The sequence below is a fragment of the Copadichromis virginalis genome, linkage group LG7, assembly GCF_057382275.1.
Source record: "Copadichromis virginalis isolate Kocher_CV1m ecotype Utaka linkage group LG7, C_Virginalis_male_GT1.1, whole genome shotgun sequence".
NCBI classification, from domain to species: Eukaryota; Metazoa; Chordata; class Actinopteri; order Cichliformes; family Cichlidae; genus Copadichromis; species Copadichromis virginalis.
The window spans coordinates 60,756,080-61,021,584 of record NC_140624.1 but is presented as its reverse complement, the minus strand read 5'-3'; the positions used below and the strand labels follow the sequence as shown (position 1 = coordinate 61,021,584).

At 39.8% G+C, this 265,505-nt stretch overlaps 5 protein-coding genes across 7 annotated transcripts; 1 reads left to right on the top strand and 4 right to left on the bottom strand.

Moving 5' to 3' along the window:
* Positions 1-28,317: 28,317 nt before the first annotated feature.
* nrn1la (neuritin 1-like a) lies at positions 28,318-136,094 on the bottom strand. Its single transcript, XM_085464580.1, has 3 exons — positions 135,847-136,094; positions 56,423-56,567; positions 28,318-29,311 (listed from the first exon to the last, which is right to left on the bottom strand). Exons 1-3 carry the CDS (start codon positions 135,902-135,904, stop codon positions 29,011-29,013), a joined length of 504 nt encoding a protein of 167 aa, XP_085320706.1. The 5' UTR covers positions 135,905-136,094; the 3' UTR covers positions 28,318-29,010.
* A 1,055-nt stretch (positions 136,095-137,149) lies between these two features.
* On the bottom strand, positions 137,150-171,376 carry edc4 (enhancer of mRNA decapping 4). Its single transcript, XM_085464579.1, has 30 exons — positions 171,159-171,376; positions 169,464-169,623; positions 169,239-169,350; positions 168,663-168,762; positions 167,175-167,361; positions 166,808-166,955; positions 166,394-166,498; positions 166,117-166,229; positions 165,916-165,999; positions 165,690-165,785; positions 164,920-165,019; positions 164,433-164,613; positions 164,217-164,283; positions 163,392-163,483; positions 162,961-163,145; positions 161,764-161,843; positions 161,256-161,385; positions 160,868-161,163; positions 159,721-159,951; positions 159,385-159,486; positions 158,773-158,916; positions 157,594-157,630; positions 157,219-157,366; positions 156,809-156,964; positions 155,306-155,421; positions 155,012-155,177; positions 153,544-153,730; positions 152,633-152,852; positions 151,588-151,751; positions 137,150-139,588 (listed from the first exon to the last, which is right to left on the bottom strand). The coding sequence occupies exons 1-30, from the start codon at positions 171,244-171,246 to the stop codon at positions 139,405-139,407; spliced, it is 4,179 nt and encodes a 1,392-aa protein (XP_085320705.1). The 5' UTR covers positions 171,247-171,376; the 3' UTR covers positions 137,150-139,404.
* Positions 171,377-172,205: 829 nt separating this feature from the next.
* On the bottom strand, positions 172,206-180,202 carry nutf2 (nuclear transport factor 2). 2 transcript variants are annotated; one of them, XM_085464577.1, is made up of 5 exons: positions 180,118-180,202; positions 178,887-179,008; positions 176,828-176,899; positions 176,418-176,516; positions 172,206-173,070 (listed from the first exon to the last, which is right to left on the bottom strand). In XM_085464577.1, the coding sequence occupies exons 2-5, from the start codon at positions 178,983-178,985 to the stop codon at positions 172,957-172,959; spliced, it is 384 nt and encodes a 127-aa protein (XP_085320703.1). In that variant the 5' UTR covers positions 178,986-179,008; positions 180,118-180,202; the 3' UTR covers positions 172,206-172,956. The 2 variants fall into 2 exon arrangements, with proteins under 2 accessions (XP_085320703.1, XP_085320704.1); XM_085464578.1 differs by lacking the exon at positions 180,118-180,202 and adding an exon at positions 179,896-179,979.
* A 4,164-nt stretch (positions 180,203-184,366) lies between these two features.
* tsnaxip1 (translin-associated factor X interacting protein 1) lies at positions 184,367-189,135 on the bottom strand. Of its 2 annotated transcripts, none has more exons than XM_085464575.1 (10): positions 188,758-189,135; positions 188,518-188,626; positions 188,195-188,332; positions 188,002-188,095; positions 186,902-187,098; positions 186,454-186,595; positions 185,476-185,639; positions 185,276-185,389; positions 184,888-184,997; positions 184,367-184,595 (listed from the first exon to the last, which is right to left on the bottom strand). In XM_085464575.1, the coding sequence occupies exons 1-10, from the start codon at positions 188,811-188,813 to the stop codon at positions 184,496-184,498; spliced, it is 1,224 nt and encodes a 407-aa protein (XP_085320701.1). In that variant the 5' UTR covers positions 188,814-189,135; the 3' UTR covers positions 184,367-184,495. The 2 variants fall into 2 exon arrangements, with proteins under 2 accessions (XP_085320701.1, XP_085320702.1); XM_085464576.1 differs by having other exon boundaries at positions 188,518-188,599.
* A 273-nt stretch (positions 189,136-189,408) lies between these two features.
* ranbp10 (RAN binding protein 10) lies at positions 189,409-230,692 on the top strand. The gene is made up of 15 exons (XM_085464574.1): positions 189,409-189,805; positions 200,577-200,688; positions 207,523-207,575; positions 218,635-218,802; positions 218,926-218,948; positions 221,157-221,341; positions 222,250-222,362; positions 222,546-222,654; positions 222,793-222,941; positions 223,030-223,240; positions 224,510-224,649; positions 224,804-224,952; positions 226,110-226,221; positions 228,062-228,203; positions 228,527-230,692. The coding sequence occupies exons 1-14, from the start codon at positions 189,607-189,609 to the stop codon at positions 228,190-228,192; spliced, it is 1,854 nt and encodes a 617-aa protein (XP_085320700.1). The 5' UTR covers positions 189,409-189,606; the 3' UTR covers positions 228,193-228,203; positions 228,527-230,692.
* The last annotated feature ends 34,813 nt before the right edge of the window (positions 230,693-265,505 follow it).

Below are 265,505 nucleotides of genomic sequence, written 5' to 3'. Positions count from 1 at the left end.
TAAGGATGAAGCAAGGACAAAGTTTAGGAGAATAACACAGCTGGTGAACTTGACTTCCCAGCTTTTCATTTGCAAAGCAATTAGAGTCCATCCCTTTTACAGAAGAGCAGTTTGGGCTAATTTATCCATTAGAATAAAGGAAGGTTAAAAATACAGAAGGGCAAAACCGCGTCAAGCAGCTACTTCTGGTAAATATGACTCTTTTTGAAATTCATTTCCTTTGGTTGCACTGACTGCAGTGCTGCAGTTAAATTGAAACATTAGTGTATTAATGTGAGATTTCTCGAAGACTGAATTGCACATGAATGGTGAAGTGGCATTATTCTTTTAAAAAAAGATACAGGCTTGATTGGGACATGCAGAGAGTGAAGAGGAGAATCAACCCCCTTTAGAACAGCTTGATAGAAAGGATAGAGCTCAATTGATTAAAGTCAATTAGAGAAAAGGTCAGGCCACAGCTGGGGCAGTAAGGCTACTGTCAGTGGGATTACTGCAGCGGAAACACACACACACACATCCAACAGATACAAATGAACAGAGCTCCCACGTCTGTGACACACTTTTTCCTTCAAGCTGAGAAAACCAATGTTAACATACACACACTCACCTCCTGCTGTTTATCTGATTGCTGTTCTGAACACTGGATCAATCCTCCTCAGGTGTAATGAGGCTTGTGGACCGATTACTAGCCTGTAACATCATCTCCACTCACACGTATGTGCATGTCTATGTGTCTGTGGTTCTGCATGTCTTGAATTATGTGTAGGCACTGATTTGATTTCTCAAGGTCGCACACATACATACAGACTGGACATTTTTCTTTTTCATAACAAAGTGTCTTTCTTTAAACATCACTTGCTCATTTTCTTCCTAGCCCCGCTTCCCCCTCCAGTTTTTTTGCTTTCTTCTCTCCTTTCCTCCTCCTCCTCTCTCCCTTGCCAATTATTAATATTAGTAGGCAACTCTTTCTGTTCTGCTCCCCCCACATACCCTCCTTCTTGCATATATCTTCAGAATGTTTCCTTTAAGTCCTTATATCTCAGAAGAATCTCTTTTTCTTCTCTCCTTGTTCACTATACTACCTTCACCTGTTTGCCTATTATCTGTTTAATTCGAAGTGACACATTGTTTCCTAAGCAAAAAGTAGTATGGAAGCTGTTCTGCCTGGCATATGTATAGCTGATACCCTCTGATTAGTTTTGTTTCTTACCTTACTCTACTCTACACTGCATTTTTTCATCACTTGCAAGGCATAGTAAGAATAAGAAAAAGAAGAGGCAGACTTTCTGAAGAGCGGTCTCTTTAACTTATTGATGTGTAAACCTGAAAGCAGGCCGGTACGTAATATCATGTACTCGAATCTGAAAGCAGAAATCTTTGCCAAATTCTATAAATAATACCCTCACAATTAAATATAGTCAGAGGTTTTGGTGATTAAGCCTGAAACAAGGTTGTATATGAACTTGATGGGCAACCAGTTTTGACAGGGGAGTATACGACTCAAGTAACCTTGCTATTCTATTTTTTTAAAGAAAGAAATTAAATTTGATTAATAAACCTATACACAAATGTGGCCACTGTTATAGTGCAAAATTATGCATCTTTGATTGCAATGGCAAAGTAGGAGACAAACAGGGGCGACATTATCTCTAGCTGTAGAAGTGGCTCAGAAAACTCATCAAACGCTGTGACTGCACAATATCTCATTTTGGTGTTTTCAGATGAGTTCATGCTACAGTACACTGTACATATTGCATCTATACGGGAGTTGCTTGGCCATGGAAAGTTATGCCATGAAGCTCCTGGCTCACAATTTTTGTGCTGATGTTAATGCCACAGGAGGTTTGGAACTCAGGGACAATTAAGTTAACAGAGCTTTCGACAGACAATTTAACACTTGCTTTCTTTTCACTACAGTCACTACAGTTGCTCGTTAACACAAATAAGCTGCTCATTTAGATGCCATTGTTGCACCCCTGAAAACAGGAAAAAGAATCACGAGTGATTTTGACTTGCTTCTCTCATGCAGTCATTTATTGCAATGAAAATTAACATAAATATGTCACATTCTGTGCTGCTCAATGTCACAGAGTGGAAGGAAAAGCTAAATAATAAACCACAATACTAAAGTGCTTACTATACATATATCGGAACATGTTTCCTCACCAAATGGATAATAATAGCCACGTTTCTAGCTCCTGCTGTTAGTTTAATGGACAGGCTCAAAACTGTTGTTTCTATGTGCACAAAACAACTGTAATAATGCTTCTAAAGCTTACAAAACAATGAAGGGTTACCTATTAAATATCTTAATGATGGACAAACACTTTTACCTGAAAACAGGGGGAAAAGAATCAAAAGAATGATTTTGACTTGCTTCTCTCATGCAGTCGTTTATTGCAATGAGGAGAGCGCGCGAAAGGCCCCTAGTGGAGAATAGAGACACTACTAATTGATCCCAGAAAAGGCTCACTAGCCAATCAGTGATGTATAGATCGCAGTTCTCTTAAATAAACTGAAAACCCTTAATATAAAATGAAAAATAGTAACCTCTTAAACATTTTCTTACCATATTTACATTATTTTTGTCCTTATATCAACTAAGATGAATTAGTATTAACTGAACCCTTTTATATTTAGAAATCCTTCACCCTGTCACACCATAAGCTCTGTTCTTTGGCATTTTTTAATTGTGTTAGTAAGAGGCTTTCTGTCACTCCCAGCTGGCCATTTTTCAACAGGCAGGGTTTCCAGTGGGAAGGTGCATGTTGTAACACAAACTAGGATCCGAAACCTAAACAGGTAGTTATGGTATTTCACATTATTAATAATGGAAAGTTCAAGAAAGGCATCTGTCAGTTAGAGAATCATGGTTTTCTGTTCAGAGAATTATGGTTTATGATTGCAGCTGTTTTTGCACCAGGTTTTACAGGTTGACAGTTACTCTTGAAAGCTGCAATTTATAAACACCAGTTAAAATTGTTATTAAAGCTGCAAGCAGTGTTATGAGGGCCCTCGCACCCTGTCGCATTGAGCCACACATCCCGAGGAGGAGTTTGTAAAAGTACGAGGCCTGAAAAGAGGGGAAAATGTCGCCAAAATCACTTCCTGTTGGATTTGGGATATTGCTCCAAGAGACTTTTTTGTACATCTTGCTAACTTAGATAAGCTTACCAGGTTTCAGACTGATAGATGAAAAACAGAGCAGGAGCTGATGTTTTGAAATTTTGTATTGGGCGCTGTGGAGCCATTTTGCAATATTCCATGAAAATGATCACATAACAAGAAAGCCTTCATCACATTGGAGGTGTGGGCCAAATTTCGAGAGTTTTTACACTTTCCAAGCGCCTCAACAGCGACTTCATCTTTCATGGTGAACTGCTTTGCCACCAGGTGGCAAACGGGTGCGCCGTTCAGTTTAAACTCACAATTTTCTCACTGAAGCATCATGGGGGACTGATTTTAATATTCACCACTTTTGAGGTGGACCTGATAACCCTGTGAAAATCAATATATCAAAGTGAAAGACATGACATTTCCTGTTCCCACTAGGTGGCGCTCAGCATATTCCTGACAATGGGCATATCAATCTGTTCAGGGCGGGTCTGTCATCATGTCTGTAAAGTTTGGTAGTGATCAGACTGGATTTCTTTGAGTTACACTAATTTGTTTCTTCATGGAAAGACATCAATGTTTGCCATGCTGCTGGGGTAACATGGTTTCACAAAAACTCACACTTTTCACTGTAACCCAAGACCAACTCCTCAGGGCTTTCCTGGAGAAATTTGAGGCTGCAGACATCACCCATCACTATACTCTACCCCAAAGTGTAAAACATGACAGCTCCTGTTCCCACTAGGTGGCGCTGTCACTGATGTCAAATATGGCAGTTGAAATATGTTCAGGGGTGGAGCCTTATGATATGTGTCCACTTTGGTCCAGATCGGACAATGTATGACAGAATGAGAGGCAATAAGTTTTTCATAGCGAATCATCAAAATTCGCCACAGCACCACGGCCACACCATATCCCGAAAACTCAAAAGCTCTGCGGTTTAATATGGCCTAGCTGTGTAGTTGACACTGACAAAATATGAAGCTTATACGATCAAATCCCAAGGAGAAGTTCCAGGTTCAAAAAATCAGGGCCAAAATGCCACCTTCACTTCAAAATGGCGACTTCCTGTTGGGTTTGCGTCGGTGGGCGCACTGACAGAGGGGAGGCTGCCGAACACTGGCGCCACCAGTCCCTCTGACCACCACCAGTAGGCAACGGGTGAAGTGTCTTGCCCAAGGACACAACAACCGAGACTGTCCCAGCCGGGACTCAAACCGGTAACTTTCCGATTACAAGACGAACTGCCAACTCTTAAGCCACAATCGCCCCGTACTAGTTCTTATGTAGCGCTTTTATACTCTACCTGAATACTCAACACACTGGGTTTGAGTAAAAATTGTGTTAGCTATCAATGGTAGAGCAGAGCAGTTGAAACAGAAGAGAAACGTTTGTTTGGCCTGCACTGCAAACATTTTCAAACTTTAACTTTGAACTTGGGGATCACACAAAACTTTACAAACCCACAGGTCCACAGGCTGCACTTTGAGCTCTCTTGGCTTTTTATTTTATTTTTAATTTTTTTTTTTAAAGAATCAAAACATAAAGGTCCCAAGCCTTCAGAAAGAACATAAAAAATAAACTGGAAAACTCATTCCCTTTTACAGCCATAATCCAAAGCAACAACCTGTAACATGAAGCACATGTGGCTACTGTATAATGCATATGTGAAGTGTACATGCTGACCATGACTTCTTGTTTTTAACTTTTGTTACCAAAACGTTTTGTCAGCACTTTTGTGGACAATAAAGTTTTGTCATTATGCAAATCAGCCACAGTCTACAGAGTGGTTTCTCCAAGCTATTAAGAAATTCAACCATTAATGTCTGGATAATTATTAGATATGTCATGTACCCTAATAGACCTTAGTGTAATTAAATAGCCTAATTCCACTACCAGAAATTTATCATATCTATAAATACAGTCCTGTGAAAAAACGATTTTAACAAGACTCTACGCAGTCCTGTGGAAAAAATGAGTACATCCAATGATTCTGCTCCTAGAACCACCTTTAGAAAAAAAGATGATGATGAAGTCATAATTTTCTCTGTGACTTTATCAGTCTCTCACATTGGTGTGGAGGAATTTTGACCCAGTCTTCTTTATAGCGTATGTTCACCTCATTGAGATTTGCACGCACTAATTTATGCACTCACTGCAGACTTTCAGTCAGATTCAGGTCTGGACTTTGACTGGCTGCAACACCATTATGTTCTTTTATTTTCAGCTATTCTGCTGTAGATATGCTGCTGTGCTTGTTGTCATTGTCCTGTTGAATGAACTATGCTTTAGCTGTTAGACAGATGGACTTGCATTTGACTCCATACTTTGGTATACAGAGGGGTTCCTGGTGGGCTGAGTGAGTGTGAGGTGGCCAGGTCCCGTGGCAAAGCAAGCCCAAGCCCACTATCGTGCTCGAAAGCTGATATGAGGTGTTTGTGCTAATATACTATGGGTTGTTTTCATTGCCAAACATGGTATTGTGCACTATTATTTATCTAAAAGACATTGTTCCATAGGTCTTTTGTCAAGGGGACCTGGAGGCTTGTACAGAAACTCAACCCAAGTGCAGAACTGACTGCGACGACAATAGAGGAAGTTTTAAACACTTTAACTTAGAGACACTCTTAATATAAGTACTTGGCAAGGAGACGTGAGAACTTGAATATATACAACATACAACTAAGCTGGGCGAGGGGTATGGGTCCAGGGGGAGTTAACAAGAATGAATGAGTTGTGCCTGAGGTGGCACTGAGCAGAGAGGACAGAGAGGGGTTAGGAAGTTCCAAAGGATTCTCTCAGGTGTGTCTTAACTGAAGGAGTGGCTTACATTGCAGGTGGAGTAGGAGTAGCTCTGAGGGGAGAAGGCGTAGCTCCGGGTGAGCTGAACAGTGACCTGGGTTCCAGAGATTCCAAAAGGTGGCAGGACGGCAGGCAGGTGTAAGCTGGAAGCTTTCCAAAGGATGAGGATGAGCTGTGACGGGTCCCGAAAACTGCAGCACAAAGAAAAACAGGTACGTACGTGAATCTGAGACAGTAGCCAAAAGTGAAGGAGCCTGTTACCAACATAGGTTAGTTGACGAACTGATGGTGAGAAGGCGTCAGTGTGGGTTTTAAATCTCTGAGTCTGATTGCTTCAGTTCAGCTCCAAGTGGTTGTACAGTTGAGGGAATGATAGCCCTGTCCATGGGTGAATGAAGGTGAACCTGGAACCCACTGGAAAATTCCAACAGCTCACCTGGACTGTGACATCTTGTTGTTTGCGTAGAAGCATATTTGGTTTGGTTTTCTCTTGCAAATCCGTCCAAACAATCTTTTCTTTTTTTCTAATTATTCTTTACTTTAACATTTAACATGCTATCTGAGCTGAGCATTTAGAAAGGGGTTGGGGTGAATTGGCTGGAAAGATTGAATTAACCCACACCTGAAAGCTCCAGACCAGTAAATTGAAAAATATCTCCCGTTGTTGAGGTGCTCCTACTTGCTGATGATCACTTAATCAAGTGCACTTGATTAGACGCAACTGGCTGCATTTTTAATCTCTTAATTCCTGTTGAAGCTGTAATAGAGTCCTGTGAAAATCATTTTCCCACAACTGTGTAACGCTCAACAAGTCTTACAAACTAATATAGGCATAGTAGTGAGTGAGTAAGATACTCATTATATATAGCGTCTTATTAATTATTATTAATCAAATCAGAACAAGAGGGTTCACAATGGCAGGATGGGGAAGTTTACTTATTTTCAATATGTTGTTCTGTTTTTCAAGCCCCAGTGTGTTTATTGCTAACAACCCAAGTATGGTAAGTATACTTCAGGCTGAAACTCTTGAATCACATTCCTAAAATAAATATACAGAAAAATATAGATTTTTATAGATAGTTTCCTTGTAAAGCAAGCCCCCATCGTAAGAGGCTGGACTCCTACATCTTGAGGATTTTCTTCAACTCGAGTGCATCACCAATTCATAAAATAATCAAAACACAAAACAGAACAAAGACGCATTGCAGTTTATCACATACAACACAACAGTCTGAGAGCACTTTTACATTCTTTTGTACTCTTACAATTAAACGCTATTATAGCACAGCACGCTGCGGCTCAGCATTGGCTCTCATTATGTGGATGTAATCATGAATTTCACAGCTATGTTGTAAAGGCGAATGAGTGCTGCAGCAGCGTTCAAAATATTTGCACCTCAAGGTCAAACTGAATAAATTACGAACTTTGACACAGACTTCTACCCACAGTTTTCTGAACACAACCCTGAGAGGAACTTTTTCTATAATTGAGGCCACTGGAGCTGAAGGTGTGCTGCTCACTCTCTGTTTGAAACAGGAAACTGTAAGAATTAAAACAACCTTTGAATCACAGTGCTGAGTATGAATCACTAAAGTCCCACCCTACGCTTTCTATAAGTACGCATGCAGCTGTGCGTGAGCATCCCAGACCGTTCGAGTGTTTGCGCTTACATGTGTTTATGCACTTAGTGTGTAAATTGCAGGAGCTCCGGAACCGCATAACTCCATAAACTGATGTGTTTACTGTTTACTGTGGAATCCGGCAGTGATGAAATATTCATCTGCAAAAAAAAGAAGAAGAAGAAGAAAAAAAATCCACATAACTGGGAGCAACTCCTGCATAACATACATATATCTGATATGCACATGCTCAAATGCCTGTGAGAGGATAGTAAGTATAGTGAGATGATAAATGAGAACTGGTCAACTTAGTATAGTAACAACATGACCTGCTTTTTCCATCAAAACTTTCCATTTACACCTTGAGGGAGCCTGAGAACAAAGTCTCTCTCTCTTGAATCACACACACACATATATATATATGTGTATATATATATGTATATATGCATATGCATATATTACTCAAATTAACATATGCAAAGATATTAATTTTATATTCAATAATATTTATTGATTAATTAAATCTAATATAGCTGTAATAAAGCTATGAATTACGTGTGACTTCTGCTTATTTGCATAGGAAAGAAATATGGTATTGAGGCATCAAAGACACCATTCACAGTTCAATCTCGGTTAAAGTGTCATTTAGTCATCTGGTAGCACAGTGAGCACAGAACACCTGAGCATTACAGAAAAGTCTTCAGCACTTTGATTAAGCAGTGAGTAGTTATTTTACCAACTTCAAACTCACGACTACAAAACGCAGTGCTTCAAAGATGCATCTCCTTCCAAAAAATCCATCGCTGCACTGAGAGGAAGAATTACAATGAGTGTTTGGGAAAAAGCTGGAGAGGGAAGATACCGGTCTGAACTCAAATATAATCACCACCTTCCTGAAAAAGGTAAAAACAATCATTTTCTTTTATTTTCTCACATTAGCTCAGCAAGTGTAGTGCTGAGAAACAATATGAGACTAAAATCATGGTGTTCCTGCTGTATTTTAAGTACATTTTTTTAAAACTATGTACAATAAAACAGACATATAATGTGCCTGTATCTTTTTGCAGATTTCTAGATCAGGCATTGTGTGTGCAGAGGTGTAGCTGCAGCTGTTTATATGCATTAGTGCAACTTCGGTGCCTGTTTTTATGCAAAAGCAGATCTTTTAAAGAACATATCTTGAAAATAATAAAATGTCTTGACTTGTGTTCCTCTCAGGTTTCTACATTTTCTGTCCAACTCTGTATTTGAACTCTTTTATCTCACCTCATTTTCTTTCTTTCTTTCCTCCCAACTGCTGCTGCATTTAAATGGGAGGATAGATTCACCAGGTTTATGCCAATGCTGATGATTACAAAACATCCACATTACGCCCATGCGGTACCAGCTTAGACTTTGATCTGAGCCTTCACCCTATTTCAGAAAAACAGGACCTCTAGTCTTGTTTTTGCCAAAGCATCTTTCATATTACACATTTCAAGTTTTCTTTTAAGTGTTCAGTCAACTGAATCCAACAGGAAAAAACACTCTCCCTCACACACTCAATTTATCAGCTTAAAATTAAAGGCCCCACTCTTTTCCCATATTTTCAGTTCACCAACTTGTCCTTAACCCCCAGTCCCTTTGTAGTGAATTAATTAAGTCTTTAGAGGTAATCAAATGAGGAATGAAAAAATCTTTCTATTCAAAATTCTATTTCTGAAAATGTGACTTATAATCGCATGTGTGTTAATCAATGACTTACGTATGTTCAGTGTTGGGGAGTAACGGAATACATGTACCGCCGTTACGTATTTAAAATACAAAATATGAGTAACTGTATTCCGTTACAGTTACAGTTTAAAAAGGTGGTATTCAGAATACAGTTACTTTGTTGAAATAAATGGATTACACTGCGGTACTTTCCTGTTTCATATTGTCGCGGGTCAGGACTGTTTGGGTTTTGTTTGACAGCTACGTTCTGTTGTTCCAGGCGGCAGCGTTACGGTTGCCATGGTTCGTTGTTGTTGTTGTGCTAAGCTAACAGGCAGAATGCTACAAGCATAGCTCTAAAGAATGTAGCATCATGGGCAGTGTAGTCCGTGTTGCAGGGAGAATGGACTGCCATACACGTTATGAGTCTGTGAGCGCGAGGAGGGAGAAAAAGGGGAGTGGAAAGGTACGAGTTGTCATTGAGGACAAACGGGAGCTGGAAGCATGTAAATATAATAATAACCACTTCAGCCAAGAAGAGTGCCTGACGAGCCCAGTTGTAAGTAAGCTATTAAGACTCGACTGTACACCGTGTTCGTGTTTTCCTCCGAAAACAATAAGTTCCGTTGGAGCAGCCTTTCAACTGTCTCTCACAAGAAAAGTTGACCCACACAACAAAGTAAAGCTATTTTTCGGCTAGGAGCCGACAGGGACCCCGCCGTATTAGCAGTGTTGGGAAGGTTACTTTTAAAATGTATTCCATTACAGAATACAGAATAATTGCCCCAAAAATGTATTCTGTAACGTATTCCGTTACGTTACTCAATGACAGTAACGTATTCTGAATACTTTGGATTACTTAATATATTATCATGCTTTTTACAACAACGTGAATGTACTATTGCTGTGTGATTTATTACTGTTACTGAAGGTCCGCGACTCCGAACTGTAGTAAAGGGACCTCTGACTAATACGGCGGGGTCCCTGTCGGCTCGTAGCCGAAAAATAGCTTTACTTTGTTGTGTGGGTCAACTTTTCTTGCGAGAGACAGAGAGAGGCGTTGAAAGGCTGCTCCAACGGAACTTATTGTTTTCGGAGGAAAACACGAACACGGTGTACAGTCGAGTCTTAATAGCGTACTTACAACTGGGCTCCTCAGGCACTCTTCTTGGCTGCAGTGGTTATTATTATATTTACATGCTTCCAGCTCCCGTTTTTCCTCGATGACAACTCGTACCTTTCCACTCCCCTTTTTCTCCCTCCTCGCGCTCACAGACCCATAACGTGTATGGCAGTCCATTCTCCCTGCAACACGGACTACACTGCCCATGATGCTACATTCTTTAGAGCTATGCTTGTAGCATTCTGCCTGTTAGCTTAGCACAACAACAACAACGAAAAGGCGCTCTCTCACCCAGGAAACACACAGTCGCAGAGAGAGAGAGCGCGTCGCCCTGTAACCATGGCAACCGTAACGCTGCCACCTGGAACAACAGAAGGTAGCTGTCAAACAAAACCCAAACAGTCCTGACCCGCGACAAAATGAAACAGGAAAGTACCGCCGTGTAATCCATTTATTTCAACAAAGTAACTGTATTCTGAATACCACCTTTTTAAACGGTAACTGTAACGGAATACAGTTACTCATATTTTGTATTTTAAATACGTAACGGCGGTACATGTATTCCGTTACTCCCCAACACTGCGTATTAGTCAGAGGTCCCTTTACTACAGTTCGGAGTCACGGACCTTCAGTAATAGTAATAAATCACACAGCAATAGTACATTCACGTTGTTGTAAAAAGCAACGTGAATGTCTTCAGCTCTCAGCGAAGGCGGTCGCACTTTTCTCCTCTCCTCCTCACCCTTATCTTCCCTGCTTAGCCTCTATGTCCTTGTCTTGTCTCGTGTGCATTACTTTCCCTGGAACAGCCTCCCACTGTCGTTCTTTAAAACCTAAAAGAGAATTATGGATTTGATCAACTGGTCTCTGAATGCTATTGACACCCTTTTCTCAACGAGAAGTCTGGGCTCGGGAGAGCCTGAGTGCCCTGGAGGGACTTTCCCTGCCGGATACACGATGGATGGGTGGCAGAACTGGAGGATCATGTGCCTGGCGGGACTGTCGATCGAGGACGCTGAAGATATCTATCTATTCGGAACCGTGATAACAGGGTTCATGCTGATCGGAGTTGGCTTAGCCCTGGTTTATCGGAGAAATAAGAGAGCGGAACCGGCTGTTCAAATCCCCCCAAGGCTGCCCGCTGGAATCGCAATGGAACGAGGCGCAACCTCTCACAACGAACGTAATATGGTCAACACCTTGGAGACGCTTACAGCTGCTGTGAATGCTCAAAACAACACCATTGAGTGTATGGGGGGATACATCAGACAGAGGCCTGCTCAAAATGAGACCCTTGAGCGACAGTTGGAAGACATCGCGGAACGGATCACTGCAGTTGTGAGGTCTCAGAATCAAAAGAATGACAACACCATGGAACAGAAGTTTTATACCATCATGGGGAGGCTCGCAGCTCTCCAACGGGAGATTGAGAGACCAGTGTCAGAGTGTTAAAGAGCAGCCTGAAAATTCTCCTGGGCTGCTCGCATGGAAATTAACAAAATCAACATGAACATTGCGGATCCCCATCACGGCGCCAGCTGCAGGCCCAAGGCTGGAGCCGAACAATCACTCCCTGATAACGACTGTGTTACGGCTATTCTTCCCATCCCATGCAAGGACACCTGGATTGGCTGGAGGACTGTTTACTTAGCCTGATAGGCCGAAGGACACTGTCTCAGCTGAACTATGGACACGCATAGCAACCTGCATGTGACGAATAAAGCTTTGATTGATTGATTGATAATATATTAAGTAATCCAAAGTATTCAGAATACGTTACTGTCATTGAGTAACGTAACGGAATATGTTACAGAATACATTTTGGGGCATGTATTCTGTATTCTGTAATGGAATACATTTTAAAAGTAACCTTCCCAACACTGCGTATGTTATTCAATTTAATTCACTCTTATTAATAAAAAAGTTATCTAAAGGCACTTCATGCTATACGCTCTACAATATTTGAAGGAGAATTCTAATGACCTGACGATCCCCAGTGAGAAAGCACTGTGGGAAGGAAAAAACTCCATTCTTAACAGGACCATGTCAACTCTGGAGGAGCCAGGCAAACAGAGGGTGCGGCTGTGAGAGGAAAGACAAGACAGAAGAACCCTCCTGGTAACACTCCTGGGCAGTTATTTTAGATATTTCTCTCAATTACATTTAATTTCAGAGGGTGCCGGGACATAAAACCTGCATACCAAAAACACGAAAAAGTTTCCTCAAGTTCAAAAGCCTTTATGTTTCACCTGTATGTTATACTTCTTTCACTTTCTTTGCCTTTACTGATTCTTTCACAGAGCCAAGTCTCTTGGTTATAATGCTTCTGATATGAGCTCAGAGACCCTGCTGGAATAGGATCACGCCCATGAACTGCATGCTAAAGATGGATGTAGTCACCGTGACGACCGAGCTGAGCTTTTTTACTATTGTCATCTTGGTGTTTTGAAACTGGACGTAAAGGGGGAGGCTAGACTCGACTGAACAAACAAGGAATACTACATGTGACTTGTCAACATAAACATTGAGACATAAACTCAGCAACTACATACTGAGTTACCCCCTGGGGGATATTAGAAAGGATGCTGGTTTGAGGGACTTGTGCACAAGACTGGTGAAAATAGAAGAATATGGTTTATCTAAAAACTGAAATGGTTTCTTTAGCTTCATTCTTTGTCAGTTTGGCTCGAGGAGGCAGTTGCTCATGTTTTCTGAGAATACAAAGTCTACAAGACAGTGAGCCAAGTAATTTACTCCCAACAAATACCACCTATGTTATAGTAAACCAAAATGAATAGAAATATTTAAACAAGGAAAGGTGAACAAGGTACAATCAGTTTAAGCAACACTAATGTGACTGGTAATAATTATAATATTAATCAAGGTAAGAACTTTATTTAATAAATATATATAAGAAATATCTATTGTTAGGACTGATAGTAACTAGCTGGGAAAACTATTTTGAAAAACTACTTGGCAGGTAATGAGATAATAATACACCTGTCTATCACTGTCGAACACAGCTGACTTCAATCAATCAAAATAAGAAACCGCAGGGCCTAGAGAGGGCTCCTCTCTCGCCTGCCTGCATTCCTGGGTATTTGGTGTGGCTGTCTGTTTTACGTGTCACTTGAACTTTCCCACGCTATCAGAATGAATTCTTTAACTTTTCTAACCAGGGGTTAAAGTGGGATTTGGTAGGTGGTGGAACAAGAAGTCTCCATGTAGTGGTGCAGCAGAAGGAAATGACTCACTTAGAAAAAGGTCAAATAATATGTTTTGTGAGCTCCAATAAATTTGTTTTCTTTCTGTGCAGGCTGCGATCAGCTGACCTGCACCGCTGCTGGCTCTGAGGTTTTCTGCTGTTTGTGAATTCAGCCAGCTTTATTGTACAATATATAAGCACATGTAGCACGGCTGCTTTAAAAACCCCTTGACAGTAAAAAGCCAGCATAAAGGTAGAATCTGAAAAGTGTTGCTGAAGATTGATGACTGCTATCCTTTTAGAAACAAGTCCTGTCCATATTAATCTGGATTTCAATGGTCAATGGGAAATGAAAACTGCTTGTACAGTTGACAGGCTAACAAACCCTCCTGTGTCAGTGGCAGCTGAACTTCATTCGACCATGGCCTGCAATGACTTTGCCAAATTCTTCACTGAAAAAATCCAAAAAATTAGACAAGCAATTGGTACATCAACAGCAGATCCAGGATATGTACTGTGTCCACCAAAAAACTGTTTAAACACCATGAAACAGAAACAGAAACCTATTAACAGCAAAGACCTGGAGGACATCTTAGGTCAACTGAACTCCTCCTCCTGCTGTTTAGATGTCCTGCCAACAAGTTTTTTCAAAAAGGTCTCAAAGACTTTAGAGTCAGACCTGTTACAGATCGTCAACTTTTCTTTATTATCAGGTGTGTTTCCAGAATCACTAAAAACTGCTGTAATCAAACCTATACTGAAAAAGGACAATCTTGACAAGACACAAATGAACAACTACAGGCCGATCTCAAATCTCCCGTTTTTAAGTAAGATCAAATTCAAATTCAAATTCAAATTTTTATTTGTCACGTACACAGTCATACACAGTACGATATGCAGTGAAATGCTTGGACAACTGCTCGTGACCTAAAGAGAACAAAAAAGGAAAAGGCTATGAATAAGATAGGAAATAAATATGAAAAATTAAAAAGGGTAAATTTAACTAAGAAGGAATAAAATATAAATTAAGGTTAAAAATGAAATAACTGTACAACACAGATCATTGAAAAAGCAGTTTCCCAACAGCTCAGTTACTTCTTAAAACAGAATAATTGCTACGATGCCTTCCAGTCAGGTTTTAGACAGAACCACAGCACTGAAACCGCTCTGACCAAAGTGTTTAATGACATATGTCTGAATACAGACAGTGGAAAAATGTCAGTCCTAGTTTTACTGGATCTCAGTGCAGCATTTGATACAGTTGACCACAACATATTACTCAAACGACTGGAGAACTGGACAGGTCTTTCAGGAACTGTACTAAACTGGTTCAAAACATACGTAGAAAACAGGAAATACTTTGTATCAATAGGTAACTTCACATCTGAGCAGACAAGTATCACATGTGGAGTTCCCCAAGGTTCCATCTTGGGACCCCTTCTGTTTAACATCTACATGCTCCCACTGGCACAGATTATAAACAACAACAAAATAAACTATCACAGCTATGCAGATGACACACAAATATATATCACAATGTCACCAGGAGCCCAATGTTACCAAGAGCCCTGTACAGGCTCTTGGTAAATGCATTGAGGAAATCAATGACTGGTTGTGCCACAATTTTCTCCAGCTAAACAAAAACAAAACTGAGGTAATAGTCTTTGGCGCCAAAGAAAAACGATTACAGGTCACCAGAGAACTTCAATCTATACATCTAAAAACCACAAACCAGGCGAGAAATTTGGGTGTAGTGATGGATGCAGACCTAAACTTAGAAAAACACATTAAGACAATAACAAAGTCAGCTTACTATCACCTCAAGAATATATCAAGGATAAAAGATCTGATGTCTCAACAGGACCTGGAAAAACTAGTCCATGCATTCATCTTTAGTAGGCTTGATTACTGTAACAGCATCTTTACAGGTCTACCTAAAAAATCAGTCAGACAACTACAGCTCATTCAGAACTCTGCTGCTCGAGTCCTCACTAAGACCAAAAAAGTGGACCACATCAGTCCAGCTCTGAGGTCCTTACACTGGCTGCCTGTCCGTCAGAGGATAGACTTTAAAGTTCTGATGCTGGCCTATAAAGCTCTGAATGGTTTAGGACCAAAATACATCAATGACCTCCTGACCCAGTATGAACCATCCAGATCCCTCAGGTCATCTGGATCCGGTCTTTTATCAGTTCCCAGAGTCAGAACCAGACACGGAGAAGCTGCATTCAGCTTTTATGCTCCTTATATCTGGAACAAACTCCCAGAAAGCCTCAGATCAGCTGAAACACTCAGTTTATTTAAATCCAGGTTGAAGACTCACCTGTTCTCAGCTGCATTTGAATAAAGCACCAAATCCACACTTTAAGCTTAAATTTCAAAACTTACATTTAACTACTGATTTTATCTACTGTTCTGATTTTATCTGTTTTGATTTTATATACTGTTGTTTGTTTGTTTGTTAATTAGTTAGTTAGTTTATTTGCTTGTTTTATTCAATTTTAAATCATGCTTTTTATTTGTTCTTGTTTCTAATGTCTCTGTAAAGCACTTTGAATCACCTTGTTGTTGAATTGTGCTATACAAATAAACTTGCCTTGCCTTGCCTTGCCTTACAGAAAATTCAGTCAAATCTGATAAAAATCACTTCAAAGTTTGTAGACTTTGCCCAAAAATGAAGTTTTACACGTTTTTTTCTCTTGAAAGTTACACTCCTATTCCCATTCTTCCTGTTTCAAAGTTTTCTCATAAATTTTACTTGAGAATTCTTTCAGTGTCGTCTTCCCCTCTAATGTTTCTGAACCTAAGTCTGCCCTGCACCAGACCAAAACAATACACTACTTTAATCTGAACAATAATACTACTAACAACCCACATTGACCTGCACTTAATCTCCTGCATAATCTTTAAATAACATAAAATTATCATTTAACTTATCATAAACACTTTTTTACACTCACACAGAGGTCTGCGGGTGGTTTGTGGGGCACTCTGGCTGCGTCCCAGTTCATGTGGATGTGTGTCTTTAAGTGTCTGTGTGTCATTGGTGGCTGTGTGAGTAGGTGGGTATGTGTGTGCGTGCGAGGCTGGGGCTGGGTCTGTGGCTTGCTGAGTCTTGGCTTCTGTGGAACATGGTCATGAAGGGAGGAGTTTACCCTCCCTACTGTGGGGTACTGGGCTGTTCTTGGGCGCCTGAAGCCCTGGGATCCTGATCTCAGCTCACAACAGGGTGGTCGTCCTGTAGCGGGGTTCCTAATCCTCTGGGACTCCCATCCGTTAGCTGTAGGCACCTCATCTAGGACCTCTCTCCTTCTCCTGCTGGAATGGGCACACAGATATCGCTGAGATGTGTGGCCTTAGGTCTTCAGTACTCTTGGGGTCTGCAGATGGCCCAGTCTTCCTGGATCCATCTCTGACTGCCTGTGGCTCCTGGCAAATCTTATTGCTGCTTCCCACTCTCATTTTCAAGTAAAACTTGTGACAAAGAAACACACAGTCAACACACACACACACACACACACACACACACACACACACACACACACACACACACACACCACAAGAAGAGGGGTTAATGCGTTTTCCTCTTATGTAGAGGTAGTTGCATGCCATCTGCAAGAACACATGGCAAGGATAAGACAGACAAAAAGGGTTTGTGCAGGTTTAACTGTCTCAGTGTCATCAGCTGGCAGGAGTGTCAGACAGTATTTTGTATTAAACTGACTACCAGATTTACTAAGTCATACTAAGTCAAGGGCTTTAACCTTTGCTTATAACATACTGCTGTTGTATAACACTGATGCAAAAATTGACATTTATCTTGTGCTTTTGTATCTTACTCAGCCCTTTATCTGTACATCTAAATTTGCAGCCCACTTAGAATCACTGGTTAACCTAGCACCTGTCTCTAGGTGCTAGGTTAACCACTGATCAAGTACAGGTTATCAGAAAAAGGTCAAATGAAGATTTCAGGAAGCTTTTATGTCCAAAGTGCAATATCAGTCTCCTGATACGGCATCTTAAATTCGAGAAGAAACTGCAAGAATGTACTTTTTCCTGCTTTTTGGCTCTTGAAAAGGTCTGCAGAGTTGCACGGAGGTCCAATAATTAGCCCTAAGCAATACATTCATGTATATTGTACCTGGCACTTATTGTACTATTCTTTAAAATCGTGCACAGAGCATGAATCTCGCTGCTGCACAATGTGAAACATTTGTCTTTCCTTGTTTTAATTGACAAGCAGGCAGGGATGATCAAAGTTCAGTTAATATATGGAACAAAAAGGCCTATTCAAACAACACTTTCTATAAAATCAAATATCTGTGGTACATCATGATGTTTGTCTTTGGCTCATTTTATGTAAACCCTAACATGAGGTCAGAAGGCAACTTGCCAAGTGCAGGACAACATTCATTTCTCACTACATTCACAAATATTTTAGGAGGCCCAGAGGATAAAACTGTCCATGCGGTGGTTTTACATGAACTTGTGGACTGGAGTCAGTGTGCAAATGTCCTGAATCATATTTCACATAATGGCCAGCGTGTGAAATATGATTCAGGACATTCAGGACATTCAGGACTTCTGGAACCTAGAAGTTATTTTCAAGAAAATGGAACACCATATTTGAGCTTCGGTGCTCTGCTGTCACAAAAAGTAGCACATTCTTTTTCAACTGCAGCTATTCTAACTCTTGTCAAGTACAAGATTTGAATTGGCTTGTTTTACCTAACTTTAAACACATTTTTATTGTACTTTTTATATTTTACATTTATATTTATTATTTATCTTGCACCAAGGGAGTGGCACTCCAATTTCGTTGTACTCTGTACAATGACAATAAAGGCTATTCTATTCTATTCTATTCTATTCTATTCTATTCTATTCTATTCTATTCAGCCAGAAGTGGCTGACATCACATAAGTGACATTGTTTAGGAGAATAAATGATGAATTGTGGCTGTAACCAAAATGTGTATCAAATCCCCGCCAACTGCAGCAGAGCCACCCCAAATAAAACTCTGCTGTTGAATGCGCTGGCTGCTCTGGTGACAGGAAATGAAGCATCAACATTTAAAAGTGAACTTCAATCTGACTGCCATACAGCAGAGAGCAGCACTTTGTCCAGAAAAAGCTGCCCTCAGCAATGTGACAGCTTTTTCAACTTCATTACTTTGCATTGCATCATGGGATGGCGCTGTGCTTCTTATTGATGTCACCTTAAAGGACTTCTGGGTATCGAAGTTCAAAATGTTCATACTCTTATCACTTGCAGACATTTGGAGCGGCAAACTTGCTGAGTATCCTGGCAGTGCTTTGATCTAGAGTTACAAAATGTCAGAGAAAAGCAAAAAATAAGAGCTAATAACCTGTGCGTGATCTGCGTTATTATTTGCATTGCAATAGTTCCACAACCATGACACCTTAGAATTCCTCAACAAATGAATTATTTCGATTGTCTTTCTTTTTTTAGCTGTCTCAGAGAAAATAAAGATATGTCCCAAAATGTCAAAGTATTTATTTTATGTAGGGTTTTTTTTTTTTACTTTAACATAATGTGTGTGAGGTTGTTTATTACATAAAGCACAAAGCAGATTCAATGCAATTAATCAGAATGTTTCTCTTTCATGTTGTCATATTGTTGTCCTAATTTATTCACAGCATAAAAAGATGATGATGCGAAGGAGCATAATTCTTTTAAGAAGGGATTTAAATAGTATTGTGTTTATTCAGATGCAGTCAGTTCTTCCTCATCTGTTGCCATCTCCCCGTGTCCCAGGCATCCTTTTCTGTCACACCAGCCCTCTGCCCGTTCTCCTACACTACATCAATTATTCTTCTCTGAGGTCTTCCTCTTTTCCTCCTGCCTGGCGGCTCCATCTTCCCAACATCTTTTGTCCAACATATTCACTGTTCCTCCTCTGCACATGTGAAAACCTTCTCAGGCTTGCCTCTCTAACCTTGGCTCCAAGTAGCTCAACCTGAGCTGTGCCTCTCATTTAATCATGTCCTTCATGGTCACTCCCAGTGAAAATCTTAAAATCTTGAACTCTGCCACCTCCAGCTCTGGTGCCACCATTTCTTCTACATCATTTGGTCTCACTAGTATTTTGCAAACCTTCCCTTTCACTCTTGCTGCTATTCTTCTGTCACAAATCACAGCTGACATTCATCTACTCCTCTCTGCTCGCACTCTCTTCTTCCAGGTATTTAAACTTCAGTATCTCTTCTCCTTACAGCTTCTCTGTTAAACTCATCTCCCTCGTCCTCACACACATCTATTCTGTCTTGCCTCTGCTAACTTTCTTTGCTCTTTTCCCTAGTGCATACCTCCAACCTTCCAGGCACTGTCATCTGCAAACGTTACTTGCGGTAATGAATCGAAAATCCTCCTTTGTACCAAAGTACAAAGTGCATGTCCTCATTCATCTCCAGACAAAACATTGAGCTAGATTTGAGGCCTTGACTGATTATTGTGCCACAGTTTTTCAGTGTTTCAATGCCAGTTTTATTTATATACATAATCACAACAGTTCCTGCTAGGCACTTTATATTGTCAAAAATAAATAAAAATACAATACAAAAAAGAGAAGACAAAGAAAACCCCAACAGTCGGATGTCCCTCTATGAGCAAGTGCTTTGGTGACAGGGGGAAGGAAAATCTTCCTTTTAACAGGATGAACCAGCAGAACCAGGCTCAGGGAGGGGCGGCCAGTAAGCCAGAAGGGTGAGGGGAGGAAGAGAAGCAGCAATTATTAATAATAACTAATGGTTAATTCTGTGATGTAAACACATCTAAAGTGAAAAAAAGGTGAGTGATGAAGCAACAGGTATAAAAGAGTAAGCTGTTCTAGCTTTTGCAACTTATGTCTGGTATGAACTTACTTTTTTAGTTGATGAGCTTCCATGTTTGGCCTAGGAGGTGGTGGTGAGGTGTTTAGGGGATGTCCTGCCACGAGTAGAACCCAATCAGACCCAAAACACCCTGAAGAGTAGGCAGGGATAGCTCAGTAGGTAAAGTGGTTGCCCCATGATCGGAAGGTCGGTGGTTCGAATCCACTTAACGGCTACCCTGCGGTACCCCTGAGCAAGGTACCGTCCCTACACACTGCTCCCCGGGCGCCTGCTTAGTGGGCTGCCCACTGCTTCACTGAGTGAATGGGTCAAATGCAGAGAAAAACAAGTAATTTCCCCATGGGGATCAATAAAGTATCCATTATTATTATTATTATTATTATTAAGAGTAGCATCTCTTGACTGGCTGGGAATGCCTCAGTGTCTCCTCCCGAGAAATTAGATGAGATGGTCAAGGAGAGGAAGGTCCTGGCATCTCAACTTAAACTTTTGATCTCAAGACCCAAAACCAGATAAACTATAGAAATTGGAGGGATGGAAGTCTGATGCAAGGACTCAGTGATGTACTCAGTTCATAAGACTCAGCCTCAAAGCAGTCCAGCAGCTTCAGTTAGCATGCACCCTTTCCTGGTTGACAACTTTATTCTCCAACCTTTCCTAAGATCTTAAATGATGCTGATAAAATAAGATGTTTTTTTCATACCACGAAACATTTGTTGAGTAATATGAGGACAAGCAGATTGTCAGATCAGCACCAGTTTAATGATTTTCTATAAAGGTAGCAAAACCTCCGACATGAAGATGGATTTTCTAATAGGGCAGGGAAAAAAGTAAGATAAGCAGAGTGATATGATATAAAGGTTTAAGAAAAAAGGAGAGAAAGCAGACATAATCAAAGACAGCCAAGGACAAATACAGAAATATCTCACAAAGTTCTTTTTAGAAGCAGAAAATGCTGCGTCTCCATCATTTCAAAAGACTTATGGCTGTATTTATTGATGTACAATACTGCGCATTCTTTGTCACTGTCCACAATAAAATACACTTATGTGATCAGTATGTGCACAGAGCTGCTGTCATGAAGATTCCCGCTTTCATCCGTGGAGTAATTCCTTCATCCATGATGTGATGATGTTCAGATCTCCCGAATAGTAGCTTCTTGAAATGACCTAATCTTCACATAGGAATGTAATGAATATTTCATATGATAATGTACGTACATACACGTGGTTCTAGTCCTCTGTTATTTGCGCACAAAATGGCAAAAAGCTCTGCATGCTAATTCAACAAACAAACGTGGTTAGGGGATGCCATCTTGTTTGGAAAGTGTCGAAGAAGAGCAGTTTAATCAGTAACAATGAAATTTACATCATGTTGTGTTGATAAATCACTCATTTAACAGCTGATTTATACCACACTTTCCATCTCACACACAGACACACACTTACACAGAAAACAATCACTGTTTGTGTACACACACAACAATAAATGCACATATAAAGCTTGTGTTGTGTTTTTTTCTGGCAAAATCCAGCATGTGACAGGATTTCATATTGTTAGACTAGTTATTTCAAATAACACAGAGTGTGTTTTACATGAGTAGATTATAGGAAGCTGAAGTCATTCAGCGCTTCGTTTATGGGCCCATCTGAGAAATCAAAGCATGGTGGTTGGATTTACTTTATACACAAGAAGCATTTTAGCATTTTTATTTTTTATTTTTTGCCTGTCTGAAAACAGATATTAAAAACAAGATTGCCAAGCAGGAGATTGTGGTTTAAGGCCCTTGTGTAAACAAATTCAACAGTCCAAGGGCTAAAGTGTGACAAGATCAAAGTGAGGCCCAAAAGCACAGTTTTCAGGAGAGAAAACGGCAATTAAGTCTGAAACGTGGATCAAAATGAGAAAAAGAGGGAAAGATGCAGTTACAATTAACAATTAATCTAGCTGCAAAGATAGAAGATGTAACAGTTTGAATTACACGTGCACTTTATGGCTTTAAAATTGTTACGCTCCGAGTCAATTTTCCTCTATCATTTATAGCAATTATGTATTTGGCTGTAAGTTCATTTAATGTGAAGGTGACTGACAGCTCAGCAGTAACGCCCTGCTTATATAGAACAAACGGTCTAATGAAGAGAGCTGTTCTCACCACCACTCGATGTCATGTAGCTTATAAGACACCCAAAGCACATTTTTAAAAATGCTGATTAATCAACTGATTATTAGCTTGGTCATTTAATCAAATTCATTTTATTTTATTGTTTTATCATAAAACAAATATCACAAGAGCTGCTCATGACACCTTCCAGAGTTTTGTTTTGCAATCAAGTGTCAATTTTTCTCATTAAGGACATATATCTAGTAGTTATGAACTGATTTTTTTTTCTAATGCATATTTTTAAAATAAATATAATTTTTTTCTAAAAAGCTCAATATGTTATACGATCAGTGGTAGCAGCTGTTATAGAGCAGATAAATGTGTCCTGGGGAGAGGAATAAAGTGGATGAAACACTACAATAGAAAATGTTAAAGCTTTAAAAGTAGCAATTGCAAGGCATATATGACATTTGATATATATATATATTTATATATGAAACTGTTATATACACTGATAATAACAGAGATTTAAGTATTCACACTATACAGAGTGATGTGACTTTACTCATTGTCAGTCTGTGCGTTTCTTGTCATAAAACTGTGACTTGACTTTCGAAATAGTAGTTTGAATTTATGAGCGGTGTTTAATAAGGGGAGGAGGCATTAAGATTCATTTAAATACTCTCTCACTCCTTTTTATATTAGCCATAAATGGAAGGGGAAAAGCAGAATTATTTTCTTTCATTGCCTTTCTCTTCACAAAATGCATCTTTAATGACGTACATAGGTCACTGCCATACTTATCTTGTGCTTCCCAAACTTTTTAGTATCTAGTAATTTCTTTTTTCCCCTCTTATCAGTAATTATAACTGGAGGCCTCAGGTTTGAGCTATGAGCCTGAAACAACAGCTGAGCTCGCAGTCACTAGCTAAATGCGAGTAGATGTGTGTGCTATCCAGGTGATAGCTGTCTGTCTGTGCTTTCACAAGTCTGATCCAGTAAATCTCATATCAATATTTCCTGTATGTTACTTCCAGCCTAACTCTTGTTTGTTCATACTGTAATACATAATGTAAATGTGGTTTTCAAGCTGACGTATTAACCGTAAACGTCAGTTTTGTAGCTTTATGGGTCAGACTAGGACTGTGAGGTGCACAAAACAGTCAGGGCAAGAAACCCCAACACATTTCCTCATTGTTCATAAATTACATAATTTCAATTGTTTAAGTCTGGATGAAGTAAACACCAATATCCAGTCTGGAATGTCCATTTTATAGTGCAAGCTTTCTGGAAACGTAAAGTTACAATTTAACTTATTTGAGGGTCTGCCATATTTACCCGAATCACAGACGAGGAGCCAAATGAAATGACAGAGAGGAGTTGGCAGAGGCAGAAAGACAACAGGAGTTCAGGAGACAAACTGAAGGTGAGGGAAACATTCACTACAGAGAGGCAGAGCTGGTGTTTCACCTCCACAGAATTATAGAAAAGGCTGGCTGGGGAAAATGCTCAGCTCTCATGTAGTGAAAAAATGCTCTTACAGCCAGTAAAAAGGAATTTTATGTGCTCGATTTTTGCTACGATCCCTCCAGAATGAACACAAAAAGGAAAGCTATCTATAACCCTCACATACAAATCAGTCTATGAATATACAGGATGAGTTAGTCAGCATATCCCTAAAGGAGATCTCCATTAAAGTCAGAAAAATGAGCATCCGAATTAGATCACATCTGTGCTTCAGTTAAAGCTTGATAACAATAAACGAGTTTGGAGAACTGTGTGTTGGAGGTCCTTCGGTAACCCTGTGTGTAATTCTTTTTACTAAATGGATTTTTTTTCCCACTAAAAATGTGTATTGATATTGGAAAAACCCAGGTGAGTTTGCTGATGGAAAAATAGACTAGAAACTGATTAACTTTTATTGCAGCTGAACGAGCCCCCGTGAGTGATATCACCCCTACTCTCTGTTGGTTTGACTGCTGTATTTAAAAACTTAAGTGCTTCCTTTTTGAGGAGCGAGTAACAAGATCAGGAAAACAATCATTCTTCTCTGTGTATATATATATATATATATATATATATATGTATATATGTGTGTGCGTGTGTGTGTGTGCCTTGTCTCCGTTTGATATCTACATCTTTGTCTCTGATACACAAAAATCATTGTGTTCACATATCACATTTATAATATGATTAATTAGGAAGGTAGAGCAAATACGTGTTGGTGAACCCTGCTTTCTTCAACAGTAGTAAAGAATTTATGAATTATAAATAAAAACAAACATTGCCAGGATGATAAACAAAGACAGTAAGAGTGTCTGTCACCTGGTGAGCAAAGATTCCTGGTTCCCTAAAAAGCCCAAAACTGAATCAGCTGTTATTAAAAGATGCACAAATTTCACTTTCTCTATCATCTCTTTAGAAATGCAGAGTTTGTATGATTCAAAGAAACAGCTCCGCATTCATAACCATGCATCACTAAATAGGCTAACAAAACTTTTTTAATTTTAATTTTTTAATTTGTAGTGTGAGCGAGTTGATGATGGATCAGCGTGAAACTTTTGGCTTTCTGTGTCTCTGTTAACAATTAATAATTAGTGAAAGAAGTGGGACTGTGATCCTGCAGGTCATAAAGACAAAGAGCGGAGCAAAGTTGTGCTGATTGAAAACGGATCGTATCAGAGGAGTCTGGTTCTTTAATAAAGCATTTAAAAGGAAATGGAAACCCCAGCCCCTAACCATATTTATTCTCTTCTGTAGCAATCAAAATGTGCTGCAGAGGAAATGAATAAATGGCAACATGTTTGTTGTTTTCACTGCCATTTGCTCAGAGTAATAAAGCCAAATATAGTGTACCATTGATGGGACAGTGATGTACTGGTGTTTAAGATTGCTTCTCCATCTCCTGCCACCCTTTCAGTCCAATTTAAGCTATTTGTCAGAACACCAAGCTGTTGCCGGAGGCAAAGAGATGTATAGTCTCAAATGCAGTGCTGGGAAATAATTCCCTGCTCAGCTTTGGTCAATAATGTTGCATTTACACTGCAGAGTTATTGAAAAATCGCTGAAATTGGATTTGTTCATGCAACAGAACTTCTCATAACAGAGTTGAGAAGGTTTCTTTGTGTTTTGGAGTACCTCTGTATGTAAGAGTCTTTAAAGGCAGGTCTAAACCTGTTACATTTCCATAAACCACCCTGGGACATGTTGACAGCACTCACTGTGCTGTAGGATTTTATACAAACACGTCTTGTGTGATCTTCCTGTGTGTCCTCACATTTAGGATTTACTTAAATTTAATCTCCAGTTGCATCATCTTATCAGAGCTCCATGAAGGTAGTTCTCAAATTGCTGCACCTTAGTGAGTCAGCCATTGAGGCCTCTTAATTGCTAATTCTGTCAGTTTAATTAATTAAAGTTCAAAACTGGAGCAGCCTCTTTAAAAAATTCATGCATATCTGTGGATGAAGTCCTTCACGTAAAAAAGGAGCTGTGGGATGGTTGGAGTTTTTCTCTTTTAGTGTAAATTTGTCTCACTGTTTCTGTCAGTGGGTTCCTGCTGCTGTTTATTCTTAACATTTAAAAAATGATTAAAAATGTAATATTTGTTGGAGTTTCAGTTGTACTGAGCTTTTGAGCTTGTAGGGCAAAGTTTGCTTTTGACATTGATGTCCCAAACTAAATTACTGCATAAATAAATAGCCGAGAACGGAGATAGGAAAAACCTGAACCTTTTACTACTACTGTGAGCACATCCTATTATGCTGTCGGAGCATTTTACTACACGGGTTTAGTCCAGTTATATAAAAAAGTATATATGTAAAAATATATAAAGGTTGTTTTAGTAATTTAGTCTAAGCTGAAACATTACTATCCTGTTGGAAAAGGTCTTTCAATAGACTGTATATAAAAGATGGACATACTTGAGGTCTGCAAAGGAAGCCAGCGTGGCGAACCAACAGATTAAAAGACTGTTCCTTACCACGGGCAGTAAAAAGCACAACACCCCCTCTGCTCCCTAAGACTGTGGTACAAGAACTGAAAATACACTTTTACATATGTGACCCTCATCTCTTCTGTTACATTTGCATTTTGCACTGTTACCGTGGCAACTACACCAGAACCGCAAACCTCTCTGAAACTCTACAATGCAACCTGGCATGCACATCTCTCGAAATGTAACTATCTGTGTCCTCGACACGCCCACGTTATTGTGATTGGCCTGTTCAGTACCACTGATTCCTCCTGCATGTTCCTCCATCTGTTGGCCAGTAGGGGGTGAATCTGCTATTTGCAAAAAGAACTCGATTTATAGGTGAATCTATAAGAAAAATGTATTTTGTTTTCCTTGGTTTCCTTTGGCTTCACTGTTGTGAATGCAGATGGAGACATACTTATTTTTACTTCTTATATACTTCTATATTTGTTATTATATATCTTTGAAATCTGCTTGAAGTCTGTTGCTTGGGGAGCTGGTTAGGTTGGTGCATTGCAATGTAAATTCTCTGTGCATCAGTCCACATGGTCAAAAACACAGGCATGCACATGGACGTCCACAAGGACCCTTGTGCAATGTTGCTACAACATATATGTGCCGTGTCTCTTGAATTTTTCAGTCTCAGTCTGATTTCAAAACATAAAAAGCAACCAGAACAATATTCAGCTCTAGGCTTCATGGTAAGACTTCACAGACCCATGGTGGCTATGTCTATCTTTTATATACAGTGTATGAACTGTTCCAGAATGATAATTCAGCCATTTATAGTAAACAAGGGGTCGCTGAATGGACATGGGAAAGGAAAAGTGTGATTCATTTGCTATGACCTTCTCATTCAATGTCAACCCCGTTGAACCTCCAGGAGATTTCGGGCTACTTTGTTACACAGCACTCCTCACTGCCATCATCAAAACACCAAATAAAGGGAATATCTTTGGGAGAATGATGTTTCATCCCTCAAGCAGAGTGCCAGAGACTTGGAAAATCAAGACGCACTTTATGTTGCATTTTTCTTTCATTTGTCACCCATCCATAAATCTGTTTGAAATGCCTCTCGGCTTCTATTCAACTCTGTAAGGTACATTTAACGAACTTGCCACTGGCAAGGTAGACAGACTCAATCAGCTATTACGCAGCTCTCTTTGGATCTTTTTTGTCTAATAAATTTCATTTATTTCCACCTCTCTTAAAGTTGGTGCACTGTTGTGGTCCCTTGAGGATTATGTGTTGTGCATCCACACATCTTAGCGTAACTCTTTAAAGTTGACCTGGCTTTGATTTTTTTTTTTTTTGTAGAGAAGGAAAAGTAAACTTGCAACCTAAAGCCCCCTGTGTAAAACACACTCGCTGCGAGACAAGTGGATTCAATCTTCAACTAGGCAGAACTGTATGTTTTCCAGCTGTACTCATCTCTCTCACTCTCTATCTGTCTCTAATCTCATAATATATCTGATCCTGGGCCAGACAGAAACAACTGTTACCTGCAACCACTTAGAATAACAAGCAGCTCAAGCAGGCCTGCAGGGCCAAATCTATGACTCCTGGAGCATGAAATCCACTTGGCATGCAAGTGGGTTGTGTTTCTGACTGGAGAACATATTGGTCCCATACTGTAGGGCTCCAATGCAGAATGCCAAGGAGGAGCCCCAGAGGACTTCATAACTGAGCAAGCAGCAAATAAAAACCACTCCGGCATACTCTGACTTCAATTGAACTTCAGCTCAGAGCTCGTGTTGCTCCTGCACCCACAGAAGACACTGTGATGCATTTTCTCTAAATAAGAACATTATTCAAAATTAGTTAGCTTCAAAGTTAGCTCCATTTACAGCAAGTGTAATTTATGACTCCAATTACTTTGTAGTCTGAAAAACTAATTTCGGAACATTAGAACTACATCATCATCACCATCATTATATCTTAACTACTCACACCCAGCACTGTGTCTGCATTTAGTAAATAGGAAATGGGTGTTGTTCATCATGTAAAGCCCACATAAAAGTGGGGTTAACAGTAACTAGTTGTGGCACCTAGTCTTTTCATCGCTTTGTTTTCAAGTTTATCAAACAAGTCTTAGTTATTACATTTCTCTTATTAATCTCTTATCTTATTGCATTCAAGGAGACAGACTCACCCTGAAACCATCACATGCAAGCTCGTACTAACTAGATTTAGAAGGATACAGGATGAAGACGGATGATGCGAGGCTGCAGTATGCATCTGCTCAACTATGTATGTGTTTGCAGGGCTTGTGTATCTCTCGGTGAGTTTTGTGAGCTTTTTTTCAACTGAGAATCTAATTAATAGGCAGAGAATATGCATGAAACGGCACAGGCAATTTAGAGATATATTATCAAAAAGACTGTCGAGCCTCTGAACATGCAGTTAGAAATATTCGACCCCTGGCAGAGCAGAGGAAGAAGCAGTGAAAAGTCTATGGAATCGTGGAAGAAAAAGTACACAAAGTTTATATCTATTCACACTAATCCCATTTCTTTGGGGGTATTTATATCCAAAACAACAACAGCAGCAGCAGAGGAGACAGTAGAAGGAGATAGTGGAGGCAGCCTGCCACGTGATAGGCCCTCCCTCTTAGAGACTCCTGGTTGATCTCTTCTTGGTTGGGTGAGCCGTTAGGGGACACCGAGGCCGCTGGGTGGGTGTTACGGTTGGAGCACATGTCATAAAGGTTTCCGGAGAACTGCATTTTCTTAGACTCCTGGCGGAGAGACTCCCAGACAGCTGCCGCTTCCTCGGGACAGCCAGCCATCGCCACGTTAGCGCAGTCATGGAACTCATCCCACGACCTGCAGAGAGGAGCGAGAGTAAGACGGAGACATCTGATTATTTGGCTTGTGGATCATGTTAATATTTCAGCGCGCAACACATTCAAAGCAGTTTTATCCATCTGTACAAACTATTGCACTAGATGCTGGATTTTTCCAGAAAGCTGTAACTTCATATGTAAACAAAACAGGAATTATTAAAGCATTTCCTTTGTAGAGAGGTGAGTGAGTCTATGGTTCAGACTAAACTTCAAATTTACTTTCCGCTCTAACGACTGCAGATTTTGAGTGCATAATCTATAGTTCATCACTTAGAAGCTGTTCAAAATGAAATACAATAACTACCAAATTGATTATCATGGCAGCACACACATTCATGGTGCCCAGGGGATGGGTCCCTTGATACCTCCTTGTATGCCCCTGGGAAATCAAGGATTTCCCCATTTAAGCGAAAAACTATAAAATCTGCATGCATGATTACTGTAGGACACATTTTTCTTTTCTTCAGCATCGCCAGTGACGTTCACCTTGATGTCTTCAGTGAAACATCTCAAACACTTTTGTCAAAGTATTCATAACCCCCTCAGAGTGAACTGCAATATCTACAGTGAGTCTGAGACTTTAAATGTTTCTTTGGAAACCTCTTTTCTGCTTCTACCTGAGTTTTCCTGCCAAAGGACTTTGATAATAGTTTTATAATACTTTGAAAACTGGAGGCTAGACGTTTCTGACCCGGAGGTGACTCAAACACTGCATCATTACTCTGTTGCAGCATCGTCAGGACGCTTTAGAAACTTTTAAACTAGTTATGTGTAGTTAACCAGCAACACACACACTGACCTTGTATGAGAGGTGTTTCATGGGGCTTTTCAAACCAAATCCTCAAAATCATGTTATTTTACCCGTAGACCCTTATCTTTCTTTCTGTCACGGTTCTGGGTCGGTTCGACCCAGCATTTTGAGTTTCTGATGTTTTGGTTTATTTTTGCACTATGGGCTGCCCTTTGATACTCTTGTGCTTTGATCGTTATTGGATTTCTAGGTTTCTGTTTGTTCGTGTTTAAGGATTTGTTGCCTCATGTATAGTTTGGGTTCCATGCGTTATTTTCTGTCTGCCTCTCAGTGTTGAGTCTGTGTGTGATGGTTTCTGGTTTCCTGTTTTACTTTGAAAGTTCATGTCTCATGTCAGTGCGTTCAGTTTTACCTCTCCCCTGTCTTGTTAGCCTGATTTCTCCCAGCTGTGTCTCCCTCTTGTTGCCCATTCCTTGATTACTCCCCGGTGTATATAAGCCCTGTGTTTTCCTGTGCTCCCTGTTGCGTTGTACCTTCAACTTGCTGTGTGTTCATGATTTCCAGTCCTCCAGCACCTCAGTTTAGAGTTTTGTTTTGCTTTTGTGAGTCTTATTTTATGTAGACGTTTGTCCAGCAATAAGGCTGCGTTTTCAGTTTAAATCTTGTCTCCAAAGAGTCCTGCATTTTGGGTCCACCACTCCAGCCTGCCTGCCACACAGCCGACCATGACACTTTCCTTTTCTGCACTTGTGCATTAAATAGACTTTTTAAAAGCACAGAAAATATGTGACTTTTTCCATTCAAGTTTGACATTCAACCTCCTGTCACTGTGTCTTCACCTCATTGACTTCTTTTTTCACCTAAATCTAAGTCAGTTACACCTTGAGTATAAACAACCCAAATCAATAATTAATTGCCATTATTATTCTCAATGAAATGATATGAAAAGATTTTAAACAGGCAGTTCTGGTAAAGATTTGCTGACAGTGAAGCATTCGTCCTTTCACCGAGTAAATCAAATCCAGCCTGTTTGCTTGCTCCCTTGACTTCGTTCAGTTGTTGCCAAGAGACCATCTGCTGATCTTCGATGCTCTGAGAGCAAGGGTCACCCTACGGGTTAGACTGAAATGTGGAAAAACCTTCATTAGAGTGTGGAAGGTAAATGCGTGTTTGTTGAATCACTGCTGTGTTATACCCATCAACAAAACATGAATTTGACACACTTTCTTAGATCTATTTTAAAGCCAAATGAAAGGAAGCATTATTTACGATGAGAGGCAGGTGAGGAAGAAGTGACTTTAAGTAATCTTGCACAAAGATATTTTTTAAAGGATATCTTGCAGCGAAACACAAAATTAAACTTTATTCCAAACACTCTTGAGCTCCACATCCACAGCAAGTCTATTTGGCTGTAATTGGCTGCTAATTCTCCCTCTCATTGTGGCTGTGCTGCCTAAATTGTCTCTGAGGAGAGTTAACTACGAGAAGCGAGGCGCAGAGTTGGGGGAAAAAGTAGAAGCAGATGACTCTGTTCAAAGTCTGCCACAGAAGCACTCAAAAAACACAAAAGTTTTCATAATTAATGCTGGCAAAACATCATGCGGCACTCCAACTTTCAAAAGACAAGAGCTACATTTAAACCCATTACTGGACAATACATACAAGGTATATTATTTAGATACTGCATCCACTGCGTCTTATTGAAACAAATATCATTTAATCTCGGGGGACTCAAACTTGGGAGTTTTGTAAAGCTACAGTGCTAAACACAACACCACTGTGCATGGCATAGCTAAAGCCAAGCTTTATCTGTAGGACAGATAACCTCTATTATGATTCTATGGAGCCCTGCAAGGGACATGGGGAAAAAAGTTGAAGTTGAACTTTTGCAAGATCTCGCAAAACTTCGAACTGGTGAGTAACAGACGTCTCCGAAAACGTCGGAGCACTTTTGCAAATATGTGATGTCTTGATAAAAGTTTATTTTGTGACCCAGAAAGAGTAATATTAAAACTAAGTTTTGGGACATTGGGACAGCTTTCGTTGCCTGGCTCGTCACCTATCCCAGAATTCATAGCGCAGCCCAGCCAATTCCATTTTTCAACAATGGCAGCAGCTACTTAGTTTTAATATTATCATTTCTGGGTAATTTCTGACTCAGATGGATGGATGGATCTATCAAGCACTGGGAATGTCTCAGATTTCCAGGACAGTGTTGATGGCGGTGTTAAGCAGTGTGGTTTTTTAGTGCGTTAAATTGCCACTGCAGAATCGCAATCTGTTTCTAATGCATAGCTCCCTGAGTACCTCGAGTTTAAAAACACTCATTAATGATTTTTGAATCTTTTATTGATCTATTGTTGAATTGTAGATGATGAAACCCCAAAATTCACAGCATCCAGTTTGCCCACAGTGTTTGGCAGATTGGCGATCCTCTCCCCATTTTCACTTCTGGAGGACGCAGCCTCTCTAGGATGCTAATTTGTTTGACCAGGTGTTTTTTAAGCATTACACATCTTATCAAGTCTTTTGTTGCATCTATGTCAACCTATTAAATCAAATTGAATATCAAAATATCCTTCCACCCATCTACTTTCTCAACCTCGTAAATAAATAGGGTTGTGGAAATATGTTTATACAGAAAGAAAAAGAAAACTGTGCTCTCAAGTTATTTTAATTGCCACATTCCTCTGTCTGCTTGTTTTTTAGGCAGTGAGAAAATGACCCACATCAGAACATAGTTGTTCGCAGTGGGCAAAGGACAGGAACTGAACTGGAGTCACAGTGAAAATTTGTGGCCCCATTTGAAATGAAGAATCGATTCAAATTGAAAAGCGAATCAAACTAAAGTGTTTTCTGGCTCTTAACTTTCCACAAAATGTCAGCGCAGTTCATTTAGCCATATGCTTTATGGCTTTTTCCACGCTGCAGGAAAACACTATGGATGAGTCCACTGCTAAAAGAATTGATCAGCCGAATCTAATTCAAACAAATAGATAAATCATAATGAGACAGGATGTTCTCCTTTGTTGCAGTCTAACACTGTGATGCCCCGAGGGCTGACGTCGTTATTAATCTTGTGAAATGTAGCTGTAAATTTCACCGAAAGTGAACTCATGAAGCAGAAGCTCTAAACATAGAAACATCATTTTCTCCTTCTGGGTGACTTTTCTTACTGTATCAGTACAGGATGTCAGTTTGATGACATTTGCTGCTGATCAGAAGCACCTAGATACAAACGCACATACACGGTCCGAGACACACACATTTTTAAACTTCCTCTGACAGCTTCCAGCACGCTTCCGCCTTCTTTTCTGTCACACACAAGTATAATTCGTTTAAGCTGTCTTCAGAGAAGGGACCACACATGCATGATTTCCCACGTATATCTTCATATAATTAAAGTAGCCATCATTACTGCAGGCTTTGCTTCCCTTAATGACTGTGTGTGTGTGTTGGCCTTTATCCAGGACTTAAGTGGACCACTTCCGACAAAAAGGGCTGCAGTAAGAGGACAACAGCTTTCCTGCTGCTGTGGGAGGAGCAGCTGATGGAGGAGGTGGAAAGGGCAGCATCTGGCTATCGTTTGTGTGTATGTGGACAAAAAACAGTGAGTGCAGGAGTGTGTCTAGAAGATAACACGGGAAAGACAAAGTCAGGAAGGGAGGGCGTCCTGCGCAGGAGTGCAGCTTTTTTTCTTCTTTTTTTTGATTCGGGTGTGAGTTTGTGTATCTTTCCTTCAGTGTTTTGTGAACGTAAGAGTACGGGTCTCTGCACACAGTCACAGGTGGTGCAGAGACAGCACAAACGCAGCGAGGACACTGACAGACAAGCAGCTGCTTTCACAATAATAAAACCTCCTGAGAGTACGTCTGTTCTGCTGTTAGCATGCTGCTGCTGCTGACATCCAAAAATCTCCAAACACCAATTCTGAGTTGTTTTTTTTTGTTGCTTTCTCTTTTCTATTTTGACCATCTGGGTGTTCACTAAGTTTCGTGGCTCTCTGTCACTGGTAACAATTACTGATATGCGAGGAAGCTGTATGTAACACTTTCGTCAAAACAGTGTTAGTTCAGGAGATTTGGGGAGGCAAAACAGTGCTAGGGAGGAGAACAGGAGAGACTGAGATATTAGAGAACACAAGCAACAAAAAGGTTCAAAAAGTAGCCCGGAGAGACAGTTTGTACCCTAAATGTAGTAAATCTGAGAAGAATTAGAGCACCGTTTGATACTCTCGAGGTTAGTAACCTACATAGAATCATGTGGAGTTCCAACTTTAAGACTACATGATGGTTTTACAGCTGTTACATTGATAATTATAAAAAATGAAAAAATTAAATGACTATAGCTGACACTGCTCAAGTTAATCTTTCAGTCATTAAATCAGTTTACACTTACAGCTTTTGGAGTTTTCCTCTTTTCACCTGTAGGGTTGAGTTGTAAGTGAAAGAGTCAATTTGTGATTGAAGCGAAGACTTTCAGTTTTCATTCAGTAGGTTTTGCAAAAAAGTTGCTTTAACTGTTTAGGAATTAAAGCCATTTTATATGTAGCCTCCTAATTTCAGAGGGGGACTACATATAGATTTCATTACATTTTTAAAAAAACCCAAAATAGTTGAAAATAGCCAGTTGAGACCCGTTCTTTCTTTATTTCATGACAAATGAAACAAACTATTTCTAAGGATAAGAAAAGCAACTTCACAACATCTCATCAAGTCAAGAACACTCTTGTTCAGGTATATCTATCACTTTAAACATCTACAACCAAGAAATGTTTTAATGAATGAATATACAGTCTTTATTGGACGGTGCAAAACTATGTTTACACTTAAAAGTCCAGATTAGGCCTGGTCACAAAATATTGAAAATAACTTGTACAAGGAGAAAAGTATGGAAAAAGAGAAGCAGCTCATGATGTGAAGCAGATAACATTGATGTTATGGCATGGGCATGTATGGCTGCAAATGAAACCGGTCACTAGTGGTCATTGATGATGTGAGTACTGATAGAAGTAGCAGGAAGTATACAGGGCAGTACTCTTTGCTCAGACTGTGACAAATGCTGCTAAACTGATTGCAGAGCGCTTCCCAGTGCAAATGGACAATAACTCAAAACATGCAGCCGAAGCAACCCAAAACTATCTCAATGCAAAAAAGTGGGTTGTTCTTCATTGTCCAAGTAAGTCACCTGATCTCAAACCCAACAGAGCATCGCTTTCAGACATTAAATAAAAAAACTAAATGTGCAGAGACCCACAAACAAGCAGGAACTGAAAGTGTCTGCAGTAAAGGCCTGTCTGAACATATTAAGAGAGGAAACACAGCATCTGATGATGTCAGTGGAAAAACTTTTCATAGCTGGTGTCTGATCTTCTTTTCTGTGCATCTTTGCTGACTTTATATTCCTTCTTGTCCTAACCCTTCAGGCTTAGAGGGAACAAGCTCTGCCCGGTGGTGGAGGGTCCTAATTATTCCAAATTTGTGTTCCAGAGGGTGATGGGAGTCAAAGAGGAGGTACTGGGCCGTGTGTGTGTGGGCTTCCGGTAAACTTCGATGTTGAGGTTGCCATTCTCTTCAATGTGCATGGCGCAGTCCAGGAAAGGCAAACAGTTGTCCTTTGTGTCTTCCCTGGTGAACTTGATGTTTTTATCCACAGTGTTAATGTGCGCAGTGAAGGATTCCACTTCTTGTGTTTTGATTTTGACCCAGGTGTCGTCCACATATCTGTACCAGTGGCTGGGTACTCTTCCTTTGAAAAAGCCAAGAGCCTTTCTTTCCACTTCCTCCATGTAAAGGTTGGCTACAATAGGTGACACGGGGGAGCCCATGGCACAGCCATGTTTTTGTCTGTAAAAGCCTTCGTTGTACTTGAAATATGTAGTGGTGAGGCAGAGGTCTAACAGTGTGCAGATCTGATTGGGTGTGAAGTTGGTCCTGTCCTCCAAGGAGCTGTCTTCTTGTAGTCGATCAACATTGAAGTTTACCGGAAGCTCACACACACGGACCAGTACCTCCTCTTTGACTCCCATCACCCTCTGGAACACAAACTTGGAGTAATTAGGACCCTACACCACCGGGCAGAACATGTTCTCTCTAAGCCTGAAGGAAAAAAGAAGGAACACACACATGTAAAGGAAGCACTTAAAACGTGCGGCTATCCTAACTGGGCATTTATAAAGTCAGCAAAGAAGCACAGAAAAGAAGACCAGACACCAGCGAGGGAGGATAAGAAGGACAGACGCAACAACATTGTCATCCCCTATGTAGCCGGTGTATCAGAGAAACTCAGGAGAGTTTTCTCCAAGCACAACATCCCAGTGTACTTCAGACCCAGCAACACACTCAGACAAAAATTGGTTCACCCAAAAGACAAAACTCCTAAACACAAACTTAACAATGTGGTGTATGCTGTACAGTGCAGCGAGGAATGCCCAGACCTCGACATTGGAGAGACCAAACAGCCACTTCACAAGCGTATGGCACAACATAGAAGAGCCACCTCCACAGGACAAGACTCAGCAGTCCATCTGCATCTAAAGGACAAAGGACACTCTTTCGAGGATGCCAATGTTCACATTTTGGACAGAGAGGACAGAAAGAGGAAAGAGGAGTGAAAGAAGCCATTTATGTCCACTGTGAGCGACCATCTTTGAACAGAGGCGGTGGCTTACAACACCAACTCTCTGCCATCTATAATCCAGTTTTGAGATCCCTCCCCAGACGCCTTAACATCCACTCACATCCTGGGCCATCTGACCTCAGGAAATCACATGATAGGGTGGGGCCAGGTTTCACAATGAGCTCAACCGAAACCCTGGCTGATTGTGACCCACACCCGCTTTCACACCTTGGCTCATATGATTAGGCAGAGGATCATCAGGGGGTCCTTTTGGGACTCTCCACCATTTGACCTTAGAACTGAAGAAGCTTCTCGGGTGAGAGGTGGAACGTCTTCAAGCAACTTAAAGAAGTCCAGACGCTTTTCTTTGCAAGCTCCTTAGACTACGCTGACCTTGATGACTGAGAACCTTCACAGACATATTTCTGCATAGCTTTTTTTAAATTTCACATTTCTGTATAGTTTTCATATTTATATCCTGTTCATAGCCTGTACATAGCTTGTACACCCACTCCAGCCTGTACATACTTATAGTTATAGCAGATTCATAACATACCTTCATACCGTATACATTGTAACATACCCATAATAGACTCATATTTTGTACCCTCATACCTATAACAGACCCATTTCTGTAATATATCTATATTTCTATATTATTGCCAATATATATCTATATCATGGCTAAAGCACTTCTGGATGGATGCTAACTGCATTTCGTTGCCTTGTACTTGTGACATGTGCAATGACAATAAAGTTTAATTCTATTCTAATTCTATTCTATCCTATTCTATAACGTTATAGCGTCCCACTCTGTGGCAGATGGGATAAGTGGTGGTTAACAAGGGGTTAAACACATGGGACTCTCCACCAGTTGTTTTACACTGAAGAAGCCTCTTGGATGAGTGTTGAAACATCTTCATGAACAAAAAAGAAATTCAGTTGCTTTCTTTTCAAGCATTTGAGACTATCATGAACTGGATCACAGACACACAGCCCATCGATTTGTAATGTAAAAACATATGTAAAAACGATTTTGTCTACATCATTTGGTAGCATCCTGCAGACACTGGAGAAAGCAGAGTGATTACTGGGTCTAAAGCTGTGGTTTTAAAGGTAAAAATGAAATAATAATGATAATAATAAATAAAAATTACTGTTGGAGCCTCTCGGCTTCACTAAGTTGAGATATTTAAAAAGAAGCAAATGAATGAAAACAAGTCAGCTACTTTTGAGGAAGACTGCAAAAAATGTTTCATATTAAAACCATCAGACTTCACCTTCACCGTCCTCCATTAGTGTAACCAGGTTGACGCGCTTCATGAAGGCTTCCTTTGCCTTGCTGAAAAGAAAAAGAAATCCTTTTTTCCCTTTGCACAAGAGTTGGTCTATATTTTGCATCTGCAGTATTCATGTAAAGGTTTAAACATGAAATGATTATTTTTATACATGTTCTGTTGCCTAACATGTTGAACTCGTGAGCAGCAGAGGATTTTTATGCATCTGTGGTGGTACTGTTTAATATTTGGCAGCTTTTTATGGGAAAATGAAAAAGTAAAGCACAAAAGCCTCCCTTCTTGTCACTTTAAATGACTTCTAAATCTCTAAGATAACCAGTAAGAGATGCTGAACTCGGGAATATTATGGCCTCTTTGTTTGGCAGCAGTTTCAATCCTAACTGCTGCATCCCAAATGAGCTGTAGAGCTGAAAGTGACTTTAAACTAAGGTAGGAATAGGAATAGAGAGCACTGCGATGAGATGCAATGAAAGCATGAATGGCCTTATCTAAATCTGTAGAGAATAGAAATATAAAAGCAAATAGCAAGGCTGCAGTGAAAGAGGAGAGGGTTTTCTGATAACACCCGTTTTAGGGATCGGTAGACTCCAGCTTTTGTTTGTGTAACCGTAACCAAGGAAACAAATGTTGGATTTTACCTTGCTGTTTTTTCACACTTCACAAATACTTCAGCTAAAAGAGGAGAACCAGGAGTTCTCTAAGCTTTATTCTAAAAGTGCATCCTGTCATTCATCCTCTCTTAAGATACTCTTAAGGTTTTAATCACTGCCTATATGTTATCTTTTAAACATTCAGTGGTGTTAAAAAGTGTTTGACTGCTTCCAGATTTCTTATTTTTTTGTATTTTTCTCACACTTTATCAGTAATTGAGATTGCTCAGTCTGGAAAAGGTTCTAAAGCCATTTCTAAAGCTGTAGATCTCCAGCGTACCACAGTGAGAGCCATTATCCACAAATGGCGAAAACATGAAACAGTGGTGAACCTTCCCAGGAGCAGCCGGCTGACCAAAATTACCCCAAGAGTGCGAGATCGACTCATTCAAGAGGTCACAAAAGAACCCAGAACAACATCCAAAGAACTGCAGGCCTCACTTGCCTCAGTTAAGGTCAGCGTTCACGACTCCACATTAACTGGGCAAACATGGTCTGCATGGCGGGGTTCCAAGATGAAAACCACTGCTGAGCAAAAGGAACAAAAAGGCTCGTCTCAGTTTAGCCAGAAAACATTTTGAAGATCCCTAAGACATTTAGGAAAATTTGTGGACTGATGAGAAAAAACTTAAACTTTTTGGAAGTTGTGTGTCCCATTGCATCTAGTGTAAAAGTAACAGCATTTCTGAAAAGGAACATCATACCACCAGTAAAACAGGGTGGTGGTAGTGTGATGGTCTGGAGCTGTTTTGCTGCCTCAGGACCTGGAAGACTTACTGTGGTAAACTGAACCATGAATTCTGTTGTCTGCCAAAACATCCTGAAAGAGAATATCTGGCCATCTGTGTGACCTCAACCTGAAGCGCACTTGGGTCTTGGAAGAGGTCAGTGATCCAAAACACTCCAAGTCCACCTCTAAATGGCTTAAGAAAAACAAAATGAAGGCTTTGGAGTGGCCTAGTCAAAGTCCTGACCTGAATCTGATTGAGATGCTGTGGCATGACCTTAAAAAGGCGGTTTATCATGGGAAACCCTCCAATGTGGCTGAATTAAAACAATTCTGCGAAGATGAGTGGGCCAAAATTCCTTCACAGTGCTGTGAAAGATTCATTGCCAGTTATCACAAATGCTTGATTGCAGGTTTTGTTACTATGGGTGTCCCAACCAGTTATTAGGTTTAGGGGGCAATCACTTTTTCACACAGGGCCATGTAGATCTGTTTTTTTCTTCTTAATCATAAACACCGTCATTTAGAAACTGCACATCTTTGTTAAATATTTTACATTTATTTGATTATCTGAAACTAGAGATGGACCGATCCGATATTACGTATCGGTATCGGTCCGATACTGACCTAAATTACTGGATCGGATATCGGAGAAAAATTAAAAATGTAATCCGATCCATTAAATATCACGAAAGCACCTCACAAAACTTGCAACACCCGTAACTCACCTCAGAACGTTAGCACGTCGGAGCAGTATGCATCACGTGATAGAGCGGCTGTGGCATGCGGGACCTGTCGGTGGTCTGGATAGCATGTGGAGCTTCGCTAGCAACCCGGCATTTCATCTCCGACAAAGTTATCCCCAAGAGAAGTAAAGCAAGTGTGTAAGTCCATCTCTGAATGTTTGTAAAGCATTCCTGCGTTAAGCTTAACAAACGACTGCCTCTTCTTGTTGCTACTTCAATCATGAAACTGCTTAACGATCAGCTGATCGGCTTTTCTGTCGCGAGTCCGTCTCTCTTGTTTGCTTTTGGCCCACTTTGCACCAGAAAGAGGAAACCAGCGGCTGAACAACAGCAGCACGTTTACGCTTGATCAGCTGTTGTTAGAATTTATTTAATATTACTTTCTACTGGAGGATCTTTTTCTACGTAGCTGACGGCTGTAACTGTACAGGGGCGGATCTAGCAAAGTTTAGCCAGGGGGGCCAATAGGGCATTAACAGGGAAAAGGGGGCACAAAGACATACTTTTCTTTCTTATTCTCATTTAAAATGTCTAGCTTTTAATAAATAATTATCTGACACCCAAAGTTTTAATTTGATGCAAAATGAATAGAAGTCAATTACTGTATATAGTAACTATTAAGTCTAATATATATACCCTAGTAAGCTATAGTACTTTTTCCTTTGGGAAGGTACCATCTGTGCAGTCTGCAATTCTGTTGAAGAAAGATGTTGAATCTATTTAATATTTCTTGAAAAATAATTGATTTCTGTGCATTTTTTTTCACACTGCATCAAATTAAGGTTGATTACGTCGATTAAGCATCATGAGGTGGAGCGTGAGGGGTGGTTCCCTATTTTTTATTTATTTATTTTTGTTGTTGCTGGGAGTTGGAACCCTATTAGTTAGGTTGCTTAATATTTCCGTTAAGTACTCTTTAAAATACCAGAATAGGGAGGATGGTGTAGGTTTAAGTTTATTAGATTGATCAGTATTGCTGAACTATGAAATTTTTTTTTTTGCATACAGGTATAACAGAATAGCTTTAGTGTTGTTGTTGTTTTAAACTTGAGTATGAACTTATACAAAATGCAGCAAGATATTTAAAAAACAGTTTTGTTGATTAAAAAACACTATATCGGATTCATATCGGTATCGGCAGATATCCAAATTTATGATATCGGTATCGGTATCGGACATAAAAAAGTGGTATCGTGCCATCTCTATCTGAAACATTAAAGTGTGACAAACATACAAAAAAATTGGAAATCTAGAAGGGGGCAAACGTTTTTTTCCACCACTGTACATGGAAATGCAGCACAGGTAAAAACAGACTTTATATAAAATGCGTATTTGGTGTGATCACCTTTTTTCTTCAACACAGCCTGAACTATCTTCACCAAGCTTTCTAGTAATTTCTTTAAGTAGTCTTCATCATTTCTGTTGAAGCTTCAGAAAAAGGTAGATGGATCAACTGAAGGACCAGATCATCTCTCAGGTCTCGTGTCAGGTCTTTGCTAGATTTCTTCCTATTTCTTAAGGACATGACTTTCAGATACTGTTCATTTGCTGTAATCAGCTTTTTAGGCCTGACACTTCTTCTTTTTGTCCACTTGCCGCAATTCCTCTTTTTTTAAGGACATAGTGCACACCATGCCGAGATATGTTTCTTAGCTAACAGCTGTTTGGGAATCATCAAGAACTAGTGCCCAAGATCCTGCAAGAAAGTCTGGCTCCTTGGAGAGGTGGCTCAAAACTTTTGCACAGTACTGTATATTTTACATGTATACTTAATAAATGAATTTTACTTTGTAATAGTGGAATATGTACATTATGTGAGAGCGCATACAGTTTTAATGTTGAGAGTCAATGTTCAGATCTAAGGGGATGAAAAATGGAGGTTGTACAAGAAACACATTTGGTCTTTAAAACCAAATTTCAGCTTCATATTTAAAAGCAAAGAGTTTGGAGATTCAGAATTTGCAAACCATTCCATGTCAACAAAAACAATTATTACTTATTTAGTGTGTGCACAAAGCAAATTGTAGCTTTTTGATTTCCCAACAGGCACACCTGGTATGCTGTTCTTTGTTTTTTTAAAAAGTGATTGCTTCTAAGCTTTTAGTCTTTATTAGTAATTTGTCAAAGGCTTAAACTTTCCTAGATGCAAATCTTGTATTTTTTTGAACTTTCAGACTTCAGCAAAAACTACATAGACATGAAGACAAAAGAAAAAGACATATCCTTTTTAGCTCCCATGGATGGATTCATACCTAACCTTTGTAGACAAGGCCATAGCAGAGATGAAGAATAACTGAAGCACCTCTCAACATCTCTCAAAAGACAGATTTTTCCATTTTTTGAAATACTTCAATTACCTTTACAACTGTACTTTCTCCAAGGATAACATTCTGCAAGGGGAATAAATGAAGCCTTGATCTATTCAGCCTTAAGTTACTCAAATTAAAACACATTTAGTCCAAAAATACTAGAGCTGGCCTGGGCTCAAGGTCTACGTTTGCTAAAACCCACAAATTCACGAGTTCACAATGCCATGATTCACACTTGGTCAAGCCATTAATAAAATTTCAATTGGTAATATTCTACGATACAGCCTCCAATCGCAAAATCAATTTTCAGGAAAAGTTTACTTAATTTTAAAAAAGAAGAAAAAGGGTTAAAGACCAGTTTAAATCACACATTCTCACATAACTTGGGCAGCACATTGGTGCAGAGGTTAGCACTGAGAGTGAATGGATGACAGACTGGCACCCAGTCCAGGGTGTACTCTGCCTCTCGCTCTGTGACTGGATGGATGGATGAATGGGTGGATGGATGGAGCGATTCTCACAGTCTTTCAGTCTTATTCTTTCAAAATGAAACTTAACGTCTGACATATTTTGTATACTCCGCTATGAAGCCTGATGCTACAGATGTTGATACTCTCCCTCAAAATAGGTGTAAAAATTGGCATGTGTATCAGATATATGTAAAATTTACAATTTGAAATTGCAATAGAAATTATATTCTTTAACCACTGACAAAGTAAGTAGTAAAAAGGAATAGGAGATACAAAGTAAAGCGATACCCATTGTTCATGTGTTCCCTTCAAAGCTTTAGCAAAAGGTTACATTTTAATTCTATTGAGAATAAATTCTCAGTATGTTTACCCCCAAACATTTCCTTTTCACCTCGCCTTCTCTCAATCCGCACTGAATGATTGCGAGTGCAAAATGCCTATTGTGAATATGAGGAATAAAAGCAGTACTGTACTCCTGGGAGAACCCTGACAATGGAGCAGCCTTGGCCTAGATGCAAATCATATCCCCTCTTTCAGACTGCACTGTAGCATACATGTGTGTGCGCGCTGTGACGGTGTGCATTTTTGAAAACGTGTGCACTGTTGAATGGGCACGTGATTGTGGATCTTCAGAGGGGCACAATCTCCTCATTAGGTGGCTCTGATTGAAGCGCTAAAGCCATGTTCCTGAGTGCGGAGAAGGAGGGAAAACGTAAGAGGGGAAAAACAGAACAGAGAAGTAGGTGGAAGGTGGTGAGAGAAGGCAAGAAGGAGGAGGGGAACGAGAGGGAAAAAGGGGAGGAAGAAAGAGGGGAGGTGAGAGAAGTAGAAAGAGAGAGAACAAAGAAGTGAGGTGAGGACACAGAGAGGGGGGGAAGTGTGTATGTGGACAAGAGGATTTTGTGTTTGCATGAGCTCTTGTGTGCCTGCATTAGGCAACAGTCGCACTAAGGTGGCTGGGTTGCAGGATTAGTAGTTTAATTGGTACCTTAAGGAATAGAAGAGACTTAACAACAGTTAAGTCAGTTAAGTATCAGGGGTGGGCTGCAGGGCTGTGGTGACGCACGCACACACACACACACACACACACACACACACACACACACACACACATGCACGCACAAATGATTATTTCTCTTGAATAATCCCCCTTACCCCGATTTAAATCAGATGTTACTGTTAAACCAAACTCTCTCTTTCAAATTCATAAAAGTAAGAATGGATTATCATTAAAACACCTAAACATGAGAAGAAGAGCAAGAACGGGCAGGTTAAAGTAAGGAAGGGAAGAAATGGGAAAAAGGTACAAGGTGAACCAAAAAAAAAAAGCAGAAAGTTAAGAGTGTAAAGCTGGATGTTCTGTGAAGCTGTACTTAAGGTGCCACAATGCCTAATCAGAACTGCTGATCAGAAACCTTTTTTCTCCACCACCTTCTGATGACAGAGTTGAGGTCTGCAGCCGAACATTTCTTCAACTTTTCAAAAACCGACAATCTGACACTCTCACCCACTTCATGCTTTTATTGGCCAGCTGTGTGGAGTTGTAAAAAACCTGCCTGTGTCCTACTGTGCGTCCCCCAGAAACAATTGCAAGAAATTGTGCACTTTCCATTTTACTGTTACGTTCCTTTAACCCTCTCAAGGCAGGCTTTGCAGATTTGCAACAGTTAAAAACTAACAAGCTGATTACCCCACATACATATTTTATGAGTTTTTTTTACTCAGAAGCACCACTGCAGGACTTGGTTGTGCATTAGCAACAAAAAGTTTAATTTGAGCCTGAGAGGGTTAAGCGAGCTAGTGCATATCAAAAACACAGAATATTATAAAAAGTTATTTTTTAAATTTAATTAAAAAGGTTAACTTTGATTTATTCTATATTAGAGTAAACTGAAATTTTGAGCCTTTTTTCTTGTATTTTTGATGATTATAGTTTATGGCTTATGAAAAAAGTATCTGTTATTGGAATATTTCCTAAGATCAATAAAAAAAAAAGCATTTAGAATAGATAAAAACCCCCCTTTGGGAAGGTGTACTCATTTATACACGCAGTCCTTGGCTGGGCTGCTTAACCATGAATTGCTACATCAGAGCAGTGCACCATGGAAGTGGAAGTCGTCTTAACAATATTCCATACATTTTATGTCAGGTTCAGGTCAGGTAAATTGGCTGGTCAAGCAAGCACAGTAAAAACACATCAGGAAACCATGTGGTAGCAGCTTTGGCGCTGTGGGCAGGTTTTAACTCCTACAGGAAAAGTAAATTGGTGTTATCCATAAAGTTTGCACGAAGGTGGAAGCGTGACATGCTCTGAAATCTCCTGGTGGATGCTGCACTGACTTTGGACTTGATGAATCACAGTGGACCAACCACCACCAACACCAGGATAAGATAAGATAAGATAAGATAAGATAACCTTTATTAGTCCCACACGTGGGAAATTTGTTTTGTCACAGCAGGAAGTGGACAGTGCAAAAGTTATGACGCAAAAATTAGAATACAATAAGAATAAATACAGTACACAGCTGTACAGAATAGAATAAAATAATATACTATATACAGTAGAATAAAATAGAATAAAAATATACAATAAGATAAAAATAGAATACGAATGCTATATACAACTGAGTAAAAATACAACGATGCCAGAAAGGATTATTGCACTTAGTGTTATTGCACATGTATGGATGTGTGTGTTTGTTCAGTTAAAGTCTTTGTTGTGGAGTCTGACAGCAGTGGGGAGGAAAGACCTGCGAAATCTCTCCGTCCCACACCGGAGATAACGTGGGACCCCCCAAATCATCAGACTGCAGAAACGTCACACTTAACTTCCAGCACCTTAAATTCTGCACCTCTACACTTTTTCTCCAGACTTTAGGATGTTGATGTCATCTCAAAAAAAGACTTTGGACCACTGAGCAACAGTGCAAGTCTTTTTCTCCTCAGCCCAGGTGAGCTGCTTCTGTTGTTGCCCTTGGTTCAGGACTGGTTTGATATCAGGAATGTGACAGCTATAGCTCGGTTGATCTGATATCCTCGTGTTGGTGTTGTTCCCAGATCATCATACTAAATGTTGTTCTAGGATCAACGTTGCAAGTGACCAATCAGAATGTTGTGATGTCATACTTTTGCGACTTCGGGAAAAACTGGCGTAAAACAAAAAACTGTACTTAAGCTGCAAGAAACCGCCTCTGTCCGCCGATAAACGGACCCTGACCCTAACCGTAACCCTTTAATAAACAGTAAGCAGAATTGATATTGTCCTTGCAACATTGGAATTTCATAAATGCACGAATGGCTTGGCGCGCAAAAGAATAACTTCACAACAATGTGATTGGTCACTTGCAATGTTGAACCTGGAACAACATTTTCATGATGGTCTGGGAACAACACCAACACGAGGATATCAGATCATCCGCTATAGCTCCTTGCCTGAAAATGTATGTGCATGGTGCCTCTTGATGCTCTGATATCTGCCTCAGTCCACTTCTTGTGAAGCTCTTCCAAGTTCTTGAGTGGACTTTCTTCTTGAGTGTTATTGATTGCTATCCCTGTTGCATGTTCACATTTTTCTAGTTTTCTACTTTCCATGAATATACTTCAGCATAACACAATGAACAGAAGGCTGAAATCAGCCTTTTGTGGCTCTGAGCCAGTTTACGTCACTATACTGGTTCTGTCGCACAACATTTGTGGCGTCACCACATCCCTGGCAATGAGGGCATAAAAGACTCACTTCAGTCTTCTCCTAAACAGGTAACAGTGCCATGCAAATCTGTAAAGAAGTGTTGGTCAAACAATGACCCTAAGAGTGTTTGTAATTAATGACTTTGTCTTATATAATGAATTTACGGCTTGCAAAGAAGAAGTAAGGTTTTTTATTGTTTGTTTGGTGTTTATGAACAGCTGTCTTTACCATCTCACTATATACAGTGATATCATAAACATAAAAAAAAAAGTAATGTTAGTGTTTTTGTACATGAGTGAAGCAAATAAGCACAGCAGGCGTGATGAAAACCAGGATAGGTTTTTCTAGTAAAAGCTAAATAGGAGAAGAATGGCTTGCTAAAAGTAATTTAAATTTTAGCGTCCACTCATCTTCACAAGGGTTTGCAGCTGTTCGCAAAAATGGGAATTTTTGTGACCCTTTTTGTGACATGTTGTAATTGTCCAACCAAACAAAGCAGCTACTCATTTTCCACCTTGATGTTTTTTAGTGCACGTTTGTGAATCATGCTCATGCACAAATGCTGCATGACTGCAGTTTGCATAGTTGCAAGTCAGCTGTTGTGTTCATCAGCAGCTGTTGACAAGAATGGATGCAGAAATGTGGGAAATGGCCTTTCGCTGTGCAGGAAACGTCAGTGTCGTGTTAGCACCAGAAAAACAACATAATTCAGATCCTCTAGGCTGCCCGGACTGTTCCAACAAATAGCTGAAGTTTGACTAAAGACCAAGATGGTGACCCTCATTGGTGTGCTGCAGGAAAGCTTGGCGAACACCAGCAACAAAGGGATTCATCCTCTACATTTGACCCAACAGTTATTAAGATATTTCCATTTCAGTCTGGATGCTAGAGCAAAATTATCAACAATAAAAATGAGTCAGCAACAAGAGGCTCACACACAGACACTGTCACAGAAGAAGATAGTCAGAACAATGCCTTTAGCTTTTCTTCAAGGACTTTAATAACACTGTTTGTAGATCTTGATGAAAATGTGTCTTGCACAAAAAGTCTCCCTACAGTTAGTTTTTTCTGAGTCAGCTGAGTCAGCTGAGCAACATCTTTCTATGAATTCGAGAAGAAGAAGTGATGTGTATGGAGCATGCATGCTTTATGCACATGATAAATTCTATATATCAAGAGGAACATTGGTCAAATATCATATTACAGTTCATTAAATATCCGCTTAATTAGCACAATTGTGCAACTCCCACTCTGACTTCCTTCAGTGGTCTTGGATGGGATGCATCTCTGTACACTTAAATGTGGTGACTCTGGAAATTCATTATAATTTTTTTGCATCTGTACAAATTTAAGTTGACAGACACTGCTCTCAGATCAGTAGTCCTATTCTAAGACCCTCCTAAGAAATCTTCTTCCCCAAGAGGTCTTCTGTGAAAGATGGATTAGAGAGGTATGTATAAATAGAGCGGTGAGCGGAGATGACAAAGGGCAGGGAGAGAATAATGGATGGATAAAGGATATAGAGAAATGAAGTGAAGACAGAAAGAATAGAGAGGAGGAGAGAAGAGGAGTGATAAATGTTCAGGGCTCCAGCTGAAACAACGAGAGGCTAAAAGGAGTGTTAAAGAGTGAGTGAAGACACGCCGTAAGAAGGTCAGAGACAGCAGTCTTTATATTTAAAGTCAAACTGAAATAAAAACAAGATTAAATCAGTATATCTTTGACTTATCTGTCTTTGGACTTGTATAGCCGGCATGAACTTCTATACAAATTTATTATTAACACCCATCCAGTTTTTCTTGCTTATTCCAGGTCCGGGTCATAGGGTAAGAGACTAAGCAGAGATTCACAGATTTCCCTCTCCCCAGCCATCTCCTCCAGCTCTATTCATGGTATACCACGAAATTCCAAGACCAGCAAAGAGACGCAATATCTCCAGGATGTCTTCTGTCTGCCAAAGTCAGACATGCCCAAAAGACCTCACCGACGAGGTGTGAAAGGGGAGTGATCTCAACCACCTCAGCTGGCTCTTTTCTACTCTGAACCCCTCATAAAACAGTGAGGAACTGAGTCAGACTTTAAGGGAGAGCTTAGCTATCCTTCAGTGAAACCTCGTATCCGCCACTTGCTTCTGCGATCTTATTATTTCAGTTGCCATCCACAGCTTCTGATGTTAGCAATATAGATTGACCAGTAATGTGGGATTTAGCATATTTGTGTCCGTTTGCCTATGAAGAGCCTGCACGGATGGGAATGCAACCTATGTAAAAATGACTGCATTTAAGCCAACTAAAAAAACAACAAGCATATAGCTTGGCATGGACAACACCATGCATAGGCTGACTGCTGATTGGCTGAAAAGTGGTCTGCCATATAAAAGGCAATGATAGTGTAGTTCACCACATATAGAGAGAAGAGTGAAGAACTATCAAAGATCAACAGCATGAAAAGAACAGCCAATGTCTGCAGTGGACTGTTTTGTAATACTTGTTTCACTTCAGCTCTTTGTAAGTTATCACTTTGCACTGTGGGTTGCTAATGAACCAACAATAATAGAAACACAAGCACCAGAATATCTGCAGACACTAAACAGCTACAATCTGTAGGTGACGGTCTGCAAAGCTCTCCATAAGCAAAAATGGACAGAAAAGCTGTCCAAGATCAACTCTACATTCTCTTGTTACCATAAAAGATATGCATTTCATCCACATCACTGTATATGCTACACCAATTCATTTATCAGTTTCCCCCTTCAAATGAGGACTAACCTTTTCCTGTGTTTGTACAGAGACCGAATTGGCCTTAACAACTCCATCCCATCAAAGCACCTCAGGAAAACTTCCATGCACCCTTTGATTATACTTCGACGGTAAAGAAAACTTCAGATAATTATAGTCCAGCCCCTCATGTGGAGGTTGATTATTAGGTTGTTGTGAAACCTACTATAGCCAGTATCAAGGGTGTTTCCTTGACAGTATCCCTGAACCTCCAACACAAGTTCAGGTTCCTTCCTTAGACTCACTGAATTCACCACCCACTAGCATTTAAGGATCAGCTTACCACTATTACTCTATTACACTATTACCTTCTGCACCCTGCTGCTAACACCTTTGTCTCCCTGTTTCCAGCGAACCTTCCCCTCACCTAAGGCTATGTCCAGAGGCGGAGCCAGACATTTGAAACACCCGGGGCTTAGCCCTAAAGGGTAGTATGCATGTGGGATTATTATTTTAGAAATGACTGAAAGACTGAAAGATTAATAGGCTCTGTTTTGAGTTTTGTTCAAAAAAGAATGACTTCATATAGGATAAAAATATATCACATATGCAGGACACCATAAACTAGTTTTTTAATTAAGCAGCAAGGCAGAACAAAGTCGGGCCTGTATCAAGACACAGGGACTAAACCCCAATTCAACCAGACCAAGAACTGATCCAGAATTAAAACAGGACTACAACAGTTCAAAATCAGGACTACTGAGGACTTAACCAAGACAGAACAAGAATCAGAACTAGATGATAATAGAACTAAAAATCATCATAGACCTGCACTACACTTATTTTTTAATTCTACCAAAGTCCACTATTTAGATTGAGAAAAGTTTATATAATTATTTAGCCTTGTTGTGCAAACAAGCCTGCATAACTTAATAAATATAGAATTTGAAAAATAACAAACCTAAAAAGAAACACTAGGTACGAGATACATGAGTACCTATGATACGGTGATACTTTTGGTAAACAACCATTTGACTAACATTAGAGCTGGGCGATAGAACGATAACGATATGTATCGCGATATAACTTTTACTCGATAGAGAAATTAAGCTATCGCGATAGACCTCGCCGCTCTTGTCCTCTTAAAAAAAAAAAAAAAAAAAAAAAAAGGGTCAGCCGATCCAAATTCAGTAGCACAGAGCCGAACCAATCACAGCCGCAGCGTCACGTCGCGTGACTTGTTACGTACAGCGCAAGTGCCAAGCCGCACGTGTTTGTTTGGGAAGCAGCCAGCGGGTAATGGAGCCAGCGCATAATGGAGGAAATGAGCGTGACCGAAGAGAAAACAGATGATGGTTCCAACGCCGGAGAGATTGTCGAACGGAAGAGCCATAGAAGTTCCGTAGTGTGAAGGTATTTTGGCTATTTCAAGTCTGACAAAAAACAGAGTAGCGTGCACTGTAAATTGTGCCGAAAGCAAGTCTGGAAATACAGTAAACTGGTGCATGCGTCACACTGTGCGCCACGTTATTGTTTCGGTGAAATGAATTTCTACAATACTGTTACTGTTAATTCTACTCTCTGCAGTGTTTAAATGCTTACATATACACACAGTTACTGTCCGTCCACACATACGACTCGGTTCTGCTTCTATGCCCCAGCTTTGTTTACTTTTTCCCACCGAGGCTTCTAGACTTCTGATTGGCCAACATTTCTGCACGGTTAGGAATCTAGCGCCACCTGCTGCTTTGGCATGTTCATAGCAGTGTTTTCCTTCATTTCTGCCTTTATGTGTGGACGGGATTATTTTTTAAAACGAAAACGGAAAATCTCAGTTTTCAAAAATACCCGTGTACGTGTGGACGTAGCCTCAGTCTCTGACTGGAAGCGCTAATTCGTCATTCGGCTTTTGTCAGACTAAAGTAACTGTTAAAACTGTTTGAAAAGCTCAGCTATACAACAAGGAGAGATTGAGAATTTCCTTTTAGTTCTCAGTTTATTTGATACTGACAAAAGTTAGTCAGTTTTGTCTGTTCTTCTGTAAAACAAACTAAGATTTATTTTTAGAATTAATATTTTGTTTCTAAGTGGAATTGACAATTTAGTAGTCTGTTTCGTTTGTTCTATTTTGAAACTTAAACGCTTTAGCGGCTGCCTTTTGTGTAGTTTGCAATATTTGCCTTTATTTATCTGAAAAAGTCTCATGTTCCTTAAGTACATCTACCCTGTTGAACTTATTATGGGAAATAAATATTTAAATAAAAACAAGCTGCTGATTATTTCACATTTTACTTGTGAGCAACGGCACATTTAAATCTTACAAATATAGTTATTTGGCTTATATCGTGATAGATATCGTTATCGCCTGAAATGAAAAAAACATATCGTGATATGAAAAAATCTCATATCGCCCAGCTCTAACTAACATGTGTGTCTCACCTGCTCTTGTTCCATCTCTGTTCTGTCCTCTCTCCCTCTCTGTCCCTCTCTGTTCCTCTCTCTCCCTCTTTGTGCTGACAATCATCAAATATACAGTTGAAACCACATATTTACTCTTCAGATAAAAACACTTTTTTAATTGTAACATCAAATCAGACTAAATGTTTATTTTTTTTAGATTGATAAATATAAAAAACATATTTGTTAACTTTAAGAGTAAAGAGAGAAACTATCTGTATGTCTTATTTGCAAATGGCACCAAATTGCATTCAAACTGAGTCACACTTATGGAGCTCCACAATTCTCTTCCTGGTGTTTTGTTGACATCTCTTGATGTTCCCATGTCACAGAAACAGGCTCTGTGTTTTGCCTTATATGCATCCACAGGTGTGTCACCAATTTACTCACATGGACTCTACTAACCTATCAGAAGCTTCTTCAGCTCAGAATGGAATCCTCTGGAGTTTTCTTATTAATTAACAATAAACTTAGTGTACATGTACTCCTAAATTTGATGAAAGTGATAAAAAATAGAAAGCTCTGTCTCTCTTTATTCTGACATTTAACTAATTCAAAATATATTTCAATATTTATCCAAAACAAAACAAGTTTACTCTAAATTGATGTTGTACAGTAAAAATGTTTTATGTTTTCTCCATAAAGTGTAAATATCTGGTTACAAATGTGAATATCCTGCTGTGTACTGAAATCCCTCTTGTTTTGCATAGAAATATACTGAACAACATACAAAGCATAATATATAAAATAACATTTACCTGAGTTTTTTCTTTGAAAGAAGCCTCTAATGTCCATTCTTATATTTCAGTGCATAATTGAAACCGATTTAGTCGGGGAGGGTAAGAACTGAAAATATGAAATAAACACATGTAAGCTAAGACTCTAAAAAATAGCATTTGTTCGGCTTTTCATTTCGCCATTTGTTGATTCACTTGAAGAGCAAGTAACGTAATATTGGTCAAGTGATCAGTTTGATATCAATCTTTCGTGATGCACCGTCATATTTACATTATTTGTACAGTACGAATGATTTGCTTTGGTACCTGGTCAAACTTAAGCTCTCCTTAGTATGGCTGGCTCCGTTTCTCCAACAGCGCACTCACAGGCAGCAGCTGCCCCGCCCCCTCACTCAGTCGCTTAGTGTCTGAGCTCGGATCATACCAATATCAGGGGGGATTCACGCACAGTCGTAAATTCCCACAGTGTGCACTATGTGCTTCGAATATTGTGTGTACTTTTTGTTTTATACAGTTGTCAGCCAGGCATCTAACTATGAAAAAATTACACTCCAAAAGACCCCGGGCTTCTGACAAAACAACCCAGGCTTAAGCCCAGTAAGCCACCCCCACGCTTCGCCCCTGGCTATGTCCACACTAAGGCTACGTTCACACTGCAGGCGAAAGCGCATCAAATCCGATTTTTTTGACCCTATGCGACCCATATCCGATCATGCTATGACAGTGTGAACGGCGCAAATCCGATATTTTCAAATCCGATCTGGGTCACTTTCGTATGTGGTACTGAATCCGATACATATCCGATGTTTTAGAAAGCAACTGCTGTTTGAACGGTCAAGTCGCATTAAATCTGCCTTTTACGTCACTGACACAAGACTGAAGCCAATTATCAGCGCCCGAGAAGACATCGCGAACGCTTCCTAGCCATCCAGTGTAGATGTCAGTGAAACTGTTGGGAAGACAACGTAAACATTTTATTTGTACTGTATAATCTGCAGATTCTGACAGAAATCTGCAGCTATCCTTTGAAGCACCGCTCCTCTCTTAAACAGCAATAAGGATCATTATTAGGTTATTTACATTATTATGTAAATAACAAAATAACTTAAAGCAAAAATTGGGAAACGTAAAGTCCGAAGTCTTTATATTAACGGCCATCAGTCAAACAATACTGTTTGTTCTTGGTCTAAACAGAGCGCGTTGTGTGTGACATCTTCTTTTGCGCATGCGGGCCGCTTTGAGCGTTCACACTAGAGCGCGTTTGCTGTCGCATTTTATTTGTAGTGTGAACGAGGAGACAAAAAAATCGGATTTGATCAAAAAATCGGAATTGAGCATTAAGACCTGCAGTGTGAACGTAGCCTAATACATTTTTGTTTGAAAACACATCTTTTTCTCTCCATTTTGGCCTTCCGTCCACACTCAGACTGCGTTGTTGGTCAATGAAAACTGAGCTTTTGGAAAATGCTCTCCAAAGCAGATACATTTAAAAATGGTGCTCGCGTTGCAGTGTGGACAGCGTAACCGCATGCTTTCGAAAACGATGATGTGTTTTAGTCATATGATACAGTCATGTGGCCAATTAAACTAAGATAGCAGAGGGCATTATACAGGAGTTGTTTTGTTTGCTCCCAATTTTGACATCCCTATTAAAGATAAATATCAGTTTGTACATGCTCCAGATAGTTTTTCTTCAAATTCTTTAATTCTCATTCGCTTTTGCAACAACTCCACCTCATTGTCAGTCAATTTAAAAAACTCGGTGCTTTTCCTCAACTTTTTGCCACGACACTTCAAAGAGCTGGAAAGTAAATAAACAGCAGATAGAAATGAGCAGGTCGAATCGTCTTACGTTTCACGCATGGACATGGACAGTGTGGATGAACAGCTGTTTGGAAACGATTGAAAACGATAGTGTGGACGCGGAGCGTTTTTAGACGAAAACGGCATTTTCAAATTTATCCGGATTAGTGTAGACATAGCCTATGATCGGTGTAGGGACCTTCCTCCCATGAAACTGGTCATTCTCACCAAGATCACTGACTCTTGTCGCCTGCCCTCCTGGAACTCACTTGCCTACAAGTCAACAAACCAGCCGCCTCCCTCCACGAAGGACTCACCCTGTCCTCAAAGTAAGATAAAGTCAGTTGCACTCAGTCAGCTTTGCATTCTGCCTGAGGAACATTTATCTCTGGTTTGGCCGCATTAAGAGGGGTCCACTCTCCTAGTGGACCCCTTTAATTTGGACGGGTTGATCAACTCCAGTTGTCCCTGTGAACTAACTTCTAACTTCTAAATAATGTTGTTGCTGTTGCTGTCGATAAAGATGTTGAAACTGTTACAGCTTTCTTAGTTTTTTCTGCATTTAAGTCCTCCATCCTGCTTTGACTTAAAGATTCTGTGACAGTAAACCAGTAACTGTGGTGGTATCTACTCACCAAACAGGCTTGGAGCTAAACATCCTGTTTTCACTCATAGCTTAAAACGTTGTAGGCTCACAGTTGCAGCTTAGCATCAGTGTCAAATTAACTGTCATATAAAACAAAACAGTGAACAAGATAAACATGTTGAAATTGATTTCACCTCCATCACCATGATCTTTCTGTCTCTTTAAATAAGAGCTTCGATATTCCTCTCATATAACCCACTCTGTTCAATCAATTTTTATTTTATTGGGGAGCACATTCACAGTCCTGTGATGTTGACTCGTCAAAGACGCAGCACAAAGGCAAATGAATATTACGTTTGCAAAAGAGGAGGAATAAATAGATGAAATATAAACAGTTAATGTGTGTTTTGTGGTCCAGCATCTTCTGTGTGATGGTACGCAAACAGCATAATATAACTAACATTTTTTCAGAATAGTTTTATTTTCAATGCCCAAGTTTACTTTTGGGTCAAAATGTTGGTATGTTAATCATATATGAAGTTTAATACCAACACAAAAACAGAGACTGGTATCAAAGTGCCAGCTAGAGACCCACCAGTGGAACATCAAGTTAATAATGGTGACTTTTAGCAGTAAAAGGAAAAGTAATAATTAGCATCGTGAAGTGACGGGTAACCAGTTAAGCTACTCTTCTAAAAGGAGAGTAAAACTGCTCTATCTGAGAACTGACATGTGCTGGAGAGGGATAAAGCTAAAACAGCTAACTAAAACATGATGTCAGTGTAGATAATGCTAATCATCTAATCATCTAATCATTAGCAGACAATTAAGATAGTATCCTCATTTACCTTCGCACACACTGTGAGCTGTGTGTCTGAATATCTCTGACTGTAATAAATTTAACTTTTTTTTTTCTTTTTTATTTGTCCCAAACAAAATGTTTTGTACAAATAACTGCTGGAGGTTTAGTGACTTTTATCAAATATACTGTGGAGGAAGTGAACATTCCCAGCAATACTCTCATTTATGTTTTCACTAGACACTGAAGAGTGCAATTTAAAGGATGTAACGCCTTCTAAGTAAAGCGCACAACTGCATTACGGCTTATTCTGCCTCACAGTGATGGGTAAACTCTTTACAGGCAGTTATTAATCCTGGTAAAAATGTATTAATGTTCACACAGCATAATTTGAGAAAAATCTATTCATAACTGCATGTAAAAAGGCAAGACCGAGCATAGTGAGGAATTAGAGAGACAAGACTTCAGTCTGTGGTACCAGATTGCACCATTCTTTGGCCTCTATCTGCCTTATCGATTTCAGACAGCAGGCTACTCAGGTGGAATTGCAAAATTCTTATCTAAACTTTTTTGCATGCTATTTCCAATTCCAAGAATCAGTAATTCTTTCCCAACAGAGCTTCTGCCTTTAATTTCTTAACCCACTCTCTTAAATAACCAAATGCGCACTAACAAGTGTTTGAATACTGAAAGTGATCTGAGGGAAACTGCACTGTTGTGACTGCAGTGAATGACCTGCAGATGGAGTGTATCTCGTGCGTGTCCTCCTCCTTGCGGGCGCTGTCCGTCAAACTGTCGCCCAGAGCCATCAGACACTGAGCGAAACCCTTGTAGATGGAGTGACACCCTCTGGCTGAGACTGCAGAACACGGACTCAGCACTGGAAAACAAACACAAACACACAAAAAGTACGTAACTATTTGCAAAACCACAAGTACAGAGTAAAATTTAACTGAAAAAAATAACTCATATAAAACAGATTAATCTGAGCTGAAATCTGACTGCAGTAGTTAGCGGTAAACGTAACACTTTGTTGTACCTAATAATAGAAAGTATATCAGTGGAGCTAAAGTTATAGGACTGAAGAGTTGAGTATAACCTACAGGTAGGCCTAACTTTGATCTTTTTCTCCCCTCAATCATTCCGAGTTAAAGCCCACTGCTGATTTATAGCTTACAATATGAGACACATGAAGACCAGGAAATGGAAGAGAAAAGCCCAGTCGGAGTTGTTTTTATTCTCAGTAACAACCTACACAAATCATGTTTAAATGCTGCCAATACTCAGACTAATGAAAGCTCCCAGACAAGATGCCTATTTTCATTCAAAAAGAGGAAACACTTCAAATTCCATCGATGTAGTCTCCTTTCAGACATCTGAATCATCACCCATATCTCAAATTTGTTCGGCAATTTGAAGGCTAGTGTTATTTCCACTGATTTGTATTTCCAGCTCTGGAGAGCAGCCAACCAATTAGAGCCGACTATGAGGGATAAAAAATAAATGTCATCTCTTTTTCATGTTTCGTTAGCTGCCCATTAAAAAAAATTACTGTATTGGCAAGTGAGACAGATGCAATCAGGTAAGTTGTTTTAAGTCCACAAGCAGAAATAATTATTTCTATGTAAACACCTATATTTGTATATACCAGCAGCTGCTACTGTAGCTTCAGTGGCAGCTGCTTTTTATTTCCCATAATGAGAAATTTGGTAACAAACAAAGTCAAACTGAAAAGCAGAATGAAATCAAACAAGATGAGATTTCAGTTTACACAAATTCTTGATTATTCCTTCAGTTGTTCTTCTGACTTTTATTTTCCTGTTCATCACCATTTTATAGAAACAAAGCATAACAAACTAGTGTTAAATTCACAGTCAGTTATTTACGTCGCTGTTCACAGCTATGCCCGTCCAGAATCTTCTCAAGAAAGTTTGTACAGTCAACAGGCTTTAAAAGAGGGCACCCAATCCCAGTTTCACAATATGATCAGAATTTGTATCAGCTGGCTATTTTTACACAAAATCCATGAAACATATTTACAAATAGGCGCACAATGCAAAAGAAAACAGCCTGCATGTTTCACGATCAGTCATATCACGTTGATTGGGCATGCTAACTCATACAGACGTGCATGCATCAATTAGTAGAACAGACCTGCCCCAACTAACCCTGATCAACTGCCATTTGAAAGAATGTATATAATGTATAGGGGTCATTGCAGATAAATCAGATAAATTCAGTTTTATTTATATAGCATGAAATCACAACAATGGCTGCCTCAAGGTGCTTTATATTGTAAGATGAAGACTCTACAATAATACAAAGAAAACAGAGAAAACCCCAACTATCATATGACCCCTATGAGCAAGCATTTTGGCAACGGTGGTAAGGATAAAATCCCTTTTAACAGGAAGAAACCTCCAGAAGAACCAGGCTCAGTGAGGGGCGGCCATCTGCCGCAGTCAGTTGGGTTAAGGCGAGGAAGACATGCTGTGAAAGAGAGAGCCTAGGGTTCTCTTAAGAGAATAAAAAGAAGCTGGAGATCAGATCAGAATCCTCTATGAGCTTGAAGTCGGATGCAGAGGTTTTGCAGGACATTCATTCTGCAAAGTCCTCACGTGGTTGGGACTTACAGGAGAGGCCAAGAGGAGGGCCGTTCAATCTGTGAGCAAAGCTGCAGAAAAAGTTACAAGGTGGTTTAGGATTAAGAGGGCTGATCTGTGGGTTGCTGCTGGCATGTAATTTGGGGCCTGCTCAACCTCAGGTCACCTGGTGTCTCATGTTTTGTCCCACTGTATCCTATGAGAATTCTTTTGCATACTATAGTGGAAAACAGAACATGAACAGCAGCATCTTTAGAGTTTCTTTAACACAACCAAACACTGAACACAAGAGAGCACCCACCTGTCACTCAAAGCACCCACACCGTTAATAATGCATAAGTTTTATAAAAATTCACTCCCCGTGCAATCAGCTACTGAAACCTAAACCAATTTTCATACCAGGCTGTAAACATGTTTTTTTCCGTTGTGTTTTGTGGCGACTGGCTCGCTTCTTTTGGCTCTGGCCTCAAACTGCACTTCCTCACTATTCGAGAAAGTTTATTTTTTGGGATTAACATATTCACTTCATTTTTAGCCAGTTCAGATGACCTACTTACAACTTATATAGGGTCACCTGATTATGTGGGTGATAGCAACCAGCTGCTTGTTTAAAATAACCATATGAAGAGGTGTTTCTGTTAGAATCTGTGGTAGCATCACCTGCTAAAGCTCCACCATGTCTAGCAGCTACTCTCTAACGCAGGGGTAGGCAACTCCAGGCCTCGAGTGCCATTGTCCTGGAGGTTTTAGATGTGTCCATGATCCATCACAGCTGATTTAAAGGGCTAAATGACTTCTCAGCATTTCTTGAAGTTCTCCAGAGGCCTGGTAATGAACTAATCATTTGATTCAGGTGTGTTAACCCAGGGTGCGATCTAAAACCTGCAGGACACCGACACTCGAGGCCTGGAGTTGCCTACCCCTGCAACGCGTCTGTCAGGCATTTTGGAACTGGATCACACTTTTTTTTTTTTTTTAAATGACAGAAATATTGCATGTTGGAAAAAAGCAATAACCCCATGACGCTGAAACATAATAAAAGTGAGGGGGAAAGCTGCAGAATAGCAGATATTCTCTGATTGTCCTCTTTTACGCATATAAGGTCACTTCATTCGTTCTTCAAATCAGAATTGATTTTGAAGCTTTGCATTTACAGCTTGAATGAGAAATATGCTAACTGCAGAAATACAAATACCTTTCAGAAAAGGATACAACCAGAAGCAACACCAACAAATCTGTCATGTGTCAAGCAGCTCAAGCAGCATCATATCAGTTGACAGCGTGCATTGTTGGGACACAACAAGCAAGACGAGCTGTTTGCTGTCACTTCAAAGTATCTGGTAAAGATCGGGGGAGCATGCTTGACACAGGGGGAATACAACGCTTCATATTAAAAATGCAGTTTCCGGTGTCAGAAAGTGGTTACAGGTGAATTCAAGTTAAATGACATTGTCTGATGTTATAGTTTGAAGTGAATACTTCAAATCAAGTCATAAATTTGTTAAATATATTACAGATTTGAGGTTAACTGTTCTCAGCATGATGATTCATCCCTATATGACACATCGAGAGAAATAAAAAAATATAGAGGCCATTCAAAAATCTGCTTCTTGTTTGTTTGTGTATGAAAATTCTCTGAGGACATAAAAAATCTGCCACTAAAGTGCAAATGCCACACCCGAGAGCCCCGAGTCACATAGCTGTTTACAGCATCTCATCTGTCACACTTGAGTTTGGAAAGAAGAGGAAGTTCTTCCACAGATGCACAATTAGGTGATGCATTTTGAAGTAATAATTTAAAAAGTGTTGGTGTTTTGGTCTTTGGTACTGAGGCCTGAAATGGCAGAGAACCAAGCTTTCATGTACGCGCCTCAGACAACGAGAGCTTTTTCAGGGCAGAGGCATGAGTGTTTGATTCAAATGATTCTTTCTCATCTTTCAAGCAGCAGCAAATGAATATGAATCAGAGGCCTGAGAAGACTTCAGGGACTGGTAAAGTGTCATGAAAGCAAAAGAAGGAATTATTCCATCACAGGCTTTTAACTTTTTGTCACTTTTAATTCTAATCTCAACATTTCAAGCTTGATTCCCAAAAACAAACCAATCAGCTCTTTATAAGATAGACAACGGGGATTCACCATCCTGAGCCAGAAATATAAACCCTATTCTTTGGAAAATATGTTTTTTATAATAATGACTTGTCTTCCCAATTAAACTGCCAAGGAATATGTAATGATTGTGGGTTTACATAAAATATTTTTCCCCCAGTACTACAATTATGTGCCTCCCACAAGCTAGAGGCAAGTGGTAAGGGATAGTCAAACTTTGATGCCATTATTTAAGAATTGTTGGTTAAATGTTGCTAAATTTGCTCATCAGTTTTTATATCAAATTAATGCTTTGCCTTTTTCCAGTTTAAATCTAAACTAGAAGACACCGGATCTTTATCCTCAAATATATAGCCTATTAAAAAGAACAGCAGAGGACAAGCATACACAGTCACCCTGAGCTGTGTTGTAAAGCGTGTATTAATGTGAAAACAACAGGTAGATTAATAATGAATCAAATTAAATCCATCCATTCATTTTCTGCTGCTTTTCCAGGTCTGTGGAGCAGTCTCTTAGAGATGCCGAGATCTTTCTCTCCCCAGCCGCCTCCTCCAGCTAATCCAGGAAGACACAGAACCTCTCCAAAGCCAGCTGATAGATTCAATCTCTCCAGCAAGCCCTGGGTCTTCCAAGAGCTCCCCCCGGTTGGACGTGCCCCGAACACCTCACCCAAGAGGCACATGGGAGGTATCTTTGTAAGATACATAAAGACCCCTTCAAACACAGACGATTAGGGCTGAAAAGGCCGTTATTCAACTGGCTTTTGAAAAATATTATTGGAAGGTTGATGGAAGAAAAATTGTGGTAGGAAAAGGTGCAGCCTTGAGAGGACTGTCAAGAAAAATCAACTCAAGAACTTGGGAAGGCTTCACAAGGAAAGGACTGAGGCGGGTATCAGTGCATCAGCCATGAAAACATCACCATGCACAGATGTCTTCAGGAAACGAGCTGCAGCTTTTACATTCCTAATATCAGGACAGTCCTGAAGCAGAGACTACGTCAGAAGAATCATACCTGGGCTAGGGAGGAAAAGTGCTGCAGTGTTGCTGAGTGGCCCAAAGTCTTCTTTTTAGATCAAAGTAAACTTTGCATTTCATTTGAACATCAAGGTCCTAGAGTGTGGAGTGAGAGTGAAGTTGCACAGTATCCAAGATGTTTGAAGTCCAGTGTGAAGCTTCTGCAGTCTGTGATGATTTGGGGTGCCGTTTCACCTGCTGGTGTTGGAGGCGGTCGGGTCCACTGTGTTTTAACAAGTCCAAGTCAACACAGCATCTACCAGGAGGTCACTTTATTCCTCCACCTCCTGACAAGCTTTATGGAGACACCAATTTCCCTCTCCAGCAGGACTTAGTGCCTTCCCACAGTGCCACCTTGCATGGCCTGAACACCACAGAGAATCTATGGAGTATTATAACGAGGAAGAAGAGAAACACCAAACCCCCAAAAAACGATGAGCTGAGGGCTTCTGTCAAAGCAACACAGGCTTCAATAATACCCACTGACTAATTTTAAGGCATATCCTAATAATTTAAGTAAATGGATTTTTTTTTAAACTCTTATTTATTTTTAGTTATTTTTTAATTTGAATCTTATTTAAATTGAAAAAAATATGAACAGTTTATGAGAGTCATTATTAATTTGCAGTAGAGTGTGATTATCTTGCTACATCTTTCCTCACTAGTAACTCTTTCATTCTTGATATTTTTTTACACAGGTAAGTACGTCCCAGATTCATTGCTTCAGGTGGAGGATAGACAGGAAATCAATAGAACACCTGACGTGTGTCTGGAAACACTAAGTCACCCGTCACTTCACCTCACAGCTGAGAGGTGACGGGTTGAAACAGAAAACAAACATGCCTGATTTACACAAAGATTTCAGAATTATTTTGGTTTATGGCGTTTCCTTACCTCCACCTTCTGTCTCCTCGCTAGTGATGAAGAAGGTGAAAACAAGAGGAGGTGCAATAAAATGTTTTGGCAGATTCTTGCTTTTGCCATCTGCTGCTTATTCCTGTCTTTCCTTTTTTTAAAAAATGCATCTGCCTGCTCTTTCATCTCAAGGCTCCTGCCTTGTGATGGGCCACGCACACCAATGACTAGTTGCTTATTGAATCACAATGTTTGAATAGTTATCACTGCATACACATGAGATTAAAAAAACAGCCCTTTCTTCTTACAAAAACTATAATATTTATCTTTAATTATACCTTCTTAGGTAACTCTGTGTTAGATATAACTGGATATATCTACAGGTTTTGGTTATTAGTTATACAGTGGAGGGGGCATACTATGGTTACACTACATTAAAAACTGGACACCATGTACAAGTCTAAAATAGCTATAACAATGAGTCAGCGTATGGTGCTGGCTCTCTGGGACACAGTAAAGTAAGCAAAATGGATATACTAATAGATAAAACCTCTGTGGAGGAGTCTGCATGCTTAGAAATAAAAGCACTTTTTTGCATTCAAGCACAGCTCAGCTTTGGTGGCTTCAGAGTTAATGTTAGTGACCCACAGTCATCGGCTGTGGAAAAACAAAACAAAAGGGGAATTTAATGTAGCAAACATAATTAGAGTTGCAAAACGATCGAAACTCTTTTGGGAGCTCCTCTGGTTCTTAAAGTTTTTGTCAGAAAAATTGGTGACCCCCAAATTTAAATATCAGTCAAAGATAACACAAGTAAACACAAAATGCAGTTTCTAAAGGAAGGAAAAAACTCCAAACCTACATGGCTCTGTGTGAAAAAGTGGTTGCACTCGAAACCTAATAACCCTTAGCAGCAACAACTGCAATTAACTGTTTGCAATAACTGGCAATGAGTCTTTTTCAGCACTGTGGGGGAATTTTGTCCCACTCATCTTTGCATTATTGTTGTAATTCTTGTTGGAGTGTTTTGATCATTGTTGAACCTAAATGTGTTTCAGGTTGAGGCCACAAACAGATGGCTGGACATTCTCCTTCAGGATGTTTGGATGTTGTTCTGGGTTCTTTTGTGACCTCTTGGATGAGTCGTTCTTGCACTCTTGGGGTAATTTTGATCTCCTCCTCACTCCTGGGAAGGTTCACCGCTGTTCCATGTTTTCACCATTTGTGGATAATGGCTCTCACTGTTCCCACAGCTTTAGAAATGGCTTTATAGCCTTTTCCCAACGAAGAGATCTCAGTGACTTTGTTTCTCATTTGTACTTCAATTTCCTTAGCTCACAGGATCTTTTGGTCTACTCCATTTTCTCTTCTTTATTGAGAATGTGTATGGACAGCTGGGGGATAACCATCATGTTTCTGGCATAATCAGACAGAGAAATCCATAATAACCTTTGAGCATATTGTAATTCAGAGAAAGAACTAGGCTCCTGCCACTCCTCTGGGCTTTGTTTTCAGGATTTATAAAACATTGCTCATAGCGTGTCTTTATAGACCAGGGATTGGACAGTTCAGTCCAGTATTGCATCATTTTTTATGCGTACACAGCTTTTTGGCATATTCCTACGCTCATCTTATGTGAAGAGGGCAGAGCCGCAAAACAATAGGTTTATTTTTTTAAAATGTGCATTTTTCCCATAGTTTCTGCCTAATGCACCTAAAAGAACAAAATACTTCAAACAGGACAATATCTGATGCTGTTATGGGCTGTAATTCTAACTATAGTGCTCAAAAATGTCCCCAATGCGACATGATGCGGGGCCTCAACAATCAGACTGAATAACGCAGATTTAAATCTTAAAACGTTTTGCTAAAATAGATGTGTATGTATACATAAGAGTATTTCTAAAGTTAAGCTAAAATATCTGTCGGAAACTCAAGACAGGTGACATAAAAAGCTGAGGACACATTACAAAACAGTTAGCTCATCCCAGAGGAGCCTCACAGTGACTTGTGACAGCCATCTCTCCCGAAGAGTGAGATCGTTTTGGAGCTGATAGTGACCGAGCTAAAATGGCCCTCTTCAATGGTGTGACAGGCACAGATGCATCATGTCATAATTAGTGTACAAGACGGCGGAGGTAACACTGCTGAAGAGTGTGTCTGTCCCAGAAGAGGCTTGTCGTGATGGGTAAAAGTCAAGAGAGGAACCACGGCTGTAGCCTGGCAGGTGAACAGGAGATGCTAATTGGGTCAGACACTGCATCGCCACAGCTCCTCCCCACCTCCCCAGAGATTTACTGTTTAATATTTAATAAACCAGAGCTTCTCCTATTCTCATTTTCCTTTTGTGTTTTTTAAAGGAATCCTATTGATTTCAGGCCTGGTTGTTCAAAAAGTTTGAAGATTATTGGCTTCACTCATCTCCATCAAGTTTTAATGAAGACCTGAGGAGGGAAAAACAGCTGGAGTAGGAGAAAAGATGAATGTGTGAGAGAGAAAAGGAGACAATGGGGGAGGACGAGAGGATGAGTAATGACCAATAAAGGAGCACATGGTCCAAAAAAAAAAAAGTGTGACTGTGAAGAGAAGCTGCCGAAGGACATGTAGGAAAAGACCGTTTTTCTTTCACAATAGGCGTAATGCTGTGACCTTACTTTTTAAGTTCAAGTTAAAGCTGTGACAGGTCACCAAGCTGTTGTTTACCAAAAAAGAGTTCCCATGTTTCCCTCAAAATCATTTTTAAAGACAGTTTTTGTTCAATATTTTTTTAAATCTATCACAAAGCCTAGTGAGCTAACTTCAAGTTTAACCCTGAGTAATATTGACTAATCAAATGATTCATGTGAAAATATTCAAACTAATACATAAGAGTAGAAAGGCACTGAATAAATACCAGCTCAATTCAATTCAATTTTATTTACAGTTGCTTCAGTGCACTTTATATTTTAAGATACAGAACCTACATTAATACAGAGAACACGCCAACAATCAGATGACCCACTTCAGCAAGCACTTGGTGACAGGGGGAAAGAAAAACTCTTTTTTTAACAGGAAGAAACCTCCAGCAGAACCAGGCTCAGTGAGGGGCAAGTACCTGCTGTGATCAGTTGGGGGTGAGGGGAGGAAAATAGAACAAAATACACACAGTGGAAAAGAGCCAGAGATTAGTAATAATTAATTACTAAATCCAGAGTGGTCTCTAAACACACAGTGAAAGAGGTGAGTGAAGAAGAAAACCTCAGTGCATCATGGGAAGCCCCCAGCAGCCTAAGCCTATGTAGCAGTTCAGGGTAGGGTTCAGGGTAACATGATCGAGTCATAACTATAAACTTTAACAAAAAGTAAAGTGTTAGTAGAGAGTGTCTCTGTTAGCCGAATCCAAACTGCCCATGTTAGTTGTTTTCCATGTTCGCTGTCATACTTGTGAAAAATTGCTGAAACTGGAAGAAAAAGACTAAAACTGTCATGAACATGCCAAAAGAATAAATTGCTTATATTTAAGTAGTGCCTGAATTTAATTTTAAGTATACCCCCATCTTAAATCTGTGGTCAGATGGGCAGTGAAAGTCTTCAGCCCTCACTGCTTTCCTTTCCTCATTAGTCATGCATTCCTTCCCGGCTTTAAGTGGACCTGTCCAGTCTTAGCATGCAAAGTGCTTTTGAGTGGCCTACTATACATACTGTACAGTATTCCTCCTATTACACATGCTTTGACACACTGTCTTCACTGCAGTAAACTGTGTTTGGTGTGTATTACATGTAAAGCTTTGGATTTTGGGATTTTTTTCAATGTTATATCTTTTTTGTTTGTTTGTAAAATATATCTCTCTGCTGCCAGGAGACACCTGCCTATACAATCAAAACTGCTCCCAACAAACATAGATGTTTACATCAGCGCTGTAATTTGCACTAATCAGCCGAACAACTACTACTGTTATAACTTGCACATTATTTTTCTCAGTTTATATATACTAACTTATTGGATGTTACACGTTTACTTTTTAATGCACAGGTACAATGCACAATCTGCACTTTTTCTAAATATTCTAAATATTCTTAATTATTTAAACATTTTCCAGTACCCTGCTCTGTCTGCACACTACAACCTGGGTTTGCCATTTTTATCTGTACAATAATCTTAATAACTGTACAGTATTCTGTTTTTGTAACTATTGTCCATGATGTAAATACTTTTTTCTGTAAAAAAAATTGTGTGTGTTTTTGTTCTGTGTCCTGTTCTGTTTGTATATGTGTTTTTTTGGGGGGTTTTTTTTGCTACTGTCACAACCAAATTTCCCCTTGCGGGACAATTAAAGGATCATTCTATTCTATTTACCCCCAGACTCATTGGTTTGATTTACCAAGTTGATATCGCTTAACAGGATTCCTAAGGAAAGGGTAGTTGAATCCAGAAAAGGAAAAAATATATATATATCCTAGCACTAGTGAACTTGCTTTGCTCTTGGCTGATAGTAAAGTTGTCCATGTTTGTGATTGGTCGTTGCCGACGCTACGTCTTTTAACCCTCAGGTAAGCCTGGGCTAACAGGGCCCTGAATAAATCCTTGTGCTTAAAACAAAACTATGACACTGGCATCTTATCTCACTCTCATTCAAGGGAAAAACTGAATAAGAGAGAGTAATTACCCAGTTATATGTTGAAATCTTCTTTTACATTACTACAACTGTCTCATAAAAAAATAACAATGGTGTTACAAAAGAGATGGCACATTTTCCTAATAGGTACCAAATTATTGCAGTAATGTGTTTACATAGGAATTATGTCTAATTCAGTCATTTGCATGAAGGAAATGTAAATCAACAGGATATAGGGTAGTCCCATGATGCACCGATTTGAATTTCAACACTTCTGGTGAAGAGGTCCTCTTCAAAAACGTGTTTTATAATTATCTCCACAAGCCGCTATTGAAACTGGAATGACTACTCAGAGTGCAGCTGGGAAATTAAGGCAGGAAAGCACATCTGTTCAACTGGCAGGAATTTGTTGTCTCTGGTTTGGCTTGTAAACTAATCATCTGGTTGCAAGACTGGATAGGAGATTTTCCACTTCATGCTGAGGTCTCCAAGCAGAGGGGTCTGACAGAGCAAGGGTTAATGTTTTTACACTGTGATCTCACATCAAGACGACACCCCAGAATCAAATGATTGACATGTAAACTTACCATAGATTTGCATAATAATGTATTTTATCTGAAATCAAATCAAGCCAGGATTGAAACTCAAAGAACTCAAGGTCATCACTTTCATTCACGTTAACTGCAGTCTTATCTGAGCTGAGATTTGGTAAGTTGAACTCATAAATTAGATTCATGCTTAGTATAAACGGCAGTTCACCTTTTGTCATCACTATGGATTGCAGTGAGGTTCTATAAGCACAGGTCTTTGCGCCAGCAGACAACAGACAGATCAATGATTAAAAATGTCAGTCTCAAAATCAGATTATCCAATCCAGGATAATAAACAACGTTTATCATACTAGTTAGCGGCTCCGGCTCCTGTCAGCTCACATCACATTTTCTTCTGTATTAATCAACAGCCCACGCCATTTAGATGTACTAAATGAAGTGCCGAGGCAGGGAGATGCCCGGTGGTTTACAGGCTGGAAGAATCAGAGGTAGATGAGAGCCGTGCTGGTGTGTTGCACAACGCTGCCGCAGTCAAAACACAGAACAGTGATGTTTCCAGATGGCTACATGGTTGCTAAGCAACTTTTCATAGTGTAGTCTAGTCAAAACTTTTTCACATCACACAAACTGCCTAAAAAAAAAAAAGCTAAAATTTCCCAGCACAATGCTGGATCTAAAAGTTAAAGACACAACCAAGATCCCACTAGAAGCTCCTAGGCCATACTTAACATAAGCATCTCTCTTGTAATGTCTCTGACATGATACTGACTTGTGTACATTTCCCAAAAGTTCACTGCAGTTTCTACAAAGATTATCACATGCAGCATATCTGCTGATTAAATGGCCTTTACACACTACATGTTTAATGTTGCCACCGTGTACATAATGAGAATATTGCAGTATGTATGTTCAACATCCGTGCTGGAAAATAATAACTCTGACCAGTCAACACTGGATGAAAAGTGATCACAAAACCTAGCTTGTAACCTGAGCCTGTAAAAGCTCTAACAAAGAATACTCTATAAAGTTACTTCTCTATAATGTAGTGCTTTCCTCAAGTGGTTCCTCACAGCAAGAAGATCCTGGGTCTGAATCCAACAGCTAGTTGGGCCTTCCTATCTGGAATTTGCTCTCTCTGAGGCTGCGTGGGCATGCATGTTTAACTGGTGATCATAAAGCGGCTGTAAGTGTGAATGGTTGTCTGTTTCTCTGTGTTAGCCTTGTGATACACTGACAGTCTGCCCACAACGTACTCAACCTTTTGCCATATGGCAGCTGGGATAGGTTCCAGCCCCTCCAGAAGCCTTGACTAGCTTCTGTTTCTCTAGGGCCTTGCTAGCATAGCTGATCAGCAACACAAAGACATACACACTTGTGCTACCATTCTTTTCTATACATTTTAAAAGTAAAACCTCATAGTTCTTACATCATAGGAATGTGCTATCGCCATCATAGAATCACCTTTTTGGACATCACGGACCAGAGAAATCAAGCTGAGATGAAGGTAAAGTCCTGAAAAGATGTGTCCGGGGTCACAATAGGCCAACAGCCTATCTGTTGCTAAGTGTAATTGGATGTGTATTCTGTGGTTTGACCTCAAGCCCTGCTTAGTGCAAGCTGGGACAGATCCATTCCCCTTTAGAGGGGATAAGCAGGTTAAGAAAATAAATCACTGAACAAGTCCAAATCTGAATTTAAATAACATGGGTCTGCTGAGAATTATTAAAGCACTTGCAGGACTTTCTCCATTAGTCAGTAGCAGGAACTGCCAAGGTTAGTGCAGATGTGCACTCACTCGTCAGAACTTCAATAAACTTCCCTAACATGCCCGATTTAAACTCTGGAACATCACAACTTTGCAGAGATGTATTTCAGAGAGGTTGCTAAAATATAGGCATACATAGAAACAATATAAATAGAAGAGTGATGGAGGGGAAGACAAATCACATTTGAAACTCCAAATGCTTATTGAACATATAACTCCAACTGCAGGGGACTCCTCAGTGCCGAGAGTAGCAGGCAGATCAATGAAGCGACAGCCGATCAACTGCTTCTCAACCTGCCGTGATTAATATTTGATATCTGAACTAAGACTGAGCCCAAGGAGAGAGAAAAAAAAAAAAAGCACAGTGGGAGAGGAGAGGTCGAGTGACTGATTGATATAGGCAGCTTGAGAAATCTCCAGGCTTTGCAGAGTTGATTGCAATCGGAGAGAAATAAAGAGGATCAGAAGATATGAAGAAGTGTAGAAAAACATTTTTCTGATGAGGCTGATGAATTGCTCTGATAAATAGTATTTGTTTGGCACAACAGTTTAGAACTATTGATGTTAGGAAACATTGCTCTCACTTCACCCAGTGCGCTGGGTTATTAAATCAATATGATAAATGCTGAAGGACCAGGCCGACTTTTTTCTGGGTTTTTCAAATTGTCAACAATCCTATGAAAAGACAGAGGGTGTGTAATTCTGCCTGTCAGTACTTTATGGCTCATCAGCTCCCGAATAAAGATAATGAGACTAGAACTACAAATATACAGAGACATTTTTCTAAAAGATGATGGGTTATCTTTAAATATCTTTTAGTTTCTTTGCTGAGGCAGATCAGCTCAAAAAGCTCTTGGACCCCGGCTGCACCTATTGGCAATTATATTTGAATAAAACGATTTGTTTTATATGGAATTATGGGAAATCTGCTGCTAAAGCAAACCAGCAGCTGATATGATAAATGTTCTCATGATCATAATAGGGCCTTCCTTTCAGACTGTCTAAAATACCCTGAGTTACTATGTATTACTTTTTAAAAATCTAATCTAAACTCCTCCCATTTGATTTCTGTAAATTCATTTTACCTTTCATCCAGATTCCCCTTTATACTCCGGCACTCTGTTTCTGAAGCGATTCACATCAAACCTGCATTATTCATGACCGTCTACTCCAACTGGCTGGACAAGTAGCTGCCGGTTCAGTTTCAGTCACCTGAATACAATTAAATGAATAATGCAAATTTACTTTAGTTTGAGTAATATATGGGGTATATAGTGATCTATAAACAGGAGCTGATTCCTGAATAGGAAGGAGGACGAGCTGTTGTCGAGACTTCAACAAGTCGGTATTTTGCTTCGGTATAATTAGAGTTTGGCTTCAGCACCACTTGCCAAAGAGGTGAGATCAATGCACAAAGGGTCGCAGAGGATTATGTTTTCTGACAATGGTGATTCCTTTGTTTTTCTAATCCAATCAAAAGATTGGCTTTTGTGGTTATGAGTTACATGTGTCTCTGTTGTGATAAACTGTAGGTTGCCATGAAATTTACCTCATACAGTCACGATCTCCAGCAGGACAAATGTTAATAGATTTTTTTGAGCCCTTAACTTTTCTTTTAGCACAATCTTCAAGCAGAGCCAAACATCTACAGAACTAGTGACTCATCAGCTTTAGCTATATAGTATATTCAGCATTTTTAAAAAAAGAAGCCGGGACTCTTTTAATGTTAAAAGACTGCTCTTAGGATCTACCAAAGCGATGCTTTGTGAGTTTGTGACTGAAAGCTGAAAGCTGGAAACTTTTATGAATTCGACTGGCATTATTGCAAATGTATTCGTTGGAGTTTGCCTTTCAAAGTGCAAAATTGCAAGATGCCACCGAGAATGTTCAAGGTTAGCTTTGCACACTTCGGTCCTCAGTCTTGGCATTTTAACATAAGAGAGCGGACGTGTAAGGACGGAGTGAGAGGAGGATAGCTGCTAAGTTAGAAGCATTTATGCCATGGATGCATTATCAGTTTTACAGCAAGCAGTTTCCAGTCTCTAAGAATTGCCTGCACATTGTTGCTCACAGATAAGCAATTCTTTGCCTTGTCAGAGTTGTGCACACTGAGCTCTCAGTGTGCACAACTGAGAGAAATCAAATTTCATCTAGTTTGCCTTTTTGTCTTGTGTTGCCTCTATTACATAACAAATTGATAAAATGCAGCTGTTAGTATATTCCACACTAATACTGTGGAATATATAATGAATCTATGACAGTGTCACTGAATGCAGTTGGACAGTTTGCTGAAACACTAACCACACTGATGTCCTTTTTGTTGCCCACAGCTTGAAATGTGTCTGATTAGATACCAGTGAAATCGAGCAGCATGCAGTAAAAATGAGAGCACTCTGCACATCTGTGCACATGGCACAGCTGCAGTAGCTTCCACATATTGAACTTCCTTCCCTGCCTTACGCTGTTTCCTCTGAGGATAAGCCCACACTTATGATTACCAGATTACTAGTTACAAAAGGCACTTGTGTGTTAGTGTGTTACTAAAGGGCATAAAGCACTGAAGATTGTGTTGATCATCATAAAAAAAATTTAACGGTTGTGTCTGCGTTGATACATTTGCACATTGTTTACCGGAGATCCCTGCAGAACTTTTCACTTCCATTTGCGCTGCTTTGTAAATCTGACACCTCGCAAAGATGGTTGAAAGATGAGCCTCATAAATATCAACATTACCATATAGCTTTAAATGTTCACGTTGACCAATCAGTGTTTATAATGTGGAGGGGATTTTATAACTTTGGAAAGTTGGCATCCACTGTTTTATGTTACGGTTCTGAGTCAGTGTTGACCCAGCATTTTGAGTTTCTTATATTTTGGTTTATTTTTGCATTATGGATTGTTTTCTGATGTTCTGGTGCTTTGTTTATTGTTATCATTATAGATCTGTTTCTGTTATTCTTGGTGAGGGATCAGTTCTTAGGTTTTGGGTTCTCATGTGTATTGCAGTTTCTGTTCAGTGTCGTGTCTGCATCTTTGTTTAGTGGTTTCTTGTTTCCTGTCTTATTGTGAAAGTCTTTGTCTTATGTTAGTGTGTGCAGCTTAGCTCCCCCGTCTCGTTAGCCCTGATCTCCCCCAGCTGTGTCTCCCTTCTGTTACCCATTCCCTGATTACCACCCTGTGTATATTAGCCCTGTGTTGTCCTCAACCCAGTGTCGTGTCGTACCCTCAGATCCTACCTGTGTGTTCCTGCTTGGTTTGGTTTCTGTTTTGTGCCAGCAATAAAAGCTGTGGTTTTCAGTTACATTTCGTCTCGGAGTCCTGCATTTGGATCCACATTTCTGCCTGCCCGCACACAAAGCCCTGACATTTTATCTGTCATCCCTGGTGAAGCTGGAGAAATATTACAGTAATCTACAGCGAATGTGCACTTCCATATGCAGAACCTTGCATTACAGGAATATATGATGCCTGAGCACATAGACAAGCAGAAAGTTTAATAGGTGTTGACATTAAGAAACAAAGAGAATGTTGCCAGACTTAGTCTTTAATCCCATGCAACCACCTCTAAATAGAAGAAGAGTTCAGCATTTATTGAACTCCATCAGACACATTTCTTTTTATGTAAAAAGCAAAGTATGTTCGTGTTTTCAAAAAGGTAGAAAAAATACAGAACACAAGGATCATGGAGGCACGTACCTGAAAGAAACAGACTATATCAATCAAAGTAAGCAATGCACAGTGGCAAAGTGCAATGTGATTTATGTTGTTGTTTTGGAAGATGTAACACATTTGTTGACCTTTGCAAGGCGTTCACATTTATAAAGACTGTTTGTGAAACTCAAAAAGATCGTCTGCTTTTTTTAATCTCTTTGATTTGTCCTCCTGGAGCTGCCTGCCTTTTCACCTTTCATATTCCACCAGCTCTTTGAAATTCATACGCACTAATAGAAGGAGTTTCTCAGTCTCTCTCTACATTATTAGTTTAAGATGAACTTACCGGTAAGAAGAATATGCTTGATCTTTCAAGTACTTTTTAAACACATTGTTGGTATATGTTTGATTTTTATCACCTAGAAGTGGCTTGATGTATTTTGCACAAATCAAACATTCCCTCTTATTGCTCTTTCTTCATTTTAGTTAGTGTGCGCACACTAAAGTCACAGTAAAGGGTATCAAAAGTTTCAAGGCCTAGGCTGAGTTTAACATACTCCAGAGGTCCAAAACTGTAAGCGAGACACCTGCTGGAGTCACCTTCAAATATCATGGCCAAGGATGAGACCAGCAGCTGCTCTTCTATTCTACAAGCAAGGCTCTGTGAAGCTCCTGCAGCTGGGACACACACAGCTACACACATCGTAGCTTCAGTGTGTGAATGTGTGCGTGAATGGGTGGGTGACTGGATGTGTAAAGCGCTTTGGGGTCCTTAGGGACTAGTAAAGCGCTATACAAATACAGGCCATTTACCATTTACCATTTCACCATCGTACACCAGCATAAGTATACAAATCAGGAAAAACTATAAGGAAAAATATTGGGATTTGTTGTTCACGTGAAGAGCACTTTAGCATCATTTTCTTACAAATAGCCAAACAAACTTGCTGTTGCATTTAATTGTCAAAACTGACTGAAGCTCTGTTTTGATTACTTTGAATAAAAGTGCTTGGTGCGCACAGTGCATCACAAAGACAATCATGCTGGCAGCATTTATCTTTACACCATAACTTCCTTCTATATTTTTTCTTTGCAGGAACTAGCACATTATCTTGATTTGCTCATCAGTTCAGCTCGTTCATAACAACAGCATGTGAGCTTTAGGGCATTGCATTGTGCCTGGAATGAAAATGGGCACTGTGCATAAAGTTTGATAACTTTATTTTGCATAATCCTAAAGGATGAGAGCAAACACTGAGAGCCAGATTTACCAATTTGTTACGCCAGTGCGTTAAAAGAAGTACTGTCGGTATTTACAAAGACAGCTGAGTGACAAGATTGTTACTAAGAGGTTAGATTTTTGCAACCCAACTTTATTTCATAAGGATTTCTGGAGCAACATGTAGCAAGGATAATACTTAAACCAAGTTTGCGACATTCAAACCTATTGTGCCGATATTTAGCACCAAAAGAAGCAACTCTTATTTTTTGATATGGTGGTGGTAGCTATGGATGCACAGTGGGGGAATCAGAATCCGAATTTTAGGAACACATGTAGAAGAGTTGATGGTTTCAAAAATGTGATAAAAACATACAGTAGATTACAAAGCCACCTAATCCTAAATTTGATAATGAAGTAAGAGATGACCTAGAATTTTCAAACAAAAGGCGCCATGCAATAACAGGTGCTTTCGGTGTCATACAGTGGCTGTAACAAAGGAGATTCAAAGCAAAACAGCTGAAAAACAGAGAGAATGGAGGGATGACAAAGTTTCCTTTGAACTCTATCCTGAAGATATTGTTTTTGTTCTAACCAATGCATTCATGTTAACAAACTTTAAAATCACATTTTTATTAATAAGGTTTAATTATACTTAAAGTGTGAAACACTAAATGAATTAAATTGTTAAATTTCAGGACCATGGACAGCGCATATGGTTTTCTCAGTGATCTGGTGAGCTGTACTCTACCGACGGGACTGTTTTAAGTGGTGGACCTACAAATTCAGCAGCAGGCACTTTGGCATTATGTGAAATTTTGATCACAGCACACTGCGAGACTGCCCCACAAACTCTCAGAATATTGTTGCACAATTTGCATCTAATTACCAATCCAGTAATTGACAGGATTTCCATTATAATGACTCTTTCTTTGAACGACATTATTAGGTTTGTCATATAGAATAGAAATGCTTGCACCTGTGTTTAGAAAAGAGACTTAATCATACCTATCAGTACTATTTGGGGATTATGTTCATCTGCTATTTTGCCCCATTTAGTTATGCCGGCCCTCGATGTGGGATCCTGACAAAAACACTAAGTTCACTAAAAAGAGTAATGATGTTGCTGTAGTATACAGTGTAATGTGAAATGGAGTATAAACCTAGTGTCATCATTTTGATCACCATTGGCTGTTTACAGTCTTTTCCTGGAAACCACTAGCTAGGAGAGTAAAATGTAGTCTCTCATATCTTTTATTATCACCAATCTGTCACACCGACCACTGCAACAGACAAAAATATTGCCTGAGGCCAAGTCAAACTTATTAGCTTCCTCTGATGCCCTGAGCAGAACCACCCCCTCTTAAACCTCAGCTTTTAGCATGAGGTCTTCTTCAAACATTTTTTGGTAGATTTGAGCTGTGCGATGAAGAAACCTTCACGTGATGTTTCACAAGACATAACACGCAACAAAATTTCTATAGGCCCGTAGCTCATCAGACCCTATGAACTCCTGTGAACTGCCATTATTCTCAGTCTAATGTAGCACAGTTTGTCAACCACTGAGTTGTATGTGGCCATTGTAAACTTGCACATGCACCCACCAGCAATGTCACAGTTTACCCACACACCCTGGAGCAAACGTTTACATCACTGGAGAACACCGAGAAGTTAAACTGTCGGAGGTCGGTAAATGCAAAGCTTTCTGGCCAAAACTTGTTCGCTGTTGTTTAAAGTGATGCCATCAAATGAGCACGAAGGTCAGTGTCTGATCTGTTTGCAAATCAAGCAAATGATTAAAGCGAAGCTTTCTACCTGAACAGATTTACCCCAAATTGTATGTTTGGTTTCATTCAAAAAAGAAATGAAAGGCTCAAACGAGTAGCGTTGTGTTCTATTTCACACCGGACTAAGCAGCACAATTCACCAGTCAACCTGAAAATGAAACCCTGAAGTGTGTGGCGCTGGTAAATTGATTCCACAAAATGATGCCAGACACACTGAAAGACATTTTTTTTTAAATTGCTACAAATAATGATATCATACTTACTGCTGTGAAATCTAAACCTTGGTTACAGCAGACAACAAGCATTCCCTAAAGCCCAAACTCAGTGAGTGATGCTTTCCTGCTTGTATTTTTTCACTGACTTTATTGTCTACATAAAATTATAAATTTTATACAACAGATACAGTTATATTGACATAAAGCTGGGAACAAAAGTTTACATAGACTCATCATGGGCATGAATATCACAGTAATTTTGAGCTTTTACTGATTTCTTTGAACTGATCTTTTTTCAGGGTGGAATGATTGTACAGCAAACATCTTGAAAGACTTAAAAATAATAAGTGGCTGCATAAATATCAACTTTGCATTCTCTCTAATCCATATAGGGTCAAGATTTATATGTACAGCCTTAAAAAATACACTCTGATGAATATTTGTTTAATTCAGTTTTATTTATATAGCACCAAATTACAATAACAGTTGCCTGAAGGCGCTTTATATTGTTAGACTAAGATCCCGCAGTAACAGCTACACTGCCGATTACTAAGTTGCATCTCAACAAGATCCTTTTGGCAGCCATCTAAATTTTGACCAAATTTGACTACTCTTCTATGTAGAATTGGTAGGTTTTTTTTTTTTATTGATTTGTTTCTTAGCACAAACAGAGATTTTAAGCATAGTCCATACATTTTCGATGGGGGTTGATATTAGGTTCTAGGGAAAGCTAGTTCAGAAGCTAAATGTTAGCCTGCTCTATCCGTTCCAAAACCAGTTTTTAATCTGTGTTTGGGATCACTGTAATCTCAGAACAGCAAATTGTGCCCATTTTTTAACAATTTAGCTGTTCGTTTGAGGTGAAGTTGAAGTTTTTCAAGGTAATCTTCCTTCATTATTTCATCCACTTTGTCCAATGTGCCAGTCCTACAGGAATCAATACCGCCCAGATCATGATGCTACCACCACCATGCTTTACAGCTGGTACAATATTAAGGTTTGACAGCCTCACATTTACTCTCCTAAACATACTTGTTGTCATTGTGGCCAAATAGTTCAATCCTTGTCTTGTCTGCCAATAGATTTTTTCTCAATTCATTCATGTGAGCAGCTCCAAATTTGAGTCAAGCACGAGCAGGGCTTTCTTCTTCGTCGGCTCTTTTCTCCATGGCAAAGTAAAACTCTTGCATTCAAATAACTTGTATTTATGTACAGTTGAACTGATTATCTTGAAATCTGTAGTTGTTTAAATAATACCTTAATAGCTCTAAAACAGCGGTCCCCAACCCCCGGGCCTCGGACCGGTACCGGTCCGTGAGTCGTTTGGTGCCGGGCCGCGGGAGTTGAGGCTCAGGTGTGAAATGTATGGTTTTCAGGGTTTTTATCGGTTTTCAGCGTTATTTTGTTATCGTTTTTATCGTTAACTCTGTTTTCCTGGGTCTTTTCACGTGTGTTATGAATAAATCTTCTTTTTTTCGGTACCGGTACTAGTTTGATTTTGTTGTATTTATCCGCGACCCCTTAAAGGCCGGTCCGTGAAAATATTGTCGGGCATAAACCGGTCCGTGGCGCAAAAAAGGTTGAGGACCACTGCTCTAAAAGACCTTCCTAACTGGTGTAAAGCTCCTTCGTAGATTGTCACTGAGTTCCTTGGTTTTTCCCATTGTTCAGAGTATTGATCGATCCAATTAACGCTCTGAAACAAATCTTAGAAAAGAAAAACTTTCAGTTGTAAAAAAGGACTACCACTGTGGAAAAAGAACAAAGCAAAGACATGTCATAAATGTCTAAAATTACCATGACCGTGGCTCAGGGGGTTGGGAAGTGTATCTGTAACCGGAAGGTCGCCGTTTCGATTCCCAGGCTCTCTGTCCTGGTCGTTGCATCCTTGGGCAAAACACTTTACCCTACTGGTGTTGGCCAGAGGGGCCGATGGCGCGATATGGCAGCCTCGCTTCTAGCAGTCTGCCCCAGGGCAGCTGTGGCTACAACTGTAGCTGCCTCCACCAGTGTGTGAATGTGAGAGTGAATGAATAGTGGCATTGTAAAGCGCTTTGGGTGACTTGAAAAGCGCTATATAAATCCAATCCATTATTACAATATAAACTGTCACAAAGTTTTAAATTAAGAAAACACACTCAGTATAATATGTATATATACTGCATGTCAGTGTCTATTCTTGTTGCTGACATTTATTTTTCAAATTTTAACTCTGTGTCAGCAATGACTTAATTACCAGCACAGAGAAAATAAACTCATTACATAGTCTTCTGCATAGAGCTCCATATATGTGGACCAGAGAGCAGTGAATGAATGAATGATCTGAGACAGAAGCTTTTTGAACCTTTGCAGTTCTACAGACACAACGAGTGTTTGCTCTATAGTTTGTTTCATCTCAGGCATTGTGCACGCTTGTGTGCACAGTTGTCTCTCCCCCTGTACTCTGTGTTCAAAGTTTTGTGGTGTTTGGAGCAGCGTGAACATAGTGACCTCCTGCTCAGGACCTTGTTCAGAGGAGTCAGAGCGCCTCTGCCAAGTTGCATTAGATGGACCCATGGTCACCACGATATCCACGGGCCCTGAGAGAGGAGAAAGCAGACAGCATCTGGACACATCCGTAGTAAAATCATGTGCACTGATCTATTCATGAGTCTGTTCGTGCAGAGGCTGGCAAGACCACTGCTGACTGGACTGAAATGCTGCTGATGCCTGCTGCTCACCTCACCTGACAAACACACACATGTACACACACACACACATGTACACACACACACACACACACACACAGAGAGAGACACTGTGTCTCTGGGGAGCACATTCACATTGATTGACCTGAAGCCATTTTTCTTACGGTGTCAATCCAATCATGGATGATGCACGTGGTTCCTAATGACCCTCCTGCACCACCTCCGACACATACGCACAAACAGCGAGTGTTTATAGTTGATCCCATGGTAACGCTTACTATGGAAACTTTAGCCTCTGATGTACCCTTTCATGAAAACATATATTAAGCTGTAATGATGCTCAGGGTGACCAGACTCATTGCGTGAGAAACAACGTCCCAGTGAGATTGTTTACATGTAGGAGTGTGTGTGTGTCTGCATGCGTGCGAGAGAGAGAGAGAGAGAGAGAGAGAGAGAGAGAGAGATGGGGTTGAGAAGACTTTTTTAAAAGCAATTTATGTAAAACAAAAAATATAGGACAAATTAGCATATATACGTACAGAGGCACATCCTAATCCAAACATATCTTAGTGTGTGTGTGTGTGCGTGCGCGTGTGTGTGTGTGTGTGTGTGTGTGTGTCTGTGTGTGTGTGTGTGTGTGTGTGTTTCGGGACTAGAGGTGAACAACAACATCTTATAATTAGACCAGTCCAGGTCAGGTGACTCCTCAGTGTGACTGGGCAACCTGGTCTACAAAACCTTTCCATTAACACCTCTGTGTGTGTTGTGTGTGTGTGTTTTCCCACTGCCTGTTATCTCTGTATGGGAGAGGAGGAAGTCCAGGACGGAGTGGAAATGAAAGAAAGGAAGGAAAAAAGACAGGTAAAGGAAGGAGCAGGATGAAAAGACATCCAATCAGCAGGCCCCTTCATTAATGAATGGCTTTAGGTGACTGTATTTAGATGATTGTGCAACCTGTAAAAAGAGAGAGAACAGGGCACCTTTGTGGCCAACTTCAACGCTCGTTAACATGAAAAGATGGCAAGAGAGAGGTATAGTGAAAAGACTAGGTGAGGCGGGGTTTCGTAAACTTAATTTTCCAGTCGTTTGAAGCTTCAATCTGAGGAGGTGAAGTTCCTCCCACGCAGGACTCCTTTCCTCCTCCTCAGATGACAACTGTTTAAATTGGGGCTCATGTTTTATCCACACAGAAATGCTTCACAGAGTTAAAATTAATGTGTTATTAATATAAACTCTGCCAACCCCAGATGAGCCTTGCTAACGTCACACACACTCACACAGAGGCAGAACATTTTCTTCACAAGAGAAATGCAATTCCTAGAAGTTCACTCGACTGGATACTCACCTTTATTCTGTTTGCTTGAACATTTAATTTTTATTGTTGTAATGAGGAAGTCTTTAGGACCCAGGGGACCCAATGGAGGGTATAAAAGAGGAAGTAGCAGCAGGTGCTCTTCATTTCCACTGACAATGGTTGTGTGAGTAGGTGAAGAGCCTGAGAAGTTTTAATTGTCTGCTACACAAACAGTTGTTGTAAACCTCTACAGCAGAGGTTCGAGGTACAGGCTGTTTTTCTTTTAGTGTTTTTTTTTTTTTAAATTTGTTGAAATGTATTTGATGTTTATTGTATTTTATGTTTTAGTAGTGATTTTCACAAGATAAGCCAAGATAAGCCAGGTGTGCAGCAAACACAGTTGTCTGCTGGAGGTATGTTAACTTAATATATTTGACATTAAAAAAAGTATATTGATGCACTATAATCTAATTTATATTGTATTGCCTCCTGCAGGGCAGGCTGCACATGTGAATTTGTCGCTGTTTTTTTTCCCTCCTTCTCCTTGTTGTTGTGTTTTTGGTTTTGGTAGGGTCACCTTTTAAAACTGTTTTTTTTATGCCGGGTTTGTTTTTATTTCTACTGGGCTGGTGCAATATTAGTCGGGCAATGTGCAATCCCTGAGTGGGACTCTTACCTTAGGGGAATTAGGATCTTTAGAGGTGCTCTGTGTGGATTTGCAGTGAATAAGTTTTTATTAAGAGTGATTTTTAGTGCCACCGATTATTGCCTGAACTAGCACTTAGTGCATGCGATAAGTGTTCTGTTGGGCTCGTATTTATTTGGGGTGGATTTGTTTCTTTTAAAGCAACGAGCATCTGGGACCGCCAAGGGAGAGCAAGCCCTCAGGTGATAGTTGCATTGCTGGCAGGTTGCACCAATAACACTATCTTGTGGTCGTTAGTGACCTTCTTACCATTTTGATGTTTTAGGCCTTTTGCAAACCCTTTGTGTTCTTTTAAAATAATAAATTTTAACATATCTGACTGATATTGACCCTCTTGTCCTGTTTATTCTGGGCTCGTTCCTGTGAGAGCTTTGGGCCTGAAAGTTTGCACAAGTAGTATAGAGGCCCTTAGCGGTTACTCGGTGGCTTTCGCTCGCTACATTGTGTAGAATTTTTATTCTTCAGGATGTATACAGGAAGGTAGACTTTGCACCTCATTGCATTATTTTTAGTCTAATTTTAATGTTTTTTGCTAAACTGACACTATTGAAAGGTTCCTGGTTGCAGTTTAGGCATGTATGGACAGATTACTCTCTTTAAGCACCTTAATTATGGATTATAAGTAGCTTTATCTTTTTATTTGATAGTATTGGTTCAATTTTATTTTATATATCACCAATTCCCAAAAGCCTCAAACCCCAACATTGCTATTCTACTTCATTTACTTTATTACTTTATTCCCAGTCATCTGTATCCTATACTGGCCGAAACAACGAGTTCCTCTACCATTAACATCAGCACAAAAACTGTGTGCTGGGAGCCAGTGCTTTTGTCCATATAGTGTATGCTTACTACTTCATTACTTGATGCTTTGGCCTCATTTAATATCCAGAACTGGAACAGTTAAGTATACATTTCTCTTTAAAGTATAAATTGAACGGCACTGTCAGCATAAAAGTTCCACAAAAGGTGGCCTATAAATCAATTTCCTTACTTACAGGAAAGTGACTGAAAAGTCACCAGTTTGAACTGTCCATTCCTGTCCTTCAGTTCCACCTGTGAGATGCCTCAACCCATAAGTGCTCCACTGGGGCTGCCCGGTGTCCAATACCCGTTTTATTAGGCAGCTCAAGGCAAGGATGTGTGTAACTGTGTGAAAAAGGAGCTATGCTGCCTTTTCAGAATCAGCGATGACTTTTAGGAAGCGATACTTAAAGGTTGTACAGTTATTTTGGAGATAAGACCATAAAATGTGTATTCCCACAGATTTAATTAACCCAAATATTTGTGGCTCTAACACATATAACAGTTTAACGCTCCCAGAGGAGTCACTTTAATTAAATAAGTAAACAAATGAATTGGGAGATCTGTTGAGTGCAGCTCAGCACCCTGTGATTTGGCTGTTAAGTTTACTTTTTATTTTATTAGATTTTATTTTATTCATTTGCCATTTTTAAAATGCAATGTTAGGTTTATCTGCCTAATTTATGGACACTGTCTTTATTTTTGCACATCAGAAATACTGAAAAAGTAGTAAAAAAGAAAGAGGAGCAGATATTTAAACAGTGGCTTGCAAAAGTATTCGGCCCCCTTGAACTTTCCCACATTTTGTCACATTACAGCCACAAACATGAATCAATTTTATTGGAATTCCACGTGAAAGACCAACACAAAGTGGTGTACACGTGAGAAGTGGAACGAAAATCATACATGATTCCAAACATCTTTTACAAATAAATAACTGCAAAGTGGGGTGTGCGTAATTATTCAGCCCCCTTTGGTCTAAGTGCAGTCAGTTGCCCATAGACATTGCCTGATGAGTGCTAATGACTAAATAGAGTGCACCTGTGTGCAATCTAATGTCAGTACAAATACAGCTGCTCTGTGACGGCCTCAGAGGTTGTCTGAGAGAATATTGGGAGCAACAACACCATGAAGTCCAAAGAACACACCAGACAGGTCAGGGATAAAGTTATTGAGAAATTTAAAGCAGGCTTAGGCTACAAAAAGATTTCCCAAGCCTTGAACATCCCACGGAGCACTGTTCAAGCGATCATTCAGAAATGGAAGGAGTATGGCACAAATCTGCAATAAATATGTGAAGCTATGATGTCAGTACAGACCAAAACCACAGAGGAATGTCTCTAGCATCTTGCTGAATCTATGCCACAAATAATTAAGACAGTTAAGAAAGCAAAAAGAACGTCCAACCTATTACACCATTATTCAGAGGTGACAAAAACATATTTGTTAAAGTGATTTGGGATCACTGATGCAGCACAACTTCTCCAAAGTAAAATTTTGCGCGCCATGGCATCAGTGTACAAATATCTGTCACGTCCCACTGTGCAGAAGGAAGGTTTTATTTTTATGCATAATCCATCATATAAAATGTAATCAAATGAAAAAGTCTTTTTTAAATATTTGTTTTTATTCATTTTAATCTTTTAACTGTATGCACATTGCAACAAGCAAAAATTAAACTATATGCAACAGTCTTTGACTTGAGGAAATTGTTGAACATTTGAACCTATTTTTGCATTTTCCAGCATACAAAATAAAATATTTTTTGCGTTTATACTCACTCTTTCAAATAGATGCAAGTAAAACACAGCAGAAAATAAATGAAATCAAAGATTCAGCGACACAAAGTCCTGTCGCTTTTAAATCTATTTTCACCTGTTTAGCAGGAGTGGGGCGGGTGGAGGATTGCCCTGGTGCAGGTGTGCTGCAGCAGACATGTCAGTGTCCGAGATTCCGGGGATTTCTCTGTGAATTTCACATTCCCATGGCAGCGTGCTCTGTACTTGCTCAGAAGTTTAGGGTTTTGGGGGGAGGCAATAACCACATTTACTCAGGGCCTTCTTGATGTGCTCTTCTTCTGCCTCCCTGGCCGCTGTGTCAGTGGGGATGGTGTTCGCTCTGTGTTGTAGCGTCCTGATGACACCCAGTTTATGGTCCAGGGGATGATGAGAGTCAAATAAATAAATACTGATCCGTATGTGTAGGTTTACGGTACACGTCAGCTTTTAGATGTCCCCCATTACTGATGGAAATCTCACAGTCTAAGAAGGCTACGTACATCTTTCGCCATCTTACAATGCTGTGATTGCAGCCATTCCCCAACTCTCTGTGAATGATACTCATGGCCATTGATCATGAGTATCATGATACTCATGGCCATTGATCAGTGGTCTTTGATCCATGAGTTATTGGTCAGTGGTTGTTGATCAATGGTCATGAGAATTTGCATAATTAAGATTAAGGAACTGACCTCCCAGCCCATTGTTCCTTCAGTGGGCTGGTTTCAGTCATTATCCAAATATACTGTTTATAAGATTTGGGGAAACCTGCAGTCAGCTGAGACTGAAGAAGTCACCTGGATGAGTGACGAAACGTTTCTCCCAAAAAACGCTACGTCCAGATGAACAGAATCAACTTTTGGAAAAAACTGTTTATAACTGTTATTATTTACCTATCATGTGTTTATTAATTAAAATGCTAAAATTCAGCTTGTTCTTGGGATTTGCAAATCCTTTGGGAATGTTTTATGAAATGTTTTGAAATGTGAGATTTTTAAATAACATAGGAAGAGCACCATCATTTTTGTCACTGTTTGCAGCTCATGTAGTGATCTTTTCCTCCTGTCTGTGCAGCAGAGGACCTTTGGAGGATCTTTGGACTGACACTGCTCTCTTCTGTAACGCTCAAATGTTCTGTGCTCGCTCTGCTGCCGAAGAGCTAACTGGCATAAAATGAACTCTGAAAGGAACCTTCATGATGTCTTTGATATCACGATTCACTATTCCTTTCTATGTGCGACGAAGGGGAACACACATAATTTATAGCTTAATTACAACTATATTAGCCTTATTCACACACACTTCCATGAGTTGCGCAAACAAAACAATTAGTTTTCATTTGTTCATTTAAAAATTAGTTCATTTAAATCTTTACACACACACCGTCTGCATTTCTTGCTATTTCTAAGCTACAAGCAAGATCATTTGGGAGGGTTTGTACTATGAAAGGCCCTGGGGACCTTTTGTGGCTTTTGCATTTTTCAATTCCAAGCCATTTGCATTGTGTTTAATTGAATATAGCCAAATTCTCCAAAAAAAAGTTTGGTATAATTTTATTTCAAAATTCAAGTCTGACTTCCTTAAATTAGCTTCAGTGGCTAAGCTAACGATACACATCCTCTTAGAGCCCTAGTGGACGTTTTCGTCCCATTGACTTCCATTATAAACACTATTTTTCACTGCAGAATTATTACCGTTAATGTCTTGGTGATTACTTATGTTTCCCTTTCGTTTTGGTCTCTGGGCCTTAGAGTTGTAATTTTTTTATTTGTCCACCGGGTGGCGCCCTTGCTCCACATCTGATCCCTGCTGGAAAACAGCGGGCTGCTTGGACAGACCTGCGGGAAATGAAGCCTCATTTCCGGCGTGCAGCAGCGGCTTCGCCCGCTGATCGGGCGGGACCATTTTCGGTCCCTAGGGCCGTGAGAGGGTGCTTTTTTTTTTTTAGTCAACAGGAAATGACGTATTTGTTGTCACGTGGTATCGGACGTGTGCGCTGGAAAAAGGGGTCCCCGGTGATCGTGCCCCGGTAATCGTCGCGACTTACCCCGGCAACATGCATTTATTTCGGCCTAGAGGAGGAGCATTTGCCGCCTGGAGACCATTTTCTGGTCCTGAAAAAAAAAAAAAAAAAGGCGATCTAAAGATTGGCACCAACATTCATTTCGAATGTTGGTGCCAATCTTTAGTCCATCTAAAGGCCTAATTATAATAACAATTGAATATTACCTCAAATGTTTTTTTTGGAAAATATTCAAGTTTTATGTCTTTTGGGGCAAAAAAAAGCAGTGCGCTCATGTGACCAAACCGGGATATAAAGGGTTAAAATCCGCGAAATGTAATTAAAACTTGACATGAATATTTCAAGGAGAAGTAGGTCTAAAAGATTGGCTAATTTAAAGTGGAATAAAATATTATTATATAAATTTTTTTATAGCACTTTTTTGGGCGTGGTCGATTAGGACCGATAGTGTGTGCATTTTATGAAATGCGCTCCTGCAAAAAAAATAAAAGTGGATCGAAATGAATGTTAGTGCCAATCTTTGGTCCATCTAAAGGCCTAATTATAATAACAAACGAATATTACTTCAAATGGTTTTTTTTGGAAAATATTTAGTTTTTTTGTTTTTTGGGGCTAAAAAAACAGGGCGCTCTTGTAATAAACCTGGGATTTAAAGGGTTAAAACAACGAAAATGTAATTAAAACTTTATATGAATATTTCAGGGAGAAGTAGTTTTAAAAGACTGACCAATTTAAAGTGGAAAAAAATATGAATATATAATCTTTTTATTGCACTTTTTGGGGGGTGGACGTTTTGGTCCACTAGGGCCTATAAAGGGTGCGTTTTTTAAGGGCCTACCAGGTGTTAAGGTTAAGGTTACTTTATTTATACCCGTAGGTAAATTTGTGATACCCTTCACAAAACACACACACTGACAGACACATATTTTGTAATTAAACAAAATGAATCAAATCAAAAGACTTGTTATTGAGTTCAGTGGCAGCAACAGCGACAAAGCTGTTTTTATAATGTTTTGTCCTGCATCTTGGAACTAGAAACCTCTTTCCCCTAGGAAAGAAACTGAAATTCACCCCGTCAAGGATGGGAACCATTACTTAAAATTGATAAAGCCATCCGTTGTACCGGTTTAGAGTACAGGGAGGCTTAACAGGCCTGTGACTCACCTTTCAGACGGCTGGATCATCTCACTATCTCATTCAGTAAGTTTTTACTCTGTGACAGAGGTCTGACCGTACCATGCCACCAAACAAAAGGATAAAATAGACTCAATAAAAGAATGATAAAGCAAAGTTAAAGTTTTTTGGTCAATGTGGAAATGAGCACTAGTGACCCTTTTTACTGACCGATTTGCAATTCTCTTTTATATTTATAAATAAATTCAGAAATAGGCAGCATTGCTGAATAATCACAACCTTATATATATATATAATACAAAAAATATAATCACAGTGTTGGGTCTGTGTTTCCACAAGCCCCGCTAATTCTAGAGACTTATTCATCATGAAGAAAACAAGACAGTCAATCGATTATTTGCGCAAGGGAGGCCTCGTCTGTGTCCACCACGAAAATGACCCCCAGCTCTAACCACCTCCTGCTAACTCATGGTGGTAAGTCTTTAGTTTTTTGTGTGTGTGTGTGGGGGGGGGTTAATGCAAGTGAATTTCCAAACTACGCTCTCTGTCACAGACAATATTATATTCAATCAGTGTATACTGAAGAACAGCTTCCACTGAAAAAGGCTCTTTATAACCTTGTACTGGGGCAGAGCATCCCCAAAACATTTTTTAATAACAGACTCTCTGATTGGTGGAGTTTTCTCTGTATTGTGAGGTCTTTAGATTACCATATAAAGTACCTTGAGGCGACTGTTGTTAGACAGCAATACTGGGTTTATTGTGCTGAGTGCTGACTGCGATTGAACATTTGTGGATCGTCTGTTAGTCTGGAATTGAAAAGCTCAGTTTTCAAAGAGGAGGCTTGAGAGACTCAGATATCTCATACAGGGAGTGCAGAATTATTAGGCAAGTTGTATTTTTGAGGAATAATGTTATTATTGAACAACAACCATGTTCTCAATGAACCCAAACTCATTAATATCAAAGCTGAATGTTTTTGGAAGTAGTTTTAGTTTGTTTTTAGTTTTAGCTATTTTAGGGGGATATCTGTGTGTGCAGGTGACTATTACTGTGCATAATTATTAGGCAACTTAACAAAAAACAAATATATACCCATTTCAATTATTTATTTTTAACAGTGAAACCAATATGACATCTCCACATTCACAAATATACATTTCTGACGTTCAAAAACAAAACAAAAACAAATCAGCGACCAATATAGCCACCTTTCTTTGTAAGGACACTCAAAAGCCTGCCATCCATGGGTTCTGTCAGTGTTTTGATCTGTTCACCATCAACATTGCGTGCAGCAGCAACCACAGCCTCCCAGACACTGTTCAGAGAGGTGTACTGTTTTCCCTCCTTGTAAATCTCACATTTGATGATGGACCACAGGTTCTCAATGGGGTTCAGATCAGGTGAACAAGGTGGCCATGTCATTAGTTTTTCTTCTTTTATACCCTTTCTTGCCAGCCACGCTGTGGAGTACTTGGACGCGTGTGATGGAGCATTGTCCTGCATGAAAATCATGTTTTTCTTGAAGGATGCAGACTTCTTCCTGTACCACTGCTTGAAGAATGTGTCTTCCAGAAACTGGCAGTAGGACTGGGAGTTGAGCTTGACTCCATCCTCAACCCGAAAAGGCCCCACAAGCTCATCTTTGATGATACCAGCCCAAACCAGTACTCCACCTCCACCTTGCTGGCGTCTGAGTCGGACTGGAGCTCTCTGCCCTTTACCAATCCAGCCACGGGCCCATCCATCTGGCCCATCAAGACTCACTCTCATTTCATCAGTCCATAAAACCTTAGAAAAATCAGTCTTGAGATATTTCTTGGCCCAGTCTTGACGTTTCAGCTTGTGTGTCTTGTTCAGTGGTGGTCGTCTTTCAGCCTTTCTTACCTTGGCCATGTCTCTGAGTATTGCACACCTTGTGCTTTTGGGCACTCCAGTGATGTTGCAGCTCTGAAATATGGCCAAACTGGTGGCATCTTGGCAGCTGCACGCTTGACTTTTCTCAGTTCATGGGCAGTTATTTTGAGCCTTGGTTTTTCCACACGCTTCTTGCGACCCTGTTGACTATTTTGAATGAAACGCTTGATTGTTCGATGATCACGCTTCAGAAGCTTTGCAATTTTGAGACTGCTGCATCCCTCTGCAAGATATCTCACTATTTTTGACTTTTCTGAGCCTGTCAAGTCCTTCTTTTGACCCATTTTGCCAAAGGAAAGGAAGTTGCCTAATAATTATGCACACCTGATATAGGGTGTTGATGTCATTAGACCACACCCCTTCTCATTACAGAGATGCACATCACCTAATATGCTTAATTGGTAGTAGGCTTTCGAGCCTATACAGCTTGGAGTAAGACAACATGCATGAAGAGGATGATGTGGACAAAATACTCATTTGCCTAATAATTCTGCACTCCCAGTACATATCTGGGCTCACAGGAACACAGTTAGTTTGAGCGTCATTGATGGCATAATGGCCAGTCTGAGTTGCCACCTTGTTATGTTCATGTGGTGCACTAACCACTTCTGAAGGAAGAACATGTAAAAGCTGTGACCGTATTTCTACTGTACTGCCTCAGTTACACATGCTCTCTACGGGCTCAGCTGGGAAGGACAACGATGTTTCTGCAAAACAAAAATTGCAAAAGGCTGCGTTATCCATTGGAGGAAATGAAATAAAAAAATGTTCTTGGGAAGTAATTATTCTAATGACAGAGACACAAGAAGAGAAATGTCCACCATAGCTCTCGATATAATGCCATTTCTGTTTGTATACTACATTGTACTCTATGTACAGTTTTCCTGATATCTTCTTACTTTTTTATCCATATGATTTAATAATATATTAAAATTCTAATATATTTAGTGTAATTGATTAAGTGTCTAGCATAACCTCTTTTATTAAATCTACAAAAGTATGACCAGCTGATGTGACCTTCTCCTAGATAATTCTGGATCAAACACTGCATAAAATCGATAGGTAAAAATCCTGTTATCCTGTTTTCTTCTCTTCATTAAAAACATTATTAGTGCTGCAAACAGCAGAAAGAATAATGTTCTCACAGTTGGCTCGATGCCGTGTTTATAGTATCAGCACAACTCTCAAGACGTTACTGCACTCACAGCGAGTCTCAGCTCTGATCCTAATACGTTTGGTGCATTAGAAGGTTGGCAAGGAATGAGATGTTTAATACCAACTAGGTGGACTAGAACAACTTTCCCTCTAAAGCAGACACGAAATGAAATGAGTCCTCAAGCTTTACGCTGGGCTTTTAAGTCTGATATGGCTTGTGATCACTGATTAAATTGGCTTTAATCGGAGGGAGGTCTGAGCATGTGGGTGTTCTCCTGTTTGATATAAATTGGTAAAATTGGAGCTTGTAGCTGTATTTTGCAGATCTCTCTTGTCCTGTTGCAGAGCAGGTGCTCATAAAGAACAAATATCACTATAGGAAAACCCCGCCTTTTATGCTTCAGATCAATCCTCCTCTCCTCATAACTCGCCAAGCGAATGTTTTCTCACTCTTCGTCCACCTCTGCCAAAGCAAAAGATTGGAAGCGACTCGAGCCCCTTTAGGTTTTTGACTGTAAGTGAATGAATATTCATCGAACCGCTGCACATCTGAGGTCACAGCTGGAGTTTATCCTGAGAACAGTCGGAGCGTACAGGCTACACCCACCCTGCAGTGATGTATGGCCGTTGCTCCTCATTCTCCTCATGGGACCGTTATCCTTTACACATGCTAATGAGCTACTGAGACAACCTATTCTACTACCAGCGCAAACAGGAACTGCTGAATCAGGTGATTTTAGCCGAACAGCTTAATACAGTCATTAAACGTAACAGTAGCCCAATGATTTAATGCATTTGGCACAAAAATCAGACAAGAAAGAGGCTTAAGTTAAAGCAGCAAAATAGCATAAAATGTCAAAAACCTTAAGACCAGACCTTTGGTCTGTAATAAATGTTGCTATGGTTACAACATGCTATGGTTACACTCTGTGTGCCGAGTCAGCAGAACATCCACTTCTACTTTGTATGCTGTTGTAGCTTTTCCGCTGTGCTCCGCGGCAACATAGCCTGAGAAAATCAATTCAGCTCCACACCAGGTGCACTCTCAGACCTGCTACAACCACACAGCTAATGAAGCCTTCACCTGTGTGGCACCCTAGCATTTACAAACTATGATCACTGGGGAGAAAAAAGAACATTTTTTAGTAAATTCCACTTTCCTCGCATTCCTCAAGAATTCCTCCAGAGCTCAGTGCTAATTGTATCATTTAGCTAACAAGTGGATCTGACTCTTCGCATATTCCAACACACAGTGGGGTGATCACTGCTGCCCACTGTGTGGATGTAATGAGAACTCCTTGCTTCTTTGCTAGACTCTGATTTTTCTTACAAATTGGCAGATTTAGCTCATTTGATTGATCTTGTTGGAGTAGGTCAATAATTTCCAGAACAGATGGCTGACGTCTTTAATGTGGTTTGTCCTCGTCTGTTTTTAGGTGCTCTCTCCTGTTCTCCACTGGTGATGAATTGACTCGTGGCTACAGTTTAGCACTTGTTGTGTGTAAAATAAGTGTTATTCACAGCCATCACAGGAGACTGGCCAAAGTTACCTGCTAAACACAAGAGCTCATATCTCTGCACTTCGATGTGTGAAACACATTATTTGCTTGATATAGTTGTCATTCCCAATCAATTATCGCATTTATTTCTACTTTCATCGTGAAGGCTTGCACAGGAGCTGCCTTTATCCAACTGGCTCTCATTAAAGAACGATGCTGTAGGTGGCTTGTAGTTGTGGAGGAAATCAGTCACACAGATAAACTGTAGTACACTGTGTAAATTACAGCAGGCAGGAGCACAGCAGAGAAATGATGAGTCCACCGAGGCTCATTGGAGGGGTTTACTAATTATTCCAACTGTTGTCTTAACTTTATACTTAAAGCCTTTCACATAAGGACGAAAAAAAAATGTTCAGAAATGCATCAATGTCAGACGTGCCTTTGATCAGACAAATCTCATGTACTGTGACTGAAAAGACAAAATATATATTATGTTAAGACTTTACTGGGAAAAAACTGTAGGGAAATTACTTCTATACTGAGCAACAACCAGACGACACTGCAGACAAGTTTAGAAACCGACATTACTTCATTCATTCTTTATCAGCAGCTCATTCATCAGCTGCTTGGTAACCAGCTAATGAATGATGTCTAGCCACATTCATGCACCGACCTTTTTCTCATGTACTGTATTTGTGATATAATACATGGACCATACATGTGCTCCAGGCTTAGGTCTCAGTTAGTTGTGGGGCATATAATTTATAAATGGTACTTTGTAAAATACTAACTTAGGGCATGTGAAGAAGACTTGAGACAACTTGAAGGAGAGACAGAACTTCTATCCTAAAAAATACAGAATTAGAATGAGAACTTGATTCCTTCCCTGATTCTGTTGATATATATAGTGTTAAGCTAGTTCTGAGACACTGGAGTAGTTTAACATATAGTTAGTTGGCTCTACAGTTAAAGCGTGTTGGTTATTCAAAGTATGTTTCTCAAAGGAATGGCGTGCTGTAACAATTTAGTCATGTGGCAGGCATGACTGACGAGATTCATCAGTTTTTTTCCAAACTAAAGGTTCATACAGACTTTTCTGTGACCACGACTGTTTCCTTCACGATTGAGAATGAGTGGAATTGATTAAACACGTTTTATGTCCTATTCTTTGTTTTTCTTCCAGTCTTTATCTATTTGTCTGGTTGGAGGTCCCTTAAAACAAAGCTGTGTTGCACCCCTCCTTAACATTCACGTTCAAACAAATTAACATACATTTATGATTGGAAGGTTCATTGTTTGATCCCTGGCTTTTCCAGGCAACAAGACACTAACCCTAAGTTGCTTTCCAATGCATCCGTATATGAATGTTAGCTAGGAAGCACTAAAAGCTTAGAAGAAAGTGAATGTGTCATGTTGTATAGAGTGCTTTGAGTACTCCGGTAGAATAAAAAAGCGCTATATAAGATTCAGTCCATTTAGAAAAGAAGTACAATCCTAAAAACTTTTATATAATGAAGACAGATTTTTAACCTTGCACATATATTTATTCTGATATTTGACACCACAAATATCCTAACTAAAGGGCGTGGTCCTCTCTCTGTCCACTTATGTTTGAACTGTAGTTAAAAATCTTGCTCCAGTGCAGCTTCTACCAACCTAAATTAAAGTAGGTTTTGTTTCTAAAGGATTTAGACACAGTCATCCACGCCTTCATTACCTCTGGGCTGGACTACTTTAAATCCCTGTATGTAAGATTCCACTCTTTCTCAATTGTTCAAAATGTGGCCCTTAAACCTCTAACTTACACAAAGAAATGCAGAACGAGTCCTGCTTTAGCTTAATTGCAATGAGCTACCTGTGAAAATGATTTGTTTTCAAAGCTCCACACTATATCACTGAACTATTAACACCACGTTTTATTGCTGAGGTCATCCAACAATTACTGTCTCTACCATGGCTTTGCTGTGCTTTCCAATGACAGACACCTTTAAACCAATTTTAATGACCTACTCTATCTCTATTATTGCTTTTAGTATAGGCTGAGTACATGTGGGGTTTTTATCATATTCACTGTGAACGTTTTCTTACTGCTCTTTCATTCCAACAGTTGTTAGTTTGTTAGATTTTATTTATTCATTCATTCATGAATATACACAGCAAATCCATCATGTCCAAATTAACACTGTCGGATTTGATTTCAACACTATTAAAGTGTCTATATGGGTCCACACCAGAGAGTGTTAATTTAACTCTTTTTGGAGAGTTGGTACGTTAACTCTGATTTAGTGTTAAACACCAAATCTGTCTGGAGTTGATAATTTAACACTTGGTGTTAAGAGTTTATATATTAACTCTCAAAGAGTATTTTAGTTTAACTACGTAAGAGTTATCTTCTAATTCATTCTAAAAAGCGGGAATTTTACTGTTCTGAACTTCTAGAAATTTCTTTTGGAAATAAACATTTACTAAAAAGATGCAATGGTTTTTGAAAAACATTTATTCTGAACTGTTCACCACAATTTCAAAACATTTTCTGAAAGACGTAACAGTATACATGTTCTCACTTTCATTAGAATTTTGTTTATCAAAAGGTCTGACATGGTAAATGCAAATAACAGCATCTCATCACTTATTTCTTCAATACAATATGCATGTCCTTCATTCATCCCTTTGTGGAACTTCAACGCACTTCTGCTCTCCCCCATATTCCATCTTCACAAGCATATCCTGTGCGGAGATCGAATAAAAATTAGTTGACACTAATTAATGGCACAAATAATCCAGTAAACAATTGCAGCACAGTTTAAAAAAAAAAAAAAAAAAAAAAAAAAAAAAAGAATCCTTTTTGAGCCATTACTTGTGTAAAGTATTTTCCCAAAAGACAAGGACGCAGGCAACAGGTAATACTGAACTAAATGTAAAACCTCAACCTTTTTCATTTTTACCTAAACCGTGTGCACAAAACTCTGGAGGGATCTATGCTAACGTAGAATCCAGTCAGGACGTCAGCTACTGCTGTTTGCTCGGTTTTTATTTTTATTTTTATGGGCGATCGTTTTCAGGCTTCAAGTAGCACCATTATACCAACATTTCACATTCTAGACATTGTTTTAGGTGTATTTGACCAAAAGTTTGACTGAAAATTCACATGCAAGCGTTTTTTCAAGGCTGTGGTATTTGCCCGCAAACAATACCTTTCAGCTAGCTAAAACAGAATATTATGCTATCAGCGAGCAACATGGCTAATGCCTTCCACACAGCTTTGTCTCAACTCCAAAGAGCCACAGAAGTAAAAGCTCATAATAACAATTGAAACAATCTTTGAAAAAATGACTTACCAAGCATGGCAAACAACTCAAATATGTAGAGCAAAATGTTCTGAAACGGCTTCACTTCAGCTTCGATTGGAGCCGTGCTGGGGGCGGAGTCTGTGAATTTACTCTGTTGGTGTCATAGCCCCTCTAGGAGTTCAGAGTTAAGAGGTCAGGAGTTAATGTTTCCATTGTAACACCTCCAGATTTGACAGAGAAACACTCATTTTTAACACTCGATTTTAACTACTATCATTTTACACCTCAGAGTTACATTAAAAGAATGTGACTCTGCTTAGAGTAAAATTAACTCTACTTTTGCAAGAAGACTATTAACACCAAAACATTTAACACTTTTGAATTTGCTGTGTATATTTATTTTATTAGACTCCTTCTATAATTTATCCCAGGGTTTTAAACTATTTATTAATTTATTAAATTTGCAGCATTTTTGTAATTCCTGATCATATTTATGTAGGATTTTTGCTTTTTAAATGAGTTTTATAGGTTTTATTTGGAGACCCGGAAGGTCAAAGTGTCTGGAAAATGCTTTTTGTCAGCTGCTGTTATTTTTAATGTGTTATATGAATAACAATGACCTGCTTTGACTTGACATTTAGTCTCCAAACAGACACAATGAAACCCAATGAAACACAGAATACAAAGAATGGTTTGTTCATCGTGTTGTTTGTTCAGATGTAACTTTGCAAACCTAAGGCATCTAACCTAATTGCACTGTCATGAACTTTAACATTTAACATGCTAACTGAGGAGGAGTTGTAGCTCTTGGGATGTTTTGGCGCTGCATGATCTGACCTTGGGGTGAATTTGCTGGGGTGTCGACTCTTGAGAAGATCGGTAACCCTCTTGAATGTTTCCACTTGGGAACAATCTGTCTTATTGTAGACTGATGCTCTTCAAACTCTTCAAATGCTTTATAACCCCTCCCTCTTGGCAGCAAAAATAGCTTCTTTAATATCATTGCTGATGTCTTCCTTTCTTTCTTGCCGTGTTGGCACACAGCTCAGTGCTCTTCTTCTGCTTTTAGCAGTAAGGGTGTACTTATTTTTCACACAGTGCTTCTGCATTTTGGCTTAGCTTTTCTTAAATAAGTGATGATTCAGTGCAGTATGTCATGAGCTACAAGTTCATCTGAGGCTGTATGTCCCTAATTTGTTTAGTTTATTACCTCCTGATGTGTAAAACCTTAGAAGTCAAAGAGGGTTTTTCTTTTTGCCATGACTATAATATACGAATAATGAGTTTTTTATTTAATGCATTCTGTAGAGAGTGCCCTGTAACATCAACACTTTTCTTTCATCACTGCTTCTACTAAACAGAACATTTGTATCTGGTTCCTCGCCCAACCACCCGGTAACTTGCAACACAACAGTGCAGCAGTGAGAGATGGGCTGAGTAAATTGTTGTCTTGTAATTTGTGTGAATGGATTCTTTCTTTATTGCACCACTTGGTTATTTATTTATTGTTTCTACTTGTGCAACTTCGTGTAATCTCATTTAAAAAATGCCCTCTATAAATAGAGATTATCCATTATTATATGCATATCCCTCCATATTAAGACTGAATCCACAAGCTCATTAATTTTAAATGCAGCAGCTTCTCCAAGTGTCTCTTGGTGACGTCACAGGCAGGGGTTTCGGGTCCCTTTTGTACAGAAAAGTTAAAAATGCTGTATTTACAAATGCAGATCTCCTGGTCTCTGAGCCATTAACACTGAACTGTGCTGCATTAGTACTGCAACATCATCCCAACTCCACTTTTACACCGAGCTTCTCTCAGTTCACCAGGCAAATCTGCCGCACTGAGGTCTTGTCCATCCCCTCTGTTCCAAAAGAACAAGATGCTGTTAGGAGGCCACTGATGGGAAATGACTGCAGCACAGTGCAGTAGCCTTCAGCGACTATAGTGTCTCCACCAGGTGATACAGTATATGTCTGTGGCATTTGAATCAATAAGTGAGTATAAAGGGTTGGAGCAAGAGGTGAGAGTAAAAACTTGTGAATAGCAGAAGCACCACAGCTGAATGTTTCCCTCCTTGATCTTGCTCTTGCAAAAATTCTCACTCTACTTCGTCTTTATAAATTGATGAACATTTTTCCCACTAGTTTTGTTTACCCCTACATGTGTTAACTCTTATTTAGTCAACACTGTGCACTGTATATCCTACTAACTGTCACCGGATGAAATCCCAATTTGGTGTAGGATTTGCTGGGGAATAGCTGCATAATAAGGCTCTGTTTTGGTTTTAGGCTGCTGGTGCATAGCCAATTACACTGACTGACTGCAAAGACATATTGCCTACTGACAAACAAACATCGAGAGTGTGATTAAGGTGGGCTGAAGCCCAGACAGGCGGGCACCACTGCTAACAAAGTTGGACAGATCACACAGAATGTGAAATGAACACCAGCCGATACTGGTGGATTTTGGCAGAGTGACTGCCTCAATCAGCCACCCTGGCAGATAACCAGCTAGCAAGCTGACTGGTGGAAAAGATTAATTCTCAAAATGTGTTGAAATGATTGAAGGAAATTTGAAAAATTTGATTGATTAGATCTGTTCCAGAATGTCAACAAGCAGAGAAATGCATCCCCACTTTTACATCCAACATCCACACTGTGGTAATATGTACTTCTTTTTTGTTTGATTTGCATTTAAGATTTGCAGTTTTTCTTTGCAACGTTTATAAGTTTAGCTCATATTTTAGTCATGGTTTACTAATTTGATCATTGCTAGTTTTTATAAACAAAAACAAGACTAAAAATGTGACTTCAACAGCATTATAAGCATGATTATCAAATCTACAAAGAAACAAAAAGCAAAATAGAGCAGACGAAAGTGTGTTATGTTAATGTTATCACCACAGACTGTATGGCTACTACTATTAGCTCCCTTTTTAAAATAAATATCAGCATACTAGGTCACAGGTGTTCATAGCTTGTTTACGCTGTTGGGTTGCTGCTTCTTATTTATTAATTTAGTCTCAATACATGCTTACTTTCTGCTTCTGTTCACAGAAATGAGCCCTTTTTATCCAGTTTGGTTACCTTTTCTATTGAGGTAAATTTACTGGAATTGGCTTCTACTTCAATCGGCTTCATTTCCAAAAAGATACCAAAAATAGTTGTGTTGGTTCTGTTGGTTCCATCATCATGCCCAACAACAAAAGGACAAAAACCAGAGAAATTCTCCAGGGTGGTACAAAAGTGCATCAACCTAATCTGTACGGGACTATTAGCACAGATTCAGTGAAATGCTGCAAAACTGATTGGACAAAGCTTCACGGTGCAGATAGATAATGACCCTAAGCATGCTGCAACGGCAACCCAAGAGTTTCTCAAGGCAAAGAAATTAGATATTCTTCAATGGCCGCAGCCATCTCTCGGCCCAACAGAGCATGCTTTTCAGTTACTGAAAACAAACTTTTACGTAGGCAGAGATACAAAAACAAGCAGCAGCTGAAGGAAACTGCAAAAGAGGCCCGGTGGAGCATCTCAAAGGGCACTCGGGGATTAAACTTCAGGCCATCGCTGCCTGCAAAGGGTTTTCATCCAAAAACACATATTTAAAAATGGAATGCCCAGACAGCTAATGCAATATTTTTATTGTTCATCCATCCATTCAACCCTCCATTGTCTCCACCTCTTGGCCACTTCAGAGTCAATATTTATGGATGTGACTCTGCACGATGTTTCATAGTTTGACGGGTACACAAGTTAGAAAACTGAGATGTTTTGAGGAGGTGATACATGCTGCTTAATTGCTCCTGTCCTAGTTTTAATGTTATGATAAAAATTATAATACATTGCTAGCACTTTGGTGCTAACTGTGATGCAAACAGTGAAAGTAATATCACAGATTTAGCTCAGTGTAGGGTGCCAAACATTCTTTGACCCATTTATTATTTATGATACTATTTACACAACTGAATCTGCAGCTATTAAAAAAAACCTTCACCCACATCTACCTTAAGGATTTTTTTTTGCATGTATGTGTACTTTTGGTCATTTCTGCTTTTGTTATTATATATATATATATATATATATATATATATATATATATATATATATATATATATATATATATATATATACATACATACATACATACATACATACATACATACATATACATACATACATACATACATATATATATATATATATATATATACACACATATATACATATATATATATATATAGCAGCTGGATAGCGTAGTGGTTAGACTACACGCCTTTGGAACAGAGGATCGCAAGTTCGATTCCTGCCTGGGGCGTCTGTATCCAGTAAGGGTCCTAAGGCTAGACCCCCTATGCTAAGCAAGCCTACCGCAGACATGAGCGAGACAGATAAATATGAAGGCATGCCGGCTCGGACGTCGCCCGGATCAACAAGGTCCGCGTCAGGTGTTGAGGAACCAGGGCACCCTGACGAAAAGTGGGCTACTGGAACAAGAAGGCATCGGTGGGCAAGAGACGAAAACAGGGCGTTGTTGGAATGCTACTATGCAAGTAACCCCGGCGGAAGGGGCTACATGAATAGGATGAGGGACCTATGGATTCTTCGATACCCAACATCCACAATGATGGCGAAACAACTAGTAGCTCAGTGTTCCAACATTCGAAAGAAGGGACTGCTCTCACAGCTAGAGATTGACGAGGTACAACACAAATGCTACGGCAAGGAGGAGTCAGGACGCCAGGTCAGGGGGGAGATATCATCACCCCCACCCGAGATTGGGTACATAGCCCCAAGTGCGATAGGAGAAGGATCGTTGAGTGCCAGAGGAACTGACCTGAAAAATAGGATCATGGCCAAGCTTGAAACCTGGATCCCCCGTAGCCGTTACCAAGATTACGTGAAGTACCCTCAGAAGGTCTGCTAGATGATGTTAATGCAGCACTATGGACAATACCTACAACCACGATTACCGACACTAACAAGCTGATCTACAATACGGCAGCAGTGATCAGTGAGATGCTTGGCTACAAGTTGAACAGCCACAAGGGGCAGTACCCTCCATGGAGAAGGAGGCTAGAGGGCAAGATCAAAGTAGCACGGAGGGATGTTAGCCAACTAACGGAGTGGCAGAAAGGTGCGACAAAGAAGGTGCATAAGAAATACAGCAAGCTGTCCATACCTGAGGCCTTGGAAACTGCCAAGCAAAGACTCACAGCCTTGGCCAGCCGCTTGAGGAGGTACACCAGAGAGATAGAAGGCAGGAGAATAAACCAGCTGTTCTCCACAGAACCAGCAAAGGTGTACTCTCAGTGGCAAGGGAACAATAAGAGAACAGCACCACCAAGGCTGGAGACGGAGCAATACTGGAAGAGCATATGGGAGAAGGATGCAACCCATAACGGCAATGCTCAGTGGCTAGAGGATCTGAGGGCTGACCACAGCGACCTCCCTGAACAGGGTCCAGTGGCAGATATCCAAGAAAGGGTCTCCAGTATGAAGAGTTGGACAGCACCAGGGCCCGACATGGTTCACGCCTACTGGCTAAAGAAGCTGACTGCACTCCACGAGCGTCTGGCAGCACAAATGAACCAGCTGCTAGTTAACGAGAGACACCCGGAATGGCTAACCAAAGGTCGGACGGTCCTGATCCCCAAGGACCCCAAGAAGGGACCGGTCCCCTCCAACTACCGACCAATAACCTGCCTCAGTACTACATGGAAGTTCCTGTCAGGCATCATATCGGCTAAGATGAACAGGCACATGGATCAATACATGAGCGGGACACAGAAAGGAATTTGCAAGAATACCAGAGGCGCAAAACACCAGCTACTGGTAGACAGAACAGTCAGCCGAGACTGCAAGACCAGACTGACCAACCTGTGCACTGCCTGGATTGATTACAAGAAGGCCTACGGAAAGGAGCAGTTGTCAGCCACCTCCTGTACATGGATGACATCAAGCTGTATGCCAAGAGTGAATGAGACATCGATTCACTGATCCACACTACCAGGCTATACAGCAATGACATTGGAATGTCGTTCGGACTGGAGAAGTGTAGTCGGATGGTAACAAAGAGAGGGAAGGTAATCAGAACTGAGGGGATTGAACTACCAGAAGGCAACATTGCAGACATAGAGGACAGTTACAAGTACTTGGGGATCCCGCAGGCGAATGGGAACCATGAAGAGGCTGCTAGAAAAGCTGCAACCACCAAGTACCTGTAGAGGGTCAGGCAAGTCCTGAGGAATCAGCTGAATGGTAAGAACAAGATCCGGGCCATCAACACGTACGCCCTGCCCGTGATCAGGTACCCTGCTGGGGTAATAGGCTGGCCAAAGGAGGAGATAGAAGCCACTGACATAAAGACAAGAAAGCTCCTTACCATGCATGGAGGGTTTCACCCCAAGTCCAGCACCCAGCACCCTGAGGCTGTACGCTAAGCGGAAGGAAGGGGGCCGGGGACTGGTGAGTGTCAGCACCACAGTCCAGGATGAGACAACGAACATCCAAGAATACATTGGGAAGATGGCCCCAACTGACCGAGTGCTCAGTGAATACCTCAGGCAGCAGAAACCCAAGAAAGAGGAGGGAGACGAGGAACCATCATGGAAGGACAGACCCCTGCACGGTATGTACCACCGGCAGATAGAGGAGGTGGCTGATATCCAGAAATCCTACCAGTGGCTGGACAAAGCTGGACTGAAAGACAGCACAGAGGCACTAATCATGGCAGCACAAGAACAAGCTCTGAGTACAAGATCCATAGAGGCTGGGGTCTATCACACCAGGCAAGACCCCAGGTGCAGGCTGTGTAAAGATGCCCCAGAGACAATCCAGCACATAACAGCAGGGTGCAAGATGCTAGCAGGCAAGGCATACATGGAACGCCATAACCAAGTGGCCGGCATAGTGTACAGGAACATCTGTGCCGAGTATAACCTGGAAGTCCCGAGGTCAAAATGGGAGATGCCCCCAAGGGTGGTGGAGAATGACCGAGCTAAGATCCTGTGGGACTTCCAGATACAGACGGACAAAATGGTGGTGGCTAACCAACCGGACATAGTGGTGGTAGACAAACAGAAGAAGACGGCCGTAGTGATCGATGTAGCGGTTCCGAATGACAGCAATACCAGGAAGAAGGAACACGAGAAGCTGGAGAAATACCAAGGGCTCAGAGAAGAGCTCGAGAGGATGTGGAGGGTGAAGGTAACGGTGGTCCCCGTGGTAATCGGAGCACTAGGTGCGGTGACTCCCAAGCTAGGCGAGTGGCTCCAGCAGATCCCAGGAATAACATCGGAGAAGCTCCCAGGCCTCTGGTAGAGGACCCGAGCTTGAAGGATAAACCGCCCGCAGGGGCGTGCTGTGTGTGTGTGTGTGTGTGTGTGTGTGTGTGTGTGTGTGTGTGTGTATATATATATATATATATATATATATATATATATTTATTAGGGGTGCAACGATACACAAAATTCACGGTTCGGTTCGATACTTTGGTGTCACGGTTCGATATTTTTTCGATACAAAAAAAATGTTCATGCATTTTTAATTTGTCATTTATTAAAATTATAAATATATATTTTAACTCAAAAGTACAGTTTTTAAATTTAACCCTAACCCTAACCCTTGTGCGCGTTTTTTATTTTGACAGCGAATGCGCACCTGCGGACCACTTATGTGCAGCCCTGGTTATATAGCTCGTCATATTGCAGCCACAGAAATTATTTTGTCCATGAAACCATAAAGCTGCACTTTCTTTTTGCCTTATAGTCTGATTTGTCATAACTTCTCCGTTTTGTGGTAAGCTTTTATTTGGCTGTCACTTCTTCACCCTGACCTGTCTTATTTGGCTCAGCAGAACTGAAATGCTTTTACACGCGCACTCACATAAGCTCAGCGATTCTCTGCGCGATCAACCTCTCACATGTTTAAGCTTGCTGCGGGAGATTTCACTTGTCATGTTTGCATAGTAAGCTAACGATTAATAAGACGATGTCAGAGGAATTGGTGCACAAATTATCATCACTCACAGATCAGTGCTGTCGCACTCTATACACAGTTCGCACAATTGCAAAGTGAAAGCAAAAAAACAAGCGCAAATTCAAACGCGACTTCAATATGTCACATATTGACAGTGGCTCACCGATGCCAATGACATAATTACCCAGCTACATTTCTGAAAGAATGCAAAAGCATTGACATATATTTTTCCTACAATAGCCCGACGGGCAGGGAAGAGATAGATTTTGGTAGCCCGACTGACGCCAGATCTGAATGAGGGTCAATTTGCCTGTTGCAAGTAGAGCTTAACTTCTGTCTCGCTAGCTTGCCCTGTGCTCTTCCTTCTGACTATGCTGTCTGTGTGGAGCGCTCAGTGGATCTGCGCTCGACAGTGCAGCCTAGGCGGAGTAGTCGAACACAGATTCACTGAGCGCTCCACACAGACAGCATCGTCAGAAGGAAAATTGATAAAATAAATTACAAATGTTGTATTGTTCGATACATATGCGTACCGAACCGAAAGCACTGTATCGAACGGTTCAATATCGATACGAATATCGTTGCACCCCTAATATATATATATATATATATATATATATATATATATATATACACACACATACATATATATATATATACACATATATATATATATATATATATATATATATATATATATATATATATATATATATACACATATATATATACACATATATATATATGCACATATATACATATATATATATGCACATATATACATATATATACATATATACATATACACATATATACATATATATATATATATATATATATATATATATATATATATATATATATATATATATATATATATATATATATATATATATATATATATATATATATAAAAACACCCAGCGCGCCCCTGCGGGCGGTTTATCCTTCAAGCTCGGGTCCTCTACCAGAGGCCTGGGAGCTTGAGGGTCCTGCGCAGTATCTTAGCTGTTCCCAGGACTGCGCTCTTCTGGACAGAGATCTCCGATGTTATTCCCGGGATCTGCTGGAGCCACTCGCCTAGCTTGGGAGTCACCGCACCTAGTGCTCCGATTACCACGGGGACCACCGTTACCTTCACCCTCCACATCCTCTCGAGCTCTTCTCTGAGCCCTTGGTATTTCTCCAGCTTCTCGTGTTCCTTCTTCCTGATATTGCTGTCATTCGGAACCGCTACATCGATCACTACGGCCGTCTTCTTCTGTTTGTCTACCACCACTATGTCCGGTTGGTTAGCCACCACCATTTTGTCCGTCTGTATCTGGAAGTCCCACAGGATCTTAGCTCGGTCATTCTCCACCACCCTTGGGGGCATCTCCCATTTTGACCTCGGGACTTCTAGGTTATACTCGGCACAGATGTTCCTGTACACTATGCCGGCCACTTGGTTATGGCGTTCCATGTATGCCTTGCCTGCTAGCATCTTGCACCCTGCTGTTATGTGCTGGATTGTCTCTGGGGCATCTTTACACAGCCTGCACCTGGGGTCTTGCCTGGTGTGATAGACCCCAGCCTCTATGGATCTTGTACTCAGAGCTTGTTCTTGTGCTGCCATGATTAGTGCCTCTGTGCTGTCTTTCAGTCCAGCTTTGTCCAGCCACTGGTAGGATTTCTGGATATCAGCCACCTCCTCTATCTGCCGGTGGTACATACCGTGCAGGGGCCTGTCCTTCCATGATGGTTCCTCGTCTCCCTCCTCTTTCTTGGGTTTCTGCTGCCTGAGGTATTCACTGAGCACTCGGTCAGTTGGGGCCATCTTCCCAATGTATTCTTGGATGTTCCTTGTCTCATCCTGGACTGTGGTGCTGACACTCACCAGTCCCCGGCCCCCTTCCTTCCGCTTAGCGTACAGCCTCAGGGTGCTGGACTTGGGGTGAAACCCTCCATGCATGGTAAGGAGCTTTCTTGTCTTTATGTCAGTGGCTTCTATCTCCTCCTTTGGCCAGCCTATTACCCCAGCAGGGTACCTGATCACGGGCAGGGCGTACGTGTTGATGGCCCGGATCTTGTTCTTACCATTCAGCTGACTCCTCAGGACTTGCCTGACCCTCTGCAGGTACTTGGTGGTTGCAGCCTTTCTAGCGGCCTCTTCATGGTTCCCATTTGCCTGCGGGATCCCCAGGTACTTGTAACTGTCCTCTATGTCTGCAATGTTGCCTTCTGGTAGTTCAATCCCCTCAGTTCTGACTACCTTCCCTCTCTTTGTTACCATCCGACTACACTTCTCCAGTCCGAACGACATTCCAATGTCATTGCTGTATAGCCTGGTAGTGTGGATCAGTGAATCGATGTCTCGTTCACTCTTGGCATACAGCTTGATGTCATCCATGTACAGGAGGTGGCTGACAACTGCTCCATTCCGTAGTCGGTATCCGTAGCCAGTCTTGTTAATGATCTCACTGAGGGGGTTCAGGCCTATGCAGAACAGCAGTGGGGACAGAGCATCTCCTTGGTAGATCCCGCACTTGATGGTGACTTGTGCTATGGGCTTGGAGTTGGCTTCTAGTGTTGTACGCCACATCCCCATTGAGTTCCTGATGAAGGCTCTTAGGGTCCCATTGATCTTGTACAATTCTAGGCATTCCAGTATCCAGCTGTGGGGCATTGAGTCATAGGCCTTCTTGTAATCAATCCAGGCAGTGCACAGGTTGGTCAGTCTGGTCTTGCAGTCTCGGCTGATTGTTCTGTCTACCAGTAGCTGGTGTTTTGCGCCTCTGGTATTCTTGCCAATTCCTTTCTGTGTCCCGCTCATGTATTGATCCATGTGCCTGTTCATCTTAGCCGATATGATGCCTGACAGGAACTTCCATGTAGTACTGAGGCAGGTTATTGGTCGGTAGTTGGAGGGGACCGGTCCCTTCTTGGGGTCCTTGGGGATCAGGACCGTCCGGCCTTCAGTTAGCCAATCCGGGTGTCTCTCGTTAACTAGCAGCTGGTTCATTTGTGCTGCCAGACGCTCGTGGAGTGCAGTCAGCTTCTTCAGCCAGTAGGCGTGAACCATGTCGGGCCCTGGTGCTGTCCAACTCTTCATACTGGAGACCCTTTCTTGGATATCTGCCACTGTGATGGTTACTGGACCCTGTTCAGGGAGGTCGCTGTGGTCAGCCCTCAGATCCTCTAGCCACTGAGCATTGCCGTTATGGGTTGCATCCTTCTCCCATATGCTCTTCCAGTATTGCTCCGTCTCCAGCCTTGGTGGTGCTGTTCTCTTATTGTTCCCTTGCCACTGAGAGTACACCTTTGCTGGTTCTGTGGAGAACAGCTGGTTTATTCTCCTGCCTTCTATCTCTCTGGTGTACCTCCTCAAGCGGCTGGCCAAGGCTGTGAGTCTTTGCTTGGCAGTTTCCAAGGCCTCAGGTATGGACAGCTTGCTGTATTTCTTAGGCACCTTATTTGTCGCACCTTTCTGCAACTCCGTTAGTTGGCTAACCTCCCTCCGTGCTACTTTGATCTTGCCCTCTAGCCTCCTTCTCCATGGAGGGTACTGCCCCTTGTCGCTGTTCAACTTGTAGCCAAGCATCTCACTGATCACTGTTGCCGTATTGTAGATCAGCTTGTTAGTGTCGGTAATCGTGGTTGTAGGTATTGCCCGTAGTGCTGCATTAACATCATCTAGCAGACCTTCTGAGGGAACTTCACGTAATCTTGGTAACCGGCTACGGGGGATCCAGGTTTCAAGCTTGGCCATGATCCTATTTTTCAGGTCAGTTCCTCTGGCACTCAACGATCCTTCTCCTATCGCACTTGGGGCTATGTACCCAATCTCGGGTGGGGGTGATGATATCTCCCCCCTGACCTGGCGTCCTGACTCCTCCTTGCCGTAGCATTTGTGTTGTACCTCGTCAATCTCTAGCTGTGAGAGCAGTCCCTTCTTTCGAATGTTGGAACACTGAGCTACTAGTTGTTTCGCCGTCATTGTGGATGTTGGGTATCGAAGAATCCATAGGTCCCTCATCCTATTCATGTAGCCCCTTCCGCCGGGGTTACTTGCGTAGTAGCATTCCAACAACGCCCTGTTTTCGTCTCTTGCCCACCGATGCCTTCTTGTTCCAGTAGCCCACTTTTCGTCAGGGTGCCCTGATTCCTCAACACCAGATAGAGAGATAGAGAGATAGATAGAGATAGATAGATAGATAGATAGATAGATATAGAGATAGAGAGAGATAGAGATAGAGATAGAGATAGATAGATATATATAGAGAGAGAGATAGAGATAGATATATATATATATAGAGAGAGAGAGATAGATAGAGATAGAGATAGATAGATATATATAGAGAGAGAGATAGAGATAGATATATATATATAGAGAGAGAGAGAGAGAGAGAGAGAGAGATAGATAGAGATAGAGATAGATAGATATATATATATAGAGAGATAGAGATAGATATATATATATATATAGAGAGAGAGAGATAGATATATATAGAGATAGAGATAGATAGATATATATAGATAGATAGATATATAGAGATAGAGATAGATAGATATATATAGAGATAGATAGATAGATAGATAGATAGAGAGATAGAGATAGATAGATAGATATACAGATATAGAGATAGAGATAGAGAGATATATATATAGAGATAGAGAGATATATATAGAGATAGAGAGATATATATAGAGATAGAGATAGAGAGATATATATAGAGATAGAGATAGAGATAGAGAGATAGATAGACACACACGTAAATTTATGATAATTTGACTATGTAAGTGAAAACTTTTACTGAATCAAACCTGGGGTAAAAAATGTAGTTTGTGCGGGTTCCCTGAGCCTCCTCTGTATCATTTCATCACGCAGAGTGGCACATAACTTAGCTTAATAAACTTAGACAGTATGCATCAGACTTTCCATATTTCTGGAAATGCTGAGTTACACTGATGAATATGTATAAGGCTCAGTCTGAACTGCAGCAGCACATGTGTAAAGTGAATTCCTCCTGAGACCGACTCTGATGGGTACAACCTCTCTCTCACACAAGACGATCTAACATCGGCAGTCCTCTGAGTGGGAGTGACTGATGCACTTATCTGAGAAACAAGGAGAAGAAGAGGAAAGCTGGTAAGAATTTTAAGAGAGGACCAAAAAATGGGAGGAAAGTTGGAGAAGACTCTGGGGACAGCTAGGGTGATGAGGAAGGAAGGAAGGAAGGAAGGAAGGAAGGAAGGAAGGAAGGAAGGAAGGAAGGAAGGAAGGAAGGAAGGAAAGAAAGAAAGAAAGAAAGAAAGAAAGAAAGAAAGAAAGAAAGAAAGAAAGAAAGAAAGAAAGAAAGAAAGAAAGAAAGAATTATAGTGGTGGCTAAGAAGAAGAAGAGGACACCTTGAGACTGAGAAAAGAAAAGGAAAAAATGACTGACATTGAAGGGAAAATGCAGCCAGTCCACTCAGACGTAAGTTTTCTGTTTGGAAGTTAGTTATAAACCTTACGGAGTTGCAGCTGTGGACAGGAAAGAAGGAGGAAAAGTTCAGAGAGGAAGTAGACAAGGAAGCAAAAAGAGAATGACAGAAAGCTACAGAAAATGAGACACAGACAAAGCTGTTCTGCTGTGGTAAATATCTGTCAGTCTCTGCTATAAAATAAAGAAGGCAGCGATGTGTGGCCATGATTGTTCTTGGTGATTTCCCTAATGGTCTTGCTCACCATTGTGTGAGTGTTGACAGTGCACACACTCACGCCTCAGTTTCAGTCCCCTCAGAGGAACACCGGGGTGATTAAAAAGACCTCTGAGCAAATGCTGTTGTTGAGGAATATCTATGCGCGTGGATGCAAAGTGGTCGGGGTTCCCGCAGGCGTTAAATAGCTGAATGTGCCTCTAGCCGTACAAACGCGCGCACACCTCAGTGACTGTTGCACCTCAGGAGGTGGTGGATCTAATCATTTTGGCAGGAAGCTTTTAACGTTGGTGCCAGTGTTTTATTCAGCAGACTCGCTCCCATCGGCCCTGCCGCACGTCGGGATGGGGCCTGACAATAAAACAAACGCACCGGTGCCGCAGGAGACCAGAGAGGGGAGCCATTAGAGGAAGTCTTCTTCCAAAAGATCACATAAAAGCATCAGCTGTTTCTTGGCAGAAGTATATATCATCATGGAATACAGATAGCTTTTTTTGTAATGAAAAATCTTGGCTCGCTAACATCCTGACCTTTGTACTTTGTCCTGTGCCTTAGACCGAGCTGGCAGGTACTTAGACATTTAAAGCAAACTTTTTTCTGAAACTTATTGTTGCTTTTAGCAGTTTCTGCCTGATGGCGGAGTCAGCTCTGTGGGTGTTTAACTGTAACGTCACCTCAAGGTAACATGAAAAAGAAAAACGTAAAATAAACATTTCTAGAAATACAAAATTAGAACTACTGGCTGCCCTGTTGTGACTGACATCACCTCTGGGAAGCCCATTTGGCAAGAGTCAGACTCAGAGTTGCTCTCTGTGAGCGGTGAAACTTCACTTTGTTTTTGTTCCTTCATGCTAAGATACCCTGAGATAATTACCTTGTTTATAATCCAACGTCTGTGCCCATTTCTGATTCCACTCAAAGCTTATGCAAATGTAGTCATGGACTAAAAATAATTATAACAGTTTCTGTGAAAATTATGCAGTTACAATGTGTGCGTTATTTGCAAGTCTCCATGTGGCATTGCAAAGTGTTGTGTGGAGTAATACACTCATTACATAACGGCCTATCAGAGAGCACTGAAATGGCACAGATAACACTCCAGACTACACTACACAGACAGGAAACCTCATCTTTAGCTACAAAGAGCAGATTTAGTTAATGAGACGGCTACGAAAACTGGCTTTTCACATTGAAACACAATGTGATGATCCTCTGTGTTGCAGTTATTGTCAGCACAGATATTGAAGTATAAATCTGCTAATAACGTTCAACCTGCGAATGTGAAAGACATTAGAACAGCGGTCCCCAACCTTTTTTGCGCCACGGACCGGTTTATGCCCGACAATATTTTCACGGACTGGCCTTTAAGGTGTCGCGGATAAATACAACAAAATAAAACTAGTACCGGTACCGAAAAAAAGAAGATTTATTCATAACACACGTGAAAAGACCCAGGAAAACCGAGTTAACGATAAAAACGATAACAAAATAACGCTGAAAACCGATAAAAACCCTGAAAACCATACATTTCACACCCGAGCTTCAACTCTCGCGGCCCGGCACCAAATGACTCACGGTACCGGTCCGTGGCCCGGGGGTTGGGGACCGCTGCATTAGAAGACCTTAGAACATGTTAAATATTATCAACTGACAAGCTGTCCAGTAATCTTTTGCGTTTACCAACAGATTTGTTATAGATATAGTGCGGTGCAAAACTCTATCTTTGCTAGTAAAATCAGAAAAAGGTGCTGGCAATTATTGAAACATGCAAACAGAATACACTATATGACGCAAGCTTGAAAGTCAATATTTGACTCATAGGCAAGCTTTTTTGTAATTTCCGCAAGTAGTCTTTAGAAATAGTTCTCCAGGCTTCTTGAAGGATCAAAAGCACTTCTTTGGATGTTGGCTGCCTTTTTGTTCTGTTTTCTGTCAAGATGATCCCACACTGCTTCAATAATGTTGAAGTCCAGCCTCTGGGGAGGCAAATCCATGATTGACAGTCCTCCATATTGTGTTTTTCGATCAGGTATGTTTTGACTGCAGTTTGGGCTCATTGCCATGCTAAAAAATGATGCTGTTGCCACTCACTTTCCAGATGTTTTTGCAAGGTGTTTTAAAAATCAGACTGTACTTTTCTGTGTTCTACAATGACTGTAGACACTCGTTGTCCCTTCCCCCTGACCTCCTCCGTACATAGTAATCACAATGTCAATATCAAATTTGGATTTATCACTCCATAAGATTGCTTGCCATTGATATTCAGTTGAGTTCTTGCATAAATTGGCATACCATAGCCTTTTCCTCCCTGTTTCCTTTCCTTAAGAGTGGATTCTTAATAGCCACCTTTCCACTGTCACTCTTCTCTCCTCTGTCCTCTACTTATCCAGTTTCCTTTCTTTTGAAGGACACACTGCAAACCATGGTGAGATGTTTTCAGCTAATAGCTTGGATAACCTCGTTGGTGCAAAAAATACTTTGTACTTTTACGCCAGTCAAACTGTGTTGTCTTTAGCATTTTTCAAGGATTCGACTAAAAAAATGGAAACAAATTAGGTGCTTTATTTATGCTTAGGTCAGTGTGACCTGTGCAAACAAATAAACAAATACCGTATTTTCCAGACAATAAGGTGCACCAGATTATAAGGCGCATTAAGCGAAACAAAACAGTCAGATAAGTCAAACTTTACTGATTCTTCTTGCTTCCTCCACTTCCGTAGCATTCATTCATTAATGTTTAATTCTCTCACAGCTGCTCTATTCCCGTGTTGTTGCAGTATTTCTAACCTCGTATTTTGGATTAATTATCTCAGTTGTTCTCTGGACTGAAGTTTGGTCCGTTTACAGCATCCTGCCATGCGATTGCATTCGTCCCTAACCATCGGGAACCCTTCTGTTAACGAGTGGAAAAAAGTTAGCATTCATCCTCCAGCTTCAACGTGTTTATGTTATGCTAACGTAGCAAATCATTATCAGTGATGGGAATAACGGCATTACAAGTAATGGCGTTACTTTTTTCAGTAACGAGTAATCTAACTAATTACTATTCCTATCGTTACAACGCCATTACAGTTACTGACAAGGAAATGCGGCCCGTTACTATTTTTCAACAAACAGACGGTTGAAGCTGTGTTCAGCTTACCGCATCTTATATCAGTTGCACGGAAGTAGGTGTAAGTAACCTAGACGCTACAGCTTTAAGCAGCTGCGCGCTCCCGCGGACGGTAATCACGATCACTGTCTAGCACAACACCTGGAGCTAATGGGGCAAACCAATCGCATGAGTGCTGCTGTTTGACTGAGGAAGAATAAAGTAGTCGTGGTAAGCCAATCACATGACCACTTAAAGATGACAAAGCAACAAGGTGATATATACCAGTTTATAAATTGTGTCGATAGGCCACGTAAAACCAGAGTCATGATAAACAATATATACGCCTGTGTTTTCCTCAATAGTTTCGTCACATTTACTGTCTAAGGACAGCGCAGCGAGCACTCTCTGCTTATGAGCAAAAGAAAAAAAAAAAAAACAGGGGAAGTTTTAGGAGTGACGGAGAGAGAGAGCAGAAAAAGAGAGAGAGCGAGTTATGAGATGTGAGAGATCTGTGACGTTTAGCATGTTTGGAGTGTGTAGTCAATGTATTGTCTTGTGTAGTGTTGTGGATAGTTTTGTGTTGTGTGTCAGAACAATGAGGTGACTGCTGAATGATAGTGATGTGTGGATCAATACTGAAATATCGATTCCTCCGATACCAGTCATTTATGTTCTAGAATCGATTCTCATATTAAAATATAGATATTTTAGTAATTTAGAGTAAATTTGTAGTTTATCATTAACAGGAACACAGTGGAAAGAAACTATATCATTCGGATTGTCTACATTCAAAGGAACTACTTCCTCTTCCGCCTTTCATAGTCATGTGCGAAATACAGCTGTATAAATGTGTCGCAGCCCTTGGCGTGCACACTCACAACAATGGCTGAGCGTAATTGGAGTCCTGTACAGACGTATTTTACCTCCACAAACAGCCAAGACGCAGTTTGCGATACATGTGGAAAGAAAGTGAGGTGTTGTGGCAGCTCCACTAACCTCCTCAAACACCTCACAGTAAATCATATCACAGAATATGATGAGTGTATGTTGAGGCGAACTGAAGACGAGAAGGACAGGTGCTGCTAGGGCGAGACAGACGTCTCTCACGGAGTCCTTTAGTGCTCCAGGCAGGCAAGGTGTTCAAATAGCGCACAACCTCAGTTTTTTTTATTTCCATATAATAATTTTGCATATTGAGTGATAAGAAGAAGAAGTAATCTGATGTCCTGCAATCATTATGAAGCTATAATTTGAGATACAATAAAAGATACAGTAAAAAAAATAAGTTTTTGTGAAAAGTATCGGTATCGGATCAGTATTGTCGATACCACCCTGAATTTTACTTGGTATCAGATCGGAAAGGAAATCAGTGGTATTGCACATCACTACTGAATGAAAACAGGAGGAGTGATACACCTGCTGCTGTCAGGCCTGCAGGTATCAGGCTGTGATGTTCTCCTTCATAGTGGACAGAAATAATTTTTTTGGAGTGGCACAAATAATTTGTGTGGCATCTTATTGAATGCAGAACCAGCTGATTGTTCTGTGAATGGTTTGAAATGGTTATTTAAAAAAATCAAGGTAAAAGGTAAATGGATGCAAATAATTTTGTTGTTTGCAGAACTTGAGCATAGGATTTTAAGATTGACAATTTATTTTTGCATTTAAAGTTATGAAATATGATTCATTAAACATGTTTGTGATTTTTACAATAAAAAATATCACTTGTTCTACTCTGATTTTGTTTTTTGACTGATTTTAGATCAATTGTGTTAATACAGTACATCAAAATGAAAACATAACTGTAAATTCAGACATGTGAGGTTGTGCTGAAAAGGATGATACCAAACAAGGCAAAGTAAATAGTTTTTAAAGGTGAAATATGGAGGTAAAATCAAAAGTAGTTAAAAATGGCCAATTCTACCCTGGACCCCAGAGGGTTAAACATCTTTTTTAAAGTAACGCAATAGTTACTTTTCAAGTAATTAATTACTTTTAGAATATTGTAACTCAGTTACTAACTCAGTTACTTTTTTGAAGAAGTAACTAGTAACTATAATTAATTACTTTTTCAAAGTAACTTGCCCAACACTGTTCATTATATGTCAGCTAGTCCAACTTCAGTAACCCTAAAAAAGTCACTGCTGTTTAGTTTTCTATCTTCATTTATGTTGGAAGTGATAGCAGAGGTGTACGTTTGAATTTTTTCAGAAATCTCTCAGTCAGAACATGCTATATCATGTTTAGGTAAAAACTAGCAAGCTAACTTCCTGCTAACTTCTAGGGTTGCCAACCGTCCCTTAAAAAACGGAATCGTACCGTATTTCGAAACAAAAGTACACGTCCCGTATTGAGCTAATAAGGGACGCACTTTGTCCCGTAATACAGTGAGAATCAAAAGTAGTCTATAAATGTTAATGGAATTAACGCTTTGTTTGAAAGCATAATTCCCAGCCCCTCTCCTGCTTTGTGACCAATGAGCTGACAGCACACTTATGACAATTCGAGTATGACAATTCAGATTACCGCTCATCTCATTGGTCGAGGAAAGGTCGCTTACGGAGAAAATACCGGAAGACAACAGATGACCACAACAAGAAGCATGGCCAACAGGGAAACAAACGCCGACACTGCGGTGCAAGTCTCGGACGACAGTACACCTAAAGCTGGGCAAACACTGTGCGATTTTTTTCAGTCACGTTATTCAGCTCCTGCTCAAACTGCATGATTGACTCGCAGGGGTTAGAAGTTCATAGGTCACGTTGCAGGGTCTCACACTATACCGCCCGATGCTCTGATGCGACCTGAGTGCTCACACTGTGCCTCCATAAAATGAAGGTTATAACAGAAATTCTGTCGCTCTCTCTCTCTGTCTTTCACTCACACAGACACACATAAGATCAACTTTGCTAAATTGCTAATGAAAAACATTGATCAGGCAGCTGTGATTGAGCAGCAATGTACATCCAACTATTTTCACGGTTGTTGTGGTCGTGATAATTTTGTGATGCCACATCGAAAAGGCTCGGATGAGCTTTCCAAAGTTCCATCGCTTGTGTCCAGATCACACGCTGCATAGCCGTCTCGTTACCCCACGTATACTACGCCATGCACGATGAAGGCCAAAATCGGGCCGATCACCAAATCGGTCGCACGACTCAAAAATCGTCTCAAAATGGGCCAAAAACCGCACAGTGTAAGCCCAGCATTAGAGCAGCAATGTTTGTTCGCTCAGAGAAAGAAAAAAAAAAGGCTGCAAAAGTACGGGGGAAACACCTGGCTGGAAAAGTGCACGATAACACCTATAAAGCGCACTGCACTGTGCGCACCAATTTTTTGTCCACCAGGCCACGGCAGAAGCAGACATGGTATGTAAACACTGGCTTGTTTTTTTAAACCCTCTGGTTAAGGTTATTATGGGCATGTGCAGTGAATATCAGCGCTATGTGGCCAGAAGTGTGATAATATCATTTATTTTGTGTAATAAACAACTGCAAGGATAGATGATTACAACAAATAGATGACTAATACATAAAAGTAATACATAGATGAATAATGATGATGAGTTATGATGCGTAATCATGGGAACAAGCGGGTTTACAAACAGGAGCAGCTGATTAGCATTAGAAAAGCTGAAATAATACCTCAACTGAAGCCAATTGTACTAAATGCACTAAATGTGCACAGTTACAAGAATATTTTTCGTTCTATTGCTTTCTATTAATTTATATTATTTTAAGTTAAGCAGGACAGAGTTCGTTTAAAGAAAGATTTACTTATATTCTCAAAAGTTAAGCATGACAGGCTTCTGTTTAAGAAAGAGACCTGTTTTATTGTGTTAATGTTGTCATTTTGAGCTAAAAATAAATGGCTAAATGATCATTTGTTTCCCATATGGTCATATCACAAAGAATATGCATCTGCTTAAATCAAATTCAAGTCAGATGGTTAAAAAATTATTTCACACACACCAAAAAAAAGAGATACCACACTGGGAAGGGTGAAGACAACTGGGTTGCCCGGCCCTGGCCACGAGGTGTCCCTTATTTATTTTTCAGGGAGTTGGCAACCCTACTAACTTCTAACTCCGTTAAGTTTAATAAATTCTGTTTTCATTAATGCCTGGATGTTAAACTTAATTGTTACACCTGGTAAAGCAGCAACTTTGATCATTTTACTAAAGATGGAAGAATTTAGACAGTTTTTAACTCTCAGTGATGCCGCAGTGTTCGTTTGACTTTGGGACCTGAAGTGGAGTTTGGACCCGGATTACTCCTCGAGGCTCCTGACTACGGCAGCCGTAATGCTCTGACAATCCACCAAGTGGTGCAGCTTCGTAGCTTACCAAAGTCATACTAAAACATTTTTTGACATATTTTTGAGCGCCGTGTACCACATAAAATCAGTTCGAGGTCAGTAATCACAACCAGAATTCATACATAAAGGCACACTGGATTATAAGGGGCACTGTTGATTTTTTAGAAAATTAAAGGATTTTAAGTGCACCTTATAGCCTGAATAATACGGTAAAAGTAAAGGACTGAATTGAAAAACCAGCCAATGTGCAAAGAAACACTTGAAAAGCTTTGAAGTCTAGCTTCCTGGAAGTGACATATAAAGAAATGTGTGCTGTCTCAAGACATTTGCACTGTACTGTTTATAGGACATATTACAGGTGTTGATTTGGAGTGTTGGATTTCACTTGGTCATATCACTACAGTATAATTACTCGGCCACACACTGTGTGATTTTTGGATGCCCGAGATGAAATACGACCAACGGGGAACAATCATGTTCATATTAATGATCTTAAATGGCTCAGTGAGAGAGATCTAAAGACAAGTCTGAGTCACAGTCAGTCTTAAAGTCAGTCTTGAGGCCAAAGATTAAGGGATCCATACTGCAATTGTAGCCGAATTTCTCACTATGTTTATTCCACTGTACACACAATCAGACCTTATCGCAGTTTAAATTCTCTCCTAACTGCAACTTTGTTCATAATTGTAATTCACTATCAGTTATGTCCACCAATATCAAATGCTTGAACCACAACATCAGGGGAGTGAAGGGATGCAATTGTCCTGAACTATTCGGTACATCACATTCAGTTCGGTGAGACTTTTGTTCAGTGCAGACTGTGATTTAAACTATTACTGTCAAATTTTATTTTTCTACAGTCCGAGGTTAGGTGTCACTCGTACTATGGACAAAAGTTTGTCTATTCCTGCAGGTCTGTGAAGCACTTTAGCAGCTCTTAACTAATTAAGATTGAACAACCCACAAAATTTGCAGGAACAGAGAGCAATTTGGGGGTAATAAGCCGTGATGTACAACAAACAAACACTGCTTCATTAATTTAAACTATTTATCAAGTGACAAATTAACGTTTATACTAGGTGCATTTACGGTCAGTCAACAGCCTGATGTTTTACTAACCAATACAGATACAAAAGGAAGTTTTACTGGAGTTTGGCTTCATCAGGTAGCCAAAAACATGATTCAGTCAAAGCTAAGGTTGCTGTGACTGGCTAATGAGTGTCCTATTAACCTTGACTGATTAATAGGGATCTATTTTACTATACAAGGTGAAAATTAAAAGGTAAAATTATTTGTTTTTTTTAATGAATCTTAGATGTTAATTACTAATCTAATAACTGGGCATACCTACATCCCAATGTTGCAATTTATATTTTACTTTTTGTGCAGGAGAGTTGCACTTTGAGTTGTTTCCCTCTTAAGCCTCATCTTTCTAAACAGAATAAGCTAAATAGTGCACAGAGCTCCATGTTGCCTTGTTCGCCTTTATCATAGCTAATAAACCCAAACAGTTCATTTCTAACCAGTTTTACGGAGTTCACTTTTAATAAGGACAGCTGTCATTTTTAACATCTGACTGAGCTCAGCAGTTGGCTATCGTGGCTCAGTCAGCATCATGTCATCATATCAGTTTAACAGAAAGAGGAGTTTCTGTATTTTTCTTATACTAATGAAAACCATCAGGATTTCCAAATATATCAGTATATAAGCCTATTGTGAAACTGCTTAAGTGGACTCTACAGCTAACCTCTCCATTTACCAGCTATACATGGATAATGTCTTACATTACTATCCATGTAGTTGAATTACGGTCCAAAGTTATGCTTAATGGAGTGGCCACTTTGTCTTGCTGAGAGCTCTTCTATCCTAAAAAGAAACTCAAGTGCTTATTTTATCTGAATATTCATCTTAATTAAATTAGAATTTCATTTTAAAATTACACTGAATTACAGACGCACCTTGCTAACAAAACAAAGTGCATTTATGTTTGCTAATAACCTCCAAGCTCAACTCATTTTTCTCAATGATGATGTATCCTAATTTAACAGATTATAGCTCACGCCACAGCGACAATGTGGTACAGCGTGCCACAAGTTATCCACTTTTCCCTTCAGGCCAAGCACTTAACCCTGCAACCTCCCTTTAGGGGAACAGAGCTGTTCAATGCAATGGCAGCTACAGATGGGTCAATGGAGTGACTGCAGTTTGCTATGGAAATGAACTGACCTACAAGAATGTGAATGCCCTGTTATAGACACACAGACAACTGATGTTCATGGACCTGCAGCAGAGGCCACTGGCCACCAGTTGGTGCATTATTCAGCTTAAAAGCTTGTTAAAGAGAGCTCACAACGGTGCTGTGATGAAACATTGATGAGTAAAAAACAGTTTAGTTTGCTGGTGTTATGTAAAGTGATAAAGCAGCGGTCGGGTGATGGCATGTAAAGACAGGGAGAGGAAGGGAAGAGAGTTAAGATGGCATTACTGGATAGACTCAGGACAAACACACCAACACGGAGCAGAAGAAATAAGTGTGAAAGTGGGGGAAAAAACAGCAGAAAAGGACGGAGATGATGAGAAAACCAGAGAATGAAAGAGCTGGAGGAGCAGAAGCAAAGCTAGTACACATAAAGAGAGCAAGAGAGAGAGACCTCTGATGAATTAACGAAGTTTTCCCTGAGGCGGACGCCAACATCTCCATATGAGACCCAAGATACAACCTCTCCAGACCAAACACAACTCAGCAGAACGCAGGGTATGACAGTAGAGACCAGACCAGCATGCTAAAATATACCACAATGGGCTGGCAAAGTAGTTCATCAAGAAGTACTCTCTTCAGCAAAATGCTCCTCAATGATTAAAACTACAAACCACTCTCTTAGAGCACCTTTGATTTCTATTTTGACAACAATGCCAAGCTAAATACAAAATATTAGAGGCTCTGGAGAGACTTCCTGAGCAGGAGAGGTTGTGTTTTTCTCATTGCTCTGACCTAAAGTGATAAGATCTGGCCACATCTGGGGCTTTTGTCTTAAGCTCAAAAGTTTGTGTGGAAAAAGAAAACCTGTTGCATAGATATAACTAAAATCTTGTTGTCCAAGCTTAGCTTTAGATAAAGAAAGTCGTTATGTAGTAATTGAAACAGTCAACAGAAAAGGAGATAAAACAACTGAAAGAAGCAGACGGAGACTTTAAAAACAGGATACCACGACAAACTGGTGGTATTTCTTTACCTGGGAAAAAGTTTGTATGCCCATTGTCAGCTTCTTACTTTTATTCATGGAGTTTTCTAGAGTAGCTTCATATGAGTCACAATTCTTATTTATCTTAAATGAGGCCTTGATGTAGCTCCTCAGTTCATCTACTGTTTGAAATAAGTCATTTTAGCTGTATTGCCCTTCTTTTAAAACAACTTTCTTCTGATTGGCTGTCCCTCATAGAGCAGGTGGGTGGTCCTTTTATGTTTATTTTTTAAATAGACTGACATCACATAGAGGCAAGAGTAGAAAAAATAGACCCAGACTACAGTCTCATACTTTAAATACTTTGGCCATGATAAAAAAAATATATATAAATATACACCCAGCATGCCCCTGCGGGCGGTTTATCCTTCAAGCTCGGGTCCTCTACCAGAGTCCTGGGAGCTTGAGGGTCTTGCGCAGTATCTTAGCTGTTCCCAGAACTGCGCTCTTCTGGACAGAGATCTTCGATGTTATTCCCGGGATCTGCTGGAGCCACTCGCCTAGCTTGGGAGTCACCGCACCTAGTGCTCCGATTACCACTGGGACCACTGTTACCTTCACCCTCCACATCCTCTCGAGCTCTTCTCTGAGCCCTTGGTATTTCTCCAGCTTCTCGTGTTCCTTCTTCCTGATATTGCTGTCATTCGGAACCGCTATATATATATATATATATATATATATATAGCACAAAAAGGAATGTTAGTTATCTTAGTTATCTTAAATTTCTGAAATTCATGCTGAAATGAAGTGACGCAAAACTCTGTCAGAAACCAATTCTTAAATTGGTGCAACGCATAATGAGAAATTCTCACAATCACTGTTATTATTGGTCAAATTGCTTGCATTCCTTCTCTCCTCCATCCTCCACTTCCTCCCTCTCCATCTTTGCAAAGTCAGAGGAAACAAATCGTGCAGTATCATTGATCCGGCAGCTTACACATGCACACATATGCAAAGGAAAACGCAGCCACCCTCTCGCACACTCACACACACACACACACACACACACACACACATCTCTGCACCTTGTGAAGAAGACAAAGTGGGAGGTATATTGTGGTGGACGGAACCACTGACCCTCTTGTTGAGTTAATGAGCTTTTATTGACTCCAGCACCTGGAGCTGCTGCTGTAACTTATCACTGTTAGCGCCCCGCTCCCCAGATGCACAGCACACAGGGGAGCGTGCATACACAAAAGCAAGCAAACACACATACGATCTGTTTGCGGAAAGATCCACTGAGCCACAGAAACACACACTCACACACACACACTGTCAGCTTGCAGCCTGTACTCTTGCAGAGTCTCCTGGGATTCAGAAGTAGACAAACTCACAAACAGGTTTTCATGGTTTGTGCCTTAAATGGGTGACGTGGTCAGACATGACATGTGTAATTGCACCTGCCCACCGCCTTGAGTTGGTTCCCCTCCCAGTCCATAACCATTACAGCTGCTGTCAAACCCATAAGACAATAGTGAGCATGATACACTGCAGTCACTCAACCTAAATGCAGAAACACCCTTTAGAAAACGGCAACTATAAAATTATGCGGTGCAGTTTTGGATGTTCTGGTGAAAGAATTTGACTTCACGCTACCTAATCCTACTTTTAAGACAACCTCAATCACTGTACTATACTCAATTAAACTATCAAACCAAGAGAAAGAAAGAAATTTTAAGACTGTTTCATGAGAATGCATAACCAGAACTCTGCACAACCCACTCGTGCACTTAAATTGTTAAGAGACAATAGATAAAATTCAAAATTTAGATGACCTAGATTAAAAGACTTGATAATGCTGTCAAGCTGTGTCACAAATGTGAAGGAGTTGGTGAAAAAGTAATCTTTTACTTTGAGTTAATGCATGAATTTTCATGCCTTTTTTGTTTGTTTGTTTGTTTTGTTTCCTGGCAGTCACTGTAATTTTTTAAACTAATGCATTTCAACAGTTTTTATGTTTAGGCCGTAGCTTAAACTTTGTCCAGAGTCTATAGAAGGGTTACCAATTACCCTGCAGCCAAATAGATAGGCTTGGAAGTTAACATATAATAAAAATGAAACAAATTGTTGGACAGATGAGAAATCATGCGATTTATCATTCTTAACTTGTTAGATGTGTAGATACTCACCACACATGGTTTTAGAGAAAATCTCTGGGAACTTGAACATCGATAATCCTAAAAATAAAGCATCCAATCTTCATATGGTTCATACGTATCAACCCTTTCTTCTAACACTCTTTTTTAGTTTCTCTGTGTATCTCTGATCTGCTCTCTCTATTTTGATGTTTTTTTAGCATTCTTTTTTTTTTCAGCGTTTTTTCCCCATTATTACCTGTTGCTGTTCATCATTGTTTTGGTTTTGTCTTATCAACATGGCAGTGACTACCCAAAATATATTGCAGTTCCCGAGCTCTACTTTTGAGTGTTGATTTCGTTACTGTTCCAGTCTTGCAGATGTTTCCCCATCTTTGCCTCCCTCTGCCGTAACTATATGTCCCACTGTCTGTTGTCAAGTTTGTTCAGGGTTAATCTTGTCTCAGTGTGAATTATTTGTCTTTTTACATATTTAAAATAGTTACAAATTTAATTAAAACTATTTTGAATATTTTTCCCATGTCCTGTTTTTATTTTTGTGTCCTGTCTTTGTCAGATTACTTTTGCTTGTGCCTCTTTCCTGTTCTTCTTACCTGTTTCTCAGTATTTGCTCCTCATTTTTTTCCGAATCGTAATTCTTTGTTCATCAGCTAAATAAAAGCTCATTTTCTGCTTAGTTCACCTTCCTCTGTGTCCTGCACTTGGGCCCTGTCAACACCAGCCAACCCCGACAATATGGCTTTAAAATTTAATGTCCAAGTTGAAATGCTGATTATGATGTTTTCAGTAGCAGGTAAGGACGAACACAGTCATAACTGCCATAATGCACAATCGACTGAATTATTAATCTTTCAGTCTCTATTTTACATTTGTCAAATTAAATGGACATTTAAACTTTATTTGCTTTTTATTTAAGTTTAAATGATCCGTTCTACTAAGAGTCAGTTGACGTCTTCAGCTGACACATATAAATCCCTAATTTCAGTCTTCCTGTCCCTGTTGTTGTGTTTATGTTTACAATTACCGAATGCACGAGTAAATTGCGCAACTCTAAATAGTTTTGTTTCGATTCTGTTAGTGCGTCTGTGATTCTAATGTGACAACCTGGAATTGTACTGATAAATATGTTAGCATTCATTTACATGTATATGTAGTTGTGTGCATGTGTAAATATTAGCCATGTAACAGTCCCCAAACCATTTAAAAATGGTTGCCACTTATTTTAAAACAGGTAAAAACAGTGGCCATAATTCTTACTGTAAAAGCAGTGAGGAAAGTTAAATAACACAAATATCAGTAACTCTGATCTGTTTACTTTTAAAGATGACCTATTATGGTAATTCCCACCTTCATGCTTTTATTCATAGGCTCTAGCAGTGTAGCTTTGCATGATTCAAAGGTCAAAATAATCATTGTTATCTCATACTGGGCCTTGCTGGAGTTCATGAAATAAGCTGTTATAGCTCCTTTCCGCTCCCTTTAAGCAACCTTTCTTCTGATTGGCTACCTACAAAGGATTTCAAATGGGTGGGGCTTCTATGCTCCAAGTAAGAGTTCTGTGCCTGAGACGACCAACTTAGGGATATCCCCTCTCACTGACATCATGCAGGGTCAAGAGTTTAAAAAAGCATTTAGACTGAAGTTTAAGCTTTCAGACGGATTACTTTAACACAAGCTGGGATTTTTGTTTAAAATTTTAGTGGTCGTCATTTGATACACAATTCAAGAGTCGCTCAGCAAAAGCTAAACTGATATAGTTCCTGGTTATAGCCAGTAATGGATGAGCAGCTAAAATCTGTAGGTTGATTACATTAAATGGTGTTTAAATGATCTTTTCTAAGGTTTCAAAGCTACACCTACTAGTTCTTGAAGTTGTTCTGCAGGTACATTCACATCAACTTGGGATCACAGCTTTATGCTAGTGATGATGCATAACATCCTTTCATTGCTGGAATAAAGCAGTTATTGACTAAGCAATGACTTATAAAAAGGTCAATGAAAAAGACGACGACTATCATCTAGATTCAAGACGCTTTTGTTTTTAAAACTTTATGGTATGGCACCCACAAACCTACCAGAGCCCGTCAGCCTCCTCCTATCTACTCCCAGGCCATTAAGATCCTCTGATAAGTTCCCTCAGGGTCCTCCGCTCAATCTTTCACTTATCAGTTCTTCTCCTTTTCTCTGTGTTTTTAAATGGAAAAGCAACTTTTTCATCTGCTTTTTAGTGATGATTTTATAGTTAAACTACTTGTGAATTCTCTCACTTCTACAGGCTATTTTGTTCTTTTGCTCTTACTATTATTGTATGCATTGTGTGGTATTCGCTTTTGATCTTGTTCTACCCACGTGACATGTAAAACCTGGACTTTAGCTCGGCCTGCTTTGACTGTATGTACATGCAGCCAGCCTGAGTGTTTCACAAGTTTTTATGAGGTGAATGAGTCTCTGTTTATATAAAAACCAAGTACATTGTTCCTCTGATTTTCCTTTTTTCAGTAAATTTATGTCAGCTTCACACCCAATGTCTGACACTGTTCATTGTTAACATTATGTCAGCAACAATTAAATATTAGTATAATACAGGAATGTACAGACATACAAGCAACAATTAGTAATTACGTTTGTTGTTTTCTCCTGCTGTATAAGAATGCAGACATTCCTAAAAGGACTTATAAGAGGGTTTGACTTTAATAGACTGAAACATCAGGGGGTAAGTAGGCTGGTGGTGGCACAAACACACCAAACTTCCCATCAGGAGATCAGAGTCTCTTCTGGGGACTTGATAAAAATTTAATTAATGTTTTTTTTGCCTTTTACTTGTAGTTTGGTTAAGTTTAGGCAGAAAAAAAATCCCTGGTGGGGTCCAAATATTAAACATTTATTAGAAATCCCCATTTTCCTGGTTATCAGTGTGCAGCGTTAAACCCAGTCAAAATGTTATGACACCAGTTCATATTTCATATGTATCTTATTACACAGCCATGTGATGTCCAGCTTTAAAATCTAAGTATGAGCTATAGTAGCTTGTACAAATGATCTGTTGACGTTTTTTTCCCCAGGGAGGACAGCCTCCATGCTGTTCGATTCCAGCCAGGCACCCACACCCACGCTTCCTGCCTTAGCCACATGTTGTAACCACCTTTATCGTGTCCAAAATGTTGTGTGAGAACGATCAGCATTCAGGAAAAAGCGAACATTAAGCGAGAGCTGAAATCTTTTGGAAGAAGTTCAGATGTGCAGAGGATACTGTACTGCTTCTGAGGACAAGAAGTTGAAAATACTACATACAAAAGACCACTACATAAACTGTGCCAGACTAAAGCATATTTCAAAGACTGTTTTGAATGAAATATAAAAGAAAATGGTTGAGAACCAAAGCATCATAGGTTTAGGTTATGTTAGGGTAACAAGTTATTAAATACCCAACACTGAGACAGCTATATATTTCTAAATGTCTGTGTAGGATGATTCACTTGTCGACAAGCAGACAGACAGATGTATTTTCCTCAACCTTCAAAACTTTGATTTTCTTTTGTTTGAAATTCTGATCGGCTTGCTTTTCGCTTCCCTTCGCCTGTGTCAGGTTCATCTTGACTGGTTTCTAAAGGAGTCTGCGGTCAATTCTTTTCTTTCTCTATCTCAAAGCCTCAAAGCCCTTGGCCCCGCAAACACACACCTGAGCTCTGTCCACTTCACCTCCGTCCCACAGACACGCAGGCGTTCATGCATGCATGCAAACACACACACACACACGTACGCCACGGCAGCTGCAAGCCTGCATATATGTTTATCCGCAGAGGCATGCACATCTTTTATTAATGCTCAAGTCACTTCTCATCCTCAGCTTGTGTACATTTATTCGAACCACTTCCTCTCTTATCTGCAGCACCATGCAGACACTCAAAACACACGGCAAGCTTCAAACTAACAAAACTGTTCAGAAACCTGCAAAAGACTTGCTGAATGTAAATCAGAAATATTCACTTTAGATATTAGTTTGACTTAATACATGTAAATTATTACATGTAAATAATCCTAATTGGGATTTTGTATAACAGAATGCATTAGAGGAGGTATCCCCAGCATCCTACAAAAGGTCACTAATGAGCAAAGTACTGAGCATAGGATTTCGGACCGCTGCTGCAGAGGTCTGTCACAGAAGCTTTTTACATCAGCAGCTGACTGCAGTATTGCTGTGTAATGTCCTCCCCATCAGGGATTAGATGAGAACATTATCAATCTAAAGATGCTACATAATCTGGCCATTTATTACACTAACAGGCTTTATCACATTTTCAGCCCATTCAGGGGGATGCCTGATTACATTTTGACTAATGACAATATCATCAGTCACTTCGCGCCTCCTTGTCTCTGTTTACACTGCTAATGTGCCCATGTCAAAGAAGTCTTCCTTTGAACCTGTGGGAAAAAGATTTTCTCTGTACACATTTTCTCCTTCCATTTCTGTCTTTCTGTTTCTCCCTGTGCTGGCTTTTAGTCAAAGTTTCCAGAGTTGGAGAGCTTTTGCAGGACCTCTTTTGTTGGCTTCAGATCATATTAAATTGAATTGTCCGGAGGCTGCGGTCAGTGATCCATGATGGTTCGCCTTTTTCTGACAGGCTTGATAAATACAGGTCCTGATCTCTCTGTGCCTCTCAATTCCTCTATCCTCCTCCTTCTCTCTCTACTTGTCCTCTGCCTCTCACCTCCATAATACTTCTCTTACTTTACTCTTGTATTGTGTTTCTGTAAACTGCATTGCAATTTTTACCTCTGCTTCTTTCTCAGTGAGAGCCAAGTCTCTCTGCACCTCTTCCCAGAGGACTTGTGTATTTGAGTGTGTGTAGACGTGTTTTGCTATCTTTGTGAGGACCACCATAAGTTTTTTGACATTGCCAGAGAGGACGTTTCGGCTGGTTCTAACTTTCTCACATAACGTCAAGGGGCTATTCGAAGCCTCGATTTTAGGGTTAAGTATATAATAATGGTTTATGCAAGGGTTGGTGTAACTCACTTGTGTGTAAGCATTGTGGGACTCCCCTGTTGTGTGTTAGCATGTTAGTTTTGACAGCAGATTTTGATTTTGATGAACTTTTAGTCATAATTTAGGGATCCAAATTTGTTTAGGTTTAGTCGATTAAATATCATCAGATTATCATAGAGTGAGTCTAAAGTTGAGTCATTCGGTAAAAATATTAAGTGTAAAAGTTTCCCATGTTTTTGAGTGCGAGTTGCTCCACATGCTTTATAAACTCAAGTGTGAAATGCGTCCATATGTCCACTCGTCTCATTCATACCAAGTGTTGACATTTGGTCACGTTTTCAGGATAAGCAAGGCAAGGCAAGGCAAGTTTATTTGTATAGCACAATTCAACAACAAGGTGATTCAAAGTGCTTTACAGAGACATTAGAAACAAGAACAAATAAAAAGCATGATTTAAAATTGATTAAAACAAGCAAATAAACTAACTAACTAATTAACTAACTAACTAACAAACAAACAAACAAACAAACAAACAAAACAGTATATAAAATCAAAACAGATAAAATCAGAACAGTAGATAAAATCAGTAGTTAAATGTAAGTTTTGAAATTTAAGCTTAAAAGTGTGGATTTGGTGCTTTATTCAAATGCAGCTGAGAATAGGTGTCTTCAACCTGGATTTAAATAAACTGAGTGTTTCAGCTGATCTGAGGCTTTCTGGGAGTTTGTTCCAGATATAAGGAGCATAAAAGCTGAATGCAGCTTCTCCGTGTCTGGTTCTGACTCTAGGAACTGATAAAAGACCAGATCCAGATGACCTGAGGGATCTGGAAGGTTCATACTGGGTCAGGAGGTCATTGATGTATTTTGGTCCTAAACCATTAAGAGCTTTATAGACCAGCATCAGAACTTTAAAGTCTATCCTCTGACGGACAGGCAGCCAGTGTAAAGACCTCAGAGCTGGACTGATGTGGTCCACTTTTTTGGTCTTAGTGAGGACTCGAGCAGCAGAGTTCTGAATGAGCTGTAGTTGTCTGACTGATTTTTTAGGTAGACCTGTAAAGATGCTGTTACAGTAATCAAGCCTACTAAAGATGAATGCATGGACTAGTTTTTCCAGGTCCTGTTGAGACATCAGATCTTTTATCCTTGATATATTCTTGAGGTGATAGTAAGCTGACTTTGTTATTGTCTTAATGTGTTTTTCTAAGTTTAGGTCTGCATCCATCACTACACCCAAATTTCTCGCCTGGTTTGTGGTTTTTAGATGTATAGATTGAAGTTCTCTGGTGACCTGTAATCGTTTTTCTTTGGCGCCAAAGACTATTACCTCAGTTTTGTTTTTGTTTAGCTGGAGAAAATTGTGGCACAATTTCCTCAATGCATTTACCAAGAGCCTGTACAGGGCCTCGGTCTCCTGGTGACATTGTGATATATATTTGTGTGTCATCTGCCTAGCTGTGATAGTTTATTTTGTTGTTGTTTATAATCTGTGCCAGTGGGAGCATGTAGATGTTAAACAGAAGGGGTCCCAAGATGGAACCTTGGGGAACTCCACATGTGATACTTGTCTGCTCAGATGTGAAGTTACCTATTGATACAAAGTATTTCCTGTTTTCTAAGTATGTTTTGAACCAGTTTAGTACAGTTCCTGAAAGACCTGTCCAGTTCTCCAGTCGTTTGAGTAATATGTTGTGGTCAACTGTATCAAATGCTGCACTGAGATCCAGTAAAACTAGGACTGACATTTTTCCGCTGTCTGTATTCAGACATATGTCATTAAACACTTTGGTCAGAGCGGTTTCAGTGCTGTGGTTCTGTCTAAAACCTGACTGGAAGGCATCGTAGCAATTATTCTGTTTTAAGAAGTAACTGAGCTGTTGAGAAACTGCTTTTTCAATGAACTTACTTAAAAATGGGAGATTTGAGATCGGCCTGTAGTTGTTCATTTGTGTCTTGTCAAGATTGTCCTTTTTCAGTATAGGTTTGATTACAGCAGTTTTTAGTGATTCTGGAAACACACCTGATAATAAAGAAAAGTTGACGATCTGTAACAGGTCTGACTCTAAAGTCTTTGAGACCTTTTTGAAAAAACTTGTTGGCAGGACATCTAAACAGCAGGAGGAGGAGTTCAGTTTACCTAAGATGTCCTCCAGGTCTTTGCTGTTAATAGGTTGAAACTGTTTCATGGTGTTTAAACAGTTTTTTGGTGGACACAGTACATATCCTGGATCTGCTGTTGATGTACCAATTGCTTGTCTAATTTTGTCTGTGAAGAATTTGGCAAAGTCATTGCAGGCCATGGTTGAATGAAGTTCAGCTGCCACTGGCACAGGAGGGTTTGTTAGCCTGTCAACTGTAGAAAATAAGACCCGAGCATTATGGCTGTTTTTAGTGATGATGTCAGAGAAGTAGGACCTCCTTGCATTCCTCAGTTGTAAATTATAATTGTGAAGTTTCTCTTTATAAATGTCATAATGAACCTGGAGGTTTGTTTTTCTCCATCTGCGCTCAGCTTTCCTACACTCTCTTTTTTCATTTTTCACCAGTGTGGAGTTTCTCCATGGAGACTTTTTCCTTCCAGAGATAACCTTCACCTTAATGGGAGCAATAGTGTCCATTACATTTAACATGTTAGCATTGAAGCTATTGACGAGCTCATTGAGTACAGGAACAAGCAAGGAGTACAGGAACGAATTATACCATTTGCAAAGAAAATGTAAAAAATTAAATGTCTAACTTTACTGCACAAAGAGATTACGTCTGATTGGATCTCGTCTGTCCAGAATATTGTCAGCTAGTTTTTTTCCGTTGATGAAAACATCATAGATTTTGTCATCATGTATTAGTTTTTATTCAATTTTCATCACAAAAAAACCTTTTTTTTAATCAATCATTAAAATTGAAGGGTGTGTGTGTGTGTGTGTGTGTGTGTGTGTGTGTGTGTGTGTGTGTGTGTGTGTGTGTGTGTGTGTGTGTGTGTGTGTGTGTGGATGCACACTACAGGATAAAAAAAGAAGCTCCACTGACCTTGGACACCCATTGTTCTCCTCTTTCTCTCTGTGTGGGTACCTGTGTGACTCGTGTGAGAGCGTTAATTTGTTAACACAGTCACACTTTGGGGATCAGCTTGCCTTTTGGAACAAAAAGTCCTTATAAGACAAAGTTTAAGCTCAAGCAGAATCATCAAGGCTGTACAAAATGCCTTTATGTTCAATATTATCTCCTCCAGTTGAAGCCAAGATGAGTCGCACATCAAATCTGATTGGAGGACATAGCTTTTGTTGACAACATGATTGGTATGTTAGTGGTAGGAATGATAGTTTGTGCACACTATTACATACAGAGTGCATTAAAAGTGGAAACCATTAAAAAAATAAAAAAGTATTTACTTAAAAAACACAAACACTCCCTAATATAATGAGCCCAACAACAAGCCATAGATAAAATGAACTCAAAATTATTAAGTCTCTATAAGACCTATTGGCTGATTACTTACAGAATTTTTATAAAACAACCACAAGCATAAGGATTAGAAAAGTGGCATTACAATGGGAAAAATACAATAATATACAATAAGAAATATGAATGAATATAAATTTCATGAGAAAACTTGATTTTGGAGTTAGCACTCATGGCTCATTATTGCAGTTTGGTACTTGCTTCAGTCTCATGTGGTAACAGCCACTTAAAAGCTGAAATTTCTGTGTGTGGTGGTTATGGGTAAGGTCTCCATGAAACAAATATAAGGCTAACAAAAGCTCAAACATATGCTATCAGATTAAAAACTTCAGTTTTAGCTGCCACATATCAGCACGCATGCGTTGCACACTTGGACAAATGACACTTCCAGGCGTGCATGAGTTCAGAATCGTTCTCTTTACTTGCTCAATTGAAACTGCAAATACAAAACACAAGCACTTCAGTTCAACGTAGCTGCACTCTGCAGGCTATCTGTGCAGTAGAACACACAGGACCCCAAAGCTGCCTGATTCAGTGCCTGCATGAGCACCACCCGTGGGAATCATCATTCATCAGAATATCCTAGCTGGATTGCCAGTGAGCACAGTATGTGTCAGAAATAGTAATAAAGAACTGAATTCATAACGTAACAATGATAAGAACGCATGAAATTATGGAGGGGGGGGGGGGCAATATCTATTACAATACTTCCATCTGCGTCCACCCATTACATGAGTCCCACACATGACCACAGTCAGAGTGGGGGATGAATTTCAATTGAGTGATTACAATAAGGAATAGTTACTCCTTTGTAGTTTGGATGTGTGTGTGAGTGAGTGTGCTTGAGCACGATGCAATACAGCTCTTACAAACCGTATGTATGTGTGTGACCATGAATATTCATGCTCAGGCATATTTGGGGATAAGGAGAAAGGAGTCATGCTTGGCTGGTACTTCATTACTTGGATTTGTTAGAGAAACTCACACAAATGCACAAAGCTTGTTTAAATGGTCTTAATCCAATTCTTGTAGGGAGTACACACAAACTTTCACTTTTTGGCTACACAAACACCCTCACACCTACACCAACAACCCACCTGGTGAAGATCACAAAGGACACAAATGCTTGCGTGCTTGTGTGTGCGTGTCTTTTTGTGTTCCGCGTGTTTGCTATAGACTTTGGACAGATTAAGTGCTTGTGAATTATTTAGTTGCGTTACTTGTGATTTACAGCATGGTGGCAGTGGCGGAGGGAAGGGAGGGTGGGTGTATGGACCAAACCTGCGTCAGTGTCATAATAATCAGCTTTGGAGGTGCGTGAATGTTTGAGAGAGCCTAACCCAGGTGGCAGATTCACCTCACCTGGCCGGATTAATTTTTAAGCTTGTTTTCCTTCTCTTGCTGTTTCTCTCTCTCTGATTGGTCATTTTCTTTTTTGGTTACATAACATAAACTTACTTCTTAGTTAGAGCTTTTGTGTGTTCAAGCTCCAATTTGGGATGACGTAGATAGGAACTGGTAAATGAACTGGTTCCGGGTCACACCCATTCATACAAGCACTTTTGTCCATGCTTACTAACATTTTCACACATTCACACTGCATTCTTGCGACTAGTTGCGTAGTGCCGAACAAGACTGTCTGAGTTCTTTGTGTTCACACACTTATTCAGTTCCCATTTAATAAATCAACATTAGTTTTGTAGCAACAACTTTCCAGTGTTCTTCTATAAGGATGTAAGGATATATACACAACACACACTGATAAAGTGATTCTGCCTGTTCAGTGCTGTGAAGATTTTGGGTTACAGCTTTCTCCAGAGGTGCTTAAACAACATGAGTGAGTTACTAAAGTCATTTGTCACAAGAAACCTGGCAAAGGAAAAAGTGAATAGAAACATCTCTTGAGAAAAATAACAGTTAAAACATTTTTTAAATTGTGGTTTGAAGGTTAAAACTTGATATTAGTTAAAGTTAGTATTATGTTTTAGTTAAAATAGTTAAACTTGCGGGTAACAATCAAGGAAATGTCCATGAATGTCCTCACAAAGACAGCCAAACAAGCATGCCCAGGTGAGCTGGTAGCAGTCAGTGTAGGGGGAAGGTTAGAAACAAATGACATCAGATTTAACACTGCATTTACTCATCAGTAGTCAATGTGGGAAGTGAGAGGTGGATGGAATGGATGGTTTTGGATGTAGAGTAAGACCAAAAAATGGACTGACATACATATTTCTCAAATTATGAGAAAGAAGATACAAGAGGACAAGCTAGCCACACATCCCTGAATATGTCCATTCCAGAGGCCTCAATGTAAGTAAATGAAAGCAATAGTTTCTGTGATGTTTCTTTGCTTTTGATCTTATGAGACCAAATCAAACAGTGGGGTACATGATGTATATTTTAAAACTTCTGAAAAAAAATTCTAGAAATGGCTTTGCTTTGATTTGAAAAATGTGACGCAGGATTCTTGGGATCAGATTTATCAATATTGGTGAATCCCTAATGCGAAAGGACAGAGAGAGGATGGAGGAATGGTTGGGGTGGGGGGAGGGTGATTAAAGAAGCAGGGAGGGTAGACACGAGAGATAGAGCAAGCCTGAAATTTAAAAAAAAAAAAAAAAGAAGAAGAAGAGATTGGGGGGACAGCATAGAGATCAAAATGACTGCGAAGACATGCAAGGCGGAAACAGAGAAGTGAGGTTTGCTAGAAGTAAGGAGTGAATGAAGAGAAGGATGAAGGAAATGGGGCTATGAAGGAAGGAAGGACGAATGGCAGGCACCGGCAATTTTTCAAGATACTTTTAAATGTATGTTAATGAGGAATATTCCACTTCATGTGTCAGTACTGCAGTGACAAAAAACAGAAAATGCTCGAGTCGACCCACCAAGAGGGAACTTGGAGAGTGAGGGAGCGAGTTAAGAAGTGTTTCCAGAGGAGAACAATTAAAAGCCAAATATAATCTCCCTCTTGCCTATGGACAGCTTTTAATGTGAATATTGGAGCGCTGATGACGCAGAGAGGAGCTCTGCACCCAGGGGAAACCTCTCCCCCTCTCTGGTCCTGACTTTTGAAGCTTTCTGAGTGCAGACAAACAGAAGACACTGTGTGCATTCTAACAATGCTGTTTATCGTATTAAAGCTGACTCCTTCTACTTGTTTTGAGATGAGGTTTTACCTGTTCACGCTCTTACCAAAACTTCTCGTTGGCACTTTCAATCACAACAGTAAATTGTAGGTGTGCTAAAGACACGCTAACTGGCACATTAAATAAACTGTAAGAAAAATTAGGGAGCAGGTTTTGTGTGTGTTCTGAAATAAAAGGAAAGGTAAGCCTTTTTTCAGACTTGAAGCTGAGTAAATGTACACCTGTATTTCATTGCAACACATCTTGAAGGACCTGTAAAGCCAGAACTATTAAATATTTGCTAGAAAGTTTATTTCTTTTTAAACTGGAGTGCTTATTGACAAAAAAAGAAATAAAATATTAAGTATAATTTTTGCTACATCTGACATTTTTGTGGTGTATGTACTGTATATGAAAGATGTACATAGTCACTGTGAAGTCCAGTTTAGCATTTCACATGTGTCCTGCAAGGTCACTGGTCATTCTGTAGCAACCTGTCTATCAGAAGTTGGGGCCCACTCTAACTAATAATACCACTTTATCCTCCTTTTTTATTCTTTTGGTGACTATAATTTACAATATGAACATCATATTATAGTAAATAAAACATGAAACCAGTAACTGACTCATCAGGAATGTGTTTGTTGACGTCATAGAACAAAATGAGCTGTCATTTCCTGATAAACTGTACAGACTTCTTTTTGCTCCTAGAGAGGTTGCCCCCTGCTGGGCATTAAACAGAATGCATTGTCTACAGACATCTTCAATATACAGTCTATGAAAGTCCATTTGCATTAGGAGTTGTAACAGTGTTTAGTTGATTTGTACATGTCACAGTAGCATGAGCATGAACATTGCGTTCATGCTCATGCTACTGTGACTCAGTGTTTCCTAGCAGAAAAACTGAAGTGTAATGAAATGATCGTTGTTATACGTCCATATCTTTAAAAACGTGGCTTCATACTCACATTTTTTCTTCTCTTATGTATTACAATGATCTAAATCAGGTATTACATCACTGCACTTTTTTCTGACTGGCATTATAGCATCTTATCAGCACCTTGTTATGAGCCAGTACCCTGGTTAGGCTGTCTCTACAGTTGTAAAGATGTTTTGCTGTTTCCTGTAGCTACAAAGCAACTAAATATCTTGTTGCCTACATATGGCTGAATGTAATTAAGAAAAACAGTAATTTTTGCCTCTTGTCGAGCTGTTTGGGCACACTTGTTGCAATATTATGGAGCTGCTATGCACTTTATTTGTCATTAAAGCAGATGGGACGGAACTAAACACTGTTTTTCCATTTCTTAGTGAGATCATGATTTGAGTGAGGATACTCTAAACTGAAAACACATGGACACAAGCAGTGACCAAGGCTTAAAAAAATAATTCAGCACACATTTTGGCATGTGATTGCAGTAGTTAATGCAGATAATAAAAGCTTTTGTACAACTTCAGGTATTTGTTTCAGAAACTTCTGTACTATTTTGTATCCACAGCTTTCAGATATTTCAGTTATCATCACATAGCTTCTAGATACACGTCAGAATCTCTTGATCCAGACATAGAAAAGTGCCAGTGCTTGAAGTACACTGCAATCCAGTGTTGCTGCCAGTCAAAGCCTTTTTGTGTCTACATTTGGCTATCAAAGCTTGCCGTATTTCGTGTGAAAAATATTAGTATAAATGTTGTGAAACTCTCCCGGCAGAGGCTTCCTGGAGACACTGAGAAGACTTTCTACACCGGTGGATGACACAGCACCGTGGGCTGTGTAAAGGTGCACAACAAACTAAAAATACCATGCAGGTTAGATAAAACCCTGTAGATTGTTAGGTTGCTACAATATGTGTAATGTTCATGCAAAAACATATTTCAAAAATAGTTTGCAACATAATTGGTTGCATGTGTAAGACAGTGTGAGTCAAAGGTGCCGGGCCTGGAAGCTCTGCTCATAGATAATGCAATTGCAAGTATAAAAAAAAAATCCTACCATATAAATATATAATGAGCTGATTCTGTCCCCTTGTAGTAACATGAATGAGCTGTGACACACACTGAGTGACTGCGGAGGCAGTTTGACAGACAGCAGCAGCAGCAACATAGAAGTAATTCCTGGTCAGGTAAGCTAGTATGCAGGGCTGAATGGAGTCTCCAGAGACTCCACTGAGCAGAGTAAGGGGACAGATGGGATTCATTTATCATTTATCCCCATCGGTGGGACTTTTTTTGTCCCTTTTACCCCACTGTGTTACACTCCCACGGGAACCTCATCCCATCCGCCTCCTGGTCTTTATTTTTCTCTGACATCAGCAGCAGCGTGAGATGATCAAGGCTGATAAAGATGATGACGATGATCATAAGTTTGCAAAAAGAGAAGGTGTGTGCACATCGAGAGCTATATTTAGATCAACAGTGTCTGAATTATAGCTCCTAAAAACGTTTTATTGTTGGACTGAAAAGAGGAAGCGGTCTGACTCAGTTCTGTGGTCCACACAACAAAACACATATACAGAACGTGTATTCAGAATAGGTGAATGAAATTTTGCTCTCACAACAAAAATCTAACTATTAATTATTTTTCTGAAAGAGGAAAAAGAGAATCAGCATTTATATTTAGTCCAAGCCAGACATTTATAAAAGAGCTTTAAAAATCGCTGATGAAGCTGACCTTCTGTAGTCCATTAAAACATTTTAGAGCTTTAATTCAAAGACATCACTTTTGCCCCCCTTTAAAGGGATAATCCACCTATTTTCCCAATCAGGGTTTGAAAACAGCTGTAATATGTCTTTTTACAAACTGTGGATTGTAATTTATTAAATATACATGACAAGTAATGCTGAATAAAAGATAGCATATGTTGCATTAAGGACAATTCTGTTTTACCAATCTTTGCAATTTCCTTAACAAATTCTAGTATAGCCGCTTTGAATTAATATTTTCCCAATTAATGTACTTAAAAGTCTTTGCACATGTCTCACTTTACAACATGGGAACTATTATTTATCTTAAATATCTACCGTTGCATTACTTTACAAGTAACCCGATTGAGCTAAGGGGACTAAATGGGTGGAAAGAAATGGAGAGATGCACCCAGACCTCACTCATTGCACGATGTGAGTTTGCGTAACGAACCCTTATCCAGCTGTGGGAAAAATACTCTCACTAAGCAGCACTAATTCAAGCTTTCGGCTGCGAGCTCTCTCTGAGCAGATCGCTCCCGCAGCTGCAGCACATGCTCTGCTGGATGCTCGAGATGAGCGAGTTAAGGCTACGGGACCCCCTCATTTAAGATCAGACACGAGGCATACAGAGAACTCTAACAGCTTAACATCTACATACATCCACATCACCTAAGATCATTAATCTAAAGCTCTAAAAAGTCAGGACGTGTGCCGTCCTGTTACGCACAGAGTCTCGAATCCCCTCTCGAATTACTCAAAATTCTCCCAAATGCAATGCTCAAGTTTTTACACTGTTCGCGCACACAAGTTGCGACATAGTCACTTAAATTTCAGTACTCACTCAGAAGCAGAGCAACAGGCAAGAAGAGCAAGCACGCAGAGTTCATCAGAGATGTCATGCTGACCCCACAGTTCGTCCTCCGACCTCACAAGTTTCAAGTTTGCACCGGAAATTCCAAAGTTTTCCTTTGTTTTATCTTTTAGTTTTTCAAAGAAAAGAAGAGTCCCGATGTCGCTCCCCCGCTGCCGGTCAAAGTGTTCTCCTCCCGTCCTCGTTGCAGCTCTGTACTCCAGCGAGCATCCACGGCGCGCTCATCCGCTGCGCTGAAGGGGAGGGCGCGTCCGTGTAAAAGAGGGGGAGGAGGAGGAAGGTCTACAGCAGAGTCCCCGATGAGGTGCAAGGATGCTCTGAATTATCAGCACAAGGCGTTTAAAATGACCAAGGAACCACTACCAACTTCTTTCTATACACTTTACTTCAGTGGTTTCCAACATAGGGGGCTGGAGCTCTCTAGGAGGCCAGGAGACAAATGTGAAGGGCCAAGATTAGTGAAGGAGGGAAAGAAAGTTTAAATTCCTGGTTTGGTGTGTTTCTTTAGACAGATTATCTGCTTAAAAGTTCTTTAAATTGAAAGAAAAAAGAAGTGTCACTGCAATATTAAAGCCAGTGATCAGTAATCTGAAAAACGTCCCAGCAATCGATGTGATATATTATTATTATTAGACAGCTGTAGGTTGGTTCCCAGCCAAAGGGGGGTTGTATCCTCAGAAGCTGAGGAACTGTGAGATGATTAATGATTTCCAACTCTTTACTTTGTAAAGTAATGCACAATTTTGTCTTCATGAGGCTCGTGATTTAACAGAACAATCTAGTAAGGGAAGGATGTTTGTTCTAGTGCAGAGGTGGGCAACTCCAGGCCTCGAGGGCCGGTGTCCTGCAGGTTTTAGATCTCACCCTGGGTCAACACACCTGAATCACATGATTAGTTCATTGCCAGGCCTCTGGAGAACTACTGAATCAGCTGTGTTGGATCAAGGACACATCTAAAACCTGCAGGACACCGTCCCTCGAGGCCTGGAGTTGCCCACCCCTGTTCTAGCGGTACAGCAAAAACTCATGGAAAACGGTCACATGTTTTTGTACAGGTTTATGAGCCAAAACCCATGAAGTCTTTTATCCCAGGTTCTTTTTTTTTTTTCCTACTAAACTTTCACATTAAAGTGACAAAAAACTGAAACATTCTCATTTAAAATCCCCCAACAGTAATTTAATGGTTGCTGCTAACTTTTGTTGGAGGTCCATCACTATATATCTGCTATAGGAAGTAGCCTGACCTTCCCACAGACACACCAAGACACCTGAATTTGAACACGTTTTGTTTTTTTTATTCCAAAATGTTTGGGGTAAAACAAACCGTAAAAGATACAACATAATTAACCAAGCAGAGGGAAATGAACACAATGGAAAGAGAAAAAAAAAATCCACATGAACTTCTGTTCTGTTTCTCATGCAGAGCTCCCAGTGAACTGCTAAGTAGTCAAAATTCTTTCTTCTTCAAACACTGAAATGAGAGTTCAAATGTCCGTACTGATCACCTGCCTCCGGACAAATGTTTGCAAAGAAAACATACAGCTTCTCCTCCGCTGTGGTGCCTGAGCCTTCCCACATATTTCAGTGACATAAATGATTGTAAAACTTAGATGGATCAGGGGTGTGTGTGTGTGTGTGTGTGTGTGTGTGTGTGTGTGTGTGTGTGTGTGTGTGTGTGTGTGTGTGTGTGTGTGCGTGCGCGCAAGTTATCATCCAAAACAGGTAAATTACAGTAAGGCACTTTGCTAGTCAAACCCAACAGATTCTGAACAAACACTTGAAATGAACTGAACTTTTATTTTACAATCAGCAATTCAGTGCAGCCACCCAGTCATGAAACAATGAGGTGTGTGAATGGGATCTACACAAAATATTATACACTTTGAACTCAGTGTAAATGTGAACAAATGGTGCGCTTACAATCTAAAGGCGGGCTTTTCATTGATACTGAAAGAGCAGGAATGACTTCTGGATTCAAAGCCTAAATTTCAAGCAGGATGGATGTCCAAGTGCTGCCTCCTAGAGCCTAAGAGAAGTCACTGCACATTGAGTTTACAAGCAATATTTGCAATTGCCAGGTAAAACAACAGGATCTGTAACATTTAATGTTTACCAAGGTTCCTTTTTTTTCCAATTATTAAGCTACTTTGACAAGTTTTAACGCAAGTATACCGGTACATGGCTTACAAATACTAAATGTTTATATAAAAAAGGGAAGAAAAAAACATGGGGAGAAGTCTGTGGACAGAGCTGTACATGTGGACGGCTGCCGGCTTCAATATTGAGCTCCAAACATTTCAGGTTTTGAAGGGGAATTCTTTACAGCCTGGAAGACCTCTGCAAACATTTCTTACACTCAATGTATCCTTCAGAAAATCCTCTTTAGAGTGATTTCTAAAACCAAAGCAGATGAAAAAGTCATGAGCAAATTGCATTATTGTCTATCAAAAAGGTTTATAGTGTTGATTCTCTTCAAAGATCTAGTCTGGCAAGGGCCAAACAAATAGGAGACCTATTTCTTAATAGGTTGGAGACCTATTAAGAAACAGCTCATAGGAAATATGCCACCAACGAAGAAAAAGAAAATTGGCTTTGGGTGGTACATATTCTTTTGGTTGCCAGGATTAGCTTCAAAAAGAAAAAAAGAAAAGAAAGAAAAAGCAAAGAAAAACTGAACTAAGGGAGGATAATCCTACGACTACCAAATTCCAGGCTTTAGCAGAAGGATGCTGGTCTGTGTGGAAGAAAGTAACAATGTGTACAAGCCTGCTGTTTGCTCTTAAGGCCAAAATAGAAGGCGACATTTTGAGGCAAAGCATGTTTTCTTTCTGTTGCTCAGAAGTAGCCCCCTGCATCAAAACTTGTTCAGCATCCCAAAACATGCCTGGCAGGTAGCTTAGAGGAAACAGCACAACAAAAGAAACAGCCCCGTCTGGCCTCACATGGACCACTCGGCTGGACATTCTTCAAGTCTTATGCACGTCTGGATGATGTAAAATCAAACTGTGTCAGGTTGTTTGTATGTTTTTTTCTCATTCTTGTTTTTTCAGTTGTTGTTGTTAAGGGGGATGAAAGAATCTCAGCGCTCTCTTGCTGTCATGGCTGAGACAGTCTTGATGGAAGAGACGACCACCAGGTCTCTTGGGTCAATAAAGCAGCTGTAACAAAGGTCTGGATGTAGCTACAGTGAACTTAAGAGTCTCTGAACATAAATCAACAGTAAGCTTTCACCCCAGACCATTATTGTCTTGAAGAAAACAACAAAAAGAAAAAAGAACCAAAAAACAGAAACTAAAAACTGTCCATTTCTTGACTTGACACTTCACTGGTGCAGAAAAGGGGGAAGGAGGAGAAATGAAACAAGGAGAGACGCATCCTGATCAGGATCCAAGAAACTGGAGAAGCTGTCCTTGGTGCTTTCTCCTCTGAAACACTACCAGGGGGGGGAAACAACAACAAAAAAACGGTGGACATATGATTGGTATCAAGAGGAAAACCACTCTTTGGCAGCAGCCTTTAAACCGACAACTAGTGGTTGACGAGTCCCTGTAGCATCATCATCAGGCGCCGCGCCCTCTTGCTGAGCGGGCTGTGGGGGTCCTGCTGCAGGAAGGCAAAGAGCTTTGGTCTGACCTGGGCCAGCACGGACGACATGTGGTCTCTGGTCAGGGGGTCGCTGTGGTCCAGATTCATTACCGCATCCTCCAGGTAGCTAAAAAGGAGGGAAAGAGAAAGAGGTCAGATAACAATGAACACCTACAGAGGCAATGGCAGGCTCAAGGAAAAGAAAGCATTTGTGGTCATTTGGTGGAAAAAAAAATTGGAAAATTTAAAGGTTTGCATATACAACCTGAAACTTCATTCCATCAGCAGTAAGTTATTAACATATAAAAGCACCAGAAGGACAATTTGCACAAATGACAATTTTGGGGCTTTTGAGTAGGGATGCCAAAATCATTTAACATTGAGGGCCACATACAGCCAACCTTGATGTTAAGTGGGCCAGACAAGTGAAAATGCATTTTCTGACAATGTAAAACATGTTTAACTGCACATTTAATCCCTGAGATAGCTTAATATAAGACAAAGTAGTACAATTTAAATGGCACATCTGAGTATTTTTCTACATGATTAATGTGTAAAATTACAGAGGGTTCTGGTAGCTCACAACCCAGATTGTCCCATATTTATAAAACAGTTTTTGTTGATTATTGTTGTTTTTAAAACTGAAATTTCTATAGTAGACACTAAAGTAATGACAGTAAAACTTTTCTGTCATTTAATTGTCATCTATTACTTATTTATTTTGGTGTAGTATGCATGGCCGTGAGAGAGGTCTTTAGTAGCACGAAAAGCTACAAAACGTGTAAAAACAAAAAAAAATACTATTAAAAGTAAAAACAAATGTATGCCCTCTTCCACATTTTGTAAAGCTGTCCAGTGGGCCAGATTGGAGTCTTTAATGGGCCAATTCTGGCCCCCGGGCCTTATGTCTGACACCCCTGCTTCAGAAGGAGAGCAAGCCGAGTTCTCATTTTGCTTTCAAAGTTTGAATGTCAAGCCTGTGAACATTGTGCTTTCATCAAACTGCCCAGCAGAAATCAGCATCACCTGCCTCCTGTCCTCTCGCTCGGGATGCACTACACTTAACTCCTGAATTAATTGTAAGAGTCAGACATCTGGTGGTGAGAGTGTCCAGCTGTACAGTGGAAATGACCATTCATCACAGTGTCCGGAGTGCTACCTGATCCCAGTCTAACATTAGAGCTGTTCCCATGTCGCCAGTTGGTCTCCTGCCAGAGCCCCACAACACACACTGCAGGTCTATCAAATCCCCCTCAGCACTGCCAGCACACTGTTTAAAGGGGCTTTTAATGTCACTGCACATATCAGCACAGATACCGTATGTCTCTCTGAAAGTTAATGTCTTGCCGAAGTTAATTTGGCTGTAACTGCATTTTGTCAAACACCTCAAAACCACATATTTAATTGTTTTTCCACGCTGCCTCAATTGTTCTCGTATTCATTTGTGCAACAGTGTGTACTTCACAGCTAGCTAATGATGCAGCTAAGAGCACAGATTTTGTGCATAATGACACCCCCTCTGTAGTCCCAACAATCCTAGCTGTGCTTTGGGAATCTTTTATGAGCTTCTTCTGAAATACTTCTAATCACAAGTCCTGAAAACGAAGCCTGAAGACAGCTCTGTGGTATCTTTACCCGGATGTGAACTACAATTTACTCCACATATACTGTGTACTTAACAGTCTGATTTATTTTTGCTCATGAGTGAAAGCTTTCCTTCATAATTAAAGTTAGCCAGCAGTTAACACCAGAAACAATGGTGTTAACTGCTTATAATCTATTTTTTTTTTTAAATTTAAAATAAAACTCAGAGCTATGATTTTCTCAGTCTTAATAAGGTTTCTATAGTGCACTCTTCTCTGCTGATGGCACACAAAGGTCCACATTAGCAGCTGTAGTGTAAACTGAGAAACAAACAGATGATGTGGACACAGCACGATGCTGTAAAGGGACTCAGAGACAAAGAGGTTTTCAGGGAGAAATGGGTATGAGAGGACAAGCTCTTCTCAGAAGAGAGGGGCACAGTGAGAGTGCTTTCTGATGTCGGGCTATCCATGAATATTCTAAATGATAAAAATCACAAAAGGGAACAAAAAATCAGCTATTTGACTGTAAAAACTATAATTCAGTTGCGAGGAGGGGAAAAAAGCAGCACTACTGGGTCCTGTCTTGCTCTGAGCTGCACCAAAAGCTGAGTTTCTACCAAAAAAAAAAAAAAGTTGCCAGGGGCATTGAAAGAGTCTCTGATACTTTATGCTGTGTGGCACAGTGGGGAAAGCTGCGTCTCTCTCACTGCTTCAGACAAGATACAATACCACGTGTACAGGGAGAGAGCTGAAGGATTTATCCTACTAAATTTGCAGAATATACAGATATCAGGTGAAAAAGTGCAAGTAAAGTCTGTTAAGTCTTAATAGAATATAATAGAATATAATATATATTCTATTCTTAACCTAATTGATTCACTAACTTTGTGATGTGCAAGTATCCAAACCTTTGCCTATAGAAGCAGTTGCAGAATGAGCTTTTTGGTCATATCTGCCTTTCATCTTCTTATATGACAAACTGAAACAAGAAAAATCAAAAAGAGGACCCAAAAAAAAAAAAAAAAAAAAAAAAAAAAAAGTACAAAACTGAACTACATGGGGGGGGGGGGGGGGATACAAGGACGCAGCAAGAACAGAACAATAGAGTGCATCCAAAAACTGCGATGCTATTCATGGGATCATCGGCGTTCCCAGGATAGCCATGCAGCAGGGCTACAGACGGAGCCGGGTGATGGGGTCAGCACTTTAGCACCGTTTAGCACGTGGGAGATGGGGAGTAATGAACATACAAAACAGATTAGATGGGCAGCAAAAGTTTAGACAAAGACAAGCTTTATTACTGACTGAGGGGAGCATAAGAGCCGGCGTGTGTGGGAGAGAAGACATCGCATGCAATTCAAAAGTTATAATTAAGACGTTATGTGATGACATAAACCTGCACAGTTCACGGGTTTTTGATTAAAATCTATGACGTTTTCCAAAATTACAAGTTATGCCTGCTGTATCACAGGACAGGTCTTACATCAAACTACAATGGTGTGAGACAATAATGAAATTATGATATCCTGCAATGAAGAGTAAGAGTGCTCAAACTGTGCATTGTCTTTAAAGTGGAGACAGTGCATGGATTTTTAGTATTCAAACATCACAGGATTTTTTATTCACTTTTATTTAGTGAATGTCTCCTTTTAGTTAAACTTCATGCTACTTAATGGTTATTCAGAATTTAGACTTAGCATTCCAAAACTGGAGCTACCTCCACACAGCAAGGCCAAGTAATGTTTGGGAGTTATGATAAAAATGTGCATTTAATGTAGTGTGTATATCCCATGCTATTAAAAATGTGTCTGTTGTTATTGAGGTTTATATCAATAAGTAAGCTGGATAAATTTTATAACTGATAACTTAAAAAGAAGGGGTAGGATTAAATAAGTGTTTCCTTGTTCTCACTCCTTTTGGATACGTAAACTAAATCAGATTCAGTGGAGCACTGTAGTGTATTTTGCTTTATTTTTATATGCTTTACTATTTTTTCCTAAATGACTATGTATATTATGTACTTGATCAAAATAAATAGGAAAAACAAAGATTTTTTTAAAGTTTTTCAGCACTACAGATGTTGGAAAAATGCAAGAATAATAAAGCTATATTTAAAGTGGTCAAAGGAGCTTGCAAAGAAAAGCGTCTGGACTTCTTTAAATTACTTGAAGACGTTTCGCCTCTCATCCGAGAAGCTTCTTCAGTTCTAAGGTCAAATGGTGGAGAGTCCCAGATATAAACCTAGTGGGAGTAACCCCCCACAGAGGGACAAAAGGACCCTCTAATCGCCTGAGCCAAGGTGTGAAACTGGGTGTGGGTCCCAATCAGCCAGAGTTTCGGGTGAGTTCATTGTGAAACCTGGCCCCACCTTATCATGCGAATTCCTGAGATCAGATGGCCCAGGATGTGAGTGGGCGTTAAGGCGTCTGGGGAGGCATCTCAAAACTGGATTATAGATGGCAGAGAGTTGGTGTCGTAAACCACCGCCTCTGTTCAAAGATGGTCGCTCACAGTGGACATAGATGGCTTCTTTCACTCCTCTTTCAAACCATCTGTCCTCTCTGTCCAAAATGTGAACATTGGCATCCTTGAAAGAGTGTCCTTTATCCTTAAGATGCAGATGGACTGCTGTGTTGTGCCATGCGCTTGTGAAGTGGCTGTTTGGTCTCTCCAATGTAGAGGTCTGGGCATTCCTTGATGTACTGTATCGCATACACCACATTGTTAAGTCTGTGTTTTGGCGTTTTGTCTTTCGGGTGAACCAATTTTTGTCTGAGCGTGTTGCTGGGTCTGAAATACACTGGGATGTCATGCTTGGAGAAAACTCTCCTGAGTTTTTCTGATACACCGGCTACATAGGGGATGACAATGTTGTTGCGTCTGTCCTTCTTATCCTCCCTCGCTGGTGTCTGGTCTTCTTTTCTGTGCCTCTTTGCTGACTTTAAGAACGCCCATTTAGGATAGCCGCACGTTTTGAGTGCTTCCTTTACATGTGTATGTTCCTTCTTTTTTCCTTCAGGCTTAGAGAGAACATGTTCTGCCCGGTGGTGTAGGGTCCTGATTACCCCAAGTTTGTGTTCCAGAGGGTGATGGGAGTCAAAGAGGTGGTACTGGTCCGTGTGTGTGAGCTTCCGGTAAACTTCAATGTTGATCGACTACAAGAAGACAGCTCCTTGGAGGACAGGACCAACTTCACACCCAATCAGATTTGCACACTGTTAGACCTCTGCCTCACCACTACATATTTCAAATACAACGAGGGTTTCTACAGACAAAAACATGGCTGTGCCATGGGCTCCCCCGTGTCACCTATTGTAGCCAACCTTTACATGGAGGAAGTGGAAAGAAAGGCTCTTGGCTTTTTCAAAGGAAGAGTACCCAGCCACTGGTACAGATATGTGGACGACACCTGGGTCAAAATCAAGACACAAGAAGTGGAATCCTTCACTGCGCACATTAACGCTGTGGATAAAAACATCAAGTTCACCAGGGAAGACACAAAGGACAACTGTTTGCCTTTCCTGGACTGCGCCATGCACATTGAAGAGAATGGCAACCTCAACATCGAAGTTTACCGGAAGCTCACACACACGGCCCAGTACCTCCTCTTTGACTCCCACCACCCTCTGGAACACAAACTTGGAGTAATTAGGACCCTACACCACCGGGCAGAGCTTGTTCCCTCTAAGCCTGAAGGAAAAAAGAAGGAACACACACATTGTAAAGGAAGCACTTAAAACGTGCGGCTATCCTAAATGGGCGTTCTTAAAGTCAGCAAAGAGGCACAGAAAAGAAGACCAGACACCAGCGAGGGAGGATAAGAAGGACAGACGCAACAACATTGTCATCCCCTATGTAGCCGGTGTATCAGAAAAACTCAGGAGAGTTTTCTCCAAGCATGACATCCCGGTGCATTTCAGACCCAGCAACACGCTCAGACAAAAACTGGTTCACCCGAAAGACAAAACGCCAAAACACAGACTTAACAATGTGGTGTATGCGGTACAGTGCAGCAAGGAATGCCCAGACCTCTACATTGGAGAGACCAAACAGCCACTTCACAAGCGCATGGCACAACACAGCAGTCCATCTGCATCTTAAGGATAAAGGACACTCTTTCGAGGATGCCAATGTTCACATTTTGGACAGAGAGGACAGATGGTTTGAAAGAGGAGTGAAAGAAGCCATCTATGTCCACTGTGAGCGACCATCTTTGAACAGAGGCGGTGGTTTACGACACCAACTCTCTGCCATCTATAATCCAGTTTTGAGATGCCTCCCCAGACGCCTTAACGCCCACTCACATCCTGGGCCATCTGATCTCAGGAATTCGCATGATAAGGTGGGGCCAGGTTTCACAATGAACTCACCCGAAACTCTGGCTGATTGGGACCCACACCCAGTTTCACACCTTGGCTCAGGCGATTAGAGGATCATCAGGGGGTCCTTTTGTCCCTCTGTGGGGGGTTACTCCCACTAGGTTTATATCTGGGACTCTCCACCATTTGACCTTAGAACTGAAGAAGCTTCTCGGATGAGAGGCGAAACGTCTTCAAGTAATTTAAAGAAGTCCAGACGCCTTTCTTTGCAAGCTCCTTTGACTACGATGACCTGGATGACTGAGAACCTTCACAGACATATATTTAAAGTGCAAATAATAGCACAACATTCCTGAGAATTTATGAATCATATTTAGTCGTCTTTATGTTTAGGAACGAGTGGACTTGAGAACAAGGCTCAGTGCTTCTGATAGAGGTAGCAAACCCAAGGTTAACCTTCAGCTTGAGTTTCCTTAGTCATCATTTTTCAATTACTGGAGGGTAGCTTCACATTAGACGCCTAAATCTAATAAAAATAAACCGGAAGGCACACCTTAAAGTTATATAAGATGCTAGATTTGACATTTTACCTTGCTGATCTGGCCTGAGGTCTTCTTTTTTTCCCCTTTTCTTTTAAGTTTCAGTGATGGCAAAGAGAATTCATGTGGCTAGGTCAGGGGTGGGCAATTCCAGGCCTCGAGGGCCGGTGTCCTGCAGGGTTTTAGATCTCACCTTGGGTCAACACACCTGAATCACATGATTAGTTCATTACCAGGACTCTGGAGAACTTCAGGACATGTTGAGGAGCTAATTTAGCCATTTAAATCAGCTGTGTTGGTTCAAGGACACATCTAAAACCTGCAGTGACACTGGCCCACGAGGCCTGGAGTTGCCCACCCCTGGGCTAGATGCTGCACCGATTCTTTTTGATGGAGAGATCATTAGTCCAGAAGTTCAACAACTGGTTGAAACTTACATTTGTCCCATTTTTACTTCTGCTTTTCATAACCGGAGACAAAGTGCTTCCTTATTCATCTTATGTTACTGTTAATTACAAATAAACATTTATGAATCTGGAAAAAATACAGCCTTGATCAGTTGCCAGTTACATAAAGCTAAATTTTCTGACTGACAATACACAAATCTCTCTGCTACTGAAGCATCTGCCTCCTGCCTCCTTTCAGGCCTAGCTAAAGGCTAGGCCTGAAACTCTGATTGTGGGTGACTCTGCCGTAAAGGATGTACAAAGGATGTGCGGTAAGAACACTAAAGTCCTCTGCTTTCCTAACGATATGGTCAACAACCTGAAGGAGAGAATTCTTCAAATTGCAGATGAATATCCAACTGTGACAAACATTGTTCTGCATACAGGGTCAAACGATGTGTCCAAACAACAGTCGGAGGTTCTGAAACGGGACTTTACTGGATTATTAAATACTGTAAACTCTCTGAATGCAGCTGTATTCATCAGTGGACCTGTACCGCCGGTCAGAGGAGGAGACGAGAGATTCAGCAGGTTGTTTACACTGAATAAATGGCTTATATCAGCATGTGCTGACCACTCAGTGCATTTTATCGACAACTTTAATATTTTTTGGGAACGCAGGCATCTGTTCAAAGCAAATGGATTTAATTTTAACAAGTCAGGGGTGAAACTGTTCACCTCCAACTTGTTTTATTCCATACGTCATCCATCCGTGCTTGGTGCCAAGGCTGAGATAAACGAGGAGTTATCTCATAAAGAGGAACAAACAGTACTCCAAGAACAGACAAAGCCCAGCAGAAACCTTGAGGAGGAGCTCCATTTGCCCCCACCCGGGAAGAGCCTCAGAAAGGAGAGACATCCATGGCATCTGAGGAAGAGCCTCAGAAAGGAGAGACATCTAAGGCAAGAAGAGGGGTCCCTATTTGCCTCCAACTCTCTCAACAACACCAACGACCAGGACAAGGGACCACGACCTTCCCCAGTCCCCCAAACCCCTGACAGGCCATCACCCTCCTCCCCCTCCCTTTCTCCCTCCTCCCCACACCTGAAATTCACTGAGGAGATGATGGAGCGGGTCAGTGCTGGGCTCAGATCTACCCCCCGTCCCAATCCCTTTTTGTCCCCCATAAACCCCCCACCAGAGCGGCCAAAGGTTCGCCATCGAGCCCCACCCTAAACAGAGCAATCGAAGTCACATTGCCCAGCCTCGCCCCCCTTAGTTCCTCTTCATGCCCTGTCTCCGCAGTCTGATGCGTGATGTGTGAAGGGTCCGGGCTGTGAGGATTATGGCAGTGATGACTTTTCCCAGGAGAAGCTGGGACCCTGTTTACTAGAAGGTTTTAAAATTTCTGTACTTTTAGGTGACAGGAGACATGTGGCCTGGTCAAAACACAGAGAGCTGCACTCTAAAAGATCTTTAAACATAGTAAACATACCTTGTGTGCCACAGACTGCTCCCAAACACGAGGGGACAAGTAATACCTCTAAAACACTTAAGTTGGCTTTATTAAACATTAGATCTCTAGCTGGGAAAACATTTTTAATTAATGATTTAATCACTGAGCACAGCCTTGATTTTATGTTTTTAACTGAAACTTGGTTGGACCAAAGTAACAGTGGAGCTGTTCTCATCGAGACGACCCCTCCTAACTACAGTTTTATCAGTGAGGTCAGGGCGAGCAGGAGAGGAGGAGGGGTTGCTGTCTTATTTAATGAATCATTTCAATGTAAGCAGCTATCTCCTGGAAGTTTTCAGTCTTTTGAATATGTGGCTTTACAGCTGAAGGCCCCATCCAAAGTTGTGTTTCTTAATGTTTACAGGCCTCCCAAATACCGCACAGACTTTTTTAATGACCTCAGTGAACTGCTGTCTGTGATCTGTGTTGATTTTGACTGTGTAATTATTGCTGGGGATTTTAACATTCATGTGGACAACCCTCAGGACAAAGGGACTAAAGACCTGAGTAACACTCTGGGCAACTTTGGGCTGACTCAGCATGTAACAGAGGCCACACATAATAGAGGACACACTCTTGACCTACTGATCTCCAAAGGCCTGAGCATTTCAAAGGTTACTGTGTCTGATGTGGGCCTGTCTGATCATTACTGTGTTTTCTTTGAAAGTAAAATCTCAGCCCACACAAATATATCAACAACAGTGATCACAAAACGGTGTATAACTGAACACAGTAGTGAGATCTTTAACCAGGTCTTCCCATTAACACCTGACCTGTCCAGAGGGTCAGTCAATGAGCTCGTCAATAGCTTCAATGCTAACATGTTAAATGTAATGGACACTATTGCTCCCATTAAGGTGAAGGTTATCTCTGGAAGGAAAAAGTCTCCATGGAGAAACTCCACACTGGTGAAAAATGAAAAAAGAGATTGTAGGAAAGCTGAGCGCAGATGGAGAAAAACAAACCTCCAGGTTCATTATGACATTTATAAAGAGAAACTTCACAATTATAATTTACAACTGAGGAATGCAAGGAGGTCCTACTTCTCTGACATCATCACTAAAAACAGCCATAATGCTCGGGTCTTATTTTCTACAGTTGACAGGCTAACAAACCCCCCTGTGTCAGTGGCAGCTGAACTTCATTCGACCATGGCCTGCAATGACTTTGCCAAATTCTTCACTGAAAAAATCCAAAAAATTAGACAAGCAATTGGTACATCAACAGCAGATCCAGGATATGTACTGTGTCCACCAAAAAACTGTTTAAACACCATGAAACAGTTTCAACCTATTAACAGCAAAGACCTGGAGGACATCTTAGGTCAACTGAACTCCTCCTCCTGCTGTTTAGATGTCCTGCCAACAAGTTTTTTCAAAAAGGTCTCAAAGACTTTAGAGTCAGACCTGTTACAGATCGTCAACTTTTCTTTATTATCAGGTGTGTTTCCAGAATCACTAAAAACTGCTGTAATCAAACCTATACTGAAAAAGGACAATCTTGACAAGACACAAATGAACAACTACAGGCCGATCTCAAATCTCCCGTTTTTAAGTAAGATCATTGAAAAAGCAGTTTCTCAACAGCTCAGTTACTTCTTAAAACAGAATAATTGCTACGATGCCTTCCAGTCAGGTTTTAGACAGAACCACAGCACTGAAACCGCTCTGACCAAAGTGTTTAATGACATATGTCTGAATACAGACAGTGGAAAAATGTCAGTCCTAGTTTTACTGGATCTCAGTGCAGCATTTGATACAGTTGACCACAACATATTACTCAAACGACTGGAGAACTGGACAGGTCTTTCAGGAACTGTACTAAACTGGTTCAAAACATACGTAGAAAACAGGAAATACTTTGTATCAATAGGTAACTTCACATCTGAGCAGACAAGTATCACATGTGGAGTTCCCCAAGGTTCCATCTTGGGACCCCTTCTGTTTAACATCTACATGCTCCCACTGGCACAGATTATAAACAACAACAAAATAAACTATCACAGCTATGCAGATGACACACAAATATATATCACAATGTCACCAGGAGACCGAGGCCCTGTACAGGCTCTTGGTAAATGCATTGAGGAAATCAATGACTGGTTGTGCCACAATTTTCTCCAGCTAAACAAAAACAAAACTGAGGTAATAGTCTTTGGCGCCAAAGAAAAACGATTACAGGTCACCAGAGAACTTCAATCTATACATCTAAAAACCACAAACCAGGCGAGAAATTTGGGTGTAGTGATGGATGCAGACCTAAACTTAGAAAAACACATTAAGACAATAACAAAGTCAGCTTACTATCACCTCAAGAATATATCAAGGATAAAAGATCTGATGTCTCAACAGGACCTGGAAAAACTAGTCCATGCATTCATCTTTAGTAGGCTTGATTACTGTAACAGCATCTTTACAGGTCTACCTAAAAAATCAGTCAGACAACTACAGCTCATTCAGAACTCTGCTGCTCGAGTCCTCACTAAGACCAAAAAAGTGGACCACATCAGTCCAGCTCTGAGGTCCTTACACTGGCTGCCTGTCCGTCAGAGGATAGACTTTTAAAGTTCTGATGCTGGCCTATAAAGCTCTGAATGGTTTAGGACCAAAATACATCAATGACCTCCTGACCCAGTATGAACCATCCAGATCCCTCAGGTCATCTGGATCCGGTCTTTTATCAGTTCCCAGAGTCAGAACCAGACACGGAGAAGCTGCATTCAGCTTTTATGCTCCTTATATCTGGAACAAACTCCCAGAAAGCCTCAGATCAGCTGAAACACTCAGTTTATTTAAATCCAGGTTGAAGACTCACCTGTTCTCAGCTGCATTTGAATAAAGCACCAAATCCACACTTTAAGCTTAAATTTCAAAACTTACATTTAACTACTGATTTTATCTACTGTTCTGATTTTATCTGTTTTGATTTTATATACTGTTGTTTGTTTTGTTTGTTTGTTAATTAGTTAGTTAGTTTATTTGCTTGTTTTAATCAATTTTAAATCATGCTTTTTATTTGTTCTTGTTTCTAATGTCTCTGTAAAGCACTTTGAATCACCTTGTTGTTGAATTGTGCTATACAAATAAACTTGCCTTGCCTTGCCTTCTGTAGTCATGCTGAGCCTGGTCCTGTGTACTGTAGCATGCAGCCCTGAGCACTGCTGAGTTTACCTATTCTTAGGCTGAAAGTGATTACCCTGATATTCCTAATAACCCAGAATAAATAAAGACTCTTAACATGTATTGTGATTGCCAGTTCAGAAAAACAAGAGCAACTAGTGGAAAAAAGTTTGGTATAATACCACCTGCTGTACTTTATATGATCCACCAACCTGTCTGCCCAGAAACAACAGGCCAATGGGGATGCCACAACATCTACCCAGAGACCTTTGTGTTACACCTGAAACTGAAATGTTAAGGTCTGTTCTGAGCAAGCATGAAAGCAAATCATTTTTTTCAGTGTAGTTTTATTCACTTCCAATTTTTTGTTTAATGGTTCAGCCTTTGTTCAGTCATTATGACATTAGTCTAATCCCAAACCCAAACACAGAGAAGACTCACATCCACTAAAATCTGTGAACGGTCATATCTCACTGAACAACTACAGTGTAAGCCCAACTGTGTCTACCGTCTTCTGGCTTTCTGTGTCTGTTTACATATTACATGCAAATTAATGAAAAAGGATGTGTTCTCTTTGACTCCAGAAAAAAAAAGAAAGAAAGAAAAGCCTACTGTAAATCTGTACCTAGCTGCCAAAAATGACAACCTTTGTTTACTCACCTGATTTTGAGCTCAGAGCGAGTTGTGAGGTTGGAAGAAAGCTGCTGGATGAGAGAAAGCAGCACGGGCTGGCTTAGAGGGCAGGGGTGTTGTCCGAACACCTGCTGAGAGTCGATGGTCTCACACACATACAAGACCAAATTCAGATCAGTCGCTGACAGAGCCTGTAGAGTAAACCAAGACGGGGGGTTACCAATTTAACCACTTATATAAATATTTGCACCTGAATTTAAGTTTAAGTATCTCTTTCCATACAATAAGCCTCTTAAGGAAAGGTGCACTCCATCAACAAGCAAGTTATTATTGCAGCATTTCAGTGTCAGTCCCATCCTGACTTTGAAAGCTGGATTGAGAATAGGTAACAATGGGCCGATCAATTCAATTCTATGTCGTCTGTGAAGGTTCTCAATCATCCAGGTCATCGTCGTCTGCGCCTGGACTTCTTTAAGTTTCAATTCTACGTCATTTTCCGTTTCCAAAACATGAGATCCTCAAAAGTTGTGAGCAAGAGATCTAACATAATATGAAGGAAGCCAACAATCAAGGCTGAGCAGTTTGGAGGTACTTTGCATCAGCTACACCAAATGAGATGGCATGACCAAGCTCAGACGAAGCTTTCCATGCTAAAATTTAATATTAATTCCAACCACAAAACTACTAGATGTGTTTATAACACAAAATCTTTTAAACATTGCAGAAAATTAGTAATTTTAACTAGCATGTAAGCTTAGACGGGGTAGTTTTTCAGCTTAAAAGTAGAGGGGAAACGTGTTTTACCACAATTCAAAGCATTTTCACATACAAAGTCACTTAGGAGTAAATACAAGCATAATGAATGCCTGCAGCACAACTAATGCACTGGACTGGTGGGGTTTGCAAGTGGGACTGTGGAGTAGTTGCAGGATAATGGCTTTCTCGGCCCTGGTGGACATACATGCATATGAGAGTTATAGTGAGTTGTTGCCTGCATTAATTAGTAGTTGGAAAACACAGCTCAGCTGCAGAGCAACCTTTAAGCCTGGTTACATCAGTGTGTGCGTGTTACCTGCTGGAAAGCCTGATTGAGTTGGCCCTGCTGGAGGAGCTGCAGGATGTTCGTCTGCTGTGTCTGGTAGTCTAAATGTGCTGTGGGAACTGGTGTGCCGGCCGCCGACCTCATTGCCTGCATGATGCTGGAGGTGACCACTGCCTGCTGCTCCTTCATTGCTAGGCTCACCTCACCTTTGACAATCCGCTGCACATGGCTAAGAATAGACTCCTGCAAGCTGAGCAGGGAAAAGAAGGACAGTTATCCTCCAAGTTGCATGAATCTTAAACAAATACGCTGCAGTCTAATTTTGCGCTTTGGGGAAAATCCTTGCCCTTAACCTACAAGATATTGGCTTAAAAACTGACTCTGCACAGTTTGGCGTTGTCATTTCCTTTTCAAGAGTTTTAGTGGGCCAGCTATTTTCTCTCTGCTCTGCTCCTGACAATCTATAAACTCTAGAGGCCTTGAAATTAATTGCAGGGGGAACAAGAGACCTGATCGAATTGATGTTCTTACATTAGCCCCAGGATTAAGCTTTGCTTGTTTTTACTCTCCAATCTATTACACACTTGCTCAATATGCAGTAAGTAAAGCCATAGTGGTACATAGGTATTTGCTGGTATGCGTAGCTGAAGTTCAAAATGTCCACTTGGTATGTAAGTCAACGCTGCAAGATCAATAAATGTGAACAACATCACTCAACAACAGGACTGTTTTAAATACTGATTTGCAAGACCATATTTTTTTTAATGCTGTAACGGAAGTAAAAGAATAATCAAGTGTTAAGTGACAAACTAGAAAAGTAAAAGGTAAAGTAAACAGTTTTGGGAAGATTCATTTACTTTTTTTATGTGGGAAAAAAGTTTCACTTTTCTAGTAACACACGGCTCACACAGTGGTAAACAAGGAACAGCTCAGTTACATACTTTCCCACCATCATCTGGATCTGATGCTGGACTTCAGCCCGGACGTTAGCTGTGATGTTGTTGCCCAGCTGATCAGTGGAGCTCTGGAAGTTGTCGATCATCTGCTGGAGCTGGCCAATCATGGGGTCTCGTGTATCCTGGTCTCTCTGCTTTCTGTTCTTCATATGAGTCTCAAGCTGCTGGATGTCTACAAAGATGAAAGTCAAGAACAAAATCTCTCATCACGCAAGCAAACACATCTTAAATACTGTCACAACTCTAGTGAGCAACATTTTTCATAATGATATGAAATGAGTCAGTGCAACATGAAAAGGCTCTCTTACTTGCTTCCACTGGCTCATTTTATTTGGAGCTAGTTTGCCGAGATGCAAGTGTTGTGTGCAGATGTGACCCTACATGTGACTGCTAGAATGACTAGTGCAGGAGGATTACAGCATTATGTATCAATAATTATTATACATTTGATGTTATTGCACCATTTTAAGCGAGTAACATTTGGGCATTAAAACACTGCTGAAGGCAGATAACACAGCAGTGCAGATGTTAGTACAGCAATCACAAAAAGCGCATCAATTGCCACTTTCACAGTTACGACAGCCTATTTGAGGCAGACCCACTTTTTCCCCCCACTTGTAGTTCTCAGAAGTCTCTTTCTGGCATGGAGTAGGTATACTTTCTCAGGATAGGTAGAGATGTTAACATTTGGGAAACATGTTTATTAATATTAGCTTTAAATGGAGGAAAACCATGTGCAAATTCAAGTGAACAGTGAAGTACAGAATATTCTTTTCTTACTGAGTTAACTAGCCACTGGTGAGCTATGAAATCACTTAAGAGTTTCTATTAGCAGTATGAATTGGTGGTGGTGGTGGGGGGGGGGGGGGGGCTGGAAGGTTATGTAGTTACCTGGGGACCTTACAGCAGTTACTTAACAGGTAGTCCCCAGAACTGCTTGCCACCAAAGCAGGTAATATTTACAAAGCAAACCTTGGATTAATTTTAAATTAGAGGAGCGGAACTGTGGCCTCTCTGTGCACATTATAAATTTAAAAAAGATCAGGTTGCGGCTTCCAAGAGTGGGCGTGAGCACAATCTCAGAATAAGCAGACTGCTTTTCAGCACATCAGCGGACTGGCTGGGTCTGTAAAGGCATCAGTACAAAAGTTGTCCCTGAGATCTTTCAGTGAGACACTTACTTAATTAGAGTTCCACATACAGCTCCTTATTTCAGAGCTAGACACTGAGAACATTCAATATGAAGAAAGCAATAATGCTAAGTATCCAAATAAGGTCATCAGCCATTGTAAGCCATCGAGATGCCTTTAAGAGAGCGTCCAGAAACTTTTAAAGCAACTGTACATCTAATGTTTTAGTGCACCTAGACAACATGTCCTGCAGTGGATCATTACATAGCTTGATATTTGTATGGTGTTTTGTACAAGTTTATCATCGTCCTTCATTTCCTTACATTCTTGTGTGCCTTGTTTGAAGCTGTCGTTGATTTGCTGAAACATGGACTGGCAGCCTCTTTCAAAAACAGGAAGCACAATGCTCTGGAAGGCATCTTTATATGCTGCCTGGATGGGGCCCTGCATCGCCTCTGCTGCTGCTCGACCAATCGCATCCGTTGTGTTCTGGTGAACAAGAGGCAGGGAGAATAGGTTGATGTAGAAAATACACAGTAAATAATCCTAAAAGGCCCATCCTGCATAGCAGTGAGGAAAAAAATACAGACAAGTGGTAAAGTAAGGCAGTCACCTACCTTCGATTTCACCACTTTGCCAACATTGTCCTTCAGGGTGACCTCCACAGCAGTCAGTTTAGCAGCAATTGTGTTGTTCAGCTGGCCTGTCACTGGCTCCAAAGTCTTAGAGATTGCTAGAGAGGGGAAAAGACAGATTAGCAGGAACCCCTCTATAATTAGGCATGTGATCGAGGCTGGAGGCAAAGAAAGACAGGAACATCTCATCCTCGAATACGAGGGCAGGAGAGGCGAGGCAGGAACACATCTCTCAAGAGACTGCTTAATTTTAGTGTCTCAGTCCAACACACCTCAGCTGCCTTTGCTATATTTAACATTACTTATGCCTCAAGATGATCTCAAGCATTAAATAACACAGTAATTTATTGATGTACAACCTGGTGTGCACTTAGAGCTTGGCTTTTTTGTCAGAGCTGGAAAAAAAACAAACAAAATGCAGCTTCACAGAAATTGTAGCCTTTGTTAATAACTGCTATATCCATATTTATATTCATCAGTGATTTGTAGTGTTAACCTCATGATATTTGGTTATTAGCAAGGAAAAATACGAGCTATTCTGTTCATAAACCATTTGCTCTTCTTTGATCAAAATGCCAATAGATCAAAAAAGGTGAAAGTAAATAAATTTTAAGTTCTTAAAACTTTAAGCTTACAAGACAACTAAGCTGAACCACAACATTTGTGCAACTTAGATTATACACACTGCGGAAAAAACACCTTAAATATTATTAAATATACCTACAATAAACATTTGTATATCAATAACAGAAAGACTTGATAAGAGACCCCAGAGGGTGGGACAGGGGTTTAACTAAGTTTGCAGCATTTGCAGACTGGACATGTTTTAGTACATAAAGATCTTCCTGCTCCTCAACTTACAAACATTAAAATGGCTCAATACCACCATCATCTGGAAAGAGAAGTGACTGATCTAACGATTGCCTGGTGAATCTATTTAGTCTGACTCAGACTGTATTATCGGTTTTCAATGTTGCTGTTAGAGACAATTGTAGGTCTAAGGAGGTTGAGGGGGAAAAGGGTCTGGACTTCTTTAATTTCTTGAAGACGCTTCCCTTCTCACCCGAGAAGCTTCCTTAGTTCTAAGAGCAATTGGTGGAGAGTCCCACATGGACCAATTGCTCTTGCAACTGAACAAGCTTCTCAGATGCGAAGTTAAACATCTTCAGAAAATCCAGATGATTTTCCTTCCAAGCTCCTTAGACTACAATGACCTGAATGTCTAAGACCCTTCACAGACATAATTGGTATACAACAATAATTAACATCCCATTTGAACAGACATCTGACACTTAAAAGTAAACATCTGTACAATTCAAAAGAAATGAAAAACATGAAAAAAAAAATCATGAGAAACACCTTAAAAATGTGTTATCAATACAATTCATTTCCTTTATGTGACCTTTTTAAATGTATGAATCTCAGTGATGCTTAGCAGTGAATAGCACCCATCATGCTCTGGGAGTGTGTTTGGTGTTTTCTTACTTTGTGGGACTGTTTTCTTCATTTCGTCCCGAAGCACTTTGTCCATTCTGTTGGTCAGAGCTGAGCTGAGGGCATGGCTGAGATGCTGGCTGAGTTGTTCCTGAAGCTGCTGCTGATGATTCTGACTCTCTGCCAGAACTCGCTCAAGTCTGCGGTCTGAGGTGAAGACAGGTCAAGGCTCACAAGAATATGATTGTAACCGGCTCATTGCTAAAAATGCAAGCATCCTGTAATGATAACGATTTCAAAGATGTGGCTAAAAGACATTTAAATCTTTGCACAGTCACAGCTGTTCACTGAGCCTTTGGTATAAATTTTTTCTCAAAACATTTATTTTGGAAACATAATTTAAAAAAAAAAAAACCCAAAAAAACCCAATCATGAGTGAGTGAGAGATTACTGAAGGATACGTTCTTGCTCCTGGTGATTTGTCAGGACATGTTCCACCTGAGCCATAATGGAGCTCTGCATGGTTTCAATCTGTCCCCGCAGTTCAGTTAACTCCCTCTGCTGGCTACGCAACAGCATCATCAACTCGTCCTGTACTTCTGCATTAAACTTTTAAAGATGAGGAGAAAAGCTGAATTAAAAGAATCCAAGAATGAGAAACCAAAGAGCTGCTGAAACAAACAACATGTTATCAAATAGTAATAATTTACAAGACATTATCAGTAACAATCAACTTTCTAAAATTAAAAATAAAATAAAATAATGCACTTACTGCACATAAAGGCATGACACATCTAACCAACATAAAAAAGGAAATTTTTCTTTTAGGAATTTACCTGACCAGAATCCATTTGCCTGGACTGTGATGACTCACTGTAAACATGAGAAACAATGTTTAACTAAGTACTCAATACTACTTATAGCACACTTAATACTACATTAATGCATAAAAATCAATTTGTTTCATTTACCTAAACTCCTTATTTTCTGACGTTTATTAGTTTTAAGAACTTTATTATAAAATAATATTTGGCTTAAATTAAATGCAATAATGCTAAAGACGACAAATAACTCAATCCTGCTACTTGATGTAGACATGAAAAAAAGCATCAGTCTACCTGTAATTCAGTGTGAGTAATCACTTTCTTTTGCTAGTCAACACCCTATAAAATGCTCATACACTGGTCAAGTCTAGACCAATGTAGACGCAAGACATGCAGGAAAAAAAAAGGGTACACTTTGCAGCTACACGATCGGGCATGACGTGTAGCTGCCAAAAGTTTGATCTGTTGTCCCCCATACCACATTTTGACTGGCTCTGGTTTACTAATTCAACATTTGAGTCCCTCACTAAAAAGTGTGGCCTAAAGAAATGTGCTGATCTATGAAAACATCCTTACCAAAACCCCAAAATGAATGTAAGTCATAACTCAATTAACAGCAACAGCTTTAATAGTTTCTGGGATAAAAAAGGGAATACACAGACTACAAGATCATGTCTACAAATTTTAGTAGTCCACTGAATTTTACTATGTTTACTTAAGTGAGGGAGTTAGATAAACTGTATTCAAAAATTTTCTGGCTCTCTTGTGACATATGTGACGCAGATGTAAATATGTGTGCGTGTGAAATTTAGCTTTAAACCCTGTTGATCTGTGCTCTGAATCTGTACGGTTTTTAAGATATATGGAGATTATTTTTAGATTAATGCTTCCAAACTGATGATTCTGTTAAAGCCATTAGCTGACTACAGATGTGTGAAAGGTGTTCATAGTGAGACTAAACCCATTAGTCCTCTGATTTGATGCTGGGATGATTGAGCCATTTCCTATTTCCATATATACCTCATGAAGGTCGAACAAAGTGTTTTAATTTCACCAAACTATGATCAAAAAGCAAGATAGTTTGCAGCGGCGCCATCTAATTACTTACTAATCTAAGGGTTCTCTTCGTTGTTTTCCTTTTTATTAGTTTCTGAAAACAGCAACATCTTGATGCTCAAAGTATAAACAAACCTGTCGTCTTTCTTGATCTTTCTCTTTGGCTTTGGCGATCCTCGTGGTGAGGTTTTCCAATCATTCACCGGTAGTCTATGTGAAGATCGAGAACCACAGTTTCCAGAGGATGACGCCAGACTGGCCACCTCATCATCAGGGTCACTGAGTCATACACAACACAGAAATGTAGACAGTAAGTCAGCTGCTGTAGCCTCTAAAGCAGAGTTTAGACCAGGGGTGGGCAATCTCAGTCCACGAGGGCCGGTGTCCCTGCAGGTTTTAGATGTGTCCTCGAACCAACACAGCTGATTTAAATGGCTAAATTAGCTCCTCAACATGTCCTGAAGTTCTCCAGAGTCCTGGTAACGAACTAATCATGTGATTCAGGTGTGTTGACCCAAGGTGAGATCTAAAACCTACAGGGACACCGGCCCTCGTGGACTGAGATTGCCCACCCCTGGTTTAGACCACTTGTTGTGGAATCAGCTGAAAAAAAAGTCAATAAAATCAAACCATTGCTGCGCCTTGAATGTGCAGCGCTTTATCATGAGTTTGTTGCTCATGATAAAGTCCATTCTATTGCCTGTTTCATTTGCATAAACAAATAGATGGTGGGTTAATGTATGTTACCTCTGCTCGGCTCCAGCGTCCTGACTGTCATTCTGTGGCAGGTGATATGAGCGTCGATGGTAAGGTGAGCTCAAGTGTCTGTCCTGTGACTCCTCTCTTGAACTGCAGCAGGCATATGAGACAAACACACCAATACTTAAATTAATAAAAAAATAAATAAAAATCTTCACAATGCCATTTTCATTGCAACATAGCATGACAACCTGATGTGTACGTGAAACTACCTGAACAAAAACCAGGGGTTCTGAATGTTTTATACACAGAGAAATCAAAACAGGCTTGTGAAATGTTTCACACAGGATGGGGGTTCAAGTATTTATATGTTAGATTACACACCAGTCAACAAGTCCGTTGTCCCTGAGACTGTTCCTGGTTTCTCTGGTGATATCTGGAGCAGCTGGCCATGGTGTGTGGCTAACGTTGCCATCTGAGGACCCTCCTCCTATCACAGGATTTTCCTGTGATAGCGCATTCTCAAGCAGAGATGGTGTGTGACTCAGTCTGGACTCAGACTCTGCTGCCCCACCCACAGGCCCTTCTGCACCTCCAAGTTCAAGGGCCAACAAGCTGTAACACAATATATATTGGCTTATGTAATTTAGAGAGCATTTCTGGACTGGGAAAATAAAATATAAAGCCAACACAAATGTACATACATTAAAACAAGAAAGTGAAATGAAACTGCAGAATCAGAATCAACAGTAATTATGGTTATGTAAGGTTATGGAATAAGCAAGCTGTCAAACTGGTGACATGTACAATGTTTTCCCATTACAAACACATTACCATTTACCATATCGCTTGCACAGTGATCTTAACTTTGACATTATTACCATTGAAACAAAAAGAAAGAGCTGAGGTTGCGTTGCACAAATGATAACACTTAAGTGGATTCAAAATAGTTTTAAATGTTTCCACAACTTTTTGTTGTCTCTGTATCATTACAACATCCACACAGCTCTGACTCCACTGACATATAACCAAAGCTAATCTAACATTACGCACATTAGCCAATCAATGTCCTAACTAAAACATTTCTTATAGTATAATAAATGCCATCAAAAAATAAAAGCAGGGTTGCACAGATGCAGGCAGTGCAGAAACATCCCCCTGCAGCCAACGACAGAACAGTTAGCATCTGCTGCAGGGAGTTATCAAGAGCAGCCCTAGTGAGGAAATAGAACTGGTCAGGGGCTGCTTATATCTGAATTTGATGTCACAAATGGCTGCAAACATGAGTGGCTCATTGAGAGAAATTGTAGGATTCATGTGGAAAAGAAAATATACAAGGAGATTGTCTTTTCTCACACCCTGTGCTCTAAAACAGTGAGGAAGATGGTTTTACATAATGTGCTACTACCCTAATCAAATGGAGTAGTAAACATAAAAAGTGTCAAACTTTAGTTTAAGTGGATCATAAAATCTCAACACTATTATTTCTGCATGCTTTTTAATACTCCTAATCGCTTTTTAATTTACATACCCGCTGTTGCTGGCTGAGCGTGGTGAGGTTAACAAGTGCAGTGCAGAGGCGGCAGAGGCCATGCTGTCTGTCTGGAGGGCAGAAAGAGGCAAGGGATCCAAGCTGGACACTAGTCCACGCTGAAGCTGCAGGGTCTGAGAGGCGATCTCTGGCATGTCCTGGGACATGGCTGTGGATGCTGAGGAGATGACGTCAGGGGAGCGGGCTCTAGTTGGAGATGCCAAAAGTGGCAGGAGTGGAGGATCTAGAACCTGAGAGCTGTCGAGTACCAGAGGACCACTAGGGGTTGCCAAAGCCTGGATATGGAGAATAAGAGTTTATTAAAATAAGTCATGTCATGAAGAAAAGGGCAAGGTTAGTTGAAGTAGGAGAGTGGTTTAGATCATACCTGCAGGCTCTCGAGTCCGGGAAGTAGCACAGTGGAAGCAGCTCTTGGGCTGCTGGTGGAGGCAGAGAGTGGCAGCCCAGTACTGCTGTTGTCAGCCCTGTTAGGACTCTGACTTGCATCCTCCATAGCTCTGAAAAACAAGCATACATATTCCCAAATGTAACCAAAACCAAAACAGTAGGGAATTATTTGTATTCAGCTGTTAGAGATAAATGGAGTCTTTAAAGTAAACAAAAGATAACAGAGGCTTATTTTTTATAATTAACAACTGGAGATAGAAAACAACCCAAAATCATTTGTCTTCATCCCTGGCTTATTTGAAATAAGTACAAATCTAAAAACTCCACATCCTGGTAAACATAATCTGTAAGAACAGCATTCACCAACCCAAACTGCATGTTATAAGGACACAGATGATAAAATATCATTTGTGATATCATCTTCACACTTTCATATACTAAAATTTTCCGTTTTCAAATGAATATATAGAGAATTCTTAATTCCATACCTGTTTGTTGAGTCAGAGTTGCTGCTTATAGCTGTCACAATGGTCAGACTGCTGGCACTGCTCCCCGGAGATGCTGGTACCTGAAAGGATGACAAAAAGATGATCTTCAGGCAGAAAATATGATAGAAGGTTTGGATAATCACTGTTCAGTGTTTATAAATCGGTTTAACTGAAGCGCATTGCAGATAAGTTGGGTGTTTCACATCTGAACCCCATTCGCAATGATTATATTTATCCAATATTTTATTGACTTTATTCAACTGGGACTGTAGAAGGCTGGGAGACGGTGGAGGGGTGTCCCTTGACTGGGTAACTGGTCCATCAAGGGGCTAACACAGTGTAACATTCAAACCTACAGCTAATTTGGACTCACCAGTTAACCCAACATGCATATCTTGAGACTATGGAAGAAAACCAGAGCATCCATAAAAGCAAAGAGCTAATAAGGAACAATTTGTCCTTTTGTATGTTATCAGCTTTTCTTTCAGTGCATAACTAGTCCTATTTAGTTTGCACTAGTGTGTATTAACAGGGTGTTGAGTGCTGTTGCCAACTATAGATCAATATGTGGGCGAAGGTGCTATTCACCGTGTGACAAATCAAAAGAAGACACATGGTGTTCATTTGCTGAAGCTGTAACGGTTTTGGTCGTTCTGCAAACTTCAGAAATTTTTTAGACTCATCAATTTTCTTCTCATCAATCTACACAGAATATTCATAAAGAATGAACAAATACAAGCTTTTTTAATACAAATTAACATAACTAATCTATATTACAAAACTTGCAATTAATATCCAATGCCCAAAGATGGTTATCAATTGTCTTTGAGATGGTTCCTCAAACTGACTGGAACCCACTGGTACCCAACTACATTCAACACCTATGAGTTTAAAACTTATAGCTCACAGAACCAAGCTGTGTGGTTGAGAACAAAGGTGTGTCAGGGCAAAGACTCAAGAAGATTTGCTGTTGTCATTGCTGCCAAAGGTGCTTTAATCAATTATGAAGTGAAAGGTTTTAATAGATTTCACTTCATAAAAACGAACTGAAAGGTATTAATTTGCAATAATACTTTTGCAAATGTAATACTTAAACATTTTTTGTATCTTGTGGAGTATTAGGTCTAGTTAGATGAGGTAAAAAGAATGGAAAAGGTTTGAAAACTTTCTGACTACAGCGTAAGGATAAGTTCATACTGAAGTGCTCGGTGTCATGAAGGCATCAGGAGTCATCAGCTTGGGCATCACTCCGCTGCCGGTGCCTGAATTTGACAGGAAGTCTGAGGGAGCAGGAAGTGATGGGATCTTCCTTAGATCAGTCTGTGAGCCACTTCCTGAATCCTTGTCAGAGCTTTGATCAGTGAGATGATCTGAAAACCCAGCTGGAGACATAAAAAGTGAAATTACTTCCATTTTGTGGCAGAATTTGATCTAAAATAAATAATTTTTAAATGATGTATAAGCAGATATAAATAAATTTGATTTCAAAACTAAAGTAAATTATTTATGAGAGAAGACTAGAGGTGGACCAAATGTGGAGTAATCATACAAGTTGCCTTATTTTCATTGAATTCGTCCCCCTCAGCATAAATACTAAATCCTGTCAGTTAAAGAAACTGCTATCTTACCCAGACCATCCTGAGAATCTGAATGAGGAAGGAAGGCCGCAGAGTTGGAACCAGCATTGGGCTGAAACCAAATCTGAACATCCTGCAAACTCCTGCAAACATATAAATGTAGAGACATTAAACAAAATTACTAATAATTACTGATACTGCCATATCATACCATGTGTAAAACGAGCAGCAAGCTGCCTCTGCATTGACGACTATAGTATCTTTACTCCAAATAGAAAATGGCACACTTGTCAGTCTTTCATTTGGGTTGACTGCTTTCAGAGGGTGGATGGGTACAGAGAGACGTGGTATACAGCACTGTTTTAACAAAGAACAATTACATGCTATATGTCCTGTCCTTCTACAGAAGCTTTCCAGTACAGTAGATTTTTCCACAGCACCGACCCAGTGTTGGAAAGAAATGTCAGCTCCAACACAAGAGACTGACACTAGTCACCAAGTACACAATAAGTGTGCACATCTGCAAGCAATTCCATGGAAATATACGGAGCTTGCTGACTGGATGAAAGGCTCCTTTACAGAAGAAATCCAATAAACTTGGCTGACAGCAGAATTATGAATATGTTAAACTGAGCGTGGTTGCCCATTCTATTCTATTTTCAAGAAAAAAATATTACAACACAACAATATTAGTGAGTCCTATAAGAAAGTTAATCACTGGTGTGTACTAGGAAAAAAAGCACATTTTGGTCATTCAGTGTGCATATAACTGACCGCCTGTAAACCAAGATGTCCTGTTAAAGCGTTAAGTTAAAGTGACACAATCTTAACACTTTTCACCAAAAAAAAAAAAAGGAAGAAAAGAAGAAAACTCACTTGGTGTGGACACAGTAGAGTTTAATCTGGATTCCAGATTTGGACTCTGTGGGTCCTTGAGGGCCCTCTGGAAAAGATACACATGAAAAACATGTGGCATTAATGAGGAACAAACATATTTAATTTCAACTTTGAAGATGGCTTAAAGCACAAAAAAAAAAAACCAATTCCAATGTGTGTGTGCACATGTCTATGCACATGCATGTGTCTATGTACCTGTTGTCATGCTTTCACTCTCCTCCTCAGCAGGAAGGACCTCAGTGTGCCGCAATCGACACTGGGTAACATCACGTACCCCAAAGCTGAGCACAGGGTGGGTCAGCAGGAACTCTGACACAGCTGTGAAATTTGCCTTTCCTTTCTCCAAGTCCTGTCGCAGCTCCATCACATATAAAACCTGCAACATCAGCCAAGTATGAAACTAAGCTTAGGAGGAAGTGGTAACATGGGTAGCCAAGAAAGTGGCATTATTCAGGGACTTTCACAAACAGAGCAGGTTTCCTTGTACACTTGATGCGTGGTCTTTGATCAGTGTGTCTAGAAAGGTAGTTAATTCAGGATTTGTATCTTTTGTATTGATGAAGTGTGCCAATTAATTTACACAAAGTGATAGAAAAGTGAGCACTTTAAAAAGGGGGTTGCACAATATGATTTCTCACAATGATTACTTGCTTAAAACCTATTTTAAAACATTTGTGCTAACCTTCCTTTGCACATCAGTGAGGATCAGATACTCAGCAGAGAGGTCCAGGCTGGCCTTGAGGCTTGGCAGAGTCGATGAGTTTAATGGATCAGGGGAGAACCTTTAAGAGAAAAGTACTGTGAAATTAGTATCTTTGTATGCTGTCCTTAAACAAATGGTTTCAGCTAAAATATCAACAACAGTCATCACCAAATGTCTTCAGTACAAGAATCATTTTACTTTGGGACTAGTAAAAACCCCTTTTGTGGGCCTTTCCTGGGAGACATTTTTTTGCTTTTACAGAGCATTACTGTTAGACCAGGTTTGTACACCAAGGCCAACCAGCCAGATACTGGTTTGGAATAATGTTTCCCTTAAGACGTGAGCTTTTTTTTGACCATGTCCTGATTTCTTTAAGGTGTACTGGAGGTGTGCTGAGGTACTGAGGGTGCAAGCAGAAAAAAAAAAAAAAAAGAGAACTCACAGCTGTTCACGTTACATTTACTAACTATTCTTATACATGCTTTCTGCCATCCCATGCTACATTTATAATAACGGTTGAGAAAAATATAAAATGACTAAAAAATAATTAGTGCTTTCAGCGTTAATTTTGTTAAAATGACGTTAACGACATAACTGCATTAACGCAGCAAATCTCCGTTAGCGAGTTAATGCGGCTCCCCCCGTGCGAGGGGCTGCGCGGCACTAACGCGTTAACGAGCTAACATTAACATCATTTTAACAAAATTAACGCTGGCAGCACTAAAAAATGTATTTCAAATAATAGACACCTGATGGTTTGTAAACAGGTCCAGGAAACAGTGCACCACATCTTCAACTCCTGGTTTTGGTCAGCTCCAGTTATCAGAAATCGCCAGAAAGGAACCCTGTAATGAAAAGTAAAAGGGGACAGAATTGTCAATGAGAAGAAAAAAGACATAGAGATGCACTTGAATAAAAACCCACCAGGACAGCCTGTGATAAATTTGCACTTTGAGTTTGTGTGTGCAGACTCACTCGGGATCCTGCCTCTTGTGGTTGTCACAGAAAAGAAGACAGGAGAGAGGACGTCCTCCATGAGGCCGCAATTCATGAAGACATCTATTTTTAAGAAAAAATGCAAAAGTGAATAAAGGGCAGAGGTGGGAAAACCACATAGAAGAAAAGGAAAAAACTAAGTGGTAAACCATTTAAGAATTAATTAATTGGTTTGCTTACCTGGGTTTGTCTTGCCCACCTTCTATGTATATCTGCCAGAACTTGATGTATCCATCATGGCTGGCTGTGGCTAACACGGTTCCATCTGGAGAGAGTGCGCCTTCACTGACTCTCTGGATAAACCAAAATTAAACAATGTTCATAGTCAATAATGCAACAATTCTCAGGAAACGTGAGACCTTAAGTACATTAGTTCCAGACATTTTGTTGTACAAACCAAGACAATGAAATGTGTCATGTTTATTTCAGAGTTTTTCATATGAAAATGAAGTCCCACCTGGGTATGCCCCTTGACTGCGATGAGGCCCTCCTTTACTTCTGTGGCATCAACAGGCCAGCTGCTGTTGTTGGCTCTCAAGGCCTCCAGATCCCATACCTCAGCCTAGAAAAGGGGAAACAGTAAAATTAGAGATGAAACATTTCTGCTTTTTCTGCAAGTGTTTTGTGTTTTAGCTGAGACACAGGATTGTATTGCTCTGTCAGCTAAAAATCAGTGAATGAACAACGACATCATTATTCCTCTGTGGGCAACATCACACTACTTTTTAATGTATGTAAATCTATATATATTTATCAAATTTATAACAATGTCCTAGTGTAGGCAACTGAGTACTCAAAGTTTTATTCTATTTCAAAGTTCATTGGCTTTTCATCCAGCTCAGACAAACATATCTGTGTCAAACATTTATACCCTGTCTTCATGTAGAAGAGCCAAAGTTTGACTGGCATCATCCTGGTTCTCCTCATTGTCATCCTGGATGAATGGACACCAGATGAGGCGACGATGGGAATTCAGTGGAGTGTTTTCTGGCCGTCGGATATGAACTACTATCTGATCTCTATATAAAACATGGGTTAAGGAAAATGGGAGACAAGAATAGTTTTGGAATTCCTTCTGTAACTGTGACAAAAGCAGAGGTGAAGATCAGTGTAATCTTTAACTTGCTAGTTTAGAAGCAAACAGAGGTAACTAGGTAGTGAAGATACAGCCTTCATTGGCAGTATCCACACACACACAGACACACACACGCATTCAGTTTCTCCTACATTCAGGATACAGTATCTTGTTGGCAGTGTAGGTGAGCTGCCAGACCATCAGGTTGCCCGCTTCATCTACACAACCTAACAGAGATGAATCAAGGTGGGCGAAAGCCAGATCTGTGACGGCCCCGGTGAATCCCTTCAGTAAGGAACGCTCACCAAACTCCAAACTGAGGACACGAACCATAGCATGATTGTTGGCTCCTGAGGGGAAAAAAATGCCCAAAGATAAACCAAGGAGCCTTTGTTATTATAGCATTGAATACACAGCAAATCCATTGAACAATGTTGTAAACAACCATAGTATAAATAAAAGTTTAATAAGTGGTATGAGCAACATTTTCAGCCCTTTAAAGTAATGGACTACAATGCATAGTAATTCTGGTGGAACATATGAAACAGCTCAACTGAGCCTTGAGATCAGACCGTTCATAGTTTCCCATTATGCACTTACAGAACGTAACTGCCTTTATGCAGCAACATGAATTATCAAAGAGCTGATTAGCTAAAACAAAATTTATTTTTTTTTTAAATGACACAGAAAAGGAGAAGAATTGTTTTTTCTGCACAGCAAAGGACATCCTTAGATCTGTCAGACCAGGGAGGGGAAAAAAATTTATCTTTAGTCTTTATGCTGTGAAAAATTTCTAAATTGTGTGTGCACACCACTCCCAGAAAAACCAAGAGTAGATTGGAAAGCAAAAAGAAAAACATGCAAGAAACAACATCGGGGATCAGCAACAGAGACCAATTACTTTAACCAGACCACAACCAGATCACTGTCAAGCAGTGTGGGTACAGGGGAGACTGATGCTGAGGAAACCATTTATAAGGACAAACAATTTGGCAGCTAAAATTAAATTTTAAAATGAACATGCACAGAAGGATTTTTGGAGATTTCGAGTGCATACTCCTTCATAGTAGACCTTTACGCCTTCATAGGAATAAAGGTAGGTCTGTTCAGTCAAACCAGACAGAATATCAGATTGCTCTGAAAGTAAAGTTTAATATTCTGTCTGAAGTACAGTCTGAAGTATACAGAAGGATTTTGAATGCAAACTTATAAAGAAATCACACGAAATGTTCAACCTCCAACCAAAGAATATCTTGTGAAGACTTCACAGAGCGCTTCAAAAAATCCAATCAAAGAGCAACTTTGGGATTCATTACTTCAAAATGAGCTTGGATACTAAATTAAAAGCTCTGCAACCTGGAACAAAGAAGAAACCTGTGTGTGTGTGTGTGTGTGTGTGTGTGTAATATATACATTATCATTATTTATATTTATTTTATTTATTTATTTATTTATTTTTTTTTGGGGGGGGGGGGGGGGACTGCGCATACAGTGCTTTAAATTGGGTCTGTATTCTAAAGCCACATACAATAATGTTATATCCTAAATGTCTGTGGTAGAAGCTCGTGTTGGATTATTATACCCCTCTTGAGTTTAAAGATGATTATGATGATTAACTTTTAGGAGCTGAAGCCACTCAAAAACACTGTACCTCTGATGGCGTAGGCCAGGAAGGCATTGGACACAGCTATCAGTCTGCCGTAATAATACTTGTGCTCCCAGTCGTACTTAGCAACAGGCTGAATCTTCACCTGAAAGAATCACAAAAAAAACATTGAAAACAGATGAGTAACCTCTGAACAAAGTTAATAAGGAATTAAAAACTGACAAGGCAAAGAACCTCAAAAGCTGAAGAAAGTCTAAATGATGCTTTAGATGATCTGTGTTTTTATAACTGTACAATTCCATTTTCCATCATATCATTTTCTCAAATTATGTGAAAACCATATCATTTGATAATGATATGACATTTTATGAAATGTTATAAAAAGAGAATAGGAGACTATAGTGCTCATAAAAATTAGTTCAGATATCTTTAGATAAATACTGTAGCTTATCACTTGTAAAAAAGAAAAAACAAAAAAAACAAAACACCATGTTGAGTCATCACAGATACAGGCTCAGATAAAAATAACAGCCACAGTCAGAAGTACTGACTGTCTCCAAATTTCTCATTTGTTCTCTTCACCAGAGCTGCCAGGTTGTAGCTGATGATTTGGTTTCTTACCTTGTTGCTGCCTCGAGCCTTGCTGTTGATGCTAGAGTCTTGGCTTGCCACAATCTCCACATTGTTAGAAGTAATTGGAATACAGGTAGAGCCATCATCACCAGAAAGGCAGCTGAAATTGCAGCACATTGATTCAGTTAAAAAAATAAAACAAAACAAACAAACAAAAAACTCAAAAGTCCTTATAAATATGACACCACTAAGCAGGTTAAATGAGAAACTCACATTATCTGAATCTCCTGAGCACTGCTGAGATCTGTGGAGATGGGTCTTGTCGATTCTGACATGGTTGACCGGTCAGTGCTCCCCAGAAGGCCTGTTCCCAATAGCCCATTCAGCTCTCCATTAAAAGATGGCTTTCTACCACTTTCACTTGAATTTCCATCTGAGAAAGACAATGAAAGTAGGAGATCCAGCAGCTGCAAAGAGCTTGTGTTTGTTCTGGGTCTTCCTTACCAGCTTACTTTTGACTCATCTCAGAGCCTGACACAATCATGTCACTGATGCACAATTGTACAGTGATTTTAGACTTTGCAACAAAACAATGAGTCACATGCAGTCTCATAGTGATACACACAATATTCATTACAACGTGTAGGACAATATTTTTTTAACCTATATTTTCAATGGCGATCTATTAGGCTCATTTCCAGCACATATTTTTCTGAGGATTTAAGGCACTCTAAAATTATGCTTATTTATCTTATACAGAGCCTTGATGCAGACCCTCACTTTATTTGTCTGAGAAAAAGGCTGTTTAAGAAACCTTCCCCTCATTTTAAGGCAATGTTCTTATGATTGGCAGCTCCTCTCAAACAGAAGAATTAACAGCAGGCAAATGGGGTTTGTGTGCTCACAACAAGACGTGTGTCTGATATTACCATATTAAAAATATCCATTCCTACTGACATCATACAAAGCCTAAAGCAGACAAAACTTTCCACATGTAGATTAAACTGAGTCTTAGTAAAGAAAAGTTAAACCAAAAGAAATGTTTAATCTAGGACTGGATTTAAAGCATCCCTGGGAAACAGAGCCTAAAGTTTTAGACAAACAAAGAATTCAGGTCGTAGTATGTTATGTATTTAATACTTCTGATTCTCCACGGTTTATAAGCATTTACTAATGAAAAAGGCAGCAAAGTAAAGAGACGTTAAGGCGTAATATATGCTCCTTTTCCATTCTGGTGTTACTTCAAAGTGTGCCGAAACGGTCAACAAGTAGTGTACTGGTCTGAGAGTCCAATTTCTACACCTACCCCCAACATAACATACTATGACGTAAAGATAATTAAGGCTAACACAGGTGCAAGATACTGAGTTCCTAAAATCAGCATGTCTTCTTCACACTACATGATAAAGTTGCCATGCAATACATCGCAAGTGAGACAAACAAACACACGTGAATTGGTGTTCCCAAATTAGTAAAGTAAGTCCACCCTTCTGCGCAGTTTGTGGGGGCTTGTTCACACCAGTTAAATGCCTCACATTAATTAAGGACAAAGGTATAACCACTTTTATGGCTTCGAAGTAAAAACAGCAAGTTAATTTCTACTAGACGAAATATTTACCTAAGACACGCTTTTTTACACCAAAAAAACAGATACACACATACGCTAAGCTCCTAACCGAGCTAACACTGAGGATGATAAAATACTTTACGACGCAGTTAGCACTCCAACATTACGACGACCCGATACACTTTCGCGGCTCCGCGGAAATTAGTGTTAAAACAGATTCAGTGTGATTCAACTGTGTTTTCACGCAAAAGCTGCAGTTGACCCTGACTTCGTTTCAACACAACTAAGCGACACACATCACGCTGGCTAAGTTATTTATTTAGCTAGCCAGCTAACTAGCATTCAACTAGCTTCTGCGGCCTAAACCAGCGCAGGCGCTTTCGCTCACGGCCCCCACTTACCGGTGCTGTTCCCGGGGCGGTCGAGCTTGAGGATGTCCCGAAGATGCTGGGTTGCACCCTCGATGTCTATATTAGTATTGGACGCCATGGGTGAGGGAAAGGGGAGCTCGGGTTTGTTCAGGGGGAAAGGATGAATTTTGTTTCCTGCGATGCTGCTGTCACTGTTCACCCCGAGCAACCGTCTAAACTTCCGTTTCGTCCGCGCAATGGATTCCGACTTGTCATTGTGTCAGGTCAATGGTTCCCACCTCGAACGCTACTGATGTTCATTTTTTCCACGAGAAGACACCAGTCACTAACTTTGTTAGATATTTGAGTTGAATTATTATTATTGTCCTTATGAATTTTTTGTTAGTTTTATCAACGGCGTCGTACATGTCTCCTTTTAGCAGCTGTTTTTGGTTTGGTTTTGTGTTGTGACATAACGCTTTTGATCATATCAGACCAGCAGGCGGCAGCTAATAAAACCTTTATGGTCCCTAAATGTCAAAATGAGCAATAAATGTATGCATGACATTGTGAGAATGACTGAAAGAGGGTTTCTCACTGAGGCTCTCTGGTGTTACAGAATCTGTCTCTTTAACTCAGGGTGTACTAAACATAATCTCACAATGAGAAATTTCCTCAGATGACCGATAATTTCAAATTATATCTATAATTTCGTTGGGCTGGTCTTAAAACGAACCAGGGTCGTGCTAAATTTGTTTTTACAATTCCTAGTGTTGTTTTTAAACATCCTTCCAAATTTAACTGAATTTTGCTAGTTTGGTTAATTGGTTATTTCTTGGTAGTAAAAACATACCGTCATTTAGACTGTGCAGACTTTAAATACATGGTTTGAAATGTGAATTTACACTGAAACGACATGGTCCCCTTTTAAAAACAAAGTCATAAAATGATGGACACTGAGCATCTAGCTGACCTTCTATTAATCATCTAAACAAGAAAAAAAAAAACAGCCTAAGGACAAAACTAATATTAACATTTACGAAAAGTTTATAATTAAAGAGGCACCACAGCATGATATGGAAAGACAAGGTCACACCATTAAGAAAAAAAGTCCAGGTTTTATTGTGTATCGTGGCTGTAGTCCATGTTTAACTGCCAGATGTGTGTGAAAGAGAGAGAAGAGAGAGAGAAAATAAGCGGGGTCAGAGCAAAACACAGCAATGTCAACCTTTGTCATCCATGAGCAAATGAATCATGGCAAAGTTAACAGTTGTGTAAAGGAAGATAAAACTCTATTTAACACACTAAGGCGAGCTAATGTAAACACACAAGTGGCATCTAAAAACAAATATGTGAAAAGGAAACTGAAGAAGCCATCTTTGAACCTGAACATGGGACTACAAACCAGTCAACAACAGTGCTAACAGAACTGAGTTGACAGCAGTGGAGTCAACAGTAGAGTAGAATGGGTTAGAGTAGAGTAAAGAGGCGAGCAGAGCGGAGTTAATGGCATCGGTCAGCTGTTTGTCCTTCCGGTGGCTTGAGTATTGTAATGAGGGGGTTCCCAGCATCATGCAGATCAGCAGAGTGGCAGACAGGGGCGTTTGATTGGTCAGCCGGCTCTCAGCAAAGAAACACGTTGCAGTTCTACAGGCTGGGCTGGTCTGAAAACCCGTCTGGATGAGGTTCAGTGATTGACATCTAGAATCTGGTGTTTGCTTGTTTGTCAACACAGGCGTGAATGAAACAGCCGGGAGGGAGGGATGAGTGCTCTCTCTTCTCCTCCCTCCATACTTCACACAGTGACCTTCACTATGGCTGCCCCTGCCCGCCAAAGTGGAGACGCAGGTTAACCGAAATTGTGAATGGCCAGCCTGAACATGTCATTGGTGCACACCCATGCATCGTTAATGTTCTTCAGGATGAAACTCTGATGGAAACCCATAATGGGGTCTTCATCTGCCTGCAAACACACACACAGATGTCAAAGCTGTTATTGATTGAGGCTAGTTCATCAAAGGTACACATTTAGAGTAAAGAACACCTGCTACAACAAAATTATACTGTTATTCGTATTGGTTTTTATTGAACTGGATGCCTCCGTTTCATACTGTCAGACACAGCAGAAATAGAATAGAATAGAATTCAACTTTATTGTCATTGCACATGCACAGGTACAGGGCAACGAAATGCAGTTTGCATCCATCTAGAAGTGCTTTAGTGATATAGATATATTACAATATATATTAGCAATAGTATAGATATGTAAGTATATTACAGAAATACACCAATGGAACAGTAAAATCGGTACAGTGTATGGTGATCAGTAAATACTCCTACAAATATCACTTTAAGAAACATTTTTGAGTAGGTAGAAACGATTTTTCAGAATGTAAACAGAGACTCTGTTCACAGGAAAGCTAGCTTTGCCTTAAAAATTTCAACAGTTCTTTCTAGTGTGGTGTGTACCCAGTCATCTAGATACTTGTTACTGACTAATCAGGCCAACAGAAATACCAGTCATCAAAATTATTGTGATTTTAATAATCTATAGCCACAGTTAACATCTGGGTCTAGGATATGTCAGAAGTGTACATCTATTCACGTCTCTCTCCATTTCATATGCATGTCTGTGTCAAAGTAACCTGCCATATAATCACTCGCCTGAAGCAATGCAGGTATGCATACCCGCAAAAGAAGGCTGCCGGTGCTAGCACTGCTAACATTAACCACACTTTGCAAACTATCCTAAAAATCTATTTTTGTATTTTTTACCATGAGGTATAAAGTGTGAACTATGGAAAGTTTAAATCTCGAATGGAACCATAAGCCTTCCCCCTTGCTGATCATTGCTTCCTGATCCAAGCAGATTTAAAGAAATGTAAATGCCTTAAATGTATTTAAAGAATAGACAACCTGTTGTTGCCTTTCTAGGCTTTGTTGTTTGTGTGACTGGTATTTTACCAAGTTAAACCAGACTATTGTCATACAGCAACTGAGATAAAGTCAGTGTGTTTTGTTCATTTTTCGCTAGTGGAGTCAAGAGGCCTGTACCTCAAGCAGTTTTCCAGGTAATATCAGGGTTAACCCTGGATTTCTTTGTACAGTGAGGGCTGTAAACTCCTTACCAGTGTATATCACCATACTATGTCCAAACATTCTGAAAAATCAGTTCTCCTAAAAGCAGTGTCACCATGCTGGAAGATTTCACAGACCTCAATGAGTAGATAGGAGAGTTAAAAAAATTTTATTAATCTTTTTTAAAATGGCATCTAAAGTTAATCTTTTCTTGATAAGCCTAAGTAATGAATTTTAGGTTAGACCCAACTTTATTCTTTGATCTTTTTTGTGACCTGTAAGCAATTTTAAAACTATTTTATTGCTCCATAAGCATTAATATATGATCTACACCTATATGCATTTGATGACCTTATATCAAATTTACACATAGATTAAGCCTACATTTGAATTCAATTTCTGTTTTTCCTATATAATTTTTTACTCTGACTGTTCCGTTTATAGAATACAAACTGCCCTTTAAAATATTAATTTAATTAAATACTCAATTATGATCCATCAGATCATCCCATGTCTTAATAATAAAGTTGTAATATTGATGGGTTTGGTAATTTGCACAGGGTGTATTTTTGTCATCATTCTTTCATGGCTTCAAATAACAAACAATAACAAAACTTTATTAATATAGCTGCAGTCTTCCAGTTTTATTGACTAAAGCACTTAAAGCTCATACATTGATTCTTCCTCTTTAACGCTAAACTACTGTACAGTGCTTTTCCTCTCAAAGCACTGTTTTGCTGTTACTTTCAGTCTGTGATATGTATTTAACCTCTTCATATTTTTCCCCATATTATATTTTATTTTATTTATTTATTTATTTTTAAATCAGACACTCTGCTGTCAGTACACTTAATCCATAATTGTGTCTGATCAAATGCTGCCAACACCATCCTATTCAAGTAATTACAGTCTAAATTGGTAAACACTGTGTTAATAGCCCAGCTTTCTGTGATCAGTCATCCTTACTGCCATTGTTAGGGTAAGTGAATCCAGATAACACAAAGATACCCTGGGCGTGTAGATATGCTAAATACAGCTTAAAAATAAGAAAAATTACCAAATTTCCCATCACCCGAAGAACTGAAAATCCTATAAAATACTTTAGATCAAAGTGTCCCCACAATTATGGCTAACATAATTATTAACTTTGATCTGTCTCTCACACACACACACACACACACACACACACACACACACACACACACACACAGAGGAAAAATTAAATGTTGAGGGAGGACTATAAATTGAGCACAAATTGTGCAAGGAGTGATTTATAACCAGCAGAGAGGTACTGGGTGTGTATTTCTGAGTTTATGTGGTTTTATGCGCTTCAGTGCCAGTAAACTCAGCTGGCTTTCTGTTAGCCATGTGCATTGGTTTGCTTCTGTCCTACATCTGACACTCATTTTAACACAGCTGAACTCACAGTAAATTTTTTCTCATTTAAAAATATCTGTTATTGTTGTCGGACAACAGAAAAACTAAAACACAGACACTGACATGCACTGTTAAAGACTGAGCTCTTTAGGGAGTAAATTAGTTATACTAGAGGCATATATCATGGCTAAAACAAACAAACAAAAATCAGAATTGTATTTTGGACCAAAACTTGAAATATACATTTAGGGGACATCTGGAACTATATTAATATTTCTTGAAGTGGCCTTTATAATCTGAACTGAATGCGGTAAATGGTTTCAAATTACTCTTAGGGATACTATATGTAATATTTGTATGGACAATGTTTCACTTCAACAATTAAATATTCCTCAATTTTTACTTTTCTGAGCGCTTTCTTACTTTTAGACTTATCGACAAGTCTCATTTCTTCTCCTTAAGAAAAAGAAGAGAGAGAAAAAAAAAGATCCGTAGTTTGAACCCAGTTCAGCTGAAGAGAATGAAGAAAACTGACTGGGGTACCACCAACTGCCAACATGATGGGAACAAAAAGTCAGTTGAAAGTTACGTTATCATTTACTGGATTAACATTTTTGCCTAAAAAGTGCTTCAAATCCAGTTTCTACATTAAACACACACACGCTCACACACTAAAATCTTTCTCATCATGTTCAACCTATAAATTGTAGTTTTAAATTAAGAAGCACTGATCAGATCCTGGAAGAATAAGGGAAACAACCTCATTTACTGTATAGCTCAATGTGTGACAATTTAGCTGTAAAACAGTGAATCCTGTCACGCTCCATTCAATGACATCATGATAGTGCTACTTACTTTAAGCTGTCCTACAACCATACTCAAGATGCAGCTGTCTGGAGTTGGCTGATGGTCCTGCGCCGTTATACTATGCGCTATTTTCTGAAATGGGAGACTCTGGTCCAAACAGATAATGAAAATACACAAGAGAAAGATTAATACAGGTATATCAGGCAGTGAAAACATTTACTTAAGATGTGTCTGAAGTATTCCAAACTATTTTGATATAAATGTTACATATAGAGATTTGATAATCACTACAGCTGTGTACATTAGCCATCTTCTTTTAATGATCACATATCACAGTTTAACCTGGTTTCTAGTGTGCATGAGCTTACACTGCCACTACACATCTCACTTAAGCCACTAACCACCTGTTGCATGCATGTGACCTCTGTATAAGACAATAGGTTAGCAAATGTACTCACAGCGAGTTTCTCGACAATTGCTCTTTTTCCCTGGTACTGCTGTCCTTCCCACGTAAGGCATGATGCATCGATCTGTGTAGACAGTGGGAAAGAGTGATCAGCACAAAAGTGGAAGAGGATGTAATGTGCAGATGAAAACCCACATCATGACTCAGCAGATTCCTTAAACATCATCAATTAGACACTGACATGTACAGTTTAAAATCACAGATTGTTACAACCAACGTAATTATTTTGTCAGGGTTTTTGGGCTGCGTTGATGTTAAAAAGTGCCTTATGTAAATGCTTTGATTCATAAAACGGAACCTGCACAATCATTTTAATAAGTAGGTTTGTTTAATGACTTTTCCTTTTTGAGACCTTTTTTTCCCCAAATCAGGAATGTGAACACAGCACATAGAAAAAGACTCATTTTCCTACTCATTAAATCACTCATAGAATGAGTGCCCTGAGGGCCATATAATGACACAGGGCTAAAGCTAGGGGTTACTCAATGTTCTGATTATTGAATAATACCCGTACAATGTATAGACAAGACTGCTTATTTTTGTTTCAAGACAGATTTTATTATATACAAACCAATTTCATCATAAAAATAAAAACATTTTCAACAGAAGTTCCACACATTTGAAAAGATGGAGTCAAAGAACACAAAATGTGACAGTTTCTGTCAACTAAACTAAGAACTTATTGACAAGCTGTTTACCTTTGTGCTTTTGGCAGCACTTTGTAATTATATAATCACAAGTTCTCAACTATAGAGGGAAAAAAAATTCAATCCAAAGATCCATGGCTTGCAAATGTGCATGGTATGTGCGAGTGAAAACAACATGCTTCCAAATAATAATCATCATGACCACAAGCATCATCACAACTTCAGGAGTAAGTCTGACAATGCAAGGCTGATGTCTAGACCTGCTCGATTATCAAAATCCAGATATATTCTGGTCAATATTGGACAATTATTCACTGGCTCTAGAAACTTTTACACCTTTATGTTTTAAAATGCTTCCTAACAGTGAATTCCCTTAAACTGGAAATGTATTTCATGTGTGCATATTAAAAAAAAGTGAACTAAACAAAACATGCTACTACGTAGACAGGAGGGATTTGGGGTAAAAATCAACACAAAAACGAAGGACTTTTTAGAAAACACTATTCTTTTCATTAACCATGTTTTCTGAATCAGTCTTGTCGCATTGTTTAGAACTAAATGACAGCAAAACTGAGGCTATTTTATTCAGCCCCCCCAGCCCCACAAACATCTTCATTGAGTTACTTGTTCATTTATCCAGATATGTCGATGCTGTCATTAAAAATCTTGGTGCTTTAATTTCCTTAACTTTTAACAATCAAATCAGGAATTCTGTCAAAAGCTGCTTGACAACATTCACCAACTGAGAACCATCACTAAACGAAAACTAGTTTTGTATCTAAAGAACTAAAGCGTTATCCATGCCTTTATCACCTCTCAGCTGGACTACTGCAATTCCCTGTGTGTAGGATTGCCCAATTGCACTTTCTTTCATTTACAGATGGTTCAAAGCGCAGCTGCTCATCTCATAAGAGTGAGCAAAGCTGTTTTAGCTAAGCTGCCCTGGCAACCTGCAAAGTTTTAAATATATTTAAACATTATTTGTTTTAAAGCCCTCTGTGGATTAGCTCAACAAATATATTACAGATCTTTTAACTCCACATCACGTCACTGAGGTCATCATCACAATAACTTCTCTTGGTGTCCTTTTCTCACATAAAAACTAAAAACGACCAAAACTTTGCAAATATTGCCCCTGGGCTCTCGAACTGTCTGCCACTTCTATTTATTTATTTTTTAACTGTTGTCTGACATATTTCTCAATTATAATTTTTAATATGTTCCCTGTCTGTTATGCAAGCTGTGTTTGTAATTGTAAAACACTTTAAAATGTGCCATATACATAAAGTGACCTGACTGGACAATACCTAAATCATTAGGATTATACACTCAAAATTAAGGAAAGTGAGATTATTACAGCAAAAGTTTACTCATAAACACCTACATAAGACAAGTCCAACTCACATATATAGATCCCAGTTGTGATCTGTCAGAGTCAAACATCTGATAGTAGTGCTGCACAAAGCTGGATCCTATCTGCTCCCACAAAGGCTGGTCCACCATCCTGAATCACCCTGCAACTCACACTGAGCGTGTGGGAGAGAGCGAATCAGACAAACGTAATGAGATAAGAAAAGGGGCAATTCATAGAAAAAACAACAACAGCACCACCACCACCAGCAGCCTCCCACTTATATCAAAACTAATTTATAGTCACCAGATGTCAACATAAGCTTCAGATTTCTGAAAAAACTCTTGGACAGCCCTCACTACCATAATTCAAGACAGTATTCTGGGATGTTTTATAGAATCAAGCTCTTAAAGCAGCAAACAGTACAATAAACTGTACAGTACACACATTGTTTTGATTTCTGTTTTTTTTTTTTTTTTTAAAGAAAAATATGTTTTTAACTAAAGACTCCAAAAAAAAAATAGCATATAGATCCCATTTCATTGAGAAAAATAAATGTTAAAATTACTTAACTGAATAAGCCAAAGTATATTTTACTGCAACGGATCCCTCCGCTCGGGTGACACTGACAGCCCAAGTCATGTGCTCCCACATAACGATACACGGCTGCTACTGGAACAATCCGAGCGCTCTGCACATTAGCAGTAGACTGCGAGCAGCATACCCCGAATTGCGACCACACATAAGTTGTTCAGGGCCCCCGTAAATATAGTCAGAAGTAAAGGGGGATTGAGGAAATATGAGCAAGTAACGTTAATGTACGGAAAAGCTAATTTTTAACTACTTAACTCTAGCAAACTAGCTGCTGCTAGCTTGTGTCATGTTTGCTAATGTTGACTCAGCCTGTGCTAGCACAGACAGTTCACATACGTAGCATGTCTCCTCGCCAGCCAATGTTAGGCGTCAGATAAATTATATTTCCGGGCGTTAGCTGATCGGCCAGCTGGTAGTGGCCTGTTCACCAGTTGCTAAAAATACCCCGTCTGCTTTGAGTGTTCATACCTCTTGCGGGCCCGCGCGTACAGCTCTGGAACACCGAAGCAGCTACTCTACATAGGCGTGTCCACCGTTAGCCCCAAACCGGCCAATAGCAACCGATTTAACAACTTATACCGCCTCGGGCTTTTTCGAATGTCAGATTAAACTAGTGCTTTTTGTTTTCGAGCATGTTTCCATTCACTATTTTGTAAGCGGGCACCATAAAAACTAGTAATAAAAACTTACCTCTTACGCCGAGGCCGGCTGCACGATCGCACAGTGCAATGTCTGCTCCGCTACGAGGGTACGTACAAAAAGCCGTAAAAGGCCCGATGCATTATGGGGATTGTAGTATGCTCAATTTTCTTGTCTGTCGCCTTTTACATAATACAGCCACATTCTGATACATACTATATTCAGAAGTGTGTCATGTCATTTATGATTGTGTAAACTGCTTGCTTTTATGTTGCTTTTATTATTCTACTGTGTACAGTGTCTTTGAGTGTTCTGAAAGTCGCTTTCAAATAAAATGTATTATGATTATTATTATGATTATTATTATGATTATTATTATTATGTCCAAATCACACGTTTTGATGATTTCTGAAGTGAAAAAAACAAGAAAAACCCATGGAGTAAGAGACAATAAAAATGGTAAGTCAAAAATGGTTTTATTTTATTTGATGTACAAAGATTAAATGTGCTACAGTCACGACTGTCCAGCAAGAACACTTACATTACATTACATTTGCTTTTAAAATTACATCAAATTGCAGCACAAAACAGATTTAGTCATTTGTAACTTGTGCCTTCATTGTTCTCTTAGGTTAGGTTGCTGAGTCCACCAGACTGAGAAAAAAGGCATAAGCAAGGCTTTTTACCCAAACACGATTTATTTCTGCAGTCAACAGCAGTAAAGGCCACCGCAAATAGATCCACAAACCGACACACCCTGGTTTGGTAAAAACATCAATTCAATTCAAAATTTATTTGTATAGCACAGAGTTGACCAAAGTGCTTCACAATCGGTTAAAAACACTTGTTTTTAACCGATTGTGATAGAGAAACAAATATAAATAAATTAGAAACAAATACAGGTAAATAAGAAGACAGTGAATTAACAATAAAAACATAAAACAGGCCTGATGGTACTCATACTGAACTTGAATTAAAAGCCAAAGTAAAAAAGTGAGTTTTAAGATGCGATTTAAAAGACTGAATAGACGAAGTACGAATCTCCTCTGGCAGATTATTCCAGAGTCTGGGTGCTGCTACTGCGAAGGCCCGATCTCTATGCTTCAATTGAGACCTTGGTTGTGCTAAGAGCATCTGGCTAGAAGATCTCAGTGCTCTTTGGGAGTCATACATGTTGAGGAGTTCGTTGAAATAACTAGGCGTCATATTATTTAAAACTTTAAAAGTAAGTACACGAATCTTAAAATCAATACGATATTTTACAGGGAGCCAGTATAAATTTGCTAAAACTGGAGTGATGTGTTCCTACATTCTAACACCTGTTAAAAGACGTGCAGCAGCATTTTGGACTAACTGCAAGCGATGAAGAGGTGAGTGTTGAAGACCCAAATAGAGAGAATTGCAGTAGTCCAGTCTAGAGGTGATGAAGGCATGAATAAGTGTTTCTAGGTCTCTTAGGAAGATAAGGCTTAGCTTTGGCAATTTCACGTAACTGATAAAAACTTGTTTTCACAACTGTGGACACTTGCTTCTCTAATTTAGAGGAGCTATCTAAAACACTCTGAGATTCCTTACAGTGTGAGAAAGATGAGAAGCAAGAGGACTGAGGGTATCAGTTAACTTGTTCAAAGGGGCATGAGTTCCAAAAACCATAACTTCAGTCATATTTTCATTTAGTGTAAGAAAATTCTGTTAACCAGTCTTTAACATCATGTAAACAGTTAAGCAAAGGCTGCAGTGGGACAAAGACACCCAGTTTCAAAGGGAAGTAAATTTGGATGTCATGAGCATAACAATGAAAGGGAATGTTGTATTTCCTAAAAATAGATCCCAAAGGCAGCATGTATAAGGAGAACAGAGTTGGACCCAAAACAGACCCCTGTGGCACACCACAACACATAGGGGCGGAGGAAGAGGAGTATTGCCCAATTTTAATAGAAAATGACCTCTCCGATAAATATGATTTAAAACAAGATAAAACCGTGCCTTTTAGACCAACTACGTGTTCAACTGTGTCAAAGGCGGCAGTCAAATCTAAAAGGAGTAAAACAACAGAGCAACCTTAGTCTACAGTTAAAAGAAGATCATTAAAAACTCGTAAAAGCGCAGTCTCAGTACTGTGACGAGATTTAAAACCAGACTGGAACACTTCACAAATGCCACGAGTGTGTAAAAAGGTCTGAAGTTGCTTGAAAACAACTTTTTCCAAAATTTTGGACATAAAAGACAGTTTAGAAATTGGCCTGAAGTTAGAAAGCACATTTGGATCAAGATTTTTCTTCTTAATAATGGGTTGCACAACAGCATGTTTGAAAACAGCTGGTACACAACCTGATGACACTGAAGTATTTAAAATAAAATACCAGGCCCAATGACATGAAGAATATCTTGTGGGGAATTAGACTGTCTTAAGTGATCAAGTACTTCCTTCAATGCAGAAAAGGTTAAAAACTGCTGAAAAACAACCGAGGTGGATCTAGGTCTAACACTTTTTTCCATTTTTTCTCTGCACATCGGCGTTTGCGTCTGAGAGCGCAGGTGGTTTCATTCAGCCAAGCGGGTGGTTTTATCAGACCTACATTGCACAAAATAGGTTTCGATAATTAAATAAAATATACTAATTTGTTTGAGTTTTATTCAATATAAAGGGTTACTGTCAGTTGCCAGTTCTTGGATTCCTTATATTTGTACAGTCAATCAAAAGGCATTTAAATGCACACTTGATGAATACCACTGACACAGAAATAAATAAATGTATTTTCCTACTATTTTAGTTAATTTCTATAGTTAGCATCTATCTATCTATCTATCTATCTATCTATCTATCTATCTATCTATCTATCTATCTATCTACTGACTTATTTTTACAAATGAAGTGCAGCTTATATGGGTTGTGAACTTTCTTAGAATAAATCCTTGAGATTATATAATAACCCAGTTAATATCAGGTCATTAGGGAATCTTTTATTGAGCCTTAGGTTGCAAAGCATTTTTTAACAGTCAAAGAAATTTTCAAACATGCTATCAGCATTTGAAATATAAAACTGGCAGAGAAAGGTGCTTATCTGGGGTGGACATATTACCATTAGCAGCACATTAACTTATCTCTTTCTGCAGAGCATGGGCTACAACGTCACTGAGCCTCACCGCTTTCCTTGTTTTGGTCCTGCAAGAAATTAAGTTTACTACATGTGTTGCTATCTACTCTCAAGCTATAAGTAACACATGTTTAAATACTTAAATTCTCCCATTATTAGGCTACACAAAACTGCCTGATTACATCAACCCCAAGGTGCTGAGGACCTGTGCTAGCCAGCTGCCTGTGATCCTGAGTCACATTTACAGCCAAAGTTTGAAACAGGAGATGATATCAGTGTTAGGGAAAACATCCTGTCTAGTTCCTGTACCAAAAACCTCAACACTATTAAGAATTTAAAGCCTACTGACCACTTGCCATTACATCATATTTAATGAAGATTGTCGAGAGATAAGTACTGTCCAACATGAAAACATCTCGTGACCCTCTGCAGTTCGCATACAGAAGCTACCAGAAATATTAACAAACATGTCCACCATCTCCTGGATTAATGATTACCTGATACATGTAGACAAACTGCAATTTGGGAGACTGGACGGTACAGTACAGGAGCTCCAAAGGGAACTGTGTCATCTCCATTTGTGCTCACCTTGTACACCTGAGGCTTTCAGTACAATTGTGGTCAATGCAATCTACAGAAATACTCTGACAATTCTGAGGTTGTTGGTTGTATTAGTTGTGGGTGGGAAGAGGAGCACAGAGCACTACTGGGTGACTGGACTGGCCTGGGAGGATTCATCTGCTTCCAAATGTGAATAAGACCAGAGCGACTGTGATCAACTTCAGAGGAAAGAGGACAACTGACCCATGTCTATCCTGGGATAGGATGCTGATGTGGTGGAGGAGTACAAATACAGAGGCATCCATATCAACAACAGGTTGAACTGGAAGACCAACACAGAAGCTGTATCCAAAAAGAGGATGAGCAAGCTCTACTTCCTAATGAAGAGAGCAAAATGAGAGTAAAATCATGGGGATTTTCCATCAGCCAGTTGTAGTGAGCACAATGTACTTTGCTGTGGTGTGCTGGAGAAGAAGCATCAGAGCTGGTGACTTGGATGTTGTAAATGAATGTATTTTTTTAAGCAGGCTTCTGTAATACAGAATAAATACGATACGAGTATTTCACTCACTGTTAGGAAAGTGGTTTTAAGATTTGATGGTACATTTTCCACTGAATTGTCAAGGAACTGAAGGTAAAGCTTGAAAACTCACAGGTGGTCTCAGTGGCCACAATTTTTAATATTTAATTCAGCATCTTCACAATTTTGATCACATGTTGTGAATTACATCAAGGCTCAAACTTGAGACCCCAGCCACTAAACGCAGGCTCTAAGAGGAGATGGGATCACCACTGTTGCCTGCTTCACCTTGAGATGAGGCCAAACGTGGATCCGTTTCCTCTCCAAAATATGTTGTCCTCTGGGCCTCCCTATACATATGAACACACACATATATACACATGGCTCTCATTTGACAAAGTAAAACAGAACCAGACAGAAAATTACTCATAACCTTCAAGGCTTATCTGAACTGATGGTATAAGGCTAGGCAGTAGTGTATGCTGCACATATTTTAAAGCCCCTTGAGGCAAAATTATGACTTTATGCAGTATAAATAAAACTGACTGTGTGTGTGTGTGTGTGTGTGTGTGTGTGTGTGTGTGTGTGTGTGTGTGTGTGTGTGTGTGTGTGTGTGTTTCAATGTATATCTATTTTTATCACCTAGACTCATGGACAGGGAACATGTTGCTCTCAGGGGCATCAGAGGTGACTGGTTCCTCTTGTTGCTGGGACTGAATGTGGCTTTGCTGCTGGGACCCACTCTCATCAGTCTGAAAAACATTTTGGTGGCAATGTTGGTCATTACTTTTGCTGAGAAGATTGATCCAACTTTCATATTTGTCAGTTTACGATGACATTTGTCAAGCTGTCTCTATTGCTGGAATAGCAGTATCGAGCTTCTGGACCCTAATTTATTCATATTTAGGCTCTTTATCAGCTTTATCAGGTGACATTTATTAGATTAGAGACAGATAGTGACACACACATTACATTTATTAGAATATTCATAGAATTGAAAATCTGTTCAAGTTCTACATACGTAAAGTACCTGGACAGAGGTTGAGACGTGTGTCTTGGCCTGCATGCTGCCTCGTTTGTGGAGTTCCAGCAGTGTGTCATACTCACTCTTTAACTGATCAAAGTCATCCTGGAGTGTCTTCAACTTCACAATAAAAAGAAAAAAAAGTCACCAAAGACTGTTGAGATGTTAAGTCATGAAGTCTATATATAGTATCCAGCATGAGATACCTGAAGCTCGGTCCGTTGGTGTTTCTGTTCAAGGGCGTCCCAGTCACACTGGGGCACAACACCCCAGTACTCTGCGTTCATTCTGTTCAGTTCCTCCTGGGCTTTCCTCAGGTCTTCTCGACACACCTTTAGAGCGAGCTGCAGTTCCACAGGATCCTTCCAATCTAAATGGAAACACATGTAAGAGCATGACACACTTCCCTATAGACATTTATATTTTATAAACATAAAAACATATGTTTTGCTGAGCTCTAGAGGTTACTGTACTTGGGTTTTTCAAATATAGATAATGTTGGGCCTTTTCCATCAAAGAGGTTTTCAAACTTTTTCTGGCATGCCCCACACCAGAAGCTGATCACACGCTACCATCTTTTATCAATTATTTAATAATAATAATACAAAAAGTTGGAAAGTAGTGAAATAAAACTCAAACGAACAGAATTTGCAAACTACTTCTGCAATTTTTTCAATCTCAAAAATAATCTTTTTTATGGAGTTTAACTTTAACTTTCAAATGCAAAATATGGAGTTTAACACAGTTACTTACAGAGTTATTCTCCATTACTACTATAGTTACAGAGAGTCTCTAGTGAGTCACTGGAAATGTTTCCTAAGGAATACCATCCAATAAAGATACTGACAGTTTCAACGTTTAAACAAATTATTATTTTCAGTATCACTTAAAGGGTATCAATTGTTTTTCCTTTAATTCCATCGTACATATATTGTTGCTATGGTGACTCCTCATATTAACCTTCAAATCATTTGGTCAGCGTGTGAGAAAGTAATCCCTTTGATAAATAAAATAAAATAAATAAATTAATTAATCCCAATAAAGAATATGTTATATTGTCTTAAAACCATACATGTTTATTTTGGGAAGAAATCACATCTAAATTCACATTTAAAAAAAAAAGGACCTTAAGTTATTTTCAGTTCACTGTTAACTAGTTAAAGATGTAATAGATGTTGTTATACCTGTACTTTTGTCTGCAGAACGCTGCTCCTTCACACTACTTCTTGTCATGTCATTGAGCTGCCAAATCAGCAACCTGCGAGCATCACGCTCCTCCCGGTACTGCAGATACTGGTCAGACAGTTCTGACTGCAGATGATCCACCTTAAGAGGAACAACAGGCAATGGGGTGACTGATACGATAATTGATGGATGCATTTCCTTTATGCGCAGGGTTGTGTGTATGCTTTCATGCCCTTAAGCTTTTATGCTTTCATAAAAGCTTTCATGGCCTTAAAAGTCACATGTCTTGATGCATTCTCAATCATCCAGATAAATAAATCTCCAAAAGTTGATTCTGTTCATCTAGACGTAGCGTTTTCAGTGGGAGAAACGTTTTGTCACTCATCCAAGTGACTAAAAGTCACATGATTAATTAAACAAAAATAAAATTAAAAGTATGCCATTTACCACTGCCTGCACTGTCTTCTCTCTCTTTCTCATGGCTTCAATCTCCTCCTTTAGCTTCTGCTTCTCCATTTTCAAGGCAGCAATCTCAGCCTGCTCCTCTGCCCAGCGAGCTTGAATCTTTCTGTCACATTCCTCTGTCACCAGCCTCAGATGGGACTGCAGTGGTTCCAGCTTTTTGATTTGTTCTCCCTGATGAACTGAAAAGATGTATACAATGCATGCATTACAACAAATAATCAACTCCCTGATATAAAGTCTTTATACAAAGAAAAGCTAACCTCTACAAACTTCATCTTTTTACTGAATAGACAATTAGTTTTAACTAGGTGAGAATAACATGTTGAAACCAACTCTTTCTATGCTACAATAGAACTTATCATTTTACTGCCTACACAAACTGCTAGGACCTTTTAGAAGGCTATTGGAATCTAGTGGAATCCTTTCCACTAATTTTATTAACTTCTTAACCCAGATTTGCTCTCACAAATGCTGAGTTGAATCCTTAACAAACAACAAAGAAAAGTGTATGACTATGTATAGGATGATTTAGAAGAAAACACTCAAAAGTGAATGGCAAAGAGACAGAATAGTACCTGGAGAAGACTCAAAATTATTAATATAGTTACTGAATATTAAAGTCACAAAGTTTTGAGAAATTAATTCAGAATAATACTTTTTTTTTTACAAAGAAATATATTGCCTTACTTTGCAAGGCTGGATGGAACCACGCTGGTTGCTGTGTATTATGACTGCAAGAAAGGGCTAATCAAATTATATTTTTCTGTCTCTAAAGAGATATCTACATTGTTGTTACTATTATACACCCTCTCTTTGCATGTTCATTTGAACCAATAAATTTAGTTTGATGTAAGACATTTACCACTTAGATGTGAGAGAATATTGATATTTATGTATTGTAAATATAAAACTTTAATTTATTTAATTCTATACCCAAAGGTTTTATTTTTCTGTTTTTCCCAAAAACGTTGTGGGACGCCATTTCTAATCTGCTTCAAAACCTTGTCAAATCTGTTATAAATTGTTTTTTTAAATAGCATTTTTATAAAATCTATACAAATCAGACTAGCTTTCTCACTGACCAAAGGTGTTTTCATATTCCTTTTTAATGGCAGACAGAAGGGGTTGGTAAGTTTTGAAGGCAGTGATGAAACATTCAAATGCATTGCGGTAGACCTGTAGGCAAAGTAGAGTAAGATTGTAAGTACTTAGACTGCAGCAAGAAAATACGTATATATCTTCTAAACATAAATACAATCAACAAAAACATTTCACCTGAAGTTTCAGCTCCTGAAATTTTGGCTCATGTGGGTCGATAGTATGAAGCTCCTTGCTCACATAGTTCTCCAGCTGCATCAGAAGTTGTGGCTTTCTGTTTGGGCCAGCATAAAAGTAACTGCCTCCTGTCCAGCACTACATGATTGGTCACACAAAAGCACACACAGTACTGTGAAAGGAACTTTCCTGTGACACTGAAAGATAAAGTTTATAAAGATGACATGAAGTTCTTAGATGATCTTTATACCAATTAAAAGACTTTAGATGTTGGCAGGACAAAGTCAGATTGCTGTTTGTGTAATGTTACCTGATTTACGTACCTTTCTCGTTGCACATGGTTGGACAGATACACCACCAGCACTTTCCTCTTCATGTCCTTCCTCTGATGTCTGGGCTGTGTAACTTTGTAGATTGTATTCATATGTAAGTCTAATATGCAAACAACAAAGTCAGTCTGCCTTAAACGTACTTTAAATAAGCTTTGAAATACAAATGTATTTATACATAAAAACAAACGTAGCATGATTTTTGGTGTAAATGGAAGTCATTTCATCACTTGCCTTGTTTTTTGTGACGGTGTTAGAGGTGGAAATTTTATATCTTTGTTTGGTGACATTTATAGCTTTGATATAAGGGGTAGACAATAACAAACACTTAGCCCGTTTGAAACTGTTGTATTTCGTCAGTTTAACTCAATGAGATCGGCTTTAGCGTCGCACAGCACATTTGAAGCAGGGTTTCCATGGTAACGACGACTGACTACGCAACAAGACCCCACGTAGTTGCCCGGTGTGCGCCTAACTAATTTTCAAAATGGCAATGATTTTATCTGCTCAACTCAATCATTAACTTTGATATATAATAACTAATATATGGTAACGTGTTTTATAAAGGCTATTTCACATATCTGCTATATTAATTACAATATAATAAAACTTAGTAAACAACACAGTGTTTTTATGAACAGGCACATATTTCGCCGAGGAAATAACACTGCTATTAATACTGTAAAAATACCCTTTAACTTACAAATAAATACAAGTTTCACCATGTAAAGTTCAAATTTAAATTATATAACGTTCTGAAAACGTGTGTAAGTTTAACAGACGAAAACTACATTTCCTAGCCCCTATCTCACTGGAAGGCCCTAAACCCGTCTAACAGTAGTGGAACTCTGTAGTCATTTCTAGTGACATTAGCATAAAAGCGAGCGTGCAGCTGAACTACAGTACCCATACGACACTATTTCAGCCTACAGTACATTCTGCTGCTTATCCGGGGATGTCACACCGCTGCTATTTTCTCCCCTCAGTCCCTCTCACTCTCAGCCTACAGCTCCAGCGGACTGACACTGGGCTTTGGATAGAAAGAAACGAACAATAAGATACAAAAACAGGAGGCCAAAAAAAATGACAGAGCTCGGAGCGGGAAGCCTGCCGCTGGGAGATCCTGCTTTTAATTACCAGGAGCACGAGCTTAACGAGAGGCTGAAGCGGCTTTACCCGGCTGTAAACGAGGAAGAGACCCCTTTACCCCGATCCTGGAGCCCCAAGGATAAATACAGCTACATTGGGCTGTCACAGAACAACCTACGGGTCCATTACAAAGGTTAGAGACCTGCCTCATCACTGATGGGCCTAAGTGTGTAGTCAAAACAGCAGTTCAAATCTGTCTGTGTTGTTGCCGAAGGGGGGGGGGTCTCTCTCTCTCTCTCTCACACACACACACATACACACTCAGTATGCGATTATGTTGACTGTGTATGTGCGTGTGCAGTCCTGGTAAATCTAGTCTGAGCTGCCTCTCCTGTCCTGTAACCTTGCTTTGTTTCACGAATGAGCAGAGGAATGCCCAGATGGGTGACAGTGAACTCGCTAACCCTGGCCATCGGTCTCATTACCGTCACACTGAAATCTTCAATATCATGGCTCTTCTTTGTTTATTTACTGTTTATGACGTTACTGCTTTGGAGTAAACTCACTGCATCTGACGTTCTCCTCGCTTTGTACTGGAAGGGGACACTGGTAGCAGTAACGACGCATAGTTTATTGGCAAACCCCTGTCTAACTTACGGGAGCTTGCTAACAGAAAGCTGTTAACCAAACACATTACTTAGCCTTGTGGCTAACTAGCTAACGTTAGCCAACTTAGCTGTTCCTAATATTGAATTGAGGTTCCGAGGTGGACACCAACAGAACTTGTTGTTTTCCAGTGCAGTATCAGTTGAAATATTAACGCTGTACAGTGCTATAGCAAACAGGATAAAATGGCATTGTTTTGTGTTTCTCATGTGATTTCAGAGCAGTGTTCTAGAAGTCTTTTCCAATCATTTTCCCGTCCACCTCCATTCAGATCTGCGTGCCCCGAGCCTAACAACAGTTTCAGGTCCAGTTTCTAGCAGGCAACAGAGGTGCTGCCGTGAGAGGAAGGCCTCTGCGCATTACATTAGGCCAAAATGCACCGTTCTGGTAATAAATCCGGAGTATCGACGGGCTCTGGCATTTTAACGTTAACAGCAACCAGACGGTTCAGTCAGTCTTTCATTCAGATGGATAAAAGCTGACAGCAGGGCTTTTAGCCGTCTCAATTTAGCAACCACCTATATCAAAACAAGGTGACATCCGTGTGACGGCTTCTGTGCTGTTCAGACAAACCTCCCCCCCCCCCCCCCACACACACACACACACACACACCAAAACAGGAAAACACTACAAGACTTTAATCACACACTGTGAAAAATCCCAATTGATAGGCTCCTTTGGGCCCCGTGTAGAAGGTGAGAGGATACAGGCAAGATGTGTAATTCAAAATTAAGGTTGTGTAATCCATTTTGTGAGGTTGATGGAGTGGTGGTCCTACAGTTTGGAAACAGCAGGGAGGGCCTCTTATTTGTAGACTCGGGCCTAATGCCAGATACAACCGCAGATCATTTAATGCATAATTGATCAGGTCCCTGCTGATGAGCAGTTGAATATGAGCTTCCATTCAGTTTATCTGTTATGTTGAGAATGTTGATTTACCTTTTGCTATAATCAGTGCTGTTAAGATAATTGTATTCTAGTCTAGAATTACCTAACAGCTCTGGCACTGGCTCAAAGTGGTGTATTGCTGAGGATGAGGGGGGGGTTCTTGTTGAGGTTATGTTGGACATTGAGTCATTATGTTTATGAAAGGTGCACAGATTCAGTGACACTGCACTATTGTTAAGGCATGACATATAAATAGGTTTGTTCTGGAGTGTGTGAGATATTTTTTTCTGCTCCTGGTTGTTCCTGCTCTGTTCCCTCACCCTTGTGGTTTGGATGCTATTTTGACCAGCGTGCCAATTTTCTCTGTTCAAGGCCATGCAGTGTCTACCTAGTCCTGCTGCGCACTGACAGAGATTAATCCTCGCAGCCTCAGCAGCAAGATAGATACTTAAACAAACTTAATTACTTTGTACCAATAAATGCAGCAAATGGTGTTAATTTTTACACCTCTGCAGATGCAAAGATAATTTTATCATTAACTTAGAAATAAAGAGAGGGTTACAGTTGCATAGTAGGAATACATAGTAGGAATAAATCTAATGTTCTGTAACACACCCTATAGCGTTTTCTTTGCACTTTTACACACATAATAAATTCAGCTGCACCCTGATGAAAGACCAAGCTGTTGACTAAGGATTTTGTTGGAATACTAATTGTTTTGCTGTAGATTTATGTTTTATGACTTACAGTAATCACAATGTCAGTGTACCAAGCAAACTTTTAACTGAGCAAAACTTTTCGCAAGCAAATAGTTTCAAAAAAGTCAACTAATCATTTCTTTGACCTTTGAGAGAAGCACTTTAATATATACTGTGAATAACCATAACAAGACTGACGTGGAACTAAAGGAATAGTACGGGATTTCAAATTCACATACTTTACGAAATTTAGTTGAGCAAAAGGAAAGCATTTATCTAAATAGGATCATGATTTTTATTAGGGTTTCATTTATTTCAAACTGCAATCCATTTGTTTGAGCCATGTTGAAATTAAAGTGCACAAATAGAGAAACCTACAGGCTGCACTAGATGCTGCTGCGGAATAGTCGCAACTAAGGCCTCAGTCATTCTCTGTTGTGTACAGACACCAAAAGCTGGAGTAGTAATTGCTGTTATACGTCTTTGAAATCAGATGATAATGACATTTACGTCACTTAGACCCCAGCGTACCTCCCCATTATTACATAAATGAACTGTGGTGTATCACATCTTTGGTAAGCTAAGTTCAGTTCCTCTAGCCACACCCAAGCCTGATTACTGCCACACCCATTTTCAATCAAGAAATCACTTAAATGGGACCTGCCTGACAAAGTGGAGTAGACCAAAATATCCTCAAAGGCCAGACATCATGCCACGATCCAAGGAAATTCAGGAACAAATGAGAAACAAAGTAATTAAGATCTATCAGTCTGGAAAAGGCTATAAACCCATTTCTAAAGCTTTAGATGTCCAACGTACCACAGTGAGAGCCATTATCCAAAAATGGTGAAAACATGAAACCGTGGTGAACCTTCGCAGGAGTGGCCAGCCGACCAAAATTACCCCAAGAGTGCAAGATCGACTTATTCAAGAGGTCACAAAAGAACCCAGAACAACATGCAAAGAACTGCAGGCCTCACTTGCCTCAGTTAAGGTCAGCGTTCACGACTCCACATTAAGGAAAGTGACTGGGCAAACATGGTCTGCATGGCGGGGTTCCAAGATGAAAACCACTGCTGAGCAAAAGGAACAAAAAGGCTCGTCTCAGTTTAGCCAGAAAACATTTTGAAGATCCCTAAGACATTTAGGAAAATTTGTGGACTGATGAGAAAAAACTTAAACTTTTTGGAAGTTGTGTGTCCCATTGCATCTAGTGTAAAAGTAACAGCATTTCTGAAAAGGAACATCATACCACCAGTAAAACAGGGTGGTGGTAGTGTGATGGTCTGGAGCTGTTTTGCTGCCTCAGGACCTGGAAGACTTACCGTGGTAAACTGAACCATGAATTCTGTTGTCTGCCAAAACATCCTGAAAGAGAATATCTGGCCATCTGTGTGACCTCAACCTGAAGCGCACTTGGGTTTTGGAAGAGGTCAGTGATCCAAAACACTCCAAGTCCACCTCTAAATGGCTTAAGAAAAACAAAATGAAGGCTTTGGAGTGGCCTAGTCAAAGTCCTGACCTGAATCTGATTGAGATGTTGTGGCATGATCTTAAAAAGGCGGTTTATCATGGGAAACCCTCCAATGTGGCTGAATTAAGACAATTCTGCAAAGATGAGTGGGCCAAAATTCCTCCACAGTGCTGTAAAAGACTCCTTGGCCATTATTGCAAACACTTGATTGCAGTTTTTGCTGCTAAGTGTTATTAGGTTTAGAGGGCAATAACTTTTTCAAACTATTGTACACGAACAGGTGTGTGGCAACTACACCCATATGGAAAAGAAATAGAAAGAACTTATAAAAGACTTGCATAAGATGTGGCCTACTTCATATAGTGAATCATATAAGGCTTATATGATTTACTCATGAAAGTGGACACTTTCTCATTACTTTCATATATTGTTTTAGTAAGTATCCAAAACGTACAAGTTTCATTTATATAATTTTTCAAGGGATCTTATGTCTGGTTTCACTCTTGTATGCTTTTCATACAAGTTTCACATAAGACAGATGCAAACCTTATAAGATTTATATACATCTTTTCCATATGGGCATTCTTCCTTGAGCTTATTCCATAGTCACTCCTCACCACCCTGGTGTTATCCAGAGCCTCAAAAGCCTAAGATGACATTACTGTTTATAGTTTGGTTGTCTGCATAGGTGGATTTGTGCAGATTTTTGTGGAGGCATACACCCTGCATACTTTACTAGACAAAGGCCCTGAGTCCACTGTACAAGGACCTAATTGCTCATAATTGTCCGAAGAGCTGCTCCTACAGGACAACTTGAACTAGCAAAGTCTATTAAACACAGTGCAATTTTAGTGGAAAATCACAAGGAAAGTTACTGGAAGATACAGAAGGTAGAAATCTTAGATAAGAGTTCATTAAGGATACACTTCGCCGTCATTTTCAGAGGTTATTTGTTATTGCACTGTACATTTGTGCAGTGAGTCTACTAAAGGGTCTACTAAAGGTTTTATATTGTTTGGTTTATATATTTGGTTTATATTGTATTTGATCTGCATACTCAGGTATTTAAATACTTTTGACATATTTTGAACTGACACTTTTAAAGACAAATTTGTTGGTATTTTCAGAAAGACCTAATGGTTTGTTTTTTACATTTTGATTTAACTTTCGCTAATGCTGATTTTCTGATTCAACTCAGAGGTTGAAAATTTTCAATTGTCTTCTTACGACAGGTGACATGTAAATATTTACAGCACTGTTTAGTTATAAAATGAGCATAATAGCCTGCCAAGCATCATTATGTTACATGTTTCAGAACCTATATTATGCTAACTTTTGTTGCCATCACGATGAAGTCATGGTAATTAGAATTGGCCGAAGTGGTCCAAAATGAGTGCCATCATAATTTTTTTGAAATTTCCAAATGCACCATGAAAATTGGGACAGCTATGCTGCCCAAACTCTATGTATGACAGAGTTGGAGTTGGCTCTGGCTCAGGAGGTTTAGCAGGTTGAATAGCTGGCTTGTTGCCTCCTTTTACTCGTTGATGTATATTTCATTGAAGATCTCGGAATGCCGGCTGCTACCAGCCAGGAAGCCAAACACATTTATGGTAAATCTGCTTTGTCAGTGTGTGCTAGAAATTGTGCCACAAACCAATTTAAACTCTAATATTGTTTAGTTTTGGTTTATTGCCTAAGAAAGAAAGGTGTAAATTCTCTAACTGTAACAAAAGTAAAGTGAGTAAAGGAAATGTCATTTAGTCACCATCTAAACTTGGTTAAAAATGGATAGAAGATGTGTAATAAGACATACGGTAACTGAAAATAAGTGTGTATATATATCACGATATGTGGTATTTTTTTTTTATACTTTTGGTCATTATGCTTCAGTATGAAGTTGCATCTATATTGAAACTAGACACCTGTTGCTTTCAAACTAGAATTATTGTGATTTGAAAAAGTCTGAGTAAGTTCAATCCAGTGGTTCAGTAGCTTGTAGAACAACAATACCTTAAAGAATTGTTTCCTGTTTTAGTTCATTCTCTAATATCTAATATCAATTTCTAATATGTACAACACAAATGAATGCTCCAGACCAGCAAACTGCCAAAACATCTGCTTTCATAAAGATGTTCATGCTTAACGATTAGTTAAACCAGTTCATTTGAATAGCAGCACTTGGCTGCTACTTGATCTCCTAGTTCTTAGGGACCGTCAAGGTTGTACTTGGTTTTTCTGTAGAGTCATAACTGCCTGTTCTGGCCTTACTTTGGAGCTTTATATGACTGGAATACCACAGTCATGCTACTTTTTTAAAAATTTCTTTAGCATAAATACAATTGTGAGATACAGAACTCAATTGTTAGGCTATAAACAAACTACACATCAATTGCATGACGTTCATATAAACACTACTAAGAACGTGTTTTTAGCGTGATCAGTCGGTGCTGAATTTCCCTGAAGTCTCTAGCCTTATTTAGCCATTTATGTGCTAACACATGTTCATGTAATACCTTCAGTTTACTTCTGTGTTTTAAGAAAAAAATGTGAAAATATTTAAAGCATCTCGTTATCATATTTGCAGCATCTAAACAAAAATCTGATCCAGAAAATGGAACCAGAAATGAAAAATCCTGTCTCATTTATGAATTTTTAAGACTCATTCCTGCAGCACACTAGGAAGGACGTGATCTAGATACAGGCTAAAATTTAGTTAGTTTCCTTCTCTGCTCATGCTCAGCTTCTCCACCAAGTTTTGTTAACTTTGACCTGCATAATCCCGCTGACAGAAAGGTAGATAAATCGCAATGAGAACATACCTCTGCCTCAGCTCTTATCTAGGCAGAAGACACATAATTAAAGTTCAGAGATTAATGTTTTCAAAGGTCACGTGGCCCTAACCTTTGTGCTGCATTCATGTATTGTCAGTAGAATGGTAACAATGTTGTTATCGCATAGTATATTTGTAGTATATTGCTAACTTAAGACAAACAGGTTATAGCATCTTTAATTTGAGATTTTATTTAACTTTAACTGTATGAGATTTTATCAGCATTCCCATCAGATGGGAAATAAAGTAACTTAAAAATCCTTAATATCACTGACTTGGAAAAATACCATTTCCAGATTTCCATTTATTATTAACTAGGCCATCATATCTCTTAGAGGCCACAGTGATGAAGTGCTGCTGTGTAGCATAATCTGCCTCAGGGAGACCAAAACAGAAGATACAAACCTTTTAGCACAAGTTCCAGGTGTATCTGTGCACACAAACAAGTAATATGTAGCCTTGTGCTGTATGGCCACATGCCCAAAGTGTTATATTCACTTTTGTTTTGACTGAAGTATTTTCTTAGTTTAGACACATTTGATAACCAATGTATTAGTCTATACCAGTCCAAAAAAAATTTAGTTATTTTTTAGTAAGTTAAATAAAAGATGTAATCAAAGAGTCTGAACAGGAAAGCAGCTCTGAATTCATGTTTTTAATACCTAGCAAGGTCTGTAGCTTAGTAGTATCATAACTGAGTATATGGTGGCAGTGTTGTCAGCTAGGGTCTAATATAAATGGCATTAATTCCCTCATGAAGTCATATAAGAATTTTTGTACTTCCTCATAGGCCTGGGCGATATGACCAAGAATTCATATCTCGATATTTTTTAGCTGGATGGCGATATAAGATATATAGCTCGATTTTTTTTTTTTTAAAGCCATAAGTTAAGAACAAAAAGAGAGTTCTAGTCACACTGTGTCCCAGATGTGGGCGCTTTTATTTACATACAGCGTAGATGTACATGAAGAAATTATTCAAAAATAAATTATCAGCATTTATTAAATAATCATGGTCCATAAATAAAAGAAAACAATGTTTTTTTGTGCATAACAAAAAGCTCACAATTGTGCAGTCAAAATGTAAACTAATAGACGCTGAGCATAGTAACAAAGAGACAGATTTCACAGCTGCACCACGTCTCTGAACAGGTGCCGTTTGTGGTCCTTATACACACACAGTACGGTAATATTACGTTGAAGCACAGTACGTATCACTCCGCGAGGCTCCTCCCCGGTAGCCCTAATCCTCCAAGACAATCCATCAAGCGGTGCAGCTCCGTAGCTTACCAAAGTCATATTAAAACATTTTTTGACAGATTGCTGAGCGCTGTATACCACATAAAATCGGTTCGCGGTCAGTAAGCACAACCAGAATTCATACATAAGGCGCACTGTCGAGTTTTGAGAAAATGAAAGGATTTTAGGCCGTGCAGCCCCTCCTGGCTACATGTCGTTAGCGCGGTTAGCTCGCTAACACGTTGACACCGTCCAGCCCCACGCACGGTAACTCGCTAACGGAGATTTTCCGCTTTCATCTTGTCATTGCCTGCAGGTGAAGCTATGGAGGAGGCGGAGTTGTGTTCAGTGAAGGAGAGGCGAGGCCGAGTAACGTTGCGTAGAGACAAAAGTGGACGAAAGAGAGGCAAACCTGCGGCTCCACAAGTATAATTATAACGTAACATAGACTATATCGATATAAACGATATTGTCACATCTTATATCTCGTATGAAAATATATCGATATTTTTAAAAAACTCGATATATCGCCCAGCCCTACTTCCTCATACTATAAATAAATTCTCAAATGTTATTATGATGTTGACATAGTGATATGGACTCTGCTTCTTTTGACACTGTGAGGCATTTAGCAACGTGTTGCTTTGGTCTTTGTTGTGCTTGCTATTATTGAACAGATAGATTTTGCACTTTGCCTCTGCTAGTGGTCAAAAATACACCCTGGAGGCAGACTGCTGATATTCTAGTAAGCAATTAAGGCCACACAGTGCTGTGGGTGAAGAGGAACAGGACATTAACAGTTGCTCCTTCAACTCTTGTGGAAAGGTTTAAAGTCGCACAAGAGCAGAAATGTCTAATACTGCCAGGGCTTTAATATTAAATCACATGGCCTTTCATTCAAACTTTACAACACTGTTACACTCTAAGTTTCTTATCTAATACAAATAAAAAACCACAACGGCCTAATCAGCATGAATCAGCATGAATGCAGAATTATAAACCAGACATTTTGGTTAACGGTAGTAACCATCTCACATACCCATTTATGTAGTCCCAAAGAGACCTGCTGGCCTACTGAGGTCTAAAATTAGACTACTGGCTGACACACACACAAACACACACAGACACGCACAGGCACGCCAGTCACATGTGTAAACATGATAGAACATGCATAGTGGATTTGTGGGTCAAAAAAGATGCAAAAATGAGTGTTAGCGAATGTCCTGTCACTTTGTGCTTCCTAAAAAACACTAATGGGCTAGCATATGTGGATATTTTATATAGTGTTAATGTAATTCAGACTCTAACATGCTTTAGTTCATTATTAATTATGGCACTGTGATCTTTTAATAGTGTCATAGTTGCACCCTTATTAAAAAAATATAAAACAAATATCATTAAAAGAGTTAGGATCACAGTTAAAGAGGTGTTGTTACTGTAAACCTATACAAGTGATGCTATACTAAGAGTATTTTACAGAGTATTTTTTGAAAAAATGAAAACACATCGAGCCAGTATATTTCTAACTTCCTGTTCTACTCTATAGTATGTATAACTTTATTTTAGTGACCACACTTAAGTCCCCCTCACACACAACAAACAGCAACAGCCTCAAGGTGTCTGCTGACAGCCAGCTGCTTCGTTTAAGGTTACAGCATGTCTACATTTCATGCACACACAGAGCTCTCAGTGACTTGTTATGTGTGGTGACAGGTGAGCTCAGTCAATGGTGCGATTACATGTAACAGAAAGAGATGCACATGCTTACTGTAGAGGCTAGATTGCAGTTATACAACAGTACTGAACATATTAGTCTCTCTCTCTCATGACCCGAGGGATTGCATAAGCAGCCATCTGAATATAGAATGACAGACAGTAATATGTGTTGTGCTCAAATCTAATTGGTCCAGACAAAATACATGAGCCCTGTGACCTCATTGTCTACATCTTTACCAGACTGTGTTAAATCAATGTCCTGTATAACCTATTCATAGAAAAGTCACCTTAACAAAAAGATGAATGTTATTTGAGAAATCCACGCGTATCTGAGCCTAATCTGAGCCTCACTGATCACTCAGCCTTGTGGTGCAAGCCCAACACAGCCTTGTGGAAATGTAGGGGGAATAAATAAGAAAACTGATGGCAGTTAGGTTAGTTATCAAACCTACAGCTGTTTCTGTTGCCATATTCAGATTAGATGAGCTTCTTCTGAAAAGCTGCCTTTGGTCTTCATCAAACATGTCTGCCGTTACTCTGGCCACACCACTCTATCTTTTGTCTGTTCAGAGCACATTATTGCAAAAGACCTGGGGCCAGATGCAGAAAGCTCTGTTTATATTACCAACCAAAACTGTGTGTATACACTAAGGCAGATATGCGCATACACATTCTTTTTTTTTTTTGTCATATTTATAGAGATGTGCCTATGCATTATCCAGTCCTCCTTCCACAGAAAAAAAACCCTTAATAAAAAGACGTTGAAAAGACATTGAAGAAAGCTTTGATGTCTGAAGAATGCTGAGATTAGGTTAAAAAGTTGAAGGTGAAAAGTCAGCTTCTGAGGCTGTTCAAAAGACATTTACAAAAAGACATCCTTTTACATCTAAATCCTTTAAAAGGTTTAAAAGTTATAAAGGGCGCTCTACTTCCACAGTGCCTCGGACAATCTACTGATTTGGTCACAAAAATAAACATAATTTGGTCAACTTTTAACAGGCCACGTTTCAACCAAATGTAGATGTAAACCAGTGTCTTTTTAAAGGCAATTTAGTCCATGGGCAATGTCCATGGATACCTGGTGTTTGGGGGTGGCCTTTTGTACACTTCTACCTAGTTATTTATCTACATTTGAAAACGTCATTTGCACTACTAGTTACTAGACTATATGTTAAGTTTAACATCTAGTCTAAGTTAAGTTTATTTGTCAGTGTGTTTGTCTCTAAATGTCAGGTTCTACTTTTTATGTGTTTTTTTTTCTTTTGACCAGATAGCAAATTTATGACTAATTAAACTATGTAAATACTAAGAATCCAGGTCAGTGCCATATCATGAGACTTTGGTAGACAATCAGGAGTCAAATGCAAGCCCAGTGTTTCTTTGTTTTTAAAGTCCTTTTGTATTAGGCTACCATGTTCTTCATGTACACCTTGTATTTCTCTTTTATCAGGTCATGGAAAGAACCACAAAGATGCAGCATCAGTGCGAGCCACACACCCAATCCCTGCTGCCTGTGGGATCTACTACTTTGAAGTCAAGATTGTCAGCAAAGGTCGAGATGGGTAAGCAGATGCAACTTTTAAAACCTTAGAGTTGGTGCCCTATGTTACCATGGTAACCTGACTTAGCGCCCCCCCCCTCGGGTCATTCATAACATGTTCAGTGTGCCCACGCAAAAATAAAATTGCAGTAACTTTGTGTATTTCCTGTTAGTTTTTATTATATTCTGACTTTGAAGCTTAGGTCCATGAGTCACTGCACTGGCTGTTTTCTGAGGATATTATCAGAGGAGTAGGGTTTTATATATGTGTGTATATGTAAAACCCTGCCTCTTATTGTTTCATTTTAAAGAAAAAAATAGCCAACTTTAATAACTTGAAATAAATTACATGAATTCGATTTTTAATTAACATTTAAACATTTAATTTGATGGTTATAAAAATAGTATTTTTTATGACAATCATTTGTAGCACTGGTGCAAAATTTGTCGGTAACAATGTCTTTGTTCCTTTTTGTCAGTTTTTTGCATTTACACCTGTTAACTTGGTTGTGCAAAGTTTTTTCCACCTTGAGTCTGTATCAAAACAGCAGTCTTTATATCAATTATCGTATTACTGTCCAAATCCTTTGTCACAACAGAGAGAGTTACATCAGTGGAAAATTTTGGGGTGTTTTTGTTCATCTGCTGTACCAGTGAAAATGATAGCCAGCCTTAAAAGTACAGTTTTAGTAATCATCACTGTCATCTAATGTGAGGGACTACACCTGAAAATTGTAGATCTGTATGCTTATAGTCAAGATATTCTTCTTAGTTGCCCTAGAATTACAATAATTGGGTGTCATTTCCAGAATTAGGAAATATGGAACGTTTTGAGCCCAGACTGCCTCTTCATCATGGCCCTGTGGGAATTGATTATTTAATCAGAACGCGCGCACACACACACACACACACACACACACACACACACACACACACACACACACACACAAGCCTGTTCAGCTTCATTGACATAATGGTTTCCCTAGCACCTTACCCTAACCATTAAAAATGAATGCCTAACCCTTACCCTAACCATAACCTAATTGTAACCCTGACACTAAAACCACATTTTGAGCCTCAAAAAGGCCTTCAAACTTGTGAGGACCGGTGAGTGTGTCCTCACAAGTGACTGTTGGTTCTCACAAGTATAGTAGAATGCAGATTTCGGTCCTCACAAAGATAGCTAGACAGGAACACACACACACACAGTTTCAAATTGATACATTTTTTTTAAAAGTACTAAGAGAAGTCTATTTCACCAAGCGTATCCTCCTAGATAAACTGGGTCTGGAATTGTTTGCTTCATTTTGGCAGCTAGAATAGGTAACGTTGTGCACTGTTGCTGAAAAAGTTGCCACATGGAATTTAACAGCAAGAAAGTTCCTCCAGTTTAGTTCTGTTATTACAGGACTCTTTGGAAGGACCTGAATGGCAAATTTACTTCTACATTATAAAACAGTCAAAGATGAACTCCATATGTAAATGAATATGCAAAGATCTTTATTGTCAAATGAGGCCATACCGCACAAAAGAGAGTCATTGCCTTTCAGCTAATTCAGTGATTGCTGAGGTTGCTGATGAGTAAGTGTTAGGTTAGTCTTTGCAATTATTTTGCCATGTGGTTAAATGTCTGGCTTTCAGATTTTCTTTTGTGACTTGATTGGAGCTGAAATACCTCTCCATTTAAAAAATTCAAATTGCACAGTAAACATTCCCTATTTCCAGTTAAACAGCTAGGCATAAAAAAGAAGTGATGCAAAATATGTTTGTATGGCTTTCATTTTTAGGCAGCTAGAAGCTGCATGATGTGTCGTGGAATGCCACAGGAATAACATGTACTCTGTGTATACATTTCAAGTTACACCCATAAGCTAATAAGTCGTTTTGAAACTTAAAAATAAGCTCACATCTCGGGTCTCAGACAGTACTGAGAAAAAGCCATAAATTCAAGAATTTGAATTCATTAAAATTTCGTAGAGATATCTTGATTGTAATTTTCTTCTCCAAGTCCAGATTCGTATTAGTGTAATCTGAAAATACTCATTTTTATGATTCTAGTTTTCTTTGTGAGAACTGACAGCATATACAAACTTTTCTTCAATGCGATTTCCAGAATAAAAGAAATTATTGAACTTTCCATGCAGTAAGTGTAATAAGTTACATTATCTTCTCTCACTGAGGCAACTTTGAAATATAAAGTGCTTTAACACTGGAAAGGGGATCAGATAATTAACTGAAAATGAGTTGCTGCTTATTTTACCAGATAACAGGATACTGGCTCTTTTACCTTTTTCACTCACTTTAATAATTTTAGTACCTTGACCCTTTGACTGCTAAGATGTGGATAGCTTTAGCTTGTTTTGTTGTTGTTGTTTTCCACACTGGTACCCTACGGACTCTACTTTGGCAGATTTTGTGTCTTCATTGACAGTAAAGAGCCTTCATGCTAACAATATGTTAGCATGTGGCTGTAAGTGTGCATGACTATTTGTCTTGAGAAATCAGAGGGTCACCTCCTGATCACTGATATGAGCCAATTCCAGTCCCTGGGCAGTTGATTGGTGTATCTCTACAGTTTTGTTGGGCTGCAGCCTATAAGTCGATGATTTGACTCATCAACTGGATCAAAGTTTTCGTTTACAACTTTTTAAATCAATCTAAACTGGTTTAAGCAGAAATCACATGGACTTCAATGCTCTTTAATCCATCAGTTTGAATGAGGTGGCGTCATGTGTAGCAGAACTAAGCTGTGGATCTGTAGCTTTGGGTTGCTTCAAGCTGCTTACACTGAAACTAAATAGAATTCCAACTTTTTATTCACTGCCGTAGATGTAGATGAATTAAATCACTTTTACTGAAATGCTCTAGTGTAGCAGTTAGCCAATTGAATGACATAATGAAAATATTCTGAGAGAGTTCAGTGGTTTGTTTTGCAATTCACCATGAAAAGTCAGAGAATTTGGTGTTACAGTGACTCTTTAGCCTGTTGCATTTCATGTTTTTTCTTTATTTTTATGACTATTTACTAGGGCTGGGCGATATGACCCAAAATTCATATCTCGATATTTTTTAGCTGGATGGCGATATAAGATATATATCTCGATATTTTTTTTTAAGCCATAAAATAAGAACAAAAAGAGAGTTCTTAGTCAAAGCTGTGTCCCAGATGTCACACAGGCACTTTTGTTAACATACAGCACAGATGTACATGAAAAATTACTCAAAATTAAATTATGAGCATTTATTAAATAATAATGCTCCATAAATAAAAGAAAACAATTTTGTTTTTGTGCTAAACAAAGAGCTCACAATTGTGCAGTCAAAATGTAAACTAAAAGACGCTGAGCGTAATAACAAAGATAGACAGATTTCACAGCTGCTCTGTTCCCGAGTTTTACTGTGTGACTGATAGCCTGGAGTTTGAAATCCGCTTCATAACCACGTCTCTTACAGGTGCCATTTATGGTCCTTATACACACACAATACGGTAATATTACGTTGAAGCACAGTACGTATCACTCCGCGAAGCTCCTCGGTAGCCGTAATGCGCCGACAATCTATCAAGCGGTGCAGCTCCGTAGCTTACCAAAGTCGTACTCAAACATTTTTGACAGATTGCTGAGCGCCGTGTACCACATAAAATCGGTTCGCGGCCATCAAGCACAACCAGAATTCATACATAAGGCGCGCTATCAACTTTTGAGAGAATGAAAGGATTTTAGGGTTAGCGCGGTTAGCTCGTTAGCACGTTGACGCCGTCCAGCCCCACGCATAGGGCGATGCGCAGTAACTCGTTAACGGAGATTTGCCATGTCCATCTTGTCGCTGCCTGCACGTGAAGCGATGGGGGAGGAGGGGGAGTTGTCTTCAGTGAAGGCGAGGCGGAGTAACGTTGCGTAGAGACAAAAGTGGACGAAAGAGAGGCAAACTTGCGGCTCCACAACTATAATTATAACGTAACATAGACTATATCGATATAAAGGATATTGTCACATCTTATATCTCGTATAAAATTATATCGATATGTTTTAAAAACTCGATATATCGCCCAGCTCTACTATTTACATTGTAGATTCTCACTGAAGGCATTATAATGTAGTAAACAAAAAAAAAACAACAACTCAATGTGAAATAACTCAAAGCATGTTTGATATTGTAGAGTCTTCTAAGTAGCGATCCTTTGCTTTGATTGCTGTTTTGCACACTCTTGGCATTTTGTTGATGAGCTTCATAAGGTAGTCAGCTGAAATGGTTTTCCAACAGTCTTGAAGGAGTTCCCAGAGATGCTGAGTATTTATTGACCCCTTTGCCTTCACTCCATCTCATCCCAAACTATCAGAGCACAAAGATCTGATTTGTACAGTCTCCTCTGAACAGTTGATGTAGAGATGAGTCTGCTACTCGAACTCTGTGTGGAAATTATCTGGGCTCTAATCTAAGGTGCTGTTAACTTGCGATTTCTGAGGCTGGTGACTCTGATGAATTTATCCTCAGCAGCAGAGGTGACTCTTGGTCTTCCTTTCCTGGGATGGTCCTCATGTGAGCCAATTTCGTCGTAGCGCTTTTTGGTTTTTGTGACTGCACTTGGGCACACGTTTGTTTTTTAGCAAATTTCCAAACTGACAGACCTTCAGTTCTTAAAGTAATAATGGCCTGTGGTTTCTGTTTTTTTAAATACCTCATTTTTGGCCTTTTTCAGCTTTATTGTACAGAACAGTGAAGAGTGATGGGAAAGCAGAGGGAGAGAGAGAAAGGGGAAGACCTGTGGTAAAGGGCCGCGGGTCGGACTCGAACCCGGGCCAGATGCTTTCCGCCATGCAGCACCGCTCATCCCTGTGAGCTGAACTGGCACCTGTCCTTTACTTAGCTGATTGGTTGTTGCCATAAAATGTATTGTAACAGTTGTCAGATAGGTTGGTACATAGCTGACAACCCTGACTTCTGCACAACACAACTGATGGTCCCAAGCCCATTATTATGAAATTCCACAAAGAAACCTTGTCAAGGCACACCTGTGAAGTGAAACCATTTCAGGCATAACTGCATCATGAAGCTCATTGAGAAAAGGCCATGGGTTTGCAGTGCAGTCAACAAAGCAAAGGGTGGCTACTGCCAGAAATCTAAAATATAACACATTTATTATCATTTTTTTTTTCTTTGCTACATGCTTCATATATTTGACTGGTAGTCTCTGTATACTCAAAAAAAATTTATTATCATAAATATCATTAAAAGTTGTTGTGGGTCATTTAATTAAAAAAAATAATATTGCGCATATTTTATAGCATGAATATTGCAGTGAACCGTTGGTACCATGCCCAGAGTGGCAAGCTATACCACTGCAGAAACTTAAGGCTAACCTATTTTGCATGAACATAAAATTGAACACTAATAATTAAATGAAAGAAGTGAAGAATATCTGTCAGAGGTAAAGGAAAAAGCATTGGTAAAATAAGTATAAATAGAGCCACCGTAAAAGACTACTTTGTGTTATTTGAGTTGCTTCAATGGCTTAGTCACTGGTTTCATCATCACTGGTTATTACAGAACCTTCCTTAGCCATATCCTAGTGGAATTATTAAACTCTCTTTGGAAAAAGCTTTTTTGGTTTTAAAAAAAAAGTGCTGCTGACTTTGTGCAGATTGGCCACATTAATCTAGAAAGCAGAGAGAGGATTAATTAACATGGACACTCAACTGGTTTAATTTGACTGAAAAATGATTGTAGAGCACTGACTAAGAATAATCTTGTTTTTATTTGGATTTCTCTCTTCAGATGTTTTATTTGTTGTAGGCCGCTGTGCTGCTGCAAATTTGATTAAAATTTATGTCTACGTATTTCTTTTTCATTACTGTGATAAGTCATATTAATAGATTTGCATGTTAGCCCTAGCGGGGGGGGGGGGGGTGTGTGTGTGTGTGAGAGAGAGAGAGAGAGAGAGAGAGAGAGAGAGAGAGAGAGAGAGAGAGAGAGAGAGAGAGAGAGAGAGAGAGAGAGAGAGAGAGTGAGTGCATCAGTCTTTTTGTTCATAGCTTTGGTGATGAAATATTTCTGCATCTGTTGGATGGAGTGTCAAAGTTCTGTGCAGATATTTTTGTTCTCATCTTTTGAAGATGAAACCCGCTGATGTATTCCTTTGGTCTTTTTCATTATTTATTCCAACGCTAGATAAGTCAGATCAATGCAGACATAAGTGAGAGCTTAATAACTTTGGTGATCTTTTAATTTTTTATATTGTGCCAGCATCAGGTGCATTTTAAGTTTACCTGCTATTATTGTTGAGCACAAAAGCTTGCTATGACAAAGTCCAGCATCACAGAGATGCTAGCATGTCTAGCTGTGTTCACACAGCCCTGAGTTTTTGTAGACTTGACTGATGTGTCTTTTACTCCTCTTACTTTGTAAATGTAACTTATTTGAAAAGCATGGAACATTTGAATAAGACCAACCACGTGGCCCAAAGCAGGCATTTATTACTGATGTTTATGTTATTACTACTTTGTAATATGCCAAATGCATTCAAGTGGCAATAATGCTGACTTGTTCAAATGAGTAAAAAGATTTTTTGCTGTCCTTTTAAGCCGGTCTACATGAAAATGATGCAGACCAACTGCTTATCCTTGTTTGCCACTTTGGATGTTTCAGCTCATGGACTCAGTAAATCACAATGACTAGTCAGAAGAATCTGAAGACACTCTACTCCTGCCAACCCTCATGAATATATGAGCATCAGCTCAGAATTTGCAAAGCTAGCTGGATTAAAGATGTGAGAAGAAGCTGATCCGAGTGTTTAAATGTGCTGGACGCTCAGTAATGACATGTAAATCTAATTTTTTTTGTCTCTTGTTGTGTGCAGATACATGGGCATTGGCCTGTCTGCTCAGGGAGTCAACATGAACAGACTGCCTGGTGAGTACAACTTGAATAATGTCATTGTATTATAACCAGTAGGAGGCTGAAAAGAGAGACCTTTTTTTTTTTTAGATATATTGATGAATATATTATAGTCAAGGTAGCACAGTGGTGCAGTGGCTAGCAAGAAGATGCAAGGTTTGAATATCCTGCTCTGAAATTGTCTTTATTTCAAAGGCATGAATGTTAGGTTGATTGATTGATGAGTCTAAATTGGCAGAAGATGTAGTGGTGTGTGTGTGGCTGTCTGTCTCTTTACTTTAGCGATGGACCAACAACCTGTCCAGAGTGTACTCTGCTTTTCACCTTGAGACGGCTGGGATGTGTCCCAGCTAAGATGCATAACCAGTTAGGAAAATGGATGGATGAATGTTATAGTGGGCGTATAGCTGTCAGAATATCTAATGAAAAGATGGTAGGCCTACAATTTGGCGTCTGTGTTAGAAGTAGTTAGCAAAATAGGGTTAAATAAGGATTCCCTAGTTTATTCAACAACTCATGGTATGGCAAGAGCGTCATCATGCCATTGTTCACCAACAACATTGGCTTGCTGATCTGATGCCAGCATTTCTGCCACTTAGCAGTCAGAGTGGACGGGTGCTTTGGCTGGCTGGGAAGATGAACATCCTGCGTCACTCTTTTTTTTTTTTTTTTGTTCCATTTTGATTACACACAGCACAGTACACTCAATACAATGAAGCAGCTACAGAGGGGCTTTCCAAAACCTTGAACCTTTCTAATTACTTACTGGCGAACAGCCTTAACCCACAGCCCTTACAGGCTTAGATTACAATCAAAGACTAACACTGTTTACTTTAGCCTTGTTTCTATTTTCTCATGTATATTGCAAACCCTGGTAAAGAGTTCATTATTAGGAAATTGAGATATTTTTAGAGTTAAAGTAGCAGTGGAGATAATGTGGATGCATGTGTGGAGGGAATATACTAAAGGTGGATGAAAGGGATGAAGAAGAAATTGATTTTTGAGGATAAATCAGAAGCTGGAAAAGTACCAACATTTCTGAGATGCAGGAATGAAAACAGGTGGAGATGATGATGCTCAGGGTTTCTGCCGTAATTAGATGCAGTTTGTCTGACGGCTGCAGTAGAGAACATGTCAGGACATGTTACTGAGCTGTCATACAGATCAGTGACAGATGACGTGGACTTATTGCACCCTCGTGGTGATCCACCTATTACTTTGTAATGACAGATTGCTCGGTTTGTATTTTATGTAGAGTTTATTTTTGGTCCAGAGCCTTAGCCAACACCCAGTGAAATTACTACTATATGCAAAGATTTCAATGACTGGGTTTTGTGTCAATCTAAGGGTGTCCTCATAGGCAGTTTCACCTTACATCATGTATTATGGGGCTTTCAGATAATAAAGAAACTGCAGTGATTGGACCCTTTTTAAAAACATTAAAAAAACAATTGTACCCATCTTGCATTTGGTTTAGCTCAGTTACCTCTCAGTTAAATCTAGTTCTTCAAGCATAGACAGTACCATTGTACTCATGGCAAACACAGAAATCCCCCCCGCTGGTTACTCAGAAGAATGCAGGTTTAAAGCATTTGCGTGTTGGCTTCACTTTTTCGACACAGAAGATAGGTAGATGGCCATAGTTTGCATGGAACATGCCGACTTGTCTGGCCAACTACCTGCCAAGCCGCAGTGGAAGTTTAAAAAGTGCAATGCAAACCAGAAACAGAGAATGCTTACCTTCAGAGTAAAAGTTGTGCCTTACCACTGCAACCAACACATTCCAAAATGTACAGCTTTTACTTTGAAAGTGAATGGTTACCCCAACCACAAGAAGGCTTTCATTGATTGATAGCCAGCAACTTCCAGTAGCCACTTGCCAACCAGTTAGTGAATACACATTTTTCTCTACTTTGAATGCTGAGCTCATAAACTGGTCTCTAGGCCTGTGTGACTGGAGCCTATTCTGTCTGTGACTTCAGTGCAGTGGTTATATTGTTACGGTGATGACATGTCACGTAATGTACATTTCTGGTCAGCCCACAATGAAAATCATCATTACTCACTGAATTTTCCACCAGTTTTCACCTAGCTTAGTATTTATTTCTATCGAGAAGAATTCGATTCCTACAATAAAGATGAATAAAGTTGTGGAGAATTACACTTGCAGCTTTAATGAAATCAGTTGTTTATAAAAATCTCCTACTCAACAAATCAGTTGTCTTACACTTCTGCTAACTTTGTTTACTTGTGTGAACAGCTCAGACAGCGGTCACTTCTATAATTCCGAGAACAAAGGTGCTGCTATAAAGATTTGATAAGAAACAAGCCTTTGTCTGCTAACACATAAACATTTTATTGTCTAAATGCTGTACATAGACAGTAGGCAATGCATTCATATGGGAGGTCAACATATCAGTTTTATTCCTTGTCCACCACTTTTCCACTGATTATTTTGTATTGTTTTGTTTTATCTGGACGTGTGTTAATGGTCCAGCAACCTCGGGTGACACAGGGGGAAACATAGTGGCCACTTAGCTGCCGATAACCTCACTTAAGCCCCTTCCCTCTCCCCAACCAGTGAGAACATGTATGTGCTTCCACCAATCATATCCTGTGGTTTTCAGGGCCCGTGTGGGGCTATTTGCTTATTGAATGGTTAAGATCTGTGCGGTGGCTGAGGTTTGTGGAATGCTGTGGAGGCTGGTGGCAGCCAGTTCAGCAGAGTCTAGATGCACACATACACAAAGATCCCTCATTCTCCTCTCTTCTTGATTCGCATGTGTTAGACGTCACACAAAGGCCCGGAACAATGTGGAAAAGCGTTGCATGGATGGATGCTTTTTTCACAACTGGTTACAGATCAGTTATGAAAGTATCTTTTGTAACTAGGATTTTACTACAGATGGTGTGTAGCCCTGGTACACAGATTACTGATGATTGCCTTAACTCGGACTAACTCGGCGTATTTGTGTGCCAGTGTGTGTTTGTCCCAAACTGTGGAGATTTATCTCTGTGTGTCCTGGGCTTCGGTGATTGCATCTCTCAGTGTTTATGTTTGTTCCCACTCATCTGTGCATCTGTGCACACTTTCACAGCATGCTGCACATGTTGTGTGTGTGCTGGTGAAGTGTATAATGTTCTATATGTGCTGTGAGTATATGTATGGTGATTGTGAAGGTGTCTTTGTGCAAAGATGTGTTTCTGTTGTTTTAATTTTGAATGGAGATAATATTAGACATTCCGGTTATTTTAATGCAATAGAACTGAGCCCACGAACTGCAGCATCCAAAATGATCAAACTGCTAAATTAACACTTATTTGTCAAATACTGAATATGACATCCTTAAGCAAGGTTGTTGTATTTAACTTTTCTAGTTTTTGCTAGTAATGGCAAAAAACACCCGAATCAGACCTGCGAAATTGAAAATCTTGCACTCAGAAATTCTTCTTGAGTTAAAGCGCTGAAGTGTTATATAAGTTCCCTGTGAGGTGGAATTACCATCATAAATCATAAGATTCAAAACTAAGTTTTGAAAGCTATGGTCTTGAAATTGCTATGCTGAATAGCACACTTTCCTGGTTTCATTTATCCTGTTAAAACTCTGTCTGATGGGGTGACCTGATGGTTGATTGTCTAGGGCACACACCACTTTCTAAAAAATGCTCTCAGCAACTGACTCTCTGCTCAACCTTTGCTGCATGACTTTGCCCTGTCTGCTTTACAAAAAACACTTTTCTAGTCTGTCTCTGCTGCATCTCTTTAATGAAAGGCAAAGTGCTAAAAAAAATATCTTAAAAAAAGAAAACCTGTCAGATGTACCAGAGTTCAAAGCTGAAACTGAAGATTCAAGCATCTCTGAAAAGTCTGTTAAAAGAGCGAGTATTTCATGCTTGTAAAGTTTCAGATCTTTGAAGATGCATCTTTATAGAACTGCAAATATTCTAAGTTAGGGATTTTCTATTTTCAGAGGAGAGAAATTTTAACCAGGGCCAGAGGAAAAGCCCAAGAAAGTTAATAAATATATGTTTGTCAATTGGTTTCTTCTTTTTTTTAAAAAAAAAATCTTAACTGCTCAGAAATGAAAGTAAAACCAGTGTTGTGTAGGTATTACTTGTGTCCTCACTGCCGGCAGGAGCTACCTTGGGTCATGTGGTTCTGTGGTTTTCTTTACATCACAACTGTGGATGTTCATTTTTTATGGGATCTGGAACTACACATAAATCATATTATTTTCCTGTTTTGATGTAAAATATAAATTTTTATAAAATTATTGGATTTGAAATAAATTTTGTGAAAGGTGAGTTCAGATTTTACTCGAGTAAGTAAAAAAACTGGGGCACTGTGTAAAATGTTAATAAACACAGAATACAGTAATATGCATGATAGAAGATTAAACTTGCGTGTTAAAAAAATTATATCAAATGTTTAATGATACCAACACATCCTTAAAAACTTAGGACGGGGCTTTGTTTTCCACTGGGTAGCATCCCCTCTCCTTTTGACAACAGTCCGTACACATTAACTGAGGATCAGCTGCTGGACTGAAGATCTGGACTATAAACAAGCCAATTTTTCACCTGGACTCTTCTACTATGAATCCAGTATGTGGCTTAGCATGGTCTTGCTGAATTATGAAATACCTTTCCTAAAAAAGACACATTTTTAGATGGGAGCGCATGTTTCTTTAAAACCTGTATATATCTTTCAGCATTAATGTCTTTCCACATGTGCAAGCTGCCAATTCCATAGTCAGTAATGCATTTCGTCACAGTCAGATATAAGTTTTGACCTTAGTGCTGGTAACAAGTTGGATGGTCATTTTTCTATTTAATCAGAAAACATGGCATTCATGTTGCTGCCGTCATTTTCAAAACAACCTAATTTTTTCATGAAATAATAACATATCTCTGTTTAATTTTTCAGATGTGTTATAGGTTTATGAGATCTGCAATTTACTGCATTCTTTTTATTTACATCTTACACAGCATCCCTTTTTTTTATGGTTATACATCAAAAATGTAATAAAGTACTGTCCTTGTGTATGTGTTTGTGCGTCCTGTGATAGTACAATGTTCTCCACTGCTGACCTCTGTGCCTGATCCTGCTGTGGAGGCCTGCCCATTTCATTAGCATGTTGGAGCAGCGAGCCTGGCTTTAGAGGCAATATCCCTGTCAGCAGATTAATCTAATACCTCACCGCGCACACACGCGCGCGCGCACACACACACACACACACACACACACACACACACACACACACACACACACACGTATATACACTTATGCACAAAAAACACATGGAGGGACAGAGGACAATATGTGTTGTGTAAGTTGAAAGAAATGCCCCAATGCACAGGATACAGATACAAAGATGCATGTCCAGCTGAGCCTAGTACTTTATGACATGCTCACAGATACACATGTGCACATACAAGTACGCATCTAATATCTCGGCTCACCCATGACCTACTTTTCCTAACCCTGCTTTGCTTTTTGGCAACAACATGTAAGCTGCAAGTGAGGAGAAACACAACAGAGCTGAAGTTGAACACAGTCCAGTTCAGGTCACTTTCAGGGTGCTCAGTTCACGGTGAGCCATTCATGCAAAACTTAAGGTTTCATTGAGTTAAAGTCAAGGTCTGATTTTGTGAAGTTTACCGATTTCCCTTGTGCTATAGAAGAATACTTCCATATAACTTTAGATCAAATCTGTGCAATTAACCAGACAGCTGATATGAATTCACTCGGGCAAAGAGGCGAAGATCTATGTAACTTTCTCACTCAGACAGTATGAGACTGCATTTTAGCTTTGGAAGAGATACAGGAATTAATAACAGATCGATACTAGTATCATTTTATTTGTCTTAGACAGGCAGGATAATACAGACATGTCATCCTATATGGTCGTTTTACATCCTCTCAAAGAGCGGTATAGAATTATTTAGGTTAAACTGTACTTTATGGTGGTTGCATCTTGCAGTCTGTAGCACTCCATACTGTGCCAAGCTGTGTGTAAAGCTTATACCTTTATTTTGAAGGGTCATACGGGTTGTTATTGCCTTGGATTATTGGCTTTGCTGGTCCCACTTTTGTCAGTTATACTGTACCACTTTATTTTATTGGTGTTTACTTGTGTAATGATTCCAAACAACACGTAAAACATAAAAACAAGAACATTTTTAATAGGAATGTACTGAAGCACATTTTCAGCAAGTTGTCCGGTAGCACACTGGGTTAACTAGTGCAGAGCTTCCCAAATTGTGGGGCCCTCCCCCTAGGGGGGGTGCAGAGCCATTGCGGGGGGGCGTGGTATGAAAAGGGGAAAACAAAAACGCTTGGACACTGCTAGCACGAGGCGCCCACTCAAACGCAAAGCAGGAGATGAAGCATCGCTGAATATGTTTCCAAACCAACTTCATTCGAAGCCAAAGACTAGAAAATATGGTGAAGCATATCTTCCCTTTGGTTTCACCTGCACAAGTGCCGAGGTAGGTCTCCCCTGCAGAATTGTGTTTCCCTTCGTGGGGAGCACGCGCTGGGCTCTGCACATCACGGACAAACAGTATCCCACATTCTTGATTTTTAGTTCACACACACTTGTTGTAATGACTAATTACTCCTGTCATTTTGGAGATGTTAGCTCTTTATACAGTAAAGTTACAGCTAGAGCTGGGCGATAGAACGATAACGATATGTATCGTGATATAACTTTTACTCGATAGAGAAATTAAACTATCGCGATAGACTTCGCCGCTCTTGTCCTCTTAAAAAGAAAAAAAAAGGTCAGCCAATCCAAATTAAGTAGCACAGAGCCGAACCAATCACAGCCGCAGCGTCACGTCGCGTGACTTGTTACGTACAGCACAAGTGCCAAGCCGCACGTGTGTTTGTTTGGGAGCAGCCAGCGGGTAATGGAGCCAGCGCGTAATGGAGGAAATGAGTGTGCCGACTAGAAAAATCAACCGAGCGTGACCGAAGAGAAAACAGATGATGGTTCCAACGCCGGAGAGATTGTCGAACGGAAGAGCCATAGAAGTTCCGTAGTGTGAAGGTATTTCGGCTATTTCAAGTCTGACAAAAAACAGAGTAGCGTGCACTGTAAATTGTGCCGAAAGCAAGTCTGGAAATACAATAAACTGGTGCATGCGTCACACTGCGCCACGTTATTGTTTCGGTGAAATGAATTTCTACAATACTGTTACTGTTAATTCTACTCTCTGCAGTGTTTAAATGCTTACATATACACACAGTTACTGTCCCTCCACACATACGACTCGGTTCTGCTTCTATGCCCCAGCTTTGTTTACTTTTTCCCACCGAGGCTTCTAGACTTCTGATTGGCCAACATTTCTGCACGGTTAGGAATCTAGCGCCACCTGCTGCTTTGGCATGTTCATAGCAGCGTTTTCCTTCATTTCTCCCTTTATGTGTGGACGGGATTATTTTTTAAAACGAAAATGGAAAATCTCAGTTTTCAAAAATACCCGTGTACGCGTGGACGTAGCCTCAGTCTCTGACTGGAAGCGCTAATTCGTCATTCGGCTTTTGTCAGACTAAAGTAACTGTTAAAACTGTTTGAAAAGCTAAGCTATACAACAAGGAGAGATTGAGAATTTCCTTTTAGTTCTCAGTTTATTTGATATTGACAAAAGTTAGTCAATTTTGTCTGTTCTTCTGTAAAACAAACTAAGATTTATTTTTAGAATTAATATTTTGTTTCTAAGTGGAATTGACAATTTAGTCTGTTTCGTTTGTTCTATTTTGAAACTTAAACGCTTTAGCGGCTGCCTTTTGTGTAGTTTGTAATATTTGCCTTTATTTATCTGAAAAAGTCTCATGTTCCTTAAGTACATCTACCCTGTTGAACTTATTATGGGAAATAAATATTTAAATAAAAACAAGCTGCTGATTATTTCACATTTTACTTGTGAGCAACGGCACATTTAAATCTTACAAATATAGTTATTTGGCTTATATCGTGATAGATATCGTTATCGCCTGAAATGAAAAAAACATATCGTGATATGAAAAAATCTCATATCGCCCAGCTCTAGTTACAGCAGATACAAATAACATCAGGTCGTTCCTGCCACGATTTGTTCCCTTGGTTCAAATCACGGACAAACAGTATCCCACAGTCGTTTATGTTTTTGAACCCATTTTGCACAGAGAGGCATTTTGTGAAAAATGTATTGATAGCAATGTTGAATATTATTACACAGGGAAAAAAACAACTGCAGGTAAAATAATTACACCGTGATGCCTCTGCCTTTCTAAATGGAGGGACAGTAACAGAAACAGCTGTGTTTTCAAAAATACCCGTGTAGGTGTGGACGTAGCGTAAAAGAGTTAGTAGTTTATTTTATTACTACCTGTAATTTATTGCAGGTTACTTGTATTTGCTTAATTGTTTACTAAATGTTTGAGGGGGAAGGCGAACATTTTTCTTGTAAAACAAAGGGGGACCACGCAAAAAAGTTTGGGAACCACTGAACTAGTGCAAGTTTATCATCTAATAATTCTTATTGAATAGTTAGTACAGCTGATAACTGATGTGCATTGACAACATCATCCATGGTAGGATCAATTGCACTCTTAAAAATTTCCCTCAAAAGGGGAAACTCATCAAAGCAATCTTCTAATAAATAAAGTCATACAACCGTAGTTACTACCTTCATACCAATCTGTGAAGCATCTGTTTTTATGTTTATTTTTCAAAATAGAAGTGCTGATCTCCAACGTCTTCATTCTGAATTGTGGACTGGGCTGTGCCACTTCTCTTTCTATTATCCTGGTTGTGAATGAAGTAGAACAAACCACTGTATGAAATCTTCAGGTTTTCTTGGGCAATTTCCTATAGGGAATACCCATCATTTCTTAAAACATGTCTGATTGATTTAAGCAAAAAGCTGCTTTTTTAGGAGAATTTTAAGACTGTAATCAGACTCAAATTGTAGTTTTATCATGAAAAACTTGCATTAAGTTATTTTAACTGCAAGAACTTTGCTGGTAAAGTGGGATCCACGGTGTGTTAGAGACAAATGGGAAAGAGTATTTTTGAACAGGGCAGCTGTAGCAAGACAGGAACTAAATGGAGTGTCTTAGAAAGATGCAAGTCATAACACAGGTGCTTTAATACTAGTTGTAGATATTCATCTATACAACTGTCACGCTGGAGGCTGTTTTGAGAAAAGTGAATGTTTGACAATTACAAAATAAACAGATGACATATGGGTAGCGTTAACATTGATAATAGGTTATGAAATACCCAAGAACCCTGTGGTGCTATATTTGGCTACACACAAGAGCTGAGGAAAGCTACCTTGTCTTAGTTGCAACAGAAGAGGCAGACTTGAGCAAAGTGGGAGTAACTGTCTGGACATTACTGATGAAATAAATGATGTGGAAAGACACACAAAAAAGTGGACTCCCTAGAAAATCCATTGCAATTGCAATTTAAAAACTATTACATGTGTAATAGTAATAATAGTTTTTAATAAAGGTTTCTGTAAAGTGTCCTTCACATATACTTTTTAGTGTTTCTTCTTGAATATTCCGAAAAACTGTGGAATATAGACTTACAGAAGTCTATGAGGTCAGCTGTAGACACACTAAAACATTTGGTTGCATGCCTGGGGTACTGGATCCTCCCAAGTGATCCCACGATGAGCCTAGAAGGCATAAGATGTGTCTTTTTGTGGTCCATAACAATGTATGTCAGCAACTGCTAGTCAATTTTAGTTGAAACCATCTTGTACTTAATATTTGATTCAGGATTGTCTTTTTCATTCTGTTATTTGGCACTATTATTTTTAGTGTGGTTACATTAGCCTCAACTGTAAATGCACTACTAATTAGCAAATGTTAGGTTTCTAATTCAGAAGCCTAAGATGCTAAATGTTTATAAATGTAGTTTGAAGCTTGTGGACATAGCTATAACTGTTGATGCTGTGTCACAAGAACATATTGCTTAATCCGAAGGGCTCTCAAGTCCAAATGAATCAGTTAATTGGAATGTGACCAACTGGTATTTTATTTCACTGGAAACATTATTTCACAATGGTAAAACAAGAGTGTATAAGAGGGATTAGGGATCAGTCATGCCTGTGTTTTCATACCACAACAAGCTGTATTGACTGTCTCCCCCATCCCTAGGACTCAAGTAGATGGCTTTTCTTTGTAAGTTTCTTAGCATGTTATTAGGAAATTTCTTGGGATGCACTGATACATGGGTCAAATATCAGTAATGGCTGATATTAGCCTTATTGACTGATATCAGCGTATAAGATGGTATTTACCGATAACAAAGGCAGATACATATCTGTTGTGTTAAATTTTCAGACTTTGTTGACTTGATACAAAGGATAAAAAAAAAAAATCTTTAAAAATAAAGATAACATCGGTTTCAGCTTTGGCTGTTGTTTTAAGCACCGTTATCAGCCTGGAATTTAACACTCTGCTTATCTGTAGAAATTCCAGATCTGTAAAAACTTGAAAAATATCAACAAATATAGAATTTATTGCACTGTATGCTAAGTTCTTACTCATTTGCCTTAATAAGCTACCAGTGACTCACCTTTGTTGTATACACATGCATCACTACCAGCAGGAACAAGAAATTGGTTTATGTAATTAGTACATCATGAGATCTTCCTCTCTTCCCCTGGTGCCCTTTAGTCTTCTGGTGCAGCCTCCTGTGCTGCTGTTCCTGTTGGCAGTGACTCACCAGTTTCTTTACACAGACAAAGTCCTCCTGCTGGCCATCCGGGAGGACGGCCTGCAGACTCAGAAAGTGTCAGTTTTTATGAGCCGCCTTGTAGGCAGCGGCAGTCAGATGGGAAAATTTGAGTTGCTGAAGTCAATGAGTAACTGTCTTCCTTCCTGTTAGCAGTGACCTCAAGCAAGCCACTTCACCCCAGCTGCTTATACTTTTCATACTGAGCTGCTCCCAATTTATGCGTGCAGCAGTAAGACTGTGTGTTTGTCACCGAGGTTTTGATTACTGACACGTTTTTCACATGGTTCAAGTATGAGATGCAAGAACTAATCCTAATCCTTGTCCTATTTTAGGATGGGACAAGCACTCATACGGTTACCATGGAGATGACGGACACTCCTTCTGCTCCTCCGGGACCGGCCAACCATACGGGCCGACATTCACCACGGGTGATGTAATTGGCTGCTGCGTCAACCTCATTAACAACACTTGCTTTTACACCAAAAATGGCATCAGTTTAGGTTGGTGTACATGTTAAGATCCTTTTATTTTAAATTAATTGATAGAATGTCATTTAGCATCAACTGGAACCAATGTGTGTGTACGTTCTTAACTCTAACTGGGTTTGTCTTTCTGTCCTTTAGGTGTTGCCTTCACAGACCTCCCCGTAAGTATTCATTATAGCCATGTTTTCCCATCATAACCCTTCAGCACTTTCCTTTTATTAATAAGCCCAATTTTAATAATTTTTGTTTCGTGTAAGTGATATCAACTGTGCAGCTGCCCATCTAATTGCAGTTTATTTTGCCATTTGGGGTCAGAAACCCTTTCTGTGTTTTTGGATCCAGTGGCTGATATGACTGGAATGTTTCAAAAAGGAAAGATTGGTTTAAACTAGACTACAGTCTCCACAGTTCAAAGTAGCTGTACATGCAGAAACCAAACAGGATCTAACCCAAGCAGCCTTCATCTGAGTGCTGATGTTAGTTTCATATCCTGTTAGTGGGTTGTTTTTTTGTTTTTTGCAAAAACCAACAAACAGCTGTTTGTCCAGTGACTCTTGTCTATTATGGAACCCGAGGTATTCCATAACAAAAGTGCTTTTGATGACATTTGATTTTGGGACAACCCAAAATCAAGTTTATGTATTTTTACCCATGTAGATCGTTTTGGTGTGGGTTACTCAGTTAGCAAGTTTTTAATTTTGTAAAACAAATTTGCACTTTGTGGTCTTTAATGCACAAAAATACATTTGGGGAACTCTGCATTAATATGTCTTTTCAAAAACTGTGACCAAGTTACATCAAAAGTCCACAGACTTTGTTTTGAGCAGTTTCATGTAAGAACTATTTCGATTGTTTACAGCCACTAAAATACAGACGTGTGCAGCTAGTTAGCATTAAAGCTCCGCCTAAGAGAGACACCATCAGTGTTTCTATCCTGTCACAATTTAACTGCCATGAACAGCTCATCACACATCACAGAGTTGGTGGGTATACACCCAATTCCAAAACAGATGGGATGCAGTGTAAAATGCAAATAAATATGAAATGCAGTAAATTGAAAATCATATAAACCCATATTTTATTCACAACACAACACTTAAAACATGTGAAATGTTTAAATTGACAAAATGCACCATTTTGAATTAGATGGTAGCAACACCTCTCAAAAAGTTTGACATGGCCATGTTCCACTGCGTGGCATCCCTTCTTCTTTTAGCAACAGTCTGAAAACTGAGGAGGAATATTGTCCCAATCTTGTCTGATGTAGCATTCAGGGTGCTGGATCTTCTGTGTTGATTTTTTTTTATTCACCAAATGTCACCAAAAAGTTGATTCTGTTCATCTGGACGTAGCGTTTTGTGGGAGAAACGTTTCGTCACTCATCCAAGTGACGTCTTCAGTCTCAGCTGACTGCAGGTTTCCCCAGTCTTATAAACAACCTCCCAGCGCATTGTTCCTTCAGTGGGCTGGTTTCAGTCATTATGCAAATGTACTGTTTATAAGATTGAGGAAACCTGCAGTCAGCTGAGACTGAAGACGTCACTTGGATGAGTGACGAAACGTTTCTCCCACAAAACGCTACGTCCAGATGAACAGAATCAACTTTACTTTCCTGGATAATTGAGAATGCATCAAGACGCAATTCACCAAACGTGTTCAGTTTTTGAACTAAAGACAGGCCACTATAGAGTTTCAACACTGCCCCTTGCGCACAAAGATTTCACCAGATTTCCTCAATTTTTTGATATATTGTCAGTCTTTGGAATTTTACATTGAGGAATATTATTCTGAAAATGTTCCATAATTTGTTCAAACAGTTTTGATGCTCATTTTATACCCAGTCGTGTTACTGACTTCTTGCCAATTAATCAAATTATTTGGAGCTTTTTATTTTTAGTACTACTAAAAATAAAGTACTACTACCCTTTGTTGTCCCATCCCAACTTTTTTATAACATGTTGCTGCCATCAAATTCAAAATTAGTTAGGTTTTTTTTTTTTTTTTTAAATAATGAAACGTCTGCCTTTAAACATTTTATATGTTTTCTATTTTCTATTGTGAATAAAATATGGGTGTATGAGATTTGCAAATCATTGAATTTTGTTGCACAGCATCCCAAACCTTTTAAATTTGTGGTGGTACTCTGACCCGATTGTTGGAAATCATCACTGTTAGTATGATCACCAACAACTGTATAAGTGTAGATATGCTATAAAATAGGGGAAAATATGATAAATTCCCCTTCAGGCTTTGTTTTTTGAAGCGTTTGATGCAGCGCTGTAATGTATTCATTTTTTAAAAATAATATGTAAATATTATTGTGGCTTAGTGCCAAATCAGTTCTGTTTACTATTTTACGTTTCTACCAGCCCAACCTGTACCCCACTGTGGGGCTTCAGACCCCCGGTGAGATCGTAGACGCCAACTTTGGCCAGCAGCCATTTGTCTTCGACATTGAGGACTACATGAGCGAATGGCGGGCCAAGATCCACGGCATGATCGCTCGCTTTCCCATAGGCGAGCGGCTGGGGGAGTGGCAGGCCGTCCTACAGAAGTAAGATTCAGCTCCAACACCTTCACACACACACACACACACACACACACACACACACACACACCATAATACTTTATCTCAAAGCCATAAAAATGACAGCAGCAATGTTGTGCAGGATGGTGGTAGAAAAAATATTGGAAAAATACCAGTTGCATATCTACAGTGGAGGAGGACCAGTGGATAAAAACATATTGTAATATTTCCTTTCAAGAGAGCTCGTCTCTCTGGAGCCATTAGCACTTTTAATGATATCATGTAATATTTCCCCTCAGCTGAGTTCATATTTAACAGGAAGTACCCAGAAAGATGTTTTCTTCTTGAAAACAAAATAAAATGTTTCTTATTCTGACAATGAATAACGAATCAGCCCACTAAGTTTTGTGTGTGCATATCTTATTTCTTTAACCATAGAGCTCCACTGTTATTCTAAAACTGTTAAATACACACCACGGAGCCACACTGATATCACTGAATATTTCTTTGGCATGTCATCCTACGTACATTCTCCTTCTTCTGCAAAAAAAAATCCCACTAGAGAAACAATCTCTAAAACACTTTTTTCCCCTGTTTTATTGATATTTGTTAAAAGCAATGCTGGCCGGCGGTTTCATTATATTTCTAAACCTGTATGAAACAGTGAAAATACTACATGTGTGTATAAATATTTATCTTGACTCTGGACAGATGTTTTCAAGCTGTATGCCACAGTCACAAAGTTCTAAAGACACCTAAACCATTCTGTCCATATTCACATTGCCTTTCTTGGTGTAAACGTCGTACAGATGAAATATTTCTAATTTGATATTTTCAGAGAAAGATAAATGTGATATAAAAATCTTAAAGTTAGTGAGGAGGAATCAGAAGGAAGATTTTTTTTATTTTGTATTATATACCTTGTTTTTTCCTAGTATGGTTTCCAGCTACTTGGTGCACCATGGGTACTGTGCCACTGCAACAGCCTTTGCCAGAGCTACAGAGACCATGATACAAGAGGACCAGACATCTATAAAGAACAGACAGAGTGAGTGCACACAGCAGTGTGTGCTCAAAGGGAATCATTAGATTTTTCTCTATTATATTAGAGGGTGTGGGGTGTTACTTGTCTCTGTTGATGTATTGGCCTCTTTCAAATGTTTGTTTTGAAAGCTTGAATTCTCCAGATGTTGAGTATATTGTAAAAACCATTCTGCTTTTCATCTAATAGGAATACAGAAGCTAGTGCTGGCAGGGCGGGTTGGTGAGGCCATAGAAGCAACTCAGCAGCTTTATCCCGGTCTGTTAGAACGCAACCCCAATCTACTATTCATGTTGAAGTAAGTCTGCTGTATAGGGTGGGTTCAAAGGCAAGCATGAATTTGCCGCCACAGCTATTATGGACGTAAAATCTGCTTGATATTTAAATGGCTTATTGTCCGGTGAATACCAGTAACACTGATTAAACTGGCCTCTAGGTGTCGCCAGTTTGTGGAGATGGTGAACGGTACAGACAGTGAGGTTCGCTGCTTGACGATTCGCTCCCCAAAGTCCCAGGACAGTTACCCCGGCTCACCGTGCCTCAGCCCCCACCACGGAGCCAGCAACACACACCTGCACACCGGAGGTACATCACACAAACAGGACTGGCTTTCCCTCTACCTTTAAGTTTATTTATAGGTCTTTGTTTCCTCTCCTACTTTACTCACTACCAGGTTCAGACAGCCCCACCTGTAGTAACGGGGTGACTCCCCCGAACAAGTCAAAGAGCCACAGCAGCAGCGGCAGCATCAAATACCCCAGCGCATCCTCCTCTGCCTCTTCCTCCTCCTCCTCCTCCCCTTCATCCATCAACTACTCTGAGTCCAATTCCTCCGATTCCACCAAGAGCCAGCCGCACAGTGCCAACAGCACCCAGGAAACCAGGTGAGAAGCCCTGACAGCTTGTTTTACAGCTGATACGTGTAGACCTGGAGTCTGTACTGTGGTGCAAGTTGAGCATGCCTAGGATATCTTTCCCTCATCTCATTTCACTTACCCTAACTTTTGGAATCCAGCTAAGTGGTTATCAACTCGATAATTCAGGGATACCAAATCTAGCTGCAAGTCTACTTACATGCAAGTCAAAGTCAAACACTTTAAGTGCTTTGACTTGAAAAACATGATATTAATTTAAGCACATTTAAATCTAAGAAAGGAAGGAGGCAAGAATGTGCGTTTATAGCCTCATCAGTATCACGGCTCTGTCATTAGGAAACAGGAAGATTGGACTGTAATTACAGCTGTGTATTCCATTAAATTAACTTGTTGCTGGGGCACCCAACAGCTTGCTTGTTAAGGCTGTCATTACACCTTAAAAAACTTAATGTGCTATTTAAATGAACAGTGGCTTGTAAAGCACTATCAGTCTTATTCTTTCAGCTACAACCCTTTAAACGGTCTGAGAGCAAGTACAGAACAAATATAAAAGCATAATTCAAACCATTAGGTAAGCTTACTTGCAAATGTTATATAAGGTCAACAAGTAAAAGGCTTAGCCGCCCTGTTTGATGACTGCAGCGCTTGCAGGAAAATTAAATCGCTTGCAGCCAGGAGGAGGAAAAACCAAAGACCTAAGAATCTATATTTCTTATTAATGTTCATCAGAGAAACACAGACATTAGAAAATCTCTAGAAAGTATAGACTATGTGCATAACATTGTCTGGGGGATCATCTTGGAATGGTGATGTTATTTTCTAGAGATTAACTGGTCAGTATGCACTTGTTTAGAGTTGTTGTTCTTGAATGTAACCTAATCTGAAGCGGGTTAGGTGTGCAGCTGGATTAAAAATGGCAATGATAAGAAGTGAACCAACCCAAACCCAAGGTTAAACCAAAACATTGAGGTGATGCAGGTTGTATTATGTTTGCTGACAGTTGTTCGTTCAGTGATGGCAGGGGATGTTTCCCTTCATTATTTAATTTTAGGCATAAATATAAGAGATAGATAACATAAGCTAATAAAGGTGTTAATGGGTGCAGAATATTTGTTCAGATGCTCCAAATGTGGTGTTTGGCACGGGGGGGGGGGGGTGTTAGTAAAGATCGCATGTTTTCTAAATAGTTCATTATTGTGATACTACCCAGGCCTAAAATGTTCCTTAATATTGTCTTTTACACTCTGTGTGTGTGTGTGTGTGTGTGTGTGTGAGCAGTGACAGTGAGATGGAGATCGAAGCAGAGCACTACACCAACGGCGTTGTTGAGGGCTCCTCGGCGCGGATCATGAACGGAACATACAAACATGAAGAAATCCTTCAGCCAGACGACAACAGCATTGGCAATGGAGTCACAGGTACACGAAGAATACACACGTGCACTCAGTCACACTCCTGAAAATGTCTTGGTCTTTATACTGCTTCTAGCCTTTATATTTCCTCTTGCTTTAGACTTGATCCACCTTTCTTTAGGATGTTTTTACAGTGCGTTTGTGTGTGTTTCTCCACCAGATGAGGTTTGTAGTCACAGCAGACAGCTTTGTGGTGGGAACCAAGCAGCCACAGAGAGGATGATCCAGTTTGGACGGGAGCTGCAGGCGCTCAACGAACAGCTGTGTCAGGAGTACGGCAAGAATACCACACACAAGAAAATGTTACAGGTACACACACATTCCACTGCACATGGGCTCGAGCTCAACAAACAGCTACAATGCCAAAAAACAGATGTGATGCAAGGAGTGGGCTGAGGAGATTTGTTTCTGCTGGCACCAGTTAAAGTCCTGGTTATAGTATTCTGTGCACGCTGCAGAAATTGGACGGACTTATGATTTATAATGTGCTGTTGTAAAACAGATAAAGTCAAAGTTATTTCTGACAAGCAGTAGTTTCCAATGTACAGGAAGATCCTAAATCAGTCTTTATTTGCAGGGCACTTCATCTTTACAGTTTAAAGTGTTTTACAGGTGACTGACAAGAATTTAAGGAAACACAAATAAAAATGGTGAAAAAGTAAATAAAAAACATTTAATTAAAAAGACCAGAGTAAACCATTTATCTCTGGATTTTTTTTGATATGTGAAACTTCTTCAGGTTTTTTTTTTTTTTTTGAGTTTTAAAACAAACATTTTTCCAGTATCATTTGATCATTTTGTATTGATATTATCATACATACCCCTCTTTTTAAAACTTCAAAAGAGGGTTATGCATGTATTGAAATGATGTGCTGGGACACTGTTTTGGCATTCTCATTTTTGTCCACCAGGGGGCAGAAATGTAGGCCTATATACCATTAAATACCCACTTGCATACTCAGCAGGCAACATTATCATGTCATCACCCTCATTAAAGTAAGAATACTTAGAATAGCATTATTAGTTGTTTGTATTATTTATATTATGATCACTCATTAGGTTATCCACGTTTTAGTGTTTGTGGACTGGTGAATATTGGAAACAAAAAATGAAAAGAGCCTGGTTAGGATAGATTAAGGCGCCTGTTCTCTTTTTGTCTAACTCTAAGTGTTATAGTAGTTTTCTGTCGGTATAATAGGATAAAGACATGACAGGAAAGACTATGAAATGAGTAAACGCAGGACAGTAGCTCTTATGACTTGTCTTCATAATTTATACTGGCCAAACAGTTGTGTCTCGTTAGCTGGTGCCCAGAATGTTAATGAATACTTTGTAGCTTTAGGGCTATTAAGGAAATCCAAAGCTGGAGAGTGTTCTGCACTGCAGGGATTCAGCTGTGTTGTATTCACAAAGGATCTGTGTGTGTGTGTTTGTGTGTGTGCGTCTCTCGCTGTGTCTCTGTGTAGGATGCATTCAGCCTGCTAGCGTACTCAGATCCCTGGAACTGCCCCGTGGGCCAGCAGTTAGACCCTACGCAGAGAGAGTCACTCTGCTCTGCCCTCAACAGCGCCATACTGGGTAAAGAGCAAAGCACAAACATATTCTGTGGGTTCCGCTCATACATACAAAACTGTGCAAAGAAAAGACAAATATGACTTTCTGTCTTCTTCACCTTAACGATGATAATATCAGAGCTCTGAAGGGGCCAGTGCTGGTATTTAGACCCCTAAGTAAATTGCCCCGACAACATAGTAAACTATTCATTCTCTCTTGAAAATGTACGAATATGCCTCCAAGTTCTAACATTTGACAAGCTTTAAACTGTACACTTTTAAGCTTTCCTACTTTGGAGAAATACAAGAATGTTTTTATATTTAATACATTTTATAAAGTAGGTTTTCTTTTATTCAACAAATAATATGTTTAGCTCCTGCAGAATTACTTTTAATGTTTGATTTACATGATGGAGAAGACTTTTACACAGTACCGTATGTGCTCAAACTTTTTAAGAGAATGCCTTCATTCTGGTTTTGCCTTTGATTAAAAGCCAAAAATGTTTACCTCTAAATCAAGGAAAGCAGCAACAGATGGTATTATAAAGTCTCGTGGCCATCTAATTAATTTGATGTTACAAAGATTGCTTTTTGTCTTTTTCTTTTTTCTTTTTTACAAGAATTAAATCAACACACACAGTGATTTTTGCTAGATGACATTGTTTTGTTGCAGCAGTTCCATATGCAACTCCAACAAGATCAACAGAATAAGGATTTTCAGTTGAATATAAGAATAGAAATCCAAAAAAAATGTCCTTTGTCTTTATAGAATATTGTTATCAAACACCATTCAAAGCCAAGAACAGAGGTTTATGGCTAGAAACCTTTCAATAGACAGATTGCAGTATGGCAAGATTTTCAGGGTTTGCTTGACATCTTGAATACACATAAAGTGGAAGCGAGCACTGTTTTTATTAAAGATAAATGAAAAGGGTTAAAGAAAGTTGTTTTTAAAAATTATAAAAGATATTATGCTAAAACATTAGCATGTTAGCTAAATGAGCTAAATGTAAACAAACCAGATTGTGTGGTGGTTCCTATCTTTAACAGAGCTCAGCATTTATACAAGCATTCAGTGAATCAAAAGGACATGTGGTTAAGAAAGTCAGCACTTAATTCCCTTAATGTTCACGTATTAGAACAGTGTGTATCGCTTGTACCAAGGTTATTATGCTCAAAGCTAGGTGTAAAAAAACATTTTAATTAACTAAATTAAAAAATAGAAATTAGACTTTTGAAAAAATAAATAAATAAATAAATAAAACTAACTGAAATGATATTTTGAACCTGGAAAACGAACTAAAATGAAATGAAAATATAGAAGAAATACCCTGAAACACCTTCAGAAAGTTCTGTTTTTATTGTAATACCTGTACAGATTTTCCTTTAAAACTAAAACTAACACTGAAACTAATAGAAACTAAACTAAACAAACAATAAAAACTAACCCACAACAAGAAAATTCACTCTGGAAACAAACTGAAATAAAACCAAAAATAAAAACCAACTTGAAAGGGGTAAACTATAATAACTTTGTTATGTTCACATATTCTGCTTTTTATTTCCTTGCTTTTAGCCATAGGTAGCAAATTTACTAAAAAACAAATAAAAAATCAATCAATCCTGACATTATTAATATTTTCACTGGATTTTCCCCCAAGGCATACAAAGGTTCATATTAATATGAATATTGAGCTGTCATTTTCTGCCACCAGTAAGAAATGTTGCCTTTCACAAACAGCTGTAATATCTGTTAAAAATGAGATGAGATGATCAGTGCAAACCTAAACTATCTCAAGCCAAGCAGAAAGGAGCAAGAATATTTGATTACTTTCTTTGTGATTCTTTGTGTTTTTCTTCATCAGAGTCTCAAAATCTGCCTAAACAGCCTCCGCTGATGCTAGCGCTTGGTCAGGCCACGGAGTGTGTTCAGCTCATGGCCCGAGTCCGGTCTGGTTCCTGCTCCTTCGCCAGAGTAGACAACTTTTTGCACTAGCCCAGGTCCAGGTGTGTAAATTCATATTTAGGAGTAATCATCCTTATGTGAGGTGGACATTGTAAATAAGCTTAGCCTATAAATCCTGTAATTATCTGAGGTCTGAAACGGGGCACTGAATGTGACTCATAGTAAGGTTTGCATGGTGACTGGCATGTTTGTCTTAAAGGTATGGATGGAGGACAACCTTCATCTCCATCTGTTATTGTCTTTAATTACAGCTAATGTGCACACATGCCTCAAATGGGGGGGGAAAAAAAGGATAAAATGCTCTCCCGCTGTATTTCTATCAATCATGCTACATTCATTTCATTACCCCACATCTCTCCCACAGGTTATTGTTAAGTAGCACTGAGAGAAGACATGTCCAGCAGGTAGTTGTCATGGCAACGGAGGAAGGAGCGTTGGTGCATTTGGCTGTCCATCAGACCGAGCCAGCAGCACAGGCAAGAGAGGCAGAGGAGAGAGAGAGAAAAGAAAGGTTCCTTTTTATTTAGTATTATAAAATAAATAAATGTGTGACACTATTTAAAGATAATTATTATTCTGTTCATCTAGCCTTTTTTTTCTTTTGTTTTTTAGTTCTTTTGTGTCAGTTTGTTGTGCTCATCCTGGAACAAAGAAATTGTAAACCTCCTTCTGATTCTTCCCTTCTGTTTTAACGGGTGGATTTCTTCTCCCTGCTGTCAGTATTGATGTTCTTGTTTACCATATCACAGACCACAATACCCAAAAGCTGGTTTCCACAGTCATCGTGACGCCTATAGGCCTTTTTTTTTTCTCAATTAGACACGGCGGATCTTGAAATACAAAAGGGTTCAAACTCGTCATGAAAATTATTCCAGAAAGTCAAAGAAAATCAAAATTCACTGGACAAAGCTTCCAAGTCATACTCTAATATGTCTGTGCGAGCTAGCAATTTTTTACCCAAAGAATAGGAGACTTCCTTAAAACTTTACCCATGTAAAAGAAAAAAAACATAATTGAAGGTCCTCTGTAGCTGCGAACGCTGCCGGGAGAGAGGGTGATGACAAGAGACTACAGTGGAATATTGGAGGTGTTGGAGCCTTGATTTTACCGTAACAACCACAACGTCGACCAATCAGCGATGTGGTTGCAGGTGGCAGAGCTCGGCAAGAGCTGCACCGAAAACGTCCGCCTTCAGGACCAAGTCTTACACTATTTTAATGGCCACCTTGATGCCAGTATTGAGGAAGTCAGTATCAAACTCAGCTTAACAAGTGCTCTGTGTGTGTGTGTGTGTGTGTGTGTGTGTGTGTGTGTGTATGTATATTCAGGGCACTCCCCCTGAGATTTAATTACTGCTGCCCTTTTTTCCTTCGCCATCCTCCACAGCCTGACCTGCTGTGTGCATGTGCTGTTGCAAACACTGTTTCAGAAAAAAAGGAAAACCATCTTCCGAACACACGTGTAGTTTTTTAGGGAGCACTGTGTGATCTTTCGTTTTGATTTTAAAGATTGTGAAAACCAGTTCTGGTTGTTGGGAAAGTTTCTCTCTTTTTGCCTTACACAGAGCCCTTTAGGTTTGTAAAACAAATTAGTCCCAGAGTTCTTTTCAATATGTACAATAACATGATGGTAAAACAGTCATTTTACCCTTCAGGCTAGCTGCTGGCCACAATGAGATTTACATGCAAGTAAAGACAGTGCTCAGGTCCGCTACTTCCTGTTTTGGTGTCAGGTTATACCTGCCAACAGTCCTGTTTTTACAATATTTCCCTCATACTTAAAGCTGCATAATAAGTTTGCTTTTTTTGTCCGAGTATTCTTAGCTGTCTCTCAATTACTATCTACATGCAGTCCACATACTACACATATTATCAGCCAAAACAGATTCAAGGCGTGTCTTTGCAACAGCTCCCTGCAGAGGCAGGATTCCTGTGTTAGCTGTTGCTCCTTTAATGCTTTACCCGTCAACAAAGACGAGAGCACCACTTTAAAACACGCTTAAAGAATAACAACCAGGATGTGTGTGACAGGTAAATGCAGTCAATATTAGTGCAGTAGTACAAACACTGCAGATTGAAATAGAACATTAGGGTAAGAAGTTTCGTAGGGCAGCAAGCCATGATCCGAGGTAGACGGTGGTAGATGTCATACAGTGCATGACATCAACAAATCTCTGGGTGTTCGAGACCAAAATGCTGGCAGGTATGAGTCAGATCAGTACGAACAGAAGTACAAAATACCGCTTCCAGACACTTCTCACTTGGCTTGATATTCAAATTAATTAAGAAGATATTACGACTTTAAATTACTCAGTTTTACACGGTCAGTTCACAGTTTTCATGTCAGCTTCGGCACCCTTAGACCTTTTTCCACAGCAGAGACTCTGGGTTATTATGAGATAAACACAGATATAATTTGTAAGAAAACAAATGAAACCACTCAGACAAGGCTCCATTTTTATGTGTAATAGAACTGAGCCATCATTAAAACTTGGTCCAAAAGTAACTTTTCTCATGACAACTTAAAATATCTGCTTGGACGAAAAAGGCCTGTTAGGCTTCACTAATATCATCAAGTAAGTTTTGGTTAGTGCTTTAGCTAGTTTTTTACTAACTAGCTGTACCTCACCACCTACATGTTAGAGAAGCCATCTTTATTTTGTCTGCTAAGGACTTTGTTTGAAACTACGCAGCTAAAACACAAACTAATTCACTAACTGGTGGCTGACGAGGTTGATTCTTTTGAATCAGCCAATCATTTTGCTGCTCCTCAACACACTGTACAGTAACTAGCCTTTGTTTTAGCAAGACCACATGCTACCTGGCTACATTGCTAGCGGGCTCAGCTGCTTTTAAGCTCACATAGCCGAATAGTACAAAACGTTATTTCTAAAATATTTCTTAAATGTTTGCAAAAACAAAAAAGACCAAAAAGCCACTGTGTTCCTTTCTGTAACACACATGAGCTAACGTGTTAGCAGGCCTGGTTGAAGTTCAGTCGTTTATGCTTTAATGGCTCTTTTTTGGCTTCATTTTTATTTTACAGGAGCCACACTTGAGTTAGAATATATTTGGAGGTAACACTGATATTTTTTCCGTTCTTTAGTATTTGGAAAAGCTAAAATGGAAATCTTGAAGGGATTTCACAGGAACTATTAAACATGTGGATTCAAAGCTTTTTGTTTTCATCAACTCAACTTTCTCAGGTTGATACTGTTTCTACACAACAAAAATGGCAGCCAGTCACAATAGAATAAAACATTAATTGAGTAACTAACCCGTTAATTACTTTCACAATGTTAGCTCTGTAAAGTTGGCTCACGCTGCAGCATTATTCACTTCATTTTTCCCGTGTGTCGGAAGCATTAAGTTTAACTACCACCCCAGTCACATGTGTTTCATTATTTGGTTTTAATGATAAACATGTTTTCCTCTGTAAACATATGAAATGATTTCTTTTCTACAAAGTGGACGGATAATGTGTGACTGACGAAACGTTGTCTCTGTCTGCTTTGTCGTGACCTGGCGAGCGGCGTGCTGATCCACCCTGAAGTGCGTATTTCTATTCATAAGAGATTTTCCGTCTAGGTTATGTGGTCATATCTTTTTAGCTGGTGTTTTGTTTTTGTTTTTCTAAACACCTTCTGCTAATGTAGGATTTATTCTAATAACTACACATACAGACACACCCACAGCATCTGCCTCTGCAGCTGTACAGGACTTCTGTTACACACTATTGAAAGAGAAACCTCTGTTACACACCTGTAGGGGGGGAAAAAAAAATCTTGCTGCTGTCCTGTTGTTTTTGGACTTGGGCTGCATCTCAGCGGTGTTACCACACAGCTTTCCCCCATTATCCAGCCACTGACATGCTCAGTGACCGTTAGAAGGAAAGGAGATGCGAGCAGTTGTAGAAACGAGCCCGAGGCCTCCGAGGCTTCCCGAGAGGCCGGAGAAACTGATTTAGGCGCCGCAGCTGTGCACAGTTGACTTCTATCATGATTTTGGTTTCAGATTTTCACTTTTGAGTTTTAGGAAAAAAATAAAAATGTTTTAAAAATGTGAAATGAGTTACCCTCTACTTAGCATGACTTGTAAAACCTTTAAAACAATATAAAAAAAAAGGAAAAATGATAATTACAAAAAAAACTATGTACTGGAACTATGTTAAAAAAAAGAAATGTTTTCTGTTTAATTTTGACAGAATTATTTTTATTAAAATACATCCATAAGCATATGATCGGTGTCCCGTTTTTATTTGGTGTAATTTCTTTTTTTCTCAGGATTTGAGTTCGTTTGTGAGTGAGAGGCAATGACAGCTGTAAACACTTGTACAAAACATTAATGTTAGTAGAGTATAATCTAAAAATTTAGACACATCTGCTTATTTCACTATTGTTATCTTATAAATAATAAACTCACCAAATACTTCATTAGTTAAACCTATTCAACTGCACTTTATAGCACTTTAATCAACCAACCCAATGGCTTCTTTGTGTCTTCCTACAGCAAAGGTAGGAGAGGGGCTGGTTGTATTAAGAGATTTGATTGGGCAATCCAGTGTCAGCATGAAAATGAACCAATGGACTGCTGTCAGGGGCTCTTCAGACTGGCTCATTGGCCCAAAAGTGCATCGGCCTACGGGGGAAAATCCCCGGTACGCCAGATTATCAGTCCAGGCCTGACCTCAGTGCATTTAGGCATGTAGGCATAGTCATGCCTTGTTAATGGCTGTAAACAATGTATGCTAAAAAGCATCTATGGACTCACAACATGTGGACTGCTAAGCAGATGAGCTACAGAAGCAGAAGAATTTTCATGGTCTCACCCAAACTGAAGCCAGAAGATTGGTAAAAATGTTGTGATGAGTCTCAGGTTTAACATTGAGATGGTGGGGTCATAAACACAAAAGTGTGTACCCATCTGTTTTCAGCCTGATGGTGTAATGCTATGGGGGATATTTTCTTGCCATATTTTGAGCTCCTTAATACTAACTGAGCATTTCTAAATGCCAGCCTACCTGCCACTGTGACTGCAGGGTCTTCATTTTGTTTTTCAGTCTGGCCTCTTTGACTTGTGATTAGAGCAACTACCTCTTCTAAGCAGTGTCGGCTTCAGCTACTTCAGGCTCTGAAGCAATGACCATTGCACAGCTCAAAGAGTAAGAGTCTTGTTTATCTCCCGGTGTAGATAATTTGACTTCATCTATTTCATTGCACTGGTAAGGTCAGCTTATTATCTTCCTGATTATGTGAATATATGCTGTGATCTTTACATAGAGCTACATCGCCCTCTCCTGGTTCTGCTCACAGTTGGACACCATAAAGCGCGCACCATGCTTGACTTTCAGTCTCAGTGTTTTACACTAAAACTCACTAAATGCATTTCTTTGGTTTTAGGTTTCCATATTTAATGAAGAGCACTGCAGAGGATGGATTCATTCAAATGGGGTGCAAGTCAGACTACAACACCTCTCATGAAACTCTTCAAACTATGTTACCATGAATTTGTTTAGACTCATCTGGAGTTTGTTTTTTTGATCAAGTCATTTATAGCCTTTCACATTCTTTGGCTCTCATTATAATGACTTGGATTCGTATAACGCCTTTCAGGAAACCAAAGGTGAAGGAGGTTGGACAGGTACTGAGGTGCCCGGGCATTGAGGGATTTATAAGTCAGATGATGATGTTAATGATGTGTGACTTGACCAGGAGCCAATGGAGATTTATGAGGGTGGGGGTGATATGTTGCCAGAGAGTGTGTTAGAAGCCTGGCAGCTGAGTTGTGGACATACTGGAGCCTGTCCAGGGCTTTGCTGGGGATCCCAAACAGGACCCCACTGCAGTAATCCAGCTGTGTGGTAACAAAGGCATGGATGAGGGGCTCTGCTATGGAGTCAGTGAGCAATGACCGAAATTAAGAGATGTTCATTAAGTGCAAAAAAAACCCACTGCTTTAGTGACAGATTTGAGCCTGGGATTAAAGTGTGGAGTCTAGATCGAAACCCAAGTTGCGAAATTCTGGGGATGGTGAGATGGTGCAACAGTCTTTCAAAGTAGGGCCCTGAGGGCCACAGCCAAGAGCTCTGTTTTATTACTGTTGATCTTGAGTAGGTTAGATGACCTATATGTTTTAACTTAATGCAGAAAGTTGACAAGTGATTGGGGAGGAAACTAGGTGGAGGGTTTTGTACTGATATAAAGTTGTGTGTTGTCAGCATAAGAATCATCAATGGATCAGAAGGGTTCCAAGAACAGGGCCTTGAGGCACATTGTGGCTAACTCTCAGTGCTGTGGTGTGTTCTGAAACCAGACTGAAATGGTTCATATGTCCACCTTATGGTTGGACATATGTTGATTGAGTTGGGTGGCTGCTTTCCAAGATTTTGCTAAAGAACAAAGGTTGGAGATCAGTCAGTAATTTTTAAGGTCATCAGGGTCCAGACCTGGCTTCTTGAGGATGGGAGTGACTGAGGCACTTTTAATGTTGGAAGGCACCAATCCTGCTTCCAGGAAAGAGTTGATGTCAACTATAAGGGAGCATAGAGCAGGTAGACTCAGTGGTGTCTGCACTGGGTCCAAAGTACAGGTGGAGGGAATATCATAATACTGCCAAAACGTCTTCTCTGTGTACCATAATATATATAAATGTATGATTAAAGATTAAGTGGTTCCAAATAAGCAGTAAATATTCAAGATATTCCACCATGTCACTGTATTTAAGGAGAATATCTCTGATTGCACGGAGAAATCTTTTTTGCTTTGAAATAGCCCCTGTGTTTGGAGAAAAACTTCAGCCTTGACATTATTCAAAGTTATGGCTCAGTAATATCTACTGTACCTCATTTTCCTTTATGTGTAAAAATATGTGAGTTAGACGATGGATTTCATAAACTTCTGGTCATTCCCTATAAAGTGCCGAAGCTCTAGGATAAGATGGTCCAGTGGTTCAAAGAAACTCTTAGAAGGCAATACTGAGTTCCTCTGCCTTCAGCTACCATATGGTTCATGATTGAAGGGATTTCACAGGATCTCATGATTTCTATTTTAAACTTGGAAAACATCATTTTAAGCTGGTAAACATTAAAGACCTTGAATATATGTTCCCTCTGGATGACTACTTGGTTTCCTATCATACAAACCAGCATTTATGGCAAATATGTGGTGGTACAAGCAGTCTGCAGATATTTTTTTTTATAATTGGGTCACATTGTTTTACAGTCTTTGAACAGCAGAGGGCAGGAGAAGGCTGGGAATGCTTTATGCATAATCAGATCAGCACATATTTTACTCAGTTCATGCAGTAGCCCTTTTAAATGAAAACAAAGACAGTTGCAGGTAAGGTGTTTGATTTTATGTTCTCCTGTGGAAGATATTTTTCATAATCACAAGAGGCATACGTTTTAACCCAGACTACCTACAGTATGCGTCATAGCTGGCTTAAAGCACCAAAAACAAAGAAAGAAACAACAACATATAAAAAGGTAAGTGTAGTGCTCATTAATGCTCATCAATATGGTCAAAATAATCATTATATGGAGTAAAAATGTCACTTAGATTCCTGAGGGGTGAAACACACCTGATGTGTTGTTCCAGCGTGACTAAATGTTTTTTTGTAACGAGCCAGTCTGTGTACTCTGAAGCTGGAGAGCCAGTGAAACAGGGTTGGGTCTCAAAATATTCAACTAAGCTTTAAAACCAACCAAACTTTTAACTTTTTTCTATCAGTATTTCATCTCTTCTCACCACATGTTGATTTAGATGATTGTGCATTGAGGCTTTTAAATCTACAAGAATTGAATACAAATAAAAAAAATTTCAGTAGCTGTTAGGTCAAGGCTGATTAAGGAGTGGGTGCATTTGGTTCTCTCTTGTAAAGAGTAGTGTCCTTGCAGCAGAACAGAATAGAAATATGTAAAGAAGTGTAAATTTTGCTTTGGTACACTTCACCTTTCTAACCCCACTGATCTGTTTCGCTGCAGGTTTTATGTGCAAAAAAAATTGTTTGAAATCTGTATAAAGTGATGCACGAAACAACACGTAATGAATAGTAGAAACAAAGTGAAATGAGTACTGAGTGCCGTGAATGGGATTTTGCCAGCCTTGAAGCTGCCTAAGGGGAAATAAAGAGGTCTAAAAAGTGGATGCTGAGGGGTTAAAAAAGAAGCAGTAAACAATAAATGCCTCATCAGAGCACTCCCACGTGTGCGGCTCTCAGAAGCCCCTAGAAGTACGACTCCTGCTTGAGTGACACAGAAATGCATGTTGGTCATCGGGAGGTCAGAGGTTCAAACACATGCTTGAAAATTTCACTCACGGCGCTGTTAAATACCCTTTCTTGTGCAGATCGAGAGCTGAGCCTGTAATTACGAGCGAGGTGAGAGTGGTTCGGCTGTTTCTGGCTGCGCTGCCGCCCGTGAATTTCCAACATCATATATTAGACCCTGGAGGCCTGCAGGCATCCTCGCAACACCGCAAGACCTCTGGCCTTCAGAATTGAAGACACGTTAGTCACCATGGCAACGTGCTATGGCGTTCTCAAAGGGGGTGTAAATATCACAACACCCACTCCTATTGCCTAGTCACTGTAATGCATATTCATAGTCACATGAAGTGATTAAGGATGTGTTTTATTAGTCCAGCCATCCATCCATCCATCCTTTTTGGCTTGACTAAATAGTAATTACTCTGAGGCCAGTCGAAGGATGCAGCCCCCGCCTGCTCTCAGCTAGATTGTAATGGGTTCATAAGCACTGCTGATTGAATTGATTGCCACAGTTGGAGTCTGGCTGAGATGTACAATGGGGTGGAATATGCAGAGCGCGGAACATTAATCAGCTCACACCAAAGGGCTCCAGGCTCTCATTTTATTTCAGGTACAGGTGAAAATGTACACATGGCAGTACAAATCATGTACAAGAAATGTCGGCACAGAAACATGACTTTTTCTCTGCTCTGCGAGTGCGCAGGAAACACTTTAATGCTGGGAGCAAAGTTTTTACCTCAACATTTTATTTAATCTGCAGTTTTCCCAACGAGGACAACAAAGAGGCGAGTTCAGGAACTGTAAATGTTTACAGTACTTACCTTACAAGAAAACAGGTGGAGATTTGAGGCAGATGACACCTGGAGAGCAAAAAGTATTTTGCTTGAAGTTTTCAAGTAAATATAACTGAAAGTTTTAGGTGTTTGCAAACATCCCCAAATTCAGTCAGTGACCACAATGGTGAGGCCAAAGTGAACAATCAATAAGAGACACGTGGGAGACTACTAAAATACCACAGGACTGCATCACAAGGCCATAATAAAATCTGAACAGCAAAGACTCAAATTTTTACTTGCTCCAAAATAAAATGTTTCACTAGAAATGAACTAAGGGTCTAAAACACGTCTGAACCAGTTTAAAAATAAATAAATAAATCTCAGCTGCAACTGCAGCAAATTAAATCCAAAAGCAGTAATTCTACACCAAATTAACCGTGGCAGTGGTAGACATCTATTGTTGAATGCACTCTGCAAAATTCTTCAAATGGCAGCAGAACTTTTAGCAAATATTTGACAAACAGTTCAGTTCAGAGGAGAATACAGGAAAAAAAATGTACACACATCCTCAGACACATGATTTTTCATTACATTAAATGATTACAGTCTTTTCCAGACCGGAACCACAGTGCTTTTAATCTCAAACACAGAGAAAGGTATAATGCAAAAGTGGGACATGCAGGAGCTTCATATGCCCATCATCCACCCCAACCATCTCCCACTGATCCCAGTGCTGGTGTGCATAATCCAGGTGTGTATTGTATATACTGACAAGGCATTCTCAACATTACCAACAGCAAACCTGAAGTGTAGCTTTCCATATGAATCAGCAACGTGGATTCACATTTCAAAGAGAAAAACATCCAGGGGCTGACTGGAAATTAGAAGGAAAGATGTCCAGGTGTGGAATACCGAGGTAGACTGTGACTCTGTTGTCAAAAACATGAATTTACAACAACAAAATCACTAGTCTTCCACAGCATACTACACTGTCGTGATGTTTAATCTGTGTAAAAAGAGGAGTTATTACGAACACATTTACAGTGAAGAGGAATGATCATATTCTATCTAAAGAGCAGAAGTTACCGCTCACAGTTCAGCAAATGACATGAATATGTCACACAAGCTAATCACACACTTGTGTGACTGACTTAGATGTGTTTGCACTTTATTTCACTGCATTCATTACATAAATCAACATTCTTTTATTCCTTCTTCACACATGGTGTAAACATCCAGGAACATCAAGGCACTTGGGATCTGTTCATGTTGATGCAAACAGGAAAAGAAAAGAAAAAACGTACTCTGGGAGAGATGAAGCAGCCTTGATGAATTAATTTAGGGGAGCATCCCCGCTGGCCTGTGAGCTGCTAGGATAATAATGCACCGATAACTACTGTACAGCACACATGCAATTCACACAGAAACACAAGTCTCACCGTGGATGTTTCTCCGTGGATCCCTCTTTGCTGAGCGGCTGTTTTAATAACAGAAGAGGAAAAGGACACTAGTTTAATCTCCTGGTATTGGATCTGTAAAGCTCTGCCAATAAAGCTGGATCTCTGCGGGATGAGGATGAGGGAAGCAAGAGGAGGGAAAAAAGGTAAGGTCAAGGAAGGAGGGAAGGAAAGGAAAGTTAACTTAGGCAAGGAAAGCAAGGTAAAAGTAAAAAAGAAACAGGATATGAAAGCAAAGAAAAGAGGAAATTAAAGGAAAGGGGAAACGGGGTGGTAAGAAGGAGGGAGAAAAAAAAGAAATAGGAGAGGAATGAAAAAGGAGGAATAAAGGGATGGGATAATCATAAGAGAAGGAAAAAGAAAGGGAAGTAGGTAAGAAATTGGGACAGTTGTTGAAAAGAAAGGACATGGAAGGAAAGTAAAAGATTTGGGAGAGAAGACGAGGAGAGGGGGGAAGGGGAGAAAGTAAAAGAAACGAGAAAATGAGAGCATAGGAAATTAAGGAAAAAGGAGAATGAGAGGAGCTGTGGAGGGGAGGAAAGGAAATGAAAAAGAAGAAGGGATAAGTGGAGAGGAAGGAGGAAAAAAAAAGCAAAGTGCAGATGAGTGTGAATAAAGCAGCGAGATAACTGTTTACAGCGGTTGTCTGCAATTCGAACCAAACAGCGCAACGCGGTTTGTGGGTGCAGGTTGTGTTGTGAATGACAAATATCCTGTAAATGAATGATAATGGCTTGTTTAGATGTAGCCCGCCTACAGCGGCTCTGCTCCATCCTATTTCCTGTTAATATCGCTGGCTTCGGCCGTGCTGACCTCTCTGCCGTTCTTTCTATTTCTATTAATCTTTAATGGCGGGTAAACGGTCCCGCGCCACACGCTGACCGCCGTGGCTTTCCCTCCTCATTACCGTCCCAGAGGAGAAACAGGATCCAAGCAGAATCCGTGGCTTCTCTGAACTGCACTGGGGATGTGGAGCTTCTGTGATGTCTATATTGTTTCGCCACCATTTGTTTTGTGCGTTCCAACCCTCGACGAATTGCACTTCTTTAATTACAACCTCAAGTGGTCAAGACCACTTTTCTAATGACGGCCATCTTGCCCAGACTGATGGTTTTAATGCAATGGACATGCTGAGGAGCAGGAGACAGCAGCGAAGCAATAAAGAGCAATTTTGAGTGGTTCCCCCTTTTTTTTCCTGATATATTTATATATCTTTTTACATTGTGTGTCAGGTCAGTTCACCTAGAGAACACACACACACACACACACTGTTGCCCTGGTTGCTGAGCTTAACAAAGGTCTGTGACACAGTGACATTTGGAAGTAGATGAAATGACCGGCAGGGTCGGGGAGTGCTGTGTGCTGTGCTCCATGTTTTACTGCTCAGGCATAAGAGCTCTTAAGACCTGAAAAGAACACACACACACACACACACACACACACACACACACACACACACCTCTTTAGGACCTCAATACCTGCTTCAATACCTTTCTATTCACATCCCTGCTCTCTGGGTGCTCTGCTCCGCGGAGCCTTTCAGGGTCCTCGTAGGGGCCGAGGCACTACAGGATCCAATCAAACCTCAGTCTAAAGCCCATTAAGGAGCAGGACCAGAGGCTGTTGAGCTGTTAAATGTATAATTTAAAAGTCTTATATTACCAAAGCTGGAGGAAAAAAATTTCATATCTCATAGAGGCACCTTTTTCTCCAGGAATTAAGTAACACATTCTTATTTTGCTCATGACATGCATGATTGATGTCTGAAATCACGGCATAGGATAAATGGTTTTCACCGGTTTGCATAAGAAAATGGGTTTCGCAACCTTAAAAACACCATTGTAAAATCACAGTTTTCACAAGAACGTGAAAAAAAGAAGAAGAACTCCCTACGTTCCTTTCTTAATTCTTAAATTGATTTTCACATCCTGATTATTACCTGGCTGAAGCTTTAGTGTTCCTTTGCATCGTGCCGTTCCTCTTTGCCTCTCCATGGTTCTCTTGCACAGCCCTCTTAGAGTCAGCACACTGCACAAAAAGACCAAAACCAATATTGTCTCTGCAGCGAAAGCCTCATATAAGCTATTCCTCGAGGCCCATTGAGCTCCACTGTTGCCCAGAAACTATCAAAGACACATTGTTGCACTTGTTATCATGAAAATTGGCTTTTTCTTTTTAAACCTGTTAATCAGTGGCTGAAAATAGCCCCCACAAAGACGGGGTTTAAACATACGGCACTCACCAAACCCTAATGGGCTTTAGTGGTTAGTGCTATAGACCTGAAGGCCAAGTTTAAAAATAAAAAACAACCTTGTTGTTGACACTATGAAAACTCCCTTAAGGATTTAAGGATGTGCAATATTGTGATTTTGGTTCCTGAGTGATGACAGTAGGTGAGAATTCAGCTTCTCCTTTCTGCATGGCCTCATTTTGCTGACAGATGCAAATGTGAAATGTAAACAGCACTTTTCCTGACACTTTGATACCCAAACGATGACACAATGCAGCAAAAGTGGCACTTTACAGCTTGTCATAATGTGCAGAAATGGTCTTGCAAAGCTGGAAAACAGACCTACTAAGGTTCAATTCTAGACTGATTGGACAGTTCATCGATTTTTCGGTCACAACCAACGTCTGCACTAGCGTCACATCATAACACTAGCAAGGCATCAGGAATCTGAGCAGGAAGCTGCCATGCATCTGAAGAAATGTGTTAGTTTTTGAATACCTCAGTGACCTGATGGTTCCTCTCTTCTGAGACTGTAAAGAGTCTTCGTCTGGATCTGGGATTTCTGGGATTTCTGTTGAACTAAACTGGTCACATAGTCACTACTGATTCAGTTCCCTGGTTACGCTGCTTTTATTTTAACAATTTGTGTTCTCTCTATGCAAAAAGCCTTCAGCTGCCACGTTTCTGGACCAATAAATTACCGAGTTGGGGAGGGGCTCACGATTATGTTTCACAAAATCTGAAGCTTTATCATTAAATGTTTATTTTGGATAGCGGTAGCATTGAATGGAAGCAGCACGCTCGATCGCCTAGACCACTTTAAACAAATGAAGCCTTGAGTATTTTTATTTGGTCCTATCGCATGAATGTTTTACTTCTTTCATGCATGTGTAGCTGTGAGATACAAATTTTGAAAATTCATTTTATTGTTCTTAGTTGTATTTTTAGAATAAAGTATTCTGCCTAAATAATAAAGAACAATACAATATGAATATAAATCCTACATTTTAGAGCAAAAATGAAAACATCTTAACTGGCCTGGCCAAATTTCAACAATAATATTAGTGAGAGACATTTGGACAGCCAAAATAATGTCTGCATCAAGTTATATCCACAATTACACTGTCCATGTACAAAGACAGTACGTGTATAACCTACGTTAATTAAAAATATAATGTAGATCTGGGGAAATAAATAGAAAACTATTCCCCTTTTCTGACCTTGCTTTCCTCTAAATATTTTCTCCACACTCCCTAACTTTGCCGTTTTCTTCGCCGCTGCAGCTCTAGATGTAAATCTTGATCATCTCACGTTGAACTTGTAGCCTCCACATTTCATCACAACGTGTCTGTAGTTTTCTGCCGTTTCTCTCTTCACAATGCCCTCATCAGCGACTGCTGTCAGAGCCAACAATGCCCAGAGTGACAGCTGCCTTCGCTGGCCCGCACCGCCACCAAGTTTAAGTTACAGGAGCTATTGATTCTCTATGGGGCGCTGGCTGCCTGGGTTAGCACACACAATGCCGGAGAAACAATGTGGCTGCATTGTCCAGGTCACAGTGCTGAGCAGGAGACTGACAGCGTACAGCGAGCTATGAGTTCATTAGACCAGCACTGCTCCCCTTTCCCTCTCTCTCCCTCTGCCCTTCTCGGTACTCATTAACGTCCACTATGAGCCACTGAGTTACAGGTATTAGTCGAGGAACACTGAAGATCGCCACACAAGGGCACGCTGCCTGGTTAAACCCATGAACGCACACACTCAGAGAATGACACATTAGGTATTAGCTCCACGTCCAGCCTGCTTCTAATTTTCACATTAAAAAAGCATATTAAGAAATAATGGGCTCCCCATAGTTCACATAACTTACTGGCTCTAGTTATCTCAGTCTCTCAGTCTTTCTAGAGGACTTAGGTCACTGCGTGTACTAAGACTTGAACGGATGAAAAGCTCGGAGGGTGAGAGTTTGGGACTATTATTCTCCAAGCCCTGGTCCAACAATTATGGGCAGCCTGCTGAATAGTTCTATGTCATTAGAGCAGGCTAAATTATGCTATCCACTTTGGGATGAAGGTCCTTTCACTCAGAGCCAAAGAGAGAAATAACTGGGAGAAGACAGTAGTGTTCACAATGAAGCTGACAGAGTGTTCAAGGACAGCAGGCTTTCATTTCTCTTCTGGTAATGTTCTATATTAGACTAATGTTCAATTAGGTTGTCAAGGCCTGTTAGTGAAATGTAATTCTTATACAGTGCAGGAAAAAAAAGCCTTTTATCATATTCCATCATATCGGACATGAATAATTTCCCTTTACATGTATGGTAAGCTAATCAAATCATTAACCATTCGCTCGTGATGATGAATTCAAATAGGTTACGGTTTCATGAGAGGGAAACAGAGCTGCTGTAGTGCCCAAGAGTTTATTTTAATTCGTGCCGCCACTTCACATGGACAAGGCTCTTAATGTGGCGATATCGCAGTGGCCGTGTGCATGCTTGGAGAAAAACTTTTAAAAAAACATGCATGGCTTGAAATGTAACGCAAAATTAAAGCTCAGGCTTAAGTGATATTTACTGCAGGGATGTTCTTTTGGATTGCATTGCTGTTATTGTGCACACACACATGTGCAGTGTGTACATATATCTATATCTATATCTATATCTATATATATATATATATATATATATATATATATATATATATATATATATATATATATATATATATATATATAAGCAGATTTGTCTGCTTTCAGCTCACTCTGCTGCAATCTGCAGCAAACAAACGCATAATCAATCACAAACCTTCCTTTAAATTCCTGTTTTGTTTTGTTTTTAAAATTGATCCAAAAGCAGCAACAAAAATATTTTGTTTTGTTGGCCAAAACATTAGGCGTCTTATTATTTTTTATTTCTAGCTTTGTTGCTTTTCTTTATTGGACTGAAATGTACAAAAATAAATACAAAAATGCTGCAAATAGTCAACTGTATTTGGGTATTAGGAATGAAAGAAGCAAACGGCATCAGTGGGCAATAATTTGCTGGTTTTCTGGTGTCCTCGGGCTCAGGTTGGACTCTCTCGTGGTAATACAGGACATTATGTCTGGTTGGCGGAGCCTTGACGCTCGTTATATCTAACTGCCAAGGCTCGACTCATAAACCCAAATGCCACGGGGGCAAACGTGGCAGAAATAAACTCCAGTTGACTGGTTACATTTTGTGGTGGCAGTAAAAAAAGCACAGCCTTCACCAAACGGACAAAACAGATTTGTGTCCTTTGTTCCACACGCTTGAGCTTCTCCAGGTTTAAGGGTCAGATAGATTTTATTCAGATGATTGCACGAAAGAAGAAATTATAGCACCTGCTCACCATCTTTTTTCCTTTTAACTTCCCTTTCTACTACTGCTTCACTCATTTTTCTGTCTTTTATCTCCCATTTGCCTCTTTTACCTGTCCTCTCCTTTTCTGTCCTCTCCTTTTCACTTTTCCTTCCCTTTCTCCCACCACTTGTCATTTTCATTTTCTCTCTTCTTCTTTCTTTTTGACTGTCCATTCTTACCTTCCTGTATCTGCTGCTCTTCTCCTTTTGTGCTCCCACTACCTTCGTTCTCCTACTTTGTTTAATTTTATTTCCTCCTCTCTCCTGTTTTTCCTTCAATTCAATTTCCTCTTCCGATTTCATTCTTGTCTTTCCTCTCATCTTCTGTCCTTTCACTCTGATCCCCCCCTTTCCCCTTCCTTTGCATGATCTCCTTTCCTTCCATCTCCTCCTCACCTCCTTTGTTCTTTCTCTTCTTTTGCCTTCATTTTTTCTACCTTCTCTCCTTTTTCTTCGCACTCCTCTTCTCATTGCACCCCTCCTCCTGCTCCTCTCACCTCATCCACAGTTCCTGTCCTCCCACCTCCTGCTCCACCTGCTCGTATCGATTTTGTGTTAGTGAATTTGGAGCCACGGGGAGCTCGGGAGGGGGGAGGATGGATATTGGCCACTGAGCGGAAGTGAGCAGAGGCGGACGTGGCTACTTCCTACGCAGCGCGATGGTCATTTCATCACCTGGGTCATTTGTCCACACCACCGACACCACCTCTCCCTTGTCTTTTCTCTTTTTTTTTTCTACCCTGCTTTTTTGCCTTTCTCTCATTTCCTGCCAAGCGTCAGGATGTCTCTAAATACCACACAGGGCTGCAGACAGAAAGATGACAGACGATCGAGGGTCGCTGTGGGCTGATCATTAGCAGTGCCCTGTGGTTGACTTCAATTAGCCTGCTGAGGCACTGAGCTGCAGCCGAGCACAGTGAGAACATGCAGTCAGGTGGGCTTCACACTTCTCAGATTTACAGTTAGGTTTAAGTTCTAGCACCCCAGAGGCTCATGCAGAGCAGCTGTAAATTAGACACAAAAGTTTGATTTTGCTGCCTTCAGCTCAGGAGTCTGGCTGCTCTCTGCAACGGGAACGTGTACTTGAAAATGAGTGTTGAAACGCATTTTTAAAGCCTGATACTGGCACTAACAGTAATTAAGCTTCAGTCAGTCAATCACTGTCTTTCGTTCGGGTGATGTGAAGCTTCAGATAATACTGATTGACCCTGCAGACTCGCTCTACATATTTTGACTGCTATTTTGTAAAAACTAAGGCAGGCAAAATGTCACTGAGCATGGTGACAGTTGATGAGGAGGAGGTGGGGAGACGGAGGGATCTGTGGAGTGGGTAAAATGGCATGATGGAGAAACACAGACAAGAAATGGAGACAGAAAAATAAAAAAAAAACACGTAAAAAAAACCCCAAGAAGAGCGTGTGCAGGCGGGGAGGGCCGATCTGCTGTAACAGACAACTGTGGGATTATCGACAACACAGACACCAGACAATGATTGTTGGTGATGTATGTGTGTCTGTGCAGGGAGGGGGGGCAATTATGTATTACCCCCCCCCCCCCTCCCCTCCATGCATTCCCCTCTCCCTCTCTTTCTCTCTACCCCCTACGGCGGCCCTGATGGGACACAGCCTTTCATTTGCTCATTGCGGTAATTGGTGTATGTGAGGGGGAGTTACATGTGCTCAGCTCCCCCTCTGCGTCTGTCAGAGAATTAGAAAATGGAATTCTCTGAAGAGCGCCGTGCGTCTGCCGTCCTCGTCCAAGATGACACATTTTCATTATTCGCTCGGTGACAGAACAGATTTCTCTGTCCGTTGTCCACCGGCATACATTATGATTTGCAATTCTGAAGATAATTTATATAGAGAGATAAATTTTGCCAAAGAACATTTAAACAAATGAATGTTAAATTAGCAGGTTCAGCAATTAGGTCTCTCTCTTCTTTTTTGTGCTTCAGGTAATTCTCATCTCTTTGCAACTGAAAACAGTGTTTAAATTGGTTTACAATTAATCAGCCCTATAGGACAGACAGAAACGTGAATGCATCAGTTCAGGCTACGTCTCCTGTTTCATGGCAATCGCAGCGAACGACGATTAGAATGTAGAAGCTCATTTTTATTTCGTTGGCTAAGTTTTAGGTTTACGTTCTTGTCTTTACTTTGCTATATTTAAAATTTGTTATTTAAACTGTAAGATCTTTCCTCTAGTTAATTATAATAATTCACATCAGAGTGGCTATAAAATCACCTCATCCCCAAGGAGATCGCACTTACCACTGACTATAAAATACAGCATCAAATAGCTTTCTAAAGTATTATGAGCTAAACTGTATTTGTGAAAAGAATATTGGACATATAAATATATATGTAACCCTTTGGCAGGCTATTCAAGAGTGAATGAAAGACTGTGTGATCTGCAGTCATGGCTGGAGAAACGCTGAGGGGGAGAACAGAGGAAAAACAGCCAGACCACTGACCTCTCACCGAGGGAGCATCCTGTACACCGTGGCCTGAGATGGGGGCTCGCCGCAGGGGAAGAAGCAGCCAGAGACGTGGGGGCGGCGTGCAGGTGGCTTGAGGGGGAGGCTGGTTGTTGCTGGAAAAGCAGCAGGGAAGGTGAGGTGGAGAGGCGAGGGGAGCTTTGAGAGCCGAGGTTATTGGGTTAGTGGAAGGACCGCGAATGGAAAGAACGGGGGAGATGCACGGAAAGGAGGTAGGGAGGAGGAGAGGATGAGGGGTGCCTTGTTGAGGAGAGGAGATCTGAGGGAAGTGCTGTAAGAGAGGTGCAAGAGAGGGGAGAGAAAAGGGGGGAGTGAGAGCAAGAGAAAGAAAAGGTGTTATGTGGGGATTAAAGCTCAAATGAGCGACATATGGAAAAGGTGAAGCACACGTGGGAGGAAAGCGGCGCAAGAGAAGAGGACCGAGAGAAATCCGGCTTTTAAAAAAAGACTGCGTGTTGTTCCGCGCTTCACTTAAGTCTCCCTCATTCACCTGGCACCAAACTTAATGATGGCATAAACAGACAAATTCAAAATCAACTGCAGGTGTAAATGCCCCCGAGGTGAGTTCAGATCCAGTCTGCCTGCAGTAATTGTGTACACACACAGAAACTCACAAAGAGGTGGGGGGCAGCTCAGACTGCAAGCCACTTGTCAATTGGATTTATGAGGATACTTGTAGACTCAACAGCTGACTGAACAAGACCATGTGCTTCCTGTCAATACTAATTATCTCGTGAATATTATCGGAGGAAGCGAAGCGCGAAGCAAACTGTGAGAGACCCGAAGTTGATGATGATTTTAATATCAGGAATAGCTTTACTCTTGTGTGTTAATGCTAAGTGGAGAGGAAGAAAGGGATTTTTTTTCTTTTTGGGGGGAGGGAGGGTGGGGTGGGGGCTTATGTTTGGCCTTTTAATGTTTATTAGATTGCGGAGGAGATGTGAAGGGGAATATCGACAGCAGGATTCCTCCAGAGGATGCAAAGCTAAAGTAGGTGCTGGAGGATGGAGATGTCGGGAGTAGGATGAATAGGAGGACAGGTGTTGCATGTGGAGGAGGGTGGAGATGGAAAACAGCGGGGCTTAGGGTGAAAGGGCGGCGGTGGTAGTCTGCACGGGGGGGCAGAGAAGGGGAGGTGGACATAGCAGGGCGCCCAAGTCAAAACGCCCTCGCTGAGTTCACAGCGTGACACAGTTATTTGTTTTTTTGTAGTTTTCCTCAAATCTTCTGCGTCCTTTCATTTCATTGTCCCGTTATTGTTTCCTTTCACATTTCCTCCTCGTCATCCGTCCCCCCCAACCCTAAAGACACATCTGTATTAAAGCTGCACGAGGAAGCGTTCACATCTGCAGCTTTAATACAGATGTGTACTAACTGAAGTCAGGTTTCACACCTAAGGTGGAATTTCGCTCCTAAACCTAAGTTCAACATTTATAACAATGATATTTAGAATCATTTATGGCTCAAAAAATGTTTAAATAAGGGAACACTTGAACTCAGCCTTCAACGGATTGATGATTTTAGTTTTCACTGACCATTACATCATTTATTTATTACATTTTATTTATTTTATGAGCAGTATATTTAAAATTACTCTCACATTGCTGCTTGGACTGCTACCTCTGCAACCTGGAGCCAAATAAGAGGCACAAAATGGATGGATGTATGGACGGATGGCTGATCTAATAAGATTGCATGTTTAAAGTGGGAAGGGCTTAGTTGGAAAAGAGTGATGTCATGTATTTCTGTGCACCAATCAGCATCAAACAATACTATTGTTGGGTTTTTTCCTTCTCCTATCCAGATTAATTAAATGTGTCCAAATGTTTCCTTTAGCTCTTTATAAATAATACTAATATGATGCAATCAGGGTTGTTACAACCTGCCTTTCAAACTCAGTAAATTGGCATCATGGGAACAGGGTTGACTAACAGAAGTCAGGACAATCTTCACCTTTTTCATGAAAGTGCAAGACTGAATTTCCTCAAACATTCATTGATGGATTTTAAACTTTAACCTAAGCACCAGGTCCTGCAGGAGCAGCTCCATGAAGTGAAGACAGACAAAAAAACCAAAAAACTCTCAGAAGAATCGAACCTCACACTGTTTCTCACAAGGACACCGAGTGCACACACACACACACACACACACACACACACACACACACACACACACACACACACACACACACACCAGATCAGACCAGGACATCACGACAATGTTTTTGCGCTCATGCTGGTTTTCGCCAGAGGTGACAAGCACCTGTATGTTGCATGCAACAAAGGTTCCTAGCAACCGTCGTCGAGGAGACACATAGTCAGGATGCACACCTGTTTGATCTGCCGGGACCCTCTGTGATAAGTGGCCCTGGTAACCATGGCGACCGGGATATGGGATGGATCCACGTGGTGCTATTGAATGGCCTTGGATTATAAACACACACATACATACAGGCGCACACACAAACTTGAGAAATACATGCTTGAAGAAGTGCGCTGCCTGTGCACACACGCACACGCACAGTCAGGAATAAACAAAAAACACACACTGTGAAAAAAATGACGTAAAAACAACACAAAATCACACAGTCCAATTAAAGTCGTACACCTAACGAGGCAGTAGGGGCATGTCGGGTTTCGCACCTGCACGAAGACTCGTAACAGACTTCACACATGGAGGAGCGTGCAAAAAAATAGAAAAGGTCGCACGCTCAGAAAATAAACAGCGATACATGTAGCTGAATCCAAACAGCTCAGAGGAACAATACAATGCAACGTGTAGGGAGAAACAAGGCGGCAGATGGCCGATATGCTGACGGTTACTCACAGTGTGCAGGTGGACGAGGAAGCGTTTTGCCTCTCGCTAAAGAGCTCTGCAGTGACCTTGGAGTGAAAAAAATGTGAATTGTTAACTGCAGTAGTCATTCACAGAGAAAAGAGATGCAGAGATCTGCACAGCTAAATACATAATTAGAAGAATGTTGTTGCATTTTCCTGTAGACCAAGAGGCGGGATGAGAACACGAGCATTTAAATGCAATCTAACATGAACAACGATCTCCTATACGAGCTCTCGCCTTTAAAATCCTGTCTGACCTCCGTTGGGCATCTTTCTTTGCCTTTAGACAACAATTCTGATGGCAAAAGAGCCAAACGGGACAGGCAAAAAAAAAAAAAAAGATACAATATCTTGCTAATATATATCGTCTTTTTGGTAGCGTTGTTCTTTTGTTAAATGCTGCTTGTGTGTTTTATTTAATGTTGTATTTCCTGAGATGTTTTTGTGTTTTTCTTTTTGTCGTTGCTTAATTTTGTGTCGTTGTACTTAAAATGACACTGTAGTTTTGACACATTGCTAACCAACAGTAAGGTAAAACAGGCCTGGTATGAATAAAATGTGTTTGATTGATTGATTGATTGATTGGTAATTTATTTCAACATGTGAACAATATACAAGTACATTTAGAAAAGAAATGAGAGAAAAAAAATATACTATACAAATTACATACAAAAAAACATTCTGATTAATTTACATGTTGAAAGGGAGTGGGAAGAAGTATACACTTATTTAATCCCACCCCTGTCCCATAAATTATCAGTGAATATTTAGTCAGCTTCCTTACTGATATAATTTGTAATAAAAATAGTGAACAGATTTCTGATATACTATATACTATAATATCACATCATGAATTTTTTGTTTGTTTGTTTTTAAATAGAGACATTCACTTAATTTAAATATTTTCCTTTTCTTTATAGATCGAGAAGATCATATTTTTATAACTCTTTTTGAACAGTTTTATGTTTGGACATTGCTTTAATTCCATATTCAGACTGTTCCATAGTTTCACTCCTTGAACAGAAACACAAAAGCCTTTTCTTGTAGTACGTACCTTCATTGTTTTGAAGTTACAAAAACCCCTTAAATTATAACTTCCTTCTTTCAAAAAAAACATACTCTGAATATTACCTGGCAGTTCTTTATTTTTTGCTTTGAATAGAATTTGTGCTGTTTGGAATTTCACTAGATCGTCAATTTTCAATATTTCAGACTGCAAAAATAGTGAGTTTGTATGTTCCCTATAACCTGCATTGTGGATGATTCGAATTGCTTTCTTTTGAAGAGTAAAAAGTGAATGTAATGTGGTTTTATAGTTATTGCCCCAGACCTCTGCACAATAGCTTAAGTATGGTGAAACCAGTGAACAGTAGAGAATATGAAGTGATGTTCTGTCGAATACCTGTTTTGCCTTGTTTAGTACTGCAATGCTTCGTGATACTTTGGAATGAATATATCTTACGTGAGCTCTCCAGTTAAGTTTTTCATCTATTATTACCCCCAGAAATTTATTTTCACTGACTCTTTCAATATCAACACCATTTATTTGAATCTTTGCATTAGTATTTAAACTACTATTTCCAAATAACATAAGTTTAGATTTATTCAAATTTAATGATAATTTGTTTTTATCAAGCCAGAACTTCACTTTACTTATTTCATTAGTCATATCCTCCAATAAATTCTGCAGATCATCACCAGAGCAAAAAATGTTTGTATCGTCAGCAAAGAGAACCACTTTTAATACTTTGGACACTTTACAGATGTCGTTAATGTACAAGTTGAAGAATTTTGGACCCAAAACTGACCCTTGGGGTACACCACAAGCAATGTCCATACATAAGGAGCAACCACCATTTATTTTCACAAACTGCTTTCTGTCACTTAAATAACTCCGGACCCAATCTAAAACTACCCCTCTGACACCATAACGTTCCAGTTTTCTTATTAATATATCATGATCTATAGTGTCAAATGCCTTTGTCAAGTCTATGAATAACCCAGCCACATATTGCTTTTTGTCTATGGAATTTGTGATGTATTCTATTGAATCTAATAGTGCCGATGATGTTGATCTGCTTGATCTGAATCCGTACTGACTCTCAGTGAGTAGTTTATGTTTATCTATAAATTTTTCCAGTCTGTTTTTAAACAGTTTTTCAAGAACTTTTGAGAATTGAGGTAGTAAAGAGACAGGCCTGTAGTTTGTGAAATGGTGTTTGTTTCCAGATTTGTATAGAGGTATAACTTTTGCTATTTTCATTCTGTCTGGAAATCGACCAGTTTGAAATGATAAATTACAGATGTATGTAAATGGTTTTATAATAGCCTCAATGACTCTTTTAACCACTATCATATCAATATCATTACAATCCAAAGATTTGTGATTTTTACATTTTTTGACAATTTCAAGAACTTCATTTTCATCAACGGCTGTGAGAAACATAGAATATGGATTTCTGTCAATCAGTGTATCGGGTTTTTCCTGTGCTTTCCCAGGATCAGTGATTGTTCTTGCTAAATTTGGTCCAGCAGTTACAAAGAATTCATTGAGACTATTTGCCACAACATCCATATTGTATTCTTCATGGTCATTACAAATGAAATACTTGGGATAGTTCTTTTGTCCAGTCCCACATTTTATAACACTGTTCAGGATTTCACATAATCTTTTATTATTATTTCTATTTATATCTAATTGCTTCTTATAGTATTCCTTTTTACTAAATCTAAGTATATTAGTTAACCTATTTTTATATCTTTTGTATCTGATTTCAGCATCTTTAGTTCTCGTTCTTAAGAACTCTCTGTATAGAGCATTTTTCTTTATACATGCATTTTGCAGACCTTTTGTTATCCATGGACAGTCCATATATTTCTGTTTCCTACTATATTGCTTTATTGGACAGTTGGTATTGTACAGTAATGTAAATATTCTAAGGAATTTATTATAAGCACTATTAACGTCCTGTTCCTGATATACTTCACCCCAGTTTTCCTTCAATAAATCTTTTTTAAATGCATTCATTCTTTCTTCTGTTCTTACTCGTCTGTACTCTTTTTTACTGTCCATTTTATTGATCTTGTAATTCCTATCATAGATTGTAAAAATTGGAAGATGGTCACTTATGTCGTTAATCAGGAGTCCACTTACAGTCTTATTTTCAATGTCATTTGCAAAAATGTTGTCTATGAGAGTTGCACAATGTGATGTAATCCTGGTAGGTCTAGTAATTTTAGGGAATAGATTCATACAGTGCATTGTGTTTATAAATTCCTCAGTGGTTTTATGTTTATTTGGGTTTAGCAAATCAATATTGAAGTCTCCACAAATGAAAACTTTTTTGTTCAAGAATAATGTGTACAAACTATGACTGTAGTTACTTAAATAAATGCACATCAGCGTTCAATAAAAATAAAAAAAATCCTGTCTGATACACAGCGATATGAATGGTTCCCAATTAAGACATATGCAACTCCAAGTGCTGCTGTGCTCCACACTTCTGCACATATACCCACACGCAGGTCTGAAGCAGGAAAATGCAAATGCATTACCAACCTGTGTCGTTGGCATGCACCAGTCTCTGCACAGATTAACATTAACGTTGAATTAAATTGCACATGAATCAGATAATAATTCTACACGGATGTGGTTGTGTTGCATTTGCAATGCAAGATAACAGGTGCATGAATTTTTCTGTCCATGAACACGAAAGTTAATTATATTTTCCCCCTCGCCCTGCTATCCTGAAAATACTTGCTTATCACGCAGAAAAAAAACTATTTGAAATTAAATATAATTTCAAGGCACGTGGATGTGTCTCTCGGTTATATTTCCCCCCCAAATTAAGCTTTTATATTTGGAGTCATGCTTTTGCTGGACCGATGGAGTTCACCCTCACCCTGACAACACACCGAAGCAGCTCCTGTCTTCAACCTTTCTGTTTTTCAAGCACGATCCTTTATTTGCATTAACCTGTGTTTTCCTTTCTGCTGGCAGTCCTTTGTTAAGTGCTATTGAAATAAATCCTTTCATATTGCAGTGCAGCGGGGCGAGCCTGACAAGTCTGTTGTAGTCTGTCAGAGAACAGCTTCGTCTTTTCATTCCATGAGCCGGTCCTCACTCTCAACCTCACGCCACGAGGAGCTCTAAACTATTTGCATGTCTCAAGAAGGAAAAAGATTTAACCGATCAAGTCATTAGACGACAAAAATGGTCTCATTCTGCCTTTTTATAAGAAAGGAGACACAGATGAGGATCAAATGTCACTCTACACAAACTGACTTTATCCAGTTTGATCTGCATTAACATAAAAAAGACGATGGGTAAACAGTCTCCTGCTCGTTAGCCCCATTTTGATACTCCAGTCTCATTTTTGCTTGCTGCATCTCGTGCTATTTCCTACCCAACCAGTCATAATTATGATGCACCATCTGTCAGCGCAGGATTCCCTTAATTTATTCACCTTTTTTAGCTGGATTTACTGTTTTTAAGGCCAACTTTTGCCAAGAAGAGAGCAAAATCACCTGAAAAAGTTAGTCAGTTAGCATGTGTCAAATTTCTGAGACATTCTGTACTTGTGAATTGTTTTTAATTATTTCCCAAGTGAAAAATAATTTTGTAGGCCAATACAGTGGGAGAGTGTAATCATGGGATCTCTGTTCCTCCCCACAGATTGCAATGAGATTTAAACTTCCTGGGCTATTTTGGCTTGTTTATTAAGCAGTAAAGGGTAGTTAAGCTGTGCCCACGTCATGCAGGAGTCAAGGCAGTGCTGGAGAGATTCCCATATTCACAACTTGTGTCACTGGAAAACAGTTGCTCATTAATACAACTATTTTAATTAAAAAAAACAATGAAAAACAATACAAAAAAACAACAAGAACGACAAAAGAAAAACCCACTACATAAGCAACAGAACATTAGCTGCCAACACATTTCCAGGGCATTAGTTGTTTTGCCTAACGATGACACAAAGGCCACACCAAGACTGGAGGATCTCCGTCTTTTAAAGAGTCCACACCTTACGTGGGTTAAAGCGGGTCAAATGTGTCTGAAAGTTATGAGCCTAGCATGAGAAATGTCCCAGCAAATGCTGTTTAGGTCTGGTTTGGCCAAAATGTCACAGCACACCTGATATCTGGTCCAAATGAAGTGGAAATTTGGCTGAATTGAAGCAGCCAGTCTCACCCCGAGTCGACACTGAAAGGCAGTGTGGACCAGAAAAAGCATTACAGTCTATCAGGGTTAGCAGGGATAGCTTTAATAACAGCACAGACATTCTTTTTGTATTAAAAGTGAGAAAACTTGTGGTTGGGAACAAAAATATAGTGACTGACAGTTAAACGCAGGTTACTACAAGTAAGTTTTGAACTTGTTTAATGTGATACATGTAATTAGCTGGTTAAGTCATCAGAATGACAGGAGCCATTTACTTTCTACCAAAATACAAATGAAACATATACATAATAAATACTTTGGGGCAATAATCAAGGTAATCTTATTTTAAACAATAACTGTACTTTCTTCTGCCTCGTTCCTCCATATGACATCCAAAAACTGCCACGTGGTGTATCCTACCAAAATTTTCTGTGGCTTGATGGGGTGTTCATGTAAATTTTCCTCAGTGGGAACAAATTTTTAACAGATTAATCCAACACTATATGTGGGCAGCTTGTTGGTAGCTCTACTTTACATCTACAGACGTTCTGGATGAGGTCTGCTTTATCTTTGGGTTTAAATAAAGATAAAAGCTGCACACCAGTAACGCCAGTAAACTGGAGGGTTAGAGAAGGCAGGTTAGCCTGTTTAACACACAACTATTTACCCCTCAGGCTAGCTACAGAGCTGCTGTTAATCTCACCTAGGCACCAATGTCTTTTTGATGCTTTAGGAGGAGGGATACATTGTTTTGACTGGCAGTCAGTGAGAAGCAGCACCTGCGACTGCGGGTAACTGCACTTTATTTCAGTTTATAACAGAGTAGGTTTACTGCAGGAGTGAACTACTGAGCGTCCCTTTAAGAGGGAGTCTCGTGTTAATGCAATGAAGCGATTTCCGACAGTCAGACAGTGTGACTGTCAGTCTTCAGAGAGCAGTGGCATAAATTTAAAATTAAATGCTTTGACAAGCTGTGTGAAGTTTATCATTTAAATAGATGCCAACAATTTTATTAATGGACATGTTTTTAAAAACCCAGATAATGCCAATAAATCCTAAAACCTTATCTCCAGAAAACAAGATGGAGATGTTTTTGATTATATATGTCTGTCTTGCCAAAGATCTGTAGCAGCACTGACAGAGAGATTAAAATGCAATCATGAAAAAAAGCAAAAAAACATCCTGGCCGTGTGTTTACCGTGTCAGTAAATCGCTTCACAAACACGCTTTATGAGCCTGTTGCTTCAGGACTCCCGCTTCTTCCCTCCATCTACATAATTTTCCTCTTTTCTCTTCCATCCTCAAGCGACCCTGCCACCTTCACCTCGCTCACTTTCCTTCTCTCTCCTCTCCTCCAGCAAATGAAAAGGGCACATCAAACAATGGATTTAGGCTGTTCCCTAAGTAGATGAGGGGAAGGGAAACAACAGCGGAGGATGAACAAACAAAGCCGGCTGGGGGGTTAGAGGGGAGGTGTAGCAAAGACAGGAGTGAGCAGCAGGTGTAGAAAGACAGGATGGTGGCGGATGTGGAGACTAGTAAAAAATCGGATATTTTTAGATACAATGTCCCATTGTTCCCAATCTATACAAATAGCTTACTTATGCTGTGTGTTAATTATACTTTTCAATTTTGTAGTTTTTCTTAGCATTTTCACATTTATTTTAAATACACTATTTAATAAATTGTTAGAAAAAAGACAAAAATCTTAGCCTAACAACTTCCTCTTTATACTCAAAGATTCTTTTGAATCCTGTTGTTGTTGCTGAATCTACCCAGTGTCCTCACAGACCACCAGGGACACGCAGGCAAATCATGTGCGCATTGCTTCGCTCTCATCACAGGTAGCCAAGCAGTCTAGCAGCGCTCATATATTTCTCACTACCGAGGCAGCATTAAAGAGGAGCCACACAAGACCAGAACAGAGGCACAGGAACACCTTGTTTTCACGGCTTTCCGTGGAGCCTTTTTGAAGTCTCTCTGAAAGAGATCTGAAGCTGTAATAACTTTCCCGGAGAGGACGGAGAATCAATTCAGATCCGGCCTCAACTGCGGTGGAACTGATGCAATGCCAGCCACTTTAGCTGAAGAGAGAAGCGAAGAAGCAACAGGAGGGAGAGGGAGGGAGGAGAGGACAGGCAGCGAGGCGAGGTTAGAGAGAGGCGCAGGGAAGACGAGGAGGAGGAGCAGAAGGTGCAGGGTGGAGAGCGGGGGAGCGATGGCAGAGAGTCTCCCACCAGCGCTGTCACTACCACACGCTTGGCTGCTGCTGCCGCTGATTGTGATTGCTGTTCAAACAAGGCCGGCAGCTGCCACAAACATCTCCTGTTTAATACGACACACATGTACTCTCACCTATGGACACACACAGATGCTGCTCGCGTGGCGCTTTGTGCTTTCCCACTTTATGGCTCTCTGTTATCTTTTTTTTCTTTTTTTTGCCCCCGTTCCCTGATAAGACCTGCTGTGATTGCCCTCTGCTCTGTATAAAGTACGACGGCTCAATCACTTATCAAATCAAGATGTCCCCTCGCTCGCCGCCGTGATGAAATGCCTCAAATATCAGACACTTTCTTCTGTTTAGCCCTCAAATAAGTAGCCTTCTAACCTGCTTTTGAATCCAGAAGAAGTTGATCAACATGAAATTGCTGCATTTTGATTACTGATTAAGTCTTTTTTAAGAAAAAAAAAAGAAGCAAAGATGTCAAGCGTTTGATTTGAGCTGAAATTTTAAGGGTTTTAAACTCTTGATTGGACAAATGAAGACTTTTGAAGACATCCCCGCTTCATCAAGACAGAATAAAGAGCACAAGATGAGGCCTCTTTCCAATCAGTATGCTGCCCATCTCCGCACACATCACGAAAGCAGTAAAAAGCAACAGTTTGTCTAAAACACACCCTCTGCCACAGAGAGAGGGAGCTGTTTATTTAAAATCAAACACCACTGCCTCCAGTTCTGAGACAATCTGCTAAAGCTGATAATGACTCAGGGCAAAAAAAAGGGGATTAGTTATAAATTCAGAGCGCGTTCACTGAATAGCATATAATTCAGACGTGCGCTTTTTGCTTTTTATTCCTTACCCTCCACAGAAAGCAAAGACAATTGCCACATCAAAAAACTCTCCCTCTCTCTCCTTTGCTCATTCCTGCTGTTTCCCCCTGTGTGTCTGTCTGTGTCACCCTCTCTCGCTCTCTCTCTCACACACACACACACACACACACACACACACACACACACACACACACACACACACTCTCCTCCACAGCAGCAGTTATACATTATGGAGTGGTAACCAGGCAGCATCTAATTGCAATAATTGGAAGAATGTACCAAGCGGCCTGTTTGAACACCTGTTAGCACTGAATTTCTCTCATGGCTACAGATTGTATGTGCTGTGTCACACCATTTGGTGCCGACGTGTGTGTGCATGTGTGCGTGTGTACGTGTGGGGGTGTACGTATGGAGATTGTGAGTCGCCCAACATGCACTCATGCAGAAGAGAGTGGGGGGTAAGTCACAATAGGAAATCCTGGCTGCACTCCAGGTTCCATTTTGACACCTCAGACCCTGCCAGAAGGAGGCTGCCTGTCACTGACACATCCCGAGGCGAATCACCCAGAATAATTTGGGACTTTGACAAAAACGAATAATATGCATGATACATCTTGGCCTTCACACTTCTCATGCTGTCATCACTAGACTCCTCTGGGGTTTTTTCTTCCTTTCTTCCCTCCACTTTTATCAGCTATAACATGCTGGAATGACACGTCAAGGTTTGAGGAAACATTTTGTCTGCGGTGTAACCAGCTCCGTCTGCGCTCCTCTCTAGTCTGCTGTATTTGGGATTCAGAGAAGAGACCTCTGGCGTCCTTGCTGGGGGCCATGTGGCCAGATGTGTGGAGCTGTCCGCCGCTCTGGTGCTGAAACCTCTAATCTGCCTGGGTTGAAACACACACTGCCATCCTCTCTCTTTTTTTCTCTCTCTTTATTTTTTCCCCACTTTTAAAAAGCTGTGGTTTCGCCACAGCTCAGCTTTTAGATAATTAATTACAAGGCTGCAAGGAAGAAACTATTAAAAGTTCAATTCAGAGCGGTTACCTTGTTGTAAAGAGGGCCCCTGCAGGACCTTTTCCAACTGCACTTCATTTTCACCTCTACTGTCATCGCTTCACACTTTGAACTATGTCTAAAAGAAAAAAGAAGAAGACCAATTAAGCTTATCTCTCTCTCGGTCTTTCATGTCCCCCGGCCTACAGGAGATGAGCAGGCTATTGATTCCGTCTGAGGGTTTCAACATTGAGCTGTTGTCACTTGACCCCAGGAAGCCCAAACAGGCTACGAAGCGGGGGGGGTGCTGATAATCCATGAGGAGGTAACGACGCGGGGACCACGCAGAGAGCCGACATAAAGAACTTTTTTTTTTTTGCTCCCTAATTAATGCTGCCATTATTGGTGTTTGGGGCACCGTCGTCTCGAGATCAGCACAAGCAGGGATGGCTCACTTTTTGTGTGACTGGGATATTTGTCGTGGCGTGTTATGTAAAAAAAAAAAAAAAAAAAAAGAATTAAATAGAAACAGGTGGATGCACCTACCTGTTGATATATCGGGTGAGTCTCGGAGATGCTTCCTCGTCAGGTCTACAGCGCAAGAGAGAAAACACAATTACGCGCAGAAATTTGAATCTTACGGCTGATATAAAACAACCAGATGTCACTCGGCGTGTCTCTGACCCATATACTCCCCTTTGACTGAAACCAACGCTCCGACAGTTTCCTACAACCCTCTCCTTCCCCCTCCCCTACTCGCTCTAAAGTCTGTTTCTCCCCCCACGCCCCAAAGAATACACCGAAGGTCTCCACGCTCACCTGGCGACTCTCAGCCCGGCTCCGCTGCTTCTCTGCCGGATGGAGAGCTGGAGAGCTGCGGCTCGTCTGTGGAGGAGAGCGACTCTCCTGCGCGCTTCTGCCTGCACCTTTAAAAAGCCTGCACTGGTCCAATAGGAGGTCTGTCAGACTGATGGGACCTGACGTCACCCCGCCCATCACCTCACCCTCAACCCAGCAACCCCTCCTCCATCTTTTCCCTGACTTTGTTTGAACTGTGGGGGGAAATATATCAACATTATGTCCTGGACATAGGAAGAGGAAAAGGAGGTTTAAATCTCACCGCAAAAAAACAAAAACAAAATCACATTTTAGTGCAAGTGCCCAGCGTGAAAGCGTTTTCTGTTTCCCACTCTTATTATTATTCGAAATAGACATTTAATAAACATACAGTGGCATGCTGGGTTATTTTTGCACTTACTACTGAAGGGAAGAAGTAAGACAGTCTAAACACAAACACGCACACAAATTCACAGAATGAGCCAAACTTACAGAAGCACTTCATGTCTTCTTGATATCCACCGAGGAGATGAATACATGTGCTAAAAAAAAAAAAACACTCCACATCGCTTACTCTGTTATCACTGTCAGTCACAAAGGAGACGACAGAAGGAGACAAAGAGAAGCAGGTGAGTCACACCTTTGTTACAGTTGTGATTTCTGCTGCTTAAATTATACATTTGTGTCTATCCTACTGCAAAATATTCCTGATACACCACTATAGATGTACCTCTTTATTTTACACAACTACATTCGAGAGGAAAGCATTATTGTTAGAAGTTGCATTTAGATTTCAATGAAAACTGGTGTTGATCTCACATGAAGGTTCGAGATGTAACTCCTTACTCTTCAAATGCAACGATAACCATAATCCAGTTACATTCACTGCAGTTTTTATTGCCATCGTTTATTGCCAAATGGCACTATTTAAGTTCATGTTGGTGCTTTGAAGTATTTCTTTGTAGGCATTGCTTTCTTTATCAATTAAAAGGTCTCACAGTCTTCAGCCATTCAAGTAACAAGGACAGCATGCACACTTTGGTTTGGATAGTTTTAACTGTTCTCATTGTGTTGTTTCAGCTTTAGTGTATAAAAGCAGCCTGTCTGATAAACCAAATCATGCAAACAAAGGGAAGTATTATTAATTTTCTCTGAACACTTTTTTAAAATTGCGTGAGAGGAAAAAAAGATTTCTAAAAAAAAAAAAAAAATTCAGCTTGAATACAAAATATTTTTTTAGATTTAAGCAGGGATTCTGAGACAAAAGAAAACCTTCCTAGATCCACAAAGAGCTTGGAGCTTAATATCTTTGTATGCATATGGATTTATCTGAGTTTAGTCTTTTTTTAACTTCCACACTCACATCAAGTCAAAAGAAAAAGGTGCAAGAAGAAGAAAATCTTGTGAACCTGCCCTTTGTGCAAACAACTAGTAAAAATGAGGTAATATGTAATCCAATACGTGCTTCTGCACATCAACACACAAGCATATAAATATATGGAGAACTGCATATTTGATACACTTTAATGCTCTTGGCCAAAAATAGAAAGGAAACAAAAAAGCATGACAGCTTTGGATTGAGCTTCTGAGCTGGCCATTTTCAAATGACAAAAGATTTGACTCACACTGTGCACGAATTTTCTTTTCTTTTTTTAAATTTTCTTTATAGACTGAAATAGTTTAAGATAGATAGACAGATAGATCGATAGATAAATGTGCAGTGTCTTGGGTGTTCCTTTTCTGGACAGAGACCTCTGATGTTGTGTCTGGAATCTGCTGGAACCTCTTCCAGTTTGGGAATAAATATTAACAGATTTGAAAAAGAAATGCCAAATTATCAGAGGCGAGTACCAGAGCAAAACCTCTGCCACATGATGTAGTTTGCAGAACATATTTTAATCACAAAACAAGGTGTGTAATATGACTAATACTCATTCCAGCTTTACCAGCATAATTATGGTTAAAGGCTAAATGTTACATCCTGAAGGCTGTAAATTATGAATGCAGTGGTTAAAAATAAATATCTAAATTAAGAAAACTGCATTTCCTGAATAATACAATTTAATCTCAACTATTAAAAATATTTTCTAATTTTTTTTCTTTTTGTTTTGCAAAGAACCCAAATAAATGTTAATTTATTGCACAGAACGAGAAAATGCAACGCTGCGGCACATATATTTCACATTAAGGTATAACAGTGTGATGTTTTGAAAAGCAGTGAATGCCTACATAAATATTTGAGATTCACACAGTACACAATGTTTGCAGCATGCAGAATACAGTGACCCTATTCATTTCTTGCTGTAAGAAGCAGCACTACAACTGCATCTGAAGCTAATAAAGAAATATTTTTTTTAAAATGATGTTAGATTTCGTGTGAACTCTACTTGCTAAGCAGATGACAGCTACGCATAATATATCACAGTGTGTCTTCCTGGCAGAGTGATGGCAGAAACGATAGAAAAGAGGTGTATTTTCAGACACAAATGAGCATTTTGTAAGGCCATTGTGTGCTGTGTGCATCATTGTACTTTCTAATTTCCCAGACTCAGAAACCATTGTGGGAAATGCTATTGTGTTGTTGAGTGCTTGTTTGTTTTTTTTGTTTTCTCTGTTTTTTGTGTGTGTGGCGCTTTTGAAATGACTCCGCACACACACACACACACACACACACACACACACACACACACACACACACACACACACACACACACTTACAGACAAACACACTCATATGGACGTTTGTGCAGGGTCTTTTGCCAAACTTGAATGTAACCCCTGTTGGTCTGTGTTCCCTTTTACATACATATAGGGCGAGTCAGAGCCCTTTCATGTGAGTCTCTGCTAGTTTGACAAAGGGCAGCGAACAGTGGGGATGACGAGTGTCGTTCTGACAGCTTACTATGAACACAGCATACTGTACTCTGCACTCACCGCTGCCTCTGCCGTGCCAATCCGAAGATAAGACAAAAATAAGCCCTTTCTTACACAGATAAATTCAGTAAAGATGACATAAGAAACACATTTTGACACTGAAGTTGTGGAGACAGTAGTGGCAGCCTTTGTGTCAGCAAAATTCCACCTGACAACACCTCTAAATTTAATCATAAGCATTTGATTACTTGCTGTTTTTTAACTTGATGCTTTGAGGAGTCACTCCAAAAAATAGTGCACTACATAAGCTCATTCACCCGGGTGGCTGTGGCTCACAAAAAAGAGCAGGTCATCGGCTAATTGGAAGGCCAGTGGCTCGATCCATGTCTCAGGCAAGATATTAAACCCTGACTTTCCTCCAGTGCATTTGTGTGTGTGTGTGTGTGTGAGTGGTAGACAAAGTTCTGTGTGTGACTGGATGAATGAGGCTTGTACTGAAGAGCTTTAAGTGCTCAGTCAGAATAGAAAAGTATATAAGTAGCAGCCCAGTTAAAACCATCAATAGTGTATTGTTTGTACAGAGATATAAGCAGTTCATTGATTAACTGAGATTGAGTTTCTGCTTTCATTATTTTATGCTAAGCTCATATTTAGCATACATTAAACAGTCTTCACAGACAATTTGCTCCAAGAGTGCCAGTAGGTTTTTTTGATCACGTTGTCCATTTAATTCAATAAAAAATAAATAAACACAAGACTTGGAAGACGCCAACTTGTTTGTTTTTGAAAGCAAAATTCAAGGTTAAATCCAACAAATCAAATCCAATGTTTCATTTAGAAAAATCTTCTAATCTATGATGAAAATATGTACCATCAAAGATGTAAGAAAAGAAATCAGTGCATTGCGTCTTTGCTTTCAACCTTGGAAAGGAACTTTGTGAAAAGCTGCAAGAAGTCGTAATAACGGAAAGATCTGGGTCAGCACCCGGACCTCTTATAAAGTTTACTAGCACTGCCCTGTCGGTGAGATTCAGGATTATCTTGTTCAGAACCAGAGATCTGAGGCAGCGCAGGTTTGCAGAGACGGAGGCATGGTTTCCCAAGGAAGATGAAGAGTATCGTCCATTGGAATCACCTGCCTGCTCAAACCCAAGAGAGACCCTTTTTTAAAGTGATTCAAAGAATCCTTTAGGACTCAGTACAGTGTGACTGAGGTGCACAAATGCCATTTCTGAGGCAGGCATGTTAGAGCATTTAGACATGGCTGCACAGCTTCTCAAGTAAACTCAGGAGTGGAGAGAGTAAATATTGGGTGTTGTGGTAAGTTAGTAGAAGAAGCTCTCAGGATAAGTTATGTACCAAAGACCAAATTCTGCAAATTCCCAGGAAAGTCTTGTCAGCATCAGTGCCAATAGAGTGGAAACACATTCAAAACCGTAAGATTTTAGAAACCATAAAAAGGCTGCACAGTTTAGCAATGGGTATGATGGTGTAATCAGTGGATCATGAGTTGAGCTAGTTAGTCCAGGTCTGGTGCACCTTCATGGACAACCTTACAGTGATCTCAAAATCAGTACCCTAAGCAAGATGGGTCCCGAAGGAGCCACAGCAAATGTAGGGATGAATAAGGTTAACCTCTGAGTTGGTGAAATGTAGGTCACTGATGCTGACAAAGGGCATGGAGTCATGGATAAATGCAATTTTTCCATCTCAGGAACACAAATCCCAACGGTCTAAGAAAAGCCGGAGTATAGCTCGGGGAAGACCTTTGACAACACACTAAGAGAGGGGATGGCAGTCACGAACATCACCGAGGAATCTGAGCAAAGGTTAAGGAATTTTGACAAAGAAAGCCTCCCAGGGAAATAGTAAGCATTGTTTATCAATCAGGGATACAAGGAAGGAGACTGTGGCTACTGCTCTCTTTAAAGTTCATGGAAGAAATATTATATGGATGAAGATAGTGTTACAGTAACAAGAAACACTGAAAGCTTGACCATACTGAGGTTAGAGGGAGATCATGTGGGAAGCGTATCTGTAACCGGAAGGTCGCCGGTTCGATCCCCGGGCTCTCTGTCCTGGTCGTTGTGTCGTTGGGCAAGACACTTTACCCTACCACCTACTGGTGTTGGCCAGAGGGGCCGATGGCGCGATATGGCAGCCTCGCTTCTGTCAGTCTGCCCCGGGGCAGCTGTGGCTACAACCGTAGCTGCCTCCACCAGTGTGTGAATGTGAGAGTGAATGAATAGTGGCATTGTAAAGCGCTTTGGGTGCCTTGAAAAGCGCTATATAAATCCAATCCATTATTATTATTATTATGTGAGTTTAATACATAATAATATTTGGGGAGGCTTTTCAGATGATGCCATGAAGGAAGTGATGTCACTTGATTGCTGAACAATCTGAGACATTGCATAAACTGCAAACTTAAAGTTTAAGTATAACCTTTATTTCCTTTAATTTGTTGTTTGGTTTAATTCACATCTTTATTTATTTTAACCAAGCAATGCATTGTTGCATGATGTGTTGCTAATGTTATTTTGTGATATGTGTGTGACATGCATTTAATTAATAATATTTCATATTTTTAAAGGTTCAACAGGAAAGTTAGTGCAGGCTAATTTGGGTACTCTGCTGACTATTTTATTTTGGTCGTCTTTTGTCTCTTGTGCCTTGTATTTAGTTTTCCCTTTCTTTTTGTCACATCTGATTATTTTCAGCTGTGTTTCCCTTGTGTTTCCACTCCTACCTGATTGCCCTCTGTGTCTGTGTTAAACCCTCAGTCTTTGTTTGATGGTATCAGACTAAATAAATGGTCTGTGTTATGGGAGTGATACACTCCAGCACATCTTAAGAAGATGCTGATGGTGTCAAAAAGCACCACAGATGTCGTCATTTCACACCATAAGTATCAACAGACACCACAAGGTTAAAAAAGTGAGACTCAAAACAAGTTTAGAAAAGGATTTTAGAGACCTGTGAGG

Coding starts and splice junctions, on each gene's coding strand:
- nrn1la (XM_085464580.1), bottom strand. CDS start 135,904: ATGACATCTCTGATGAACTCTGCGTGCTTGCTCTTCTTGCCTGTTGCT. Junction 56,568..135,846: donor GCCTGTTGCTCTGCTTCTGA/GTGAGTACTGAA, acceptor TTTGTTTTCCAG/TGCTGAGTCCGTGTTCTGCA. Junction 29,312..56,422: donor GAGATACACTCCATCTGCAG/GTCATTCACTGC, acceptor TCCTCTCTGCAG/GTCGTGGGATGAGTTCCATG.
- edc4 (XM_085464579.1), bottom strand. CDS start 171,246: ATGGCGTCCAATACTAATATAGACATCGAGGGTGCAACCCAGCATCTT. Junction 157,367..157,593: donor GGCAAATGGATTCTGGTCAG/GTAAATTCCTAA, acceptor CATCTTTAAAAG/TTTAATGCAGAAGTACAGGA. Junction 153,731..155,011: donor CAAACAAGGCACACAAGAAT/GTAAGGAAATGA, acceptor TCATCTTTGTAG/ACATCCAGCAGCTTGAGACT.
- nutf2 (XM_085464577.1), bottom strand. CDS start 178,985: ATGGTGGACCAGCCTTTGTGGGAGCAGATAGGATCCAGCTTTGTGCAG. Junction 176,517..176,827: donor CAATTGTCGAGAAACTCGCT/GTGAGTACATTT, acceptor TGTTTGGACCAG/AGTCTCCCATTTCAGAAAAT. Junction 173,071..176,417: donor TGGTTGTAGGACAGCTTAAA/GTAAGTAGCACT, acceptor GTGTGTTTGCAG/GCAGATGAAGACCCCATTAT.
- tsnaxip1 (XM_085464575.1), bottom strand. CDS start 188,813: ATGTCACCAAACAAAGATATAAAATTTCCACCTCTAACACCGTCACAA. Junction 188,096..188,194: donor TTCAGGAGCTGAAACTTCAG/GTGAAATGTTTT, acceptor CTTTGCCTACAG/GTCTACCGCAATGCATTTGA. Junction 186,596..186,901: donor AGAAGACAGTGCAGGCAGTG/GTAAATGGCATA, acceptor GTTCCTCTTAAG/GTGGATCATCTGCAGTCAGA.
- ranbp10 (XM_085464574.1), top strand. CDS start 189,607: ATGACAGAGCTCGGAGCGGGAAGCCTGCCGCTGGGAGATCCTGCTTTT. Junction 222,655..222,792: donor AATCTACTATTCATGTTGAA/GTAAGTCTGCTG, acceptor ACTGGCCTCTAG/GTGTCGCCAGTTTGTGGAGA. Junction 224,650..224,803: donor CATTGGCAATGGAGTCACAG/GTACACGAAGAA, acceptor TTTCTCCACCAG/ATGAGGTTTGTAGTCACAGC.